General features: G+C 40.3%; 16 protein-coding genes and 1 pseudogene across 25 annotated transcripts in view; 9 read left to right on the top strand and 8 right to left on the bottom strand.

Annotated features, from left to right (window-relative positions):
• Positions 1-1,244, bottom strand: part of LOC134873286 (dematin-like) — a 41,349-nt gene extending 40,105 nt beyond the window's left edge. For both annotated transcript variants that reach the window (XR_010166945.1, XM_063896773.1), the window contains exon 1: positions 1,111-1,244. The gene's annotated coding sequence lies outside the window, so the exon portion shown is untranslated. The remainder of the gene's footprint in view (positions 1-1,110) is intronic.
• A 4,169-nt stretch (positions 1,245-5,413) lies between these two features.
• On the bottom strand, positions 5,414-21,304 carry LOC134874183 (spermine synthase-like). 3 transcript variants are annotated; one of them, XR_010167033.1, is made up of 12 exons: positions 21,205-21,304; positions 20,338-20,458; positions 11,510-11,597; positions 11,377-11,441; positions 10,954-11,129; positions 10,673-10,823; positions 9,345-9,432; positions 8,105-8,219; positions 7,923-8,002; positions 6,812-6,927; positions 6,128-6,247; positions 5,414-5,767 (listed from the first exon to the last, which is right to left on the bottom strand). XR_010167033.1 is itself a non-coding variant. In XM_063898219.1 (11 exons), exons 1-11 carry the CDS (start codon positions 21,248-21,250, stop codon positions 6,217-6,219), a joined length of 1,077 nt encoding a protein of 358 aa, XP_063754289.1. In that variant the 5' UTR covers positions 21,251-21,304; the 3' UTR covers positions 5,414-6,216. The 3 variants fall into 3 exon arrangements, 2 of the variants coding, with proteins under 2 accessions (XP_063754289.1, XP_063754288.1); XM_063898219.1 differs by having other exon boundaries at positions 5,414-6,247; XM_063898218.1 differs by lacking the exons at positions 5,414-5,767; positions 6,128-6,247; positions 6,812-6,927; ... (6 more) ...; positions 11,510-11,597; positions 21,205-21,304 and adding exons at positions 15,477-17,753; positions 17,873-18,341 and having other exon boundaries at positions 20,338-20,459.
• A 1,546-nt stretch (positions 21,305-22,850) lies between these two features.
• Positions 22,851-26,170, bottom strand: LOC134874019 (zinc finger MYM-type protein 1-like). Its single transcript, XM_063897987.1, has 4 exons — positions 26,125-26,170; positions 25,770-25,868; positions 25,489-25,569; positions 22,851-25,312 (listed from the first exon to the last, which is right to left on the bottom strand). Exon 4 carries the CDS (start codon positions 25,254-25,256, stop codon positions 22,980-22,982), a length of 2,277 nt encoding a protein of 758 aa, XP_063754057.1. The 5' UTR covers positions 25,257-25,312; positions 25,489-25,569; positions 25,770-25,868; positions 26,125-26,170; the 3' UTR covers positions 22,851-22,979.
• Positions 26,171-52,644: 26,474 nt separating this feature from the next.
• rsph14 (radial spoke head 14 homolog) lies at positions 52,645-63,334 on the bottom strand. The gene is made up of 6 exons (XM_063897846.1): positions 63,160-63,334; positions 61,997-62,099; positions 61,209-61,327; positions 58,477-58,705; positions 57,528-57,664; positions 52,645-53,126 (listed from the first exon to the last, which is right to left on the bottom strand). The coding sequence occupies exons 1-6, from the start codon at positions 63,332-63,334 to the stop codon at positions 52,801-52,803; spliced, it is 1,089 nt and encodes a 362-aa protein (XP_063753916.1). The 3' UTR covers positions 52,645-52,800.
• Positions 63,335-64,447: 1,113 nt separating this feature from the next.
• On the bottom strand, positions 64,448-68,758 carry srp19 (signal recognition particle 19). The gene is made up of 5 exons (XM_063898258.1): positions 68,549-68,758; positions 66,472-66,547; positions 65,936-66,007; positions 65,523-65,631; positions 64,448-65,002 (listed from the first exon to the last, which is right to left on the bottom strand). Exons 1-5 carry the CDS (start codon positions 68,584-68,586, stop codon positions 64,872-64,874), a joined length of 426 nt encoding a protein of 141 aa, XP_063754328.1. The 5' UTR covers positions 68,587-68,758; the 3' UTR covers positions 64,448-64,871.
• Positions 68,759-71,077: 2,319 nt separating this feature from the next.
• On the top strand, positions 71,078-82,963 carry LOC134872990 (serine/threonine-protein phosphatase 2A catalytic subunit beta isoform). The gene is made up of 8 exons (XM_063896370.1): positions 71,078-71,513; positions 72,988-73,026; positions 74,657-74,827; positions 76,448-76,621; positions 76,843-76,932; positions 78,771-78,932; positions 81,137-81,255; positions 82,211-82,963. The coding sequence occupies exons 1-8, from the start codon at positions 71,412-71,414 to the stop codon at positions 82,281-82,283; spliced, it is 930 nt and encodes a 309-aa protein (XP_063752440.1). The 5' UTR covers positions 71,078-71,411; the 3' UTR covers positions 82,284-82,963.
• A 1,211-nt stretch (positions 82,964-84,174) lies between these two features.
• zgc:101664 (uncharacterized protein LOC450064 homolog) lies at positions 84,175-89,178 on the top strand. Its single transcript, XM_063896371.1, has 3 exons — positions 84,175-84,306; positions 84,837-85,532; positions 87,559-89,178. The coding sequence occupies exons 2-3, from the start codon at positions 84,954-84,956 to the stop codon at positions 87,760-87,762; spliced, it is 783 nt and encodes a 260-aa protein (XP_063752441.1). The 5' UTR covers positions 84,175-84,306; positions 84,837-84,953; the 3' UTR covers positions 87,763-89,178.
• Positions 89,179-89,985: 807 nt separating this feature from the next.
• Positions 89,986-115,641, top strand: LOC134873278 (phosphatidylinositol 3-kinase regulatory subunit alpha-like). The gene is made up of 17 exons (XM_063896765.1): positions 89,986-90,199; positions 91,725-92,187; positions 93,292-93,421; positions 95,675-95,767; positions 96,736-96,807; positions 98,062-98,178; positions 98,269-98,467; positions 99,469-99,551; positions 107,550-107,655; positions 108,669-108,767; positions 109,435-109,615; positions 109,710-109,835; positions 110,573-110,715; positions 111,092-111,268; positions 111,358-111,432; positions 112,595-112,765; positions 113,230-115,641. Exons 2-17 carry the CDS (start codon positions 91,996-91,998, stop codon positions 113,417-113,419), a joined length of 2,154 nt encoding a protein of 717 aa, XP_063752835.1. The 5' UTR covers positions 89,986-90,199; positions 91,725-91,995; the 3' UTR covers positions 113,420-115,641.
• A 3-nt stretch (positions 115,642-115,644) lies between these two features.
• LOC134873277 (protein mono-ADP-ribosyltransferase PARP14-like) lies at positions 115,645-162,693 on the bottom strand. Of its 2 annotated transcripts, none has more exons than XM_063896764.1 (23): positions 162,446-162,693; positions 161,546-161,628; positions 156,333-156,360; positions 156,079-156,126; positions 155,319-155,519; positions 151,066-151,191; positions 150,877-150,978; positions 148,586-150,767; positions 147,951-148,196; positions 147,543-147,618; positions 145,167-145,403; positions 144,212-144,433; positions 143,689-143,842; positions 143,230-143,379; positions 141,862-141,924; positions 141,457-141,642; positions 124,120-124,323; positions 123,420-123,538; positions 123,030-123,265; positions 122,471-122,742; positions 120,622-120,764; positions 119,869-120,043; positions 115,645-116,851 (listed from the first exon to the last, which is right to left on the bottom strand). In XM_063896764.1, exons 1-23 carry the CDS (start codon positions 162,630-162,632, stop codon positions 116,571-116,573), a joined length of 5,721 nt encoding a protein of 1,906 aa, XP_063752834.1. In that variant the 5' UTR covers positions 162,633-162,693; the 3' UTR covers positions 115,645-116,570. The 2 variants fall into 2 exon arrangements, with proteins under 2 accessions (XP_063752834.1, XP_063752833.1); XM_063896763.1 differs by having other exon boundaries at positions 155,319-155,522.
• LOC134873280 (52 kDa repressor of the inhibitor of the protein kinase-like) lies at positions 138,311-140,204 on the top strand. 2 transcript variants are annotated; one of them, XM_063896767.1, is made up of 3 exons: positions 138,311-139,537; positions 139,888-139,999; positions 140,142-140,204. In XM_063896767.1, exon 1 carries the CDS (start codon positions 138,350-138,352, stop codon positions 139,502-139,504), a length of 1,155 nt encoding a protein of 384 aa, XP_063752837.1. In that variant the 5' UTR covers positions 138,311-138,349; the 3' UTR covers positions 139,505-139,537; positions 139,888-139,999; positions 140,142-140,204. The 2 variants fall into 2 exon arrangements, with proteins under 2 accessions (XP_063752837.1, XP_063752836.1); XM_063896766.1 differs by having other exon boundaries at positions 138,311-139,999.
• Positions 162,694-164,840: 2,147 nt separating the features above from the next.
• On the bottom strand, positions 164,841-178,167 carry LOC134872993 (L-rhamnose-binding lectin SML-like). Of its 3 annotated transcripts, none has more exons than XM_063896376.1 (7): positions 177,962-178,167; positions 169,028-169,092; positions 168,219-168,254; positions 167,929-167,979; positions 167,119-167,260; positions 165,687-165,841; positions 164,841-165,103 (listed from the first exon to the last, which is right to left on the bottom strand). In XM_063896376.1, exons 2-7 carry the CDS (start codon positions 169,056-169,058, stop codon positions 165,075-165,077), a joined length of 444 nt encoding a protein of 147 aa, XP_063752446.1. In that variant the 5' UTR covers positions 169,059-169,092; positions 177,962-178,167; the 3' UTR covers positions 164,841-165,074. The 3 variants fall into 3 exon arrangements, with proteins under 3 accessions (XP_063752446.1, XP_063752445.1, XP_063752444.1); XM_063896375.1 differs by having other exon boundaries at positions 169,028-169,242; XM_063896374.1 differs by having other exon boundaries at positions 169,028-169,242; positions 177,891-178,167.
• LOC134872992 (GTPase IMAP family member 8-like) lies at positions 173,479-194,037 on the top strand. Of its 2 annotated transcripts, XM_063896372.1 has the most exons (7): positions 173,479-173,563; positions 176,252-176,322; positions 179,381-179,440; positions 179,671-179,730; positions 180,285-180,332; positions 188,334-189,473; positions 189,565-194,037. In XM_063896372.1, the coding sequence occupies exons 2-7, from the start codon at positions 176,307-176,309 to the stop codon at positions 191,088-191,090; spliced, it is 2,850 nt and encodes a 949-aa protein (XP_063752442.1). In that variant the 5' UTR covers positions 173,479-173,563; positions 176,252-176,306; the 3' UTR covers positions 191,091-194,037. The 2 variants fall into 2 exon arrangements, with proteins under 2 accessions (XP_063752442.1, XP_063752443.1); XM_063896373.1 differs by lacking the exon at positions 180,285-180,332.
• A 7,347-nt stretch (positions 194,038-201,384) lies between these two features.
• Positions 201,385-210,694, top strand: LOC134873796 (GTPase IMAP family member 8-like). 2 transcript variants are annotated; one of them, XM_063897654.1, is made up of 6 exons: positions 201,385-201,412; positions 202,535-202,579; positions 203,520-203,573; positions 203,739-204,374; positions 204,467-204,532; positions 207,036-210,694. In XM_063897654.1, the coding sequence occupies exons 2-6, from the start codon at positions 202,561-202,563 to the stop codon at positions 209,639-209,641; spliced, it is 3,381 nt and encodes a 1,126-aa protein (XP_063753724.1). In that variant the 5' UTR covers positions 201,385-201,412; positions 202,535-202,560; the 3' UTR covers positions 209,642-210,694. The 2 variants fall into 2 exon arrangements, with proteins under 2 accessions (XP_063753724.1, XP_063753725.1); XM_063897655.1 differs by lacking the exon at positions 204,467-204,532.
• Positions 210,695-225,771: 15,077 nt separating this feature from the next.
• LOC134874204 (GTPase IMAP family member 8-like) lies at positions 225,772-235,616 on the top strand (annotated as a pseudogene).
• On the top strand, positions 235,402-237,855 carry LOC134874205 (golgin subfamily A member 6-like protein 22). The gene has a single exon (XM_063898247.1). It carries the CDS (start codon positions 235,627-235,629, stop codon positions 236,773-236,775), a length of 1,149 nt encoding a protein of 382 aa, XP_063754317.1. The 5' UTR covers positions 235,402-235,626; the 3' UTR covers positions 236,776-237,855.
• Positions 237,856-254,264: 16,409 nt separating this feature from the next.
• Positions 254,265-259,021, top strand: LOC134874134 (uncharacterized). Its single transcript, XM_063898150.1, has 9 exons — positions 254,265-254,360; positions 254,455-254,606; positions 254,729-254,865; positions 254,979-255,072; positions 255,161-255,272; positions 255,380-255,606; positions 255,706-255,877; positions 255,973-256,100; positions 256,238-259,021. Exons 3-9 carry the CDS (start codon positions 254,774-254,776, stop codon positions 256,553-256,555), a joined length of 1,143 nt encoding a protein of 380 aa, XP_063754220.1. The 5' UTR covers positions 254,265-254,360; positions 254,455-254,606; positions 254,729-254,773; the 3' UTR covers positions 256,556-259,021.
• A 19,027-nt stretch (positions 259,022-278,048) lies between these two features.
• LOC134873842 (actin, cytoplasmic-like) lies at positions 278,049-282,039 on the bottom strand. The gene is made up of 9 exons (XM_063897722.1): positions 281,938-282,039; positions 281,141-281,265; positions 280,911-281,039; positions 280,147-280,257; positions 279,940-280,024; positions 279,630-279,791; positions 279,299-279,490; positions 278,816-278,997; positions 278,049-278,587 (listed from the first exon to the last, which is right to left on the bottom strand). Exons 1-9 carry the CDS (start codon positions 282,035-282,037, stop codon positions 278,444-278,446), a joined length of 1,230 nt encoding a protein of 409 aa, XP_063753792.1. The 5' UTR covers positions 282,038-282,039; the 3' UTR covers positions 278,049-278,443.
• Positions 282,040-288,358: the final 6,319 nt, after the last annotated feature.

Consider the following 288,358-nt stretch of genomic DNA (forward strand, 5'->3'; position numbering starts at 1 on the left):
CCATGATGTGTCGTATTGTATCGTGACATGAGGTAAGGTAACAGTGTTGTATCGTGTCGTATAGTTTTGTTTCTTACAGTATATTTGTAACTGTAAATTGAATTAATACTTCTATTTTCAACCAGCATTAACAAAGTAAAGGTGTACCATTCTCAGGCAACCTATGATATATAAATAGACACATTTCTGTAACTAAACATAATAACACTGTAAAATTAGAGAATCAAGAAGCACCTGTACATTTAAAGTCCTTATTAGGTACCACAAGTTTATTAACCTCTATAGAACATTTAAATAATCATACCGACAGCCGTTACAGCATAATAGTAACAGATAAATGTGGTGCAGTTAGGAATTCCAATATTTCCATCTGAAATGTTGTGGAATTTAAAGCAGCATGAGAATAAAGTACCTCAAAATGGTACATTACACCATACAAATAGGCGGTAGTCATGTCTTAAAGGATACGACATAGCCTATTACAACTATTATCGTGAACATTTAAGATTTTATGGCACTGTAATGGGGCGGATTTTAAAGGGAGGCCGGCAGATGTTGTGATGCTGGATGAGGAGGGGGGGGGGGGTGTTACATAAAGCCATCCTCTCCTTCTTAATCCAGCCTCCAGCCTCCATCCTCTCCTCCGCGGTGTGCTCACATCCCAGTAGCCTCTTACATAACTTCAGACTATCATAGAGAACCATAACTGGGTATATATTTATATTTTGATTATTAATCAAACACTGTACGGTTTTTTAAGGCTACATAACGGTATAACGGCAATAAGAGCAAGGGGCGACGTCGGAGCTTTCCTGCCCCGCAGCGGCGCACCGCAGCCCCGCATGTCACTGCGCCGGCTCCCCGCACAAGGTCGACCAGAGCCGGGGAGAAGCCGGGCCGAAGACTCGCTTAAAACATACATTTCTATCGCTACAATATCTTCATAGTATGCCGATAATATTTCTATTACATTGCGTGTACACCAGACTGTATATTCTAATCCAAACTTCCCTATATCAATATTACACATACGGACCTCCGGTTGGGATTATTACAGGGGATGAATGTTAGATTTAAAGCCGCATAAGGACAGCAGTAGATGGGTCTTACCTGTCAGTTGCTCCCGGTGTTTCAGAAACATCCAGCAGCTCCGTCACCAACTGTTTCTCTCTGCGATCACTCCCAAATATAGTCTCATGCTCATGCATGTGTGTACGGCGTGCGTGCGTGTGTGTGTGTGTGTGTGTGTGTGTGTGTGTGTGTGTGTGTGTGTGTGTGTGTGTGTGTGTGTGTGTGTGTGTGATAGCAGCACTGTGCCTCTCTCTCTCTCTCTCTCTCTCTCTCTCTCTCTCTCTCTCTCACTCTCTTGCTCTATTCGCTCTGCTGCTACAGCCCGTTACCTGTGTATGTCTCTCTCTCAAATTCAAATTCAGCTTTATTGATCAAAACCATAGTACTTTTACAGTTCACTGTATAAGGTGGTATAAAAGCCATGTTAAGGATAGTATATAATTTGAAATCAAGGAAAAAAGCTGAACATAAGTGGATGTCATCAATAAAATAAAAATGATCTGCTAATACAATAATACAAATAATATCAATGTGATGAGACAGTATGTGTTCACTGCTTCCCAGTGTTGCAGCTAAACATATATAATGTTTTATCCTATGCAGCTCTCTATGTGCTCACCTAATTCGAATTGTGTTGATGTGTATTACATGGTCAAGGATATTTGCATTAAAGTAGCCCCATCAGGCTTTGTAGGGTTTTTCCGCATATATATGGGCTACAAATTCCAAAATCCCTGTGTTACCCCCAAAGGGAGTTTCTCTCCCATACACTGTTTTTGCTGATCATTTGAAGGATTATTGTAATAATTCTATATATATTATTATTGTTTCTTGTTCTGAGATCTCTTGAAAAAACACATCTCATTCTTCCTAATACATCATTTAAAAAAAAATAACATTCAGTGTAACATACAGCTGCTGTTATTCCAATAAGTTCATTGTTATATCAGTCATTTTTAATCTGCACAACCGTCAACTATAATTTGCTGGGGAATTTAATTATTATCCTGCCTAGATACACAATAAATGTTACATTTGAAACTGCTTTTTGTTATTCAAAAGCAATCAAATAACAAAATAACACCCAAAAAAACAAAACAACTAAGAGACAAGAAATGTGTGCAAAACAACTACAAGATGACTAAAAAGAAAATGCCATGCATAATCAGCAGTTACATTAGTTTCTGTTTTTTTTATATTTGGCATTAAATGTCAAATGTATGGTATTGTTGACTTATTCTCAAATGTATCTTGATTTAAATCTTGATTTAGTTCTCATTTGGCTTGTTGAGACAGCAATTTTGTTTTTCAATACGTACAAAATAGGTTATAAAAAATATGTGTGTTTTTCAAAAATGGGTGGAAGTGAAAACAAAAAAACAACCACAAATAGACAAAATAATAAATACAAATACAACAATCAAATTCAAAGATGCAAAATGAACAATGAGACTACGGGCATCCACATAGAGACTCTTAAGGACCACAAACTGACTCAAAGACATTACTAATGATGAAGAATAATGAAAATAGACCCAAAATAACTTTTTTAACTAAAGTTATATTAAAAAAATACCATTGGAGATGGTATTTCCATCCCCCCCTTCTGCTCATGACATCACGGAGCTTCAGGCAGAAATCAGAGCTCAGAGTGAGTTTCAGATAAAGAGCTCTGTTCTCTATTCACGTTTCTGATGATGGCCTTAATTTGACTGGAGAGGGGTTGCTTTCACCGCAGCAGGTCAGAGAGGAAAGTCCATTCAAACCAACACACTGCTGCTGGTGATGCCCCTCATGGGGATTGTGGGCTCCACAATGTCATATTTGCCGAAAATGTATTAACGCCTAAAAATAAAAATAAAATGTTGTATTGAGATAAAATAACATTGGATTAGAAAAGAGATTGACTTTATTGATGTCCAGTTTTTACAGCATCATGTAAACAAGGCATTGCACACATAAAAAATAAACATAAACATTAAATATATCCATACTATTTTAAAAGTGTCAATAACTTCTATACAGTATTGATATTTATTCTGTCTATAATGTCTGGCATATACTGTCTATGTTTATACCTGCTCTATAGTTTATTCAATATCTATACAACTGCTTTATGGTGTTAATACACATATAGACTCTTCATAGTGTAAATATGTTAGTTTGTTTATATTTACTTATGTTATACTATACATTATACTGTACTTCACAGCTCTTTTTTTTTTACTTCCCCTCAGATGCTAAATGATTTTCTTTGACTAACTTGTACTCTGTGAAATGACAACAAAGTAGAATTTAATCTATACGGTGGCTGACAGGCCCAAAACACTTCCATTGAGAAAAAAATGCAAACAAAAAAACTCAAATGTTCCAAAACAAATGTAAATGAAGAAACATCTTCATCAACTTGACAACAAATACGTAGCACTCAGAAAACATTCGCCAACTTGATGAAACATGCGCAGCGTTTACTAAAATATGTTTAAACATATGTTTCCAGTGACAGCCACAGTTGGCCCGAGAAGTACTCAGATCTTGTACTTGAGTAAAAGTAGAAGTACTCAGGTCTTGTACTTGAGTAAAAGTAGAAGTACTCAGGTCTTGTATTTGAGTAAAAGTAGAAGTACTCAGATCTTGTACTTGAGTAAAAGTAGAAGTACTCAGGTCTTGTACTTGGGTAAAAGTAGAAGCACTCAGATCTTGTATTTGAGTAAAAGTAGAGGTACTCAGATCTTGTACTTGAGTAAAAGTAGAAGTACTCAGGTCTTGTACTTGAGTAAAAGTAGAATTACTCTGATCTTGTACTTGAGTAAAAGTAGAAGTACTCTGATCTTGTACTTGAGTAAAAGTAGAAGTACTCAGGTCTTGTACTTGGGTAAAAGTAGAAGCACTCAGGTCTTGTACTTGAGTAAAAGTAGAAGTACTCAGGTCTTGTACTTGAGTAAAAGTAGAAGTACTCAGATCTTGTACTTGAGTAAAAGTAGAAGTACTCAGGTCTTGTACTTGAGTAAAAGTAGAAGTACTCAGGTCTTGTACTTGAGTAAAAGTAGAAGTACTCAGATCTTTTATTTGAGTAAAGTAGAAGTACTCAGGTATGTACTTGAGTAAAAGTAGAAGTACTCAGATCTTTTATTTGAGTAAAGTAGAAGTACTCAGGTCTTGTACTTGAGTAAAGTAGAAGTACTCAGATCTTGTACTTGAGTAAAGTAGAAGTACTCAGATCTTGTACTTGAGTAAAGTAGAAGTACCAGAGTGTAGGAATACTCTGTTACAGTAAAAGTCCTGCATTCTAAATGTTCCTCCAGTGAAAGTAGAAAGTACTCTCATCTAAATGTACTTAAAGTAGCGACAGTAAAAGTAGTCATTGTTTGATTGGTCCATTTCAGAATAATATCTCTGATATGTTTTATAATTATTGATCATTAAAGTGTTCTCAGAGCTGGTAAAGGTGCAGCTAGTTTGAATGGCTTTGTATACTGCAGGGTAGCTGCTGGATTTACTGCAGGTGAACTACAGTCTGATTTAAGGGCTGATTATATTTACCATCATTAATCCAGATCTGTAAAGGAACTAAAGGGATTAAGTGAATGTGATGGAATAAAAGTATAGTATTTATCTCTGAATTGGAGTTGGGTACAATTACAAAGTAGCAAAACATTGAAATACTCAAGTAGAGTAGCTACAAGCGCTCCGGTCCCAGCTGTGTGCATTACTTTTTAGTGTCCTCGTTTCTGTTGTGTTTTGAGCTGCTTAGCGTTTTGTATTTGGAGGGTTTTGGACTGTTGTAAAAGTTTGCCTCTGTAAGCCACCATAAATATACAGAATAAATTAGCATACACTATAAAACCCCAGCATACTAACAACAAGTAAACATGGGATTCTTTTTACAAAGTAGTTGCGGTGTTGAAATGTAATATAAATGCTGTGTGAAAACAAATTCTATAAATTACTGAATTTAGGTTAATGAAATGGATAAACAGTGAAGTCTGCTTAAAAATAAAACAGAAACTGAAGTTGTGAATTCTCTGTTACCCCGAGTGGGGGTGACGTAATGGGTTATTGCTTTTAATCAACCCATTCACTTAGATACATGGTTTAGCTCCACTTGGGCTCTACCTAGTGGCCACAGTGAGTATCTGCAAATGTGTATATGATCTGATGCTCTGCAATTTGACATAAAAGTAATAATAATAATAATAATAATAATAATAATAATAATAATAATAATAATAATAATAATAATAATAATAATAATAATAATAATAATAAGTTTTGGTGAAAAATGTTGAATCCAATATATTTAAAATTCTTACATCATTAAAACACAAAATGTAGAACACCGTTTGTTTTCAAAATATATATTTTCAATCATTATTCAGCTTTCAGGAAATCAGCACATGGGTGTTAAAAGCCTGTTGCTGTTTCTGGATGAAAACAATCAATGAGGACAAAAAATACTAATATTATAATAATAATATTAATAAGTACTTTCACCAAAAGAACGTGGCTCTAACTAATAGGATTTCTAAAGGCACATTCATGCATTACATCTGTTTTTGTACATGTGTCACCCAACAAAAACTGAATTGAGTTATTACAGTTCAGCTAATGCCAATAGATTGGTAGGCGGATTTCCTCTTCATCATCATCATCATCATCATCATCATCATCATCATCATCATCACATATTCATAGTCTAGATAAAAAAAGGGAAATATGAGATCACAATTTCAAATAAATGTTTGAAATACAGTTTACCAGTTCCTTTCAATATATTAAACACAAATAAATGCATATCATTTAGCTAAGGCAAAAGGTAAAACACAACTGAAATAGTTGAGGTTGATTGGTGCAGAACATAAGCATCAATTACACCAATTACACATTTTCAAAAGCATTTTCTTAAAAAACATAAATCAATGTAAATATTATAGACACCTGTAGGCTTTACTAGACAGTTCCAATTTTTAAAGCACGTACAAAATATTTGGCTTTGTATCGTTTCCCCACTTTCATCAGTTTAGCACCAACATTTCCACACGTGTGTCAAACTCACGTCCACTTCTTTTTGTTATATTTCTTCAGATGGTTTTTTTAGGCCACATCGCAGCTGTTGCTGATTTAAGCAGAGAAATCTGGAGGTCTTTACTTCTTCCATAAGCAGTACATCACCCATCTGACACAGTAGGATTAAGGATTTTACACAAAATGAAAGTATGAATGAACAATTTATCTCAAGGGGTTATTCCACTTTATCAAAACTTGGCTTTAATTCAGAGGTGAAAGAAGTACTCAGTAGCAACACTGCAAAAACTGAAATCTAAGTAAGAAGAAATATCTTAGATCAAGGGATATATGCTTATTTTTTGTCCGATAAGATAGTTCTTCTTAGTAAGCAGTTTTTATGTTAGAGTGTTTCACTGGTTTTAAGTGTTTCTGTCCTTAATTATCTAAATAACATATTACAGCTTGTAACTGAGATTTTATGACCTGTTTTGAGTAAGAACATGATTAAAGCTAGAATATCAACAGTTACAAAGCTGTGTCATCAACACTTACAAGTATAAAATTAATAATAATACTAATAATAATACTAAATTATTAAAATACTAGTATTGGCATCTAGATATACTTACAGTACCAAAAGTAAAAGATTCATCTGCAAAAATGTGATCCATGAGCGAGAAATATTGCAAAATAAAGATTAAAGGGTGTTTAGGGGGAACTGATAAAAGGATACTGTTCCATAAAGTAGGGCACCGTTGCCTCCTTTTTTGTAAAGGCCACAGGACACGAGAGCTTCCCCATTTCCTCCTCGTACAGACGGTGAGACTCTGTATGGTTCACGCAGTCAGCCTGTTCAATCAGCACAGAGAACATATTTCTCTAGTTACATTTAATCAAGGGCGTCACTTTGTGTTGTCAACCATATGCATCATTTAGAGAAAACTGAAAACCTGAGTTGTTAGAGCACATATTCCGCTCATTTTCAGGATCATACATTCATGTTATGCCTCTACTGGGACATGTCTCCATGCTTTAATGTTCAAAAGCTCTTTATGTTTCTCATACTGCCTGTGCTGCAGCACCTCTTTTCACCCTCTGTCTGAAACCAGAGCCCAGTCTGCTCTGATTGGTTAGCTGGCTGGCTCTGTTGTGATTGGTCAACCGCTTAGAGATGTCCTTCCCCTTAGCTTGTCATGTACAATTTGTTAGAGTGCTAACCAATAGAAATTAAGTTTTACATACTGATGTCATCATGTTCAGGAAGTCAACAAAGGAATAAAATGGAATCATTTCAGGCAGGCGGGGGAGTGTGTGGGAGAGAAATTCCCTCAGGGGGGTACTTTGGGATTGTAGCCTTTGGAGACCATTAACATGCACAAAAAACAATATAACACACTACAGGAAAGGGAAACCCCCAAAGCAAAAAAGGTCCTCTTTAAATTTATTGAACTTAACTTGTTTGGCTCGCTCTCTCGCTCTCTCTCGCTCTCTCTCGCGCTCTCGCTCTCTCTCTCGCGCTCTCGCTCTCTCGCGCTCGCTCTCTCGCGCTCTCGCTCTCTCTCACTCTCTCTCTCTCTCACTCATTAACACTAACCTTAAAAGTGCTGGGGTCATGTCCCCAGCATCCCCAGTGAAAATGTTCTTCAACTATAACTTGAGGGCTACAAGTAGAAATGATGCTTTACAATGCTTACTAATATAAAATGACTTATCCCTTATTAAAGGATTAACCATTCATTTCAATGTTTCTGTTGGACAACCTGGAAACAACTATTTTTTTTAACAAATTGTTATTACTAGTGTATTGACAGATTAGACTCACAGATTGTACCCAGAAGACTCACCGTTGTTAAATATTTCCCAGAGGGACGCAGGACTTTTATTGACATATCCAAGACGTTTCGCAGGAACTCCCATGCAGAGTCTACGACAGGACATTAGATACACAAGATTAATGAGATGAGTTGCATTCATGTACCACGACACATATTTGATTTGACAACAAAAACCACACAAACACACACACCTTCTTTTGGTTCAGTGGACATTGGGATGGCAGTCAGTTCGTTTAACACATAGTCAAACGTGTTTCCTTCCTCGATAAACTTCTTCAGAACAGGGACACAGTCGCTTACTATTATCTGTAATGAAGAAGATGAGGACGGTCAACACAACCTTCCTCTCTCTCATTTGGAAAATATGATTCATGCATCAACCCTGTTTAAAAAGTAGCAACATCTGAAATTGTTCACATCTTTTGAAAGTCCTGCATTCAAGTATAAGCATCCAAATATACTGAAATACCAAAACTTAAATATCTTGTTTTTCAGAGTGGGCATTTTCAGGTTAGCATATGTTATATCACTGAGTTATATCATCCTAATTTGTTAAATTCATTTATTTTTTGAATTAACAATATGAACCTGCAAAATAACTTTCAGCTAGCCTTGACAAATAAAGTTTGCTCTGATTGTTGTGATTGGTCAACTTCTTAGAAATGTCACGCCCCTTAGCAAATCACTTACAATCTTTTGGAACACTAACCAATTGTAATGCGGATGTTACAAAGTGACGTGGGAAGAAAACAAAGGATTCCAATCTAAACGTTTCAGGCAAGCTCCAAAGGAACAACGCTGGCCATTGAAGCACATTTTTGTTATGGCCAAACACGGGTACTACACTACGCGTTTTAGTATGTTACGTCATTTTGGCCAATTCTCCCATTGGTTTAGGTAAATAAACTGCTTTACATTTTAAAGCCCTTAATTAAATCATTTGTGTCTAAAAGTTGTAAAACGCACTAAAATGTAAAAATCCCAGTTACTTTCCCTTTTAAATTCATTTGACTGAGCCGGGGGCGGGTCCAGATACAGGTACTTTTTTAATCTACAGTCACTCAATTTGAGCAACTCTCATAGGAATGAATGGGGCCCTTCCTTCATCGCTGTAACCAGTCTTTATACATCCATGTTGCAGGGGGAGAAACTCCCTCTGGAGGGAACTTTGGGATTTTAGCCTTTGTAAACCATTTACATGCAAAAGCAAACCTATATAACACACTACAGAAAAGGGAAAATCCATAAAAGCATGTATCCTGTTATTCCTTTGAGCCAAGATGAAAAGCACCAGCAAATACAAAAAGAAACATACTGAGAGCTAGTAAACATGGTTGTGAACTATGCTGGCACAATCACTTCATGAGAAGAGGTAAACAATATTTGATTCCAGCTTTAAAGGCAACAGTATGTGAATTACTCAGCACTCACTTTGTAGCAGTCTCCTTCCATGTTGTCGAGGATATTGCCACAGGCTCTTCTCATGTACTTTTTGCTCATCTCTATCACCTGCTGGTCAATGTTTACACTTTGTAAAGGAATGATCAGTAAGGTAAAGGACTAGAAACACACACCAGCCCCAATGCCAAGTCTTCCCCATTAGTTACGCCAGTGGTTCTCAAACTTTTTCATTCAGGCCCCCCTTGGGAAATGGAAATATTTTCGAGCCTCCACGAACCCGGTTCCAACCTAGATTAGTAAGATTAATTGTATGTAGTTGTACAAACATTACATTTGCTCTGCTAATAACAACAACACACAAAGATCCAACTATAATTTGGTATGTTATTATGGATAGAACATAAACAACTGTGAAATTAATGGTATTTTTATTTGGTTTTTTTAAGGGAAAAACTAAACAAATTTGAAACAGAATTAAAATAGCTTTATTTAACATATATTGTGGATTCTCGGCTGCTAGCACACATATCATACCTGCAGTAAGTAACTAAGTACATTTACTAAAGTACTGTACTTAAGTAGCCTACAATTTAGAGATACTTGAGCTTACTACCCCACTACAATTCAGAGGTAAATGGTGTACTTTACTCCACTACATGTATTTAATACCTTTAGTTACTTTACAGATTTGATTTAATGATGTGAAATATAATGCATAGTGCATGGCCTTGGGATAAAAACAAAAGTAACACTATGGCAGGGTTGTACAAACTTTTTTCACCAAGGGCCACATACAGAATAACATGTGAAGGGCTGGGCCACTCACTAGAGGTGAGGTATATTGCCTCATAAATTAAGTTATAAGTTAGCAAAATCAATCAAATGTAGGTAAATTATGCTTGATACTTGAAAAGGCTTTAAGAAAGAAAAAAAAACGCCTATCACAGCTCTCCATAGGGTTTCATTTATTTAGCTGGCAGCTCATTCCTTAAAACAGAAGCCTCTGATTATAATAATAATAATAATAATAATAATAATAATAATATAATAATAATAATAATAATAATAATAATGCTTATAATAAGAGGAAATAGGAAGGGTATATTTCAAGCGTTTATCCAAATAAGTTATTGGGCTTTTTTCTTATCAGCTTCGATTTCTTAGAAAATGTTGTCATCTTTAATTGACTGAATTTATTTAAAAATTGGGCTTACTAACACATGAATACTACTGTATTATATCTGTTTACATATATATTTAAGAGGGTACAGTATAAGACAAGCACAAGTTTCATTTGTGGGCCTATATTTGCACTAAGTGAATAAAAAAGGGAGAGCAGAACAGAACGCGTAAAGGATATATCCACCAAGGTGATCATCTTTGGCTTTTGTTTGACCATCTCGGAAAGGATGCCTCCATCTGCTCCTCCTAATATCAGCACCTCTTTTCCAGCAAAATTCTCTCCATTCATAATGGCTTTGTTGTAGGCAACATCACTGTCCGCCAGGTCTGCAAAAATCATTTCCACACTGAAATAATTCATCAATTCTTACAAATAATACAAATCAACACAATAATCACCATGGAATTTAGTGATCTAAAGATGATTAGCATGCCATGTACTGTTGCACACACTTACTTATATCTCCTTTGAGTATTAGGATGTTTCCATACTGTTTGGAGTGCAATATCTTTATGTTTTGGTATGCAGAATCCTCGTCGCACACCAACCGGTCCATGTCATACTCAACCAACCTGCCGTCATTTGTAGGCCAGTACCTGTCCACCTCTGCTCCTCGAACAAGGGCTGGGAGCCTTGTTGTGAGAGATACAAAACTATATTCATATACAGAAAGAACTGAAAAGTTGACTTTATTTATATGTATTATGTCAACAGATTTCACATTACTGTATTAGCTTAGCTTAAAGCAATACTATTAAATTTAACCTAATATTATTTAGTTAAACTTAATATTATTGCTTTCAACTAACTTAATTCAGTTATGTGAAATCTGTTGACAAGCTGCGATATGAGAGTAAATATGAACCTCCAGATACTTACCTTTTAATTCTTGTGATTTTGCCATTTAAGATCCCCTTTAGCTTTGTTTCCAGTGCATCTAAAAGCTGAAGAGGAACAAACTTAGTATGAAACCATGAATAAAATAATGACTACTATTACTTTTTATACACACATTGTCTAGTTGTCCAATGTTATCCTCTTCATAACACTGCAGATCAATGGTGACCAACTCATGGGAGTGCACACGCAGAACAGCAAACCTGAGAAATGAGACGTTGAACAGATAAAGAGATGGACACAATGCAATAAAGTGAAAACATTTTGGGGTTTTCATTAGCTGTAAGCCGTAGTCATCAAGATTAAGACAAATAAAGGCTTGAAATATTTCCCTGTGTGTGTTATGAATCCATATGATATATGAATTTAAAAAATGTATTGACTTGGGCGGCTGACTGATGCGCCCCTACCCCGACATATTCCCCCTTGCTGCACCCCCCATTGTCCCCACTGCCTGGAAAGGGCCCTGTCCCCTCTCCACACCTCCACCCAGCCCCTGACCATCGACTCACCAACATTTTTCACACCAGCCCTATTCTTCTCCACCGCAACCCCCCCACCCGCTGACGGCACCTTGTCCCTCACAATCAACCCGGTGAGGAGGGAGCTGCAGAGGTGTAAGGCACGGAAGGCAGTGGGTCCAGATGGCATCAGCTCAAGGCTCCTGAAATCCTGCGCAGACCAGCTGTGTGGGATTGTGGAGTTTCTGTTCAACCTGAGCCTGAAGCAAGGGAGGGTACCACTACTGTGGAAGACGTCCTGTGTGGTACCCGTGCCAAAGACCCCACATCCCAAGGACTTCAACAGCTACCGGCCGGTGACGCTAACATCGCAGCTGATGAAGACCTTGGAGAGGCTGGTCCTTGGACACCTTCGGCACCTTGTGAGACCATCGATGGACCCGCTGCAGTTTGCCTACCAGCCTGACATCAGGGTGGATGAGCACTGTCATCTATCTGCTGCAGAGGTCCCTCTCCCACCTGGAGAAGGCTGGGGGCCCTGTGAGGATCATGTCCTTTGATTTCTCCAGTGCCTTCAACACCATCCAGCCCCTGCTCCTGGGAGACAAGCTGCAGCTCTCGGGGGTGGATCACCACCTCACCTCCTGGATCCTGGACTACCTCACCAACCGTCCACAATACGTGAGGACCAGTGTGATTTTGATTGAGTGTCAATCAAACACCATCATCTGCAGTACGGGGGCCCCCCAGGGGACGGTGCTGGCACCGCTTCTCTTCACCCTCTGCACTGCAGACTTCACCCACAACACGCTGACCTGTCACCTGCAGAAGCTCTCTGACGACTCCACCATCGTCGGCCTCATCTCCAACGAGGAGGACAGGGAGTACAGGGAGCTGACGCAGGAATTCATCCTCTGGTGCCACAGGAACCACCTCCAGCTCAATGCAGGGAAGACCAAGGAGCTGGTGGTGGATTTCAGACGGCGAACAACACTCCCCCCTCACACCAGTGAACATCCAGGGAGTGGACATAGAGATTGTGAAATCCTACAAATACATGGGTGTTTATCTGAACAACAAACTGGACTGGTCCGACAACTCTGCTGCTCTCTATAAGAAGGGAGAGAGCAGAGTCTTTCTGCTGAGGAGACTGAGGTCTTTTTGGGGTGCAGGGGGCACTCCTTCAAACCTTCTTTGACTCCGTGGTGGCATCAGCCATCCTTTATAGTGTGGTCTGCTGGGGCAGCAGCATCTTGGCTGCTGACAGGAAGAGACTGAACAGACTAATAAAGAAGGCCAGCTCTGTGCTGGTGAGTCCTCTGGACACGGTGGAGGTGGTGAGAGACAGGAGAATGGCAGCCAAGCTGTCCTCCCTGCTGGACAGTGTGTCCCACCCCTCCACGACACCCTGTCCGTTTTCTATCCTCCAAGTGCAAGTTAATATAGGTTAGGGCTACCTTCTTTGTGAGTGTTCTGAAATACTTTTGTTTTATTGTGGTTTTATTGATGTTTTGTTATAAATAAATACCTCAGAAAGTATCATTGATTGTGTAATGTTATTATCTGTGAATATCAGTCTATAAGGCTTTTGGTATAGTATCTTGAAACGCTGGCAAGTGGTTATTTAAACACAAAATTGCGTATGGGCTGTGGGCCTAAATTGTTGAAAAAGTCCAGGGCCTTTTTTTTAGCCCCAGTCCGTCCCTTATGAGCAGGGGATCAGCCATCTGCAAAATAGCCCAACAGTTCATGAAGGAAACGGGTTGGTTTCTAATTTGTTTTCAGTTGTTATGCAAGTGCTTTTTATTCCAGCCAATAACATGGCTATCTGTAATCAGCAGATGATTTGTTGGAGCTATGTCGGGTGTGTGGCGAACATGACACCCATGACCAATGGGTAAGACAAGTTTGGAGCACTTGAAGTTGATTATTGTATTGTTTTTATTATACAACTGTCCTAAAGCATATCTTCTTTTTTTTTTTTTTGCCCTTTTCTTCCAGACGGAGTGCACGCTTTGTAAAAGCTGGTATCAGAGCCTTTGTGTGGGGGAATCACCTGTGGACAAAGATTATTACTGTCCTGCATGTATTTGACGGCCAAAAAATAAAGTCCCTTGCCGAACCATGCCTCTATTCATCCAGTGATGAAGTTGTAGCCAATTATAACAGTTTTTCTCAATTGGGAACAGGTACAAGCAAATAGTCAATAATAAATATTCACCTGTTCTTTCAACGTCTGAACAGTTGCTCAGACCATTAGCGGTAAGGCAGTGGATTAATACCTTTTGAAAGCATGACTGGGTTCCTATCTCACAGCAGCTACTTTCATAGCGTTTGATATGTGCTTTGTAATGGTCACTATATGCATTTTTTTTAAAGCTAAAAAACAAAGCAATATCCTTTGAGGTGGCCATGCTTGTCTATTGTTCGTAACACATGGCTTTTGCATTCGTTTTTGAGGCCTGCGTTGGCAGCGTCTGCCTGTGTCATATTGTGACTATCACCAGTTAACATGGGTGGGGTTTATTTCATCCATGTTAAACGGTGATTTGTAAACAGCTGACAAGAGCTGACAAGATCTATATGGTTCAAGCACGGTGTTGTTTGAGCCGTTCTGTGGTGTAATGAGTAACGATCATGACTGAGACTTATATTTTCAGATTTACGGGTTGGAATCCCGTCGGTGGAGTTGGGATATTGTATATATATTTTCTATTTCTTGGTGTGGTGTATTAAATCTGGAGATATAGCAGGGCAGATACTCCCTGAGGCCAGAGGAAGGTTGGGTGGAAGAAGAGTGAAAAACAACATCTGGACTACGTCAGAAGATGAGCAAGACGAAGACCGTATATCCCACCTTAGACATGGTGTAGCTACGAACGTATAGCGCACCTTATGTGGGTACACATACTCATAGAACATCCAGTTTGACACACACACACACACACACACACACACACACACACACACACACACACACACACACACACACACACACACACACACACACACACACACACACACACACACACACACACACACACACACACACACACACACACACATTTCTCCTATAAAGTGTATGCACAAAGACTGTTCGGGGGTCTTCCACAATTGGCTTTGGGAACCCCGCATCGCCCGTGTTGGTGTCTGATACTATGCTGTTGTAATAAACCTTATTATATACAAGCTGGTGTCTCCGGAGACTTCTTCATCATCTTCACAAACATCGCTACAAGATATACTTCATTGGCCAGCATATTTTGTGTTGTTGTCTGTAGGTGATCTCAAGGGCGAAACCATGTAGGTGATATTGGGGGGGTCCAAATGAGCATTGCGAAAAGCCTTCCTGTGGGGGGTCTGGGGGTCCTCCCCCAGAAGATTTTTGATTTCTTAGATGCCATTTCCTGCATTATAGTGCATTTTAGGGTGACCTGTAAGACAAATCCTAACCCCATGAAATAGATATAGAACAGTAGATTTCAGCCCTTGGTCCAAATGTGAGCCCCTCCCAAAATATTTAAAGTGAATTTTGTACAATTTTCATATAGGTCTATTGATAAAGATGTGCTTGTATAGAACATAGTTTTAAGAAATGCAGTATAATGACCAATTAACAAGTTACAATTCAAAGCTTGTTTTTTATTGTAGGCTGTCAAGTAGCAAAACACAAATACAAAATGTGCAATTGTTAACTTATTGGCTTCTTAAACAAAGATAAGTGATATTCTGATAATTAGGTCAAAAAGAGCATAGAAATATATCTAAATAAGACTTAAATAAATGCCCCAAAAGTACGGAGGCGTTCCCCATTCATTTCCACAAATCTTTGACAGATCTGTCTCCTGTCCAATGCATCCAATTTGTCTTGATGGACATGGCAAACGGCAAGATTGTTTAGCCGGGTTTGCGTCATTGATGTTCTCAGCCATGTCTTCAGGCGTCTAAGGGCACTAAAACTTCGCTCAGCCTCTGCTGAGGCAGGAACAACCATGACAAGTCGCAAGAGGGCCTCCACTTCCCTAAAAAGATGTCGTACCTCTGGCGTCATACCCTTCAAAATCTCTGCTACCTCTGAGAGACTTGTACTGGGGTAGTTGGCCTTGAACATTTTCAACTGTATGTCCAAAGACATGGCATCCAACTCTGGGTATTCATTGATGAGTGTATCCATCTTCCCAGTGATGACAATGTTTTCTAACTTCTGTAGCCTCTGAAGCCCCTCTTGGCTAAAACGCTCTGAGCACTGTGTAACGACAGTGTCTAAAGTGCCAAAGTACTGCACTCTGTAGTAGTCTTGAGCCGTATGATGCTGATGCTGCATGGCTGGACCAGTGAAGCGTTTTGGGGGCATTCTCACGTGAGGCATTTTGATGGGCTGCAGGCTTACAGATGTTACAACCTGAGATGCTCTCATGTGCAGCTGGCCAAAATGCCCTTCTGATCTTTTCTCCTGGATCCCTCTCTTCACATGCTCCACGGCAGCCAGCATCCCTGATGTCGTCTGTCTTCTCTGCTGCAGAGAAATGTTCAGCTCCTCCAACATCGACATCACATCTTCTGCAAGAAGAAGGCCAAGAAGTGTATTGCCCCTCAAAAACTTCTCATGAAGGCCACTTGCTTTTGCAGCCACATCCATCATGGAAGACTGAGCCATTTCCTCTGTTGCAGCAAGCACGGAGTGGTACTGATTGAGAACAGAGCGAATGGCTGGCGTTCGCACCGTCCACCTGGTGGGGCAAAGAGGCTTCAGCGATGTGTAAGGAGCTGTATGATCCGACTTCGCTATAGTTGCAAAGATGGCCCTGAACTTCATAGACTGGTGGAACAACACGCCCAATTCATGCACCAAATGAATAGCATCTCTTATGATAGTGGAGGATGCACAGGCAGCTTGGGTAATAAGATTGATACAATGTGGCCCACAGTGAACATAAACAGCCAGAGGTTGCTCCTTCTTCAGATGTGCTTGCACACCCTGCATTCGTCCCGACATATTGGCCGCCCCATCGTATGCTTGACCTCGTAGCTGGGAAAGAGGTAGATTCAGGCGAAGCAGGACATCTTTGGCTGCACTTGCGATGTTCTCTCCAGTAGTGGATGTAACCTGGTAGAGACCGATAAATTCCTCTCTGGGTTGCAAGTTTTTGTCAATGAAGCGCAGACAGAACGACTCTTGCTCGACTCCAGCTGCATCCTGTGTCCCATCAATGATGAGAGAGTACTGGATTAGGGGCAATGACAGGATCTCCTTAACGATGTCATATACTATTTTGTTGCCGATTATTTTTATGATTTCATTTAGAATTTTTGGGCTGGTGAAGTTATTGCCTCTCTGGAGCCAGCTGTTGAATTCGGCGTCATCCTCTGCTTTATAAATCATCAGTTGGTGCAAGTTTCCCTCTTTGCTGTCATGCCCCCTGAAAGCATTGCCTTGCCTTGCCAGATACATAATCCCACCCACAATCTTCAAGAGGCTGTTCCTAGCCTCATGCTGCTGTTTCTGTAATTGCGTTGAGAGTTGTGTAGTGATTGGCTGTTTGCTGTGCAGATAAGTGGTCATCGCTGCTGCATGACAGTCGCTGTTTTCATGCTGATGGAACTTCTCAAGTGCTTTTTTCCAGTTACTGAAACCTGTTGTTATGAATGCCCCATCAGCCTTACTGGCTAAAGACGATTTCTGAATTGCAAAATATTTGGCACAATAAAAACACAACACCCCCTTCAATGCCTTGCTGTAATGAAGCCACGTGTGCTTCCTAAACCAGCTGTCCTGAAATTTTAGTGTCTTTTTGGTCAAGGACTGAGTTTGAATAAAACAAGAGTTTGGCTGATGTGGGCAGCTACCAAGCTCCTCTGCATGCTGATCACTTCTCTCCCTGCCTGGGTCTGTCTCTCCTGAAAAATATATAATATGAAATGTTGACTTATACTGCTAAACTAAGCTTATTGGGTGCTTACCCTTAGTATTTATTTATGTGTTCTACAAAATTGTTGTTCTTATTCCAATATCTTACGTGTATCTTCTGAGCAGGTGCCTGTCTGTCCTCTCCCTGCAGGTGCCTGTGAATTTCCAGCCTCTGTCTCTGCTTGTCTTCCTCCACCTCCTCCTCTATCTCCAACTGTGGGTTCTCCTCCACTACCACCTCCATCCTCTCCCTCAGCCTCTGCTCCTCTATCTCTTCCTGCCCCTTTTTCTCTACCTCCTCTGTCCTCGCCTCCATCTCCTCCAGCCTCTCTGCTGTCTGTCACCTTACAAAAATATGTTGATGCATGGCATACGAACAGATTAGGGATAGTATGACTGTAGAATTGCATGGTAAGTTAAGTTGTAGCAAAAAGGGCTTGCCAAAAAGGACAAAATTATTACATCGACATAATTTATTCAACACAAAAACATGGTTGCACAATATCACATGCTCTTCCAGGATCTGACGATACACCACACAATTCCCAATTTGTGTTTTAAGCAGTAGCCTACTGTCTCTTCCACAGAAATACATGTAAATAAGAAGAAAAAAAACTTGTTATTGTTGTTGTTATTTGTAGTAGTACTACTACTAGTAGTAGTAGTAGTAGTAGCAGTAGTAGTATTTTAATTCATTATCTGTTTTGTTTGGTCCTCAAAATTCACTGAATTTAAACTTATGAATAAAGAAATATACTTATTCTTAGTCTTCTTATTATTATTATTATTATTATTAGTAGTAGTAGTAGTAGTAGTAGTAATAGTAGTAGTAGTAGTAGTAGCAGCAGCAGTAGCAGTAGTATTTAATTAATATCCTAGTAGTTGTACGGGTAGTAGAAAGAGGTCTCTGTAAAACTCCATAAAAGTTTGAGGAGAGTATTTATTAAAGTGTGCAACACATTGCTATTGCGATATCTTAAGTATTGAGCATTATGGTACTGACTTATAAGTTAATGGTGCAGTACTTAGTTATGTTGTTTGTCCACTAGAGGGCGCTCTGAGACCTGCATAGTGGGCATGTCGAGGTTAAGCTACAATTGAGGTAGACCCAGCTAGGTAGCAGGAGATCGGGAACTGTTCCAGTCGGTGTTGTAATGTAAAGTGTGTGCTGATAATTCTGACAAGTAAATAAGTTATCAAACGGATACTTATGGAGTGAAGATGTTTTATTGGATGAAGATGCAACAGCTATATTTCTAATTTGCATTTAGTTTGGTGGTGTAGATGTATCAAATCAAATCAAATCAAATCAAATCAATCACTAACGTCCTGGGCTACTTGATGTTTTCGGGTTGCTATCGTGTTGTGGATTACTAGCTAGCTGTATTAATGTGAACCATGGCAAGATCCTGGAAGGTAGGCTAATCAACCAGTGTTTTCTTATAAGTTCTCTGCAACTGTGCAGTAGCCTAGCTCTAACGATGCGCCCTGCCACGTTGCTAAAACCTGTCTAGTGCCTAAAGAGCAGAATAAGCCTTAATGCTTTTATGAAGGGTTTCCATTCATTCATCCATTTTGCTTAGTTTTTAAAGAGGGACCCTGCACTTACATTCCTGACTGTAAAGAATGAACGAATGTCTCGTTTCTTGGGAGGGGGGCCGTCATCCATTATGTCACCGAAGTCTAGCTCTCCGAAGCTAAGAATCCGCGACCGCAACTTGACATTCTGGGCTAAGCCAAGTTCACAACAGGGGAAGGGGGTCGCAATGTTTTTTTTTTTCCTTGATTGTTTGGTTGATTCGTTCTCTTGTGTTTCCCACATTGAAAGTAAATCTGGAACAGCAAGGGACTGATCTAGGAAAAAAGGAGGACTTTTATGTCACATACTAGACAAAATATTGGAGGGGACAGATTGGTACTTTCCCAACATTGGGGGGGACGTGTCCCCCTCAATGTCTATGGTGGTTACGCCCCTGGGTGATCTCCACATGCACATTTACATGAAGTGATGCTTACGTTTTTTCGCCGAGGAAAATGACGAACCTGGCAGCCACATATGATTCGGCTCATACAGCATTATATGACTATCAAGGAGTGGAAAACGTAAACAAACGCCACCAGTTGAACCGGAATCCAGTTAAACTAGAACACGGGCGTGTATGTCTCTGGAGAAGAGACCCGAACAGCAACAACAATAGCATATGTGTAACAGGTTTTAATGAATCCAACGGCCTCTGAAAGAAGAACTTGCCTGTCTACCTTATTTGGACGAAGTGGGTTATTGAACCCGACGTCAAAAGATAAAATAAAAGATCCTGCATTTTGAATGTCTGACAGTCCACCATTAACACTTTAGTCCCATCTCGTCAACGAAAACTAAATATACGTTTCGTCATAGTTTTTATTATCAAAAATCTATTTTTAGCTCATCATCGTCTCGTCTTAGTCATGTAAAAAAGGTCGTTGACGAACATTTTTCGTCATAGTTTTCGTTGACAAAATTAACACTGCATTACAGATTTAAAAACCAACAACTATCAATTAGTGAAAACAAGTGAGAAAAATTGTTCTTACCGGCCATTTTGGCCTATGAAAGTACCAAGGTATCCCTGTCCGTTGGTTTCATGCACAGTCTCTGTCATTTCTTCCTCGTGAAAGATGGAAAGTAGGTATGGAACAGTTGAAGCAAAGTCAACTGGGAAAAGAGAGGATGGAACATTTCAAACTGATAATAACTTCCCATTTTCAAAAATTCTCTGCATCGGTGGTAAAGGAATAACAGAGCTCTTTTACTTATAGGCCTACTCATTTAAAGGTTTTATATTAGTGTTTTGTGCCACTATGGTGACACATTTCCATGCTCTAAATATTACCCATATATTTGTCGGTTACGTCTTAAAACAGCTTAAAAAATACATATCATTATAACAAAATAACACGAAAGATTTTAAAGAGAACGCGTTTATTTGAACTAGTTAATATTTATTATTATTATTATTATTATTATTATTATTATTATAATCGTGCCTTGCTCAGGGACACCTCGGTAGCACTTGAACTGGGGGCCCTCCAGTTCCAAACCCAAGTCCCCAAGTAGCACCGCCCAGAAATGTTACATTGTGAGCTTGGTTTTATTTTGACTTGTCATCCTGGTTAAGCCTCTTTAATGACTTGTAAAAGCACTTGATAAAAATACTTGATATCATTATTAAAATTTTGCATATCAATTAAAAATATAAACTATAATTGAAACACTTCTCTAAATACTCAGGACTCTACAAATCACAAAGCCTGACAGACTGCCAACATTAATTTTTGCATAATTGTCTGTGCTGCTGAACCATTTCTAAAACCTAATTTCCCCTTAACCCTTGGCATTACTCTAATCTTATTTGGTGTTTAAAATAAAAATGAATTAAAGAATAAATAATAACATATTACCTGCCACAGAGAGCTTGAAGTCAAGAGTATAATGTCGCAGAGCCATGTTTATGTACAGACAGGTAGAGTAGACAGGCTTGTTATTTTCTTGGCAGTTATTTAGAAACACACCCAAGCAGTGACGTGCGGTGAGGGAGGCAGGTGAGGCACGGCCTCACCTGCCTCCTGTCATCATGAAAAGTAAAATGAAGAAATAAATTTAATGATCATATTTATCCAGTTGTTTGTATTATAAAGTTATTTTCCTTTTAATTTCACCAGTTTTACATTATTTTGATCCAAAATCGCTGAATTTTCATATTCGTTCAAACACTGAGAACGGCTGCTCGGTGAGGCACCAACCTGCTGACATGCTATACAGGGAGACTGTAACTGCTGTCTGTCTGTATGTCGCTATTAAAATGTTCAAACACTCTGGCTATATTAACTAATTTCCATACTTGAGCTGGTGTATATAATATACAGTGTTTTTTGTCAACTGTATGTCTGTAACGTGTCTCTTGTGCTGAGCAAAACCGCTGCGAAGAGAGACTAGGTGAGGCACGCAGTTCTCCTGCCTCATGGCAGAGGGTGCTAGTGAGTCCAGTTCAAATCTGATTGTGATGACGTCAGTGCCTCACCAGCCATGAACTTCACCGCACGTCACTGCACCCAAGGCAAGCTAGATTAAGTACCCCTGACTGCAGGCCGCAGATCGGGGCGTTAACCAACCTGGGGTGGAGTCAAACGTTTGACTCCCCTAGTCTTTCTCAAAGAGTGGTCCGCGGACCACTGGTGGTCCGTGAGCGACCCCTAGTGGTCCGTGAGCGACCCCTAGTGGTCCGTGAGTATTTTGGTAAAATGTCACATTTGAAATTAAAATATTATAAGTTTAAAGTGTTTCTCAAACTATCTTAAAATGACTAGTATAGAGTGTAGCATAGATGTAGCGTAGCTACGTAGGTTTGTAGCTACGTAGCTACGTAGGTTACGATCTTACGTCATAAATGATTTGCCGGTCAATTTGAGCTGTCAACTGACAAGATGGATCGATGGCTAAAGACAGGGTCAGTTAAAAGAAAATTGTAAGAAATGTTCGTTTATTTGAAGCCCAGGAGTCGGTTTAAAAGAAAGAAAGCAAACCTCCCTTAAAAGTTATAAAAGGAGTGTTTAATAATGGATGCAGTAGTAGGTTTTACAAAAGTTTCACAGCTGTGGCTCAATAGCCCGGGACACGCATCCACAGGCCACTGACTGAGTGGAGCTCATCAGTAGTTACTGTCTGGCGGTCCGGAACAAAAGAGAGCCCGGTTCTACAATACAAACATGTTTTATAGAACCATCCCTTTCCGACCATACAATAAACAACTTCAAAATAAGACGCGCTCCGCTCTCGTGCTCTCATTGGTTGGTAGCAGGGGGGGCTGGATCCTGTTGGCCGCTTGTCACATGGGGATCTCCGGACTCTTCTATAGGCTGACATCGTCGGGAGCGGGTCCTATTATGACGTCACCGGCGCCATCTTGTTAGCGAAGTCCGGAACTCTCAACTACAATATTCTATTATGCAACCCTTCTGAGGTTTATCAGTTATTAAACAGGCAACTGTATCATTGCAGCATCAATGAGTGAGAGGTAGAGGCGGTGTGTTCAGGCCCGTTTCTAGGATTTTGGGGGCCCTAGGCAAAGAAGTTGTTGGGGGCCTTTAAAAAAAAAAATTCCGCAATTCTGTGCGTTTTAATCACAAAAGAGGTCAAACATACACTGAAAAGTAGCCTTTATTATTTTTTTTATTTCCTACTGAAACTGCTGCTTGCGGCCCTTGGCCTCAGCAAATGCAGACACAATCCCCTCCAAGTCCAAAGACCTGCGGACGTCACTCTCAATTGACATGAGTGCCAGTCCAGAGAGCCTCTCTTGGCTCATAGTTGACCTCATGTAATTCTTTATGCGCTTCAGAGATGAAAAGCTCCTCTCTCCGGAGGCAACCGAGACAGGAAGGGTCAGAAGTAGGCGCAGTGCAATGCTTAAATTGCTGTACAGGTCCAACAGCTTCTCACTGTATATGTAGTCCAGCATTTTAAATGGGCACCTGGATACTTCATCTGGAAAGGTGTGGACAGCAGAGTTGATCTCCAATGCCAAGTCGTCTGCATCAATATCATGGAGGGTTTGTTCCACTTTCCTGCATCTCTCATGCAATTTCCCAGTCTTGATTGTGGCCCTCATGATATCAATGCTGAACAGGAAGTCGTACAGGGCATACACCCCCTCCAGTCTGGAAAATCTGTCTTTTAGGCTGGTGATGGCAGTGTCAACCAAAGGCAGGAAGAAGTCCCTTCTGAAGGCCTCTTCTGGGGTCGATTGGGTTTCATCTGTACTCTCGTAAAGGAACTGCCTTTTCTTTTTACGTTGCCTTTTCTCAGGCAATTTCCTCTCAATTTCCAGATCTTCTGCAATCTCCATTGCATCCGTTTGGCTTGATGCGAGTCCATTTTCCCTGAAATCTTCTAGGTACTCTGTCACTCCCTCGGTTTCTTTTTTCAGTGTTTGCATTGAAACATCCGGGCTCTGGAGGAGCTTGCTCATATGGTTAACCTGATACAAAACGTTGTACCAGGTTATTGTGCACAGAAGAAAGGACCATGTTTTAAGCTCACCATGTAAGCTTTTTGCTGAGGACATGGTCTCTGAGTCCCCCTTCTCTGTAGCATATGTCTCCAGTGCTGACAGTCCGTCTAGTATTTCAGGTAGATGGTACCGCACTACCTTCACACTGTCAATTCGGGCCTCCCATCTCGTCCCTGAAAGTGGCTTAAGGGTGAGCTGCTTCACATGCTGCTTCAAAATTGCCCAGCGGTGCACAGAGGAACTGAAAAGGTTGTACAGTCGTTGCAGCATACCAAAAAAAGACATGGACAACACTGAAGACTTGGCAGCATCTGACACAACCAGATTTAGTGTGTGACTGCTGCATGGGATGCATAGCGCCTTGTTGTTCAGCTCTAAAATTCTTGCCTGCACACCCTGTTTGTGGCCCATCATATTGCTGCCATTGTCGTATGACTGCCCACGGCAATCTGAAATGCTGAGGTTGTGCTTCTCCAACTGGTCAAGCAGGATTTCACTGAGCCCTTTACCAGTTGTGTCTTCAACATGTACAAATCCCAAAAAATGCTCAGCAATAGAAACAGGTGTTTCACAGTTGACAATCCTGAGAACAACAGAAAGTTGTTCCTTGTGGCTGATGTCAGGAGTGCAATCCATGATCACGGAGAAGTATTTTGCTTTGTGCACTCTTCTTGCAATCTCCTGTAGGATTTTGTCTCCGACCAGCTGAATGATTTCGTTCTGAATGACTCCACTCAGGTAATGCACCTTTGTCTCTTTGCATTGTATTCGTCTGATGTGTTCATTCATTACCGGATCAAACTGTGCTAGGAGTTCCACTTGAGCCAGAAAATTCCCATTGTGGCGATCATACACGGTACTGGTAGTTCCTCTCAAAGCCTGGTTGCGTTCTGCCAGATGGGAAACTATGGCAATCACTCTCCGAATCACGCCTTTCCAGTGTTCAACTTCAAGTTGCATCAACTCCATCTGTCTTTGATCAATCAGTGTACTGGTTTGCAGTCTCCTCTGAAGGTCGTGCCACTTTTTCACATTGTCACAGTGCACCTTTGTGCACTCGTGTTTTTTTAGGCGATAGGAAAGGTTCTTCCATCCACCGTAGCCACAGGTCGTTAAGGCATTGTCACGCTCACGCTTCCCGAAAACAGTACAAGGGAAACAGAACACTCCATCTGTGTGGATGGAATACACCAGCCACGATCGATGTATATTCTCACCATTTTTCATGGTTCTTTTGTAACTGTCCTTGGTGAATCTTCGAGGAGGATTGTCTAAGTTTTGCGGGAATTCAATGTCCATGATTTGCACAGGTCCTTTTTTGACTATTTCACAGCGCATACTGCTTGTTAGGACACTGGGCCAACATCCTGGGTCATCACTTAATGTGGTGCTTGCAATACCTACAGGTACCCCAGTTCTGGATGGTGGGGTGGTCTCTGCCATGTCAATGTCATCTTCCTCTTTGTCCTCCTCATGAAGTGGAGATGGAGTTGATGGCACTGTTGAAAACATATAGTTGCAAATTAATTTATAGCACAATTGCCATGTGGTAAGTACAGCAACTAGGGAATGGTGATCTACTTGTATAATGCTTTAAAAAGAAAGGGTCATTTTAATACACTTTCATAGCACATGGGTGTTAGGTGATAAGTTGAAATTGTGCGGCTTAATGCACCTTCTGTTGAACCACTGCTGGGAAGTGGTGTGGATGCTTCCACTTGCTCCTCCTCAAGTCGTGATGGAGTTGATGGCACTGCTGAAAAATATGTAATTACAAATTAATTCATGGCACAGTTTCATGTGTGAAGTACGACAACTAAATGCTTAAGGTATGGTGATCTACTTGTGTAACGCTTTATAGCAAATGGTCATTTTAATACACTTTCACAGCACATGCTGCTATAACTTTGGGTCACTATGATAGGTGATAAGTTGAAATTGTGCGGCTTAATGCACCTTCTGTTGAACCACTGCTGGGAAGTGGTGTGGACGCCGCAATGTTGTCTTCCACTTGCTCCTCCTCATAAACATGTGACGAAGACGATGTTGATGGCCCTGGTGCAAAAATAAATAAATACATAAATAATATTCTTTTTATTTATATTGCACATTTTGCATGCATTGATCTCAACAACTCAGTTATTCATTAACATTAGTGAATGTCCCACATATTTGAAATGTCCAGAAGACTCTGTGGGCAAGTGGAATGAATACACACAACTATGACTTGAATTAGAAAAATGTAAAGTCATTTTGATAACATCAAGTGTGTTGATAGAAGGCACTAATAATAGGTAGAAAAGAACGTTACCTTCAGTAGCACCAGAGACAACACTTGGTAGAGCGGGATGAAGAAATTTCAGCAATGCCCCTTGGAGAAAGAATAAGTACTGTATGATTAGCTTGGTTATTTTTCAAATGCTTTTGAAATCCTATCATTTTACAGTCTGATAATTGTGGTGAAATAGATATTAAAAGCATTACACACAGTTCCTACTAGGCGGTTTAGTGGCGGTTTCTATACGACTACAGGTGAGGCACTGCTTCACCAAAAAAAAGTAAAAAAAATAATAATAATAAAATCTTACAATAATCCCGTTTTCACTGGTTTGAAAACAGAAATACAGTCACTAAGACGAGCTGTTTTCCTGAAATCAATTCTGTGAGTGGCAACAGCGCCATCCCCGCACCCGTGGTGTGTCTGTGTGTGTCTGTGTACTGTCTGTGTCCCATAGAAAAAGCTCAAAGCTATCGGTACAGTTTTTAACGGTGGTCCAGTGGTATTTACAGCTATCATGGAGACCAACAACAACAAACAGCAGAATAGGTTTAGAAAAGGATTAATTGACACTAAAGTGGCTGTTTTCTTCATGTGGCTGATCTGCGCCGGGATGTTAACCGTTAAAATGTAAATAAAGTAAGTAAATCAACCCAATGGTATTCTAGCAAAATTATTGTAAACTCCCATGTTAATCTCCTATTAAATAGCTAGCTACTACAGGAATAACTATTTCACTGGTTGTCTCAAGGCTCTAACGACTGAAAACATATGTGAAGTTTATTTAGGATATTAAGAGGAATTAATCGTTGATCAATTTGGCCAGCTGATAACGTTATGAACTTATAGTGAAGTCAAAGGTAGCAGTTTAAGTTTGGTTAGCATGCTAGCATGCCAAACCACTGGTTCCTAGCTAGTCGTCGTTACAACCTCGCTACTCTAGCAAAATATGGTATACCCTGCCTGGCACAATTTTCATGTTGATTGTGTATATTCTACTTACCGGTGTCTTGTTTTCTTTTCTGCTCCTCTTCCCTTTTCTTCTTCTTTTTTTGATTGCCGGAGAGATAATTTCGCTTCATTTTAATTTTTCACTTTTCACTTGCACTTGACGCTGTCGCGCTAATGCATGGGAAAGGGGGGCCCCCTCGAGCTGGGGTATTTCGACTACAATGTGTCGTTGCGCTTTTCGGACATCGCATGCTCTAGGGAGGCGCTGTTGCTGCCCTCGCAGTCGCAGCAGAGCCCTTCATATACAGATGACTGCTTATTATTATGAAGCTATTTAAAATCGTCATTGCTGTTGAATACATGACCTGTCTTATTGGTATGCATGTTGTTTGATTCATGTTGCATTTGTATCAGACTTTTCTTTGAATTTTGAAAAAAAAAAGAAAAAAAAAAAAAAGAAATCTTAACCTGTCGTCTTTGGGGGGCCTCCTCCTACTCGGGGGCCCTAGGCAATTGCCTACCATGCCTACCTGAACGCGACGGGCCTGGGTGTGTTTAGTATGTAACTCCACTGGTCCTTCTCCCTCTACTCATATATACAATACAATATTAGCTTTATGCTATCTGAGGCTAAAAACAACATCCGGTAATACTACCGGAAGTGGACAAATATGATCCGTCCAGAAACAGTGAATTATCTTTTAAAGTTCCGCTCCAATATATTGATTATTTCTAACAAAATTAAATGACAAATCTGAGTGACAGTCAAGGTGCATCGTCCTGATGCAGGAGATCCAGCAACTACAAGTGGTTCAGCCGCAGCGACAAGTGATTTTGTGTGCGTTACTGAGTCCCAGGAGAGCGGTTTGCCGTCTAACCACCACCCGCTGAAAGCTGTGAAACTCGGCTTGATCGCGGAAGGTCCAGCGCTAAAGTGAAGAGAAAATATCACAGCGACTACATAAAATTCGGATTTTTCTGGACTGGAGATGAAGAGGACCCCAATCCACACTGTCTTTTGTGCTACGAGTCGTTGGCTAACGAGGCTATGAAACCCGCCAAGCTCAAGCGTCATTTTGAGAGCAAACACAAGGATTACATCGGGAAACCTTTAGCATTGTTTGAGAGAAAACGTGATGAGGGAAAATGCGAAGGCTACAGAGGCACCATACAGGGTATCCCTTCTCATTGCAAAAACAGGGAAACCTCATTCGATAGGTGAGAATTTAGTCAAACCAGCTGCCAAGGTTATGGCTAATGTATTGTTTGGGGAGAAAGCAAGCGACGAAATTAACAGGGTCCCCCTCTCCAATGATACTGTCCAGCGGCGAATAACAGCCATGGCCGAAAATGTGAAAGATCAGCTGATCACATGTTTACGCCAAAGCCAGTTTTTCACACTGCAACTGGACGAGTCAACCGATATCGTGAATGAGGCAAATCTGCTGTGTTTTGTAAGGTAGGCCTACATTTATGATGGCGGTGTGCAGGATGAATTTCTGTTTTGTCGTTCCCTGCCGACCAACACCACAGGGGAAGCCATTTTTGACTCAGTCAACGATTTCATCCTGCAGAATAATATCGACTGGACACGATGTGTTGGTATTTGCACAGATGGTGCAACTGCAATGACTGGGAAACACAAGGGACTGGCAGCGCGCGTACGCGCAGTTGCACCTTGCGCCACAGCAACACACTGCTGCATTCACAGAGAAAAGCTGGCTGTGAAAAAAATGCCACCATGCCTCAAATCAGTACTGGACGAAAATTGTTAATACAATAAAAACCAAAGCACTGAACACACGTCTTTTTAAAGCTCTGTGTGATGAAATGGGAAGTGAACACACAAAACTGCTTTTCCATACTGAAGTTCGCTGGCTGTCGCGTGGGAAAGTTCTCACCCGTCTATTTGAACTGCGCGATGAGGTGATGTTATTCTTGCATCATAGGCTACTGATGAACTGTATGACAGACTGCATGATTTCCAGTGGCTCTCAAAATTGGCATCTTTAGCGCACTCAATGCTTTGAACTTAGCGCTGCAGGGAAAAGCCGTCACCGCCTTCAATGTGCAGGACAAAATTAAAGCCGCACGCCTCAAGATGGAATTGCGGTGTGTCCGTCTGGATCGCCAGGAGTTTGACTGTTTTCCGACGCTTGTGGATTTTCTCCTCGCTGCAGATGAAGAGCTGGACGGCGGCACAGTTGCAGCCTTCAAGGAACATCTGCAAGGCCTTCACTTTCAGCTGGGAAGATATTTCCCAGAACTAGATGCAGGCAATGAGTGGATCAGGAATCCATTTGGGGACAAAACGCACATCGAACCCGTCAGTTCCAAGCTCCCATCAAGACAGGTTGACAGCCTTGTGGACATCGCATCTGATGGGACACTGAGGACGACTTTCAGAGAGAAAAGCTTGACGGACTTTTGGGTCCACGTCCAGCCTGAGCACCCAGAGCTGGCTGACGCTGCTCTGAAACGGTTGATGCCGTTTCCAACCACCTACAACTGTGAAGTTGGTTTTTCTACACTTGTTGGTCTGAAAACCAAGCAGCGTAACAGGATCGATGTGGACTGTGATATGAGACTAAAACTCTCCAGTGTGGATCCAGACATTGTTTCACTGATGTCTCAGCACAAGCAGCACCATTCCTCCCATTAGGTAGCAACAGAGACACGCAGTGTATGAGTGAGTAAACAATGCTATTTGTGAATGTAACAGTGTAAATAATGACCTTGTGTTTATTGTTAAATTCTTGTTAAACTTGGGCCTGCAACCATAGTTTTACTGTATTTTATTTTTGAAAATACACAGCAGAAGTTTGTGTCGTACTAAATGCGGTGCATTTTGCGTATCTCTCTGTTCGCTCGGACATAAACTCAGTAATAAATGTAGTCTATGTTTCATATGATGTGTAAAATCTATCAGCATTTACCGTTTAAATCGCATGTGAACGAAATGCTTGTAGAATCCGTAGTTGTATTTGTATTGTTGATTTAATGTGTGAACGAGCGATATAGAGAAGGTCACAAAGCTGTTATTATTAGGCTGTAATTTGTAATATACTGTTGGAGTAGTAAGCAGGCCTATTGTATTTATTCTAGTTTATATTTAGTTATATTTGGTGTATATTTAGTTATATTTAGTGTAGTATATTTCTCCTTCCTTCTTTGTATTGAACTGTTGCACCTCAATTTCCCTCGGGACTAATAAAGCTTCTTGAATCTTGAATCTTGTTTTGGGATATTGGGGGAGCATTCACCTGCAGGCCTTGGTGGGGAAAGTCGTGACATTTTCTCAAGTTATGACTCTGGTGGTCAAACTGATCAACCCGATTAGAGCAAAAGCGCTTCAACACCGCTTATTCAAGGCGTTATTGGATGAGCTCGATGCCGCGTACGGAGACCTACTCCTCCACGCTGATGTCCGGTGGTTGAGTCGCGGCAAAGTGCTGCAGCGATTTGTTGATTTGCTGCCCGAGATAAAGACTTTTCTGGAGACAAGGAACGAGGAGCATGAGGAGCTGTCAGATGATCAGTGGCTGCTGGATCTGGGGTTTCTGACAGACCTGACGGCAAAACTGAACGCACTGAACAACGAGCTCCAGGGAAAAGACCGACACCTGCCCCACATGATAAGCGCAGTGAATGCGTTCAAGGCCAAGCTCGGTGTTTGGAACACACAGCTGAAAAACGGGAGGCTGACACACTTTCCCAACCTGGAGAAAATGTCACAGGCCATCGGTGACAAGGACGCTTTTCACCCTGAGCAGTACTGTGTTCACCTGGACAAAGTGGCAGCAGAGTTCAGTCGGCGTTTTAGTGAATTAGACGTCATGGAAGATGTTGCTGCATTTGTCTTAAACCCATTCCTGACCATTGATGTAGCAGCCAAATTTCAGCAGGTATTTGCTCTGCCTAGTGGGGTTGACATGGAGATGGTTGATTTGCAAAATGACATTGAGCTGAAAGTAAGATCACGGGACAGTACCTTTTGGGGAATTGTCAGCAGGGAGAAGTTTCCACTCATCACCTCATGTGCACTAAGAGTGAGTGCCCACTTTGGATCCACTTACCTCTGTGAAATGGCGTTTTCACAGATGAGAATAATTAAATCAAAGTACAGGAGCCGCCTCACTGACAAACACCTCACAGACTGTCTCAGACTAGCTGTCAGTAGCTATGAGCCAAACTACAAAGCACTCACAGACAGTATTCAGTCACAGCCATCTCACTAACCTGGGTGAGTAACATGCCAGTTTTGACATCTGATGGCAATGTGAAAAGTGATGATGCATAAGATGGTACATAACTGCACTGAGCTTATTTACACTGACTGAGAATGTTGTTAAAACACAATTACAGTTCTATTTTAATAATAATAATACATTTTATTGATATATATATTCTAAAATGCAGATGTTATGTAACTTGCATGAAGCTTGAGTGGATAAGCATAACACTGTGTGTGATCTGCTCACTGCTAGTGTGTTTTGTGTGTGTGTGCCTTCTATGAACAAAGTAATAACCTCATACAAAAGGAAATAGGCCACACCTTTATTTTTTGTGTTGGACAGGAAGCTGTACTTGGCCTAATTGCATTGAGAATTTTGTTAGCATTACAGTTCTATTTTCTAAAATGCTGATATTAATGTGACTTGAATGAAGCTTCAGTGGATAAGCGTAACACTTGATATGATCTGCTTGTCTACCATAAAAAAATACTGTCATATGTGGAAAATTCCACAAATTCCACATTCCTTTTCTTTTTGTGTTGAAATGAAATTGAATTATTTAGAATTGAAGTTGATGTGTTGGAATTGAAGTTGATGTGTAGCTATGGTCAGTTTGATAAGCTATTTACAGTGTTTTTGTTGCATAAATTTGAACGTTGGACCAAAGCATTTCACGTAATTCAAATACAGTTAGCCTGAATAAAAGGCGTCAAGTTGGAAGTACAATCTGGGCTGTCTTTTTCTTTCAACGCTTAAATAGGTAGATCTTGCCTCTCACCAAGGTGAAGGTCAGGGATCTTGGGCTTAAAAAGGTTGGAGACCACTGGTCTAGGCCATCTATCCGCAAGAGAAACACTCCCTCTGTTGATCCATTTGGGGCTCAAGGCACTGTCAGCAGGTACGTGAGGGACACGATGTGGGGAGGGTCCATTTATTTTGGGTGAGGGGTTAGTCACTTTGGGTGTTTAGTAATTCATGAGCCCTCTACTAAACAGGGCTTTCATGAGGCAGCGTGGCCTTAACGTCTCCCGCTGGTCATGTGAAAGCATCACGCACCCACTCCAGCAAGATGCAACAGCATGTGGCGTTATTGTGTGTAAAATAAGCAAATGTGCCTTTCATCTTCCATCAATTCAGATAAATGCGTCACTGGATCTGTTAAGCTTCCATGTATCCTCAACTTATTTCTTGTTAAAGTTGGCAGACATGATTTTAAAACAGAAACTGGTGGCTGGTCCCTTTATGAGCAGGGGATCAGCCATCTGCGAATGGACATAGCCCAACAGCTCATCACAGAAACGGGTTGATTTCTAATTTGTTTTCAGTTGTTATTGTCATGCAAGTGCTTTTTATTCCAGCCAATAACATGGCTATCTGTAATCGACAGATGATTTGTCTGAGCTATGTCGGTTGCGTGGCGAACATGACACCAATGACGAATGGATAAGGCAAGTTTGGAGCACTTGAAGTTGATTATTGTAATGTTTTTATTATACAACTGTCCTAAAGCATATCTTTTTTGCCTTTTTCTTCCAGACAGAGTGCACGCTTTGTATTTTGCTCATTACTGTCCTGCATGTAGCCTATTTGACGGCCAAAAAATAAAGTCCCTTGCCGAACCATGCCTCTATTTGAATGTATCCAGTGATGCATTTGTAGCCAATTATGACAGTTTTTCTCAATTGGGAACCGCTACAAGCAAATAGTCAATAATAAATATTCACCTGTTCTTTCAACGTCTGAACAGTTGCTCAGACCATTAGCGGTAAGGCAGTGGATTAATACCTTTTGAAAGCATGACTGGGTTCCTATCTCACAGCAGCTACTTTCATAGCGTTTGATATGTGCTTTGTAATGGTCACTATATGCATTTTTTTAAGGCTAAAAAACAAAGCAATATCCTTTGAGGTGGCCATGCTTGTCTATTGTTCGTAACACATGGCTTTTGCCTTTGAGGCCTGCGTTGGCAGCGTCTGCCTGTGTCATATTGTGACTATCACCAGTTAACATGGGTGGGGTTTATTTCATCCATGTTAAACGGTAATTTGTAAACAGCTGACAAGAGCTGACAAGATGTATATGGTTCAAGCACGGTGTTGTTTGAGCCGGTCGGTTTGTAATGAGTAACGATCATAGCTGAGACTTATATTTTCAGATTTATGGGTTCGAATCCCGTCGGTGGAGTTGGGATATTGTATATATATTTTCTATTTTTTGGCCAGCATATGTTGTGTCTGTAGGTGATCTCCACATGCACATTTACACAAAGTGATGCTTACGTTTTTTCGCCGAGGTTTTTTTTAATATTGTCTGGTCACACTTCAGACACACAAGTAGGCCTAAGGTGAAAATGACGAACCTGGCAACCACTTATGATTCGGCTCGTACAGCGTCATGTGACGCTCAAGGAGTGGCAAACGTAAACAAACGCCACCAATTGAACCGGGATCCAGTTAAACTGGAACACCCGCAGCACTTTATAGCGGCCACCTAAGCAACGCATGCCTGCCGCCTTAAGGTCTTCCAAAAATATACATATGAGCGATATTTGCTGTGTTACTCTGTCCTGTTTTCTCTCATTCCAAACTGTGACCAACGCCAGCCCCCCTTCTCTACAGAACGCATTAAAAAAAGTAATAATAAAAAAAAACGTGTCATGAATTCGAAAAACCAAAAATTGCGGGCTTCTGCATGACGAAGCAGGCCTACCTCACCCTGCGCGCCTTTTCTCTCTCTCCCGTCCGTCCCCCTTATCCAATTATGTTACCTTGATCTTGTTCAAGTAAAATATTTCATTTCCTTCTGAGATGAGTCATTAATAAAAGTAGTATGAGTAATAATACTATTTTAATTCATTATGTTCATGGACATTGCAGCAACCTCAGCCTCCATCTAGACATGTAGATGTTATGTCTGAAAGCTTCTTAAGACATGTGTCGTTTACATTCACTGTGCTTTTTTCTATGCAGGATGAACTTGATGAAGTGGTCAACACCTGGACATCCCACAAAATCAGACCAAGATCAACTGATGACACAGCATCTGGTCGGCCAGTGATTATGTACTCATTCCCAGAGTTGCACAGTGCTGAGGATAGACTCAAACCTATTGCCATGGAGGAGGCCAAGAGTGTACTCCCAAAGGCCAGTTTCCATGTGATGAAACTGTTTTTGAACTGTGTTGTCTACTCATGGCGGAGAACGGATGGGATGACCCAGCAGATCCATTTGCTGCAGCTGATCCATCCTGTTACGAGATGAAATACAACGACAACTATTTGATTAAGGGTACATGTAGCGTCTTCGGGGAACAAACTAAAAGTAGCTGAGGCTTGCATTGGGCATGGTTGAAAGGAGTGCAGAGAACCAAAAAATTAGATTGAAGGAATGATAAATTAACACAACACAAAAATATGATCCGAATTATTCATTTATTAAAAGGTTGCAATCTACAGAAAATTCAGGGACCCTCTCTTCCACTAACACCTTACACCAGTGGCGGCTGGTGGAGTTTTCTCCAGGGGGGGCTATAACTCCAAAATGTATAAAAAAAAAAAAAAAAACACGCATACATGTACTAAGGCAGGGGAGTCCAAACTACGGCCCGGGGGCCAAATGCGGCCCGCAGGCCATTTTGAATCGGCCCTCTGCAAATTCTAAAAGTATAATGCAATATGGCCCAAAAATTAAACATTTGCTTGTATATTGTACTTATATTGTATATTGTACTTCTCAAATATATATGTTCAAATATATTATATGAGCCCAATTTTCAAATAAATTTAGTCATTTAATATTTAAAACAGTTTCTAACAAATCAAAAAAAAAAAAAAAAACGTATTTCTATAACAAGCTTGAAATTGAACCTTCATATTTACTCTTATTATCAGCAATCTGAGGCTTCTGTTTTAAGGAATGAGCTGCCAACAAAATAAATGAAACCCTAAAGAGAGATGGGATGTAGGCTGTTTTTTTCGGAAAGCGTTTTCAAGTATCGCGCATTATTCACCTACATTTGATTTGTTTTGCTAACTTATAACTTAACTTTTGAGACAATATTCACCTCTATAAGTGGCCCATCTCTCTGTATATTTTTCTGTATGTGGCCCTCGGTGAAAAAAGTTTGGACACCCCTGTACTAAGGTATCAAACGAGTGTATTTACATAAATGAAAACAACAAAAACAACATTATAGATAGATAGATAGAAGTGCAAAGAGAAACAAGTGCGATATATAGAGTATGTACAGTATATGCAGTTAAGAGTGATTATGTAAAGATAAGGGCAGTATAAAGAGGTGGGAATAATTGGCATAGTATAAACAGATGTAGTATGAACAAATATACAGATGTGCTATATTACTATACAGATGGCCAATACATATATAATAAATATCTATCTATCTATCTCTCTATCTATCTCTAGATATATCTCAACGAAACAACTTTACTCATCATTAACTATGAAATATTTATCTTGCACATCTAAAAATATATATACATATATTTTCGAAATATTTTTATTTTATTGTTTCATTTTTATTTAATTTTTGTATGTCTTATTCAAGGAAATGTGGTGAGAGGTGAGTGGTGGGGCGGCGCCCTAGCGCCCTCTATTGGCCAGCCGCCACTGCCTTACACAGGTGATTAAACGGACTCCTATACTGTTTGACTAAAAACAATCACTTTACCCAAGTTACATAACTCAGTATTTTTCTTACATGATTCCTGCGGGGTCTTAAAAAGTGTTAAAAGCATTGAATTTATGAATTTGGAAATAATACCTTAAAAAGACTTGCAAAAGTCTTGAATTTTGATATCTGGGTCTTACAATTTGTGCAGTATGTAACTTCTCCGTATTGCATTCTCCACTATTATTTTTGATTAAATAACGTAGTCTAAATAAAGAGTGTCGGAACCAATAATTGAGAACGCAACGCTGCCCCGGGTCCAAACACGTCACTTTGCTACAGCGCCACAACACAGGCACAGACCACAAGCAACAAGCCAAGCAAAAGCGCGAAAAATCAAAGAAAATCTAAGCAGAACACAAGAAAGTTTGACTAACGCCGTTATGTTGTTTTTTAACGTTTGTTCACGTTACCTAGCTACCCATTTCATGCTGGGGTTATGGGGAAATAAGCGAAGCGTGGCAAGATAAACAAGCATTTTGTCACAACCGGTGGACAACGATGTATTCCAGGCTTTTTGCACAATATGCAAAAAAAATAAATGATTCAGCTTGGTACCATATGTGTGAAGGCTTTAGAGTCTCATGCCAAGTCTTCCAAGCACATCAATTCTATCAAAGGGAAGGCTCAAACTCCTTCCATCGCCGGAGTGTTTCAACCTGCTAACGTTAGCCAGCTAGCTGTTAATGTGCCTGAAGCAGAAGCAGATAACGTTAACCAGCCAACTGCTAGAGCTACAGCCCCTCCAGCTACGACCGCAACTAGAGTGGATCTGCGCACAGCTTTTGGGTCCACACCAACAATGAAAGCAGAGGTGTTGTGGACTCTTAACACCATCGCCAGTCCTACAATGGAAATTAGGGTATTTCAGAGCTTTTCAAGTGCATGTTCCCTGATTCCGACATCGCTACCACCTTTACTTGTGGTCCCGACAAAACGCCGTACATAGCCAAGTTTGGTTTAGCTGTTCATTTCAAAGAGGAACTGGTGTCCAAACTCAACAAATCGCCGTTCTTTCTGATGTTTGATGACAGCCTCAACGAGACTTTGAAATTCAGTCCAGATATCTGGGCTCCCAGTTTATGGGACATTCCACTACACAAGACCTGCTGTGAAATCTCAAAGTAAGCATAACCTTTTTTACTCTAAATGTTTCTCAATTTATATTGATATCATTTTTGGGCATACACCGTCCTGTAAAAGCAATGTCACATGACCAATTAGGTACTTCCTTTAACAATATGTGCTGCTCATCTAGTCCTGTTATCTTGAGTAATCAAATGCAGCCCTTTTTTCAGGAATGTATGGACAAACTGAACCTAGGGGAATTGCAGTCCATTTCAATGGATGGGCCCAGTGTGAATTGGAAACTCTTCGACCTTTTCCAGAAAGATCAAGCTGAGCAGTACGGAGGTGAGGAATTTATAATGTATTACTATGTGTGTGGGTGAGTGTGTATGTGATCCATTAGTAATTATAAAAATGCATTTTATTTGTAGTGCACTTTACATTGAATAAACCATTTCAAAGTGCTACAGAGAATTTGGTTTCTAATATCAAGTTTGCAATGAAACTTTCAAATGTTGAGCTTGTTTGTGTGGGGAGCTGTGGCCTACACATGCTACACAACGCATTCAAGTGTGGGTTCACTGCATGGCAGCTGGTGAAGTTGCTGAGAGCAATGCATACATTGTTTCACAATGTGCCTGCCAGGAGAGAGGATTACATCAACGTACCCAAGTCCAGTGTGTTCCCCCTGTCTTTCTGTGCCCATCGTTGGGTAGAAAACCGTCCGGTTGTGGAGAGAGCCCTGGCAGTCTGGCCATCACTTCTCCTGTACATGGAAGCTGTGAAAACAAAGAGACTCCCGAACCCTGGAACAGGTAGTTCCTTATAAAATGCTGTGAATAGGTCTGTGACTGTCCTAACCCTGGTGGTGGTGTGGCCTTGTCATAGTTTTTGTAATATATGGCTAAGTTGAAATGGTCTGTCTGTCTGTCTCTCTCTCTGTCTCTGTCTCTCTCTCTCTCTCTCTCTGAGTGGATCGTGAGTGGATCGGTGAGTATAGCGGAGAGTGGTGATTATCGGTTTCGTAAGTTTTCAAACCCTTTTAAACATTTGTTTCTTTCACTGGGTGATTGTGTATAACTTTGTGCATCATGTCACCGAATTTTGGTGGGTTTGTTTGGTGGCACTGGTGATTTGTTTGCCAGGCGGCGGCTCGGCATGGCGTCTCGTGGCAGCAGCTCCAGGTTGGAGAAGCTGACTCGCCAGCATGCCGTCAAGCTCTCTCCACCTGGCGGTGTTTCGGTAGAGGAGTGTAGTTTGGCTGTGGGTGCTGTGGTGGGATATGGCAGGGTGAAATCTGCCTCACGGATGAACAGTGTGGTTATTTTCTTAGACAGCACTGAGAAAGCTAATCAGCTGGTGGAGAGCGGGATAGTGGTTAAAGGGACGCTGCTACCCGTGCTACCCCTTGCCACTCCCGCGAAAAAAGTGGTAATATCGCATGTACCCCGTTTCTGCGGAACGAGTTGTTGGAGAGAGAGTTGGCTCGGCACGGGCAGCTTGTGTCTCCAATAAAAATGAAAAATCCCCCGCTGACAAAGAGGCTGGGGGATCTACAGTGGAGGACTCTGCACGGCGCGGTTGCTGTCAATGCCTTTGTTTCAGTGATCAACCCAGCTGTTTCTGACACCTGTCCGTTCTGTGACCAAAGGGAAACCATCTTCCACTGTTTCTCAGAATGTGATCGACTCCTTTGTCTCTTTCAGTTACTGACCCAGATGTTTGTTTTGTTTGGTGAGGTTTTTTCCCCCCAAGTGTTCATCCTTGGTTACAGGTACACCCAGAGACAAAAGGTGAAATGTCAGCTCCTGAATTTGTTGTTGGGCCAGGCCAAAATGGCCATCTTCCTCAGCAGGAGAAATAAAGTTGGGGACTCGATGGCCTGTGATGCTGTGCTGATTTTTAAATGCATGGTGAGAGCGAGGGTAAAAACTGCTTTCAATTATTTTCGTCTGACAGAAAATGTTGGGGAGTTTCAAAATATGTGGTGCTTTAAAAATGCTGTGGTTTCAGTGGAGAATGATGAGCTGGTTTTCAATCAATTCCTGAATTGAAGTTTTTTGAATTGTTTTTTGTTCTAATGTGGTGTGTTTAATTTATTTGTGAATAAAAGTGGTTTGAAAAATCAAATCTCTCGCTCTCGCGCTCTCGCTCTCTCGCTCTCCTCTCTCGCTCTCTCGCTCACTCACTCACTCACTCACTCACTCACTCACTCACTCGCTCACTCACTCACTCACTCACTCAAAAATATCACAGAGATGAGCCTGTGCTCCCATTCCTCCCCAAGGACCTGACTGACCACTGATTGGGCTCAATTGATGCATTTTGAGAATATGGGGTTTGTGGTTAGGATGTGTAAAAAATAGTGGATGCATTGTGCATCTTCATTAGACAACTTGATTTTGGTGATTAATGTGCCGCACCAGACATTTTGGTGTTTGTTTGTTTACAGAGTCTACTCAGACGCTTCATAAAGAGAGAAGTCCTCCACAATATCACTGCCCTGCAGCTGACCAAACTGGATGTCACAGACAAGACCACCAGCCAACAATTGGCTCTTGGAACCTCGTATGGCCCGTGTTGGTGTCTGATACTATGCTGTTTGTAATAAACCTTATTATAGACAAGCTGGTGTCTCCGGAGACTTCTTCATCATCTTCACAAACATCGCTACAAGATATGCCTCACTATCCAAAGTGAAATGTGGTACTGGTCAATATGCAAAACAAAAAATACTGTTCATAACAAAATTTGTGTGACCTTAAAAAATAAGTAATTATTTTGTCAAAAATGTATCAATAGAAATCATAGTGAATGGTATTTCATGTATTCCTTAAATGTTTCTCTGAGCAACACTGCTTTAATTTGTTTTTATCTTTACAGCTTTTCAACAGTTCTTTTATATGCTCCAAATCTTTGTTACGTTTTCCTACATTGTATACACAAATAATTTACTATGTGTTACACAATGGTAACAACTGATTGCTATGTATTGGTGAATACAGATATCACTTTAGAACGACTCAGCATCAGAGCAGGTGAGTTTTTACCGTATTCCAGGTAACACAAAGCTAATAATACAAATAATAATGTGAGGAGGGTACAAATGTAATAACACAGTATGTCCTTATTGCCACATATGCATACACACATGAACATGTTATTTTAAGCGCTAATTGGATGATTCATTCTATAGATACATTGTTCACAACTTTTTGCAAAACATGAATTAAATGGATCAGATTATCTTTAAAGACATTTAAAGTATTTATTGTAATTACTTTGAGTATTTCACATTGTGGTAACATGTATGTATTCTCAATGAAACTATGTAGCCGTCATAACCCGAGATGAACAGACTTTGCGAAGCTTGGTTGTGAGTTCATATAGGAGCTCATTTTATCCAATGCTGATACAATGAGTGCAGTATTCATCATATGTTCTCAATATTGATATACATCAGTCTTTTAAGTGTGTTCACCATAACATTGCAACCTACTTTTGGCAAAGAAAAACCCAATTAACTTTATTATGACAATAAAGGATATCATTTTTAGACAAATACATTTGAATATTTAAAAACGGCCTCAAGAATTCAAAGCCTACATAAAGAGAATTTTAAATGGTAGTGTTCTTAATTAGCAATTATTTTAGTTTTTTTTTTATGCCAAATGACTAATTCATTTTCTCACATTAGTGTCAAATATGAATGACTATAAGATATTTTAGAAAACTCTTGACCAACTCTTGTAAAGCTTATTTATCCAATCACTTTAAACCCATAAAAATAGGGACGCGAAGCCCTGAATTAAAATGTGTTGTAAGAAAATACATTTTATTCACATTGTAACTGTAACTTACATTTCAATGTTAAAAGTAACATTTAACAAAACATGAGAATTCAGCACACAGATAACGGGAAAATGACAGCCCTTTTGCATTGTTTGTTTTTTATTATTGGTTGATCCACACGATGTGAAATGTAGAAACTGATCAATTATCTGCCTGCATTGTGCCAGTGCAATAACAATTATTAAAGTATCCAAAAATAAAACATAGGTTTTGTTGCACACAACAATGCCTACAAAACAGATTTCGAGACTTAATATAATATACCTTCAGAATGTCTTTCAGTAACAAAGCAAACAATTGTAACCATAACTTCTCACAACTTAGAAGATAACTGGCAGAAGATTAATTCAGTCTGTTTATAACCACATCTGAGTATCTGAGAGAGTGTGTGTGTGTGTGTGTGTGTGTGTGTGTGTGTGTGTGTGTGTCTACTTGTTCAGAAAAAACAACCAGTGTAACTTGAAACTTTAACAATACATTTGGTATAAAGGCAATGTGACATCTGAGGAAACATTTTATCATAATTGTCAAGTGTTCCGTCTTTTTCGGCTGTGCTTAACCCCCACTTGATAGGGAGGCACCAATTCTGAATGTTTTAACTGGGTTTCACTCAATGACCAGGCTTCTTATATCTTTATCCGATTTATTTTTCTTCCTTTTGTAGCCCAGACAGTACAGGTGAAAAACCTTAAAAACCAGAGAACACCAACCATTTACAAATTTGCACATCTCTTATAAAAATAGGCACAGGAATCAACAATGATCAATTATCAAAATGTTTGACTTGACACACACATGTATAAATAACCACATATATATATAAATAAATAACCACATGTATATAAATAAACACATTTGTTAAGCTAATCATTTTAGCTTGAATCCATCACAGATATTAAATTAGCCTACATTTTCTAATACGAGAACCACAATGAGTGACTGATCAACCACATGGATCACTAAACAGTTAAATTGTTAGCAGCATGTTTAGCACACCATTGTTTCCCATATAAATATTTACAAATATTTACAATACATATTCACTCCCACCAAGTTACAATGTGCAATTTCAGCAATTCATTTTAGACAAACTTCATATGATCTAGGACTATGCACGTTTTAAACCATGGCTTTATGCCAATCCATCACAGCAGTATTCCATATCAAAGAGCTAAATCACTGAATTAAGCAAACTACAATAAAACTGACTAACCAACGTTTCCACAATACATTCTGCACTACCCGTGAATATTTACAACACAAAAGCAGATACTACCGTGCACAAACACAAATGACTTTCCCGCGGCAGCATTCAAATGCGTCGTCGTCGTCCATCAAACAATCAACAAGTGGCACTCGCAACAAAGTCTTAACGTAGCGATCTTACCGGCTGTCTGTTCAGTCTTTGAATAATTGGTACCAGATTCAGCACAACTTCGGAAGAGCTCGATGAGAATGCCGCCTCTTACTCTCCTCGTGCTTTACTGACGTTTGTCTTTTTAAACAGATATTAAGCTGGAACTGCGTGCGTCTTCTTTTCCTGCTCGAGTGTTCCCATGCGAGTGATAATTAGTTCCGCTTGACTGCCGACGACGAAAAAGGGGCGTTCACCGTGACACCTCCCACTCAACCTTTTTGTACTTGGACAGATAGGTTGCAAACTTTAAGGTGAACCTAAACAGTGAGGATTCTGCTCTTCTACAGGGAGAAGGACTACCAGCCGTCTGACATCTCTTCGCAATACCACCCCATTTGACTTCTCTGACCTCTCTGAGGACTTGGTCGCTGGCCTTTGATGCTGAACGGAGGCAAAGTTGCTTGGTGTGACAAGAATCTCAACATCTCTCACGATGTATGGTCCAAACAAGTCAACAGATATAAACTGGAATGGCGCAGCAGGTCTTGACCTTTCTACTGGCAGATCACCCATCACTTGTTGGCATACTTGAGCTCTTGCCTTCCTGCAGTGGATGCACTGGTTGACAACTTTCTGGGCCAGCCTTCTACCTTGGATGACCCAAGCCTTTTGCCGCATCCTTAACAGAGTCCCGGCAACCCCTTCATGACCTTCCTGATGACTTTGGCGTGCCAGTAGAGTTCCTAGCCAGGTGTCGAAAGGAACCAGTGGAACAGCCAAGCAGTCTTCTTTGAAATACTGTATTCGGCCTCCACACATTAACAGCCCACTAGCTCCATCCTTGTACACAACCAGCCGGTCTGTTGTGGTGCTGGGGAAGGTAACTCCTTCTTGTGCTGCTAAACACAGATCTCGGAATGAGTCCTCCCTCTCGGCCGCAGTGATGATGCCAACCAATGGGACTGCCTCCCACTTTGGTCTTCCCCTGGCTCTGCAATGAAGAAACTTCTTTGCCGCCCTCCAGACCAGCGCTAGTGACTTCATTAGTCGTGTTAGGCTACTGAACCGCTTGATATCCAACAGGCTTGAAGCTGCAACCTCGGCTGGTGGCCTATGCAGATCCGCGGAGGTCGAAGTTGGATCCTGCTTGGGCTCCTGCCTTGACTCCTGCTTGGGCTCCTGCTTTGCTCCAGCCCGGGTAAGGGCAGCAACAAAAGCCTTCTTTTGGATGCGTGTGAGGTTCTCTCTCGCTTCGGCAGCAACATCCTTGGCGGACTTCACTGGCCACTCACTCTCTGGGAGACTTAAGAACTTAGGACCCAGCTGCCACTCTGTGCCTTCATCCAACTCTCTGGGGCTTGCCCCTCTGGAAATAATATCCGCTATGTTGAGTGGGCCAGGAATCCACCACCAGTCTTGGACGTTCGTGCTGCCTTGAATTTCCCCAATTCTATTTGCGAAGAACGTCTGGTAGCCGTAGCTTTCGCGTTGGATAGCCCCCAGGACTGTCTGGCTATCAACCAGGTGGTACCACCTCTCCACACGAATTCTGCAGTGCTTCTGGAAATACTTCTTCAGACGGGCAGCGTAGACAGCTCCACAAACTTCAGCCTTGACAGCGTCCCCCTTATGGTCTAACGGCGTCAGCCTGGCTTTGGAATCAACTAGCCGTATGGTCACGTCTTGTGGCAATTTCCACCGCAGGTACAACACAGCGCCGTACGAGCGCTCACTACCATCGGAGAATGTGATACCGCAGGGCTCAGCGGATGGGTCAGGAGGTGTCAAGGCTCTGACGAAACTCACCCGACCGAGCTCAGCATAGTCCTCAAAGAGGCAGACGGCATCTTCCCGGAGGCCCTCAGACAAAGGTACGTCCCATGTATTTTCTGATGGACTATCTTTGCCCTTTGCTTCTTGGAAAGCTCTCCTCACCAAGATGGCTCCCTTCTGCTTGACAGGCGTCACAAGACCAAGGGGATCGTACAGTCCAGAGACTTGACTTAGGAGCTCTCTACGAGTGAGTGGATTTGGCACCCGTGCCCTTACTTCATCTTGCAACAGGTTCTCTCCCAATCTCATTTTCTTTTTCTTTTTAGAGAAGTTCACAGCCACCATCATGCGAAGTTTGTCACTCTCTGGGTCATACCCAAGACCCAGAGCTTTATTGTTCTCTTCGGAGAGTTGGTTTGGAAGGACCATCACTGAGGGTTCTTTCCTCTCCAGGTCTCTGTGTCCTGGCCTCCCACTTTGGCCAGAGTAGACCCACGGCTTCATGTAGAATCCGCCGGCTTCCAGGATCTTTTCGACATTAGCTGTTATTTGCTTGAGCTGACTCGGGTCGTTGTGCGAAGTCAGGACATCATCGACATAGGCGTCTTGTTCCAGCACACGGCGCTCTTCTGCAAGGTGGTTGAACATTGGCAGATTCGCCGTCTCACGCATGGCGACTTGTGCGATGCAGCCTGCCGGCTTATCTCCGATGTTGACCCTCGTAATCGCCTTTTCAGTCCTCATGAATGTTGCTTCGACAGCCCTCCTATTGTTGGGCAATGTTACTGGATCCTCTATCCAGGGATATTTCGCATGCCAATGTGGCTTCTCACTGTGACGATCTCCGGTTCCATACGTCAACCCACTCTTTATTTGCTCCAGCTCCCGCTCCTCAGAAATGGTCATCTCTTTCCCCCCAGGTTGACAATGTCCACATCTACAGCCGCCGCACCTGGGCTCACAGGCAGCCCCAATGCTGTCCCACCTCCACCAGTCCAGGAAGTCTTTGCTGGCCGCACACGTAGTGGCTTGGGTGAGTGGAGGCTGTTCAAGTGAGCCTTTACAGATGATTTCCTTATACTCTGCAGCTGCTGTCCGCATGGAGCGTGCAAAATGAGTTCTGGAGCCATGGGCCGTGATTGTAACATCTTCCAAAAGGTCTGGATGAGAACCACCCACTGTCGTCCCAAGGGGACCATCCCACAAGACAAGGTCACCAACGGAGCGCACCTTCTGAGGGACGAGCTGGCCTTCTTTATGGCTGATGAGGAGCTTGATTTTAGTGGGACGGACCAGTTTATGGAGGGGAACGTCAGGAAATATTCTTTGCAGTCTCTTGGGTGGCACGTGCCGATTTACTTCTGCGATGCTATTCAGCCCATAACACACAAGCTGGTGGGATCTCAAAGTTCCCTTTGAAGTTGTGACCCGGATTTTCAGTAGATACCGCTTGGTCTCAACTGTTACTTGCATCCCGCCAACTCCACGGACTATGAGCGTGACATCCTCACTCCGCAAGTTCAGCTCACCTGCAGCCTCGTGAGTGATGTAATTGGTGTCGGATGCCAAGTCTATCAGGGTCCCAAGCTTCAGCCCAGCATTTGCAGTGACTTCGAGGATCATCATTATGACTGGGAACTCATCAATACCATTCTCCGCCATGACTGAACTGAATGTTTTTGAGACAGAATTACAGAACACATTTCGACACCGCTGAGCCAAGTCGGGGGCCAGGCTTGTCAGGAACTCTTCCTGGGTCTCTGTGTACTTTTTCAATTCGCCTCTTGCAGGGCTCGGCCTCAACTTCCTCAGCCCATCTCTTTCTCTTCCAGCCTTGGAACAGAGGTAATAGTGATGACGTGGGCCTTGAGTGTCTTTACACCCCTCGCTTTTACACAAAAAGGTGGTCTTGCACTCTGCATCATTGCCGTGAACCTCGAGACACCTCCCACAAGCACCAAGTTCCTTAACTGCTTCTTTCTTTTCTGCCACTCTGAGCTCTTTGAACTTCTTGCAGTAATACAGCTTCCTCCCGTGGCCTCTATCTCCACAGACAACACAAGATGCTTGGGAGCTTGAGGAGTTGATGGACTTTGTTCGGGCGTGCTTTTGTGGGATTCTTGCCTCTCTCTTGCTGGGATCATCCCTTAATTGATCCAATTGCTCATAAATCTTCTCCTGACTTTTCAGAAAACCAAGGAGCATGTCGAACCTGTCTTCAGGTGATACGTCTTCCTTCCCTTTTGATACATAGACCAGCCACTCCTTCTTTAAGCTTTCAGGCAGCTTGCTCTCCAGGGACTTTGTGACGAGAGGATTTTTCAAGGCGCCCGTGTTTCCCAACGCGCTGAGGTCATACAAGGCTTTTCCAACAACCTGGATCAAGTCCACGATCTGCCTGGGTTGGTAGCTTTTCACCGGTGGCAGTGCCTGCAACTCTTCAACAATTTCCAGGGCAATTGCTGTTTTATTTCCAAACCGGTTTTCAAGGACGCGAAAGATTTCATCCGCCGTTCTATATGTTGACAGGCGAAGGTCCCTCGCTACCTTTTCCTCAAGGCTATCCAACAGCTGGAATTTCCTTACCTCCCGGGAGCCGGTAGGTTCCCCTTGCTTTTGGAGTGCCTCCCATTCCTTCTTCCAGAGGTAGAAGTTTCGCTTATTTCCATCAAACTGCGGGAGTACTGTTGGCTTCAATTTGATAGCAGGTGTCCGACGTGGCTCTTTTCCTGGGGACCCATCATTCTCCAGCTTCGCCTGTAATAGGGTGGCTTTCTCTGAAATCAAGTCAAGCAGCCAACCTTCCACACGCCTCATGCGCTGCTGGAAGTCAGGCCGCTCTTCATCTGGGACCCAGCGAGTCCATTTGCGGATGGCTTCTTTTCCTGCTCTCACCAGCCCCTCAAGGTTACTAAGCATCAATTCATATACCTCCAATTTCAGGCCAGATTCCTTTTTCTGCATCCGCTCACACTCCCTTTCAGCTGCCCCCAGTGCCAGGGACAGTTCAGGGTTGCCAAAACTTCCCCATAGAACCCTCTGGACAGCCTGCTCCACCTCCTCAAGTTTTTCTTCACATTCATCTGATGTCTTCTTAATGTCTGCACTTACGTCCTCTTTGGCCTGCGCTTCTTCCTCAGTCCAGGAAATTTCCACCTCCTCATTTGCCTCCATCACCCGGTCAGCCTCGAGTGCGACCTTGCTGAAGGCTTCCACCAGTTCTTCCGCCGACATTTTCTTGCAAGACTTCAGTAGTGAGTTTGCCAGTCGGGAAAACCGCTGTTTGGCAGTCGTTCTCTCCTTCTTTAACTGCTGCAGAGACTTTGACTCCATTTTGGGCTTTGGAAACGAACTTGGAAAGCTGTGGGCGTGGACTCAGTTGCAGGTGGGCGTGGACTCAGTTGCAGGTGGGCGTAGACTCCGCTGACTTAGTTGCAGGTGGGCGTAGACTCCGCTGACTTAGTTGCAGGTGGGCGTAGACTCCGCTGACTTAGTTGCAGGTGGGCGTAGACTCCGCTGACTTAGTTGCACGTGTGTGCCCAACTGCAGAAGCTGTAGCCTGGCTTGCTAGGAGCCTCTTCAACCAGCTCGAGGCGGTTTTTCACTGTCAAGTGTTCCGTCTTTTTCGGCTGTGCTTAACCCCCACTTGATAGGGAGGCACCAATTCTGAATGTTTTAACTGGGTTTCACTCAATGACCAGGCTTCTTATATCTTTATCCGATTTATTTTTCTTCCTTTTGTAGCCCAGACAGTACAGGTGAAAAACCTTAAAAACCAGAGAACACCAACCATTTACAAATTTGCACATCTCTTATAAAAATAGGCACAGGAATCAACAATGATCAATTATCAAAATGTTTGACTTGACACACACATGTATAAATAACCACATATATATATAAATAAATAACCACATGTATATAAATAAACACATTTGTTAAGCTAATCATTTTAGCTTGAATCCATCACAGATATTAAATTAGCCTACATTTTCTAATACGAGAACCACAATGAGTGACTGATCAACCACATGGATCACTAAACAGTTAAATTGTTAGCAGCATGTTTAGCACACCATTGTTTCCCATATAAATATTTACAAATATTTACAATACATATTCACTCCCACCAAGTTACAATGTGCAATTTCAGCAATTCATTTTAGACAAACTTCATATGATCTAGGACTATGCACGTTTTAAACCATGGCTTTATGCCAATCCATCACAGCAGTATTCCATATCAAAGAGCTAAATCACTGAATTAAGCAAACTACAATAAAACTGACTAACCAACGTTTCCACAATACATTCTGCACTACCCGTGAATATTTACAACACAAAAGCAGATACTACCGTGCACAAACACAAATGACTTTCCCGCGGCAGCATTCAAATGCGTCGTCGGCGTCCATCAAACAATCAACAAGTGGCACTCGCAACAAAGTCTTAACGTAGCGATCTTACCGGCTGTCTGTTCAGTCTTTGAATAATTGGTACCAGATTCAGCACAACTTCGGAAGAGCTCGATGAGAATGCCGCCTCTTACTCTCCTCGTGCTTTACTGACGTTTGTCTTTTTAAACAGATATTAAGCCGGAACTGCGTGCGTCTTCTTTTCCTGCTCGAGTGTTCCCATGCGAGTGATAATTAGTTCCGCTTGACTGCCGACGACGAAAAAGGGGCGTTCACCGTGACAATAATATATTTTAAGCCTTGTTTTAAGATTATGTCTTAATTACTTTTAAAATAGTACAAAATATGGTCTAAATACAGTATGAAGAAGGCACTTGCTTTCCAATTTTAAGTTCCACTCACTGGTCAGATAAGGGGTTAGCTACACATTCATGCTACTACATAAGTCATTCACCTGGGTAAGTGGTATAACATTTTCCAATTTAAACAAAAAGTAAGAGGGAGCAATCATTACTTTATATTACAACTGTTTCTATACAAGAACAATGAAGCATGCCACTGTTCTTGATTGAATCCTTAAACATCTTAGCAGCATTACAAGGTCTTGAATTACATGAACAAATAACATTTCTGTTCAGCCAGGTTTGTGTTGTGCAGCTGGAGAATAATAGTCAATATGGAAGTTTGTGAAGTCAAGCTGGGCTCCCTTCTGCACAGCTGGAATTCGGTGTAACTATTAAAGTGCTTCTTTCAGGTCTAAAATATACACTATCTATAGCACACCATTACTTGCAATTCGATGCAACTTCGAACATGAAAAGCTCTTAACAGTTTGGATTGGTTTAGTTATTGTTGTTGGAGTCTAAACAATGTCCATAACCCACAAATTGCTCTCAAGAACTGCATTGAATTCTGAACGGAAATCTGGGAAGTTCTTAGAGCTGTCAGCTACGTACAGAATATTCCCACGTGTGCGCAATCGGTCGTCAGTGTAGAGTTTCTTGGAGAAGACCTACATTCCAACAATCAAACTTGTTCAGACAATACAACTGCAGCAGTGTGAATCATAATGATCACGTTATCATTATGATTTATAATCATAATGATAACGTTATCATTATGATTTATAATCATTAGCATCTTTCAGTGTTATGGTATGACAAACCTGACAAATACCAAACAGGGAAAGCAACAAAAGGCATTACTTAAACGCAGTGGCGGACCGTCAGGGCCTGCTAAGCCTTCTCTGAAAGCTTAACAATTATCTCCAATTGTTCTACAAATCAAGATAACATTATGTTGACAGCTGAGTATGGTTATTTTTCCAACCCACTTTATAGTCATTTCTTTGGCGACTCTGATGAGGATGATAGTGGGGAGGAAAATCAGTTGAACAAGAGAGCCTGACGTCAAGCCAAACAGCCAGCTCCACAACCATCACCTCCTATGCCACCACCACCTTGCCGTGTGCAAGGTAGTGGCACAGTTGCCCCTCCTCCACATACTGATGAAGAGTACTGGCTGGGTAAAGAATCATCTCTATGTAATAATAATAATACATGGGAAGAACATGGATGAAATGTGCTAAATAGAGATAAAGCTAAATATATCATGAAAACGTGATTTTCCTCTCTGTCTCTCTCACTCACACATACACACAAACCACCACTTCCTATTATTCCACCACCACCTTGATGTGTGCCAGGTAGTGGTACAGTTGCCCCTTCTCCAGCCACTCCCCCACCTCACTGTGCACAGAAGAAACGTAGGAGAGCAGCAGAAGATAGACCCCCTTCGGCAAGCCAGCTCTACAGACCTACATGGCGAGGGGGAAGGCGTGGATCAAACACCATTGCCTGTTCTGGTGAGCAAACGACTATGAGACTCAAACTGAACCTTTAAAATCATTTCACTTTTTAAAAAGTAAAAAAAGGTTAGTTATGTAACCCATGCACAACATGCAACACACACACGCCCACATTGAATCCAAGTGAATATAAAAAGTAGGGTTGTGTATTATTGGAATTGTACTATTTTGAAGTCTCATCAATTTCTTCTTCCTACTCTTGGCATACAGTTGAGCTAAAACATAAGACATAAATGAAGAGATATTTTGTGATTCTTTCGCATTACCCTTAACATTTCTCAAGACCAAATATAATAAGTGCCAAATAATCTCTATTAACGATTAGAAAACATTACTGCAGGTGTGCCATGTTGCATTAATTAAGTGTGTTGTAGAATAGTAAATATGTAAACATGTAAGAACATTTTTTTATGTTTTTGACCAAATTAAGGCTTCTTTGTGGCCTACAGTTTACAAAATAAATACATTTGCTGTTCCTATTTGCTCAGTAAAATATGCCTTAATGAGTTGTCCAAAGTAGACTGTAATTGATTTATATATCCTCATGTTCTTTTTAACAGCTGCAGAAGTCCACATCATGAGCTTGCTGGAATATATGAAACACCAACAAGACCAGTTAATCGCAAAGGTTAACTATCTTACCAGCAAGCTCAACCCTACTGGCCAAGACCTCGACATTCCTGAGTGTGTGCAGTTTCCACTGGATACGATGAAGGAGGTGCAGGATTTGAAGACTGGCTCAAAGACCCTGCCAATTCTCAATCAAAGCAGGGGGTGGTGAGTTTTAGTTTTTTGTGTTCTTCCAGACAAAGTTCTGTTAAAATTCACACACACACATCCTGAGAGTGGAATAGGTGAAGAGGTTAGAGGTCTCGCTTGCGAAAGCATGAAAAAGGCTTTTTTTTAATGCTTTCGCAAGTGGGACCTCTAACCTCTTCACCTATGCACTACAATTACTTCTGTAAATTACAAGATGTTTTTTTTTCATTTTAGATTTCCTCGCTGGCAACCATCAGGGGCCATGACACTAAACGTGTAACCTGGAACATGCTCGCCCGGATCTTCAGTGATGCAGTTGGGCGGCAGATAAATTGGAAAGGGGTAAATGGAAAGAAACCATTCAGTCAGATGGCATCAAAATCATTACTCCTGCGTAAGTAATTTAAATCAACATTTAAAACAAGTCACACAGCAGTCTAAAGCCCTATTCAGAAGGGGTTAGTTTTACATGGGGAGGTGGGGTAATGCAAATTAAACTCTGAGTATTACTGTGAGTATTACCAGTTTCTCAGTGATTTGTCACACAATAAACATATTCTCCTCACCAGCTCACCTGCCGCCAGGCTCCTCGCCTGCTCACCTCCCACCAGGCTCCTCTCCTGCTCACCTGCCGCCAGGCTCCTCACCTGCTCACCTGCCGCCAGGCTCCTCACCTGCCACCAGGCTCCTCACCTGCCGCCAGGCTCCTCACCTGCTCACCTGCCGCCAGGCTCCTCACCTGCTCACCTGCTCACCTGCTCACCTGCTCACCTGCTCACCTGCTCACCTGCCGTGCGGCTCTGCTCCAGCTTACCTTCTGCCCGGCTCCTCACCTGCTCACTTTTCGTCTGGCTCTGCTCCTCCTCCAGAGATGCCAAGCACCTCTGAGTCAATGCCAGGTCAGTTCAGTCCATCAATCATTCGGTCATTTCCAAAAGCAGGCCCAAGAAAGGAAAATGGCAAGGGTAGGAGGAAGAGGCGCTCAGAAATCCTAACTGATACACCAGTTAAGCTGCGATTGGAAGAGGAGGACCGGCGAAAAGGGAAAAACATCAGAAAGAATATCTTGGGGGGTGCAAAAGGAAAGCAGAGGAAGGTTAAAAATAAGGCAATCAACTCTTTATCTGGATAAAAGACACCTTTCCTCAGTCAATAAATTGGATTACAACCTCTCTACCGAGGGCCAGACCAAAGACAGGTCTTGTGATCATGGAGGAACTAATGTCTAAGGACATCAGGGACCAGACTGTAGACCGGCACAAGGCTGGAATAGAAGACAAGACCACCAGCAAGCAGCTTCGTGAGAAAGAGACAACTGATTTGATTATTGGAAAATGGAAGAAGCACAAAATGACTCTCTTACACAGAGAACATGCACACAGAGAACACACACAAACATGGGATTACAGACATTTGCTAAGGTATTGTGTGAACTGTAATATTATGCATGGTGAATGAAAAAACAAAGCAAGTTAAATGGACACCAGTAAAAGGAAATAAAAGGACTGTATTTAACTAGAAACTTTGTATCGGACTTTATTCACCTGGAAAACTTTGTGAGCGTCAATTACGCCAAGATAGCGGATCCTCAGATGTTTAAAGCATTGGTTTAGCCTCTACAACTATTATAAAATATAGATTAGTCCTCAAATAAATCTGATTTGACCCAATTGAGCCAATTTCCACTATTGTGTTGCAATGAATCAAAAATATTCATAATTCAATTACACTATTTATTATCTGTTAAGCTGAGGTTGGCAAGCAGCTGTATGCAGGAGGTCGTAGGTCACCAGTGTTGCAGGGAGTCCAGGTGACGACCCTAACTGCGTTCTGAGCGTTGTTCCGGATGTCCTGGTCCTCCTCTGCAGCCTCGCTCCTCCTCACCAGCAGGGGGAGCTGCTCCAGCAGGAAGCAGCGGCCCTGTGGAGCTTCAGCCAGCGCGGTCAGGGCCCTCAGGGAGTACATGACGAGAGCCTTCTTCCTCTCCATATCCTTCTCTTCCTCATCATCCGGGGACACCAGACTGAGGAGGATGGGAATGACGTCAAGGTCCAGACACTGTTGCTTACCTAATCAGTGATGTAAAGTAAACAAGTACATTTAGTCTAGTATTGCACTTAAGTACTTCTTGGACATATCTGTGTTTATCTACATTTCAGATGCAACTATTGTACTTTGTATTCCACTACAATTATTTATATAATTTTTTTTAAATTTTAACTTAAGTTAAGGATCTCAGTCCTTATCCCAACAATACCTACAATCAAACTCTGTACCGGCACATACTGTATGTGTTACCTGATTGGTCATCAGGAGTCACATGGTGTGGGACATTTACATATGAATGGACATCCATTACAATGAACCTTTGCCACGAGGTCACACAATGCTATTTCAGTGTATTTAAAATTGAAATTGCGTGTGCTGAGCCTCAATTGTTGCTGACTTTTCACACGCAACTGATCAGATAACATCTGTATGAAGTGGAGCGAGCTAGCAAGGGAGGTTATCGTATAAATCAAACTTACTATTTGTTTTCACTGTAAGGACGCCCTACCTATGGTTATGATGGCGTTGTTTCACGCGTCTAAGAAAGGTTTATGGAGTTGATGATCAAGATAAAGAATGAGACAAAAATTCACCTGCCTGTACAGTTGTCATGAGGGAAGAGGAAGTAGGGAAATTACGGTGACCGACAGGTGCAAACACGCTCCAATGGCATAACATTCCTTTTAGGAGAAACGCTGCAGCTTCAGAAATTATGCAAATAAATAAAACACAAATGTGGCAAAACACATGCAAACAAAGAAACATCTTCACCAACTGGAAAACACATGTGACAACACTCACAATGAAACGCTGCAAATGAAAAAAAGCTGGAAGAAGGTCAGAACAGTAACCAGGGGACACTCCGGAACAAGACCACCAGACTCAGGGACAGTTTTATACCACAGGCAATAAGACTGCTGAACTCCTGAGCTCTACTCACATCTGTTTATAGTAACGACACACACATATACATATATATATATATATTATACACATCTGCCATACATATGTGTTCATAGTACACATACTGTATCTATATATTATACATATCATATACATCTGTTATACGTAATATATGCATCTGCCCATACCTCCTCATTCAACAGTGTAAAGTATTTAAATACTCTCAATGTATTCCACATATGTACATATTTCACATCCTCAAATCTTTATTGTTGTTATTGTAAATATTCTTCTCTCTTTTTGCACTATTTTATTATCTTATTTGCACCATGTATGTTGAGTTGTTGGAGGAGCATGGGATATAAGATTTTCATTGCCAACATATACGTTGTATATGCTGTGCATATGACCAATAAAACCTTGAAACTTGAAACCTTGAAACTCACTATGCCAACAGTGACAGTTGGCCAACTATGTTATCCCCGAGCGGTGCTCCGGTCCCGGCTGTGTGCATCAGTTTTCAGTGTTTTTTATTTACAGCATTTTGTGTTTGCAGCATAGCATTTATGCAGCGCTTTAAAGGTCCCCTATTATAAAAAATGCACTTTTTGCTGTCTTTTCTACATAAGTACGTGTCCCCGGTGTGTAAGGAGACTCACCAAGTGTCAGAAAATACAACCCTCTCTCTTTTCGTCCTTATCCACATCTCTAAAAACGAGGGTACAAACAAGCTGATCCAGATTTGCTTTGGTTATGACATCATATCTGAAATGTGGGCTGGCTTTACATTGAACTCCTGGCAACGTCCCGCCCATGTGACACGTCTCAACCTATCGTCCCCCATACAGTCGCAAGCTGAATCCCCTCCGCAGCTCATCTGTGTGTCTGTGTATTCAGCAGGATGTCTGCAGGAGGGACTTAGAGCTGTTTTACATATAATGTCTCTGTTCTAGTGGTAAACACTGAGATGAGTTTCAGAAATAATGCTGGATGTGGTTTGGAACATACAGTATCTCACAAAAGTGAGTACACCCCTCACATTTTTGTAAATATTTTTATTATATCTTTTTTGGGGGGCCTTGAGCAAGGCACCTAACCTCTATCTGCTCCCTTGGCGCCGGGTACCGGGCTGCCTCTCTGCTCTGCCACCTCTCCTCTGCATGTGGTTGTGTGTGCATGTATTTCCTCTGTGTTTGTGCATGTATATCCTCTGTGTGTTTAATGTGTGTCAACACATAGAGAAAGCAATTTCCCTGTAAGGGATTAATAAAAGTATGTCTTCTTCTTCTTCTTCTTCTTCTTCTTCTTCTTCTTCTTCTTCTTCTTCTTCTTCTTCATGGGACAACACTGAAGATATGTACATTTGAAAATGAGATATGAAATGTGAGATATGAAAATATACATTTTCACTAAGGGGTGTACTCACTTTTGTTGCCAGTGGTTTAGACATTAATGACTGTGCGTTGAGTTATTTTGAGGGCACAGCTAATTTACACTGTTATACAAGCTGTACACTGACTACTTTACATTGTATCAAAGTGTCATATCTTCAGTGTTGTCCCATGAAAACATATAATAACATATTTACAAAAATGTGAGGGGTGTACTCACTTTTATGAGATACTGTAATAGAGCTCCTGCGGTCACGTGACTTTTGGTTGGGAGCCACCATTTTGGCAGTCAACATGACCACCGGTGCCAGTGTTTTCTTACCGAGCGAGTATACTTCTCATTTTAATTCAAGTGAAATTCGGCTTTATAGTACAAAATTAGAGAGATTAAATATAAGCGACCCATATAATTCACCCGGTGTGCTTTTCAAGAGCATAACCTCCTGCTCTGAAGACGATGTACCCGACTTGCGCTACGCAGACATCCACAGCTATCTTGTAAGCTTTCCATCAGTGTACTCAGGAGACTCCCTCAGAGCGTACAAAAGCTTGGAGGCTTACAAATGGTGTCAGTCCGGCTTCGTAAACAACATTCAACTGTGGAGTCTTACATCCAAAAACTTCGGCATCATCACTGCAAGGGTAAGTATTAAATTATTCCAGTTTGATAGGCAGTGTCACGTTAGCATTGTTTGTTTATTAGCTTGGCTAGCTAAAATCCGGACTCAACGGATTATCACTCTTTCTCCCTACAAAATAAGAAGGAATATTTCAACACGGGTTTGTTTACCACTAGCTTGCTACAAGCTAACTTGCTAACTGGCTAGGCTGCGCCAGAGCCACACTTGTTGAGTTAAAAAGGGACATCACAGTGTCCGTTAGCTATAATAACTGGGTGCTACTTCTTAAATTAAACTAATTAAATTTAATTAAACTGACCAGAAACTTTTTGTAGCATTGTACTGTATTCCTTCACCCACCTGATATGAAGTGATCACTGCATAAGCGAAAGCCAACGGCCGGGGGGTCCCATCTTTCAGTCTTTTTCTGAAGGCTCCTGGCTCTTTTAATCGCTCCAATCCACTTCTCCCTCCTCTCCGCGTCTTTAGGAATGCGATAATACGATACACCTTTCTTTTTCCCACGCCTATTTGTGCAACCTGGTGCACAGCAGTTATCCACCATCCTTGACAGTCTGCCAGTGCCTGTCAATTTACTGCCGCGATGACTGCCAAAATGGCTGCCCCTGTCGTATCTCGTCACGTGACCAGCATATATGACATCATCTGCAGGAGCTCTATATGGCGTTTAATCACAGCAGCGTTTAGCTGAGCTTCTCCCTTAGAAACTTCTCTCTTCAGACAGAGAGATCATGACGCTCCAAAGGGGCGTGGCCAGCTTCAACTCAGCTCAAGTTTAAAGCGAAAGTCACAGAATCAGCACTTTCGAAAACGGGGCTGAAACAGAGGGGTAGCGGACATGCTAAAATCATTGATCTGTTTGGTATTTTGACCAAAACATGTCAGAGACATTTTTAAAAAATATATGTTTGAGACCTATAATATAGCATATGTCAGGATGTCAAGGAGCTTTGACAGTGTTTGTGTAATGACTCTCACTTTCAGAAGGGGGGACCAAAGTTCCTCACTCCAGCTTTTTGGTTCATACAAACTCGCCTGGTTAAATCGTCACAAAAAAAAAATCAACTAATGTGGGGGACAAGTGATAAGCCAATCAGTGTGGGACAAACGCAACTGTCAAGCTGTTGCAACATAGAATTTGTTCTTACTTCAGTTACTCCACTATTGGTCTGAAAGCACTGCTGTCCTACAGACAACAGCAACGTCAGTCGCAACCTACAGTCTATGGCTGCTAAATCTGTTCATTTAATAAACATTGTGCAGTTTTGACACCAAACCAAACCATGGAGATATATTTGTTCCTTGCCTTTTTGTCTATTGTGACATTAACTGAGTCTTTGTGGGTGTAGATGAATTTCTTAGACAGAATAGAACGTGATTCCCCAAAACAAAGTTGTTATAATTCAAACCTGAGGTCTGAACATGAATGCAACCATTGAATTAGGAATGTGCAGTGAGAAAAAAAGAACGAGGCGAGTGTTTGTACCTTCCTTGATGATAGCAGCGTACATGATGACTCCAGCAGCGTTGGCCTGAACCTCTACGTCATTGTCCCGCAGCAGGTTGACCAGGACAGGAAGCACCTCCTCCTCACACACCTGCCGCATACCGTCCTCACAAACACTGAAACCATGAGAGAACAGGTTGTTATTTTTTACCATTTTTTAAAATATTACTTTGCATGTCTTTGTTTACAATATGCTGAAAGGTTAGATTGAATTTTTTCAACCTATGATGGCAAGAAGAAACTGCAGGGTAAGTCGAAGTAAAAATGCTGGAAGGAACTTAAATGAGCTGAACTTCAGTTTAAAGGCAGAATTAACTTTTTTTCTTGCATGTGGCTATGTTGGCTGCCTCACATTTACACATTTGAAGCATAGCAAATGCACTTGTGAAAACAAGCAAAGTGAGCTTTTTTGGAAGTAGAAAGACTGAGAGGAGTTGTTGATATTTACTTCAGGTAAATGACAATTTAGACTTAAAGAGGCCCTATTATACTCATTTTCAGTTTCATATTTGTATTGACTGCCTCTACTGTGACATGTCTCCATGCTTTAATGTTCAAAAGGCTCTTTATTTTTCTCATACTGCCTGTGATGCAGCACCTCTTTTCACCCTCTGTCTGAAACCAGAGCCCAGTCTGCTCTGAACGGTTAGCGGGCTGACTCTGTTGTGATCATAGACCAAGTATATATAAAGTTTGTGATTGGTCAAATGCTTAGAGATTTCCCGCCTCTTAGCCTATCACGTAGAATGTGGTGGAGCGCTAGCCAAAAGAAGTGCAAATGTGCCATGAGTTCATGACATGAGAGCGTTAAGTTTACTTTAGGCACTGTATGGGAGGTGAAGTGTCACTTGAAGTTAAACATATAAAAATGCACTTCCTCCACAATGTAAACAATTAAATCAAAGAGGTTGAGAGTCTAGTGCTTAACCTGAGGGCCATCAAGGCGGCTGTCGCTTCTCTGCGGATGTCTGTGGAGCTGTTGGATAGTTTGTGGCGAAGGATCGACACGCCGTCAGACGCCAGAGCAGGCAGAGGGTCCTGACAGGAGCAGGAGCTGAGGGTGGAGAGGAGCAGCACCTGCACCTCCTCTTCCTCCTCTACCTCCTCTGTGAGCTTCAGCATTAGTTTAGGAACCAGAGTCAGAAGAGCTTCTGCACCTGCATGGACATAAGCTCAGGTCAGACACACTTGTTGGGAGAAAAGAGCAAAGATAAACAGATAAATGATCACCCAAAGTATTTGTCAAAACATACATAACTTTTAATAATATTTCATAACAATGTTTTTAATGCATCACTATGTCACTGCTGATTCCGTGTATTGACATGTTTGATGAAATATTGAATCAATTTGTCAGTGATTTTTTTTAATTCATTTTTTTAAATATAAAAAAGTATTGACCCCCAGAGAGGAATAATATGGTTACAGCAAGGAGAGAAATAAGATACCTAGGGAAATGAAATAATAATAATAATAACAAATAAAATATTATAATAATAATAACAAATAAAATATAATAATAATAACAAATAAAATATAATAATAATAACAAATAAAATATAATAATAATAATAATAACAACAAATAAAAATATAATAATAATAATAATAATAACAATAAAATATAATAATAATAATAACAATAACAACAAATAAAATATAATAATAATAATAATAATAACAATAACAACAAATAAAATATAATAATGACAAATAAAATATAATAATAATAATAACAAATCATAATAATAATAGCAAATAAAATATAATAATAATAGCAAATAAAATATAATAATAATAGCAGTAGTTTTACTGTCAAATTGACTGTTGCTGCTTTTGAGCATTGCTGCCAAAAGTAAAACTTTATTAAAAAGATTTGAATGTGTTTGTTTATTTTTCATTATATAATAGCAAAAATCCTAGATATAAAGTCTTCAGATATGTAGTGTTAAAACACATGGTAACAGTGATTGGTATAGCATACATACACTGCTTGGCCAAAAAAAAGGGCACACACTCTAATATTCGTTGGACCGCCTTTAGCTTTGATTACGGCACGCATTTACTGTGGCATCGATTCCACAAGCTTCTGCAATGTCACATTTATTTCTGTCTTGATTCATTTTTCGCCAAGATCTTGTATTGATGACGGGAGATTCGGACCACCACGCAAAGTCTTCTCCAGCACATCCCAAAGATTCTCAATCGGGTTCAGGTCTGGACTCTGTGGGGGCCAATCCATGTGTGAAAATGATGTCTCATGCTCCCTGAACCACTCTTTCACAATTTGAGTCCGATGGATCCTGGCATTGTCATCTTGGAACATGCCCGTGCCACCAGGGAAGAAAAAATCCATTGATGGAATAACCTGGTCCTTCAGTATATTCAGGTAGTCAGCTGACCTCATTCTTTGGGTACATAACGTTGCTGAACCTAGACCAGACCAACTGCAGCAACCCCAGATCATAACACTGCCCCCACAGGCTTGTACAGTAGGCACTAGGCATGATGGGTGCATCACTTCAGACACCTCTCTTCTTACCCTGATGCGCCCATCACTCTGGAACAGGGTAAATCTGGACTCATCAGACCACATGACCTTCTTCCATTGCTCCAGAGTCCAATATTTACGCTCCCTAACAAATTGAAGCCGTATTTCCGTTAAGTCTCACTGACAAGTGCTTTTCTTACGGCTACACAGCTGTTTAGTCCCAATCCCTTGAGTTCCCTTCGCATTGTGTGTGTGGAAATGTTCTTACTTTCACTATTAAACATAGCCGTGAGTTCTACTGTTGTTTTTTTACGAATTGATTTCACCAAACGTTTAAGTGATCGCCGATCACGATCATTCAAGAGGTTTTTCTGACCACATTCCTTCCTCGAGGATGACAGTGTGAAGATGTTTGCTGCTGGTAGATTGTTGATTACTTTAGTTTGGTGTTCTTATGTTACTGTAAAAGTGTGTTATGTAACTAGCAGTTGTAATGACAGGCCATCTATTTTTGAGTAAGGGCCAGGTATAAAAACGGGGTCTTCTCCCTACTCCGTTCAATCGTGGGCTGTTAGCCCTGCCGTTTTGATGTGCAACCAATCAAATAACAACCATATAGCAGAATGTTACTCAAGTAAAAGTACAAAAGTATTAGAAATCACTTAAAGTACCAAAATTAAAAGAAGTCATTGTTTGATTGGTCCATTTCAGAATAATATCTCTGATATGTTTTATAATTATTGATCATTAAAGTGTTCTCAGAGCTGGTAAAGGTGCAGCTAGTTTGAATGGCTTTGTATACTGCAGGGTAGCTGCTGAATTTACTCCAGGTGAACTAAAGTCTGATTTAAGGGTTGATCATATTTACCATCATTAATCCTAACCTGTAAAGTAACCAAAGGTATTACATAAATACAGTGAAGCAAAAGTAAGCCATTTACCTCTGAATTGGAGTAGGGTAGATGTACAAAGTAGCATTAAATGGAAATACTCAAGTAAAGAACCTCAACATTTTACTTGAGCAAATGTACTTAGTTGCTTTACACCACTGAGTAATGCATAATGTTTTTCAGAATGAACAGTTTGTGCCCGACACCTAAGTGAATTGTGGTTGCCAAACAAAAATAATTAAATCAAATCTGTAACTTGAATCACACGTGATCCGGTTACCTGCAGGCATCAGAGTAAGGCGGTTCAGCACTCGTTGGACGTTTCTCCTGCAGGATGATGAGGAGTCGTCCATCAGCTCTGAGAGGTGAGGGAGGAAGGAGGAGGAGAGCAGTGCCTGTCTGCAGGAGGACACAACAGAGACCGTCACTATATCAACAATTTATTTAAAACTGCCATCATCCATGTACTGTTTTTTTCTGTTAACTATTTTCTATTTGTGTTTATGGCAGCTTCGGACATTCACGCGTGGGGCATTTACTGACTTATTTCATGTCGTAGAAACTAAAACGTAAAAAATATCTTAAGCTTGTGTTAACCAGATCTTATTTCAGGCAGCTAATCAAAAACAAGCTAAAAAGACAGTTGACTTTGAGATGAGTGAACAGGGCATGGTAAAATGCTATCTCATTTCCAGGTTTTAGGACTCATTTACTGCACGACTATATTTCCAATTGGTAAAACTTCATTGTGTCAAAAAACATTTAAATATTGTGACTCTCAATTATTTGTGTTATACTGCCACCTCCTGGTACCATGCATGGTTGTGCTTGTGGTATTTTGCAGAACTAAGTCTTTATTTTTGCTTTCCAGCTCATTATTTTTTATTGATATACTGTATCTTCTTTCTCTATGCCACTAACTATTTAAACGTTTGTCTGTCTGTCTGTCTGTCTGTCTGTCTGTCTGTCTGTCTGTCTGTCTGTCTGTCTGTCTGTCTGTTCGTCTGTCTGTTCGTCTGTCTGTCTGTCCGTCTGTCTTTCTGTCTGTCCGTCTGTCCATCTGCCTACCTGCCAATTCTGTGGGCGGTCAGCAGGTGAAGCAGCTCACAGTTTTTTGCTCTCACTATTGAATCTTCATCCTTAAGCAAAATCTTTAACTGGTCCAGAAAACCTGCAGAATGGTTAAAGCAATGTGTTTATGAATACTGGGAAAATCAATTGTATATTTTCCATGAACAACATGCACATCCTAAGAAATGAAAAGAATGGAATAAAATACAAGGTTGATCAAAATATAATAGAATCAAAGCATTTAACTAAACATAATAATGTTAAGTAAGAATGTGCAATAAAATGAAAATAACAAAAAAAAAAGTTTTAATATCACTTAAATAGAATCAGATTAAGATTTTGAAATAAACAATAAAAGTTGAAGTAAAAGTAGAAAGTACTCTCATCTAAATGTACTTAAAGTAGCGACAGTAAAAGTAGTCATTGTCTGATTGGTCCATTTCAGAATAATATCTCTGATATGTTTTATAATTATTGATCATTAAAGTGTTCTCAGAGCTGGTAAAGGTGCAGCTAGTTTGAATGGCTTTGTATACTGCAGGGTAGCTGCTGGATTTACTCCAGGTGAACTAAAGTCTGGGTCTGATTTAAGGGCTGATTATATTTACCATCATTAATCCAAATCTGTAAAGTAATTTAAGGGATTAAATACATGTAGAGGAGTCGAAGTACACCATTTACCTCTGAACTGAAGTGGAGTAGAAGTATAAGTATAGCAGAAAATGGAAATACTCATGTAAAGTACAAGTACCATACAATTGTACTGAAGTAATTCCTTATCATGTTACATTTCTCAGTAGTATATAAAGTAATTCAAATAAACCCCTTCTTTACCAGGGGCAACATTGAAGTGATGAACGCATTAACGCATCAATTTTTGAATAAAATATTTAAAATGTATATGGTGCTTAAATGGGCCATTTTGCATAATGAGTCTTGTAACTTTTGGTAATTAAAGTAAATGTTGATGATAATATTTAGATTTTAAGTATTTTTACTTTTAAATAGGTACAATTTTGAATGCAGGACTTTTACTTGTAACCCAGTATTTTTACACTGTTTACATACTTTGACTTTACTGAATAGGCCTACTTTCAGTACTTCTTCTCCTCTGCTTGAGTAAAATACTTAATTACTTTCCACCACGGGCTGCTCGTTACCTCCGCTAACAGTGCAGTAGATCCGCTCCGGGTCCCGCAGCAGGTCGCACAGTGAAGCCAGAGCCCGCAGCCTCCGGGCCGCCTCCGGCTGCTGCAGCTCCTCGAAAAGCTGAGGCACGGCCCTCCGGCCGTAGGCCACCGGAGCCCGGCTCGGGTCATACAGAGAGCCGGCCATCCTGTGTCTATCCAGTAACTTCGCTTTAAAGGCGAGCCGGGCGCACTCGATGGCAAATTAGTCTAAATGCAAAAATACAACGTTGCCTGGTAACCTAGACAGCAGAGGACGTCACTTCCGTGGTAGCCTAAACTGACAAACCGAAAAAACCCATTTACCTAGTAAGTTTTGTATTCCTAAAAAAGGTCAAATTAATTTGAAATATTTCATAAAATAAACCTATTTTTGTTTATTGGATGTGTTTATTCTTATATTAACTTCTTATTTGTATACTAATACTTGTTGTATTTTCCTATTCTGAAATGGAGCAACTGTCTTAAAAGTATACTGACTGTAAAATAATAATTTTGGTCGGATTTAAATGATCATCTTTCCAATACCACAATTCTCTCTGTTTTATGCATAAAGAGTAACACATCTCTTAACTACGTTGTTTTCTCTGTTTTATTAAAAGGTAAAAACATCCATAAGCAATATTATTTAAATATTACAGGAACATAGTTGTTAAAAGATCCTTAAATCAATTGTATTGGTCAGTTTTAGTCGGTCCTAAAAATGTAATGATCCTTTAAATATTCCTCTAATTATTATTCATTATTTATATCAACCATTATTTTTTTTAATCTGCTCTGTTGTAATGTATTGTATGATCAGCTTGTTTTTTGCCTGACGTGACATTTTTTTTAATTGAATCTTTAGAATACATTTACTTTTTGGATGCTGTTACATATTTAGCTTTAGTCTAAGGTTTAGCTAACCAATAAGAGCAGAGAGGGCTCTGGATTCGGAAGGAAGGTGAAAAAATCTAGCATAATAGGGATCCTTTGAAAAATAAAAAGAAGAAACTGAGACAATGTTAAAGTAGAAGGTAACTTCATCAAACATAGATTTGGCTTAACATGAGCTGGTTTACGCAAAACAACCCCCCCTGAAAGCTTGGATTCAGTAATTTCACCCGTTCTCAACTGCAGCAAAGACATCCAGAGGCTAAGGTGACAGCGAAAAAGCCATGAGAAGTGTGAATGAGGACAAATGTTTAGCCTTAATTTATCCAAAAATGCTCTTAAAACTACTTTTCTTTGACAGGATATCTCATATTAAACCAACACAAAATGTGAGAAAATGAACTCTTTATTCATCTTGTCTTCAAACAGACACAATGTAGTTGAAAAAAAAGGGAGTAAAAAGGGACAAAGTGTTAAACTGAAACAAATGAAGCACTCCAGCCACTTTGAAACTTGAAATAACAGAAATAAGCTCTTTTATCTGCCTTTTTTTTTGGGAAACTTCATGATCAGCTGTGAGGAGGTGTTACAGATCACCCATCATAGAAATGTTCAGTAGGGTCCAAACATAAAGAATCGAAAAAGGGAAAACGGAAATATTTCCCTTTGGAAGCCTACAGCTCAACATCTTCATGTTAATAAAGTTCTTTTAAAAAAACAACTGGCTTCAGTGTAGTTTCAGAGTTTGATTTTGGCTGACTGAGCTCAAATTTAAAATTAATTTAAAAAGAAAAAATGCAATTTACACAAGTCTATTTCTTCTTTTTCTTGCTCTTCTTTCCTCCCTCTCCTTGCTGAGAGCTGGCGTCTCCTGATCCACTCTTCTGGGTCCGAGTCTTTAGTTTGGGGATCATCTCCGCTACGTAAAACATGACATCTTTACCTGAGGAAATAAAACCCTAAAATAAATATCATTGCAAACCTGAAGGAATAGAAACATCAAATAATATCACATTCAACATTGCATCTTTTCCTGAGGGAATACAAAAACAAACATCAAAATCAAGCATGCATTCACTTATAAATGAAGTCATTGTCCTGCTACCTTCAGTGCAGTGATACAGTTGGAAAGAAAATAGTTCTTTAGTAAAAGTGCTCACCTGCGTTTATGTCTGTTATATAACTTTCATATGACTTTCAAGAAAAAATCCAATAAAGTCCAAATGTAAAGTCATATGCAATTTATGGTGAACAATTATGTGCCAAATATTGGGGTCAGAAAAACTAGCCTTTCCACCATCTAAACCGAGAACAAACACTTGTGTTGTCCATTTAAAGGCTAACTTGTCTCGCCAACTTGAAGTGGAGCGTGACGTCTCCCATTTACACAAAAGTAGTACAAGGAACAACCCGGAATTTAATGTCAAAACATACATTCTAACATGAAGTGAATTCAGACTTACGGGAGGAGAACTTGTCCTGACAGAGGCTGCCGTCCTCCTGCTTCACTTGGACTCTGACCCGACCTCTGAACTGCACATCCCTGTTCCACTCCCTGGGATGCATTTTGTTCTGGACAACACACAGGGGTCACTTCGTTAGAAAAAGTGGTGGGGACACTTTTTTCAGATTAAAAAAATGACTACTGCTTTAATATATACATACTGTATGTTATACATTCATATGATAACAATACTTTTAACTATGCTTCATTGCTGCAAAGAAGGTGCAACAATTGCTTTACTATAGTCTATTCAATTATTACTAATACTAAACTTCTCGCAGGTCCGAACTGCACCACTTGGTTACCAGAAATAAACCAAGAAAGTGTGAAGATTACTTTTTATTAACTCATTTTAAATGTTATTTTTTTTACCTCCACATAGACGTTCATTCCGGCTGCTGTCAGCACGTCTCTGATCTCAGCGCAGGACGGGTTCTCCACCGCCTGCACACAAACACACAGTTTTAAAGAATTAAAAAGATGTTGAGAGAAGGAAATCTTCACCTTAAATACCCTTAGCCCGATCGCTCCGTACGCTGAACATTTGCACATTCCTCGGTTAAAATAAGGATACTTTTTCATTTTTTTTTTTAACTTTAAAACAATCATATTAATGGTTCTTGACTTTTTCCAATACTTACACTTCACGGCATGAGGACTGAAATACCAAGTTATATTACTATTATTATATTATTAAATTTAATTATTGGTTAACCTGAGAGGCTGATGACAGCATTTAATGCAATTTCCAATATGAAAAAGTACTTAAACCATCAGTGTCAATATACTTGGGAATCTTTTTGATTAATCACAAAGTGAACTAATCATTGCCACTCTATTCTGCACCAAAACATCAAGTTCCTTGCATGTTCTGGTGACAGATCCTCGAAACAATGAAGAGTAAGAACCTTCTCTGTGGGGATCCTCCGTCCTTCAGCCAGTGTCTTCTTACTGTTGACGTAGATGGGATAGATGCAGATGAACCTGGAACAGATCACAGAAAAACTAATGTTAGACTTCAGGACTATTAAATGAGACCTTTTCCATTGTTCATATGACATAACAATTTCATTTCATTTCATAGGGACGATGAAATTTAACATAGTTCAAATACAAAGCATGGAAACTGATGTGCTGCACAGAGAGTTTCTAGCTATTGCTAATTTTCAACTCTTGTCCCTAGTTCAATGAATATAACATGCACTGGGGCTGGGAAATATATCTTTATCGTGAGAATAGAGATCATCAAAAATGTTGGATATATGGCAGAACTGTTGTATTTTCATTGTTTAAATGGCTGCTATAGAGTAAGTTGATGTATTTTTCTAAATGTCCCAGGCTTTTCTAGCTGTTCTATTAATTGCCTTGACCCACCCAGCTATTATTCCCACAATACTCAGGGTCATTTAACAGATCTGATCCACATTCTCAAGCACAATTGAGATGATTTCTCAAAAGTATCTTGATACTAGATTTTCTCCATATCACCAAGCCCTACAGTACACAAACTGTGCAAACATTATTTAGTTTTATATTATTTTATCAGATGGGATAAGAACAATAGCTCTTATATTGAATTTAAAATATTTAGTCTTTATTATATATTTTTTTAACTAACATATATCCAGTTAACAATCACACAAATAATAGCAACACATTTTTTTGTTTGATAAAAAAATCTAAATATTTGGCAGTTATTTTACTCATAATAAAGTAATTGATTAACCAGCTGATGTTTCAGCTCTAATGTTACTAGAGCCGTTTCAGGTCTCTTGTCATCAGATCATGATTAAGTCATGTTATTATCACAACTTTATTCTCAATTTCAGGTAAAATTATATATTGTTTTTTTGTAAACCAGTTATCCTGATATAATGATGATATTAAACATAGCTCGGCTGTGACTTAAATGTGCTTTTGTCTCAGGATAAGGAGGAGTTGAATAAACTCATATGTCAGTTTATATATGTAAATATTATATTGTCTTTGTTTTATACCTTTGTAAATTGAATATGTTATGCTGTTATATGGAAAAAAATAAGCAACATACAAACTTTGAGTTGGGCTTTCGCAATTGTATCGGGTAATTGTAATTCTTAAAGAGTTTTAGTGACTTTTTTAAAAGACTAAACAAAAATCAATTTACTAGAAGCTATCTGAACATTTTCAAATTATTTTAATAATCTGAGGTTCTATTGCAGTTTTCTTTTAATGCCATCTGTTTAAAGTTGATTGGCTTTACCTTAGAACTCGTGGTGACTTTTAAGAACTTGTATTTTACATTCAGGCTGGTCTGAACTCTGAGAAGCTATTTGTAAATCCCTTGCTAAACCTTTGACTAAGAAGCTATAACAAGAAGAAGCTTATAAAAGACACAGCATTATAACATTTCTTCCATAGTCCTCAGTCTTAAAAAAAATAATGAAACCTCGGTGGGAACAGTTTTAGACAAGTGCAACTATTGAGGTTTAAGGACCTTTAATACACGTCATGCTAAAGGGCTACGGCGACGACTAGCCAAACTTCACGTAAATAACAGGCAACTTAAGACATTTGCCACGGTTTCTGCCGAATACTTTGTAGAATGGGACTGTAAATTCAACACAGAGATTGTAATTTAAAAAAGGTTTCATTGTAGAGGGTTCATTCAGCTAAAATGAAATTCGGTTTATATGACAATCCCCCGTTTTGCTATGTCGTGGAGTTGTAGTTGATGTAAACCCAAAGAAAATCATCTTTTTGTTTGCTGTATTTAAAGCTAAAATTCGGATTAAATGTAGGCCGAATTAAAGAGTGATCCTTAAAGAATTAAGACACAATACAGCAACAAGTATTAATGTAGTCATATTTAAGTATACAGCCGTTATTCTTAAATTCATAGGTATTTTACACGGGGGTTTTACTCTACGTGAGGGACAGGCTAAACACTGTTAGCTTTAGCTTAACGTTAGCTAGGCTAAAAAGCTAGCTTTTACAATAACTCACCTCTCTTTGTCAGCGGGGTTTTCAGTAAGATGAGCCATTTTTGTCTGTTTGGGTTATTTCCCTGACTGCAGACTGCAGATCTCGGTTCAATTCAGCGACCAAAGAACATGGATTTACACAGAGAACTGAAAGATACGGGTTGATTGCCGTAAAGCATGGAGCCATACGGCTGCTCCACATGCGCAATAACTGTTGACAACCGGTAGGTGCGCTTGATTTAATGGATTCACAACCATGTAGGAATCTGCTGTATTGAAGTTTTCCTTTTCCCCCACAATGGCCATTTAAACCGACATTAAAACAGTATAACTCATAGTTTATCAATCATACATTATACACACACAAAGCACTGACTTCAGGGATACATAGTACAGAGTAAAAAATATGGTTATAACAAAAGGTAACATTTGGTTTTGATTGCCTTCTTATTTTTAATAGTGTTGCCATATTGTTGTAATGTCTTACAGTTTCTTCCCCTCTGCTACCAGCCTAATTAACTAGGCCCGTGACCCCAATGACAATGATCCTTTATCCACCCCAGAAAAAACATAATGCATTACATTAATGTAGCCTATATCATGCAAATACTTTAAATATTGTATATAGTATTTGTCATATGTTATTATATTTGACTGTACCCAGTTTCTCACGTATTTATGTAAATACATATTGTTAATTTTGTTATAGTAGTCTTAAAACTGTTTTTTTAAATAGCTGTTCAACAGTTATAGTTTCATTTTTATTTCGTTTGGCTACGTATTCTTTCTGTGTCTTTGTATGCACTACATAATTAATCAAATATGTAAACTACTTGGTAAACTGATTCTGATTCTAACTAATCATTTGTAACATTTGATCTGATCAGTCCATTTCTTCTCGTGAATGAGACATTTTCCTAAAGATACATAATAAGTAAAGTGGTATGACTCAGACACCACATTAATTTAGTTCAGCTAACGTCGTAACATACTTAAAATACGATTACAAGACCAAATTAAGTTTTGTGAAAGTGTTAACCTTGACAAACAATCAGAATTTTCTCAAAGCTGATATTATAAAATATAATTTTACTAACACGTTGCTGTTTAAAAAGGTGCATGTTTTATACGCTTGTATGGACTTTTAAACTATTTCCAAGTTTTAACATTGCTCTACCTTGTCATATGGGGACAAACGATTACATGAAAGTTCGTAGTATTTCTTTTTTCTTCATTGATTAGTTTTTATGAAATGTAAACTGAGATGTGATGGTTCAAATTACAATCGGCTGATATTGTCTGATCCAACTCCAATTGTGCTAACACCAGGCACACCTTATATTTAAAGTGTGAAGTTTGAAGAATAGCTTGCAACACGCCTACTTATTAGGGTGGACATGTATGAAGACCCTTTTGAAACTGGAGGATCCTTTGTAGATAGGGACCAAGCAATAAACAAGTAAGAGAGCAGAGAGATGAGCCACTTTCTCTTCTCGTATACTCATAAGACAATTACTTTTAAATCAAATTATTATTTAATCTAGTCCGGTGTCCATTATCTCTCTTTCACTCCGTCTGATTTCCTTCTCTTTACAAGTGCAAAACCGTGTTTGCACTTGTCGTAGGCCTATCTGACGTGCTTCAAGGCAGACCCAGAACACACAAAGGCTTTTCCTAATTGGGCCCCAACTTGAAATCACCGAGTGGCAACCAGCCAGAAACTCGTTTTGCCAAATTACAAATCTAAGTAAGTTATAAAGTGTAATCATTTACAAGTATGTTCCTTTTCTCTATGAAAATAGTAAATATAGGGTGTTCAAAATGCAGTTTTCTTTAATTGTAATTGATATTTAATTTATTTTCAGCGTAGAACAAGGCATTCCATTGTAACAACTGTCACATTTGGGTTGAGCTCTAAAACAATTGTAGGCAGACACCTGTATCTGTTCAGAGTTAAAATAATATTGATTTCTGTTAAAGTAGTCTGTGACTGACGGAAGGTTATTTTGTGTCTATACAAAGTGTCCCAACTGACCGAGCTCTATGTTAGTTCATTGTGTTCACTGTCTGCCATGGATGAAAATGTGTGTTTGATATAATTCCAATAGTTCTGGCATAATGTGAGTGAAATGTATTTGTGTTTTGGTGTCTGATGGTGCTGACAAAAAAGAAGTAATGCCAAAGCATAACATGTTGATAGTAAAAAATAAAATGCAGAATTCAGAAATTATAAAATTGTATAAATCCGTAGCTCAGAAAGTGCATGTTAGAAAACTAAAATGTAATTTAATTTGTAGTTTATTTGTCTCAGCATAAGGATTTTGTTTCAATAGTGTGTGTGTGTGTGTGTGTGTGTGTGTGTGTGTGTGTGTGTGTGTGTGTGTGTGTGTGTGTGTGTGTGTGTGTGTGTGTGTGTGTGTGCGCGCGCGTGTGTCCGTTTTGTCCCATTTGTAGAGAATTGTAATGGTCTTGTAGTTTAATGTTTTTCCACGCAGTGTCGCTGGTGGGCTCATTCTGCGCGCTACTGAAATGCCCGGATGTTATTGTGGCTAGCTCTCTTAGCTATTCGGCTAGCCGCTTGCGACGCCGCTGCCTCTCGCCGCTACGGTCCGTCGCATCGGGGACATTCGACCCTTTTCACTCCCCCGGCAAAAATAACCTGTTTTTCAACGTTGGTAACTTGACGTCAGTAGTTTATCATGATAGAAGTTGAGTAAACGGCTCGTTAATTTGAGGTGTTATCGTTGAATTTCCGACCGATTTGGCGGGACTAGATCGGGTTAACAATACGAGGAGCTAAAGGCTAGAGAGCTGCTAGCGTTGAGACACAGGCCAGTTTGTTTCAGCTAACACAGCTAGCTCAGCGAGCTACCGCCGCGGCTGTCATGGAAGACAAATCTTTCACTAAAGAGTTAGACCAATGGATCGAACAGCTAAATGAGTGTAAGCAGCTATCGGAAAACCAGGTCCGGACACTCTGCGAGAAGGTAAGTTGGTTTACAACTATCCGGTTTTTATTTTTGACTCAGTCGGCCTCGCTTTCAGTGTGGCCTAAATTGTGAAAGCGGCTCCGACTAATTTCTGGGTGGCAAGGCGGCTATTTTTGCCCCGTTTTCACCAGTCATCCTGAGATTGTTAATGTTGTAGAGCACTTAGGCAGCGAAATGTTATTGTTCATATACAACTGTTGTTAAGTGCAATGTCAGACCCATTAAATCGATGTTAATTCCGACAATCATCCGATAACCGTCGTCTGATGTCAGGCAGGCCGAAAATTCGCATCTTTTACATCATACCAGCTAATAGACGGAGCCTATTTTAATTACCTGACTATTAACATGGCTGCATTTAGCGTTAATATCAGGACTCGTTTAATGTTACATTTTGGGTGTTGTATACTCTTAATCTGTATGAAAAATGATCGTGTGTTAATAATAATTAAGGTAATAATGTGCACCGCGCCCTGTCTTTATCGATCAACGTTTCATTGCTTAAACCTGACAAGCCTATTTCAGACGTCACTTTAGTGTTGCACCATAAAGATTACTCGTCGGGTAGGTTTTATGCATCATAGACCTTTCCACTTTTTCCCCCACAATATATTATATAGTTACAGGGTTAAAATGTATTACTGGAAGGTTACAGGTCATTTCCTGAATGTGGGGAATGAAAAATGGTGGGTCATTGTGAACTGATTGAATGAAAGATTTAAAAAAAGCCCTCAACCTTAGTTTGTTCAGTAGTTTAGATTAAATGCTTTTACACAATAATGAAGATTCCTACAATAAAATGCAACTGCATTATCAGTGCAGGAGATGGAGGACTGTTTTAAAAAAAAAAAAACATAAGAGAAGAATAAACAAACACGAAAGCTAACCTAGACTAACTAAAGATGTACACCTAACAGACCAATCAAGATTCTAGGTGAAAAAATGAATGTGGGGAGGAACACTAAATATGATAAATGATACAAAAATATCTGTGGAATGGTTGAGGTGGCTTATCACTCTGAAGACAAATACATCTAAAGCTGTTCAGTAACTCTTAATATGCTCAGTAAAAAAAATAGCCCAAATGTGAGGAATTTTGACGATTGATATAAAACTGATAAACTATTCCAAGTGTTGTGGAACCTAGTAGAAAGGAAGCAAACTTTCTAGCTTTCTGTGGACCAAAGTTCAGCTTTTTTTCCCTCATTTTCATCAGCAACCTTTTTAACCACGGCCAAGTAATTTAAATCGATGGTGTCCTTTGAGTTCACAAAGCCTTCAACGCCTCAAAATAACCTGTCAGCCTGTCATAGAGGCTAAACGTGGACAAGTGTGACATGATTTATTGTTTGTGTCCGGCTCGAGAGTTTTCTATAACATTCTGTCTGCCTGATCATCACATGTAAGTGAAAGGTCTTAGAAATGTCGCCAATTTTTAATAAATTATCTGTGTGTTTTTTTTCCTCTCCAGGCCAAGGAGATTCTGACCAAGGAGTCCAACGTTCAGGAGGTGAGATTTCCCGCAATTGAAGCAGTAAAACGTAACACTTATTGATTGGTGACCAAAACTTTTCTTAGTTATTTTACCAAAAATCCAAAGCCAAGGTGAGAGTTGTTCCTTTTTTGAAGGAAACACGGCATAGTTTATTAGTTAAAAAGTAATTCTGGTTTGACTCGTACAATTGATGGCTTTTATAAATATTTAAAAACACCACAAATGTTATCTAGATGCTGACTGTTGTTCCCTCTGGCGTGCGATTAGCAGAACAATATCATGCCTTGTTTTCACTGTAAACTCTGCTGAGCTGCAGGCTCTCAGTCCTTTCTTAGAATCGGCCAGCAAACATTTAAAAGCATTATATAATATATTCCTAAAATAAATAAAAAAAAGTTTTAAAGTCAATCAAAAGTGTGTCGTACTTTCCATAGTCTTTTAGTAGAGCCCCGTTCTAGGTGTTAGTTTTCCCATTTTTTTCTTTCCATCGTAGCATACAATATCCTCCTCTTGTTTACAACACATAAGAGTTGTCCTGGAATGTGGAAATAGAAGAATGAGGAAACTGCTTGTAGAGTCAGTGCTCTCAATAACGGCTATCTTCTGAGAACATAGTGTCTGTTGATCCAGCACATTAACCGTGTTGATTTACCGATGGCCCACAAGCTAGTGTACACTGTCAACAGGCTCCATTATTACACTGTTTCCAAACACAAAAAGGATTAGTTTTTGGTTTTGGGAAATCTCTTTAGACATATTTTTATTTTTATATATATATATTTTCTTTTGCCACTTTCACTTTTATTAGAGAGATAGGTTTGATAGGTGTAGATAGAGGGGGTGTAACACACAAAGGAGTTTCAAAACAAACCTTCGGCCAACCGGCACCAGAATTTGGTGTCGAAAGAGTTTCTATTTGTGGTTTTTATGTTACTGGCCCTTTTTTCACACGTTTGCCCAAATGCACTCTTGCAACCCATCAGCTATTGTCTAGCGATGATTTAGCTTCAAATGTGCCAAATTCGCTAACTGTGAAACAATCCCATTGTACAAGTTGTCTCTCAATTCCTTTCAGTTTCTAAATGTACTGTATAATTATTAACAGCAGAAGGAAAAGAAAGTATTAGCCTGGATATCAGCTAACTACATAGTCTTTTTTTTACAGTTAGATATCAAGCAAGTAAATATAATATTAAAGTAATCGTCATCCTGGAAATTGCTGTAGAAACCAAAATTAAACATCAACTTAATAGCTTTTTTCAGAACTTTTCATAATCAAGTGGACCTTGAAATAAGATGTAGCTTTTATCACATGCAAGAAAAAACAAGTATAATTTGAAGGAAAGTATAGCATTTCACAAACTTATCAAGAACCTTTTAATTTATTTTAATATACAGTATTGGAGTTGTTGTTGTTGTTGGCAGTGGATAAAGTTGATCTGCCATTGTTATTAGGGTTTACTAAGTAGATTGAAAAAGCTGCAGAAGAGATAGTTTAGTAAATAACTAAAAGGAAATTGAAGCTGTATTTGTAAAGGAAATTTGACATTTGAATGACTTGTTTGTTAATCTGCAGAAAAGATCTTGTTGTATTATTACTGTTGAACTGGCAGTTACCTTTTAACGTTGATCCTTGCTTCCTCAGGTGCGATGCCCTGTGACGGTGTGTGGTGATGTTCACGGTCAGTTCCACGACCTGATGGAGCTGTTTAAGATTGGAGGCAAGTCTCCCGACACCAACTACTTGTTCATGGGAGACTACGTTGACAGAGGCTACTACTCAGTGGAGACGGTCACCCTGCTCGTCACACTAAAGGTAAAACAGCAACGTACTCTTGAGTATATGTTCAAAATATAATTATAAAGTTTTCAGCTCAACTTTAGGAATTTCTTTGCTTGAATCGCTCCAGGAAACCTGGTCCTGGCTGCAAGTAATTTGACTTGAAATGTATCTTTTGTAATCAAAATGTTATGTATGTAAGGCGAAAACGCTGAACAACATTGTATATTACATACATACCACATGGAAGAACATGTAAACAGCTCCCCTGCAAAAAAAACACCCACCTTCCCTGGATCCCCGTGGCCTGGAGCTTGGCCAATAAGAAATTAGTAGCATAAAATCAAACATACACACGCAAGAAACGAGAAAAAGGAATCACAGCTGACTTTCAATGCCGCTGCAAGCCACACACTCACACTATCCTCTCTGGATACTGGCTGTTGACAGCTCCGTATGGACAACATCTAGGAAAGTTAAAACCCAATGGTTAATGGACACATCGTGTGGCGACTTCAGGCCAGCAAGAACTATACCATTTTGATGTGTAGGAATCAGAAAGGAAGAAATGTTGTTCAGTAGCAGAGTTGTTGTGGTCACAGGCACCCTCACCGACATTAACATTGTTTCGCCAGACACTTCCAGGGGGGGGGGGATTCCCATGTTGGATGTTGACAAAGTTCACTTCATTACCCTGCCTATTTGCCTATCACGAGTAAAAAGGATAATATTGAACATTTTTTAGAGGACACAGTTTGGAGTTTTTATCGTCGAGTTACTACAAACAAACAAGACTATTGTTATATTTATTTCAATATTGGAAAATAGATTTTGTATGTTTTTAAACGGTCCGTCTCACGCTGTTATTGAGGTCTGTTGGGTCTCATCAGCTGCTTTTAGACTTATGCCAGTTGTGATGGGCAACTCTTTCCTTTATTCGGACAGCAAACTTTCTTGAGTGATTGGCAGAACACATCACTTGCCTGAGCTGTTGTTGGTTTTTACTTGGAATTTTAGGTTTCGAGATGATGAGGTTGTGGTCAAATTGTCAGTTTAGCTTTGGAAAGTTCCTAACAGAGTGAAATGACCCGAAAGTACCTCAGTGTTCGCATACAACGTGCGCTGGCACATCATAAATGCGTGGGATAGTGTAAGTGCAGTCAGATTCTCAAAGCACCGCAGCCTCTTTTCCTAGGTCCTTTTGAATTCTCCTATCCACTATTCCTTAACCCCGTGATGTTTCACACAGAGGTCAAGAAATAGAGCATAGGACAAGGACAACAGATTATTTTTTGACATTTCTACCGCAACACACTGATCCTCTGGCTGTGTCCTGAGCTTAAGATTAATTGGAGCTCTATGTTTGAGGTTTGATAAGCAGGGACGAAATCTGTTGACGCGTCTTCCTCATTGCATCTAAAAAAAGGACCTCCAGTTGTGCTGAACTTGATTTTTTTTCAAACAAAAGTAAACAATTGCAGCAGGTCTAAACAAAATGTTGTTTTGATGGAAATATTGGAAGCTTCCTTTTTTGAGGTTTCCATATGATTCTTTGAATGACAAAACATGTACGTATCATAAATCAAATGAGGAAAACCTATTGCTTTTTGTGGACTCTATCATAACTGTAACTACATTTTTCTTTGTGTCCATCAGGTTCGTTTCCAGGAGCGAATCACCATCCTGCGAGGGAACCACGAGTCGCGGCAGATCACACAGGTCTACGGCTTCTACGACGAGTGTCTGAGGAAGTATGGCAATGCCAATGTCTGGAAGTACTTCACAGACCTGTTTGATTACCTGCCTCTCACCGCACTGGTGGACGGACAGGTAAGAAGCTTAGCCAGGAAATCCAAGTTCATCTGTCCCACAATCGCGTGTTTTTTTTAAGGCAGTAGCTGTCTTTGTGATGAAGACGATGCAATTTATGTTTTGTATCTTTGTTTTGGCTTTGTCAAAGTAAACCCTTTCAGATTGTGAAGCTTCAAACATCCTCTCGTGTTCAAAGTGCGGAGTAACTTCAGAGACCTCACTTTTTATGTATTTTTCAGATCTTCTGTCTCCACGGAGGTTTGTCTCCCTCCATAGACACTCTGGATCACATACGAGCTCTGGACCGCCTGCAAGAAGTCCCACATGAGGTACACACACACATCATTAGGCTGACTCACAGGATTGTCTGGAACTATTTTCAGTGGTGGATAAATCCACATTTAGGGCTGTCTTTAGTGCCTTTGGCAGCAGGAAAGTGTTTATGGGATCTAGTCAAAACAAAGCACAGTGTGTATTAGCGCTTTATCAACATTAAATCTAATTTGCAATGAGGACTAGTGCAATGTTCAAATCACAGGGAGTAAAATATTTGTCAAAGGATAAATGTGGTAAAATATTATTTTACATGAAGTATTGTGGAGCTGCAGAGATATCCCTCCTACAAATGTTATTCTACATAATTAACAAAACACATTATTTTTTCAACGATGAGGAGAATTATGTGTCAAAATATCCATCCTTCAAATGTTGTAAATCATTGCAATATTAGTAAAAACAATTGCAATGACTTACTTTTCCAAATCTTGTGTGTCCTTGTTAATAAAAAGAACCCAGTTCAACAGTGACAGAAATACAGCCCCATGGCATAAAGTATTACCGTAATTTCCGGACTATAAGCAGCTACTTTTTTCACACGCTTTGAACCCTGCGGCCTAAACAATGATGCGGCTAATCTATAGATTTTTAGGAGCTACCGGCCACCAGGGGGCGCTCTAGCAGGAAGCGCAAAAGCGAGACAGACAGGTGGAAGAGATAATACGCCGAGGAAGACGCTACCATTTGATTGTTTTGAACTGCCATGCATATGGCATATAACAGCATGGAGCAGTGTGAAAAAATCCACCATCACCAACGGGTTTGGAAAGACTGGACTGCTGCGTGATGAAGAGGACAGCACGAGTGCGCCTAGAGACGACAGTGACATTGAGAGCGGCAACGAAAGAGAGACTGAGAAAGTGTGATGAAGCCATTCTGAGGCTGTTCAATTCAGACACTGAAGAAGACGAGTAATGGTTTTAGTGCGCAAAGGGAAAATTAAGATAACGATGAATGGCTTTTTCTGGTAAGCTGTCTTGCTGCCGTGTTACAGGCACTGTGTGATGAAGCCATTCTGAGGCTGTTCAATTTAGACACTGTTTGGCAAAAAGTGGTAATTAAAACTATGAAAAATAAAAAAGTGTAAATATCTCATGGTACAACACTTGGACCCCTGCGGCTTATAGACATGCGGCATATTTATGTACAATGTTTTTTATTTATTTTTGATTTAGTCGGTGCTGCTTATATTCAGGTGCGCTCAATAGTCCGAAAATTACGGTAATCAATCGTTTTCTTTACATCGCCCCATAGTACACATTAAAATCTGTAAGCCATGCTAACCCCCTTAGTCCATAGTCACTTGCACAAGACCAGAACTACCTCCTTCAAAATCCTAAATCGAGTAACTGATTTTGGATTGATAGATGAAGAACAATACAACATATTTCGGAGTCACAGGTCCCTTTTCTCCTGTCTAGTCTAGAATTAACAGGGAGTGATACATTCAGAAAAAGTTCACTGACAGTTAAAAAAGCAATCACTTGTAAGTGGAAACAAGCCGATCCTCTTACAGGAATCGGATTGAAATCATTAAAGCTTCATGATGGAGAGACATTTTTTTTGAGACTAAGAAATGACTTGTATACTCAAAGGTGGTTCAAATATATCTCAATGTATGATTGTGAATATACCCTACAAAAACACTAAATCTATTAGCCATGATTATTTGTGAACGTGATACTCTTTGCATTTATTTGTATTGTGCCATGCTGCTGTTGCTTGTCTGTTGTGTTGTTGGCTGTTCAATATCTGGAAAGAAAGCTCAATAGAGTCTTAAGTGGGCAAAAAGATAAATAAAAACGAATTCATGAACCTCTCATATTCTCAGGGCCCCATGTGTGACCTGCTGTGGTCGGACCCCGATGATCGTGGTGGGTGGGGCATCTCTCCCCGAGGTGCCGGCTACACCTTTGGACAGGACATCTCTGAAACCTTCAACCATGCCAACGGCCTCACTCTGGTGTCCCGCGCCCATCAGCTGGTTATGGAGGTAACACACACACACACATCACACACACAACAGTTGAAACCATATGTCGTTACTCCACCTCTTTCCACACCAACTTTAAGATTTCTCTGTCTCTTCTTTTGAGTTTTAAAAATAAATATTATCAGTCCATTTTCCAGTCCACATCGGCATAAATTAAAATCGGCACAACACTTGAAAAAGGCAAAAGCATCACCTTTTATCACCGGTGTACCTATTACTCCCATTATTTCCCTCCTTCACAACATTGAGTAGTACTGGCAACAGGTCAGTTTTTATAACAACTATGGCTGCTTTGTTAACTGCATGCCAAAATAATGAGTGCACAATGCCAAATTTCCTTCAGAATTACCGCACAGCCCATTTCTGACAGGCAAAGTATTCTTCAATAGGTATTTGTTTAAGCTGAGCATTGTGTTCACTTGACATTCAAGACACCGGGACTACATCACAACATTTCTAGCAAACACGACGTGGCGGGGGGGCAAAACGCATTTGCCAATTTGTTTATACAAAATACTCTCCCGTCTAGCTCGGCTGCACACATTCATCCGAAAGAATGTTCGTATGACGTTGACTTCCAGGCCGATATGTTGGCCGCACTAACAGCGCCATCTTCAGCCGTAGGTCCTTATTTTGTTCCTTAAGGTGAGGAATCCGCTCGAGTGCTGTGCTCAGATAAGCTAGCAGTTTTTCCAGCAAAGCTTTTTCGCCTACCTTGCATTAATACTCCTCTGAAAAAGTAAAGAGCTCTACGGCCTTTGAATGTGGATGCTATAAATGAGGCGTTTAACTATTTGGTATAGCCTTAGTTGTTTTTGTACCTTTTAACAAAGATAGATAAAGACAGACTGCTGTTGACAAAGGAACCATAGAAAAATAACAATTTGTAAAATAGAAATGCACCTGAAGGTTATTTTGATTATTATGCAGCCGGTTTATAAAAAACATCAAGTTCAGGTTTTAAAGAAGCGTAACAACTGTTCAGTGTACTATCTTGTAGGATTAAACTAGCAGCACATCTCAAATGTATAAAGCAGATCTAGTTTAGTCATTTCTTAAAGTGTCATTGCATTTTCTTTTACTGAACTAGCCAATGACGTTTGGTGTTAGTTCCTGCTCTTTTATAGAACAACTCCGGTAGTTGAATCTCCTCTGAAAGATGTCAGGAGTCCTTTCATTTCCGACAAACTGACAAATGCTCAGTGGACTGGAGTGGACTGAAGAATCCGAAAGCCCTTGCGTCTCCATGGCAACCCAATGTAATGCAGTTGGAGCTGTGCAGTACTCCTTCAGTCGCGGTCTCTGTACCAACTTCATCCGACACAAGCTCTGTGTTCAAGTCCAAATCTTACTTGGCTGTTGGAAACTTAAAGAGAAAAATGATTGTATTGTTTAAAAAACCCGGCCTTAAATATCAGATAAGTTTCAGTAAGCGTTCAGCTCAACATTTCAAAATGAAGGCTTATTTTAACGATGCATGTAACTGTATTTTCACTTTTGTATGATGATGGATTGCGACCATTGTCTCAATATATTGATCAACTGTCTCACTATACATTTACTCCACTACATCTAAGGCTAAAATGTTTAGGTTTTTAATGCACAACTTGTATTCATGATCAATAAGAGAAACTACTTCTCTCTGGGTAAGCATTATCCAGAAATATTAGCTTTTGTTTTTATTGAGGTGATTTAATGAAAGCTAACGCCGCCTGTTTACTTTGGTTGATGCCAGCCTGAGTGCACTTTAACAATAAAAAAGAGTGAATTTGTTCTCCCATACTTTTCGGATTCAAACGCATACATCCAAATATAATCACAAACACATTGTGAGTTAATAGTAGGTTAAGACAAGAGATTTTTTATTGATCCTCAGTGGGCATCATATCCAGAAATGTAAACGTTAAAGTGCTCTACCAGCAGCAATAAGTGATGAGCACATCAACGCAGTGGTAATTAAAATGCTATGATGGTATTACTCTAAAATGACCCATTCAGCATATTGAGAACTTTATGTAACTGATGTGAATTTCTACGCTAAAATGTTTTGAGTTTTACTTTCAAAAGCAAGACTTTTAAATGGGAACTCTTTAGTACTACTTTACTGTTATTTATGCTACAGTGTTGTTGTCCCTTTACGGATGAATAGTCATGCAGTAGGATCATGAAAACATTTAACCATGAACATGCTTTTGCACTTTCAGGGCTACAACTGGGGTCATGATAAGAATGTGGTGACCATCTTTAGTGCTCCAAACTACTGCTACCGCTGCGGAAACCAGGCAGCCATCATGGAACTGGACGACACTCTGAAATACTCTTTGTAAGTATACACACTTATTTGGTTTCACTTTCACTTGAGGGCTGAGATACAGACTGAGTTAAAAAGTCTACGTTGTGATTCATAACGTGCACCAAAATGATATTTTCAGTCAGAATAACTGGGAGGTTATCTGGCTCCATTAGCTGCTACTCGTACAGACTGCCAGTGTGAGCGCTGTGAGATACCTGTATCTTCTGAGTTCTTATTTTATAATTAAGATGCATAAAAGTGAAAGCCATGGAAGTGGTGCAGTTACTTTCTTGTTAAGATTATCTGCATCAGACAAGGATTTGTTTATGTCCGGAGAATACTGTTTATAGGTTCAGACTTTCAAATTGCGCTTACTGCGATTTGGAAATTGCACACGTCCATATTTCAAATATTTATGCTCACCTTCTTTTTAATATATAAATCAGAACCAAGTTTATTGTCAAGAATTGACCGTGGTGTTATAAGTCACATTTTGAATATAAATAATAAAATAAAGTAATGCACATTTTAAGAACGTTAAATATAAAAGAGAAATGTACTAGAGGAGGTTTTACCAACTTTTGCAACTTAGTAAACAGAGTCTAAGTGCTCTTATCTGTTCACGGTAGTTTACACTTGCATTCAAATAATTGATGGCGTGTTACTGGATATTTGCAGTCTGGAATGTAAAGGATGTAAGAATATTCTAAATTATATTACATAGAAATCTCCACATTTTACTCTACAGCCATTCCAGTGTCTGTAGAATTTCAGTAGTCAGTAGTTTATAAAATACAATAATAAAAAAGTAAACATTTTGAACTCAAAAGACATGTCTATAAATAGTAAAACCAGAGAAACTGATAATGCTGTATATGTTGCATTAAAGTTGGCTCTCTACCGCTTACACCTTCTATCTCACTTTGAAAATATAGAAAAGGTTTTTTTAATCGTGTCTAATCACAAACCTTTTCTGCCTCCTCAGCCTTCAGTTTGACCCCGCCCCCCGTCGCGGCGAGCCCCATGTGACCAGACGCACTCCTGACTACTTCCTGTGAATGTCCAAAGCCATGCCTGTCAATCATCCACAAAGCTCCACCCCCTCTTACCCCAATCCCTTCACCCCCCTTCATTTTGGATGGAAAGAAGCTACTAATAATAATAATACTGTACCAGGGAGAATAGAAACAAACGATTGGCTGACGAACCAAGATTTTAACAAAAAGAGAGAAACCTAAAGATTAGTCTTGTTTTCAATATGCTGTCATTAATGCTGTGCTTGTCGGGGAAAAACAACACGTACAACTATGAGCTGTTTCCTTTTCCTTCTTTTTGTTTATTACATGTTTAAAAATGAGATAAAACTACCAACGTGGACCAAATGTGCCATATTGTGATCCTTTTACAACATGTACAACGCGCGCAACGTTTCTTTCTTTTGTTTTTCTGTTTTTCTTTGTTTTGTTTTTTTAGACCAGCACTATAACCCTACCTACCTGACGACGTCACCACCACACCACACTTCTTCATGGCATATGTGCTTTTTTCTGTTGCAAGGATAATTTTAAAAAAGGAGAAAAAAACTGAAAAAAGAAAAAAAAAAAGTTTGCTTCAAGTAGTACAGCTGTCAGTTTTAGCTGTCCAGGCTGCAGCCGGTGGTCATCTCAGCAAGTATATTACTGTAATTTGAATAAAGACAACAGACGTATTAAATTAAAGATGTCCTGTTGACAAACTACTGCTCTGCGTCAGTGTTGCTTCTTTCAATTTTTCAATGCAGTGCTGTGACTATTATTAGTATTTAAAAATAGTATAGTATTTAATATCACGTTTTTGTCGTTTCTTACACCTGCAGTGGCTAAGCTAATTAAATTATAAGATAAGATATACTTTATTGATCCAAAATTGTGATATTTTTTCATTACAGCAGTATAAAAAACAAGGCACAACATTAGAAATGAAGAGTAGAAAATAAACTTATGAAACATAAACATTTCAAAATAGAGATTAAACAGAACTAAAGAGTAGAAGTTGCCTGAAGATAAAAATCTGTAAACGGTGACAAATACAACTCTATTGAATGGCCTATTTACAGCTAACACAATATAAACGTTGGACATTATTTACATTCGGTGTGCAAGGAATGGCATGTTAAATTAGTACAATATGAAGTCGTGAAGTTATAAGAGGATTGGTTGTTTCTTTGTACTTTATACATTGGAGGCAGATTTAACACAAGGAGAAAGGAAAGATTTTAGCCGAGTCCCCATATCATCAGAAGCAGCTTACGTTATGAGATGTCATTTCTCTTTCTTTTGAGACCCAGTAGTTACACCATTGAAAAGTATTTGTATACCAATCTTTATCAATCACACTAAGTACTTAATTGGAGAAAAGTATGTCAATACAGGACTAAGCCAATATTACTATTTGCCTTACAGTTTTATTAACTTAAAAACGATTTTCACAAACGAATACAGTGCTATGAATGTTGAGTTTAACATTAAACTTATTACTTAAATGTTAAATATCTTGTCCATTACTCTGTTGAAATAAAATTCATTAAGATTAGGAATGTCAATGTGAAAACATGTAATGGTTTAGTCCACAAATATAAGAATGATTGCTTTTCCTTTTACTAATGTCAGTGATTGTGATGTTTAATTAAGACTCTATTGTAATAATGTTAAATTTGAAGTGTTGGTCGGACTTAACACATTGTGGAGGTTTCAGTTTGAGTTCTGGGTCACTATGTTTTATTTATTTTGCAAACCAAACAATGATTCAATCAATTGATAATTTCTATATTAATCCATAATGTAAATCATTAGTATTTAATTGTAATGATTCTAAAAAAAAAAATGGCTCCACTTCAAACAAATATAAATTGAAACGAAAGTAACAATACATTATTGACTGTAGTTTTAAGAGGCTCTGACTGCGTCTGCGCGTTACTTACTAATTATCGCGAGATTTCATCCTGGGAAGCGCGACAATAAACTCTCCATGTTAGCTTGTCAAGTTTAACTCCTTGTTGGCTGATTTGAATTTAAAAAAGGACATAATTCAGCTGATATTAAGGTAGGTATTTGGTGTTATTGGACTGTTCAGGGTAGTGTTAACCACGCACTGGACACCTGTATTGGTGACTTTGGTACTTCGATATATTTCGTCGACGTCGGTTAGCACATAAAGCTAAACACATAAGCTACCGGTGAGAGAGCTTTGGACTAGACACCACAGGAGTAGAACGACGCCGTTTGAGTTCTATTTAACTTTAACAGTCATAATAAAGGAAGAAAGCGTCAATTGAATGAGAATGTATCTTTGGTGGGATACGTTTCCATGCTTTTATGTTCTTTATTTTTCTCATACTGCCTGTGCTGCAGCACCTCTTTTCACCCAAGTAGTAGTTAGTGATGTCACTATGTTACAGAAGTGAACAAAGGAGTCCAATCAGAGTTTCAGGCAGGGGTCGAGACCATTAACCTGCGCCAAAACCTATAACCCACTACAGGAAAGGGAAAACCCCAAAAAGCACAATAGGGTACTCTCTACCAAATGCTCTGTGACTGTATTTAAGTAACCAGTGTCTCTTTGAATTTTCACAGACTTAACTTGGATTGCTGCTGCTATGTTCCCATCATCCCTTGCTTCTAACTGAAGCGACACATCACCATGAGGCGAAAGATGAAGAGGAAGTTGGTGCAGTCGGTCCTGTAATCTGTATGGAGGATGTGGTTCTGCACTATCAGCCTGGATCAGCTGCTGGGCTCAGCTCTCTGTTAGAGAGGACTGAGAAGCTTCTGGAGACTTTCCCCTGTCGGATTCCTCCAGTCTTCACCCCCTGGTACCCCACCTCCACAGACCACCACCTGCCCATCAGACCCGCCAAACCTGCTCCCGTCATCGCCTGCTCGGATGACTTCTTCTGCTCTGACAGCAGGACTCACACACCTCAAATCCAGCCAAAGAAATCTGAAGTTGATGCTGCACCTGCAGAGACTTCACCGGAAAAACCACAAGAACCCAAAGATGTTGCCTTTATCTCAGAAACAAATGACACGTTACCAGAGATAGAGGTCCCAAGACTTCACCTTGAAAAACACAAAGTTGTCTCTTCTCTCACAGAGTCGCTGGTCAAGCGGTCTTGGAGCGTGTTCACACAGAAAGGAGGTCTGCAGAGCTCCCAGTCTCTGTCCAAACTGTTCCGTCACATGGTGTCCCTCCACAGGCTCCACTTCCACCAGAGGGCCAAATGGGTGATCAGGCAGCACAACTGTGGGGCGACCAGGGACATCGAACAGGTCAGTAGATAATTAATGGATCCAGACTAAGAGAAAGAGTTTGTTTACCGTAGCAGCCCTGTGAGGCCAAAAAGTTTAGAAGCCAAGTGCCTTTTGCCTTTTTATTTTGCGTCTGGTTGAATAACTATGTGCCAACATGTTTCCTTTGTGCCAAAACCTCAGTGAGCCGAGCAATGGCAGAGCTGAAAAAGAAATTGAGACGGTGAGCTAAGTCATTTCATTGTGACAGAGGCTAACCCTACTTGTTTTTTTGATATCTCTGTCTGAAAGTACTGTATTTCACAAACAAAAAATAATTAATGTTATCACGATCAGTGGAAATTCTGAATGTGCCCATAAACTCTTTAAGGACCCTCACACACTGCACAAATAACTCACACTTGATCAAAATTGTACAATATTCAAGTTCACATAAACCACCATAAACTGTATGTTAAAGGCTAAATATGTCTTAAAATATTATTTTGAATTAATTTTATTTTGGAGCTGCAGAGATATCCCGAGATATAAACATTTATTTGGTACAAACTCTCTTAAAAATCATACCATAATAATTTATTTACATTTAATTCATCATGACAATTATGAAATACAATGATCAATATCTAAAATATTCTGAATCATGTAATAATTACATATCAGTTGAAGTAATTGCAGTTTTTTCAAGCTGCGGCTATTGGCGCTGATCTTTGTGAATTGGGGTGTTTTTGCAGAAGACTCATTTAAATGTATCCATATTACCTCATTATAATACTAGCTAATGTAATGAGGCAGGAGTACCGATACGCTTTTAACTTGACTTCTATGTCACCCTTTGCAGGTACTCTGAGATAAACCGGACAATCTTATTTCAGTCTGATTTTTGTATGTTTACGAGCAAAAAGCGCCATTGCATTCCTTTTGTGAATTTGCCCCTTGTTCGTTAGAGACTTGATCTTATAAATGGTCTGCGCCGTACGGTAAAGGCTGACATCACAGGTTGTGTTTATGTTTTCTGTTTGTTGTGACTGCCGATCTTTCACTGGACCTCTGTCATTCACTCTGTTTTTCCACTGCGCTCCTCACATCACAAGGTTTAAACAGAGCTCCGGCTGAAGATGCATTAAGTCACAAAATCTTTAACATGTGTTTCTAAAGCTCCACTGATAAGCCTAAAGACGGAAACAAGAATCTGCAAATATTTAAAATCAAACTACTTAAATAAAAGAAAGAAAAGAACCATGCCCAAAAATAACACGGTCCAAACTTTTTTTTAATCATTCCTAATATTGCTGAATATTTCTGGGTTTTTAATCTTTTGAATTTGAATACACACCCAAGCTGTGATCAAAAATGTCTGGCAGGTTTTTCTTTTATCTGGCATTTCTACAAAGTCTATTGTGTCTTATTAGGATCACCGTTAGCACCAAATGAGCTTTGGCTATTCTTTCTGGGATCCACAGACATCTAACCACATAAACACAACAAACACAACTGCTCTTCTCACGTTATTAACAATAAACAAAAGAAGTGAAACAGAGTGTCTTTTACAGCCAATCAGGAAATATCAATTAAACAATTCTTAAAGAATTAATAACTAATACGAGTACATAGTCATTTGTGGCAAACCTAAATCCCCGTCTGAAATCACCTCACATTGTATTTGAATGTTTTTATCCCCTTTTTTAGTTATATTAAAATTCAATAAAATAGGGTATCAAAAATGAAACAATATTAAATGAAAAAATAGTCTTAGCCAAGAGAGATTTCTACTTCACCCATAACTCATCGTTCATTGTACACACACACACACACACACACACACACACACACACACACACACACACACACACACACAGATGGATTAGTTTATTTAATCTGGTTACTTGGAAGAATCCTCATGAAATGCAACTGGAAGTGAACCAACCAGAGGAAAACATTCACAAAATCATTTTGATCTTGTGAATTTATTTCCTCTTTCCTCCAACTTTATTTTGTTTCATAGCCTTCCTCACCTCACTCCACCTGTCTGTTCTCGTCCCGGCAGGTGTGGCGATCTCTGTGCCGCTCCGTCCAGAGCTCCATGCTACCGACGTGTAACGCCAACATCCAGAGGGAGCGGGCGGAGATCTGGGTGTTCTGTGACGTTGTCTACTCCGAGCAGGTGGGGTGTCTCCTGAAGGCGGAGCTGCAGCTGACGGGGAGGATCCGTCTGTCGGTTCACAGACTGGAAAACATCTTCAGCATGTAGATGCGCATCAGGCTCCATGGGGGTTGTATTAGTACACACAGCGCTTTTTCTGAGAGCCAGTGTCATTTTTTAATGGTTTTTAATGTGTAGGGAACCGTTGCATGCTGCTGTCTAATGTAAAAAGATGGTTCATTTTCAGAAAAGCACTGGTCACGTCACTGTAGCAATTGTAGGATTATTTCATGAAATGCTGAGTGGAGGCACTGCCAAGCGCCCTGCCAGCGCCCTGCTGCCAGAGAATGACGCTCTGTTGACACATGGCCTTAGAATATCTAACTGCTTTACCTTTCCGTTACTGCCCCTTTTTGGCTGGAAACTGAGCTGTCACTCTGAACTGAACCTTTATAACACGAAAGTCACACAATAACACAAACAAACTATAAAAATCAGAGACTCCATTTTCTGTTAATGGAGTCTGGTGGCTTTCAACAGTATTGCTAGAAATAACGACCTCCATTAAAACCGATTAGATTGGCGGTATTTATCCTAGTTTGGGTAATGGATTTGTTACTACAGCATGTAAACAGGGCACCTATAGTTAAAATAATAAAACACAAACACAAAAAGTATTTATCAACAGTAAAAAAAAACAGATTTATCTTTGCAGTATTTCCATCGAATACACTATATACCTTTACAGAATCTGTTTTTAAACACTTAGATTAACTTAACTAAGTGGGATACTATTACCTAATACGAGTGTGCAAAGAAGTGGGCGTTTTAAAGGAAAATATAAATGGTACAGTGGGAAAGAGCTGTCTGACAGTAAGGCAAAGCAGTGAAGATATTCTAAAAATAGCATTCACTGGTATTGATATTATCTTTACTGATGTGGGTAAGAAATGGTTTCAAGGAGGCTAAAATAAGTTTTGCTGATGACCCGTCCATAGCAGTAAATTGCTTAGATTACTTGCTGCTTCTACAAACTGGGGCTTGCTAACCATTATCCATAGTCAATAATCTCTCAATGGACATGTACCTCACACAATGGATTAGGATGTTTACATGTGCAACACATCATAAATATTCCAAAAACATGATCATAACCAGGAAAGTGATCCACATGTAAACACAACTGTTTTTAATTCACCAGCCATTCAACATACATTCAGTATTTATTAACAATACAAGCTAGTAAATTCACCACATATGAAACGATTTTTTTTATTGCCTCTGTTTTTTAAATGTTACATTATTGGTCTCATGACAACATTGTATAAGTGTGTGATTTTATTAGTAATTCATGGAAATATGAGCTCATTAATGAGCTGAACTGAGGGGGGATTGAATCCTCAACCAAAATGGAGTTGTGCCAAATTCCAGCGTGTTTTTAAATGCGTATGAATTAATTAAGATTGTATTATTAAATAATTATTTTGTTGCGATGTAAATAAAGGTTTACTTTTTAAAAATGAATGTTTTGTAGTGATGTATGGATGAACAGCACTGCATGTGATGTGCAGTGTGTTCTGGAAAAGCCGTAGCAGAAGTCACATGATACGGGAGTCACCCCCCAGTGCTTTCCACTAACAGAACAACACACACATGAGACAGTGCTGCTTGTATAAGACCTGAATAAATGAGGACAGCATGAACACATTACACCCCCATCACCCACTCGCTCCTATGTTGCTATGGTTCCCCCTGTTTGACAGCACAGCACACTACAAATCTAGGTCACCGGATGTGACATCGGTGCCCTGCCTCCCAGCCCAGCTATAATCGATTGTAACCTGTTAAATCCATGTTTTTGGTATTTTAAAGTGATTTACTTGGAATGTGGCGGAAAAAATCCTATATAACGTTCATATTTATAAACAATATCCCATAAAATACATTTTTTTTGGTCGATGTTGCTGTTCTACTCATTAATTCTGCATCACATGTTCGCCAGTGGTATTTTATTTTGGAAGAAATCCGGAACTTGTCAATTCTGCACACATTTTATGGTCATGAGGAATTTTAGGAAGTAAAATGTGTCATTTGAATAAATATAAATAATAAATTTAAAGGAGTTGTATAATGTTATTTATTGATAAATAGATCAAATAATATAAACAAGACTACCAAATACATCCGCAGTTATCAACAACAAAAATAAAGAAACAATCGAATTAAAATTAAGAGTTCCATATTGTGGAGGTAATTGAAAAAACGCTTCCATTTTAACTGAATCTATATTAGAAGTTGTTGATATTTCATTTCCATAAAACGTGTTTTATTCTGACACTCTATACCGGAAGTGATTTTACTCTTGGCTAACGACGCTAAGGATTAATGCGAGACGGCCGAACCACGAGCGTCTTCTTATTGGAAATAATCAATAGATATATTGGAATATTTCGAGTTTCTATAACAAATGTACGTCGTTTTGTGCTCGATCCTCCGTTATGGTGACTGCTGCTCGCTCTTCTGGAGGTTTTAATTGGTGAAAAAGGTGAGACGTTTGAAGCCACTGAAACCGAAGCTAGCAGGCTAAGCTAACACTGGCATGCATTGTAATTTCCCGTTTCCGTTTCAGTTCAGTATATTTGATGCTTTTATGGCACTTTTTGGCAACAATTAGCACCGTATACCGACTGTTGGAGGATAGATAGATTTGAAATACTTAGTTTGACTTTGTTTATTGAACACCGCTATTCTGAAAGTACCTTAAATGTCCAGTCTGATCAGTTATTTGTACTCTACTGTTTACTTAACGAAAGCGCCTTTACAACTCAGCATGTTTTATGCGATTATTAACTTAAATTCATAAAATGTTTAATATTTCTAATATACAACTAGTGTTACATGTTTGACATTTTTTGTAATCTCTTGGGGAATAGTGATGTGTCTGAAATGAGTGTATAGCCTAGTTACGTTTTTATTACATTACATTAAGTCTGCTCTTCTCTGATAATCTGAAAGGAACTGATAGATGGACTGTTTACCTAACGCAGGCCCTTTAATACTCCGTTTGTTTTTGTTTGTTTTTTGAGTGAGCTCATATGTGGGTAAAATTATAATGTTCCATGTGAGACATTCAGTTTTTATCTTTTCGGATTCGTTACTGTTAAATACAAAGTTTAAATATCTAACCTGCTATACGATCAGACACATTATCATCAATCTTTCTGTTTTCCAAGCAAGTTCGTTTTTATTTTCAGCATTAGGCAGAAAGAAACCACCGATTTTATTACTTTACCACCAATTAGTATTTAATTGTCTTTATTTTTTATTTGTGTCCTGTTCATCAACTAAAATATTATAATCGAAAATCATTCAGCTCTAGTTTAATATTGTATATGAATGGTATTACTATTAAGTTTATAAATATGTTGTTGATTTTTAATATAGATTACAGTGCAATAACATTGCAATTTAAATTGCAATTTACAGGGAATGGAAATCTTGTTTCCAGGTTGTATCTCGAGAATGATTTCAAGAATAAACCGTAGCACACTCGGAATAAAACAAATAAGCGTAATATATTATTGTAATGATTGAATACATTTATAACAAGAAGCATCTTAAAATGTTGATTTCAAACTCTTGTTCATGGTTGCAAGAAATATCATTTGAGTATCGATATTACATTTACAGAGTGATGTGCAATGTTGGCAAGTTGACTGAAACACACTGACAGCATGCTAAAACCCTTTTCTTGCTGAAAACAATGAAAACTCGCCAACACGGCCACTCTGCGTGCGAGTGCATGTCTTCAGATATCTAGCATTGTCTGACCATCAGTCCAAAACCCAAAGGTTTTATCAATTTTCTTTGATAGAAAACAGCAAAAACTATTTATACCAGAGAGGATGGAGCCAGATGATATTTGGTCTTGTGCGCTATGAATGACCGACATGATGAATCTATCATAGAATAAGCCTTCTGTATTGATGTATTTGTTTTTGACCCGATGTGTCTCCTGTCTCCATCTGCTGTTGCTTCCTGTCAAACTTTCCCCTTCTCCCTTCTCACAGGTCGATTTGTCGCCTCCCCAGATGTGGCCGCCGCCTCTTCTGAGACTTCTGTTCATGAACGGCGAGGATGCTCTGATCAGGCGGCTGAGGCTCGGCCTGGAGGGATGACAGGACTTTAGCAGACATGGAGACAGGAGAGACACACAAACGGATGAAAACGCCATATTTACATTCTCATCATTAAATCCACTCAGGATAAATGCCTATTTTTATATATCTTGTTATTTAGAGCTCTTTTTGTTAGATATTGTAAAGCCATACAGCCGTCACAATGAGTTCCGAGGGCTTTCAGTACCAAGCGCTATACGACTACAAGAAGGAGAGGGAGGAGGACATCGACCTTCATGTTGGAGACATGCTGCTGGTCAGTAAAGGAGCGCTGCTGGCGCTAGGCTGCAGCAACGGAGCTGAAGAGCGACCTTCAGAGATCGGCTGGCTGCCAGGCTTCAACGAGACCACGCAGGTATGACCCCACACGGGCAGGTTGGGCACTGTTAGAACTGGATAAGCTATAGAGTGGTGCAGGAATAAGTCTTAAAACCCGGAAATTAGTTACCATTTCACCACTTCTTGTTCTCTCATCTTGGAGTCAATGTGTTTTTGAAAGGATTGGTGGGTAGATGCTGGAAGTAAGATCTGTGGTTAACACAAGCTTAAGAGACTTTCATGTTTTGTCCTACGACATCAAATGTGACAGTGAATGAATACCCCTCTGGTGAATGTCTGAAGCTTTTCCACATCTTAAAAACCGTAGTTGCTCACAAGTGACCAAATAAATGACTAAACGCCATCACGCTGAACATTAGCCTCCTTTAGCTTAGTGGTGGAGATGCACAGCAATTTTACCGTAGTGTAGTTTGTTTATAGCCTTACTATTTAATTCTGGTGATTTGCATTTACACTTCAAAAATCATAAAGTGGTGTTATTATGTGGAGATTATCCTGCTGAACAAAACTTGTAAGTATCATAAACATATATTTGCCACAGATTTTTATCTTCTGCAATATACCAAAATCCAAGGAAAAATAGAGATATGGCAACCCTGCACCACTCTATTCTGGCTCTGAAGTGGTAGAATGAGCTCCTTATTGATATAAGGACAGCAGAAGTTCTACACTGCTTCCTTTTCAAGACTGAAAACCCCCTGGTTTCCAGGTTTGGCTTACTGAAAGCCGATATCTCCGTAGGATTTTGGAAAATAGCTCCAAATAAGGTCTGTGGTTGACACACGTTTAAAAGACGGGTCATGTTTTGTTCTACGACATGAAATACATCAGCAGTGACCCCCCCCCCAATATTCCAAAACCCTATGGAGAAATCGCATTGCTTTTTTGTCGAGGGAACCCATGCGCAGCTTATTTCTGGGTCGGCCTACAAAAGTACGCCATCCCTGTGGCGCTCTATTACACTTATTGTAAGTCGCTTTGGTTAAAGCCTTTCGCATTCTGCACAACCTCAACTTTTGCTCTGTCATTGCATTGATTTCATGATAAAAGTTTCAGCACACAGTTTTTGTCAGATTGTGCCTTCTCTTCAGCTCTTAACGTTTTTCTCTCCGGCCCACAGGAGAAAGGCGACTTCCCTGGAACTTATGTGGAGTTTATTGGCAGAAAGAGGATGTCCCCGCCCACACCGAAGCCCCGCCCACCCAGGCCACCATCAGCAGCGTCTGTGAGGACTGACTCTGAGTCAGAGGGTGAGTACCGAAACCTCAAACATCCTTTCCGGCTGCAAAAAAATCCTCCATAAAATGCAGCTCGTGGTGTATGCTAAACTGGTCTTCGCCTCTGTGGGCCAAAAAAAAAAGGCCCTTAAAGATCTGCCCCAAAAACACAAGTTATGGTCGTTCACAGCAACATGCACACTAACCATTGCAACGTGCACTACTCCTGATATTATCTATACCTGCACACTGCTCTGTTTGCATGTGATTTCTTTACACTGTCCTGTGTTTAAATGGCTTAAAGTTCTAATATGGCAGATGTTATGGTCCTACGAATGTGAATACATATGGCGTCAGTAGAAGTGTTCATCATAAATAATGTTGATGTTCCAAGCTGAACTCTCTGAGCTCAGATTTCAACCGTATAATGAGCTGAGTGTGACCAACACACCTCAGTTTCCTTCAGCTGCTTCTGCTCTGCAGCAGCTGGATGCACAACGCACACGCACACGCACACACATGCACGCCTGTGGTTGCTGACAGAACAGATTTTAACTCGGCATCAGCCCTACCAGTGAGGAGGGGGGGGGGGTGATCTGATTGTCACTCTGCTTCCTGTTCCTTTGTACCTTTTCATGTTAATAGCACTTTAAGCAGTTAAGTGCTTCTTGTGTCAAGAGTTGTGATGTTTGTGGAGCTGTTGTTTACCAGGGGTGAATTTCCTTTGAATGTTTTCTTTTACCAGTCTATTTAGTGTTCATCATCATGATCTTCTTTCAGACCTGCACCTTAATGTCAATCTGATGGCAGCTCCACAACTCGGTCTTAGATCAGTCTGTCAACTTTTTTCCCCTTCAACCTGACATATGTGTTTTAACAGGCCCCTGCAGAGGATGTTAGAGGGGAAGGCATCAAAGGGCATGCTAGCGTTCTTTGTTACTAACTTAATCAAATGTTTTGCCTGGAATGATTAAGATTTGTATGTGTGATAAGTGTTACAAAATATTGAAATGTGTGTATTTTGAAACAAACCCAAGACTTAAGTTGGTTCAAACACTGCTTCATGACAAATATTTTAAAATAAATGCAAATAAATTAGGTGTATTCCAGTGAATTCTCCGTATATTATAGCCCAACTCTTACCTAGCCCTGTGACTGACAAAAGCTCAGAGCACTTTCTCTCTGGCCTCCATATTTATCTTACTACCCTCTCTATATAGGTACAAAAAAATGCAGATATTAGTTTTTATTTTTACATAAAAGGCAAGAAAGCACACTGTTATAGGATCAACTATTCACATGATATAAAATAACTAACAAAACTCAACTTATTTTGCTTCATATTAAAACGGTTCAGTAGCCTAATCAGTCAAATTGCACTGAGCGATTTAACCGTCTATACATAACATAGTAAAGTTCTCCAACAGTCAGCTAATGGCACTGTTCATCATATATTGCTTATGTATTTAACTCCAGGCTGATTCACTTTAGAAAGGTGTGTTCACCCAGCCTCGTTGCAGCATTTATTTAATTATTTCTTTACCATTTGAGGCGGTCTCCTGGGTCAGTCACCAGCGTTGCTAGCAGGGCTTCTCACACACACATCTACAAACTTACAACAAAGTGCAAACTGTTCCCGTTTTGATTTGACAAAACATTTTCGAGGTATTACTGTTTTAATCTGAGTTTCATTAAATAAAAACAGTCTCTGTACACCTAGTGTCTGCAGGTGTGTGCAGTGAAGCCCGCCTAAGGGATCTGCATTCTGGTTGGCTAAGGAACTTCTGTGTTGTTTAATCCTTTCTGAACCGGGTTACATGAGCGCAAAAAATACACTATAAAATACTTTTGAAAAAGGGCACTTCTTAAATAGGAGGGCAACAAGGCAGGTGCTCAAGCCCCCTTTAGGGTCTATCTGTACCTGCCTGCATTTTAATGTGACTGCAGAAAGTCACAAGTTTAGAAGGCCATATCATGCTCTTTGTGGCCTTCCTGTAGTGTTTTACATATGTTTCTGTTCTTGAAATTATCTACAAAGGTAAAATATATTAAAATTGTACATAATTTAATGTTAGAAGCCCAATTCAACGACCTCTCTTCAAAGCTTATACACTGTCTGATTTGAAAACAGGCAAGACAAGTATTCACCTTTTTATTGACTTAGATTCTCGTGCTGAACAGTATATCGTCTATGCAGGGTCAACTTGCACCAAAACCACACTGCAAATGTATTTTAATATCATGCAGCCTATTTGATGAGTTTATGTTTATTGTATTTGTTTTCAGGCTTTGTGTTGCCGGACCTCCCTGAGCAGTTCGGCCCCCCGGACACATCCCCCCCCCTCTTGAACAGACTGATGGAAGCCATAGAGACCAAAGGTACCAAACCAACATACAGATGTATATATATATATACTCAGAAAAATGTTAACACTGCCTAACACTGTGGTATTGAAAACATCTTGTTTGGGCTCAAAATTGTGGTATCTAATGATGAGTTACACTATCGGATTTAGCTGTAATTTATGATTAGATGAAGGGATTTGAACCTAAGCTATAGTTTTCTCTATGCTCTGTTCAGTCTGTGATCTTGGTGTCAAGCAGAAACATGTGTCATGAGTCAGAAGCAGTGCAGCATGTTTGACCGCATTTACAAAGTGGCTGCTAACGTTAGTGCTACACTTCCGTCCTCAGTGCAGCCCTCTCAAGACTCAAGAATGAGTCAGGAACACAGGAAGTGTCACAGCGCTGTCACCAAGCTTATTGTCCAAGACTTACAGAACTTCACTACCGTGGGGTCTAGTTTGTGTTTGTTTCTTCAGTAGTCCATAGCTAACACAAACAGCTAACTACTTGCTAGCTAGATTATTCCTACTTTGAACTTGCTTAATGTATACTTGTAACACTGTTTGCTTCTTGGAAACTCAATAACTGTCAGTAGTCCATAGCTAACACAAACAGCTAACTACTTGCTAGCTAGATTATTCCTACTTTGAACTTGCTTAATGTATACTTGTAACACTGTTTTTTGCTTCTTGGAAACTCTATAACTGTACTTGCACTTATTTCTGCAAGAAAAGTAACAATAAAATATCTTGTGTTGAATCTTTTCACACCTTTCCATGTCATGTCTTTAGCTTTCGAAACCAAATTATGGAGAGTAATATCTATTAGTGTAGCAAAACAGTAGATCAATAAGCAGTATCAGTATATGAAAAATCCTAGCAATACCCCTCACTATATACTATAACTGTTTATTTATTCCTCTCACTTCAAACATTTTCATATGACACTAGAGACGGGTTACTTTGTGTTGCGTTGTTGACATCTGTTGTCTGTTGCTGCAGGTGTGGACAGCCTCGGTGTGTATCGCAATCTGACTGGAGCGGGACCGGACACCCGGCAGCTGGCCGACACTGGTGAGGAGACTTCTTCTTCTACTGACATTTTTAAATTAAAAAATGTTTTATTTGAGTAAAAATGCAGACAGGAAATAGTGAACGACAACAAAGATCAAACATGGCGGAAGTTGTGATCATAATAAATGCTCCCTAACCACACCACAACACCTCAGTCAGGGTTTTCTTTATCCCTCTCTCTGAAGTGTTTTTAGTTTTTATCTATTTACAGCTCAGAAAAATTACGAGATCACTGCAAAATTATCATTGTATCTGGTTTAACTATTAAGGTTTAATTCCAAGTAAAAATAGTGTAATTTAGAGAATTCATTATCAGAAAATGGGGGGAAAATGCAGTGGATTCAGATCTGAAAGAATGCACAGAAAATAAATTAATGTTCCTTTTTTAATACAATTTTAACTTACGAGTTCACGCATCAATATTTGGAGGGAAAACCCTGATTGACAACCCCAGCTCTCATGCATGTTGGCGTCCTCTCCACCAGTCTGACACATTGTTCAGTGAGTTTTGCCTGTGATGTTTAAAAATGAATATAAACTTCATTTATGTTCACCAACCACAGAATGTTTTTTGTTATTTTGACCGGTGTAAGTTTCTCCAAGTAAAATCTCTAAATGGCGATATTTTTATTTGAAATTTGGTAGAAAATGTACAGACTAAAACCTCAGAAAAAGCAACCAAGGGATACAACATGACAGTATAGACAATCCAAATGACAAAATGTATACAGTAATAATAGTTATTATTGTGCTTTGATTTGTCTGGTTTTGAAATGTATGACTGTGAAAAACTGATCCTAGATCCCTGCAGATGTGGGAGGAGTACTCAGATGTTGTACTTGAGTAAAATTAGAAGTACTCAGATCTTGTCAATCTCTGATATGTTTCATAATTATTGATCATTAAAGTGTTCTCAGAGCTGGTAAAGGTGCAGCTAGTTTGAATGGCTTTGTATACTGCAGGGTAGCTGCTGAATTTACTCCAGGTGAACTAAAGTCTGATTTAAGGGCTGATCATATTTACCATCATTAATCCAGATCTGTAGAGTAACTAAATGGATTAAATACATGTAGTAGAGTAAAAGTACACCATTTACCTCTGAATTCTATTGAGGTAGAAGTACAAAGTAGCAAAACATTTTAATACTCGAGTAAAGTTCCTCAAATTCTACTTCTACTAGTACCGTACTTAAATGTAGTTACTTTACTCCACTGTATCCCTGGAGCTTTTAACACAAGGTGTGTTTGTTTTCAGACCTGGAGCAGCTGGAGGTGTCCTCCCTGTGTGACGGGGTGTTCCGGTTCCTTCAGGATCTGCCCGGGCCCGTCCTCCCCTCCTCGCTGCAGGCTGAAATGATTCAAGCAGTGCAAGGTGAGAGTAAAGCCCCCCCCCCCCCGTCCCGACTCACGGCAACAGTCCAGAAGTGTGTGTGTGTTAACAGATCAATGTGTTGGTATGCAGAGGTGCGGGACCTTGAGGAGTGCGCCCAGGTGCTGCGGGGGGTGTCCAGCTCGCCGACCTGCCCCGCCCAGTACGGCCTGACGCTGCTCAGTGTGGTCCGACACCTCGCCCGCCTCTGTCTGCACGGCTCCAGGAACCAGCTGAGCCCCCGGAGCCTAGCCGAGAGCTTCAGCCCCCCGCTGTTCAGACAGGCTGCAGGGTCAGTAACTAACACATTTAGTCTATACTTCTGAGGACCCTCATTCATAAGAACTGCTATAGAGTGGTGCAGGTATAAGTCCTGAGATGGAAAAGGTACCTGAAGATGCCTGAATGCCTCAAACTTTTTGTGTTTTTTTAATACAACGTAAAATGCGCCATGAAATATCTCACTCAAGAATGTCCAAAGCTTTCACAGCGGTTCCTAGCAAGGGAGTTAATGGGACTACTAAGCGTCATCATGCACAACACTAGCCGCCTTTAGCTAATTGGTGGTGCCTGACATTAGATTTTTACTTCTGGTGATTGCATTTATGCTTCAAATCTTATAAAAGTGGTGTTTATATGTGGAGATTATCCTACTGAACAAAATGTGTGAGTATCATAAGGGTTGGTTTGCCACAGATCTTAATTTTGGCAATATTGCGAGAATCCAGTTGTAAAATCCAATTTATTTGAATGCTTCTAGAAGGACTAGAGGTTCTGGACAGGCTTGGGCGAAAATATTGCAAAAGAGCAAAGCGGAAAATAGTCATATATTGCACCTTAAACAACAAATACATCCAGAGTTACGGTTTCTTTACTTCCTCTACAGAAAAAAGGAGAGTAAAAGAAACTAATTCAGAAATCACAGTTTCAGTGTGAGCCTGCTGCCTGCCACTTGTCCACAGGCAGACCCACCGGACATCCATCCCCTATTTATCCTCCGTAAAAACAAAGCTGTCACTGCCGTCTGACCAGGCATTTGACACCATCTTCATATTTCTGGAGGAATTATACCGGTTTTGATGAACAGAAATATTGTTTTCTGCATCGCTTACATTTCTACAGGGAAAATCTGCATTTTGCTTTGAGGGCACACGCCAAAAGTAAGAGGGCACAGCGCCCCTGTAAGCCAGTTTGGACAAAACCCTGCACATTGTTCCTTTTTTAAGACCATCAATCTAAATCCTTACGTCTGTGAGGATTGTTGTTTAATATGAATTCCCTGTTTCTGTTCAGGTCTGACTCCAGTTTGGATCCTCTGGTTCAGGTCCTGGAGGTTCTGATAACCAGCGAGCTCAACATGATCCAGGCTGCACCAGGTATTTGTCCTTAATAATATATAGTACCGACTTTATGTTGAAGAAATATGTATCTTAGCACATGGAAATAACAGCAGAGGCAAAATGAAGGAAGTTATGAAAAGATATTCATTGATCCAGCTTAAATTGATAATATGATTTTACCTGGAAGAAAGAGGAAGTCTCACTCTGTCAGGGTTGTTTGCATCCATGCACATTTAGCATTTTTGCATAAAAAGCTAGTGTGGAAAGGAAATGCCTGAAAATAAATACAGGTCTTACATTCTTGCAAAAAATATATTTTTTAAACCCTAGATGAGGTGAAAAGGTGAGGAAGAATGTGACCTTGTCCACTGAATATTATTCAGACCTTCACACAGATCTAATGTTACCTTCCTCACATTTAAACATGAAATATTTAGAAAAGACACTGTATGGAGCACAATATTTCTGTGCTGCATCTCCCAGCATCACATGACGTTGAGAAACCATTGAGATATTTTTTCGAAAGAAAAATCTTCCGTCTAAGTTTTTCGATTGACTTCTTTCACTTCCTCTCACCGCCGTGAAGCAGTGTCCCACTCGGGCTGTGTCACTGTCACAAGACACAGCTCTTGCTCAATCTGTTGGGTCAAATGTCAGATGTTGGTCTCATTTTCAATTCAGATGAGGTCACCAAGGGACAGAGAACCCTTTCAGAAAGTTATAAAATAATCCATTGGTTTGCTAACGGTGATTTCCCAACAGTATTTGTCGAAGCGGCATGATAAGAGTTCGAAATGAGTGTGTTTATTGCTCAGAGTTTCCAAAAACAGTCATGTGCTGAAAGCTTAATATCTCAGACGTATAATCGTCTTTGATTTATCCCAATTTTAGATTCAAGCTTTGCCTGTTATGTTGTGTGGCTAATCAGAATCGTTACACTTTAGTAATCCCGATGGAAATTACAGCTTTTGAAAGTTAATCTGTTTGGGAATGAAATAAATAAGACAATGAAAAAACAATACACATTTTCATATAAAGAAAATAAATTAAGAATGTGCAATATAAAGATAAAATGAAATACAAATATTTTGTAAACAGAAGAAGTTTAAGTAAAAGGTGTAAGAATGTGCAGTCAAAAGCAAATAAAGTGCATATTTTGAAAGTAAATAACATGTCCAATTTAATATAGACTGGAATAGAATACAAATATATATTTAAACAAACATAACAAGTTACAGTAAAAATGTTCGCATTCATTGTACTTCAATATATAACATGCTTATTTAAATATATTTAGTGGTGTTGTAGAATTTAAGTTAACGCTTAATTGAATACTTTGAAAAGGTGAATATTAATCTGCTATTCGTGTGGTAGTCGGGCTCCAGATGCTGATGTGAACAAAGCTTACAGGATGTCTGCTTGGTTTCTCTGATGTGACAATATGCTGTTTCGCCACGTCACAAAACTCCATCTTTTTTCCTTTGGCAGTCTGGAGAATGTAAAAGGAACTTTTTGTTGGTTATGTGTAACAATATAAGCCCTGAAAGTGTTGCTCTGTCTATCACTTTGATCACGGCAGGAATATGTCACAGCTCTTAAAATGTATCGGCACCAGATCTTGCTCAGTTCCTCAGCGTGACTCCCACTGACCTTGGTGATTCTCTGATTCTCTTTCTGGCACCACAGTGAGGTTTACAGTTGTGTGTTCCTAGCTGAAAGACTGTATCTCTCTCTACCGGATGGATTGTGATCTAATGTACTTTACACATCAGTGGGAGAAAAACTCTCTGGAAAAATATATTTTGCAATTCTCACAATGGGCCGTACACACAGGTTTCTCTGTGTGCTCAGGTCCACTGTTATGAATGTACATATACCGATCGTCAGAGAATCGGACTCTCCTTCATCAGAATTCAGAATATGAATTAATAACCAAGTGTTGTTTGTAGAGTTCGGAGTCGTTATCCTTTCGCAGCGGCTGTGGTTTAAGCCGATGTAATGAACAGTAGCCCCGGATCAGAGGCTGAGATGTTACCTCCCCAGGTTGCCACGTGTTCATCATGACTTGCGTAAAACCTGTTTATAAAACTTCATCTTTCTTGGAACAAACATACTTCCAAACATCAGACGTGCTGTCTTTTTTTACATAACAGTTTTTCTTCTGCATGTTCAACTCCGATATTTTCCTCACTCGTCTCTCTCCCTTCAGCCATCTTTATGTTCCGCTAACATGGGCTTTACCAGCTCGGCCAATAGCATGACTTCTGTATGGGGGGGGGGGACATCTAGGACAGTAAAGGCTTCATCTGATTGGTCAAATATATTAACATGCAGAGCGTGAGTGCGTGGCACATGAAATAGGCTATTGTTTTTCGCAGTTGGTGCAGTCTTTGTTGATAATACAATACATTAGCCCTAATTTATATGCACAAAAACCTTGATAACATATGGGGCTAAGAGGAGTTCTGTACATTATTATACGTTAAGTAAATCGTTTATTTGTCTTTTTCAAGGCGATGTTTCTCAAGCCTGGGGAAGATCTATTGCATCTTAAGTGACCAGTACTGCATTTGAATGTTTTTTCCTGAATGTGCGTACAAAGATAAGTGTCAATCAATCATTAATAATGGTCCTAGATTTGTTTCTATATTTAATACGGTCAGTCAATGATGATTTCCCATTCCGTTATCCATTAAATAATCTATTCACTTCGTCTCTGAGTCAGTCGGTCAGACAGAGCGGCAGCTGAGACGATGACATCATCCATCCACACAGTGAAAGATGCAGCAGAGGAGGGAGGGGAGGGGGGTGTTGCCTCAGTGATATCACTGCCATTGCAGGATTGGCTGGGGGCAAAAGTGATGTCACACATCTCCAAGCTGCTCTCCTGAGCTTTTGAACCGGGGCTCTGAGAGGGAGACGAAAAGACAGAGAGAAAGTTGCGTCGTTTTAAATCCGTAAACAACGAAGACCAGCGCATTTCAGAGCAATGCCAAACATAAATGTCAATGTGGAGGTGTCGGAAAATGTGATAGACCAGCGTGCAGGTGCAGTGACAGCGCAGTTGGAGAGGAAATCCCGCAGATTTGGGTTATCAGTGCAGTAAAGAAGTGTGTCTTTAAATCAGAGTCAACACACAGAAACATCGAGACAGAGAATCTATCCCGGAGCCGTTTCCTCTAAGATGACGTCAGTTTTTTGAGAGGCAGGATCAGCTGTGGTGAGGACAAGATGAGATCCAGGACGGAAGGATCGAGGTCTGCTTTTTCACCTCTGAAGTGTCGTGGAGGTGGCTGAAGGTTTAGAGGCAAACATGGAGCGAGAGGAGGGAGGCAGAGCCGAGGGCGAGCCTCTGAGGGGACGAGACAAGATCCTGTGCTACATTACCATGCAGAGTCCAGGTAGGAGCGCAGAGCCCAACCTGGAGCTGCGTAGAGGGTTCCAACACCTGCTGCAAGGCTGACTCACTACAGATAAAACGGCTGCCGTTGGTGTTCTACTCATGGTGCTGAGCCATTTGGTCAGATTTGGTCATGACTAATTATTTAAGGTCTGTGTTAAACACAAAAGCTTCTAGAAGGATGCTTCTCCATGTCTTTGCGAACCTGCGTAGAGCAAGGCAGGCTGGTGGAGTCAAGGAATACGACGATACACAAAAAGTTAACTGTATTTCGTTATCAGATTATTGACACTACGGTTGCAAGATTTGGAAAAAATAAATAATAGTGATTATTTTGACTGATATTGCAAGTGTGATAGCGACGGTTTTTAAACATTTTTTGGATCATGGTGTTTTATGTTTGCCCTCACTGCAATTTGGATATTGCATTAGTCCACACAGCAATCTGGTAAAATGTGAATTAATTGTGCAGCCTTAATTGACACATTTATTAAAAATACAGATGGATTGCAATTTGGAATAAGAGAAAGATGTACTCGATGGAAATGGTGCCATTTTTTGGTTTGTAAAAGCAGAAAGGGAAACAACGTCACATGAATTATTCACAATATTTTACATACTTTTACATTTTTAAATTTCTTTACTGCGAACAGGCATCACAACGTTAACAGATGGATGATGGGACATTTCTGGTGCTACAAACAGGACAAACCAGAAAAATGTCCAAGTTCATTAAATTGAATTTTTAATGCCACTACTACTGCTTAGAGTCATAATCCTGCAACTCTTATGTGCGAAATAATTTCAGTCCTTAAAGGCTGATAACAGCACTTTCACAGCTTGAAGGCGTTCCTGATTTCTTCTTTACATACAAAACAACATTCAAATGATATCGTTTTCTTCTACCATATTTCTTCTAACAGGTAATTGTATTTGTTTTCTTCTGGACCCAGATTAAGCTGTTGTTGGTTGCAGAGGAGCCAATGATTGCACCTCATAAATATGCGACAATCATTCACGTTTTATTTACATAGCCCAATATCACCAATTACTACTTAAGCTCTGGTGGGTTTGGCAATGTGTCCTGCACACAACGCTCTCTGTGCCCCTTACTGCAGACATGGAAAAACTCCAACTCAAAACGGTAACGGGCTGCATTCATCAAAACAAAAAAGACTGCAACCTGCAAGACCTCTGTGCCGAGCAGCCTGATTGGTTAATCATCACATTACATTTTTAGCAGAGCGCGTACATCGTTAATTGTCTTTACTTTATGTAGTTGATTGCGTTGTAAATGCCACATTTTTTCACTTGTGCACAATGTCGCTGGAGTGAAAGTGATTTTTGTTATTTTATACCACAATTTGTTAACGTCTGAGGTTTGATAAATTGGACGTACAATGTGCATGTGTCTGAATAATACCAGTGTTTGTTTAGTATGTTTCAGAAGTTCAACCCAGAGAATTTTGCACGATTCCAGCTGTTAGAAAGCCGTATACTTGCAGGATGTGAATTGTTGCCATAGGTTTTGAGGTGTGTATCACCTGAGCTAATATTAGCTAGGAGTTAGCATGAACAAATGTCAGGAGGCCATCTTCCTCGTCACATTTGGTTCTTGTTGTTTTTTTGCTGCTTTGTCCTGGAAACAAACCTTCCTGATTTCTACAAAGACGTAACCCTTCGCCACATATCAGCAAAGACACACAAAAAGGGACATCTGAAAAGACAGAACTTTGGATACCACTTTGATTTGTCCAACTCTATTTCTTATGCTTCTACCATTACAAAGATGTAATGACCCAGGCGCAATAATAATTCCCACTTGCTCATAAATTGGAGGCCAATTGTTCATTATAAGCATAGGTATACATAGGTGATTAGTATAGGGCTAGACAGGTGTAACCCCGCAAATAATATAACAGCAGTTGTCGGGCCGTGTGCAAATACTCTGGAAAATGCCAAAGATTTGGACTGATGCCACTAATTAAAGTCTGTCAGAAGAAGAGCTTCAGCAGTAGTTTAATTGAGGTTGTCTTTAATACATTTAAACAAAGTTTGTGTCGGTTGTTGTTGAAACATCAAAAAGCATTATATGGTCCTCTAAGTTTGTTATAGTCTTAATCAGGATGAATGGAACAATAGTTCTTCTTCAGAACACAATGTTAATAGTAGATTACTTATCTCCCTAAATCATAAATGAATAAGGTTATTTTTTATATATTCATGTATATTTTCCTGTTTCTCAAATTTAAAATGTGGGTTTTCTGTCTGTTGGACAATTTTTGGACTGTTTCTTTCTTGCTTTTGACCACAGGTGAAATCTTAACTTGTGAAAAGAACATTAATTAAATAAGAACAAAACATGGATATGATAAAAGATAGAGAAATGCGTTCCTATATTGCTTCCTACATGGGGCTCAACGGGTTGAGTGTCACTATCTCTGGTAGTAAAAGTTCAGCTTTTGTCTGCAGCTTCCCTCGGATCTACAGAGCTTTCTAATGAATTTCAGCTCATTGTTTTTCTGACCCGAGCCAACAACTTTTCTGTTCTGGTTCACTCTCACCGCTCTCATAGCGTGAGCATCATTAAACAACACAGACACATTTAGAGACTAGCTAGTGGAGATAGTGGAGCATTCCGCAGGGATAGATATCTTTCCCAGGAGTTGGTAGAGACCAAAAAACAGAGTTACAAGTCAAAGGCAATTGGACTTGCATTCATCAAGTGGAAACAAAGACAACGGTTCTTTGTGAACCCTGTGATGTGGAAATATGCAACTGATGAGTCAAATTCAAACTTTGTTCTCCTGCCTCCAAGTGGACAAAACATACAGTTTATTAATACATCAAGTCGGCTTTTCTTCCACTTAAACACATTAGTGTGGACCAATAAGCAGTTTTAGAACAATCCTGTACTTGTCCAGCAGCAGGAAAATGTGCATTATTGCAGCAAAGACGCCATGAAATGGCAAACTTTGAGTAAAGCGATATGAAAGACGAAAGAAAACAAAATATAATGAATAGACTGGAAAGTAAAATTTTAATTAATGCACATAATCTGGATTTTGCACAATATATTGAACATTTACCCAACATTGAGCAACAGAACATTTACATTCGCACTGGATATATCAGCGGTAAATGACAGCAAAAATACTTATTTTTATTTGGAAATGAGAATAAAAAGGGTCAAATGTATTAGTAAGCAGTGACTATATTTGAAGAGAAGAGGTTTAATGTGGCATTAAAAACTATACTGATCTTTAATTAACTAGAAACGGTGGTGTGGGTTCAAACTTGACCTACAAAATGGCCTACTTTAGCTCAAAGCAGGTAGCCATTTTCTTGTCGGCTAACGTGTAACAAGACAACAGAGTGCAGAACTGTAGGGCTGACATCGTTTAGAGACAGTCTCCCTTACATAGTTTGTCCACAAGAAAGCACTGACAAGTTTGTTGGTACACTGTAAAAAATGGATTTCTCAAACTTGAACACTTGGCACTCTTAGCTGTGAGAGCAGCTGAAGTCCCACCCTAGGCTGTGACCACATGTTTGTGTAGTTATGTTAGGGATAATGTGCAGCAAGGCGGTATTACACGGCCACATACTAAAGAAACCAACAACGCAATTCCCATTATTAATTGAAATAATTTTACCGACTTGAAAATGATCGCATTACTTCCGCTAACAAATAAAACTCTTCCACGCCGCTCCAATGGACGCAACTCCCACAACAACAACTTAATTTAAATTAAAGGCATCCCTTGTTGATGTTTTCTGTGACTGTCCAAGTCTATTCAGTTTCTGAGTCACTAACAAATCCTTAAACCCTGCAGAGCCAAGACCGTGTTCCTGTTGGTGTTCACTTCCTGTCTGTCTTCTTCTGGTGATTTATCTGACGTCCAGCGCTCCGTCTTTTAACCTCTTTTCCATCCTCTCTCTTGACCCTCCTTAACAACAGTCAATATAGTGCTTAACAGCGGTCTGTACTACTGTCATATTGACCTCTAAAATGTCCGAATTGACCAATCAGTATCGAGTATTCAACTAAGCCGTGTAATAAATACTTTTAATAAAATTTGCTTCAAATAACAACTTTTGACCTTTATATAGAAGCTGAAAGTATTACCTCGTGCTGAATAAATCATCTATTTTGTTTTACTTAATTATCAGACTAGCTTGATTATACTGATTGACACAACCTATATAACCCGTATGTATTGCTCCTTTACCCTCTACCTTTATTTCCTTTAATTCATAGCAATACTACAATAATGTTTTACATTTTCAAAAACTATTTCAGTACAACTCCAATGTAGGATTGTGTCAGGCATAGCATTTCCACTTAATGAAATGACACACGTTAGGAGGGCTTCATCTAATCAACAGAGACAGGTATTAGCCAATCACAGCACGCTAGGTCGGGACTATGTGGAATAGTATTGGTTCAAAATAATAATGCTTCTTTAACAGCAACCTGCATGGTGTATCGGTCGCTCCACTTGCTCTGCTTTTTAATCCTAAAAAGGCGTCCCCAGGAGGAATTGGATGAGAATTAAAAGCTCTGTTTGTGATCTTTCATTCACAGATGTTTATTTATGATATGATTATTGATTTCTCTGTCTCTGTTGCAGCGTTGCCTCCCAAACCGGTGAAGCCAGTGGCTCCAGCTGCTGCATGTAGTTTCAACAACAGCATCTCCCTGCAGGACGCAGAGTGGTACTGGGGAGACATCTCCAGGTAACACACACACACACACACATCGAGGCTACACAAAAAACAATTAAACTAAGACTGAAATAAAGTATATTTTATATATTTTTTAATATATATATAATTTCCTACCGTTTTTTTAAATCAATTTGAATTTTTTATGAAAATAATTATTAGTTAATAGTTCAAAATGAGCTTCACCCAAACCAACTACAGCAGTAATATCCTGCTTTCACATTAATGTATGACTAATAAGAAAATGTATTATAAATAGTATGTAAAAGTTTATCTGTCAAGGAGTACGGTGGCCGACAGGTGTAAATGGCCATAAACATAAGGAGAAACGCGCTGTAGTTTCAAAAAACGATGCACATTAAAAAAAAACACAAAAGTGCCAAAACGCATGAAAAGGAAGAAACATCTTCACCAACTTGACAACACATGCACAGCAGAGTCAGTCTGTCTCGTAATTGTCCGTTTTTTGTCAGTATTTTCAAAGTGACTATGTCAGTTACGTTAGCTAGCTAGCTTACAGCAGATCTGCAATAATATCAGAAGGAATCATGTGATCACATTCTTAAATAACCCAATAAAACGTACATTTTAGGTATGTTTGCAGTGGGCAACTTTATGATCCCCGAATGTCAACAAGCGCTCTGGTCCCAGCTGTGTGCGTCACCTATTATATCCCTGTTTCTGTTGTGTTTTGAGCTTCTTGCAGCAGTTTGGATTTGCAGCGTTTCGTTTATGCAGCACTTTTAGTAGACACTGCGCATGTTTGGTCAAAAATGTTGGTGGGGACGTTTTGAAACTGCAGTACGTTTGTCTGGAAATGTTTGGGCCATTGTCAAAGAGACCGTAACTTCATTGGACTGGTGATACCAACATACTTCACTGAAGTACCAATTTTAATACAAGGCCTTTTTTGAGTACTTTAACTGAAGTTAGGGATCTAAAAAAAGGTCTCGTCCTCTGCTGCACATTTAAATAATCAAATAAATACATCTCAATGTATCTGTGTTTCCTTTGTGTGTTTGTAGAGAGGAGGTGAATGAGAAGCTGAGAGACACCGCTGACGGAACTTTCCTGGTGCGAGACGCCTCCACTAAGATGCATGGAGATTACACTCTGACTCTGAGGTAACGTCGCCAAACCCAAGAACACAGTTGGGACTTTATTTACAAAACTATTTCTATCTAGTTCCAGCTGTCATTTTTATTAGCATTATATTTTACATAATGCACTCATATCTGCAGATCCTATAGGCATAAACAACGAGTCAGTTAAAAGTATTTCTGTCTTTTGTTCATCTCGTAATTTAAGAAAATACATTTCATAACTTGCAAGCGTTGTAGTCTGTTATAGTCGGAGAACATATTCAAGGGGGTTGTTTGCAATCACACAAGTGATGTTCAAATTTTTCACTCAGGAGTATCAAACAGGCCGTTTTTATTCCTTGTAAGATCGACTTTTATCTATTTTTGCATTAACTATTATTTTCTGGTTTATTATTGTATGATTTTTACACGTTTCTCTCCTTTCATCTCGCTGCTTTTCATTTTTCCTGTACATCTGCATGGGTTAAATTGCCTGTGATATTCTCCCGCATTCTCCCCCTGGGTTTTCTGCCTCTCCCTGCACTGTAGATCATTTACTATCTCTTATGTTGTGTATATTTTTATCAAGTGATCAGAGGCATAAATAATAACTGCGAATGAAAATGAAAAAAATACTTGTAGTACAACAGATACACGGTACATGTCTGTGTCGGCTGTAACAAACAAAATGTGCTCTGACCCCTTTCAGGAAAGGAGGCAACAACAAGCTGATAAAGATTTTCCACCGAGAGGGAAAGTACGGCTTCTCCGATCCTTTAACCTTCAGTTCCGTGGTGGAGCTCATCAACCATTACCGCCACGAATCCCTCGCGCAGTACAACCCTAAACTGGACGTCAAGCTGCTGTACCCGGTGTCCAAACACCAGCAGGTCTGTGCACTGCCACAACTCAGACGCTGAGATACTTCCTCAGGTATTGAGTCGTCTGATTGGAGGTTGTCTTGTTGTTGTTGTTGTTGTTCAGGACCAAGTGGTGAAGGAGGACAGTATTGAAGCTGTAGGGAAGAAGCTCCACGAATATCACCTGCAGTACCAGGAGAAGAACCGGGAGTACGACAGACTGTATGAGGAGTACACCAGAACCTCACAGGTACACAGGCACACTGCTAGACTGCCAAACATGTGTCAGGGATTAGGCCTTCGCTTACAGGCAGTGCAATACATGAGGCTGCTGTCCGCTCCTCCGCTTCTTCATTGCCATGCATTTCATGGTAAACATACGTACCGGTATCACAGCAGCAAATTTGGATCAAAGTATGTAACGTGCTTTAATATTTGCACATTTTTTAAAAGCGTTGAGGTGTCCGGACTATTCTCAAACGTGAGACAAATGAAAAACACACACACACACACACACACACACACACACACACACACACACACACACACACACACACACACACACACACACACACACACACACTTTTAACTACATTATAGAAAAACACATTTTAGAGAACACATCAGAACAGTACATCTTTTTTGTTTTATAGCTAAATATCCTCTATTATATTGTATAGAAGTCTTTAATGAGTGACATATAACATTACCTGGGGTTCTGCTGATTTCTAGGATGCGTAAAACTTCATTATACTGTACAAAATGATAATTTACAAGGCAAAAAAACAAAATATACAAAAATGGAAATGTCCTATTGTGGGTCTCAAAAAGTTACCTCAACATTTTACTTAAGTGTACTTGCCTTCCATTACTTTTAAATTAATGAAGTGAGGAAGCTATAATCGACATAGGCAGTAAAATATTCACACCCCTCTCTCTTTCTTTCCCCCCTTCCTCCTCCTCTCTTCCTCCTCTTCCTCCCCTCAGGAGATCCAGATGAAGAGGACGGCCATCGAGGCGTTTAACGAGACCATAAAGATCTTCGAGGAGCAGTGTCAGACTCAGGAGCGCTTCAGCAAAGAGTACATCGAGAAGTTTCGCCGAGAGGGCAACGACAAGGAGATCCAGAGGTAGGGCTGTTGCCACGGCAACTGTGGAAGAGACCACACACACACACACACACACACACACACACACGAATGAGCCCTAGTTGCCATGGCACCAGAGGCTGAAGGAAGAATCCACCTGCTGGTCAAATTAGTCTTAGTAAAAAAAGATCTCACATGCTAAGTTCCCTTTAAATTTGGGTGATTTAAAATATACAGAAACTACGTCTGGAGGGAATAAAGGGATTTTAACCTTTGCAGACCATTGACATGCAATAACTAAAGTCTTTATAACACAGTACAGGAAAGGGAAAAGCTTAATAGGGCCTCTTTACACTAATATGATTCTCAACTCTGTCTGTGGTGATAAACACTGAAGGATTTCAAAATGTTTTTACAGGATCATGGAGAACTACGATAAGCTGAAGTCTCGGATCAGTGAGATCGTGGACAGTAAGCGTCACCTGGAAGTGGACCTGAAGAAACAGGCTGCCGACTACAGAGAGATCGACAAGAAGATGAACAGCATCAAACCAGACCTGATCCAGCTCCGCAAGACCAGGGACCAGTACCTCATGTAAGTGACGCGCTCAGAAAGGCATGAATAGCTGTGTGTTACCCACAGTCATGATACTAACTGCTTTATTATTATGCTGTGTTTGTCAGGTGGTTGACCCAGAAGGGTGTTCGTCAGAGGAAACTCAACGAGTGGCTGGGCCTGAAGAACGAAACAACCGAGGAGTAAGTTTGATTAACTGAAGTCGTTTCATCCAAAACAACACACAGCTCTTCTTAAAGGTCTCCTATTATGCTCTTTTATGGCCTATGTTATAGGTATCAAATATATAAAAAAACATGTCTCTGAAGTGTGTGAAAACTCTATTTTGTATTGCATACAGTGACATTAAACGCTTTAACAAAGCATTTTAATATGAGTTACATCCTATTGTGGCTGATTAAATAAACAGTAACTCAACTCACCGATACTACAGCAAGTAGTTTGACTTGGCTCATTGTCAGATGGTAAACAGCTGTCCAGGCGCATTATATCCCCCGGAAAAGATGAACGGGGCGTTCAGATGCTGTTGGAAAACCTCTGTTTATTACTGCTCTTTACAGTAAATATTAGAACAGACACTGTTGTAAATAGAACTAACCTAGAAACTGTTATTTTGCTACTTCTTTTCTATCCTTTTTTCCCTCTTCTCATACACACTCGCTTCGCCTTGGCCATCACTTTTCATACACACCAACTCTCAATCCTACAACCCCTTGCGTCTGCTTTTCTTAAAGGAGCAGGCCAGGCCTGCAACAGCGCCAAGATCAGCATCCTCTCCCGTGGTTGCCTCCATTTAGTTGCCTCCGACTAGTTCACTAGTGCCTACAGCGCTGACTAGTGGTAAAGGTAGTCGACTAGCAGACTAGTCGATTAGTTGGTGAAACCCCTAATTCAGACACTGATTTGTAGTTAAAAGCTTGAAAAAAGACAGTTTGTGGATAGGTTTTGGAAGGCTGTAGTATTTGAAAAATCTTGTGTGGCCAATCTCTAGCACAATTCACTAACATGAATGTATTGCCATTGTAATAGCACATCGTTTTATTGTGTTAAGCCAACAGGGTGTGCTTTTAAACCGGTCAAGAATCATAGCAGGAACAGAGAGTCAGCATCCTTGGCTTTTGTCTGTATATTAACCAACAACAAGGCAGGGTGAGCAGATTCATGTGTGTAGATTTAAAAATATATATATATATATATATTAGTCTTTAAAAGGAAACCAAACGTAAAACTTCATATTGTGGAATCTGCACCCTGGCAGCCAGAGTAATCGCACTTGATAATGTGTTAGCATCACATCCATAGCCCGTCGGCATGCCCTGCTAACCTGTCCCCCTGCTTCTTCAGTGAGTACAGCATGGTGGAGGATGAGGAGGATCTTCCTCACCATGACGAACATCTATGGCGTCTCGGAAACATCAACCGCATCCAGGCCGAGTCTCTGCTGCGCGGGAAGAGAGACGGAACCTTCCTGGTCCGAGACAGCAGCAAGCCGGGCTGCTACGCTTGCTCTGTGGTGTAAGTCTACTTACCTCCTTATTTACCTGTCTAATCCCCAGTTTATTTACTTGTATTTACCTTTTCAATCTATCGATTAATCTGCGTATTTAACCTTTTTTCTATATTTACTTGCTAATTTGCCTTTATTTACCTTTCTACTTACTTGCTATTTAACTTTTTTTTACCTGTCTATTTTCCTATTTATTTTACTTTTATTTACAGGTCAATTTACTTTAATACCTGTCTATCTACTTGCATTTTTACCTCTATTATTTTTTGTTCATCAATCCAGTCACCGGTTTGTTAATGCACCTGTTAACACATACACCTGTTTGTTTATCTATCTGTTGTTGAGCATGGTCCTTTTGATGTGACTGTAACGCAAAACCAAACTTCAAGTCTGTTTCTATGTAATGAAGTGTTTGGAATTGGATTGAACACACACGCATATCTTCAACTCCCTTCATTTCTGTCTCCCTCAGGGTGGAGGGCGAGGTGAAGCACTGCGTCATCAACAAGACGAGCACCGGCTTTGGTTTCGCGGAGCCCTACAACCTGTACGGCTCTCTGAAGGAGCTGGTGCTGCACTACCAGCACACCTCGCTGGTCCAACACAACGACTCGCTCAACGTCACGCTGGCCTTCCCCGTCTACAGCCAGCAGAGACGGTGACCCATCTGCTTTACTCTTCATCCACACGTCATCATAGCTGCAAAACCAGAACCTGACCACATGACGCGTTTACCGCTTGGCACAACAGCGTCCTGGTGCTGCACATCTCAGTGGGCCAATGAATGTGTACAATCCAGTACACTTAGGATGAAGCTTTGTGTGAAGTGAAATGCTTTGTTACATCCTGTAGGAATGGATAACAATTTAAAAGTTATATTTTACTGTGAAAGTCATCAATTACAGCTTTATCTTCATGAGGAATAAGACTTCAGGACACCAGGTATCTCCCTTAAATTAACAAAAGCACTTTGATTACTTTAATGATTTGGTGCCGGAGATCAACATTAAATGCAATTTACTCATCAGAAATGACAGACTTGAGGTCGGGATCACGTGGGAAATCAGTTGAGGGGCGTTGGAGTAAAAGAAAGACGTTCATCAATGCTCTCTGTCATCCAAATCTAAGAAAACATAGTTTAATTAATGAAAATGATCAAATTTAATGAAGTTCTTCTTAGGTATCGCTTTAAAGTGGCTACAGACAACTTTTCTGCTCTTAGACTTTTAAGACCGTTTTGACCTAGGAGCGCAGACCTTGGTGCTATTATGATGGTGCTGAAAGAAAATGCCCTTAGTAATAATCAGAAGGCAGTTTTGCTTCACACTTATCTAGTAAAATGCAAATTTAAACATCTCGGGTGTTGGAGCTCTCTCCATCTACTTTAACTAAGTTTTTTATCCCTCTTCACCTCCTTCATCATTGAGACTTTATTTTATCCTAAAGTTTCTTCAGGTGTAACAACGTCCAGCACTTGTGCTACCTTGGGATCTTTACTTTTGAAACTTGGGAACGTCACAGGAGAAACAAAATTGGGATCTTCCTGTTCAGTTTCCCAGTGGCAGACAGTTACGAGGTGAAAGCGCGGCTGACATGGAAACAATCCAAACGCAGGTGGTTGTTATTCTATATTAAATATTTTGAGCAATCAACGTTTCCTCCATAATGATACCTTAACGTGGGAAAACAATTGTCTATTGCTACTTTAATGCAACCTAAGCCCAAGTACTTTCAGTTATTGAATGAAGCAAACACCTGAGAGGCGAGACGGAGGAAGGCCGTTCAGGTTAACCTACCTAAAGAACTTGAACGCTTCATCGGAAACACCCTGTGTGATCACGACCTCGATGTAAGTCGATTCGGCCAACGTGCCCCGTTTCCTGTCCGAGGAGAGAAGATAAACTGAAGAGCCAAAGGTGACCTTGTTTTGTTGGAGCTGAATCAGACTAAAGCTGAACTCCTCCTTTAATTGTTACAGTGGCCCTGCACGTTTCAACAGAACAGAACCAAATCTACGGACTGATGATGTCAAAGACAAAAATGGCAGACAATCGAGAGACGTTTCTTGCGTAAACACTGTGAGTGACTCTGGACAAGGTTAAACATGAGCAAATCAGAAGAAAATAAACAGGAAACCTGCATCATTCAAAGACTCAACCCTCCCCCCATAATCCCATCACTGTTTTTCAAGCTCTCGTTTCTTCAGGTGAGTTGGTTTGCCACCTAAGTAAGTGTTGTTTAAGTTTGCTGACCTGGACGGAGGATTCTTCAATTCTTTCATTTCAATAAACGTCCGTCAGCACAAAGATTTACTCGTGCTGGATAAAAACTGTGATTAAAAAAGTTCAGGAATGACGGAACTGGATCTCTGGATCTTCTCAAAGGAATTTCATCTTAAGTTTCAAGGACAGAAGCGCAGCCTGTAAACATCACTAACCGCGGATATCTGATTCCTGATGTTTTCTCTATGGATTTTATGTTTTCTTCTTTGTGCATTTGGACACATGGCTTTCTTAAAAACCAGGTACAGGAGATACAACTCTCCAAGGATTTTGAAGAAGCCCCAAGTATTACTTATTTTTTCCACAACTTGCATTTATTTTTGGAAATCAATACATGGTTTCACATTTGTTTGGAAATGTCCAGAACTTTTCAAGCTCTTATTTGACTTATTCCACAGAAGTCCTGTTTTTTCATTTTGACATTGAAACCAAACTAGTGAACGCAAACAAGAATCTGTAATATGAGACGATAAGAAGTCGTAAAAAGTTAATTAAGAATTGTGATGAATAAAATGATTGGTCTGAATGTTGAAGGCTATTGGAGAAACTTTTGTCTCTGCTTAGTTTGAAACAAAATCTGTAGATAAAAATAATATTCATCAGTGTGTGTTTGACATTTTTTATTTGGGATTTTTGTGCTCCAACAATCATGTCAAGATTTTGTCAGAATTAGATCATTTTAATGTCACGAGACTCCCAGCAGAGGACAGTATTACCCATAGCGTCCAGAATAGGACTTTATTAGATAGAACTCCATTAAATGCAAATTAAGTATTACACTGTTCTTTTAATTTGTATAGGTTTTAAAACAGAATTCGTAAGACACAGTGGTACTTTGAGCTAAATGCTAATATCAGTATGCTAAAATGTTTATTTTGGTCATTAAAATATGTATTTGACAAAATGATTGTTCTAAAATGTGGACCTCATGATCGCCAGATAACGAGTTATAGAACTAATTTAAATGTAAAACCTGAGAAATATGAATGTTTGTAGAAAACGTCATTACTATCCATCAAATAGTGTTTGACATGTTTGAGTCTTGACAATGTGGGACCAAAATATCTCTTCAAAGTAAAGCTGCATTCAAAGTTAACACGCTTGAATATATCCATTAAAATGTGAATTGACCAGCTACTAGCTAACTCGCGCAGAGTTAGGTGGTAGCTATCCATTTCACATTTCATCTCTTATAAAACCACATGTTATCTTTTGAAAACATTTCCAAAGAAAGCTCACCTGAAAACTTTCTCTAAATCTTTCTGTAAATTAGACAAGGATGACATTTGTAACCAATTAAAAACTACATTACAGAGCAACAAACCAAATGTGACAAATATTAAGGAAATTACAGTTTGAAAATATTGATAACTATCCTTTTATTTAAACTTTAATCTCAATAAAGCAAATGGCACCAAGCACTTCTAACATGCAATGTGTTATATAGGTATCAAATAGTTGTTGCAGCCAAGAAAACTAATATTAAAGCTATGCTAGAACAGCTGTGGCACAATGTGATCATGGCATCCAATCAGGTGAATGTGATCAGGTATTCTGGGTACGCCTGGCTGTCATTGAATACTACAAAGATGGTTGGATTGGAGTTTCTGTCTGTCACGCTGTCGAACAGGTCTGTAGCATTGCTGTAGCTCTTTGAGGGGGGCGTGATCATGCCGCCTTTTCCCGGGGTGAAGTCCCCCACCAGAACCCTGGCCAGGTACATGCGCCTTTGTTGCTTGGCGTCGGGTTGAGCGTAGCCCTGAGAGTATGTCGCGCTCACAGCAAAGTAGGAACCATTGCCGTACGCTGCGCCTACAGAACAAAACAGAAGACACTTGATTTGCACATAATAGTGTTGTAATAATTCAAAGACTTGTCAGTGGACTGTGCCGTGGTCAACGGTGTGCTAATGTCGGAAAAGCTCTATGTAAATGTCGTCCATCACGATAAAGTCCTTCACTTTCTGTGTACCGTGACACTTGAATGCACTGTGTAGTTGACTAAGAGAAGAATGTATTGACTTTTGGTTTAACTGTTACATTAACACAGTGGAATGGCTGTAGCTGAAAGTGACACTGAATACATTATGTAGGCAGGTTTTATAACGTTGTTTTGGGAATTGCTCCATTAAAAAAACAAGGTACTTTTAGCTACATTCACAACATCGGCGATTAGCTCTTGGCTCACAGCTAGCTTGCGTTGCGACAGCTGACAAGTACATGCGCATATTGTGTCAATGTAGCTTTAGCTAGCATGGATGCTCAGGAAGAATATCCTTAAATAAAACTATTAATGGTGCAACGTACTTCTAGTAGCACACTTACTAGAACTGCCTCCACATTAAAAGTAGCCCGTCAGGGATTTTAAGATATTGTTAAAGTAATAGCATGCTTTAATTTGTAGTTAGCATTTCACTGTTGAAGCTTAATGAGGTGTAGCAGTTTTACCTGCTCGGATTCAGTTAAGGACTTAAAGGACTTATGAAACGAATTTTAATTGTTGGAATTTCACAGTTTTGGGTGCTGATTCTAAAGGTTCTAAGCCTTGCGATTAAAATGAGATATTGTCTGGATAATAATTTATCCGGGAAGTCATGTTAAAACGGGCTCAAAAGGAGCCACATTTTGTCTTTTTGTGCGAATTCATTTTTTATGCGTGACGTCATAGGGTTGACACAGAAGTTCTAGTAGTCTAACTGTAATGGCGGCGTCTATGGCTAAGACATCAAAGCACGGTGGAAAATATTGTGTTGCTGGAGGGCCAAATGGTGTTAGTTGCAAAAATAGCAGCTTCACTGAAGGCATCTCTCTGCACATGTTTCCGAAACAAAAAAATACTGGAACTGAGGCTGACAAGGAGAAGGCAAAGACAAGAGCACGGTGGATACAGTTTGTACGGAGGCATCGTCGTGATTTTGAAGTGTCCTCAACATCTGTGTTGTGCTCCGTACATTTCCATCACAACGCTCCTTTCACTTATTTCGGAAATTTCCAGATCTGACATTACTGGACTTGTTTTTTTAATATACATATAATAGTGTTCGCTTACTGTTCGCTTCTGAGAAAATACTCTTGAGCCTGCGTCAAAGCAAAGCATCTTCCTTGTCAACCGTTGCCATAAACAAAATGAACTAAGGTAGATGTAGCTGGTTGATCGATACATTTCGGCATAATAATGGGGATAACGCCATTGTTTATTAAGCTTACATTAAAACCATGTTATTATCACACAAGTTTTTTTTAAGTGGCTGGATTTCAAAGTGCCACTTCGTTAGGTTTCGTTAGGTTACGTGTCAAAGACAGCGCAGCAGAATGCCATACCTGCGAAACCGGCATGTTCAAATCTTTTCCAGTTTACCACAGCAAACATACACTATTGTGTCATTTGATTGATAACATCTTAATAATAATAATAAGCGTGTAGTAGAAGCGATGGCTGTTTTGTGCCCGCCGATCCTGTGCCGAAAATGGTAACTTTCTTTCATTTCCATTAGCCTACCCATAGCCTACGGGAGGTGCAGAGAGCCTCTACAATATAGATATTAAATCGATTTGTGTGGCTTAAATTCAACGAAAGTTTTTCCACATAATGTTAGAGGTGTGTTCTTTCGACCTGCTGATGTTTGTATCAGAATTTTGGTTCCTTGATGAGATATAGGTCCATCAAATGTATGTTGTTTTCGCAGCCAGCCATACCAGCAAATAAGGGAGTCAACCCTATGACGTCACGGTCACATGGCCAATTTCACACCCAAGGCCACATAATTCACACTTTTAAATGGCCGTTTTAACAAGTTATGCCCGGAAAATTTAGTTCAAGTTGGATTGATGGTTTAAGAAAAAGTCAAAATTTCATTTGAATGATAGATGAAAATTCATTTCAGTTGCACTTTAAGTGGTGCTCTCACTCACCAGAGAAATGTAAGGGGAACCGAGAGGATTTTTCCAGACTTTTAATTAAGCACATTTTAATCCAATTCCATATGGTTTGGACATATTGGATATTTGAAACTCTTGGAGCTGAATAAGACTTTTAGGAAGGAGAAGTTTTGGAGTCCTCTTAACTCGATATTAACTTCAGATATATAGTAGTTACTTTACAAACGATTTTACAACTAAAACATATGATGACTCCTTAAATAAAACACATTATTATTATTATTATTATTATTATTATTATTATTATTATTAATAAGTTGTGACCTCTTACTAAAGTGTGTTGAGGGCACATTACAAGCTTTTAACAGTTCCACCAAAGTTAGATTTCTCATCAAATTGTCTCATTAAAATAACTTGAGGTTGAGGCCCAAAGAGCTACATTTATAAATATATGATTAGCACATGCACAAAATGTACTTTAATCTCACATTTTTATTGTATATTTTGCAATTGTGTGATTCTTATATATATATTTTTAGTATGGCTCTTAGTTTGTCTCTTTCTGCTGCAAATTTGCCCTCTATGGGACTATTAAAGGTATTTGTACTTTTACTCAATGAGCAATTTGGATACAACTTGTTTACTTGTAATGCTGCTGTTTTAGATTATAGTATGGGAACTTTTTAAATGGAGGATCTGAATACTTCTTCCATTGGGGCTAGCCAAGAAGTGGGGAACCAATGGTTTAATCTTTAACAATACACTGTAATTTGGAGCCGTAACACATTTTTTACATGAAATCTTACACTAACAGAACTTAACATACAGTATTTAAAGAATTGTTGTCTTTCAGCCAAAGGTTGAACTGAATATTTAGATCTTCCCTCCCCATGCAGTACTTTATTTGACCCTTGTGAATGTGCAGAAGGGTTTTAATGACGCTTTGGTTACCATGTGTTCCGGCATAGCTGCGGTTGAAGCCTTGTTTGTTGATGAGATCGACAGAGCTGGCTTTGGTGCCGTGGAAGAGCTTCCTCTCGTTGTTGTTGTGTTTGTTCTTCACCTCCAGCTGTTTCTTCAACAGCTGGTAGCTCTTCCACAGTGTCGGGTTCTGGACTCGTTCAATCTGACAAGCCAGTAAGAACACAACAAGTAAGAGACCGTGAGCACATACTTACAACTTTAACATATTAAAGAACATTTTGTATCCATACATTTAACAGGGATCTAGCATTCAAATATTTCTATTAAAAAATTTAAACAATTTTAGTGAATCAAAAGGTCATACTTCGATTTAGAGTAATTAAGAAAATATTGTGACATATTTAGAGAGGGCAATTATTATCACAGTGTAAGACTGTGATAATAATAGTTATTATTATTATTTATAATTATTACATTAAATTAAGAACTGGAAAATAAGAAATATATTGTAATTGTAATTATTATTATTATCATTAGTTTTATTATACGTTAAAATCAAAATGAATTTACTGCTCAGCTCTGGTCTTAATATTTAGCGTGTTATTGTCCAAATTCAAAGTTTATTCAAAGTAGCGATTGGACTGTTTGGCCAGACGTTATATATCAATTACATTCAGGGTTAACGGACTAATAAATCTGCAGTGATTGAAGACATCTAATGAAATTGACACAGTCTTAAGGTATCGCTATTTAGTTATGAACATCGGAGATTGAACATACGCTGATGTTGATGGGAGTGAGGCCGGTGTTTATTAACTCCGTCTCCACGTCAGTGTATTCCTGGGACCCCGCAGCGACAGGAAACATTTTGATGAGATCACCTTTCATGTCATCCCAATGGGAGGGGAGTGCGGCATCATCAGCTGAAAAAAAATACTGGGTCAATTTTTATAGAATGATACACTTAAACATTTTTATTCATATCACTGCGTAAAAGAGGGCTGTCACTTTGTATGGAGAATTCAAACCCTTATTCAAAATATAGAAATGCTAATGCGGCATTTCTGAGGTTTTCCTGCTTGAAAAGCTGCAAAGAAGGACCAACTGAACAGCTGACAGCTAATTTTTAGTCCTGGGCTAAGAGTTGATCCTAGGTCAACTTAGCCCCTTTTCACAGACATAGATGGTTAACCATTAAAATCATAAGGAATCTAAAGGAATATCATTTTTACTCACACAATCTGGATTTTTCTTCTGTGTGATGCATTGTGTTAGTCTTGAAAGAATAGTTGAACCCCAAAACCAAAGCTAGATATTCTTGCTCTTACTTTTAGGTGTGTTTTAAACCTGATTACTTTGGTGTGAGTTACAGAGCATTGGAGATATAAACCGTAGACATGTATGCCTTCTCTCAAAAAGGATGGAACTAGATGTCGCTTCGTTTGTAGTGTTCAAAGCGACAAATTAAATGGCTTTTCTAACAACTATGTAGCAACGTCGTTACCAGAAATCATGACACCGTCACTCAAAAATAACCAACACACCTTGTTGTTAGGAGGGGCCATCTTCTGCCAATTTTCAGCTTCATATTTGTATTTTGTGTCTCTATTGGGACATGTCTCCATGCTTTAATGTTCATAAAGCTCTTTATTTTTTTAATTTTTCTTTATTTTGCAGCACCTCTTTTCACCCTCTGTCTGAAACCAGAGCCCAGTCTGCTCTGATTGGTTAGCTGTCCGGCTCTGTTGTGATTTGTCAACTGCTTAGAAATGTCCCGCCCCTTAGCCTATCATGTACAATGTGTTGTAGCACTAGTCAATACAAGTGTGAGTGTTACATAGTGATGTCACTACGTTTTTAATGATTAAGTTATACAAGCCTATAAATAGAAAGAAAGCAAGACCACTTAAGTTATTTATTATTTTATTTGAGTTTTGCCTCTTTTGTTTGATTTGTAAAGGCCTGTTGTCTTTGTTCAATATGTAAAAAGTGTGTATTTTATTTTGGGCAAACGCATGTCACAATACCATAACACCATCAGAGGCCAAGCAACAATACATACATACATCAACAATGTAAAACAAATCTAAAGGAAGGAAAACGCGGTAGAATTGTCTGTTTAAGGCGTCTTTGAGCGACCATGCTGTTATAATAACGTCTTTTATCAGAATTTGAAACTGAAACAATTTTGGGAGAAAAAGATCATAATGACATCATAAACATGCGACAATTAGTCGGCTAATCGCCTGAATTGACGACTATTGGTCGACTACAAAAATCTTTAGTCGAGGGCAGCCCTAACAGCAACTCACACCAAAACAAGTGTGAGTGATGATAGCACTGCAGGAAAGAGGGAACATAAGTCGTTTTGATTTTCGGATTGAACTGGTTTTGAATCTGTGCGAACACGTGACCGCTCTCTAACAAACTGGCGCACTAAACATTTTTTATAACAGTCACCTATTCTGAGTTTAGAGTAGTGTGAAGAGCCAGCTGCTGTACTTTATAATAACTCATTACATATTAACACATTACAACACAGTGATCACGACCTTTGCAGCACGAAATTTGCTGACAATGTATCCGATGTGATGTGCAGCATAAATGAGCACTAAAACAGATCACTTACCTTTCAAATCTTTTCTCAGTATCTCTAGCTGTTTATGCCCTCTCTCTGACACTGCTTTTAGCATCATGAGATCAGCACGGTATTTCTCGTTGTTGATCTTGATCGTTACATACGGCTGCTTTTTCTCCAGAGCCTCCTCCAGGGCGAGGTTGGTGTCGATGTCGAAGGGCTTCATGTTCCCTCGACAGGTAAACTGCCACTCCACGTTTCCACTCATCATCAAGGCCTTGCTCTTCCTTATCTCCGACCTCTCAACCTTGCGGATGATGTCCCTAATGGTCAGAAAAAAACATTTAAAAAAAGTAGAACTGCCAAAATTTTCTTGGAGAGCATGAAACTTTGGATTCATGATGGTTAATCTGTCCCAGTGAGGAAAATAACAAAAATATTCGACTAAATAAACATATTTTGAGGAAAAGTCTATCCAAGTTGGATGTATTATTTGAAAATGCTAGGCAGTAAAGATGAACCCCGTGGAGGTGCAAGGTTTAAATCATTATGCTCTTATTTGAACTGGAGTTTTGATGTGTTTTTGTCCTCCATAAATGCATTTGCTGACCTGACGGCGGACTCTGCAGTATACACGTCCCTGGTCAGCCCCTCCAGGTGGATGTGGGGCTCCTGGTCCTCCTGCCCTCGTTCCAGGCGGATGCTAACGGTCAGTTTCCTCTGCAGGGCCTTCAGCTGGTCCATGTCGTACAGCGACAGCTGACTGATGTACTGGTCTGTGATGATGCTCTCAGCCTGCTCCGCCACAATCAGCTCCACAATTCTTTTCTTAGCCTGTCTCACATCCTGCCGTGGCGGTAACAGATGTGGAATTAAAAACAAGTATGGCTACATGCAAGAACAAGACCGTTTTCCTATCTGTCTCTTTTTCCTGCGAGGTTTGTTTGTATGAGAGCCTTTCAAAGCAAAGAGCTGAAAAAGAGAATCATTTTATGTTCACCGTGTCGTTGTCGGCACACAGCTGAAACACGGTCGGTTCAAACTCCTCACTCTCCAGAACCAGATGATCAGCGCTGGGTCGCTGCTCCACGAATCCCATAAAAAAAGAAGTCACGTTGTCTGAAAAACATCAAACTTGAATTACTACCTCTGCTTCATTTTCCACCAACCAATTAGATATTAGTTTGCATCCATGTAATTTCAAAGTGTAGTCAACTCATCATTTTATCCTATTAGACAGTTCTGTGAAATTGTCGTAATTAGCTTAGGAATTCTTAAGTTATAGCCAAAAATGTTTTTTGTTTCAGCAACCCTTATCTTAATCTTTCGTTCTGATTTCATCCTTGAGTCTAAGTGGTAAAAAAAAACGTGTTCCAGGCTTTCTGAGATCTCGCATTCACAAGAAAGTAAAGGATGTATATTTGACTCCTACAAATACTAACTAAAGGAACCAAAAATAGTCCCCATGATTTGCGCTTTAAATAACAGATGAACCAATGGGCTTGGAGCTGAGAGCCACAGACAGGAAGTCAGAAAGTATTAAAAGACAGACTTAGTCCAAACATGAGGTGGTTGACGATAAAAGAGAACAGAAAAAAGACTTAACACCAGAAAACCTCTAGGAGGGAAATCAGAGAACTGAACAATCTAGATCACAAAAAAGAAATTTCTCCTCTAGAGCAGGTGGAGATAGTGAATACCTTTGAGCTTAGTGAAGGTGCTCTTCTCCTTCACATCCTGCCCCTCTCTCTTCTTCATGCTCTTGTGAAACAGCGGCATCATGACCGTCTGAAAGATCAGGATCTTCACGCTGTGAACAAACCTCGTCTGCTTCTTCCTCACAAAGTCCACCACCGCGTCCACCATTGCATCGGCCACCTCCGACGGTCTGGCCCCTCCCTGACCTAATGGGCAGATGAGGTGATGGTGATGATAATGATGAGGATGATGATGAGTATGAGCAGTGGCGTAGCTGGGCTTCAGTTTTCAAAATGAAAATATTTCACTGAATGGTTATTTGTTATGTTTTTTTTTTTAATTCTTTGATTGATTGATACATGTGTCATATTAGTGTTGAGAGTTGTGCCCCCTCCCCTTACCAAGACCACAAAGTTCTATTAGATCAGGGGTGTCCAAACTACGGCCCGGGGGGCCAAATGCGGCCCGCAGGCTATTTTAAATTGGCCCTCAGCTAATTCAAAAGTATAATGTCATATGGCCCAAGAATGAAACTTGTGCTTGTCTTATATTGTACTTAAATATAAGTCAAGCACAAGGCGATATGTAAACATATATTACACTGTTTTCACGAGTTAAAGAGCACACTTTTCAAATAAATTCAGGCAATTAAAGTTGAAAACATTTTCTAACACTAAAATCTAAGTTGATAAAAAAAAAGCCTAACAACTGATTTACATAACAGGCTTTAAATATACCCTTCATTTCCCCTTATTATAAGCACTCTGAGAGCTGTGGTGTAGGCTGTTTTTTTCCTAAAGCATATTCAAGTATCAAGCTTAACTTACCTACATTTGGTTGATTTTGCTAACATAACCAAACTTAAGAGGCAATATACTTCAACTCTAGTAAGGGGCCCAGACCTTCATATATTTTTCTGTATTTGGCCCTCAGTGAAAAAAGTTTGGACACCCCTGTATTAGATCTAGCATCTTAATTTTGCTCTCAAAGTGCACCAGACGTGTGCAATTCACTTTAAAATGTTAAAACAATTCTGCCCAGGGGAGCATGCCCCCAGACCCCTCTAGATGACTCCTAAGACTTGTCAACATGACTAAGGCCAGGTAACATGGACCTGGTTCACATGACTAATATGCTCCTAACACTAGGATGGGTCAAATGCAGAGACCGCATTGTACTCTTGTACATCTTCAACGACCCAACCAGCACAAAACAATATGGGTTTGTAGTGGCTTTGCAAAACTACCAGACTTACTTATCCATCATCATGCCATCTGAGTTACTTTAATGGTTATTATACTACAATGCAGGTGCCCCCCCACCCCCCCACACATCTTAAAGAAAGAGGCCCCGAAAATGTTTCAGTGCTCGCATTAGCACGCACACAGCGCCAGGGGCGGCTCCAGAAAATTATTGTTGGGGGGGCAATGGGGGGGTCTGATTTTTTATAGGAGGTGCTAGTGAATTCTGACATAACGAACACCAAACACCACTGTTCCCGGGCTAATACACTACATTGAAATGCACGTTACTAAATGTTTATATACAACAAACACAAGCATATTTAATTACTTGTATTTAATGAATCAACAAACAAGCAAGCACAAGAATACAATTCAAATCACAGCCACCACAGAGAACATCTGTGGATTTACTAGTGGAACAGAATTGTAGCAGTGTGTAGTGCAACACAGTATACTCTTACCACTGTCTCACTGAATCTTTTGTCTCACCTCTGATCTCCTCTTTACTATCTCTTCACTCCTGTGTTCCTCTCTTTTCCTCTCTAAACTCATCTTCACTATCTCTCCTCCTCTGTTCTCCTCTCCTTCACTCTCAACTTCTGTCTTCATCTCTTCTTCTCTCAACTCCTCTGTTCTCCTCTCCTTCACTCTCCACTGCTGTCTTCCTCTCTTCTTCTCTCAACTCCTCTGTTCTCCTCTCCTTCACTCTCCACTGCTGTCTTCCTCTCTTCTTCTCTCAACTCCTCTGTTCTCCTCTCCTTCACTCTCCACTGCTGTCTTCCTCTCTTCTTCTCTCAACTCCTCTGTTCTCCTCTCCTTCACTCTCCACTGCTGTCTTCTTCGCTTCTTCTCTCAACTCCTCTGTTCTCCTCTCCTTCACTCTCCACTTCTGTCTTCCTCTCTTCTTCTCTCCTCCTCCTCTGTTCTCCTCTCCTTCACTCTCCACTTCTGTCTTCCTCTCATCTTCACTATCTCTCCTCCTCTGTTCTCCTCTCCTTCACTCTCCACTGCTGTCTTCCTCTCTTCTCTCCTCCTCCTCTGTTCTCCTCTCCTTCACTCTCCACTGCTGTCTTCCTCTCTTCTCTCCTCCTCCTCTGTTCTCCTCTCCTTCACTCTCCACTGCTGTCTTCCTCTCTTCTTCTCTCCTCCTCCTCTGTTCTCCTCTCCTTCACTCTCCATGCTGTCTTCCTCTCTTCTTCTCTCCTCCTCCTCTGTTCTCCTCTCCTTCACTCTCCACTGCTGTCTTCCTCTCTTCTTCTCTCAACTCCTCTGTTCTCCTCTCCTTCACTCTCCACTTCTGTCTTCTTCTCTCAACTCCTCTGTTCTCTTCTCCTTCACTCTCTACTGCTGTCTTCCTCTCTTCTTCTCTCCTCCTCCTCTGTTCTCCTCTCCTCCACTCTCCACTTCTGTCTTCCTCTCTTCTTTTCTCAACTCCTCTGTTCTCCTCTCCTCTCCTCTCCTCTCCTCTCCTCTCCTCTCCTCTCCTCTCCTTTCCTCTCCTCTCCTCTCCCATCCTCTCCTCTCCTCTCATCCTTTCCAGATTTATGACCCTCTTTAAGGTCTTGGCAGGTATTTGGATTTCCTCCTCGCTCTCAAACATGATTGTATAAAGTCTGTCTCCTTTTGTGTTACAGCTGTCTGACGTTGTGTGTAATATATTTATCAGTAAAGTCCGTCCGTCCTCTGTTCTCCTCTCCTTCACTCTCCACTTCTGTCTTCATCTCTTCTTCTCTCAACTCCTCTGATCTCCTCTTCTTCACTCTCCACTTCTGTCTTCCTCTCTTCTTCTCTCAACTCCTCTGTTCTCCTCTCCTTCACTCTCCACTGCTGTCTTCCTCTCTTCTTCTCTCCTCCTCCTCTGTTCTCCTCTCCTTCACTCTCCACTGCTGTCTTCCTCTCTTCTTCTCTCAACTCCTCTCTCCTCCTCCTCTGTTCTCCTCTCCTTCACTCTCCACTTCTGTCTTCTTCTCTCAACTCCTCTGTTCTCCTCTCCTTCACTCTCCACTTCTGTCTTCTTCTCTCAACTCCTCTGTTCTCCTCTCCTTCACTCTCCACTGCTGTCTTCCTCTCTTCTGCTCTCAACTCCTCTCTCCTCTGTTAACTTGTATTTTCCCTCTTTGTAACCTTTTGACCCTGGGAACGCTTGTGCGCATGCGTTGTATGTTGGAGTTACTGGAGTAGACCGGTTACAGTGGAAATGGTGGCCACTGAGTTGTCCTGTTCTGAACTGGAATAAAGTCACTAAAGTGATATAAACGTCGTGTTTATTGAGTCTAACATTGGTAGCAGAGGATGGCTGCTAGTTACAAAATTCCGCCGAAGTTTGACGAGACCAAGCCGTACGAGAGTTGGAAAAATGAAATTAACGTCTGGACGCGTGTTACAGAACTCGACAAAGAGAAACATGCACTTGCTGTCGCCTTGGGGCTTCAAGGAAGAGCCCGGGAAATCGCAATGGAAATACCTGCAGATGACTTGGACATTGATACCGGTATGGATACGTTGTTAGCTAAATTGGATAGTGTGTTTCTAAAGGAGGAAAAAGACCGTGCATATGAAGCGTATTCTCATTTTGATAGCATCACAAAAGAAAATTCTCTGTCCATATCGGACTACATAATTGACTTCGAGCAGAGATATAACCGGATGAAAAAGTACAATATGACGCTACCCGATGCTGTGTTAGCATTTAAGCTCTTGGACACGGCTTGTCTGGACGTGAAAAGCAGGCAACTTGCACTGACTGCGTGCACGGACTTGAAGTTCGTCGATATGAAATCGGCACTTAAGAGGATTTTCGGAGGAAAAGCGCCAGGCTCGTCAAGCGGAATACAAGTGAACCAGCAGGACGTGGCGTTCTTTACAGAGCAAAGACCGCAAGGACGAGGACAACGATACACGGTACAGACTGGACAACAGAGGCAGCCCTTACAAGGTACCAATCCACTGGATAAATTCGGTAGGAGATCAAGGTGTGCCATCTGTCAGAGCACGTTTCATTGGGCTAAAGATTGTCCTCATAAGAAGAGTGAACATGTCAAACTAACTGAAGAAGAAAATGTTGACGAATGTAACATCACACTGTTTACCAAAGCTTCAATGTCTGATTCAGAAATCTTCCTGGCTGAATCCCTGGGGTCAGCTATCATTGACACTGCTTGTACTCGTACTGTATGTGGGGAGAAATGGCTGGAAAGCTATGTGAAAGACCTCAGCCCAGACCAAGTGAACCAGGTGCTGCAAACAGAAATCCCCAGTAGCAGGCCATTTCGATTTGGAGATGGAAACTTAGTGTATTCCAGCAGAAAAGTAAAACTACCTGCTAAGATAGGACAGACAAAAATGTCATGTTGAAGCTGAAGTGGTCAAAGCTGACATCCCACTGCTGCTGAGCAAAACATCTTTGAAGAAAGCAGGAACCATTTTGGACATGGAAAACGACCGAGCTGTGATGTTCAGACAACCTGTGCCTCTTGAATTCACTAGCTCTGGCCACTACTGTGTAGACATCAGAGACAAAGATACGGAAAAGAGTGAGCCTGAGGATGAAGTCCTTACTGTGACAGAAAACATGTCCACCAATGAGAAACACAAAGTTCTTCTGAAGCTTCACAAACAGTTTGGCCATGCCTCAGCAGATCGTCTACAAAGGCTCATTCAAAGCGCAGGAAATAAGGACAAAGACTGTGTCACTATTTTGCAACAAATAGTACATGACTGTGACATATGCAAGAGGTACAGCAAGACCAAACCAAGGCCTGCTGCAGGTTTGCCCTTGGCCTCAGAGTACAATGAAACGGTAGCAGTGGACCTGCATGAGTTGGAACCAGGTGTATGGTATCTCCATATCATCGACCATTTTACACGTTTCAGTGCTGGAAACATTGTGAAAACAAAGAAATCCTGTGAAATCGTCAACTCCTTCATTCACACATGGATAAGCGTACATGGCCCCCCCCGGAGACTATACAGTGACAACGGTGGAGAATTCAATAATCAGGAAATCAGAGACATGGCAGAAAACTTCAACATTGAGACAAGAACAACAGCAGGATACAGTCCCTGGAGCAACGGCCTACTGGAAAGACACAATCAGACACTCACTGAAATCATCCAGAAAGTGAAACGGGAAAATGGATGTGACTGGCACACTGCTCTTGACTGGGCCCTCATGGCCAAGAACAGTATGCTCAGTGTTCATGGTTACAGCCCGCATCAATTAGTATTTGGACAGAATCCTAACCTCCCCTCTGTGTTAGTTGATAAGCTACCTGCCTTAGAGGGCACCACTGTAAGTGCTAGGGTAGGAGAACACATATCAGCTTTGCATGCTTCCAGGAAAGCATTCACTGAAGCCGAATGCTCAGAGAGAATTAGGAGGGCACTTCGCAAGCAGCTCAGACCTACAGATGACAAATATGTGACAGGAGACAGAGTATATTACAAACGAGCAGACTGCACTGAGTGGAAGGGACCAGGGGTGGTTATTGGTCAGGATGGGGCTGTTGTATTTGTAAGACATGGTGGGATTCTTGTTAGAGTGCATCATTCCAGGCTTTGTAAGGTGAACACAGAGGAACACGACAAGCAGATTGCTCAAGATGATGCTAACAGAAAAGCAGAAAGTGAGGTAGGCGTGTCAAACACTACAGAAGATAGCTCAGATAGTGACCATAATACTGACAATGAACAGGAGAACATCAGTGACATGGAGGTGAATACAGGAGAAGTGTTGCACCCACCCATCACACAACCTAATGTGACACAAACTGACACAGAGCACAGGGCCTGTGGTGACCCTGCCCCTTTTGCAGGTGTAAGGTTAAGAACAGGTCAGACTGTAACATTTGTGAGCAGAGATGATGGCATTCAACATACAGCCAGAGTTTTAGGCAGAGCAGGAAAAGCCACAGGACAGCATAAAAACTGGTTTAACTTACAACATCTTGAACCTGATGGCAGTGAGGGACAAAAGGAGTCAGTTGATATGTCATGTGTTGGTAGTCTTAACGTTGAGTCAGAAGACAGGGAGGCTGATGTACTCATAGCAAAAGACATTTCATTTGATGCAGCAAAACAAGAAGAGATACAAAATTGGCACAATAATCATGTGTTTGAGGAGGTTGATAATGCAGGCCAAAAATGTGTCTCCACTAGATGGGTCTGTAGTCTCAAAGACTCTCCCAAGGGTATTGTGCCTAAAGCACGACTCGTAGCCAGAGGGTTTGAAGAGCTTGATGTGCAAGAGTTACAGAAAGATTCTCCAACCTGTGCTTCAGAATCTCTTAGGCTGTTGTTATCAGTAATCTGTCAAAACCAGTGGCAAGTCCATTCTATGGACATCAAATCTGCATTCTTGCAGGGCATGGAGCTGTCTAGGGATATTTATATCCGGCCCCCTCCTGAGGCAGGCAGTGCAAATGTTATATGGAAACTGAAGAAATGTGTATATGGTCTTGCTGATGCATCTCTATATTGGTATAACAAAGTCAAAGAAACCATGCTGGGCACAGGTGGTCAAATGTCGCAGGTGGATCCAGCAGTCTTTTATTGGTTAGACGAGCAGTTTAAGGTTACTGGAGTACTTGCATGCCATGTAGATGATTTTCTTTGGGCAGGCTCGCAAGATTTTTCAACAGATGTGATTCCCCTACTGAAGTCTGCGTTCCATGTAGGGCGTGAGGAACATGAGCATTTCTCCTATGTAGGAATGGATTTTGCTACTGTTGATGGTGTAGTTCAGGTACATCAGCACAGTTACATTGAGAATTTACAACCTCTTCACATGCAACCAGCACGTGCTATACTTAGGGATGCGCCCCTTAATGACACTGAAAAAGAGCAGCTTAGGTCAAAAATAGGACAAGTCCTATGGGTTGCCAAGCAGACCAGACCAGATGTTATGTTTGACTCATGTAGTTTGGCATCTAATATCAAAAATGCTACGGTGCAGTCTATGCATGAGGTAAATAAACTTATCCGTAAGCTTAAGGCAGACAAGGTGACCCTCAAGTTCCAGCATTTAGGAAACGATGCTCTTCACTTGGTGGTTTTCAGTGATGCTTCTCTGGGTAATCTTCCTGATGGAGGTACACAGGGGGGGACATTGATTGTTCTTATGGGAGAAAGAGGAAAGTTTTCTCCTCTGTGTTGGCAGTCCAAAAGAATTCGACGTGTTGTACGAAGCACCCTTGCAGGAGAAACACTTGCTATGTCCGATGGTGTAGACAATGCTATTTTCCTTGCAACTCTTTTTTCTGAGCTCACCACTGGTAAGGCTGAACTGAATGCTCCTTCACTGGTCTGTGTAACCGACAATCGGTCCCTGTTCGATGCCCTCAAGTCAACTAAACAGGTCACAGAAAAGAGACTTAGGTTGGATATAAGTGGTATTAAGGAGCTTATACAAAGCAAGCAAATAAAAGAGATGCTCTGGTCAGACACAAAAGGCCAACTCGCTGACTGTCTCACCAAAAAGGGAGCTTCGGCTCTGGTGCTTTTGAAAGCTCTAAGTGAAGGACTGTGGAATCTGAGGTGAACACTTTATTGCACAGACAATTCAAAGCACTGAAAACTTCGTTTGCATTATTAATATGTTCATCTTTTGTCAAAATTCAATGTACCAGGATGTCACCGGGATGTCATTTTATTTTGTTTATGGTCATTGGATGACTTTGTATGTTTATTTGAAATCTTGTGACAAGTATTACTTGTACATTGTTTTATTATTATTTATTGTTTTTCATTTCACATAAAAAAAGATAGGGAGATTGTTAACTTGTATTTTCCCTCTTTGTAACCTTTTGACCCTGGGAACGCTTGTGCGCATGCGTTGTATGTTGGAGTTACTGGAGTAGACCGGTTACAGTGGAAATGGTGGCCACTGAGTTGTCCTGTTCTGAACTGGAATAAAGTCACTAAAGTGATATAAACGTCGTGTTTATTGAGTCTAACATCCTCCTCATCTGGACTCCACTGAAACTGCTGAAACAACCACACAGACAGACACACAGGCTAAATACTACACTTACAGTTGACATAATATGAGGCAAACAATAAGTACCGGTAACATTTTTAAAATCTGTCAAAAAAGAATTGTGTACTCACTGGTCACTCACAACAGAACGATCCGCCTGTTGTTGTGATTGGCTGCAAAGCGGTTAATCACTGCCTCGACATCAAGTGCTTTGGCCCTGCTTGAACTAATTGCCAGGACACCCAGATTGCTGGTACGAGCATCTCCGCTTTTGTTCCTCAGGTAGGTTTTCAAACGCCTTAAGCAGGAGAAGCTCCTCTCACATGAAGCTGATGTGACAGGCAGTGTCATAGAGATACAGACAAGCTTGAACAGGTCAACGAATGCATCCTTGTATGGCCTCAAAAGCACCAGCACATCATGGGTGGTGCTGACAACGTCCCCCCTTTGGTTTTTCCTCTCAATCAGTCTTTTTAACTGGTGAAGTTCTGCTGAGAGGTTTTCAATCAATACGCCATAATGTTCAGCCATGGGCAAAAGAGTATCTTTGTCCAAGAATGTCTCGTGTTTTGGGTTAAGAGCTGCTGCTCCTTTTAGAACGTGACAGCTGTCAGAGGAAAACCGCCTGTCCAATTCACTGATTAATCGATTGATTACAGGGAAATAGCAGTGGTTCTGATAGTCTTCTGAGGTTTCCAGCGGCTCTTTTGATCCTGTTTGGCTGTTCACCACAAAGTCCTGCAGGTGGTGGGGCTGTTTTTTTCTCCTTACCTGTGGGCGCTGCATGTCAATGCCAACTGTCTCACACATATCACTGGCACACTCCCAGATTTCAGTCCATGTTTCAGCATTGCGTTTGTCATTGAGGGTATCAACAACTGCAAAGACCAGATCAATGGCAGATGCCAGCTCCAAATCTGTGGCCTGTAGATGATCAGATAAGTTCTTTGTGAGCTTGAATATGCTCTCAAGCATACAGATGTGCACAACAAATTGTGCATCAATCAGTCCAATCAGTGATCTTGCTTCAGTAGCTCTATGAGCATTCGTCTGGTTGCTCACATCCACAAGAGTTGCTAAGAGAGCAGGGAGAGTTCTTTTTATTGCCCACAGTGTAGAATATTGGCAGGCCCACCTGGTATCTGATAGTCTTTTCAATTCCACTGTGCGTTTGGTGGGCTCAAGTTCTTGTTGCTTCTCCATGAACACCTTGTGAGTCACTGTCCCAGAAAAGAAGTTGTACAACATCTTGACCGTTGCAAAGCATTCTGCAACTGGTTTCACATTATGTACACAGTCAACTAAAACCAAGTTTAATCTGTGTGCATAGCAATGGATGTAAAGCGCATGTGGCACTTCTTGGCGAAACTTTTCCTGGACACCATTGTTGCACCCGGACATGACAGAGGCCCCATCATAGCACTGTGCAATGCATGCATGTTTGTCTATGCTACACTTAGCCAGTGTTTGTTTAACTGATTTGTGTAAAGACTCTGCATCCAGGCCCTCTGCAGAAATAAAGTCCAGAAACTCTTCATGAATCATATCATTGTTTAGATATCGCAGAACAACAGATAGCTGCTCTTTTTTGCTCACATCCTTTGTTTCATCCACCATTAAAGCAAAATGCTCTCCCAGCTTAACCTCGTTGCTCACTTGTTCCCTCACCATGCTGGCCATAACATCAATCAGCTCATCCTGGATATCATGATGCATATATTTGGCATTCCCAGGTCCACTGGACAATTTCTTTGAGACAATGGTGTCAAACTTTCCCAGCAGATTTAACAGTTCAATAAAATTACCTCTGTTTGTGGACTGCTGATCTTCCCTGTGCCCTCTCTGTGCAATTGTTTGACAAGCAGTAAACCGCAGTGATTCTATGACTGCTCTCATGTACTGCCTGTTTTCTTGTACTGTTTTCTCATGTCCAGCATCAAGTTTAGTCATAATCCTTGAACCACTTTTCATCCTTGCCTTAAACTCACACCAGCCTTCCATTGCTAGTTTATGAGAAACACTTGCATGGTGTTTTGTTAGTTTCTCACCTCCTTTCCTCCAGTTTCTGAAGCCAGCGTGGGTGAAGCTCTTTTCTGAGTGACCAGATGTCCGAGCATGGTGGGGAAAATGCCGACAGGCAAAACAGAAAGCAGCATCAACTGACACCGAGTATTCCAGCCACGCGTATTGTTTAAACCAAGACTGGCAAAAACTTCTTAAAGTTAGCTGGGAGCAAAATGCCCGACACGGGTAGGACTTCAGCTGAGGCTGCCTCGGTCCCTCTGCTGGGTCTTGGCTTAAATCCACAGGGCCAGGTTTCCCGCCACCCAAGATCGGAGCTACGGCTGTCGGTAAAGCTCTCCCTTCACTCCCCGAATCTTGCCCGACATTTTCAGGGATGTTATCGGCCTCCGAGTCTGATGCCGCCGCCTCCTGCGCCGCCTCCTCCGCCGCCGCCCTCGCCCCCGCCGACTCCATTACCGCCGCTTCTTCATCCGCCTCTTCATCCTCACTGTCCATGTCCACTCTGTCCTCCTCCATCGTACTGTGCATCCGCAAATCACCGCCGCCACCACCATCATCCACTCTCATCCGCTTTCTGGAAATTAACGTTACAAAACGGTCCATTTTGCTCTGTCACTCGCTAATCTGCTCTGTCGTTAACTAGCCGCTATGCGTCAACCGCCACCAACATGAACGTCAAACGCACGTCTGCGTGCAAACTGCCAATCAAATCGCACTACACATACTAAAAAGATACAGACGCTTCTGTAATACGGACCACTACAGCAATGTTATAAACAATTGTTGTCGGACGGTTACCTATGATTGTTATGTCTCGGTGGTGTCTTAATTTTTCCTTTATTTGGATTATAGTTTGTAATGCTTATATGTTTCGAGGGCAGGGGGGGCAAATGGGGGGGCAAAGCCTTTGACTGGAGGGTCTTAAGACCCTGCTTGCCCCCCCCCAGCGCCGCCATTGCACAGCGCCACCTCACCTCTGGGCTAAGACCACCCAAACTTGAAAACCTAGCTACGCCAGTGAGTATGAGCATGGTCGGAGAACCTTGATAGTGTACACTAAAGACTAAGCGCTGCCTTTACCGCCCGCTGCAGTGCTGCTCGTCCACCGACGTTTAGTCTGCCGTTAGCTCACGGCAGCAGCCGCTCGAAAGTATTCGCTGTCACACAAGCAGCTGATGCATACCCCCCGTCCCCATAAGCAGGCCCGTAGCCAGGGGGGATCGAAGGGTTCGTTCGATCCCCCTCCCGCACTCGACCCCCCACCCCCCCCCCCCCCCCTCCCCCCATACACAGACACGCCCCTCAAGATATGTGGGCTATTCAATGAATGAATTGTTCATCTCCGGTGAATATACATGATTCAAATCTAAATTTACAATATCAAAATCCAGACTAATAAAAAAGAAAAGTAGACTCAGAGAAGTGACGAGTAAGAAAAATGGTTAATATTTCTGTTTACACATTTTGTTCAGACTGTTTTACACCAATCCAGTCGGTGGCGGTAATGCCCCCATTTCTGTTGGTAGCTAGCCTAATCGCCTATTACATAGGAACAAAGAAGAATCAGAAGAATAGCGAAAATGGGTAAAAAAGAAGACAAGGAACGTAAACGAAAGAAGTCGGCGGCAACATTGTCCCAAAACATTGGTGACTTATTCCAGAAAAGGACCAAAATCGGTAAGCTGCTGAGTGCAGGGCTTCTATTTCTTTACTACTTAGCTGCTAGACCTAGCTGCATCTGAACACTCACTGACCTAGGCTACTTGTCAGTGGTTGCCTAGCTCCATTAGGCTATATGCTAGCCCCATCCCTCGCCGAACACAGAAAATACCACTGTCAATTTTGTAGGAAACATAGCGAACGTAACAGTAACTATTTTCGGGATTGTTAAAAGTGTATTGCTTGGCGTGTTAACGTGACTTCGGTGCTTCAATGTCTCCCCCCCTCCATCTCGTTATGCTTGTGCTCTGCAAGTGCCACATAGCTGACAGTTCCCCCCGTCTGTTTTAGACTAGTGTCTGTCTCCTGAGTCTACTGTCTTGACGCAGAGTGTTACCATTTTGTGCTCGCGGCTTCAGATGTCTATGACAGAACTTATTATGTGCAGTTTCGACCTCGGTCTCTATTGGTGCCTCTCCACCTTTTCCTGAAAGTGAAACGGATTTTATGAGGGGTTCCCCCCACACTAAAGCCAAATTATTTTATGCCCATTAGTTGATTTTTAAGAAATGTAAGTGACAATAACATTCAGTAACTCACTTTGCAATGCTGATGATCAAGCTAGGCTGTATTTTACTGTCACCATGCCTGTTGCTCCAGCTAGGCTGTATTTTACTGTCACCATGCCTGTTGCTCCTAAGGCCATAGTAAATAAAATACAGTATAGAGGTGTAAAAAAAAAAGGGGGTTAAACATGGATAGGGTGTATGTGAGTCAATCAGTGTAGTTTCCCTGCACCTGATGTTTGTGTTTCAGGTGCAGATGTTTGTTGTCAGACGTTTGTTGTGTGTGCTTTTTGTTAAAACCGTTTTATGACAAATGCAATATATCTGCTTGATGAAATTACCCAAACCCTCACAATTCTATGTGCACAATAGAAAATAAAATAATTCAGAGAATAAAATTATTATTATGTCTGGTTTGAAATACTCTAAAATTGAATTAAATGTCTTTCTTTTGCTGTATTTATTTAGTGAGTCAGCATGTGGAGGGTGAGCTACCAGCAGCTAGTAGTAGCAGCAATGAAACAGCCTTGCCAGGTAACAGTGCAGTGGAAGAGCAGAGAGATGCAGCAGCTCCTGAAGTGGCTGAGGATGTGAGAGTGAGACAGGCAGCAGAATGTGAGGTAGCCCAGCCGAGCTCTGTACTTGACAGTGACCTTGGCTTCTTCATAGATGCAACCAAATCTATTGAGGAAATAGCACAGGCTGTGTGTCAGATGTCTGATGGCCAAAAGTACAATTTGGTGAAAAACCACGTCAGACCTTCGAAACATTTCATTTTCCCAACTACATTTATTGGTGGGTGCAACAGGGCATTCAGGTATGATTGGTTTGAGGAGCATGGATGGTGGCTGGTTTACAGCATGAAACTCGATGGCGCTTTCTGCATATGCTGTTCTCTCTTTCTCAATGCCACAGAGAGGAAACAGTCAACTTCACTGATAAATGCGCCCTTCAGTAAATGGCATAAGAAAACGAAGATAATTGGAAGCCACCAATCGAAAGCAAACCATTTAGTGGCATTTGAAAGAGCAAAACTGTTTCGACAGTCACATGAAAACCCCAATACCCGGATATCAGTCCGTATGGACAGTGCAAAGGAGACCAACATCAAAGAGAACAGGCACATTCTCAAGTGCGTTGCAGAGGCTGTTCTCTACTGTGGCCGTCAATGCATTGCACTGAGAGGATCAGCTGAGCAGCAGCATTGTAGTGGCAATCCTGGGAATTTCTTGGCCCTATTGAAACTGCTTTCAAATCACGATGAAAAGCTGAAGCAGCATTTGGAGAAACCAAAGCTAAAAAATGCCACATATCTATCACCTCAAAGCCAAAATGAAATGATTGATGTAATAGGGAAGCACATGATTCAGGCCAAGATCGTGGAAGAGGTCAGGCATGCTCAGATGTACACAGTCCTAGCTGATGAGGTCACATCCCATAATGAAGAGCTGATGCCAATGTGTGTTCGCTTCGTGGACAAAGACTTAAATATCAGAGAGGAGTTGCTTGAGATTTGTACTTTGCCACGGATCACAGGTCGCCACATTGCAAGCGCGATCAAAGATGTGCTGAGTCATCTAAGCATAGAGATTGCTGACTGTCGAGGCCAGGGGTACGATGGCGCCAGCAATATGAGCAGCGAAAATGTTGGCGTTCAAGCTTTGATAAAAAAGGATGCGCCTAAGGCAGTTTATATGCACTGCAATGGGCATTGCTTAACCTTGTCATTGCACGCTCTTGTGCTCTTCCAGTTGTGCGCAACATGATTGATAAGATGAAGTACATCGTCATGTTCTTCACCTGCAGCCCGAAGAGGGAACACCTTCTCAAGGAGGTTGTAGATAAGGAGGCACATTCTACCGGAAAGCGGAAGCCCCTGATTGACCTCAGCCGCACAAGATGGGCAGCACGGCATGATGCCTACAGTCACTTCTACAGTGCCTTTGTCTTCATTATTAAGGCTCTGGAAGTCATGGCACAGGGTCTCCATACAGAGGAGTACAGTGAAGATGTCACCAGTGGATGGGAGGGCAAGTACAAAGCAGAGGCCTATGGTCTCTTGAGTGGGCTACAAAACTTTGGATTCATCCTCACATTCCTCACCGTATACCAAGTTTTATCCCACCTGGCGGGCATCACGGTGAAACTGCAAAGCACCTCACTCGACATCATCGAGGCATTTAGCATGGTTGATGAGGTGAAGTCTGTCTACAAGGAGCTCCGCGAGACCATCGACGACGACTTCAATCAAATCTACGAACAAGCAGTTAGGATGGCTGCTCAGGTCAACGTGGAACCAACCCAGCCGAGAGCAGCTGGAAGGCAGAAACACAGGGAAAATGTACCCGCTGAAGGAGTGAAGGAGTACTATCTCCGGAACATGACGATACCCTTCTTAGACCATGTCATTTCAGAGTTTGAGTCCAGATTTAGTCCCCTCTCTGTGACCGCATCAAGGCTCATGGGCCTAATTCCATCTGTCCAGTGCAACTCAGATGTAACGGTGGACATCTCTGAAGCAGTCGCTCTGTACCAAGATGACTTGCCATCACCAGAGGTCATTGACCAGGAGCTGAAACGGTGGAAGTTGAAGTGGCAGGTCAAAGCATTACACCAAAGACCAAGCTCATGTGCCTCAGCTATCAAAGAGTGTGATGAGATGATGTATCCGAACATCTTCAAACTCCTGAAAATTGCATGCACCTTGCCAGTGACCTCCTGCGAATGTGAGAGGTCTGCCAGTGTTCTCCGGAGACTCAACACATTCATGCGGAGCAGCATGGGAGAGGACCGCATGTCATCCTTGGCTCTCATCCATACCCACTACGACATGGCTCTGGATCTGGATGAAGCTGTCGATCTATACTCAAAAATGCACCCAAGACGATTGGAGCTGATGAGCGTTCTGATGCAATAGAAGCCATAGAAGAAGAAGAGGGAGACATGGGGGGTGGGTCATTTCACGTGAAATCAGACACTTTGGGGCCCAACCGACACAGATTTTAATCAAACTTTGTGTGCCTTCTTAGTGGTAAGGTAGAACCCCAGAACTGCATTTGCATGAATCTGGCACTAATATAAGGGAGAAATGGACTAAGAATGTTTTAAGTAAGAGGGTAGGGCACTACACATTCAACCTTGATTATGTCAATTTAAATTACAAAGAGATGGTTTTGATGCTGTTTGAAAGCTCTTTTCTGGAACACTTCAATTTATATCATTATTAATTCATGTTTAAGTTTTAATGACCATACCGATAGTGTACTTCATGAAGTAATTCTTATCTATTTATGTCAACAGTGGAGAGATAGACAATAAAGGACAGCAACAACAGACAGACAGAACAACAACAGAGACAGACAATGGAGGGCAGCAACAGACAGGCAATGGAAGAAAGCAACAGACAACTGAGGTGAGCAACAGAGACAGACAATCACAGATGTAGGAAGTTTGAGTAACACTTACATTTATATCAAATTTTTCATTCTTGTTAAAGTTTTAATGACTATAGAGATAGCTCAATTGAAGCAATTCATGTCCATTTATGTTAACAGTGGGGAGCAACAGACAAAAAATGAAGGACAGCAACAACAGACTCACAACAAACTTGACGATGAATAACATATGTCTAAATTAAAAGATTTGAAGTGTGCTGGTGTATTTAGGGGGCATTGGAGTAGGGAGCCAAATGAAGTCCACTTTCGGGGGGAAAAGATCCCCCCCCACCACAATGCTGGCTACGGGCCTGATAAGTGGATATGTTTCAGTCTGAACTGACGCTGTTTGGCATCACAACGCTGTTGTGAAAGTTTCTCTGGTATTAGATGGGTGATGTTCGCACAGCAACCGAAGCTACTCTCTCTGACTATCTTCACTACTCTGCTATCCTATTGTGGCATAAGCCGTATTCTACACGGATATTTTATCAGCTTATTTTTCATTATGATTTTAGTTGTTATAGTCAGACATGGCAACCTGTGTAGCCCATGTATTGATTCCATCGATAGCTGGTATAATAGGGAATGAACAGGAAATGCTCAATTTAAAAAAAGTTAAACCCTCTGGAATACGTAAATTATGCACAGTTTTCGACACTGGTTTTATTTGCGTGGCCCAGCAAGACTTTGTGTCTATCCGCATCTTGGCATTGACTTCATCTTCATGTGTGAAAAATGTGGTTGTGGCCAGTGAAAACGCTCCATTAGCCAGGCCCAGAGATTGGATGTGTCTGATTGCAAATTATAAGCCATGCGATAATTTTCTGCTCCATAATTTCTCTTTTATTAACTGGATTATAACTTTCACTGTATATTTTACATTTATATTTCATTTAATATGTCATTCTTGCACATTTAATGTAAATACTACCCCACTTCTATATTGTGTTAGCTGTAATTTAGCCTGTCAATAGTGTTTTACCTGTCTGATAGTTTACACATTTTTTTTATGGTCAACTTTTATATTTTCACTCTTTAAATTCAGTTTTATCTTCTATTTTGACATTTTATATTGTATAATTGATTATTTTCCACTTTTTTTAAATTTCTAATAATCTGCAAAACTTGTTTTACATGCTGCTTCAACAAAAACATTTCCCAATTTGGGATCAATCAAGTATATTTTATTTCCAAATGGCAAATGTATCACCTGCACAAGACATTTAAAGATGTCTGGACAGTGATCCAGTGAAATAATCAAAAGAACCAAAAACAAAATGAGCAGATGAAAAAGGAAATGTTTGAAATATACCAAACTTTGAGTGTTATATCAGCCACTTGAACAGAAAAGTTCTCTTGAAAACACAAAAGGTTCAACAAAGCTTTTCTGTGTCAGATTAAAATAATAGATGACGTTTTCCTTTGCACTAACCTGTTCCCAGGGCTGGAAAGGCAACAGAGTTGAACTTGTTATCCTCACAGTATTTCAGCACTGAGTAAACCACGTCTTTAATATTCCCAGGATCATTCTGTCCAATGATGTGGATGATGTTTTTGCTGGGCAGCAGGCCAGCCGATGTCAAGACGAACGTACCAGGCTGAAAACTCGGAGAATTCACTACAGAGAGGAACCAAACAACACTCAGTGTTTTCTGCAAGTGCCTAAAAACTAGTTTGCAAACTAGGAGGAGTCAAAGTAAATGGATTAACTGTACAAATAGTTAGCTTGTAAATAACAATAACTTAAAATAAAAGCCAAAATTAATGGATATATGGGTGAAATACTGTTACAGTATGGTGAGTAAGGATAAACAAAGGTTGAATTCCCTCTACATACCGATCTGTGAGCACTCCTGCTCAACTGTTAATCCAGCGCTGTCTAAGATCGCTTTGGAAACTCCTGCGAAATGATAAACAAAGAGATTCAACAATCAAACACAAATCAACCAATCAGTGTTTAGGTCAACATTCAGACAGACAATCTTTCTGACAGTTTTTTCATTTTTGGTAGATGTAATGAGATAGCTATAACAAAGTGAACGTTATGTACTTTACTTCTGCTTAGAATGGAATTTTTCAGCAAATGAACATTATGTTCAGATCAGATACATGATAAAATGGAGAATAACTGGAAGAGAGAAAGTTCAGCTAACAAATGAATGCTAACTACACAATACCTATGCTTATATTAGCCAAAATAAGCTACTTGTCATACCGGTTTCCATCTGTAAAATCACAGTGTCAAATACAGAAAAAGGTTAATCTAATCCCTGTACCATTCACTTTTAATTAATTACAATAACATTGAATTTCTTTTATTTTCATCTTCAATTTCACTTTTAGAAAGGTTAATGTACGGAAGCCGACAGGTGCAAACACGTTACAACCACCCAAAATATTTCCATTAGGAGAAAATTATTCCATTATTCCAATTATTCCATAGTTTCAAAAAATCTTTACGAATTAACAACACAAATGTGTCTGCCACCGTATAATTTGTATGAAATTAGAGTACATTTTTCATCTAAAAAGCTAACCATTGATAAATGTCAAGATAAATATGCTTTTTTGATGAACGATTTACACCGTTACATAAAAACTGATTTTTCAAGTCCCTGGACAACGTGAGCCTGCATCGCTCCAATCTCCATTCAGAAAACAACACATTTCAAAAGTGGTTTCGTCTTCTGTCTTGTCAGTTTGGCATCATTTTTGAAACATGTATTACAATTAAATCACGGTAAAATATGTTCATTTTGTTGTAGATTGTATCTGCCAAAGTATCTACATGGGGATAAGTCCCGCCCACTCGCCAGCGCGTGTTGTTTGAATGACGTAAGTAAACACAACTGAGCCGCGGTGAAACTCGAGCGATTAGAGCGATGTGAATATTTGCTGTGAACGCACCATTAGTCTTATAAAACAGGAGTTATCTGTGATATATTGTGCAATCTTTTCAAAATTAGGATGGTCCTTTGAGTTTAAAGATGTACATGGATTTTTCAGTAAAGAGGAAGATGATGGCTGAAGACAAAAAATGATTTGCTGTACTATCATATTTGTGACTGTTTTTTTTAACAACTCTGTTTCTACTTTGTAAATACATATTGTTCTGTTGTTGATCGCACTGGAACAAATTCTAAAACACTGCTGTTAATATGGCAATAGCTTATGAATTGTAAAACTTTAGAAAAAAAAGAGTCACCTGATTTAAGGGAAAAGCTCTTATTGGAGGAGTTGATGATCACATCACAGGCCTCCTTGGTAATGTCTCCAGATGACACCTCCAGGGTGAGCTGACCCATCTGCATCTGATACACACCGAGGGAGGGGGAGGACACCTGACCGAAGGAGGCTGACACACAAACATCCCATCTTAGCTTTTTTGTATTATAATATCTTCATTCCTATCAACTTATATACTGTATGATCCGAACTAGAGTTCAACACTAGCCCAGTGAACTGGAGTCTGAAAACATCTGTTAAAGTCACCATTCTGTCTCTCAAATCTAAAATTAAAGTATCTGTGAATTTATCAATGGTTACAGACTAACACAATCAGTCCATTTCACCTTTACATTCTCAACTTTGTATTTACAGATAACTACCGTTTGATTTTTGTTGCTATGAAATTACACATACAGTGTTGTTGGCGGCTTCTTACCTGAGGACTGCTGTGATTGGCTGATTGGAGGATGACTGACTGGCCTAACGGGTGACTTGGTCGGTTCTTGAGCTTCATATTGGATGTTTCTCTGACCACTCTGACCGCTCTGACCGCTCTGACCACTCTGGCCACTGAACTCCCTGGTGAAACACTGACAAACAGGATGAGGGCAAATCATGTTAATACTGCTTTATACGTGTCTCTTTGGGTATGACATTTGAGTTTAAAGCCGCAAATTGATTGACACAAAAAAAAAAAGAAAACAAATCAAAATCGATGCAGCAGAACTAAATGTGTCATCTTTTACATACTGTACTTGTATTGCACACATCATGGTGCAACCTGACCGCCAGCATTTGTATGTGATATTGTGGTAAATAGCTACAAGTGGATCCAAGACCAGAGATCTGGTAAGTGCAGGAATTTGTAATCTTCAAACTCTGCGTTTAAACTCATTGGGCATTTTCTACAGTTTTATCGGCATATTTAAGAAGGAAATATCACGATGAAATGAACTCACATCCGTAGTTTGCTTGTCACTCGGGTGAACGACGATGGCCACCTTTTTCAGATAGCGTGGGGATTGTCTGCGGCTGAACGAGTGGATCTCCTGCAATAGGACTCTGGACACAAGGTCTCTGGGGAAGTTCAGGTTTCCCGTGCCGATGGCAGGGAAGGACAGCGACGTCATCTGATTCTTCTCAGCCTCCTCCAGACAATATCTGATGATGGATATCAACTCCTGACACAGAAAGACAACACACATAACAAATCAGACCAGACCACAAAACATTGTGAGGTGTATACATGTACACAGTGTCAAATACAGTCAGAGGTATGTGCGAATGAATGTTGGTCTGATTCCTTCCGTTTTACCAGCAACTGGAGCACATTGGTAGTTGGCAAACTGTCTTTTTAAGTGAACATTGTTGCGGCTTTTTGTTTTATGTTACTCTGATGTCACTTCATTGGGAAGAATGTTTCTTTTTACTTCGCCACGTTTATTTGACTACAGTAGAAAACCTCACAAAAATGAGTTCAAACTACCTCCAATTCAACCAAATAACATTGTCAAATTGTTCATGATCATGCTTTTTTCACAAACGGTGATGTTTACGATGTGAAAGTCAGTGGGTTTATGGGCATTGGTGTACATTAGAGGCCTGAATATTGAATAAACATCATATTAGATTATTCTTTTTTTTTAAATGACTTTCCTATCAAAACACATTGAGTGGAACAAGTGTAGTACATGTGTCTTTAGTTTTTAAGGTTTTACCAATGAATATGGGACTTTTAAATGATGTCTAAAACAGAACTCTCTTAATTCTGTCTCTTAAATTGACTACAGCTGCAGTTCTCTGTAGTAGGTACTGTATATGATGCTCAAAACACAATGTTACCATTCCATGTTCATTTAGCTTTATTCATTTAAATATGATTCTCTGGACCTCCTTTTGTAAATAATCGCTTGCCTGCATGGCATGGCCCGCTCTGTTGTCCCAAAAAGGGCAAACGGTGTGAAAGACTCTCCGACAGTTGAGGTTGAAGCCATCAGTGATGAAGACATGGACGTCTGGCAGCGCAGTTGCCCCGCTTTCAGTCCGAACAGCTGCCTGCAGGCCTGGTCCGGCCGCCTGCAGGATGGCTTTGGACACAGCTCCCTGGTTCAGGTTCATGTCCTCTGAGATGGTGTTGACGATGACGTCCGTCTGTGGACCAAAACCACAGCATCTTCACTAGCTTAGGACTAAAAGTTGATTACTATGATCCTTATTAGTTTTTTCAAGTAAAAATACAATCAAATATTTACTGATTTTAGCTCAATTTTGGAACAGGTATGTGCAGGATGACCAAATGAAGTTAATTAGTTAACTTGGGATCCCCTCTAAAGACTACTTATACACAGTCAACACATCCAGCCATCGTTTGTCTCTGTTCTCTCCCCCCATCCTTTCTCCTTCATCCCAACCGACATCCCTTCGAACCTCCCACACTGATCCCTTCGTTCCTTACTTTCCTCATCCCTTTATTCTCACCAACATCCCTTCACCCCTCCATCCATTGATTCCTCATCCCTCCCTCCCCTCATCCCTTCATCCTCACCCACATCCTCTAGCCCCTCCACCGATCCATCACTTCATCCCTCACCCCCTTCATCCCAACCCACATCCATTCACCCCTCCATTCATTGATTCATCCTCCCTCCCTTCCCTCTTCCCTTCATCCTCACCCACATCCCTTCACCCCACCATCCATTGATTCCATCATCCCTCCCTCCCCTCATCCCTTCATTCTTACCCAGATCCTCTCAAACCTCCACCCATCAATCCCTCCATTCCCCACTTTCCTCATCCCTTTATCCCCACCCACATCCCTTCGACCCTCCCACATCAATCCCTTCTTTCCTCACCATTTCATCCTCACAAACATCCTTTCACCCCTCCATCCATTGATTCCTTCATCCCTCACTCCCCTCATCCCTTCATCCTTACCCACATCCCTTCACCCCTCCATCCATTGATTCCTTAATCCCTCAATCCCCTCATCCCTTCACCCCAACATACATGCCTTCGACCCTTCCACATCGATCCCTTCATTCCTCACTTTCCTCATCCCTTTATCCTCACCAACATCCCTTCACCCTTCCATCCATTGATCCCTTCATCCCTACATTGCAGCATCCCTTCCTGTCCCTTTCCCTGCATCCTCTCTGTCTGTCTCCTCTTATCACTTCCTATTCAACTAGTGCATGCTTTTCTAGATATCTAATTCTACCCACAGTCTGAGGTGCCTGTTATCAGCTCAAGCAGAAATGAGCCTGAGAGGAAAGCCCCACCCTGAGTCTTCCTCTGCCCAGTCTTCAGTAGGTCCACCTGGACCAGCCCTAGAGATGGCATTCTATACCACTCCTTCCACATTCTTTTTTTTTTTACTTCTCTCATTAATTCTTTGGATTGACATATTGTTGTGGTGTGGTCCCTGCTAGAAAATGTTATGCTATTCACTGACTGTGTCTACTAAGGCACTCACACTGTATGTCAATAACATCAGTATCTCTATTCTGACTTTCTCTTATATAAAATCTGCTATCCATATCGAAAACCATGCAAGTTCAGTCTGAAAATGTCCCTTGATGACAGTTAAACATTCAAAAATCTAGCCATGTTTGTCTAGATTTTTTTTTCTTTGGTAATGTTTCACTTCTTTCTAGTTTTCAGTTATTATTTCTTATATATTATATTATTTTGGTGTACTTACCTGTGTCTCTTCTTTAAGTGTCTGGTTGTGTAGTTTCCTTGTTTTTTTCCCTTGTACCTAATGTTTAATCTAGTGTTTTAGTTTTTTCTGACCGTTACTGGCTTGTTGTGTACTCTCTGCTGTAACATTTTCATTTTTAAACCATTCAACCCCTGCATGCTGCCCCCTCATCACTTTTTGTGCACCGGGTACAGCTGCATTCATGAGATTATAAAATGTTTTTTAGAAAATATTGAGAAATGTTGGTTTGTATCCAGTCTGTCTGATCGTCTGACTGCCTTTGTCTTTTGCCCTGTCCGACTTCTTTTCAGTCATGTCTCTATGTTCACAGATCTCAGATACTTGAGCAGTTGACTTGATATTATATCATAACCAATAAGAGAAATGGGATCCAAGTTTAGGAATGGGAATTATTCTTACAAGTTAGTGGCATTCAACAGAATTTGTCATATTATAAATTTGACTACCTAGTAGATATAACCTACCTAATCCACAACACCTACATTCAGAATAAGGCATCAACAAAAACCTGCATCAGTAATATACTACAGTTTATCATCAACAGTCTTTCAAATGGGAATAATACTCACAGCCTGGTCCTCGATGTTTCCCTTCTGCAGAACAATCCTAAGACCCTCAGATGTGGTCTGCTCCATCCTCCCTGACCTACAGCCAATCAAAGCACAGTGGCATTGTCAACATGGGAATATGGTCACCATAACTGTGTTTGTTTTTGTTGCCCAAAAATAACAAAATATGTAAAAAATGGAAACACTCTCTAGACTACAAATTTGTATGCCTCATGTTTACAGTTTGGTGCTTTCTTTTGTAAGATGAGCATTGGCGTTGATTTGTTCCAGACTCTATAAAAAACCTGCAATTAAATGTTCTCGGAATCCAATACTGTGGTCTATAAAACCTCACTTAAAAGAGCAAAAGCAAAATTGAAGGAGAAGAAGCCACCAACAGAAAAGAAAGATAAAAAAGAAGATCCTTACCCTCCATGCCCTTCAGACCTGGCATGTCCCCTGGGGCTCTGACCTCCTCTGTTACTTAGCAAACCTCCCTCAAATCCAGCTGCTGTCCCCCAAGGTGCTCCTCCACTTCCTCCTCTGTGTTCTGTTCTGTGTCCTCCTCTTTGTCTTCCTTGGTGTTCTCTTCCGGGTTCACCTCCGCGTTTTCCTCCTCTTTCAGCAACTTGATGGCCCCTGAAAGACTGGCTCTGACCTCCACCCCACTGATGCCTATCGGGAGGTAAGCAATAGACGTCAAACACACAAAAATCTAACTTCCAACAAGCATGTCTAACCTACGTGTTAATTGAACTGGTATAAAAATAGACCTGTAGCAACATATAGCCTTAGAATTGCTGAACACAAAAATAAATTCCAATTTATCCAAAAACAATTCAAATCATCCAATTGATGTTTTCTGGAGTTATTACTTTGGACAAAGCTAGCCAAGCTGTCCCGTTTTCAAGGCTATAATAAGCTAAGGTAACCTGATTGTGGCTGTAGCTTGATTTTAACTATACAGATGACAAAATATTCCTTTACGTATTTTCTCATTCCTGTAGTATGTTGTAATAAACTGAAAAAGGTAACTATAATCAAAAAACATTTCCTTAATTTACCCTGAAGCCCCAATGCCTCTTCCTCCTGCCAGCTTCGGTAGAGTCAAAATGGGTCCGAGGTCCTTGAACTCTCTGTTGACAGCGTTGGCCAAGACCTTAACAGTTTTATCATTGTTGTCCACCAGATGAATCTCCATCAGTGATCCTGGAGCTCCTGGACGGTCACAGTACTCCCGCACTGCCTGTGCTATGGTGTCAGCAGAGAGGTCAACAGGAAACCCGAACATTCCTGAGCTGATCGCTGGCAGTGCAATGCTGTAGCAGTTAACTTGCTCTGCTTGTTTCAGACTGTTTTGAACAGCGAGCTTCAGACGACACACTGCTGTCATCCTATCTGAGTCATGGAACCGAGGACCGACGGCATGTATGACATACTTGCAAGGCAGGTTGCACGCACCTGTTACGATGGCCTCACCTGGGCGAAGTTTTCCATTTGCCTGAACATGGTCATTGCTGATTTTCTGCAGTTCTGGTCCTGCAGCCTTGAGAAGTGCAATAGCCACGCCACCAATGTGCTGTAAATCCTCATTAGCCGCATTGACCACCGCGTCCATGTTCAGGCTACAGATGTCTGCTTTGCTGACGGAAACTAGAACCCCATTGGCAGTCTTCACTTTACAAAAACAAAGGTCTTTTTCTTTCCCATAGTTCTCTTCTTCCTCTTCTTCTTGATTCTCTGGACAGAGCACCACCACACAGCTGTATTCCTTCATTATTGTAGAAAGGAACAGGCTTCCTTGAGTCTGGAAGTACTTCTTGGCTCCAGGCTTATCCACAACAAAGTTGTCAGTGGAGAGAGCAGTAGTCAGTTCGTGAAAGCAGGATTTGGCTTTCTGTACATGAAGACGAGCCCCTGCAAAAGTAATTTTTGGTCTCTCGGAATCAAATTTGACTTTAACAGTATTATCTGTGGCAATACTGCGCCACTCTTGTTTTTTTTTATTCTCAATGAACTGAACAACAGCAAAGGACCCGACTCGAATGGTTTCTTGAACTTGTGAGTAGTTAACAATGAACTCCCTCAGAGTGTTGCTAACCTCTTTCACTGGATTCTGGAAGCCGGTCACTGTTATTTTGTTTCTTATGTCTGGTTGGATCTGAATGGCCACTGTTTTCTTCTTTAAGGAGTTGTAGGTGTCCAACAGCTGTTGCTTTAGATCAAGCCACTTACGAAGTTTAAGAACTTCTTGATCTTCCACATCCAGAGTCTGCACACTAAAAGACGTCTTCATTTTACTCTCTGCAGCAGCAAGGACACTCTCAGAAGTCCCCAACAGTAAAACCCCTTTGCTATCAACACTGTAGAAGGCACCGATGCCTTGGGATGTGAACAGGTCCTGTGACATGTCCATGGCATCCACTGTATTAAGAAAGTCTAAAAGACTTGGATGGATACTCATCTGCTTTTTACTCATACCAACTGTACGCTCCAAGATCCATGACTTAGTCTTGTAAACTTCTGCAGGTAGTCCTGTAATGGTTAACTTCTGGGTGCCTTGATCCAATGAGATTTTCATGTCAGGGGAAATGTCCAGGGCAGCTTTGTGGAAACCCTCCTGATTCAGGATGTAGAACATCGCAGGGGACATATCCATAAACTCAGATACACTTTCAGTCTTCCGTTTAATCTGGCTGACGGCTTTAAGAACCACGTTCTCCACAGGACCTTTGACTTGCCTTATATCGTCAGCTCGGCCAGCCACAGTCAAAATCCCCCGGGATGCATCCAGAACTAGGAATACATCTTCCTTGACAATTAAACGGACTTCTTTTTCTGCAGCTTTCCATGCACTGGCATTCACTTGACATTCGAAGGCAGAGTACTGAGACATTTGCTGACGGAAGGCCTGTTGTGCTGTACTCATCCAGGTATCTACATGTTTGGCAGTTAGACCTTTCTGCCTTAAAAGGCTGGGGAGAGGGCTGAGTATTACATCAGGGTTTTCCAAATTCACGCTACAAAAGTATGAAGACATCTGATCGTTGATACTTTTAAACAGTTTCTTCTCACGGAGGAATCTCCAGACCACATTATGAACACTCTCTCTGAATGGATTGGGCATCTTCCATGTCGGTCGTTCTTTGCCGTACAAGGCGGAGCCCAGGGACTCATAGTACGGATACACCTTGAAAGTTATGGACCGCATCGCATAGTCTTGTTTATGGCAAATGCTTTCCACAACTGCAACAAAACAGGCAACAAAAAAGAAAGCTCAGGTAACTAATTAGAATACATTTTCACTTTAAATTATAATGAGCAATGCATAAGTAGTAAAGCTAAATAAACAAACCTTTGGCGTTATTGAAAGTTGCAATGGCAGCCTGTTCAACTGGGATCATGACGACATTATCAGGCAGTGTCCAGTCCTTCTCAAAAAACAGCTCCAACATGTCTGGAAAGGAATCATAAATAAATAATGAGTACCAATAATAGTGGAAAACCCTGCAGCTGGGAAACCGTGATAAAATATTGTGTGTACCTTTAACCGCAGTCGGAGGAAGATTCTCCACACGGACGCTCTCTGCTGCCTCCAGTGGTCGAGCAGTCAGTCTGTGTTTTTGCAGCTTCTCTCTGCACTGACTGCCAGTGAGAAACTTCTCCACATCTGCAAAACACTCCTGATTAGTCCTTAAACACTGAAACGTTGTGTCAGGTGACAATTACACGTTAGGAATTAATTACCAGAAACCTACAACAAGGCCTGGTTAATTGTCTGTTATCCCAGATATTTCCTTGCTTATTTGTGGATTCATGTTCTTATCATTTTGTTTTCTTTTTCTGAATAAAGACGTCTTTTCTACTAATTTAAAGGATGATTTATCCTCTGCTCATTTCATTTGATCTCCAGAAAAGCTACTAAATGGATTTTGTGTATTGTCATCTGCTTCTTCAGAGATCAGATTATCAAAAATTCCCTCATACATAGAAAATGCTAAAATACCTCAATATGATAACATGGGCTATATATTGTAATATAAAATATGTTTAGTCAGAATTGTCAGTAACACTATAAAATAAAATATGATTAAAGTATTGTCATCCTAGTGTTATAATTCTGTTGATTTCATCTCTCTATACTCATTGTGATGGAAACTTCTCAAGCATGGAGAGGAAACTCAGAGAGACACGGGGAGAGCTGGAACTTTGATGGCAAAACACTGAAGGTTTATTCTGAAGTTAACGGCCAGAGAACTGACAAGACATCTGCTGCAGCCACAAGTTGACAGAGTGGTTGCCAGACCAATTTTGAAGATCTCTACTGCAATACGAGGTTTTCACCAGTTCAGAGTGTATAATCAACATTCCTCATCAGCGAGACTAAACAAATATGGATCCTAAATAAAACTAGAGCTGTCGTCCATGGCTAAAGAATGTATGCCAGGGAACCTACGTTCCAGATAAAAGGGGCTTCTAGACGATCCTGAACAATAACTATCTCATGGCAGCTAGTGCTCGGTCATAGACTGGCATCAACAATACGCCCAAGCTGCCCCTCCTTAAGGGAGATAACAGCACCCCAAGGCTGAAGAACTCTGCCATGTAGTAAGGAGAAAATGATGAAGTGTGTCAAAGGTTAACTACCTAAGCAATATATTCCCTAACACTCATGTTGCCTTTATTTAACAACAAGAGCACATGGATGTAAACTCAATCTGTATTTAACAGTACAAACATCTGTCTGTGTTGACTGACAGATTATTTTAGATGTCTAACTTAATATAGCTTGGTTTTGTTTAAAAATAGCAACAATAGGAGCTTTTATTGTATAAACGGGTAGAAATGAATAGAAAGTGATTCACAAAGGCAAGAGCTGTACAAATAATCCAGCTTTTCACAACATTTAAAACACAATCACATTTATTATTTCATTTCATTTGAACAGTTGAATGGATGTTTATTTTTCTTTCTTTGTGCATAATTATCTAGTCATTTTCCATGCATGTTCATCGTGTACGTCTTACTAAATTCTCCCCATTACATATCGATTTATACAATATTAATGTATTTTCTGATATAATGTATTTTCCACCAGCAGCAGAAATTCTATTCTATTTGATTTTCCTTTTTGTTTTCATTTTACAAAAGCTGAGTCTAAATATGTATTTATACAGCAAGGTAACGCGTTAACGCCTTCATTAATTAACGCGACAATTAGTTTATCGTGCATTAACGTATTTGTCTTTTTTTTATTATTAAACCATGGGTCACAGGAGAGGTGGGATGTTGATCAGTATTGGCTTAGGATGAGCGTCATCACGCGTCTCAAACAATGACATCGTTTGGAGCAGGCTTAAGAATACTCAGCGCTCACATGAACCGAAATAGAAAAGAACTGCCGTGGACAGAAGAGAAAGGTGCCAAACTCTTACTCTTATCACTGGTCTCCGAGGGTTACTTTTTTTATCTATAACAAACTAGATAAAACATTAAAGCCCTGGCAGAGAATAGCAAACAGCTTTGGTTTTATATTTGATTTGATTATGAAGTAATAAGTTGAGATTCACAAGGAATATTTTAACTGCTACTGTGTAAAGGGAATACTGCCGGTAAAAAGCACCTTATTTGTTTAAAGCAGGGTGTCCAAACTTTTTTCACTGAGGGCCACACAAAGATAATCATATGAAGGGTTAAGCCAATCACTAGAGGTGAGGTATATTGCCTCATAAATTAAGTTATAAGTTAGCTAAATCAATCAAATGTAGGTATATGATTCTTGATACTTCAATATGCTTTATGGAAAAAAACAGCCTACATCCCAGCTCTCCGTAGGGTTTCATTTATTGTGTTTGAAGCTCATTCCTTAAAACTGCCTCAGAGCTTATAATAGGGGGAAATATGAAGGGTCTATTGCAAGCTTTTTCTGTAAATAAGTTATACAGATTTTTCTTATCAAGATTTAGATTTGTAGAAAAAAGTGTTCAACTTTAATTGACTGAATTTATTTGAAAGTTGGGATTTTTAACACATGAATACTGTGTAATATATTTTTACATACAGTGGGGCAAAAAAGTATTTAGTCAGCCACCAATTGTGCAAGTTCTCCCATTTAAAAAGATGAGAGAGGCCTGTAATTTTCATCATAGGTACACTTCAACTATGAGAGACAGAATGAGAAAACAAAATCCAGGAAATCACATTGTAGGATTTTTAATGAATTAATTGGTAAATTCCTCGGTAAAATAAGTATTTGGTCACCTACAAACAAGCAAGATTTCTGGCTCTCACAGACCTGTAACTTCTTCTTTAAGAGGCTCCTCTGTCCTCCACTCGTTACCTGTATTAATGACACCTTTTTGAACTCGTTATCAGTATAAAAGACACCTGTCCACAACCTCAAACAGTCATACTCCAAACTCCACTATGGCCAAGACCAAAGAGCTGTCAAAGGAGACCAGAGACAAAATTGTAGACCTGCACCAGGCTGGGAAAACTGAATCTGCAATAGGTAAGCAGCTTGGTGTGAAGAAATCAACTGTGGGAGCAATTATTAGAAAATGGAAGACATACAAGACCACTGCTAATCTCCCTCGATCTGGGGATCCACGCAAGATCTCACCCCGTGGGGTCAAAATGATCACAAGAACGGTGAGCAAAAATCCCAGAACCACACGGGGGGACCTAGTGAATGACCTGCAGAGAGCTGGGACCAAAGTAACAGAGGCTACCATCAGTAACACACTACGCCGCCAGGGACTTAAATCCTGCAGTTCCAGACGTGTCCCCCTGCTTAAGCCAGTACATGTCCAGGCCCGTCTGAAGTTTGCTAGAGGGCATTTGGATGATCCAGAAGAGGATTGGGAGAATGTCATGTGGTCAGATGAAACCAAAATAGAAGTTTTTGGTAAAAACTCAACTGGTCGTGTTTGGAGGAGAAAGAATGCAGAGTTGCATCCAAAGAACACCATACCTACTGTGAAGCATGGGGGTGGAAACATCATGCTTTGGGGCTGTTTTTCTGCAAAGGGACCAGGACGACTGATCCGTGTAAAGGAAAGAATGAATGGGGCCATGTATCGTGAGATTTTGAGTGAAAACCTCCTTCCATCAGCAAGGGCACTGAAGATGAAGCGTGGCTGGGTCTTTCAGCATGACAATGATCCCAAACACACCGCCAGGGCAACGAAGGAGTGGCTTCGTAAGAAGCATTTCAAGGTCCTGGAGTGGCCTAGCCAGTCTCCAGATCTCAACCCCATAGAAAATCTTTGGAGGGAGTTGAAAGTCCGTGTTGCCCAGCGACAGCCCCAAAACATCACTGCTTTAGAGGAGATCTGCATGGAGGAATGGGCCAAAATACCAGCAACAGTGTGTGAAAACCTTGTGAAGACTTACAGAAAACGTTTGACCTCTGTCATTGCCAACAAAGGGTATATCACAAAGTATTGAGATGAACTTTTGTTATTGACCAAATACTTATTTTCCACAATCATCTGAAAATAAATTCTTTAAAAATCCTACAATGTGATTTTCTGGATTTTTTTTTTCCCATTTTGTCTCTCATAGTTGAGGTATACCTATGATAAAAATTACAGGCCTCTCTCATCTTTTTAAATGGGAGAACTTGCACAATTGGTGGCTGACTAAATACTTTTTTGCCCCACTGTATATATTTGAGAAGTACAATATAAGATAAGCACAATATCAGTTATGGGCAATATTTCAATTTACCTTTATTAATTTGCTGAGGGCCGATTCAAAATGTACAAGATGGATCAGATTTGTCTGATTTCCTACCTGCAGGTTTGTTAAAGCTGATCACGGCTCTGCTGCTCTCCCAGATGATCTCCAGACTGTAGCAGCTCTCGTCCAATCCAGAGATGTTCTCCACCAACATGAACAGATGATCTCTGGACATGTTGTCCGACACGTTGTCCAACACCACAGCGCTGCACTGAACGGACTTCTCCTTCAACTTCTCTGTATCCGTTTTTTCATCTGCTTCAAAGAAGTCAAATGCAAAAATCTTTGAAAAAGCAATTGGGTAAGATTTTGTATTTCCCATTATTTTAATGACAGGTTCCTGGGAATAACTGTAATTAGTAAGAGTTAATTTATTTGTAGCTGACCTGTGGTATTTATTATGACAACAAGACCCTCTAGGGTAATGCTTGTTGATAGATACATTAAAATGATGCATTGGTAGTGTGCCAAATTAATAGTAAAATAAATGTATTTGAACATTTAAGATAATGTATAATGTATAGGAACATTTCAAGCAAAGATGCTGCCCACATTTCTTAAGAAAAGAAATACAAGTCATATTTTTGATAACTATATGAAAAAATGTTTAATGAAATTACACATTTTGAGATTTTTTAAGGGAAAATTAGCTCGAAGGTTAATTGAGTCACTTGATGCCAAATAGACTCTCCATGACAAACAAGCTAACTGATAAAAGCCATTACTGAAAGCTAAGTGCAACTTTAATTTAGTCAAGCACATAAGAACAAAAGTAACACTTGCAACACTTTTTATTCAATTCAGTGTTTTTTACCTTCTTTTTTGTCTGCAGTAGCTCCAGTCTTTGAATCTGGGGATAAAGCTGAGAATCCAGACATTTAGGTTGGGAGGATGTATTTTCACAACTGAACTCAATGAAACTCAGCAAATGAAGTTAAAAGAGTTTAATTAACAATAATAATGCAATTTCAAATAAAAAAGGGCAAAAAACGACATTCAATTGTTTCAGATTATAACACTGTGGTCATTAAACCAGAGAAGAAGAAGAGAGTTAGGAAGTAGTTTTACCTGAGGCGTCATCACTGTTCTCTGGGCTCTGAGAAAACAAAATCATAGCTTTAGTCACACACAATGAAGCAATGTCTAAACTTAAGATCTGGGAATCCCACAACACATCAAAAATATTTTTGTAACAGGTTTTTAAAAGTAAACATCAAACAATTTAAATATACCATCACATATTTATAATAAATACATCTAAGATCTTTTTTTAATGTTATTTTCTTTCAAACTCATTGATTATCGATCCTATTGACTGTTTAATATTATTTGTAATTTGTTGTATAAGGACTCAGAAACCGTTAACTGTTGCTCTTTAATGACCCTTTGACCCTCAGGGGTCAGTTTTGGGGCCACTACTCTTCATCATTTACCTCCTTCGCCGGTAATATCCTCCGACACCATGATGTCAAATTTCACTGCTATGCTGATGACACCCAGGTCTATATCTCCCCCAAACCCAACACTGCCCTGCCCCCCACCTCTCTCACCACCTGCCTCAATGACCTTAGGAGCTGGATGAGACATAACTTTCTCAAGCTCAATGGGAGCAAAACGGAGGCCAAGCTCATTGGCTCCAGATCCATCTTCTACTACCCCAGACCTAACCAAAGATGGATCTCCCTGTTCCCTATTCCACCTAATTTTTGTAACAATATTTTCTGAATTGTAAGATGTCCTTGGGTGCTTTGAAAGGCACCTCTAAATAAAATGTATTATTATTATTATTATTAAGGCTGTCAAAATTAACGTGTTAACGCAAGGTGATTAATTTCTGGAATTAACGGCGATCATTTTTTTTAACGCATTCCCGCATTCCCGCCCTGATTTACCCACAATTCAACGCCAATCATTCATTTGTTGGAGATTCAACTTCAGGTGTTACGCCTGGCATGCGTCAGACCACCCTCACTGAACGCAGGGCATTAAGTAAGTTTACGCCTGAGAAGCTGAGAGACACAATCGCCAGACATCACTAAAACCTGGGAACTGAAGTCGTTTGCTTTAACCGTAATGAAAGCAGAAGAGTGTCATTTTGCAGAGGTATGTGCTCAACAGTTTCAAACCGTGGCACACAAGTGGAAAATTGAAGGAAAAATCACAACTATAGTGATGGACAGTGTACGCAATATGACAGCTGCAGCTAAACTGCTGCCATATGAGCACATGCCCTGCATCGCTCACATGCTACAGAGAAGCATCAGCGTGAGCCTCTCCGATAGTGGATTTGCCAATGCCAAGTGTCGCAAAATTGTCGGTCACTTCAGACACAGCGCAGCAAACACCATGGAGCTTCAAGCACAGCAAGCGGCCCTGGGACAGTGGCAGGAGCCACTGATCCAAGACGTGCCAACGCGGTCGAATTCTACGCTGGAAATGATCAAGCGCCTGAACCGCAATCAAGCAGCAATAAAAGCAACCCTGGACCAACAACACCACAAACTGGTTATGCTGACCCCACCAGAATGTGACAAACTGCCGAGACTAAGCACTCTTCTAGAGCCCTGCAGGCAAGGGATGCACATAATGTGAAAAATGAAAAATGAAATTGAACTGATCAAGCTCAAATTAAATGTTTAACTGATTTACCAGCATACCAACTGGTGTTCAAATAACTTATGTGTGTGTTTGTGTGTGTGTGTGTGTGTGTGTGTGTGTGTGTGTGTGTGTGTGTGTGTGTGTGTGTGTGTGTGTGTGTGTGTGTGTGTGTGTGTGTGTGTGTGTGTGTTATTCTACTGCAGGTATGTAACTGAGATTCTGGGTGGAGAGGCCTATATCTCCTGCCCAGTAGTACTGCCTGCCGTCTGCCACCTCCGTCAAGTGATGAAGGTCTCTGAAGAAGACCCTGCATATGTGGTGAGATTTAAGACAATCTCCATGGAAAACCTAGCCTCCCGCCAAGAAAATACTAACAATGCATGGCTCAAGCTTGCAATGGCGCTGGATCCATGTTTCAAAGACTTGAAGAGTCTGCCCAAGAGTGAAAGGGAAGAGGTGTGGCCCTCACTTGGAGGCATGCTTTATGAACAATCAACCAGAAGGTCTCTGCTGACTTCTCAAGATGGACCACACAGGAAGAAAATTCACCTACTACAGATGGGCTCAGATTCAGAGTCAGATGAAGAGGTGCAACCTGACAGAGACATACAAAGGTACCGAGCAGAGCAAAGCATAAGTATGGAGGACTGCCCCATGCAGTGGTGGGATGCTCATTCAGGAGCACATGACAAGCTGACCCTGTTTGCCCGCAAATATCTAATGACTCCTGCATCCACGGTTCTGTGCGAACGAATCTTCTCAGTCACAAGCCATATTGTTCAGAAGAAACGGTCTGCTTTAGATTCAGAAAATGTTAACCAGTTAGTTTGCTTAGCAAGTGGCTAAAAGATGAATAAATAAAAGGAAAAAGGGCCTCATGTAATTGTGTGAAAGCAGTGGCGTAACTATCGGTAAGCAGGTACTCCATTTGCTTACGGGCCCGGCCAATTAGGGGCCCGGGCCCGTCGCTCCATTGCAGGCTCCACCCACAAAAAAAATCATTTTCCCTGTCCGGCCCGCTCATACGAATGTTGAGCCGAGATGCTTTTCGATGACTTCCTATAAAACCGTCATGCCATACTGTTGCCATTCGGGTTTTATGAACTGACTTTCCATGAGTATCCGACTGACATGGGACATTTTCCTGAGAGTCTAGACTCAAACGTCAAACGTTATATAGTGTCCATGGGGTCGTACAAACCTACGGGCCCCTTCCCACGGGATCCCGAACAGGATAACCACTGCTTTACAACGGCATATTACGTTTGCAAAACCAAGTCTGGCTTGGAGTTACCACAGACATGGCTATGATGTAAGTCAGCAACTTTTTATGTATTTAAATGATTGGGTTTTTCTAGGGGTTTTATTATTGTGGAGTTTGTTCCTTTTGGTGCGACGTCACCAGTGTTTTTTTATTTATGGTGCGCTGTAACCAGTTTTATTATTTGTTTTGGTGTGGTTACTTTTGCAAGTCCTCTCATTTCTACTATGCTGTATGCCAAATGACCTAATGGCCTATGGTAGGCCATTGGTGGACATTGAGCCATTACGCGTTGTAGCCTATAGTGGGCCCGCCTTGATCATCCTGCTTACCGGCCGTCGTTGGCTTGTTACTCCACTGTGTGAAAGTGTTGTTTGTTCAAAAGGAAAAACGTTCCATTCACCTATCCTGTATTTGCTAAAGAAAAAAGAGCAATGGCTCAGTTGACAAAATTGTTTAGAATTAAACTTTTTTTTTTGATTTGTCATTAATAAAGAACAAATGTAATATAATAATAATAATAATAATAATAATAATAATAATAATAATAATAATAATTATTATTATTATTAATGGACTGAAACAGTGAAAATTACTAGAATGAACATTTCAATTTGACCATTTTCAAACTGTACACTTTAATGCAAAAAGGGGGGAAAAGTGTTTCTGTTGGTAAAAACATTATACTACATCACTGTGAATTAAACAGATAAATGAACTGCATAAAATATGCAAAGAGACGGAACTGAAATCAGGTTTTCAAGGATATTTATCAGTCACTTTTGAAAGGTGGTATTATTCTAAAGGTGATATTAAGCTCATTTTTGGGTTACACTTGTATTTTAGGGTTGTAAACATTTACATGCTTTGATGTTCAAAACTCATTTTTCAAATACTGTCATTCTTTAATATCTGTATCCATCCTCAGTCTGAAATGCTCTGTTTCTGCGCCTGTCTCTTTAAGAAGCAGGAAATGTTTGTACACAGCATGTATCCTGACCGACACGCAGCGGTGAGTCTGATCAGGTAGTGCAGCAGGTGAAGTCAGGTGCGATGCAGACTTGCTGTTGGAGGGCTTGATAACCCTCTCCCCCTCCACACTCATTGGTATGGAACGGCACTTAATGTGGCGGACCGCGGGAACGCGCAAACGGATGGGAGTGTGTAGGGGTAGGGTGCGGTTTAGAATTGAGCCTAAAATGGGGTCATGCTCTACCCCTGCACGTGACATAGGAAGGGGATCCAAATCTAAAGGGCCTGTTTAATCGTGTGCTCTTTGACTTCCAAAACACACTGCATGGGTTGTTTGTACCCAAATGAACTCTGTGCACAAGCAATAAAAGTGAGTTAATCATTATATGTCCTCTTTAAGATGCCAAAGTCTTCAAAATAGCCCCACCCGACACAGGACAGTTTACCAGCTGTTCAGATAGAATCGGAGGATGAAAGATAGAATAGATAGAATCGGAGGATGAAACCCTCTTTATTAGTCACATACATGCACACAGCAGAGCACACACAGTGAAATTAGTCCTCTGCATTTAACCCATCCTAGTACTAGGAGCAGTGGGCAGCTATCGTGCAGCGCCCGGGGAGCAATGGGGAGGGGGGATTGGAGGTGTCCGGTGCCTTGCTCAAGGACACCACAGCAGGGCCTAGGAGGTGAACTGGGACCTCTCCAAGTAGCAGTCCACTTTCCATATTTCATGTCTGTTAGGAGACTTGAACCGGCGACCCTACGATTCTCAGTCCAAGCCCCTACTGACTGAGCCACTGCTGGACAGTGTGCAAATGTGTAACTTTACTCAAGAACACAAAGTTGAAGTGGTAAATATCTATTCTGAAGGCAACCTTCAGAAATGTAGTTGATGTTCAAAGGTATTCAGATTCATTTATATAGCAGCAAACAACAACATTTGCTATGTTGAGACTTATTGTTAAGGTGTCCAAAGCATGTGAGACGAGGTTTGGAGAGATAAAAGTTAAGAGCTGTATTACACTGCAAATGCTGTGGAACTTTAAATATTAATTTAATGAAACAAAAATGAAATTTAAGTGAAAGAAATCAGAGTTTTTTAAAGTTTACATGGAGGAAAACTAGTCCTCGAGGCTGCCTATGGAACATGGGGTCTCTTGGATGTTTTTCTTAACTCTTGAATCACCGACTTATTATGATCAGTAATCCGTCTGCAGCTGCTGTGCCCTTTATTATGAACACACCCTGTCAGGTTGCAGAGTGCACATCAGCAAGTAGTCCAACTTCCTGCTGCACATTCAGGAATGTATTTACATGTAGATCACGGACGAAGAAACCAATAATGTTATAAAAGCAGCAGGTGACTGAATGTAAACCAGTTAAACAGACACAATAATGTTTTTGTATTTAGGGACTGTAGGAAACCTAGACACTTTCTCTACTCACCGGTGCAAAAATCAGACGTAACTTGATAGTTTGATTCCCCACGATGATTTCATGGTTCTTTCTGCCGATGACACGGTCTCTTACTGAAATCACATCAAACACTTTATTAATGTCCCAGCAGTAAATGTTAAGTCACAAATACAGAATTGGAAGCAATGGTTTGACATGGATTGTTGATTAAATATTGGACACTTTGATTAGCTCTGTTTGAGTTTGTAAGTAGAGAAGATGCAGGATAATTTCAAGCAGAGCGAAACGTTTTTTAATTATTCTCTACGATTAATGTTGTACTTTTTCCGATGCATCATAATATCAACTTCAATTCTGTAGTAAAGGTTGTACATTGTACAGTATAGGGTGAAAACTCCACTAATTGTGTTATAAATGAATCAAACAGCTTTTCTCATTGATATTATATTTGATAAAATGTAAAAAAAAAATTGATTGACAATTGTCCATCTCAATATATCAGTACAATGACAATTAGTCTCTGATCCACATCAGAATTCCTCGTCTGTGACTAATCCCCAAACAGCAAGGGGAGTGGTTAGGTGAAGTGCATGCTGGGAAGGCGTATGACAATCTGTTTGTGTCTCTAACAGCCAATCTGAGCTGAGATCAGAGTTACAATATCACCAGAGAGATTAAAAGTACAACATAAAACGGTTTGTAGAGAATATACATTAAATATTGAGTTTGTAAACCATACTGAACTGCACTGCAGAGTACAACATTGGACACAACCTCGTGTGTGTCGCAGTAAAACTCCCAGCCCTGTTGTTTTTTATGACCATTTTTTGAAGAAAAGTTATCAAACATTATTTCTTCGAAACTTCAAACCTTTAACATGTGATGCCCAACTGAAACATTGTTTCTAGTTGAATTTGAGCAGAAACTCACCCTCCTTTGATCGGAAGTACACGGCCGCTCTCGGAGCTCCGTCCTCGGGCTCCACTTGGCAGTCCCCCCCGCTCGACTTCTTCTTGCTCCCGAAATAAAGCTCTAGTTTGTTCTTCACGGTCTTGGTCTGGGCCGGACCCCAGTCGCCCTCCACGGTCACTGGTGGCGGACTCTCGGTCTGATCCATCCTGTTCTCTGGTACACTCACCGACACACTGACAACAACCAGCGGATCGCCCTCATACCGCAGGTGCTTTCACTTTCGTTTCTTCTCTCAGGGAAACTTAAAACAGCCTGCCCCCCCCAGCAGTGGTGTAAAGTTACTAAGTAGATGCACTCAAGTAGTGTAGGCCTACTTCAGTACAATTTGGGTACTTGAACTTTACTTACTAGTTACTAGTATTTCAATTGTTTACTACTTTGTAGGCTACTTGCTACTACACTACAATTCAGAGGTAAATTGTGTACTTCTTCACTAAATTTATTTAATTTCTCTAGTTACTTTACTGATTTGGATTAATAATGTGAAATATAATCAACACAATAGTTAAACTTGGATCAAAATTCATAACCGAGGTGAAGTTAATCTGAGGTTGGATATTCGACAGACATTAGCTCCACATCCAGCGACATCGTGCAGTTTCCACCGGAGTTGGCAGCAGGAGGTCAGTTCAACCTCGCAGCCCTTAAGAAATATGGACTCATTTAGGGATCAACAAATTGCTGTTATTGTTGTCAGGATGATTCATTCAATAGCTTCAAAGTTCATGTGACCTAAATTCAAATCTGTTTCAGAATGAAATGCTAGTCTGTACACCAGGGGTGTCCAAACTATGACCCGAGGGCCAAATGCGACCCGTGGTCCATTCTGAATCGGCCCTTAGCAGATTGTAAAAGTATAATGAAATATGGACCACACTTGAAACTTGTGTTTGTCTTATATTGTACTTCTTAAATGTATATGTAAACAGATCTTACACAGTATTAATCATGGGTTAGTAAGCCCAATGTCAAATGAATTCAGTCAATTCAAGTTGAAAACCTTTTCTAAGAAACCTAAGTTGAGGAGAAAAAGCACAATAACTCATTTCCATAACAAGCTTGAAATATACCCTTCATATTTCCCCTTATTATAATTCATCTGAGGCTCCTGTTTTAAGGAATGAGCTGCTAACTAAATAAATGAAAACCTATGGAGAGCTGTGATGTGGGCTGTAAATCACATTCAAGTACCAAGAATAATTGACCTACATTTGATTGATTTTGATAAATTAGAACTTAAGTAGTGAGGGGCCCAGACCTTTGTAGGGTTTTCTGTATGTGGCCCTCAGTGAAAGAAGTTGGGACACCCTGCTGTACATAGAAGGCACACCTGTTTAGATCTGGGAACTGTCTTTATTATTTATTTACGTTGTTATTGAAATTCAGGGTTTGTTTTCAATAGCTTCTATGTCATGTGACCTGATATCTTCAAATCATATCTTGAATGAATACTAGTCTGTACACTGCAGACACACGTCTTTGTATTCATTGAATATTCATATTTGTATTGAAAATTCAGTGTTTTTTCTCTATAGCTTCTCTGCCTTATATCTTTAAATAACACTCAGAACATAATAAGTGGCTCTGCGGTAGTGTGTTAATCTTTCAGATAGAAGTTTGCAGATTTGATTCCAGCTCTTGAAGAAAACATGTGTACATATTTTTATCTTGCTTAATACTTGCTAATACTTTTTTTTGCCACACCACCACTTTACCAGGTGAAACAGTGGCTCTGCGATAGTGTGTCAGTTTTTCAAATAAAAGGTTTCGGGTTTGTTGCAGTCAACATGTCAATGTAGTTATTGTTAGTTATTGCAGCATAACACATACTTATTGCAGCGTGACAAATGCTGAATATTGCAGCGTGACAATACTTTCAAAATGAAAATGTAAGTCCCACATCTTTATACCCAATGTGTATTGTAAACTGTTTTTCAACTTGTTCATATTATGTTGACATTTCAAAATGATCCAAATCTGTATTCACTGATGTATTGAAAATGTAATTATTTTAAATGTTTCATACATTGGGAGTTTCATGAAGCTTCTTTACATAATGTGTATTACATTTTCTATGGCGTTCATTCATATGGAACCCATTCCCTGTTATCCACATATTCCTGCTCCTTCACCTTCTCCTTATACATTAAAGCCAGAATTGCAGTTCAGCGTACAGCATTCACACCATCATTTTCTTCAGGAATTGCATTCTCCTTAGTTTTCTAATCGTTTTCGACTGCTTTATATTAAGGTGATGTTTGGCCAACTGAAGATGCAGTGTTATAGACAGAAGAAAACAATTAATTTTATCACATGAGGAAAACATTGATTTTATTCAATTAAAATCCTTGAGTAAATACGCTCATACAGTATGTATGTAAGCATTTAGATACATGACCTCAAACACGTGGGCTTGCTTTCAGAAACTGAAGGAAAATTGGATGTTGAGATCTAAATATCAGATTGTTTGCATGAAAGAACAAACAGATGTAACATGACAACTTTTTTTTTCTGTGTCCACTTATTATTCTGATGTTAGAAATGTTAGAAATCATCATAATGTTCTGTTCACGGCATCTGGCAAGCATCAGGCTTCATCCGTAGATTTTTCTTCACCTACAGAGAAAACAGGACCAGTGATAAGTGTAAGAAGACTTTATATTCAAGGGAAATAAACACTGTGGTGCTGAGTCTACAGAGATTTCTGTGTGAAGATGTGGATTAAGTCTCTCCAAGATTAGTTAGTTGTTAGATTTTGAACCTTAAAACCAGAATTCAAAGTCAATAACACAGGAAGATTTGTTTTATAAATAGCAATATCATCAACATAAATAGAAAGTTGATATTCAACACCTCTGTTTGTGGGTTCGAATGCCAGAACAAATAGTAATGGAGATAGAGAGCACATGGTAGTGCAAATGGTTTAAATTCTATATTAAATATGATCATCATTAAAGATTAAACTGCCGGATAGCATATTAAGTAATGAGAGTGAGCTTCATCTCTACCAACACATTTCACATAACTGTATTAGGTTAGTTGAGAGCAATAATATTAACACACTTTTTCAATTGACTTGAATAGTGTGTGTGTGTGTGTGTGTGTGTGTGTGTGTGTGTGTGTGTGTGTGTGTGTGTGTGTGTGTGTGTGTGTGTGTGTGTGTGTGTGTGTGTGTGTGTGTGTGTGTGTGTGTACATACAGTCAGCTTTGGTTGGAGGTGGTGGTGGAGGTGGAGGAGGTGGTGGTGTGGCGCAGGTGTAGGACACCTCCAGGTACCTGGTATCCTCCACACATTCATATTTACTAAACACCAGCTCAGTGACGGGGACCTTACAGGACCTCTTGTTAGCACAGCTGGAGACAGAGAAGCACACACACACACACACACACACACACACACACACACACACACACACACACACACACACACACACACACACAATGTCAATTACATTTTCTGCGGCCTGTGGGGCCATCATTTTTTCACCTATTAATGTCTTAAACTTTACTCTAATTTCCTGCTGTTATTAGTGAACCCATCAACTTGGACTCACCAGTGGTGGAAGAAGTACTCAGATGTATTTATTACAAAAGCAAAATGATACTTAAAGCACCAGAAGTAAAAGTTCTCGTTATGATTAAGGCCCATTTCAGAATAATATATATTAAACTACTGGATTATCGTCAGTGGTGGAAGAAATATTCAGATCCTTTACTTAAGTAAAAGTAGAAATACATTAATGTCAAAGTATTCTTAAGTGAAAGTGCAAAAGTATTATCAAGAGAACATCTACTCAAGGGAGTAGAAATATGGCCTCCATATGTGATATATTATTTAACATATGACAGTATCTCATTATTAATATTGTTGCATCAAGCAGCATTTTAATATTAAAGAATTATTGATGTTAAAAAGTGTTTGTAATATAATTGTACTTTTTTGTACCTTAAACATTTATTCCACTTTAATTTAACCATTTTTAGAGATGCATTACGTTAAATGTTTAACACATGTTTTACACTGAAAAAACTGAAACGCTGACTTTAAATGTATATTATCAACAGATTCCACTTAACTGTATGAGGTCAGTTGAAAGCAAGTTCAAATAAAAAATATGAATCTCTTAATATTTCAACCAACAGAATGTGAAATTTGTTGAAATAATACCTTTAATTAATGTATTAGTGTATAATGCAACATCTTAATCCGAAAGTCATTTAAGCTTAATAAATACTACATTAATGAATAAGCACTGGAGTAAAAGTAGAAAGTAGCATTAAAAAGGAAATACTTAAGTCAAGTACAAGTACTTAAAAATGTTGCTTGAGTTCAGTACTTGATTAAAGGTACTTAGTTACTTTCCACAATTGGGACTCAGCAGGAATACTGTATAACTAGGGCTTATGGCAAATTGCTTTTAATTATAGCTGCTAAAAAAATGATATTGTAAATAAAAAACAAAATCATTTTGATACAAAAAACTGACAGAGGACATATGGAATGAATAGACAAATAGAGTGTCTGTAAGTTCTGGTTTGTCCTGTAATAACCAACAGTGACTCCTCCTGTGGGGCTCTTCTGACCTCAAGTGGACAAATGAATATGTGAATACATGTAGAAAGAGTCTTACAGATCCTCCACCACCATCTCCGACCAGGGGAAGGAGCAGTAGGTGTCCGGGCCGTCGTCTGGTTGGGCTTTTCCCTCCCCGCACCTGGTCCCTACCCCGACCTTATACAGGATGTGATCCAGCTTTATCTTAGCGCCAACATCTGCAGCAGGAGGACAAAGACAATCAAGTGTCACAAAATGATCACCAGGTTCTCCTTTTCCCTTCTACACACACACACTTACTTTGAAGACAGTTATTTTGGTCCCACACTTTTGTCTGGACATAAACATACCAAAAACTATTTGATGGATTGTAATGACATTTTCATATTTCTCAAAGTATGCATTTAGATTAGTTTTATGACTCGTTATCTGGCGACCAGGAGGTCCACATTTTAGAAGGATCATTTTACCGAATACATATTTTAATGACCAAAATAAACAATGGAGCATACTGATATTAGCTTTTAGCTCAAAGTACCACTGTGTTTTAAGAAGTGGAATCCTGAATGTATATTTAATGGATTTCTATCAACAAAGTTGCTGTTCTGGACTCTATGGGTAATACTGTCCTCTGCTGGGAGTCTCATGACATGACATTATTTTATTTTGACTAAATCTGAGGCTTGTTTCTAGGACTTGAACATGATTGCAAGTCATAATATTTCAAAAGTTGTAGTTGTGTAAATGAGGTTTCTTAATCACAAAACAAAAGATTAGTAAAACTTTTGGGAATGAGTTGAATGAGTATCAATAAAGTGTTACATGACTAATTAACTCTTCCCATCAGCTTGGAGTGTGTTGAAGGTGTGTTCCTGTGTTTTCTTACCACATGAGATCTCTGCGGTTTCATTGAGACAGGCGTAGATGACTTCTCCGTCTGTCAAAACACACACAGGTCACAAATCATCATCATCATGATTTCTTGACTATATTCTGCACTTTTTTGGGGTCGGGTTTTGTATCTACGATCAAATATCTCCAGTAAAATGATCAGAGATGTTTAGTTTTTTAGATTTTAAATATCTGTATCTATTCATCTGTTATGAAACTGTAAAAAAAGATAGGACTATAAACTCTTATTTTGAATTCAGTTTGATGTTTCATTGAAAGACTTACCAGCAGCACGAGTGAAATACCAAGCGGCAGCTAGCACTGAAAACACAACACAAGTTTATTTAAGTACAACGCGCCTCTTTTTCAAAACTGTAATTCAGATTATGCATTTAAATAAGCATCATAAAACAGTTTGAAATATAAAACTTTTTTGCACTTGTGACCTTTTGATGTGAAAAAGAAATCTGACAAATGACAGCAGTCTTGAAATATGATGGATAATCTATTAAGGTCTTGAGTGAATTAAAAACATTTCAACATCCATGTAGAGAAAGACAATTGTAAATCAAATTTCATGCAAAAAAACAAAAGTCTTCTCATATACTCTTAGTGTGTATGTATGTATTTTATTTGAATTTGTAAAGTTTAAAAATAAAAGTGAAGCATTCGCCATAAAGTTTAGCCAAAAAAGAAAAAGTAAAGTCATTTTTCAATCAGTCAATTCCTGTTAATGCATCACGCTGTGGGACAACATTATTCAGTAAAATCTATATTTATTTTAAATTTATAATTAACTAACTATGTTTTCCGAGCTTGAAAATCCAAATGATTCCAAATACAGCTCCGGAAAAAGTTAACAGACCACTCCAAATTGTTCTTAAATCTTTATCTCTAGATGTATGGCAGCCATTCCAGTGTCTGTTGAATTACAAAACGGAGACAAATTCTCAGTAGTTTATAGAATACAATAATAAAACAAAGAAAATCATTTAACTCAAATACATACCTATAGGAGGAACATAACTTAGTGAGAATAAATGCAATAAAGAAAGAGACGCTGCATGTTTGAATAAAGCAGAGCGGGTACTCACAGCCGAAGGCGACCAGCCTCAGTGGGACCATGTTTGCGTCTATCAGCTCCTCTCCTGTCTTCCACCTGCAGATAGTCTGAAAGTGAGAGCAGGATCTGGACATCCAGATATTTATGCGTCCGTCCTGACAGCAGACATGCAGACGCCTGTCCCGCCGCTGCAGGCATACAGGGCCTCCTGACCCAGATGCGATGCGCATGTAAAACCCTGCGGAGCTGCAGGAGAGACATCTATAAATCCACAGGCTTCAGGACCTTTAACACTTTAAATCCCAGCTGCACCTCATTCTCCTGCATGGTCCTCATTAGGAAGCTCAAAGCTTAAAAGAAAAACATCTGGATCTGTTATCCGGGGGTGGAAACTGTGCAAGCTAACAGGCACAAATTTACAAAGTGTGCATGTTCTGAGCCCCCTATAGCTCCTTTTATACTAGAACATATACAAGGTGTACATAGGGTGCTTAATCTTTTCTAAAAAACAGACTACAGTGCACAAACACTGACTCCTTTCACCCAAAAACAACTGAGCGTTATTGAGCTAAATCTCACAGAAGCCCAAATGATGAAGGTGGGGAACATGCCAGCCAATCAGAGCTTTGTAGGCAGGATATAAAATGAAGACAGCATCAGCTTTTAGTCGAAAAATAAGGACATAATGTGTGGATGAGTGTGGACATGGTGTTTGCAGCTGTACAGGATGTTGTCAGGCAAGTCAGAGAAATAACAACTCTTGAATCAACAAGCACACTTGGATTACATTTAACAGGATTATGTAGACAGGAGAACAAACACATTTAAACACATTTGTTGGGTTTTTAATTCAGCAGGTGAACCTGTATGTTCATTAAATAGTGTGTGTGAGATTAACTGTGTGTGTTAAACTAAAACGGAGCCTTTTCTGTCAGCTCAGATTGTATTCCTGCTTTTTTAAACTAGTATGTGCTCATGTGTGTCAGTGTTGCTGTATAGGCTACTGCCTGAATATGCTTCATGAAAGAGAGCTTTTCAATCTTTTCTGATCCTAAATATCTTAGTTTCTTCTTTTCTAAGGTCACAGTGTTCTGTTGTCTTACATAATACACTTGAATATTAATATTTCTTCTGTCTTGTATGTATTTGCATTGCATTTCATTGACGCTAACTGACATTTATATTTGCATTTGTTGATTAATCTGCTGATTATATTTCTGGTCTGTGATTAATGTCATCCAATTAATGCCAATGCATTTTTTTGATGGCTACCTGGTTCGGAAAGGGATAATTACGGTGCCCGAGAGGAGCCAACGCGCAACAACGACCTGAAACACTGATTATGCATTAGAAGAAACACACTGCACTTTCAAAAACGATGTAAATATAAAACACAAATGTGCTGAAACACACACCGACACACCAAGTAATGTTTATGAAATGATTCTTCCTCTGCATGTGTTTGGCACAGTTGTGTTTTTATATTTGCAGTGTTTTCGAAGCTGCAGCACCTTTCTACTAATGGAAGTGTTTTGGTCCCATTTGCCACAAAAAATGACTTTAGATGGAGGAATTATTTCAAATGAAATGATTATCTAATTCTTATTATGCTACTCCAAGGGTGGCCTGTATATTATGTATGACGGTAGTAGAGCTTGTATTTAAAACACCGTAAAGAACTGTTTCCTTTATTTATTAGCAGGAAAATTATGACTGTGTGTATGATTTGCCTATTTTAAATTGAAGATAGTTATGATTTTAATATGAACACCTAATGTACATATATGGGGATTATTGTAGAGTGTTATTCTCCAATTTAAGCATGAAAAGTCATATAAAATACTGACGTGTCACAACTGTTTTATCAATTACAGGACATTTGCACGGCTTTTCTACTTTAAATTCGGAATACGCAGGGGATTTTAACGAACAGTAAAAAATAGATATATTTTGGGGGAAAAACTCCAAATGCTCACAGATAATTGCTGCTCAGGCCCACCAAGACACCAACCACTCTGAAGATGTCCCTACAGGCATCAGCAGCTTCCTGAAAGAGTCCAGGTGGCGGCCTCAGGCTCAGAAATACCAGAATCCTCAGCAGCTCGGGATCAGGGGGCCAAAGTCACTATCTATCATAACTGACACCAGCTCTCTAACTGACACGCACGTCTCAGGCTTTAATGATCCATGTGGAGGTATGACATTTAAGTTATTGTTTTTACTTATTCCTCTACATTTCTTATTCTGGTATAATATTTGTATTTTCTTTTATTTGTACTGTCTGCACATTTTTACTTATTTAGTTTATCTAAATATTTGTATTACATGTTATTTTATCTTCTATTGCACGTTTTTACTTTAACTTCTTATGTTTATCTTATGTGCAATTTAATATCCCCCTTTAGGTGGATAAAGTTTCCTGAATGTGTTAATGGTTTTGCCCACTTTGGTATCTGCTCAGTTTTTGGTGATCTTGTATATTTTTTATTCTATTTAGTCATGTTTGTTGATATTCAGTTGCAGTTAGAGCTTTAAATATATACAGCTCTGGAAAAAATGAAGAGACCACTTCAGCATTATCATTTTCTCTTGTTTCATTTTTATAGGTATGACTTTGAGCTAAATTATTATTATTGTTTTATTGTATTCTATAAACTACTTTCTCTGTGTAGGAATTCAACAGACACTGGAATGGATGCCATACATGTAGAGATAACGATTTAAGAAACATGTGGAGTGGCATCTTAATTTTTTGGATAAAGATCTGCTCCTGTTCCAGCACCATATAATAAATCTGACCTCTGACTGCAGTCTGAGTCTGTTCAGGATCTCTCTGACATGTTGGTCCTCTGTCACATAAGTGGTTAATGGCCTGCTTGACCTTCAGGTACATTTATACCGACCAGATCAGTATTTACCTTTAAAAGGTGATGGGTTTTATGTACTGTATGTATGAACACCTTAATGAGGTCTTAATATCTCTGGTAAGTGTTCTCTTCAAAGAGGCCCTATTCTGCTCATTTTCATATTAGTATTTAGTGTCTCTCCTGGGACATGTCTCCATGCTTTAATGATCAAAAAGCTCTTTATGTTTCTCATACTGCCTGTGCTGCAGCACCTCTGTTCACCCTCTGTCTGAAACCAGAGCCCAGTCTGCTCTGATTGGTTAGATGGCCAGTTTTGTTGTGATTGGTCAACCCCTTTGAGATGTTCCAGCCCTTAGCCTATCATGTACAATGTGTTAGAGCACTAGCCAATAGAGCGTGTGTGTCACATTGTGATGTCACTATGTTCCAGAACTAAACAAAGGAATCCAGTGGAGGCGTTTCAGGAAGGGGGGGGAGGGGGAACAACAAATATAATAAGGCCTCTTTAATCGTTTGGTGTGAGTTTCTTGCATAATATAAAGTTTCCTAACAGAGGTGTCTCTAAGAGTCTAGCTGCAGGTCAAAGGTCAGATTTATTGCCTTGGATGAATCATATCCATAAAGCAGCATGAGCAGAGTCTAAATCAAGATTTCATTAAATCATTGGATGATTATTTTATTTTTAACCATTTTCCAAACCATGTGGTTCCTGTTTGTAAATGTTTTCCTTTCCCTCCAACTTTCATTCTTTTGTGAATGCAGTTCACATCTGAATTGATGAAACTTGGTGCAGGTGATCCATAAATTACAGTCAATAATTAACATTCCTTCAGTTTAGAACTATTATTGTTATGGTTATAACCTTGTGTTTCAATCACAGGTGCTCTTTCTATATCGGTGCATAAAGAAAGAAATGAAATCACTTTGATAAAAATAAAAGCAAACATATTTAGCATATTGACTTAATAAAATGAGATTCATACATAACATTTGCCAACAAATATTTCCTTACTACCATATCACTGCAACCAAGTGTGCATCTACTTATGGATGTCAGCTCAACTGAGCTAGCTAACATTACAGCTCAAAAGGACGCCATTATTGTTTAACTGTCACGCTGTAACTAAAATGAGCCTTTCGGCCACGAGAAGGAGATGAGGTACAAAGAAATCCCAAAATGTAGTTTTAGTTTTTGGTTGAACTGTCCCTTTAACCACTCAGACCCAGAAACACTGTTTGATTTATGTTAAGATCTGTATTCGTTTTTGACTAAAACAACAAATGTTTCTCATGTAATAAATGTAGGGAAGTCATTTGTATAAAATAAGAGCATGAATCATACAGACAATACTTTTCAGAAGTTGGACTATGATTGCTTTCCTTTTCATGGATCACTAAACGTACTTGTCATAAATTGACATTACTGTAATAGAACTCTCCTGATAATGACGGCACTAAACGTAATATTGTTTAACTTTGTCCTTTTTGATTTCTCGTAGTACAGGTCGTCTCAGGTGAGGTCAGCTCCCTGCAGGTCTACAGTATTGGAAGAAGAGTCTGTTTCTTATCTACTATAATAAAGTGAGGCTCAAAGTCTTCTCTGTTCACGTTATGCCTCCTCTTTGCACGCAGCTATCTGTTATACTCTGAAGTTTGTACATTTCTTTATTGGAGGGTAAATGACACAGCAACTATTTCTGGTGAGTAGAAACAAGATAACCTTCATACATATCATTTGATTTTGACTTAAAGGTAGCAAAAGACGATCAAATTCAATGTCATCTCAAAAACCGACCACTATGGATATCGTTTTTTGTCTTATCTGGATGATTACAGGTTGAACGTAAAGGAGTATTACGGTATAGAATGTTTAGGAACAGAGAGTACCCTATATTGACGATGCTTTTGAACATGCCAAAATAAATAAAACTGAATATATAGCTCCATGAAAATACAAAGAAACCTTGATTCAAGAACACAACACAACAAAACATACAACTCTGCAGGACACATAATGTATGTTTTGCTTTTATATAATTAGTGTAGTGTTTAGATTTTGAGTTTTATTCTTTGTATACCTTTGTCTCAGTTCACTACACCGCCTCTTGGGTTAACTATGCTGTATGCCTGTAACCAATTAGATCTTTGCTTCGTATTGTTAAAAACAAGTTAATTGCGGATAACTCTACGCCATAAGGAAACACGTCGGCAATGATATTTAATCAAATATAAAGCTCTACAGTCATTGTTGGCTTTATTGGTTTGCCACCATTTCTCTACTTTTGCTTGTTGTTGTTACATTGAGTTATCTACCTGCACGTTGTGGTGATGTGTCTTGAAATTACAGTGCCTTCCAGTTCAACTACAAACCACAGAATACAAAAATAATCTCAGGGGTAATTCATCACATTAGTCTCTGAACTGGAGTTATTGGACCAATTCATTTAACAGATAAGAAAATCAGTGATAAGGACATTACATAACTGTAACTGATGATGACTATAACGACTTAATCATGATGCGTTTTAAAGAAAGCATTTAAAAACATTCTGTCAGTTTATCTGTTTCCTGATTTATTTTGAAAAGTCCCCCTTGCTGTTTTTCTGTCCTGCAACCACCTGTCCTTTGTCCCCTGGTTAGTTCAGTCTGTCTGTTGTTTCCTGGCCTTGCCAACAAATAAAGGTAACTTTCTGATGTGCGTTCCTGTCTCCTACATGAGACATCCCAGAGTGATTTTGTGCAGCTGTTTGTGAATATAAAGCAGGCCAGAAATGCCTTGTCTAATATGGCTAATTATCTCTAAAGTAAAAGTAAATAAAGCAAAAGTTGTTCTAGTGAAAATCTTGCATTGACTCGAAATCGTATTTGCCTAAGGAAGTTATATAATTTTCTAACGTTGTTAAATGTATAGAGGCTCATTATTTGCATCCGTTATCTGAACTGTGTTATTTATAACCACAATGAGTCACTGCTCTTACCTTGACCAAGGAAGATATTTCACATGTATTACCGTTTCTTCAATTGATAACATGTTTGGGGAGAACATTGTTCATTTTCTCAAAACACAAATCACAAAACCACACACCCAAAGTGCAAAACACCTCATATATCCTGCAGAGTTAGACTCCATAAACACTTACCAAAACAAACTTTTGCACCAAATGGCACACACTTGATTTATAGTACAACACACTTTGTCCAACCAGCTTCACACCATTGTACTCAATCAAAAGCACACTCACCTTTCATGGCGTTCTGTATCTATAGAATTCTGCAGATATAGATTGTTACAAATATACTGTTGTTATACTTTTACTTTGATCCAAAACAGATTGGTGCAACATTCATGCACATCATACACTTACAGCTGTGAGAAATGAAGCCTCCGTCAAATACAATAAATGGCAAGGAAAACTTTGAGGAAAAAGAAATGCAAAAACAGAGGAAAGAAAAGTGCTCAGGCTGCATTTTACCACCTGGGTCTGACCACAGCTCCTCATCCACATGCAGAAGCAGCATGCACCTATAGGCCTGACCGTCATACTGCTTCAACCATTATGCTGCAAATAACTCTTCAACTGACTTCAGTTCATCCTCCCCCCTTTCTTCTTGCTGCTATCCATATATCCATGTTGTTGTAAACAGTGTATTCAGTTGAAGACTTATTTGCTGCACAACGGTTGAAACGTTATGACCGTCAGGCCTCTAGCTGCATGCCTCTTCTGCAGGCAGGGAAGAGGAGGATTGTGATGATACTGAAGTGGTGCTGTCCAGGGCTGGAAGCAACACTCAGGCACTTCTTCTCTCAATGTCTAGCCAGGGAAGCTGTTGCCTGTGATGTTGTTGAGGTGCTGTGCGACCCTGCTTGGTTTTTTGGGGGATTTAAAATATAAATATTTTTCCTCAAAGTTTTCTTTCCCGTTAACTGTATCAGATAGTGAGCACATGATTTGTTCACACAACTGTAACTGTATGTGCTGTGCATTAGTTGGGTAGAAAATCACAATGTTCTGTTTCAACAGAATATTTGTGTTCCTGCACATATTTCTGTAGTGCAGAATTCGCTTGATACAGAACAAAGCCCAAGAAGGTGAGTGTGTTTTTGATTGATCACGACAGTGTGTAGTTGGTTGGACTAAAGCTGATAGTATGGATAAACTGTGTGCCATTTGCTGCAAAAGTTTGGTTTTGTTAAGTGGTTGTGTAATTTTAATTCTGCAGGATATATGAGATCTTTTGCACATTGGGTGTGTGGTTTTGTGTTTGGGAAAAGGAGCCCTGTTTTCAAAAACTTGTGTAAGCACTTGTAAAAAACTGTAATAATTCATTTTTGAAATATTATATTGGATAGTTGTCATTGGTGACTTTTATTGTTTTCCTCATAACAGTCGGCAGCTCCTCTGATGGATCGTTCCTCTTGAGGGTTTCCAGCCGACGGACAGTATGGCTGAACAATCCGGTGGGTCAAGTCAAGCTTTGTATCATTATATGTACACACTGAATGCTACACTCAGGGGGCTTGCTTTCATGCATATAGTTTGAAAAGATAACATAGAAATGAACAGTTTATTATGCAGAGAATTCAAATCTTTAAGTTATTTTTTATAAAATATAGTAAGGATCCTTGGAAAGAAAACACTGTGCCTTGTGTGCTGCCAGGGGGCTTTGTAGGGAATGGTGCCGTGCACAGGGACACCTCGGTAGTACTTGGTCGTTCTGGGATTTGAACCAGTCAGTGACGGGCCATGAATGGCTCTGTATACAATGTTAGCCTAGTTCCCTTAGCATTCGCCTATACTGCCTATGCCCAGGGCCGGCCCTGTGCACAGGTAAGGGCTAATGTTGCCCGGGCAATGGCCCGTCTGCCTTTTATGGCAGACCTGCCCCTCTGGAGAGAGCAAGAGTTTTTTAGTTTTTTCTGTCGAATCAACATGATAAGCCCACAATCAGTATTGTATCGTCTCGCTGCGGGAAACACACCTTGTCGGCGCTGTCATCTGCCCCCAGTCACGTGACTTCGTTTACAATCTAGCCCAGGGGTCACCAACATGGTGCCCGCGGGCACCAGGTCGCCCCCAAGGACCACATGAGTCGCCATGCTCCTACTGATAATTGTCAAATGGCTGTGGAAAATACTGGAATTTTCACTTAGACTATGTCCCTGTCTGGGGTTTGGGGGACATAAACAGTAGCCTATTACGTTCTCCTGCCTCAGCAGTACCCAAAAAAACTAATGATTTAATACAATTAATTAAATGCATTGCCAACTGGGGTTATTCAATAAAAAAACTAAAGGACTGGGAGAGGCCAAAGTAACAATAAGTAACAACAGGAGAATACCTATTCTGAGTGGAATGAACTTGACCTACCACAAAGCAAAAGTCAAACACCAGAAATAAATCTCATACTACAAAACGTAGAAGAAATGTCCCCCTCAATTCTGATATTTACAAACTATTTACAATTAAACAAGTAATATTTGGGTATATTATTGCTGTAAGGTGAAACATCCTAACACTTTTAGCTGCAAACACCCAACCGTTTCAAAGTGCAGAAACACTTAGATACTGCCTGCATGACTTTTCTTTCCTTAGCAACCGTTGCCACTAGTAAACAAAACCCAAATTAGCAAATCACGTTTGAAAAGAAATCTGTTGATTGGAACATTATCATATAATTTAGCCTACTTTATGGTAGTTTAAAGAGCTGCTCCAGCCCAAAAACACGATTTGGCTCTCATTTGCCGTAGTTTTAAGTTAATAACCTCAGCTGCACGTTTTCTATCAACACGTTTTCTTTCAACACGTTTTCTTTCTGTCTTAGATTAGTCAGACGCCAGCTAGCTACCTAGCTAGCTTGCTACTGAACCCAATGACGGATGTGTAGCATCCATGGATTTTAAAGCATTTTGAAAGAAATAATAAACGTTGGTCAGATCTATAACATTACAGAAGCAAGTGTGTATCTTGTTTCTAACAGTAACGTTACCCTTACAAGCTCTCGTTAAAAGAATGGAACTTAGCCTACCTTACAATGAAACTCTCCCTGTTTTGTCTGTCAACTCCCTCCAACTTTCTCCGTATTAATTTCAGTCTTACTCATTAGAGCCAATCCTGTTAATCCTGTCGACCACGTCGTTGAAGTTTGCTGAAAGCAAGGCCTTTTCCGAAATCTGACGTTTATGCTGTAATCTCTTTAAACGTTAGCACAGTAAAGCACTAACACGGACACACAGAATACTGTGCAGAGAGTTGGTGGTGATGAACATTGTTATTTGTCAGACCTACTGTCAATCATCTTTACATGAACGCGCAAGGACGCGCACAATTGATTCAAAGCGGTGAAGCGGCGCTTAACGACAACGACTAAAAAGATGAATTGACCAATAAAGAAATTAGATATCGTCCCATTGACCGCCAGCCAAACGCTTAACATCTTGAAGCGGCGCTTAATTGTGTAATGCCACATTTGACCTGTGAGAGCCACTGTTTTACAGCTTACTTTGTCAGTTTGTCTATGCAATACACAGCAGCACAAGCTGATGAATCGTTAAATATAACAGAAACACGTCCACGTGACGTTTTTCGCATTTGTGATTTTTTTTTTATTAAGCATCGCTTCATTTGCTTAAATGGACGGGCCGCCACTGGTTAGAAGCCCTATTTAATCAGTATGTTACAATGGTCAAACTACATCAAAACAGAATTGTTCCCATTTTTCCTTTAATAGTTGCTAACATTAGATGTTTTAATGAGATATGGACTGCAAAACTAAAAATGTCGCTGGTTTTCATTCTAAAAATCAGTTCTGAACTGAACACAGACTGAATAGCACATTAAGCAGTTGGACATAAGAGTCATCTGACTGGCTCCGGCCGTGGCGCAACTGGCTGGGGCACCTGCACTGTACGCCGGCGACCCAGGTTCGATCCCTGACCCGTGGTCCTTTCCGGATCCCACCCTGACTCTCCCTGTCACTCTCCACTGTCCTATCCGATTAAAGGAAAAAAGCCCCCAAAAAATATCTTTAAAAAGGAAGAAAGAAAGAAAGAAAGTCAACTGAGTGTCACTTTCAATGAAAGTGTTGTGTTTCTATTTGAACCGTAAACATTGAAAACAAGTTAGAATTTTGAAAATGTCTTGTGTTTTTCTTCAGGGGGCTTTCCAGTTTAGAGCAATAGCCCCTCGAAATGTCTGTGCACGTCCCTGCTTGCGATGTTTGTGAATTCTTAAAAACAAAACACCACATCATTTGGGGTTAAAATGTGTTGTAACTGCATTACTGAGAATTGTAACGGGTATTATATTGCCCAATTTTCAGAAGTAATGCGTTATATTACTGCGTTATAGCAATATAATATAACGGATATATGAGGTGTTTTGCACCCTGGGTGTGTGTTTTGTGAATTTTGTGTGATTTGAGAAAAAGAGCAATTGAAAAAAAACTGTATTACTGAAATCAACAAGCCTATTTTAAAACATGTGTGAAAGAATGAATACACTTCTGTTTCCTTACAGTGCCAGATAATGAGCAGCCTTTAATGCGACAAGGCAGCAATGACTCCCTGCAACCTCTCAGTAAGTCAAAATGGTTGACTGCCGTTCCCTGTCTCCTACTGCCAATTTCGTTTAACCTCTTTCGTCTCTTGCACTGTTTTCCTGTTTCTTGTTATTCTTGTTTTTCTTTTCTTTCCTGCCAGTTGAGCGAACATGAATAACACGTTTTGTATTCTCCTCAAATATAAAAATGACATTTTGTGTTTGAGGACTGTGAATAAATTAAGGAGTACTTTTCTGTGTCCTAACAGTGTCATATGATGTAGAGCCTTTGAAGCGGCAAGGCAGCAATGCCATGGGACGACCTTTAAGTAAGTTACACTAGATCAGAGTTATTCTTTATGAGATCTAAATCTCCAGATATTGTGTGTATCACCGACAAGCTTTGCAAGATGTAATTGTGCCCCCTTCTAAATAATAAAAAAGCCTCTCTGCTTATTACATGGCTACTTACTTCATCAATCAATCATATGACACAACACATTGATTTGAACATGATATTCTGAATTTCAAAATGATTGTATCGCTTCCGCTGAGAAAAGTAGTCTGTTCCTGTACCGATGGTTCAAACTGCAGCGATATCAACGATTTAAATGACGGCAGCACTGATCCATTCATTATCTGTCAAGTAAAAGTACAGACTGTGCACATTTTCTTCACCAGTCTTTAAACAGTGCCAGTGTACCCATTAGTGACTACTTGCTGCCTGTCTTCTCCTGCTGTTGACTTTTGTGTTGGTTTCAGTCTTTAAACACTGCCATAGTCAATAGGGTCTATTTTCTTACACCTGTCAATATGTTTCTTTATCTTCTTTTCTAAAAACACTTTTAAATAGATGAATGAATAAATGTCTGTGTTGTGACAGTGTCCGGTGATGAGCAGCTTCTGAAGAAACAAGGCGGCAATGACTCCAGTAAGTCAAAATGGATTGAGTCCTAATTATTGTTTTTTCATGAGATCTGAAACAGCAGTAACACATATTTTATGTTGTAGGGGCCACCTGTTAGCTTTGCAGAATGTGACTATACGCCCTACTAAACAATTCCAGTGCTTATTCACTTATAGCTACTTACAAAATAAATTAATTACATGACACAACATATTGATTTAAAAATGGTGGAATTGCCTAAAAGTTGTAAAATCTCAAATCAAAGCATTATTTTCTGCCTCCATTCATTTGACTAAGCCAAAACTGAGTGTGAGTAGGTGGATGGGAGTGGGACTCAAGCGAAACACAAATGCGCATACTTCGATCCCCTGGAAGATCGGGGTATTTTCGTACTTGAGTCAGGCCATTTTGGCTTCATGAGCAACTTTTTTTTCAAAATGTGTTTATTGAAGTTTTTCTCAAGACAAAAAAACAACCCACAATAAAAAACACAACCACTGACTGCAAAATAAAGGAAAGGGAGAAGAGAAAAAAACAAAAACAAAATGATGGAACACACATTGGTACAGAGGATAAAGGGTGATATTATGCCCTCTGGCTTTATGGAGGGGTAGTATCACTTTAGGGCATTGAGAAATTCTGGGCCCTTAACAAAGTCCAAAAAGGAAGTCCACATTTTTTCAAACAGCGTGTATTTTCCTTTCATTGAATATGTTATTGTTTCCATTGCTATAACTTGAACAATGTCCTCTAGCCAGCATTTTGTAGTTGGTCTTTGTGTAGATTTCCAACATTTTGCAATTGTCTGTCTGGCTTGAAGTAGACTGAGGGTAACCATCTTCATGTTGGCTTTGCTGAGGATAATTTCCTGGGGTATAAGTCCCAAAACACACATTTTGGGGCACATGGGAAGATTCACCTCAGAAGAAGTGGAAAGAATATTAATAACTTCTCTCCAAAATTCTTGTAATTTTGTACAGGACCATACACAATGGAAAAGAGTCCCTGTATGTGCATCACATTTAAAACATACATCAGGAATATTACCAAGGAAATGATTCAGGACTACATGAGTGATATATAGCCTCATAACCCACTTATATTGTAAGAGTCTGAGACCTGAATTGTATGTTTGTGCCTGAGAAATGTTACAAAAGGTTAGCCATTCAGGCTCAGTTAATTCTTCCTCTAGGTCAGCACACCAGGCAAGTCTCATGTCATCAGATGACTCCTGTGACCCTGACATTAGAGTCCTATAGAGAATAGAGATAAGTCTTCTCTGGGGCAGGCAAGCTGCCACCTTTTCTATTGCTGACAGATCAGGCAAGGTGAGTTTTTTTTTTGTCTTATAAAGGAAGTTTCTAATTTGAAGGTACATGAAAAAATGTTTAACTGGCAGATCAAAGTTCTGTCTGATATCTTCAAAAGACATAAGAACACCTTCATGAAAAATATCTGATATTTTCCAAATACCTTTGTCTGCCCAAAGTTTGAATCCTCGGTCTTTTTCCCCTGGAGGGAAATAGTTGTTTCTCCAAATGGGTGTGAATTGGGACATTTTAAGGGAAACATTTAGGTATTTATGAACTTCATGCCATACACGGATAGTATTTGAAAGAAATGGATTGCCCGTGGCTTTCCGTAGTTTTGCCAGATCACCAGAGTAAAGATACAAATGTAGAGGTAGGGGAGAAGTTTGCTCTTGCAAAAAGGGCTAATTCCACACGCATGGCAAAAACACGATTCAGCACCTGTCCCCGGGATAACCACCGAACGTTAGAATGGTACAGAAGTACCTCGAATTCAGAGCCCATTTCTTTACACAGCTCACTGAAGATAACGGTGCCTCAGAGCACTATTTCGCACATAGTTCACGCATTCCACTACAATTTTTAATACTTCTGCCAGTTTTGGAGGAAAGGTTTTTGTTGCCAACGCATGCCTGTGCAGAATGCAATGCGTAACAATGATGTGTGGTGCATCGGCTTTCACTAGCGCACCAAAACCAGACTTTCTTCCCAGCATTACTGGAGCTCCGTCCGAACAAACTGCAGAAACCATATCCCACGAAAGATTGTTGTCTCTTAAGAAGTCATCCACAAGTTTCTTCACATCGGTTGCCTTAGTTGTTGTTGTTGTTGTTGTAAGAGGCTTACAAAATAAAAAATCTTCCTTTATCATGTCGTCTTTCACATAGTGCACGAATACAGCAAGCTGGCTTAGATTGGAAACGTCTGTGGTCTCGTCGAGTTGGAGGCTGAATTTTGCCGGGCTTGAAATCAGATCTGCAACTACTTGAGCCAAGATGTCTTTGCTCATGTCCTCTATTCTGTCGCTGATGGTGTCATTTGAAAGAGGATTTTGGGATAACTTAACTTCAGCCGCTTTTCCCAGCATGATATTCGCCATCTTCAACACAGCTGGTTTTATGAGTGTTTCACCAATGGTGTGTGGTTTGCCCTGCTTTGCGATCAGGTAAGCAACTTCGTACGATGCTGTGAGGATCGGTTTGTTGATGGGTACAAAGCCGAGAACAGGCAGAGTAGCCTTTTCATCGAATCTGGCTCTCTTCACCTTGAATTCAGCAAGCGTTGTGTTCTTGTATTCCCCATCTCCATGCTGCTTAAGGAAGTGTTCCCTTAGTTTTGCCGGTGCTAGACTAGAATTGCTCAACTTGGCATGGCAAATCATGCAGTTAGGACGCCGACTCCCATCACGTTCCGTTATACATGTGAATCCATATTGTACTTATTCGTCCGACCACTTTCTTTTTTTGCTCGACATAGTTAGTATGAAGGGATTAAAATATCAAGAAAGAAATCACACGACGTACCATCACGACAGTCACTCGGCTACTGAGTCAAGTCGACTACTGAGCGCATCAAATTCCCTGCAGCACAGATAGGCCAAGAGATGTAGCGTGATCACCTGCAGCCAGTGATGGCCAAGCGGGGCGTGTCATCACGAATCATATGAGTCGGGTGTGTGTCTTGACCTCCGCCGAACCCCTGAGACTGTCTCACCAAACCCCTGGGGTTTGATCGAACCCAGGTTAAGAACCACTGGTCTAAGGAGATTATAGCATGAATAATATTTACTACTCTGTGAATGTTATGGAAAGCTTGGCGGCCCTTTATGAACCCGTTTTGGTCTGGAAGTATCAGAATAGGGAGATGGTTTTCAAGACGTTTTGCTAGCACTTTTGGAATGATCTTAGCATCGGAGTTTATTAATGAAATTGGATGATAAGATCCACAATTTGAGTGGGGTTTATCAGGTTTTAAAATTAAAAAAGAGTCTCTGATGTATAAAGGTTCATATAATCATTTTGAAAAGCTTCATTAATTTTGATTGGGTCAGTTTCAATCTCTGTAATAGCCCTTTCATTCTGTAGGGTTTTAATGCGCCATGCTAATAATTTTCCAGCAGTAAGATCTTTACATTTAGCCCTTATTTCGGAGAGCCTCTGTATATTCTCTGGTAAATTATTCACGGAGATCTCCCTTTCCATATCTTCAATATCTCGCTCAAGTTCAGTAAAGAGTAAATGCATCTGATTGGCCTTGCTACTTGTATATGAAATCATTTGACCTCTAATATAAGCTCTAAAGGCTTCCCATTTAGTAGAGGTAGATGTTTCATTCTTATTAGAAGCAAAGAAGACATTTTGGGCTAAGTCTCCACACAGTCTGCCCCCGCGTATAGGATCTTAAACAATAGTGCAAAAATAATAGGGCATGATTTGAGATAACAATGCCTCTATAACCACAACCCAATATATTAGCTGTGAGGGACTTAGAAATCAAGAATAATCTATGTGGGACTGTGTTTGGTGTGTGTTGGAGTGGCAAGATTATTCTTGAGTAGTGGGATTTTTGATTCTCCAGATATCACATAGGTGCAGTTCTGACACAAAGTGATTTATCGCCCTGCGGGAATTAGAATGGGAGGTGTCCTTTCTGGTAGACCGGTCTAAGTAGATTAGGGGCACAATTAAAATCTCCCCCCATTATTATTTCACCTCTGAAGGAGGAAACCACCAGAAAGAGATTATTAAAGAATGTAGCATCATCAGTATTGGGCCCATAAACGTTTGCAAAAGTAATTTCTTGGTTCAGTAATGTGCCATTGACCACCACATATCTACCTGAAGGGTCTTGAATATATTTGTGAATCCTAAAAGGGACTGATTTATGGATAAGGGTTATTACTCCTCTAGCCTGTGAAGAGTAACCTGAGGCAAGAACTTGCCCTGGCCATCTCTTCCTTACGCGTATAATCTCATCTAACTGTAAATGAGGTTGTTGTAGAAAAATAACTTTAGCTTGAAGGTGTTTAAGTCTGGTAAGCATTTGCTTAATTTAAACTAATTTTCTTATACCCCTAATATTCCATGAAGTAATAATGAGAAAAGGAGCATTGCTCATAACATAGCCTTAGCGATATTACATAAAGTTATTATATCAGCATCCCTCTGACCAAAGTAAAACAGTGCACCATCAAAACACAGAAGATAATAAAGAGAAAAGAAAACAAGAAACTCTCGAGAACAGCGAGAGAGCTCTCCTAAAACCCCGTGCCCCCTAATTGCACAGACCCCTTTCACCCTTATGCACATAATTGAAGGACTGGAACACCTACGCCGTTTCTCAATGACGGAGCAGATACAAAACATTGATCAATAAAAAAATAAACCCATGCCTGGCAGAATTAAATATGTGAAAAAACCCTATAGTCTACTGGCCCATTGCGTCATAACCAAACTAAATGACCGCATTATAGGATGAAACAGCAATGTTTACCAATCTAAGACATGACCGAAATTATTCATTAAAATAGTTGGAATCATTTTTTGGAATGGATGCTAAGATAGCAAGACTCACTCTTCTGCTTCAATCTTTTGGATGAATGCCTCTGCATCGGCTGGGTTGAAAAAATTGAGCGTTTTACCATTATGGAAGATTCTCATTTTAGCTGGGAATTGTAAACCAAACTCAATCTGATGGCTGTGTAATCGGGATTTCACTCCATCGAACAATCTCTTCCGTTGCTGGATCTCTGCTGAAAGGTCGGAGAAAAACATCAGTCGGGTCCCTTCGAATTCCACAGCTTTCTTCTTGCGAGCTGCCTTCATCACCCGGTCTCTGTCCTTCAACCAGCAGAACTTCATGATGATAGCCAGAGGAGTGTTTCGGAGAAGGAGTCAATGGCTTCTTTAATGCCATGGTTTGACGATATAACTTCTTGGAGTTGGGCAGAAAAGTCTTGCCTAAGAGCCTGAAAAGCTGCTAATATCCTTTCTGTAGCATCAGAAGTTTCCGTTTCTCCTTGTGACTCAGACTCAGCCTCTACCTTCTTTTCTTTAACTTTACCGGATTTACTCGATGGCCTTCTCAGTATTTGTTACTATAGAGTATGTCATATACTTTGGACAATTGGCTTAAACTGTTTTCACTTTCAAACGAGTGGGTTTACTTTTACTACTCTTTTATCCAAATATTTTACCGGAGCACATGGGTACTGCGACTTCTCACGTTCACGTCAAAACTGGAACCCCCTTCATGAGCAACAAACAAAAAGAACAAACAGGGCTCTGCCTCCAATTCTTTTTCGGTTAATATTTTGGCTTCCATCGGTCTTCTTCTACCTTCAATAACTCTGTTGTCTAGCTCTTGTTTCTATTGAAAAACTCCCATAGATAAAGGAAATAATGAATAGATCTACATTTGATGCTAAGTAAACTGGATTGAGTCAGAGTTATTTTGGTTTCTCATGAGTTCTTAATCTCCAGTGAAATCATATGTTCTAATCTTTCCAGGATGTGATTATGCCCCCTCTAACCAAATAAAAATCTTAAAATTAAAGCTGCGAGCAGCGATGAGTGGGTCTTCGACGCTCCGCGCAGGTCTGCTGTTGTTTGCACATCACCGCGTCGCAAAGGTGTCTCGAGGACTCGGCCGTTAGCAAACGTGGAAAGTTTCAGGCCGATCTGAGAATGTACATGGGAGTTACAGGTGTAACATAAAAAACACGAGCAATCTGTCGCCATGGTAACCGCTTATGATAACACCCCATAATAGGCCTAGGTGTCTTGAGGACAGCATCGTTATCAAACACATTAAGTTTTGGGCCGTTTGGAGAATGTTCGCTGGAGTTATGAGGAAACCGTGTTTCATGGCGAGCATTGTGTTGCCATGGCAATGGCATACAATGACACCCCATAATAGACCTAGGTGTCATGGTGTCAGGGTCTGCGTCGTTATCAAACATATGACGTCTGGGGCCGTTTGGAGAATATTCACTTGAGTTTTGAGAAAACCGTGTTTCATGGCGAGCATTGTGTTGCTATGGCAACGGCATACGACGCCAGGTGTCTTGAGGCTTGCATCTTTATGAAACATATTAAGTTTGGTGGCGATCGGACCATGTATATTGGAGTTACGGCGACATCGTGTTTTATGGCGAGGGATGCGTTGCCATGAAAACGCCACATTTTGAAACCTCAGATTTGACGTAAAGCTGTTGAGGGCAGCAGTTTTAACTGCCATCTAAAATCTTGGGTCGTTCTGAGCATGTCATTGGCGTTATGACATAATCTTGTTCCGTGGCGAGGGATCACCTAGCATCGCGCGAGCGCCAACTGTCATGATTTTGGCCCCTTTTTTTGTTTTTTTGCCCGTCGTTTTCCCTGTTTTCTGTGCGTTTTGCAGGGTTGTCGCTCGCTTCGCTTGCAATTACAATAGGATCTTCGCCGACCTCTGGTCTCAGACCCTAATCAAGCTAATCTAATGGTGCGTTCACACCAGTCGGGATCGATTTTTGGGCACATTGTGATTACATGTAAAGTCAATGTAAAAACGCGGATAAACGCTAATTCGCTCCAGCGACGTGAATGACGCAATTGAATGGGGCCGTCAATCGAAAGAGTTCCATTTTTTCAACTAGGGCGTCCAACCTGCGTGACGTGTTCTCATGAAAGCCAATCAGCGTTTGGATTCTCTCTGTCGTCACTAACGTCCGGCCTTTGTTCAGTTGTGAAGATATCTATTGGTTCCTGGTGATATAAGACACTATGTCCATCCGAGAAGTCCTGAAGCCAACCGCGCTAACAGATCATGAAACTGGACACTGGTCATCAAATACTGTTGTAAACCGCAGTCATCTAGGCGCAGATCCTGGATAAGACGATGAAATTCACCAAACAGTGTGCGACGCTGGATGATATTGAGATGACAGCGTTTGAGATTGACAAGAGGAACACGGTTCTTAAAATCTTCCTTGAGATTTTTGTCCAATTTGAGCTTCTCCTAATGCCTACCTTCCAACCGAGGGTTATTTCCTCTCATTTTGGGATATAACATACTGTACTAGTTGGCTCAGTAGATTCGATGGGACACAACACTCAGTCTCCGTCGCCGCTCCTTTAATGTTTGTTGGCATCTGCATATTACAGCAAAGAAACACAACATTTTCATCAGGCATTTTCTTTTGTTATGATGTGATAAGCTAATGTTCTTCCCACTGCTATTCCACCTTTACACAAATTGCTCCTCACGAGAACTGCCTGTTAAAATCTTTAAGATGTTTTTTGAGGAATTTTAATTGAATTTCATTACCGTAGAGAGACTGCATACAGGTAATCATATGGCAATTTGAACCTGCTGATGAATACTAAAACATGTGGAGATGATAGTGGACTTTGGTAGGCTCCATGATGAACAGCACTTTGTTTGCTGTGAAAACAATCAGGTTAAGGGCATCCACACTTTAAGCGTCCAACATTGACGCATTTGTCGATAAGGCCTTGCAGAGTATGTAGATAAAGATGACAGTTGTTTTATGAAAGCTATCAGCTAACAGCTATTTATGCCCTACTCACTACAGTGATTACTTACCACCATTTCTGTCTGTCTGTCTGTCTGTCTGTCTGTCTGTCTGTCTGTCTGTCTGTCTGTCTGTCTGTCTGTCTGTCTGTCTGTCTGTCTGTCTGTCTGTCTGTCTGTCTTTCTCTCTGCTGTTTTACAGAATATGGTGTAAGGATTGTGCTTTTGGGAAAAAGTGAAAAAGAAAAGAGAAGACTTTCAAACTTCATCATTGGTGAAAAGGCTAATCCCCCCCCAAAATCTCATACCAAGCAATGTGTGGTTACTCATGGTGAGTGGGAAGGAAATTCTGTGTCAGTAGCTTCAACCCCAAACATATTCAGTCTCTCTTTGGGAACAGTGAAAGAACATTTAAAGGAATATATGACTCGTTGTCCACCAGGACCGAATGTTTTTCTGCTGTTGGTGAAACCATCTACATTCACAGAGAGGAAGACACAAATATTGAAGTCCATTCTGAGTTTGTTTGGATGCAATGCCTTTAAACACTCATTGGTCATCATGACACATCATGTGGTTCAAAGTCCCTGGGTAAATCAGTTACTTGTGGAATGTGAACAAAGACAGTACAGCATGGTTGAAAATAACCATGGATTGTTAATGGAAAAGGTTTGGAACATTGTGGGTCATTGTAAAGTACTGTTCCTCACCTTCACTGAAGACAAACCAGCTTTAAACCTGGTTCTGTGTGGGAGGAGAGGAGCAGGGAAGACATCAGCAGCCAAGGCCATTTTAGGTCAGACAGAGTTTCCTTCAGTCTCCATCTCATCAGAGTGTGTTAAACATCAGGGAGAGGTGTGTGGACGCCGGGTTTCCCTGGTGGAGCTTCCTGCTTTGTCTCGAAAACCTCACGAGGAAGTGATGGAGGAATCATTCAGGTGTATCTCCCTCTATGATCCTGAGGGCATCCATGCCTTCATCCTGGTTCTACCTGTGGATCCCCTCACCGATGAAGACAAGGGAGAGTTAGAGACCATCCAGAACACATTCAGCTCTCGAGTCAACGACTTCACCTTGATTCTGTTCACTGTGGAGACAGATCCTACAGCTCCAGCTGTTGTTAACTTTCTAAAGGAGAACAAGGACATCCAGGAGCTCTGTCAGAGTTTTGGAGGAAGATACTTTGTTCTGAACATCAAAGACCAGCAGCAGATCCCAGAGCTGTTGGATACTGTGGAAAGTATGAAGAGATGGGGTCTTTCAACAGAAACATTTGCACATGCTGAAAGAGAGAAAAACACACTACGGGCTGAACTTGACAACCAGAAACCAGATAACAGCTGTAAGTACAGCTTATCAATTGTCATAAACCGTTTCCATACAAGGCTCTTGACGCTATACTGTAGTAACTCCTGTTCCTCTTTTTTTCTCAGGCGATGATGAGACGCAGAGCCCAGAGTGTCTCCGGATTGTCCTGATGGGGAAGACTGGCTGTGGAAAAAGCTCTTCAGGAAACACTATTCTAGGAAGAAAGGAGTTCAGAGCGGAATCAAACCAAACATCAGTCACCAAACGTTGTCAGAAAGCAGAAAGCGTAGTGAACGGTCGTCCTGTTGTTGTGGTCGACACTCCCGGTCTGTTTGACACGACTATGTCCCATGAAGAGGTGAATGAGGAGATGGTGAAATGCATCAATCTTCTGGCTCCAGGACCACATGTCTTCCTGTTGGTCTTAGAAATTGGCAGACTTACAGAAGAAGAGAAGGAGACATTAAAACTTGTCAAGAGAGTCTTTGGGAGAAATTCTGAAAAGTTTACCATCATTCTTTTCACCAGAGGAGATTCACTGGAACACGAGGAGCAATCCATTGATGAGTACATCGAAGAGAAATGTGACAATTCCTTTAAGAAACTGATTTCTGACTGTGGAGGAAGATACCATGTGCTTAATAACTACGATAAACAAAACCATACGCAAGTCACTGAGCTGATTTACAAGGTTGAGTACATGGTGGAGAAAAATGGAGGTGGATGCTACACCAATGACATGCTAAAGGAGGCCGAAGCGGCAATACAAAAGGCATTAGCAAAGATCCTGAAAAAGATGGAGGAAACGATGCAGAGAGAGCGAGAGGAACTGGATTGGCAACACGCAGAAGAACTGAAAGAGATGGAAAACAGAATGGAAGAACAGAAAGAAAAAACTGAACAGGAGAGAGAAAAAAGGCTTGTACACCTCGAAGAAATCATTAAGAAGGAGCGTGAGAAGAGAAGGACACGGAGAGAATTGTGGAAAGAAGAAGATAGAAAAAAGTTATTACAGGAACAAAAAGTACAAGAGGACTGGGAAGAAAGGCTTAAAGATTTGCAGGAACAAATTCAAACATATTCTGCATCAGATGAAGAAAAGACAACTGAGCTACAACAGAGCAGAGAAGAGATGAGAGAGAAACAAAATGCCTGTGAGTTGGAACGACAAGAATATTGGGAAAGACGCAACCAAGAAAAGGAGCAAAGACGAAAGCAGGAAAAAACAAGACTCAGTGAGCTCCATACGGAATATGAGCAGGAAATAGAAGAATTTGAAAATGGAATGAATGAGCTGGATCAAGACTGGAGAGAACAGGAGGAAAGGGAAAGAAATAATTTAGAAGAAAGATATAAGAAAAAAAGGGACGATATAGAGAAGAAATATGGAGAAGAGGCCAGAAAGCAAGCAGAAGAACACAATGAATTTAGGGAAAAATACACCAAAAACTTTGCTGGTCTGCTGGAGGAGCACACAGAAGAGATGGAGGTGCTGAAGCAAGAGCACAGCAGCGAGTTTCAACGGTTTCACTATCTCTCAAAACACAAAGTAACAAAGCTCAAAGAAGAACTCAAAGAAATGGAGTCAGCACATGAGCAAGAAATACAGGACTTGAAAGAGAAATACAAGAACAAATGCATCATCGTATAAAAATCAGAGTTATAAGTATGCCTTTACACTTGCTGTTGTAAGGAGTGTAAATAGATGCAATGGCCTCTTTTTATACCGTGATTTGGGATGTTATCGAAAGTTATACATTCAGAAATATTGAATCCTAATGCAGAATCCTAATCATCATCGGACCAACATCCTGTACCGACACCACCAAGAACTCCCATCACATCCGCAACCTTGGAGTCACTTTTAAAAAGCCAGCTCAAACTCCATCAACACAAAAACCACATCACCAGGACAGCTGTCTTCCATCCAACATTAACCATCACTGAAAAAACCCTCGTCCACATCCACGCATTCATCACTCTGAAAAACCTGAAACGTTGACTTTAATTAATTGTATTATGTTAAAAAATGTCACATAACTGTAAACGTTACTTTGAAAGCAATAATATTAAGTTGAAATTTATATTTAATTTAAACTTAATGTTATTGCTTTCAGCTAACCTAATACAGTTATGTGAAATCTGTTGACCTAACACATTTTATTAAAGTCAACCTGTCAGGTTTTTCAGTTCACTTCAAGACTGGACTATTGTAACAGCATCCTGTATCGCTCACCATCCAACATCCTCAATAAACTTCAATACATCCAGAACTCAGCACCCGCCTCCTTCTCCACACCCACAACCCCTTGCTAAATACATTATGTCAACAGATTTCACATAACTGTATTTGGTTGGTTGAAAGCAATAATATTAAGTTCAAAATGATATATTTTATTGGAACTTATTATTGTTGTTTACAACCAACCTTATCCAGTTATGTGAAATCAAATACATTTAATTAAAGCCAATGATGCTCCACCTTCACACCCCTTCCCGCTGTCTTTGTTTATCGGGAGCAAATCTGCCCCCTCCCTTTTGAAGTTACTCCCACAACTCATCAGAAACTGTTCCGACCTCCCCACCTTCAAAACACTGACCAAAACAGACATTTTTTATCTGGCTTTAAATGGGTGATTAATGTTGTGTTCAATGTTGTTTTATAAGCACGGTTTTAATTAGACTTTTATTGTATTTATTTTACCTGTAAAAGCGCTTGATAAAATAAATGTATTATTGTTTTTATTGTTAACTTTGAAATACTAGGAGTTTGTACCTTCCACTCAAGTCATTTATGTCTGTGTTTGACTTTAATGTATGTTGTCACTTCAGTAGCTGTTATTTGATAATAACCACTATGTGAACTGAGCAAACCCCAGCTGATGATGAGGGCGATGAGATGTGGCTGAAAAGAGAATCTGCAAGCGGACCTTCAGTTGTATATTATTATTTTTGTATGTATATTTCTTTCAAATGCTTTCAGATATTGATTGTAAATCATTTTAATTGCTGTAAAATATACAAGTTTGTATAAGGTTTAAAGGTGCAGAGAGTAAACCTGTGAGCCTATAATGTTTTTCCTGCTGGCGTGAAGAGTGAACGTTGGGAATAATGTAACCTGCTTGATATGAAATCTATTTTTAAGAAATGTTTGTATTGCAGGTAAGAGGCTGTCAGTATTTCATGCATAGAGAAAAAGGCCAATGACCCGCCCTTTGTCCTTCAAACTGTTCACAGGTAATGTTTCAGTACTATTTGTCAGTTGTCTGTCTGTCAGCAGACATAACACTTAGTGGCAGGGTGAAGCATGGGCCAATCAGGAATTATAACACATGGAGCAGATCTGAACTATGGGACGGATAGACACATTTATTTTGTTAACATTGCAAGAGAGGACATGAAGCAGTGGAAGCAGTGGTGGGAACTAAGTACTTTTACTCAATTACTGTACTCAAGTACAATTTTGAGATGAACCTTAGAGTATTTCAAGTTTTTGCTACTCTGTACTTCTACTACACTACAATTCAGAGGTAAATGGTGTACTTTTACTCCACTACATTTATTTAGTAGCTTTACAGATCTGGATTAATGATGGTAAATATGATCAGCCCTTAAATCAGACTGTAGTTCACCTGCAGTAAATTCAGCAGCTACCCTGCAGTATACAAAGCCATTCAAACTAGCTGCACCTTTACCAGCTCTGAGAACACTTTAATGATCAATAATTATAAAACATATCAGAGATATTATTCTGAAATGGACCAATCAAACAATGACTACTTTTACTGTCGCTACTTTAAGTACATTTAGAGGAGAATACGTGTGGTGGAAACTTCTGATTCAATGGAGGTGAAACTCAGAGAGACACGGAAGAGCAGGAACTTGATGGCAAAACAGTAATGGATTTATTCAGAGTTACGGCCGGCGAATTGACAAGACATTTACTGTAGACACGAGTTGCCACAGCGGTTGCCAAACCAATTATGAAGATCTCGAAAACAGGAAGAGGTTTTAACTAATTCCAAATGGGTAATCAACATATGCCAAGCAGCAGACTAAACAAGCTCGGACAATAAGTTTAACTTAAACTGTCATCTATGTCACAGATAAGGTGTTTACCGGAGCATAGTGGGCCAGATAAACTGACGCTAGCTGTCCCTAAACAATAAAGCCAATCTTAGGTCAGCTTGAGCTTGTACCGCCTGTGGGAACAACAAGGCTTCGGAAGCCCAGGCTGCCCCTCCTTAAAGAAGATAACAGCACCTGCAAGGCAGAAAAACTATGCCATGGCAATAAAGACAGAGGAAGGAGAAAATTATGAACGAGGTCAAAGGTTAAACACCCAAGCAAAAATATTCCCTAACAATACGTTTCTACTTTTACTTGAGGAACATCTGAATGCAGGACTTTTACTGTACCAGAGTATTCCTACACTCTGGTACTTCTACTTTTACTCAAGCACCAGATCTGAGTACTTCTCCCACCTCTGGGTGGAACTCTGTGCTCTCTGAGTGCACTGCTAGCTTTGATGTGTTTAGCTGTCATGGGTAAAGCTGGGGGAAATATTGCAGTAGGCATTATTGTTGATAAATGTTCATTGCTCAACATCAAATAAACGGTTATTTATTTGCACAAAATGATATAACTTCCATTTCTTAAAGCATCCTTGATAAAATAGACCAACCCGAAAAGACGCCTTAAGACAGCTTCGTTGGCCTGGAAGTCCTGGAAAACTGAAATTCAGAAAGGACTCACAATTCAGAAAGAGACATATTTTTTTAAAACACAATTCAAGGTTTCAAGGTTTCAAGGTTTTATTGGTCATATGCACAGCATATACAACGTATATGTTGGCAATGAAAATCTTGGAGGGCACAATGGTGTTGAATGCTGAACTGTAGTCAATGAACAGCATTCTCACATAAGTGTTCCTCTGGTCCAGGTGGGAGAGGGCAGTGTGGAGGGTGAGGGAGATGGCATCATCCGTGGACCTGTTTGCTCTGTAGGCAAACTGCAGGGGGTCCAGTGAGTCAGGGAGGGAGGAGGTGATAAAAGTTTTGACTAACCGCTCAAAGCACTTCATGATGATGGAGGTGAGTGCAACTGGGCGGTAGTCATTGAGGCAGATGGGTTTTGTCTTTTTGGGGACAGGGACAATGATGGACTCTTTAAAACATGTGGGGACTACAGACTGGAGCAGTGACCTATTGAAAATGTCTGTGAACACATCTGCCAGCTGAACTGCACACACCTTGAGAGCACGGCCAGGGATGCCATCAGATCCAGGAGCCCTGTGTGCGTTGATCCTTTTCAGAGATCTACACACATCTGCACTGGTTAAAACCAGTGAGCAGGGATCCTGGGCCTTCTGTCCCTCCACAGCCGGGGGCTTCTCAAAGCGTGCATAAAATGTGTTCAGTTCATCTGGGAGAGATGCAGACACTTCCTCAGCACCACTCGTTGTCCTTTTGTAGTGTGTTATTGATTTTAGTCCAGACCACATATTTCTGGCGTTGGAGCCCTTGTAGTTCGACTCCACCTTGTCCACTGCTAATAGCTCTCCGGAGTGCATGGAATTCCTGTACTCATCCAAATCACCGCCGCTGTGCGCGATGGCCCGTGCTTTAAGTTTAGCTCGGACCTCGCCGTTTATCCAGGGCTTCTCATTTGGGAATGTCCGTACAGTAATCCGCGGCACGACGTCATCGATGCATTTGCCGATGTAGCAAATGACCGCGTCAGTGTGTGTGTTTATATCGTCCTCCTCAAACACACACCACTCCGTGATGCCAAAGCAGTGGCGGAGAGCAGAGTCAGACTGCTCGGACCAACGCTGCACTGTCCTTGTCACAGGTCGGTCCCTCTTCAGTCTCTGCCGGTAAACGGGGAGCAGAAGAAGAGATATGTGGTCTGACTTGCCGAAGGGGGGGCGGGGGAGGGCTTTATATCCATGCCGGAAAGGAGTGTAAACATGGTCCAGTGTATTTCCACCGCGCGTGGGGCAGCTGACGTGCTGATAGTATTTCGGCAGGACTTTCTTCATGTTGGCTCTGTTAAAATCCCCGGCCACAATAAATGCGGCCTCTGGCCGAGAAGTCTCTGTCCTGTCGATAATCCCATACAGCTCCTCCAGCGCTGTGTTGTTGTCAGCGTGCTGCGGAACATACACTGCTGTTAGAAAAACCGATGTGAACTCCCTCTGCAGATAAAAAGGCCGGCATCCGATCATGGTGTGCTCTTGGCTGGGAGAACAGTCCGAAGAAATGATCTCCACATCTGAGCACCACTTGTTGTTAATCATGAAGCACATACCTCCTCCCTTGCTCTTCCCTGAGTTTATTGTCCGGTCCTGGCGATGAATGGAGAATCCGTGTGGAGCAATGGCGGCGTCCGGTATCGTGGGGTCGAGCCAAGTCTCCGTGAAAACCAAAACATTACAGGTCTTAATGTCCCGTTGAAATGCCACCCTGCTACGGAGTTCGTCCAGCTTATTATCCAGGGATTGGACATTTGCCAGAAGTAAACTCGGTAGAGGAGGCCTGTTTTCACGTTTCCTCAGCCTGACCAGGACCCCGGCCCGGGAACCTCGTGGTCTCTTCCTCCTGCGCTCCACAGGTAGAGCTCCAGCAGGTAAACACGGAGACTCTCCATTGTTTGCAGGTCGTCGTGGATTATTGCTGTCCACCAGCGACCTGATGTGTAAAAGTTGTTCTCTATCATATTGGATGATAGGGCTCGCTTGGGCGGTTTGCATGTTGCAAAAAAAGTTAAAAACAACCAACAAAGTAAAACAATAAAAACACTAAGATGTGGAGTTGTTGAGGAGCTCGAGACACGGCAGCCATCCTCGGCGCCATCTTGCTTCTCACAAAACAACTGACACAAGATGCAGAACACCTCAAATATCCTGCAAAATGAATCACTGCACTCAATACTACATAAACACACCTAACTTTTGCACCCGATTGCACACACTTCTTCATATTATCAGACTTTTTGTCCAACAAGCACTGTTGTGCTCAGTCTAAAGCACACTAACCTTCATGGACTTTGTTATGCATGTAGTGAATTCTCCGCTACAGAAATATGTGCAGAAACACAAATATACTGTTGAAAAAATGTTTTTGTATTCCTCTCCACAACGAATCAGCGCAACATGCATGCACAGCACATACGAAAAACACACACAACAAAGTTTCATTTTAAACACAGGAAAGAAGAACTACTAAACTCAAGTTATTTCATGTTGTCTTTTTCTAGTGCTGACATCCTGATTGATGAGTCAACAATGAAGCAGTTTGGTGTTTATGGTCATTTGGCATGTGTATTTGTTAATTGGTTCATGAGTTTAGCTTTTTTAATGGCAGTGTTTTAAAAATTGGCTAACAAGTGGCTTTGTGTCAGATTTCTGTCTCTTCTTTAGAGAATAGTGTGCAGTGTTCTGCTAAAGCAAATTGAATTGGGTGCAGAGCTGGAAAAGTGTTTACAGTTTTGGAAATTTGAGCTGAGGTTTTGCTCTCTGGGTGTGAGTTTAAATAACTGTAGGCCTACTTTATGTGTAATTTGACTGTGTTAGCAACTGAAAAAACGGAAAGTCAACACACAGCCCTTTTGACCACCCTGTGTGTTCATTGTGATGTCCAGCAGGTAGAGCTCCAACATAATAAAATTAAGCTGCTTCTCAGATGTTCTCTTCATCTTTGCTCTTGATGAAATGGAATGCATTTGAAATATAGACAAATTAATTCTTGTAGCAGGTTTAAATGTATGCATAATGATTTCTAAATTACCAGCTACACGGTACATCCCACTACAGTAGGTTTTAAGCATAGCATTAGTATTTCAGGGATTCTTGAGACAAGGGACAAAATGGGTTTTTAATTTCTAAAAATAAAATGTTGATTTTTCCAAAATATATCTATATATTATATTTGTCCCAGGTGCTGGCCTTTTGATGCTGTTGAAATACAATCTCCCAGGTTTAACATTTTAAACATTTTTTTCATGTTTGCTGGACAAGCCTGGGATTTTGTCAACACCGTAAGACACAAAGAAACATAGAAATATGTATTTTGAATAAACTTATTGCAGTTATTTTGACTACTGGAGGTTATTTTAATCTGTGTTATTCAATCCATGTTTTTAAACTAATACTATTACTTTAAAATATATATATTATCAAGCTGCCAATTATTATAACTGGGGAAATATACATGTTCACATTTATTTTTTAATCTCAAAAACAAACAATGTTAGTCAGCAATACAGAAATTACACATTTATTTAGGAAATGCAGTGCTTTTGTTGAGATAATGTGAGAAAATGTAATAAAATATCTTTTTAAAAACAAAAATGAACAGAAAACTCATCTTATGGAGTTGACCAGCTGTTTACGGTGTTGACGAATTAGAAGAGAACTGGAGATAACTTCATTTAACATGGCCATTGAACTTCAAAAACTCAACTTTTCAACTGTAACATTTCAGGATAAAAGGCCATTTAATATCAATCGTTATTTTTGCACTCACACCCACTTTAAAAACAGGAACTTGGCAGTAGGCATATCGGATCTCTTGAAAAGTCCATAAACTCATATCTGATCTATTGAACAGTCCATAAACTCATATTGGATCTTTTGAACAGTCCATAAACTCATATCAGATCTCTTGAACAGTCCATAAACTCATCAAATTTACAGATCATGGAGAAAAACACTAAGAATATTCATTAATTCAGCCTTTGGAAATGGAAAATTCTCTGTAAATCTTGAACTCATCTTATATCATGGCATGAATTTAAACACCTGGCAACAACCGATTGAAAAGGTCCTCATCTAGGAAGTCCATGACCTCTGAGGAGAGCTGGTAGATATCCCTTGTGCGGCTTGTGCGGACTGGTAATGATGGGTGAATTTTGACTATGATGTCAGTAGATGGAACATAGCAGACATCCTGGCACCCTTGTTTCCTTTGGAAACGACTACATGGCCCATGAGGGTGGAAAAAATCCACTTGAACATCCCCTTGTTCTTGATCTGTTTTAAGCACTTTAGCCAGCCACCAATTGTAGTCATAAACCACAGCAAGCCAATCCTCTGTGTTGATGTCACTCGGCCCCACTGCTGACATTAAGCCCTCAGGTGCTCTGGTCGGCTCCTCCTCCATTGCCTCCACTAACATGGCAAGAGGACTCTGAACAGCCCGATGCTCATCTGCATGCTGTGGTGTGTGTGGTGTGGTGTGGTGTGCAACTGGATTGTGGTGGTGTGCAACTGGATTAAAACAGCGGCAGATTTGTGGCTCATTACAAAAGCATGAACTATGCCTACAGTAGATGGTATTGCCCCGAGCCACCACTTGATGAACCTTTCTTGTTCCTGAGATGGGTCGTAGGGACTTGGGGAGGACAGCATCATAAGCCAGGAAATCATCAGTGCTGACATAGTGTAGGTGGACTCCACTTAGCCTGCTGGACACAAGCTGATGAAAAGTCATGCCATTGACGATGTCCACTCCTCCAAGAACCATTCTGTCAGCACACCGCTTAACTGTTGCCCCAATACCATCCGGGGCGCCCTTTCCGTGGGATGTAGGGAAGAAGTTCCATGTTACATTGTTGAACCCCAGTCGAGGAGGGATGGTGGAGAGGAGGAGAAAGTTCTTTTTATTTTTGTATTGTTTACTTGGACCATCAGACCAAAAGTGAATTGTGTCAATGTGGGGGAATCTGGTATGAATGTCCTTCAGAACTTCATCCATGTAGGTCCATATTGCTGCTGCGTCTTGGCGCTTGGACTCGGAAATTGTGCAAAAAGCTTGTTTTTCTTGCTTGGTGTAAAACATGCCTGTATGGAGCGTTATCAGTGGGAGATTTTGGCCATAGTGGCAGGATTGTACTTCGGAGCTGTATTTGCATTTCCATGCTTCAGAGAAATCGATATGCACAATCACTGTTCTTTCATTGCAATTTTCAATCATGTTTCGGTACTCTTTGGATTGATTTTGAACAAGATGGACATGGGTGGTTGTTTCGTTTCTTAATTTGTCTTGGTAGAGATCCATCAGCTCCGACAGAGTACCCGTACGTTTCTGTAGTCTGGTATGAAAGTGAACTCCATCCTCTGTTTTCTCTTCGACCCGTTCCCACTGCTTCCAGTCCACTTTTGTTTTCCCTTGCTCTAAAGGCAGACTTGATGATTTGTGAAGGCATCTTGCACAGGTGCGCAATAGACACGATTCACTTGGTGGAGAACAACAGACAAGCTGAAAACTCTCTTTAAGCTTGCTGGTTGACACAGCCTGGAAAGATTTCAAAACATCAAGCATGAGCGTGGCGTTTTCATGGATCTGGCACTGACAAGTGTTTCGATCTGAGGTTTTGGGTGGTGTTATGTAGAAGGGACGTAGTGCACAGAAAGAGGAATAACTCAGGCGAATGCTGGGGTTTTGCTCAGTATATGACTGGTGGAGATTCTGCATTGTGTCTGTCATTACCATCCTTTGACGTTTCACTTTTTTTCTTGTGATGGTGTCTTGCTTGTCTGTCGTGATTCTTGAATTGTTTTCAAAAAATGTGTGAACCACTGAGGAGATTGTCTGGAGGTAACTGGGCTTTCTTTGGATTGGTGTGTTTTCTCTGAGTGTTTTGTAGCTAAGGCCAAATTCACGAACCTGATGCATCAGGCGATACTTTTTGAGGATTTTGCCAGACAATGTGGTGTGTGGATGCCGTGGTGTTGAATTAAATGGGCAAATGATACATTTAAATCCCATTTGTCAACACCATAAGGTAAGTGGTCAACTCCATAAGACAACATTTCTTACGGAGTTGACGTCTGATGGAGTCTTACGGAGTTGACGATATCTTCAATTTTTCATCATAACATGTGATTTCTTTGCAGAAGCCATCTTGTTTATCACTAGCTGCTAGTGGCCTCAACAATAACGTTAGATTAAACTTTTATTTCTTGATAAAATCACATAAACCTTGAATTTTATCGACCATGGTGTTGACACTCTATGGTTGTGACATAGCTGGTTTTGTAAAAGAAGATAATTAAGGAAAAATATGAGAAATATTTACTTACCAGAGCAGTGGCCTCATGGCATGTCCACCAAACAGCAAGTGGAAAAGGGGCCCTTAGAGTATGAGTTGGCAAATATAATGCCTGTTTTTTTGCATTTTTAGAAAAATCTTATGGTGTTGACAGAAACTCCGGACGCGATTTCAATCACGTAAAAAGTACATAAATATATATTTTTAATTGTAAATTTCTATATAGTTTGAATAATTACTTAAAATACATGATCACAGTAGCTATTGTGTTTGTTTTATTTTAATTTTAACAATTATTTAAGTATTGTAAAGTCATGGAACTTGCTTTCGGACAAGGGTATTTTGGGGTTCAGGCAGCACACTAGGTGATGTAAAATAAAATATATGTGTAAAAAAGCATTAATTCACATTTTGTGGTATAAATAAGTTCTTGTTTTATTGTTTAATCAAATTATTGGACATTTTTTAAACACATTTTAAGAATTACAATGAGTTTTATCTCTCGGACATGTTTTGTCCCTCATCTCAAGAATCCCTGATTTTATATATAATTATTATTAATATGACTTAAATCAGAGAATGTGTAAATACATTTTAAATGTTTACACTTCTTTGCTTATAAAAAATAATCTTTGTAATTAAGATAAGGAAAAAGTTAGATTCAATATTTTACTGCTGCGGAACATTTGATTATAAAATACATCATTTTGATCTGATATTTTAAATATTCAACATAAAGCCCAATAAACACAGGCACATCAACATGTGTTAAACGGCTTTAAGTTTTAGGGATTTTGTCCAAAAACTATACTGGCAAAGAAGACACTAAATCAAACTACTACTTACACAATCTGTGGTCGAGCAGACCATTTTCTTTACTTTCACTTTCCAGCAGTGACGAAGCAAGACTTCATGCAGGTCAGTCACCGTAAACAACACTAAATTAAGAAGTACTATTTAGATAAGTCAAATGATTACATCGGGGTTGTTAATGTAGTCAATAGAACAATATAATGTGAATAATAATGCAGTTTTACTGTATGAAATATGTGTCGGAACAGCGTGGTAAATGTGTGCAACTGAAGTTTTGACTAGTCCTCTTTACGGGCTTTCTGAAGCAGGAACAGCCGACACCCATCAGAAAACATGTTCTGTGTTTCAGTCTGAACCAAGAGGTGCTCATGTTTTCACAAAACTCTCTGAAATAAAGAGATATACTGACACGACTTTTAAAATGTTTGTATCGTGATTCCTAAGTCCAAGTGAAGTTTCGAAGCACCATTTTAAATATCAAGAAAGGAGGAAGAGGACATGTTTTTTTTACAGAGTATAGCAGTAGTACTTTGAGCGAGGAAAATACATGTTTTATCTGTATCAAGACCTTTAGCTTATAAAACACACTCGCACAGACGCCATACACTTTAAATGTTGTATGTGTATTTTATTTCTAAAGATTCAGAGGCTTTACTGTCATATGCACAATAGCTACAGCGTGGTTTAAATGTCCCAGACCCTCCAACAGTGTAACATACAAGATATTTGAAAAATAAATAATAAATATATTGTAAATAATAAGGAAGTGTAGTGGTGCAGTAAAGTTCTGGAATAATTAAACTATCTACTGTACATTTGAAATAGAATAAACATTGTTACAACTATTAAAACAAATACTGTACAGTGTAATAAAACATATAATAATAATAGTAATAATAATAATAATAATAATAATAATAATAATAATAATAATAATAATAATAATAATAATAATAATAATAAAGGATATGTAACAGCTTTGGAGATGTTTTTTTTTGTTAAAGTCTGGATGTCAGGTGACCATTTCCTTTATTTAGGGGCCACATCTAGACTATGGATCTTTCAAATGTAGGAGTAACATTGGGACTGCAGTATTTAGTATCAGGCCATAGTGCAGCTCTACAGTCAGTTCTGAAATGAACAGATTTTCCTCTGGTATTACATTTTGGAGTGAATAAGTCAGATTATTTAAAATGTAATTCTTCTTCCTTTGGCATCTTGTCTCAGGAAAGCTGTTTCCAGAAGAGCGCAGTATGGCGACTCCAGGATCAGGTGAGTCCGGTTAGATATGTCTGCTCTGGATAAAAGTTTTTCCAATTGTCATGGCCTGGCTCTTGGCCATAACAAAAGGCTGTGAGAAAGACACAAGATAAAGAAAGATATTTATGTATTTATAATAAGCTAACAACAAAACAGGCTACCAAAATGATGTGTGTTAGTCAGTGTTATCAGTAGTGTAGATGTGGGTGTGTGAGTGTGGGGTAGTGCAAAGTGTTGTATGGCGAACCAAAATAAAGAACCAACGAAAACATACATGGTAGCTGCTCTCCCAAAAGACGTCAACCAGGCAGAGAGGCCAGGCGACACACTGGCTCTGGCCTTTCATTCTTCAGGTTTGCGGCAACAGGTGCCCTCAATCAGCGCCGCCAAACCAAAAGAGGATCATTAAAGGGACATACACTACAGGGAAGAGCAACGCAGGGGTCCTCACAAATAACAGATAAACCAAATCCCAAATCCTCTGAAGCTCTGTCACAGTCATGAGTGGCCTCCACTTTATAGTGTGTGAAACTGTGAACTGTGTTACTCTGCTTTAAGAACATCTGAGTGTTCAGTGTTTTGAAGGTTAAATCTGCTCTAATAACTAAACCCCTCAGCAGATTCAGAGAGAGGTGGAAAACAGATATTCTATGAAGGCAGTATGAGAAGAATAAAGGATTTTATGAACATTACAGCATGTTAAAATATTCTTGAAGTCTCCGAAAACATTTAAATAAACCTAAAAAGGTGTAAAATATGTGACCGACATGCATCTCAGCTGCTTGGCGGTCCTAGGGTCACTTTCCAGAATTCGTCTCTTTTTTGTTGATGTTGGGTTCTGGTAGGTTTTGCATGTGTCTGTTTCCTATCTTGTTCAGGTCTGTGAACCACTATAGTGTGTGTTTTCAATTACATGTATTAATAATGAAATTATGTCTCTTTCCAATAACAGACAATCCAAATCCTCTAAAGCGCAGTAGGAGCTATGAGTTGCTGCCACCTAACAGTGAGTCAAACTGAACTGTGTTGCTTTAAGAACACCTGAGTGTTCAGTATTTTGTAAAGTCTGCTGTTAGTAACTCAACCCTTTAGGTTAAACATCAATGAAACTAGAAATGAATACATGGAAGTCTGCATGTACTTGCCTTTTCTAACGCTTTGTGTTTCACAGTGTCAGAGCTGAGGGTTGTTCTGCTGGGGAACAGCTGGTGTGAGAGGAGTTCAGTGGGGAAATTCATACTGGGAGGGATTGACTTTAACACTGATGAAGAACCAGACTGCTGTCTGAGAGTCAGTGGAGTGCTGGAGGGGAAAAGACTAGTTGTGATCAACACCCCAGATCTGCTGCACACCAACATCTCTGAACACAAACTGACAGAACATGTGAACGGCTGTGTGAGTCTCTCTGATCCTGGACCTCATGTGTTCCTGCTGGTTCTACAGCCTGAAGACTTCACTGAGGAACACAAACTGAGACTCTGCAGAGTCCTGGGACGCTTCAGTGATCAGTCATTTGATCATTCACTGGTTCTGATATCACCGGCCAGAGAGGAGAGTTCAGGTTTAATGGAACGATACATGGAAACACCCCCGTTACAAGACATGATCAGAAAATGTAGATACAGATACCTGAAGCAGAAGAACCTTCAACATCCAGAGCTGTTAACACGTTTGGGTCAAACTGCAAAGGAGAACAACGGAGAGCCTGTGAGCTGTGATGTGTTCGTGGACACCTCATCTTCGTCACCAGGTGAAGATCAAAGTCAAAAACCAAAGGAAACACTCACAGAAGCTGTTCAAGCTGCTGGTAGGTGAAACACAATGAAATGTTATTCATTCAAATCATACGTGGTTAAACAAAAACATTGAGCAGAAAATGAATGATGTTCCCTTTTACAGGGCTGTTTGCTGTTAACACAAACACTGCACACTTCTCACTCCAACAGTTATTCCCTGAGACTGACAGTAAGTAAATTCATTGTCAAATAAATATGGTAACACTTTATGTTAAGGTACACAAATTAACCATCAACTAGTTGTTAATTAAGATGCATATTAGCAGTATATTGGCTCTGTATTAGTCATTATAAAATATGTATTAATGCCTTACTCTACATGACAATATTCTACAAGTAATAGGCCATCAGTTAAGAGTTTTTCCTCAATAACCTTCTAATTAGTGCTTATTTATTGCAAGTAACTAAGTTGTTGTACATGAGTTTTGGTCTTATTATGCTCTGCTCAATATGGGCCTAATAAGGCAGTAGTACCACAAGAATAGTCATTCTCCCATAATAACACCAAACAAACATGGTCTATTCTATGTAACAATCCATACAACTACACATGTTGATTGTGTCAAAATAACTCATAATTCGGTTTTGCTAACTTAGTATATTCTCCCTCTTTTTGCATGACCTTAGGAACAAATATAAAGTCTGAATCCTCTGAAAGGTAATTGCAGATGTTGCAGATAGCAAGTTGATTACACTCTCAGTCAAAGCTTTGACACTTTTATTTATCTAGACAGCTCTGTCTGCTAGAAACACTGATAGAGAACGATTAAGCGGTGAAAAGTAGGTATTGGTACATGTAACCCACAAGAAGAGGGTTATAATAGATATTAATATAGATTAATAATGATTTTGCCTCATTTAAAACAAGCAGAGAGGGATCAGCCACTCAGAAAAGGTGGTTTGGTTATGTCCCGCCTCTAGCTGCGATTGAATGACAGGTCATGATGCTCTTGCGTCAGTGTGTGACAGACGGAGAGGAGACTTGCGTCACCTGTGATGAGGGTCGGGGCAGAAAGATTGGATGAGCAATAAAAGTTAACAAAGTTAGCTAAAACTAATGTATCTACAATCTACTAACACATTGAAGGAGACCAAACCAAAAGAAGGAACCGGGAGCTTTGAAAGTCCCTCTTTTCTTCTCATCTATCTCTGTAAGCTGGCAGAGTGGTGCTAATGTTGCTAACGCTAGCCTGAGTCTCGCGGCATACTGCGAACTTTGTTGTCTGTACTTTCATTCATTTGTGGTTATCACAGTCTATTTTCCATAGCTCCTTACGAATCTGTGGTCGATGTAAATTCCTAAGAAGTGTGTTAAATACAGTTTTATGCTAATTGGTATATTTATTTTGAGTCTTGACAGTTGAGCTACCAAGAGCAAGGTGATATTGATATGTTTGTTTCATATTTACACATTTATATTTTTGTAAAATTTGTATTGAACATTTTATTCACCCTTTTCAAATGTATGGCGTGGTTATACCATGTGAATCTTGTCAAACACACAATAATCACCTTTCTCCTATTGATTAAGTTCATACAAGCAGGTCACACAGAATGATCACAAACACATAAACATTGTGGGAAATCTGTATTTTATTAAAAAGTACAGGCTGCACATGTGCTGAGTCTGCCTTGGAAAACTTGACAAGTTATGGGATGTGTTTGACGTCTCTTTAGTGGTTCATAAGTAAAACAGATATTTCAATGTGTGCCTACTTTGTTCATGTACTGTTGAGTAGCTGTGTGCTATAATGTACAAAGTGTGAAGAGGAGGCAGCTTTAGAATAGGGAACCAGTGCAGGTCAATCAGAGTCAAAATACTAGCTTATTGGTATTGGTATTCTAAGGTAGAAATACCTAATTATGAGTTATTTTGACACAATCAACACGTGTAGTTGTATGGATTGTTACATAGAATAGACCATGTTTGTTTGGTGTTATTATGGGAGAATGACTATTCTTGTGGTACTACTGCCTTATTAGGCCCATATTGAGCAGAGCATAATAAGAGCAAAACTCACGTACAACAACTTCCTTACTTGCAATAAATAAGCACTAATTAGAAGGTTATTGAGGAACAGCTCTTAACTAATGGCCTATTAATATTGTCATGTAGAGTAAGGCATTAATACGTATTTTATACAGAGCCAATATACTGCTAATATGCATCTTAATGAACAACTAGTTGATGGTTAATTTGTGAACCTTAACATAAAGTGTTACCATATATATCAAATATAAATTCAGTGCTGATCATGTAATCATAGCATCTTTGTCCAGTGTTAACCTAAAGGATTTCAGAGAAAAATACACGAACAATTTTCAATGATTTTGTCAACCCAACCGCTTTTAAATCAAATGTTTTGTCACTAATTTGATATCATCTATAGATAGTTACAGTGACATGATACAAATAAAAATAAACCACCATGCTATTGCTGAGGAAATAAATAATTCAGCAATGAGAAAAACCTGTTTAGAGAAGAAGACACACTATGAGTAAACCGCTGTTTCCTAACTTGTTATACTCATGATTTCCAAAGCACATTGTTATAAATTGGCTGTGGTAGTTAATCCACAAAGTAACTGGATTTTTCTTCATGTAACCGGAGTGTAGTGGTTTCATTCTGATATTAGTTCATGTTAACTATATTCTTCTCTCTGTATTACAGAATCTTCATTCAGGATTGTGCTGTTGGGAAAAAGTGTGGACAAAAAGCAAACACTTGGTAACTTCATCAGAGAGGGCAAAGGTGGTCCTTCCTATAAGTTTTTGTCAAACACACACTGGGTAAAAACCCATGGAGAATGGAGAGGAAAACAATTAACAGTAGTGAAAACTGCAAACATGTTCAGTCTTTGTGAAGAGAGCATGAGAAGAGAGGTGAAGACCTGTGTGAGTCTTTGTCCTCCTGGACCCCATGTCCTGCTGCTGTTAGTGAAGCCTTCTGATTTCCCTGAAGAGAACAGACAAACTCTGAAGTTCATCCTGAGTCTGTTTGGTCCAGAAGCTCTCAAACACTCAATGGTCATCATGACACACAAAGAGAAAAAGACTCACGTTGTGGATCAGCTGCTTGAAGACTGTGGAGGAAGACTCTACAACATGTCTGACAGCAACCGTGACTCATTAATGGAGAAGATTGAGAAAATAGTTCATGGAAACAAAGAAACGTTCCTCACCTTCACTGAAGACAAACCAGCTTTAAACCTGGTTCTGTGTGGGAGGAGAGGAGCAGGGAAGACTTCAGCAGCCAAGGCCATTTTAGGTCAGACAGAGTTTGCTTCAGTCTCCAACTCATCAGAGTGTGTTAAACATCAGGGAGAGGTGTGTGGACGCCGGGTTTCCCTGGTGGAGCTTCCTGCTTTGTGTGGAGAGACTCAGGAGGAAGTGATGGAGGAATCATTCAGGTGTATCTCCCTCTGTGATCCTGAGGGGGTTCATGCCTTCATCCTGGTCCTCCCTGTGGGTCCCCTCACTGATGAAGACAAGGGAGAGTTAGAGACCATCCAGAACACATTCTGCTCTCGAGTCAACGACTTCATCTTGATTCTGTTCACTGTGGAGTCAGATCCTACAGCTCCAGCTGTTGTTAACTTTCTAAAGGAGAACAAGGACATCCAGGAGCTCTGTCAGAGCTGTGGAGGAAGATACTTTGTTCTCAACATCAAGGACCAGCAGCAGATCTCAGAGCTGTTGGATACTGTGGGAGAGACCAGAGTGGAAGGATCCAGGTGCTTCACAATGAAGATGTTCACCAAGGCTCAGATGGAGAAGATTGTAGAACTTAAAGCTGAACTGCAGGAAGTTAAAACGAAAAGTAAGATGGGAGATGTTGATGAAAGTCAGAGCAGAGAGTGTCTCAGGATGGTTCTGATTGGGAAAACTGGCAGTGGGAAGAGTGCAACTGGAAACACCATTTTGGAGCAAAATAATTTTAAATCCATTGCCAGCACAGAGTCAGTGACCAAGTGTTGCGTAAAAGCAACAGGAGAGATTGATGGACGACCTGTCGCTGTGATAGACACCCCTGGTTTGTTTGACACGACACTGTCCAATGATGATGTTCAAGAGGAGCTTGTTAAATGTATTAGCATGTTGTCTCCTGGACCTCATGTGTTCTTACTGGTGCTGCCGATCGGCCGATTGACAAAAGAGGACAAAGACTCAGTGGAACTGATCAAGAAATGTTTTGGAAAGAAATCTGGAGATTTCATCATCATTATATTCACCAGAGGAGATGATCTGAATGATGAAACAATAGAGAGTTATATAGAACGGTCTGGTGACTTTCTGAAAAAACTGATAAATGACTGTGGAGGGAGATACCAGGTCTTCAATAACAAAGATCAGACAAACCGCATGCAAGTCAGAGAGCTGATGAAGAAGTCCAACAAAATGCTGAAGGGAAATGGCGGCAGCTGCTACACCTCAGAGATGTTCCAAGAGGCCGAGGCTGCCATACAGAAGGAGGTGGAGAAGATCCTGAAGGAGAAGGAAGAGGAAATGCAGAGACAGAGGGAAGAGCTGCAAAGAAAACACGAGGAGGAAATGGAAGAAATAAAGAGAAGAATGGAACAGGAGACAGCAGAAACTGAGCAGAAGAGAGCCAAACAGCTTCAGGAGATGGAGGAAAAAATCAAGAAGGAACAAGAGGAGAGAAGGAGGGAGGAGGAACTGAGAAAAAAAGAGGACATGGAGAATAAAAGGCATGAGGAAATTAAAAGAAAGGAATGGGAGGCAAAACTTGAAGGAGAGTTGGAGCAGAGTAAAGAAAAGATGAGAAAGCAAAAAGAAGACTGGGAGAAGGAGAGAGAAGAATCATGGGAAAAACAACGTCAAGAAAATGAAAAGAGACGACGAGAGGAGCAAACAAAACTTCAGAAGTTGCAAGAAGAATACGATCAGGAAAAAGAAAAACAGGAACAGAAAAGAAAAGAAGAAGATCAAAAGAGAAGAGAACAGCAGGAGGAGGAGAGAAAAGACTTAGAGGAGAAATATAAGAAAGAACTGGAGGAAATGAAGAAGAATTATGAAGAGGAGGCCAGAAAACAAGCTGAAGAATTCAACGAGTTCAGACAGAAATACTCCAAGGACTTTACAGCCTTGGTGGAGAAGCACATGGAGGAAATAGAGGACCTGAAGAAAAAGCAGAAAAGACAAATGCAAGAGACAGAAGAGAGCCATGGCAAAGATTACAATCTGTTACAAGATCTATCAAAACACAAAGAGAACAGACCTAAAAGAACAAATAGGAGAGATGGAGAAAAAGCATGAAGAAGAAATAAAGGAACTAAAACAAAAATACAAAGACAAGTGTATCATCCTCTGACCTTCCCACTGAGTCAGGATCATCATGGTGTTAGCGGATGGAACATCACGTCAACTTCCTTTAACAGCAGGTTTCTGGATGATAACAGGGTCCAATCAGGACAGTAAGAAATACAACTGTTGTTTTTTTCACTTTGTAAATATTCTAAATAACGATTACATGGTTTTCTGAAACCCCTAATTATTTTTAATGACTGCAAATGTTAACTAGCTTTACAAAATAACTTTTTGTTTTCTAATTATCAAGAGATCTACTGACCCTCATGGTGAAGATAACTTTTCCATTTTATGGACGTAATGTTTGAGTAAAATAAAATCAGTAATTTACAGATCAGTTGGTGTCGGTGCACCTTTTCAACAAGCACATTTATTTTGTAAATATTTGCATTGAGTCAATCCTACTAGTGTTAGTGCTGCAGTCATCATATCTGTATGAGTTCTTTGTTTATCGGTTGTCATATTCTTCTGGACACTGGGGGGTGAAGGTGAGCAGGGATATAGAGGAGCTCAGGATCGGTGCAGGTGATGTGAACCTGGGATGAGCTCACACAGTGGCCATGCACGCAATAAAGTTTATTATTTTGCATGATTAAAATAAACAGTTTTGGAAGTTAGAGAAGTCATTTATATATATCATTTGTGTTTATTAATTGATTTCTTAGTATAACTGTCAGGCTGATAACCCACGTATTCTTGAATATGAGTTGCTGGCCAGTCACTGCGACAACTTAACAGCACGTGAACTGTTTGTGTCATATTTAGATTTCTTTAGAAATATATCTTACATATTCAGAGCATGTTCTGCCTCTAGAGGACGCCCTGTCTGTGAGCAGCTTGTTCTTAAAGTGTTGGGATTCCTGTTCAATGATCTGCAGCCTGACTGCTGTTTGTCCCTGCAGAGAGAATGTGCATTAAATATGATTCCTGTTCCTGTCATTATCATTCATTTACAATGTGTTTTGCCTCATTGTTGCTTTAATAAATATATAATTCTCATTCCATGGTCTACATATTACTTCCTTGTGTATATATATTTCATTTATATTGGAGGATGATGTAAAGTGTAATGTGAAGCTTTGGATCAAAGCACATACTCTTCCTCAGCTGATGGAGTTTTCCTAATAATATTTACATTTTTCAATGAAAGTGCTATCATGCGTTTTGCCTGCAGCAGACATACGTTTAAAAAGATTTGTTCTTCCTTATGTTATGTTTTTTGGGGTAACTTCCTAACAAAAAAAAAACTTGGGCTCCATGCTTAAACGAAATGATAAAATTTCTTCTATCATACGTTTTACCTCTTCCCAAAACGTTTTTATCTTGGTACACTCCCAAACACAATGAAAGAATGTTCCCTTGGATTGTCCACACTTAAAGCATAAGTCTGGGATATTACCATTAAATCTGTTCAGCTTTTCTGGAGTAATATATGTACGCATCAGCCAATTATATTGTAAGAGCTTAAGACCGGTATTCGCTGTTTGTGATTGAGCCTTTTCACAAGCACCTTCCCGTTCATCAATTATTGAAATGTCTTCCTGCAGATCCTCCCTCCACTTTCGCAGTTTAGCTTCGGAGGACTCAGGGGACCCAGATATAAGCAAGTTATAAAGTGCAGAAATGAAGTTGATCCTCCTACAATCCTTTAACGGTATTTTCTGTAATGGTGAGGATGGCGGAATAGTTAATTGTTTTTGGTTTGCTCCAATAAAGCTTCTAACTTGTAAAAATTTGAAAAAATGTTTCTGTGGAATGTTGTGTTTGATTGCAAGCTCCTCAAACGACATCAGTTTATCATCAACGAGCCTATAAAGATCCTGAATTTTCCGTGCCCCCTTATCTGACCAAATTTTAAACCCACTACCGACTCTGCCTGGAAGGAAGTCATCATTTCCCCAAATTAGACTGAAACGTGAGAGAGACAGGCTCACCCAAGTACTTCTTCACTTCATGCCAGACTCTAAACATGTTCTTAGTAATAGGGTTAGTGTTTTTTTTAAGTCTCTTAAGACTATTTCAGTACAAGTACATGGGAAGAGGTATCTCTATAGCTTGGGACTCCATCTCTCTCCAGGCAGGGGGGTTGTCGTTTGTTAAGTAAAACATAATCGTCCTTAACTGAGTTGCCCAGTAGTACCAGAGAGGATTAGGACACGCAAGGCCCCCTCTATCATACGGCATATAGAGGAGGGCTAAGCGCAAGCGGGTTCGTTTGTTGTTCCACAGAACATTTCAAAATAATTTCTTAACCTTGACAATAAGTTTGGAGGAGGAGGCAGGGGGATGTTTTGGAATAGATACAGCAACTTGGGGAGTATGTCCATTTTTAATATATTAATTCTCCCAATCAAAGAAATCGGCATAGGCTTCCATCTATCAATTGTGCAGGTAATTGATTCCATAATACACAGCAAAAACTGGAGTGTTGAATCAACTCCCACACAGAGTCAATTTTAACACTTTTTCAGGGTTTATATAGCTCCACACTCTACAGAGTTAAATTAACATTTTCAAAAAAGTTAATTATTTAACACTTGTGTCAGAGTTACTTTTTTAACTCACTAAACTGGGTTAAATTAACACTGAGCGATTTACATTAACACTATATCAAAGTTGATTTTTAACTCACTAAACTGGGTTAAATTAACACAACATAGTGTGAATAATAATAACTTAATCAAACAATTAAAATGACAAAATAATTAATTCCAAGAAACAATACATTTTCAAAAATGCCATTTATTTTAAGGTCTTTTTTTCTCCCCATGCAGTCAATTAAAACATAATAAATGAAGGTACAATGTACAAACTTTCATCTGCAGCACCATATGAGCTTTGAATATCAAACGGTTTGTGACATTTTAGTTCAGTTATTTTTAAGACACACCTTTCTTCAGTTGGTAATACTTTGAAGCAGTGGCGGTGCGTCAATAGTGGGCGCTTGGGCGCCGCCCACCCTGACTTTTTGAGTTAAAAAACGTTATATATACAACATGATTGAAATAAGAAATGTACCGTGTTTATGGGTTAAATGTGTATGGGAGACCACTGTCAAGAACCGCTAAAATGTGTCCGGACATAATATATTGCCATTCGCCTTTTCTGAGAATAGGCAGGTCGGCTACCGTCCGTGGGCGCCGATAACATGGGAGTCTATAGGAGAGCTTATACTTTTCTCAGTCATTTTAGCAAGGATAGCTTTTCATTGGGGGATGAAACTTAGATCTGTGGGTGCAAATCTTTGCGCCCACAGCCAATGGCATTGTTTCTTAGTTCAATGTGACATTCTTAGATACCCGATTGGACTATTTCGGCGAATCAGCATCGTTATCATTCCCTAACCACAAGCGTAAAGAGCAGCACCGTAGCTAGCTGAAACTTAGATTGAGTGAATATGGCGACATCGATGGCTGAGAACTCCGTGCAAGCTCTACTTCAAACACCGTTTCATCAACTATCAGATGTCGAAAAGAAGAAATTGAAAGACTTGGGACCCGAGCGTCCGGATTTAAACATTCAACAGACGACCACTGATCGCGGGAGAACCTACACTCGGACTTTCTCCTCAAACTTGTATGCTAAGCGGAATTGGTTAGCTGGTTGTACAGTGAGCAATGCCTTTTTTTGTTTCCCTTGTCTGTTATTTCAAAGTCCTGGGACTGAAACACTTTGGACTACAACCGGGATGAAGGATCTAAAGCACTTCACACAAAAATGTAAGAAGCACGAATGTGGCCGCAGCCACCTAACCAACTGTCTTAAGCTAAACCTCTAAAAAAGTGCTATTTAAACCGTGCCGCCCAACTGCGCCCCCCCCAAAAAAATGTTCACCAGCCGCCACTGCTTTGAAGGCATGGTGATGTTGATCAAACTTCTCTGTAAATAGCTTCTGTGTCAATAAGAAAATGTCATCTTCATCCAGAAGTACATCAACTATTTGAGAAAAGACTGGCATTTCTTCCTCCACTGAACTGCAAATAACAAGTCCACCTTTGTACTCTACACCATCAACTTTAACCCAACTTGTCGAGAAAACATCTTTTGACACCATCATTTCAAGCATTTCACTCTTGACCACATCTCCAACAGAAAATGATCTAATTGGCCCATATTCCTTCTGTTTTAGAGTGACGGTTTCCCAGTGATAAGCAATGGACATTTGATGCCTTTTAGCTAGTGATTTGGTTATGTTTTTGAAATTTTTGAAATAATCTTTAAACAACTTATGCTTAGCCTCGAACCTCATACACCAGACATATAACAAAGGACCAATTTTCCTAATTGAGGAGGGATAATGCATCATAAAATGATGCTTGGGTATGAGGTTTCTGTGTGGATACAAGCACTTAAATAGTTTGTGGTGGTCAACAATCAAATTCTTTAAATATACAATCATACCCAGAGTGAGAGAAGGTGACAAAACTATGTTCATTATTTGAAGGAACAAAAGTAACAAAGTCCAGTGTCTGTTTTCTGCAGGAATGATGTCACCAAACAAAAGTGGGATGTTTTTCACGAGACAGAATGTCTGGATAGAGTTCAAGCCAATACCATTGCCAGCACTATCCAGTATGATTTTCGTGGGGCGGTTCTTTCTTTCTAAAAATCCATAATCAAAACCATAAATCCTAGAAAGCAAGTTCTGTTCTGATATGAAGTGGCGTGTGAGATATTCAAAAAGCAATTTGATCTCATACTGAGACACACCTTCAACAAGGTTGTGCATTATATCAAATGAGTAGTTATTGTAAACATGGAAATACTGCAATGAATTAAGTGTAGAATTTCTTTTCAAACCATACAGTGACTTCAACTGAATATTTTCCTGAAGAGACTGGCAATGCATATCAGACATTTCTTTCCCACGAAGAATAACTTTAGGATCATCCTCACTGTACATTGTTTGACAATCATTTTTCTCAATCAAACAAAGGCGACAGAAATGACGGCCACTGAAAGACTCGTTAAAACCAAGAATTGAGTGCATCCCTAGATTGTCTCCAGTGATCTGTGGGATTGTACCATACACCTGCTCTTCAGAAAATGGAAGACTTAGCCCTTGGCTTTCCAGTTGTTTCACATCATTTATCAGCGGTTCCAGTATAACATCAAAACCATATTTTTGCAGATCTGGTGTGTGAAAAAGTGATACTAAATGGATGTTCATCAAAATCGAATTACATTTTGGAGGCAGGTTTCTTATCATGAAATAAATGCAACCAATTTTGTGAATTCCGCGTTTTGAGCCAAGAGGATTGGCTGTTTCAAAATCATCATAGTATAGCTGAATTTGTAATGCAAGTCTTTTGGCTGAAAACAAGGGATGAGTTTTAAAGTAACTTCCATCACAAAAATCATCATAAATGTCAGGCTCTGGATTTCTACACATGAACTTCAAGGATTCTAAAATAGGTACATAGATAAAAGTATCCTTCACAGGTACTTGATCATAAGTACCGGATTTCTGATTGCGCCTGGTGTCATATCTCAATCCAAGTGTTATTTCTCTAGGCTCTACAACTCCCCATTTTAGGTTGAAGTATTTATTTCGTTTCCATTCTGTATTCAGATGAGTGAAAGGGTTTTCACATTTTTCAAAACATTCATTTACCGTAATTTCCGGACTTTGCGGCTTTTCTATGGATTTTTCATGATTTTTGTGATATCGTAAGAGGTTTTGTTTTGGTTTGTTCCCATGTTGTACGGCACTACTTTGTCTGGCGGAAGGGCATGTGATCAGACACACAGTCACGGGGGAAAAGAGTGGTATGTTGGTAATTAAACATTAAAACACCTGCGGCTTTTAGTCCGGTGTGTCTAATGTATGAACAAAACAGGATTTCCCCCTAATTTTAGCTTGTGCGGCTAATATTCAGGTGCGCCTTGTAGTCCAGAAAATACGGTACAACAGATATGTTGGGGTCAGTTGTGGGTAAGGCAGAAATAATGGCCTGCTTCGCTTCTGAGCGAAACTGACTTGTTAATTCCTCCAAATCTCCTACAAGTGAGGACACCAAACTGTTTAAAATGCCACTACCCTGCAGTTTGGCCACAATGGATGCGCACATTTCTTTTGATAAGTCCCTGGTAAGTCCTGAATCACTGCTCTCTGGAACATTGGAAGAACTAGACATCGGAAGAACACTGGAGGAACACTGAGGAAAATTTGAGGAGTTAAATTGGTCCTCCAAAGCATGTGAAACTGGATCACTAGAGCAAGAAGCAACAGCTGACGTTTCAGCAATTAGCTCAACATTGCTGTGGACAGTGTTGAGGTGCTTCCTAAAGCCTGCATAAGTTTTGAACTGAAGCCTGCAGCTTGGCTGACAACAAAACAGCTTAAACTTAGGTCCAGGATAGTAACTGTGTTCACCTCTTAAATGTGAAATCAACTCCTGACTGCTGGGGAAAAAATTCTTACACATAAAACATGTAAGCATTTTGCTCACCAAGGCCTCTTAGAGATCTCTCAGGTTGTGAGAGGTACCTCCTGGTTGAGGAGTTTGGCTCTCATGTCTCGAACTCTTGGTGACTCCTTCATTTTTCCCATATCAATGTTATAGACTGTTGTCTGCAGAAATGTGTAAAAATTAACAAGTGCACCATCGTACCATACATTGATAACAAAATGAGCTTTAAAAACCTCATCAAATGCCTCAAGGAAGCGATTTGCCTGACAGGGGAGGAGACGCTTGTCCATGGAGACATAAAAGCTGTCAATCTTCCTCTTCTGGCGCCCAACAGCCAGGAGGTATGGCTGCTGGCTCTGCTGATTCCTGAGATGCTCATCCAAACTGCAGCAATACTGGGGTTGACACAAGGACATGGACATTAGACACAGTAGTAAGTCAGAAAATAGCATTACATCCTATATAAACTCGACTGAAATTTGTTTCATCCACCTCTTTTACACATGAGACTAAGACGATGACAAGACAAATTATCATACCTATAAATTAACTATAATTACCTTATGAAAGACCACAAGTCTTTCGACTGCATCAGAGGTGCTGATTTTTGGACTTTTAGGTCCTCCTGGTGGCGGCGGAAGTAGATATAACAGCAACAACAGGGAGGCCATCTCAGGGTCATAGGCTATGGACAAAGTCAGGAGAATGAATTAACTGCAAACACTTCAAAAGTTCTTCGAGTTTGAAAGAGAACTAGAAAGAGCATTTCCTGTAGAAAATGTGTGTGAATGCTCAAGGCTGAACGCCACTGCTGCAGCAATGCTGAAAAGTATAAGTTGTTCACCTATTTTTCCTTCATGTTTAATTAAAAAAACAAAACAAGTCCAGTCAAGTATTTTTAAATCAATTGCCCTTTATTTATAGAGTCACAAGACTATTTAACTGTAAATGCTTATAGCAAATTCTATAGAACAAAACTCACTTGTTGCCTCATCCAGATCAACCCCTGGTGGACTCTCTGCTGACTGCACCATTTGACGCAGCACTGGTGTTGAGGTGAGCTTCTTTGATGACATTATACCTGAAGATCGGATCCCATCTCTGAAGCAATCTGTTTGATACCTCATCATCAAACAGCAGAGTGAAGTCTTGATTTACCTATAGGAAAGAAAATATACTACTACCACATTCAGCACAAAAGAAGAAAAGCAAACAACACACACTTTCAAAAAGAGCCTAGCAGATAGGTAAATGGAAACAGAACAGTATTATCTAGTTTGTTACTTTCTTACCTCCTCCTGGGGAAAAGGCAGTGAGGCTATTTGGAGGTGCAGATCCTCTTCAAATCTTTCTCTGGATCGTCTTCAGACGCCAAGAAATGTATCCGGTGCTGCTTGCAGCATCATAGAAGTGTTCCTAAAGTGGAAATACATTCAAAATTAGTCTGTTGTCAAACTTATTCTCAAACTCATAATTTCCTAAGAAATCTCAGAATTTAAATCTTACTGTAATGCACACAGAACCCAACTCAAAACATGAAAATGATGTAAACAAAGAGTACAATAATAATGACTATACATAGCCTTTCTTGGAGTATGGGTCTTTGAGGGACGGGAACATTGTCACTATCCCAAGAGCGTACTCTTCTCTAACAGCTTTGGTGGGGAGTTGCCTGAGAAGAGAGATTAAATTAGCATTCAAGGACCAAGCAAAAAAAAAGAAAAGAAGTATATACACAAAGAACACACATACCCGTGTTTATCAATCATGTGTGCCACTATTATATTGACAATTTTTCTTCTGGTAGCATCTGTTAGAGTTTGTGTTGTGTGATATTCTTGGAGGACTACATCACCCCCTGAACTGGTTCCAAGTACAACTTCAATCAACTTACAAAGATAGAAAAGAAGAAAAAGTTGTGATGAACAGCTTTTCTAAAGATGACAAATGTTTATGTTTTAAGAAACCTGAGAACTGAGCTTTGTCACAACCTTTTTAACAGATGCAGCATCAATTGTACCCTCAACTCTTGGTTTCTTCCTAGGGACCTCATCTAGGAGTATAGTTGATGTACTTGCACATGAACTGAAGCTCGAGTCAGACCACTCAGATGGAGAGGACAAGGAGCAACCAGAAAATTCTAAAAAGAAAAAAAAAGTCATGGCAACAACAGCACACCAGACTTAACTCATTTAGATAGATAGATAGAATCGGAGGATGAAACCCTCTTTATTAGTCACATACATGCACACAGCAGAGCACACACAGTGAAATTGGTCCTCTGCATTTAACCCATCCTAGTACAAGGAGCAGTGGGCAGCTATTGTGCAGCGCCCGGGGAGCAATGGGGAGGGGGGATTGGAGGTGTCCGGTGCCTTGCTCAAGGGCACCACAGCAGGGCCTAGGAGGTGAACTGGGACCTCTCCAAGTAGCAGTCCACCTTCCATATTTCAAGTCTGTTCGGGGACTTGAACCGGCGATTCCCTACGATTCCCAGTCCAAGCCCCTACTTACTGAGCCACTGCTGGACACTGCTGATTTAATCAACTGATATCAGTCTTGAGAGTTGATTGGTCAAACTTTGTGTTTTGATTGGAACAAAAACCTCCAGCCACATTTGAACAACAGTCAGACTAAATGTCCCTGAAAATATCAAGGAGTGTACCCACAAATAATGATAAATGTTGAATATTTGATCCACTTAAAGTGAATTTCAGTGTACCAAAAGTAGTTAAAAATCATTGTTGCATTGCAAGAGTAAATTACATTTATTTCACATTAGACTGCATTTTTATTATTATGTCAGTTGTAGGCCTATGTCAGTGTCTGTGAAAAAAATACAGGTTACACCATTTGACATTGGGTTGCATCATGTCATTGATCCCTTTAAATTTCTCACCGTCATTTGAGAAAACAGTTAGAACTACATTGCCTTGGCTGACAAGGTCACTGAAAATGTCTTCGTCAGCTTCTGTCCCTGTCGCATCTTTGTACACTACTTTTGCATCAGGTGGCAGGCAAAATCTCTCGATGACTGAAAAAGATGAGATACATCTGATACAGAGTACACATTTTAAGCGAGCACTGTTCTTGCAAAGGATTTCACATTCAATAAATGAATCCAGCACAGTATGATTAAACAGACTTGGAGAGAATCCCCTACACAGAATTCATTCCCTTTTCAGTCCAAAATTTTAAAAAGTGGATGGTTCTTCACCCCTTTCATTAAACCAAGCACAAATAAGATAAAAACAAACCTTTTTCATGGAACCGCACAAAATCAAACTGTCCATCAACCTCATCCAACTTCACATACTTCTGCTGTTGACAGTACCGAACCTGGAACAGCATTTTGCTGAGACATGCAAAAAACAAAATAAAACAAAAAAACACATCAGTAATAAGCACTTAAAGCCCACGGTGCAGGTTAAACACCACTGTCGATTAATGGGTACATAAAGCGCTCAAAATATGTTTATCATTCTTCAAATATAAATGTCATGTCTCAAAATGGTGTTAAAATGTCGTTTTTTGGTATAAGCAGGTTTTTTTAATGCAATTCTGTTATGACGTCACATGAGGGAGTCGTGGTTGAATGTTAGTCTCAGCCTAGTGCTAGAACTATGGCAACTGACTGGGATGAGGAAGAGGTGGCAAGAACCAACAACATTTATGATGGCCCACAGCCGTATAGTTTCGACCCTGTCAGGCGTGAGAGGGCGAATAAGGAATTGCCGTGAACTAATGGCCGTCAAAGCCCATTAAATGCATGGTCTGAGTAGAATGAGTGGAGAGTTGGTGAAGTCTTTGTGCTTTTGCTATCATTTAGCAATGCAGCAATGAGCACTGGAGCTATTCTACGAACAGCAGTGCATACAATAATGACACATATGTTTTATTGTCAGTGAATAGCACCGAGTGAAAGTCGACGTTTTCTTAAAGCGATGGTTCGGCGTAAAATTGACCAAGGTTCATTTCCACCATGACATCCAGCCAAATACCCCCTCGGAAGCATTTTTAGCGATGGTCAACACTGGTCAAGATAGGGCTATCAGCCGAATGGCTTAGTACTGGCGCGAATGGGACGTCTCGTAAATTACCCCACTAATAATGCCTAGAATGTTACCAAACTTCTGCAGTAGAACACATGGGTTCTTAACTCACAAAACAAGGCATTGGAAAGTTTGTAAGTACACCAGGAGTTTATTTAATAGAACACTTGCCTGATAGCTTCTAGAAGCTAACGCTAACAACAAGCTCTCTGGATTATAACTATAGCTTTTAGACCGCAACCTGGAAATATACAAATGGGTGGCATTTTGTATTATATATATGTATGTATGTATGTAGGTATGCATGTATGTACTGTATGTATGTATGTATGTATGTATGTATGTATGTAGGTAGGTAGATATATAAATAGATCTATATCTATATATAGATATAGATCTATATCTATGTATTTATCACTATTCTGCTTTTTACTGCTGAAGACTCTCTTATTATTACTCGTCTCTCGTCACTCAAGGGTCTCAAAGCCGGCTTTCGCCTGTCGTCTCCCTTACGTGACGTAATGCAATGCATTGTGGGGGAAAAGAGAATCATTGCAAACCGCTGTACAGTCTATGGCAGGGGTGCCCAACCTTTTTTGAACCAAGATCTACTTTTAAAGTTGATAGTGTGTCGAGATCTACCAAGCCATATCGAAAGCCATAGCGTAGCCACAATTAATTGTGCAGCTATATAATAACACAATGTTCTGACACAAAGATCAAGTTTTAACAATAATAATACATTTATTGAAGTAAATGTATGTCTGCAAAGAATAAGCACAAGAAGGCCTAGGACTGGCCCATAACAACACAACAACATACAACCCAATTAATACAATGCCTAATTTAAGTTGGAAAAGTGGTTCTCTACCTTAGGGGGACTTCTGGCACTGAGAGGAGGAAGCTAGTCTCTCATAGTCCGGACAGTAGGAGCTCAGTGCCAGCCGTAAGCAGGCCGCAAGGTGGTCATCAGTCATGGTGGATCTGTATTTTGACTTAATGATTTTCATATGTGAAAAGGCAGACTCACACAAATATGTTGATCCAAAAAGTGCAGTCAAATTCTTTGCAGTTTGTCTGAGGTTGGGGTACTTCTCTTTCTGCATTAGATTCCAGAATTGGACATTTGTGTCAGGTGTAGCTCTTGATTTGAGCTCAATGTCATTATTTAGTGTGAGGATCTCATTCTCAATAGCACCACTATCAAGGTTGAAGAGTGATGCCACTTTGGACGTTATACAATCCACATCTATATTCTCCCCAAATGGAAAACTGAGAAAACTGACAACAGGCTCAATGGATGCAAAGTCAGTAAAGCGCCTGTCAAATTCTGACAAGATGCTTTGCACTTGATCATCATAACGTGCACTCTCAAGCTCCACACAGTCTTTGCCCTGACGCTTAAGTTCTGTGTCCATGTGTGGAAAGTTCCGCAGATCACACTGTTGCAACCTGCTTGATAGCAGCTGTAACTTGCTTTTAAAGGTGTTCACGGAGCTGATCATGTGCATGATGTGTTTGTTCTTACCCTGCAGCTCTAGATTCAAGTTATTGAGCTTGTCAGTCAAATCAGTAAGAAAGGCTAAATCCAAGAGCCACTGACTGTCTTCTAGCTGTGCATATTCAGCATGTTTTGAACGTTTCAGAAAGTCTTTCATTTTGGGCAACAATTCAGAAAACCGTTCCAGAAATGTACCTCTGCTGAGCCACCTTACGTCTGTGTGCAGCAGCAGATCTGTGTGTTCTGCACTGGTGTCCTCCAGTTGCGCACGGAATAATCGCCTCTGCTGACTCCTGGCCCGAACAGAACAGGCAATCTTGTTAGCCACATCCATCACGTCTTTCATATTTAAAATCATCCCGCACAACCCTTGCTGGTGAATTATACAATGGTAATTCAGGAAATCTGGGAAAGAGTCAGACATTGTGCACAATCCAATGAACCCAGCAGTATGTCCAATCATTGCTGGAGCCCCATCGGTTGTAATGGAGATGACTTTGAAGAGGGGCAACTTGCTCTTACTAAAAAATTCCATAAAAACCTGAAAAATATCTGTGCCTCTTGTGTGCCCTTTCAGAGGCAAAATGGTCAGCAGCTCTTCTTTTACACTCATAGTGTCGAAAACCATTCTAATGAACACACATAGCTGAGCCACATCCACAGCATCAGTGGATTCACCGACTTGCAGAGAAAAACACTCACATGTGTCAATATCATTCCTCAATTGCTGTTCAACATCCTCCGCTATTCCCTCGCATCGCCGTGTAACAGAATTTTGATAGCTGCACATCCTGAATAGCAGACACCATCTCCTTTCAATTTTTAAAATCGGCAAAAAGCGCATCTGCGGCTTCCATGAACGCTTCTTTCACAATCTCACCATCCTTGAAAGATTTCTTTACTTTTGCAAGAACACGACAGACACGATAAGAAGCTATGGTTGCAGCCTTACTCGTGGTATTGTGCCTGGTAAAAATGGACTGTTGTGCTGCTAGCTGACTTTTCAAGTCCTTGACTTTTCGGGCGGCAGTGGTGATTTAGCTGGGAAGTTTGTATCGTAGCTCTTGTGGACCGTCTTGAAATGCCGCTCCAAATTCCCTTTCTTTGGTAAAGCCACATTTGCATTGCAGATAAGACAGATGGACTTGGCATTCAAATACACAAAAAAATAATCCTCCTCCCACTCTGAATGAAAATGATAAGTTTTAGATTGTTTAGCTTCTGCCGCCATGGTAGTATCCACTCGCTCTAGTCAAGCTTCTCGCGCCCTTCCAAGTCCTTAGTTAGAACCTAGCAACCATACCATGCGCGAGCAGATAGAAAGAAGCACGTCTTTGATTATGCCTGATCTACCTTACTACAGCTGTACAAATCTACACATCACATCACCAGGACGGAGTTGCCATCCATGGAGGACCTCTACACCCAGCGGTGTAGGAAGAAGGCCGGTAGGATATTAAAGGACCCCCATCACCCCAGCAACAATCTGTTCTGTCTGCTGCCGTCTGGCAGACGGTACCGCAGCATCCGGACCAAGACCACCAGACTCAGAGACAGTTTTATACCACAGGCTATAAGACTACTGAACTCCTGAGCTCTGTGAATGTCTACTCACATCTGTTTATAGTACACACATACATATACATATATATTATACACATCTGCCATACATATCTGTTTATAGTACACATATCTATATATTATACATATCTGCCATATACATCTGTTATACATAATATATGCATCTGTCCATACCTCCTCATTCAACAGTGTAAAGTATTTAAATACTCTCAATGTATTCCACATATGTATATATTTCACATCCTCAAATCTTTATTGTTGTTACTGTAAATATTCTTCTCTCTTTTTGCACTATTTTATTTATCTTATTTGCACCATGTATGTTGAGTTGTTGGAGGAGCACGCGACATAAGATTTTCATTGGCAACATATACGCTGTATCTGCTGTGCATATGACAAATAAAACCTTGAAACCTTGAAACACTGCTTCACGCGATCAGCAGTTCATTGTGCCTATTTAAGATGTTTTAAGTTGGAAGTTTTAATGTAGGCCTATTTTACACAACAGTAGGAGGATAGCCGACACACAACATTTTCTTGCGAACGACTGGAACTCAGCCCGCGATCGACTGGTAGACCGTGATCGACTGGTTGGGCACCCCTGGTCTATGGTAAAATAGCAATTCATTTTCGTATTTTATTCTATTTGCGATACCCAACAACATTAAATACAATGGATAACAGTTTAAATGTTTATTGCCAACAAGCAAATTGCGCAAATTCGTTGGAAAATTAACCTGCACCATGGGCTTTAATAGGCTACTAAACGGAAACTGAAGCAATTCAAGCAAAAATAATTAACGTTAAAAATCTCACATAAACATGGTATGCCAGTATCGTACCACATCATACAGTGGTGTAGTGAGAATCAGTAAAGCTTTAAACTTAACAGTAATGTTAAGTTAACCAAACAAACCTGTAGCCGGCATGCTCCCAACTCCAAAAAACACACAACTATTGCCATGCGAAAGTTAAAGTCATTGTGCTCCATTTCGCTAAATTAACCTTCAGTATCAAACAAAATTTGCACATCCAAAAAGCACAGAATCAAAGCAATGAGAAGCCGTCTGATTCGGCTTTCCCCCCGCTTCACCCTTTGTAGTTTGGGAACCTGCACAATATTATTCCAGAACAATCCAAACATTTCACATTTTCTCACACTGTCTCTGACACCTGCACATCAAGGGGGGTTTAGGCAGCAACAATGTGCTGGCTGTCAGCATTGTTAGCATTGTGAAGCATTGCTTCATTATTAACAGAGAGGGGAGAGTGGGGTAAAATGAGCCAGTGGGTATCCCACCCCCTTTATCTGAACCAATCAGCAAAAACATGTGCAATCGGTCCAAACACCTGATTCCTTATTTCTTGACTCATCAATCAGAATGTAAGTGCTATATAAAGACTCAGGTGAGTACTTTCTTATAACATAGATTGAAGCAAAAACAGTAACGCGAGGAAGAGGTAGAGCTGTAAAGAAGGATGAGCGAGATGAGAGGGAGGAGAGGGAGGACGAAGCAAAGTCAATTGAAGAGTTCTCTTTGGCATGGGGGTGGAAGCTGTGTGACTGCCCTATAGGCGCATGCCTCTTCTGCAGGGGAAGTGGAATGTGAAGATTCTGATGTGGTGCTGTCAGGGCTGGGTGCATCACTCAAGGTGTTTCTTCCCTCAGTGTTAGCCAGTACAGATATTTCCTCATCAGGTTGATGAGGTGCTGTGTGACCCAGCTAGGTTAAGTATTTTTCTATCCATTCTTTTTGGGAGAAAAGTACTGCAGTCAAATCTCCATAAACACTTACCAAAACCACACTTTTGCACTAAATGGCACACACTTCATTTATAGTACAACACACTTTGTCCAACCAAATACACACCACTGTGCTCAATCAAAAGCATACTCCTCTTTTATGGGCTTTGTTCTGTATCTAGAGAATTCTGCACTATAGAAATGTGTCCAGGAACACCAATATACTGTTAGATATTGGAGTTGTGTGAACAGAAAATATGCTTTCTTTCAAATATATTAAATTGAAATGTAACTTTGAGGGAAATTCAAATAGTAATTTAGATTGGCTGCCTAGCTGGGTGTGGGCTCAGCCCCTCATCAACATCACACATAATATCTTCCGGGGCTCTCTCCCACTGCCTGTAGAAGAGGCATGCACCACAGGGCAGATGGTTATACACCTTCCATCTCCATGCTGAAAATAACTCACTCATTCCCCCAAGTTGAAAAAGTGCCAAGTTGAATTGCTAATTGTGTGCAGAGCTGAAACTGTGTTTCAAGCGGAGGTTTTGCTCTTTGAGTGTCAGTTTAAATAATTATGCTTTAGGTGTTAATTGTTAGCAACTGAAAAAACTGTAACTGTAGGGAAGCCAGTTTAAAAAAAGAAAACATGAATCATACAGACTCTACTTTTCAAAAGTTGGACTATGACTGTTTCTGCACTCTCCTTTTTATGGCTCACTAAACATACTTGTCATAAATGTTAGATATGAACTTTGTCCTTTTTGATTTCTCGTAGTACAGGTCGTCTCAGGTGAGGTCAGGTACCTGCAGGTCTACAGTATTGGAAGAAGAGTCTGTTTCTTATCTACTATGAATAAAGTGAGGCTCAAAGTCTTCTCTGTTCACGTTATGCCTCCTCTTTGCAAGCAGCTATCTGTTATACTCTGAAGTTTGTACATTTCTTTATTGGAGGGTAAATGACACAGCAACTATTTCTGGTGAGTAGAAACAAGATAACCTTCATACATATCATTTGATTTTGACATAAAGGTAGCAAAAGACGATCAAATTCAATGTCATCTCAAAAACCAACCACTATGGATATCGTTTTTTGTCTTATCTGGATGATTACAGGTTGAATGTAAAGGAGTTTAAGGTTTAACAGTTCGGAAACAGAGACTCACTTAAAATATGTTGACGGTACCTTTTAAATGCTGAAATACCTGAAAGAGAATATTTGCTTCACGAACAGAAACTTTACTTAAAGAGCACAACAAACATAAAATGGAATGGACAAATTGAATAAAAAGCTCTACAGCTGTTGTTCACTTTAATGGCGTGCCACCATTTTTCTCATTTTGAGCCCTAGTTGTTACATTCACTACATTTCATACCGTACCTTTGCGGTGCTGGTATGAAACAACTGACATTACGTTGCGCTTGAGTTCAACACCACTACAAACTACAGAATAAAAAAACCTCAGTTAAACGTCCACATTAGTACTTTAACTGGAATTGTTTCAGTTTGCAGATCAGAAAATCACTGATTAGAACACTTGTATAATTGATTATGACCATTATGACCCAATGACATTACATCATAAAGTATAATAATTAACTTCATGTCGTGTTTTAAAGAATTCATATTTTTGAATGTAAAGAATTAGGTCAGCGCTTCACATTGTATAAGTGATTCCCTGAGGAAACGTGTGCAATGAAATTTACAGATTTTTTAAGTTGCTAACAAACTAAAATGAACCATAACAGCTTTATTTAAACTGACACTTAAAGAGCAAAACCTGCACATTTTGAGCTCTGTGCCCATTGTGCAATTCAACGTAGCATTTTTTCCAAAACATTGCACACTCTCTCAGTGAGACTCAGAATTCTGTCATAGTCACTTGTTTTCCATTTTTTAAATACTGCCATTAAAGATGTTACACACACGAACCAGTTAACAAACACCCATGCCAACTGACCATAAACACCAAACTGCTTCATTGTTTGCTCATCAATCAGGATGTAAGCACTAGAAAAAGGGCTACTCGTACAAACTTTTTACAACAAAAATGAATATATGGACATAGCAGGAAGAGGAAGGGGGAGAGGGGGATAAGAGTGAGAGGGAGGATACGAGGGAGAGGGAGGATAAGAGTGAGAGGGAGGATAAGAGGGAGAGGGAGGATAAGAGTGAGAGGGAGGATAAGAGGGAGAGGGAGGATAAGAGAGAGAAGGAGGATATGAGAGAGGGAGGATAAGAGTGAGAGGGAGGATGAACTGAAGTCAGTTGAAGAGTTATTTGCAGCATAATGGTTGAAGCAGTATGACGGTCAGGCCTACAGTATACAGTAGGTGCATGCTGCTTCTGCATGTGGATGAGGAGCTGTGGTCAGACCCAGCTAGGTGGTAAAATGCAGCCTGAGCACTTTTCTTTCCTCTGTTTTTGTCAAAAGATTTTTGGCTTTTATTTTTCCTTTCAAGTTTTCCTTCTATTTACTGTATTTGACTGAGGCATCATTGTGCTTGATGTTGCACCAAATTGGAGAAAAGTAAAAGTATAACAGTATATTTGTGTTTCTGCACATACCTCTGTAGACTTGAATGATCTTTATATGCAGAATGCTATAGATACAGAAAGCCATGAAAGATGAGTGCCTTTGATTGAGTACAATGGTGTGTAGCTGGTTGGACAAAGAGAATATTTGCTTCTCTAACAGAAACTTTACTTTAAGAACACAATGCTTGGTGTAATTCATGGATTTTGATGCATTATACGGCAGTTGTAATATTGTATTTATTTTTCTGTAGTAGATTGTATTTTGCTAGAGCTGCTGAGCCTGTGTCTCTGTTCACTTGCCCCCTATTGTCTCCATGATTTTGGGGTTTTATCTGCTGTAAGCCGGGAATGAATTAGGTCTTTGCATTGTATAAGTGATTTGCTGTTAACACTATTCTCTGAGGAAACACGTCGGCAATGATATTTAATGGAATACAAATCTCTACAGGTGTTGTTCACTTTCATGACGTGCCACCATTTTTCTAATTTTGAGATGTAGTTCTTAAATTCATACATTTTATACCGCAACATTGCGGTGCTGGTATGAAACAACTGACGTTGCGCTTGAATAAATAACTTCTTAGTCATGTCATATTTTAAAGAATTCATATTTAAATATAAAATGTGGGTAAGAAGCTGAATGACCCTTATTTTCTTTCATGATCCTAGTTTTTGTTTATATTTACCTGCTTTATTTTGAAAAACTTTCCCCCCCTTTGTCATGTCTTTGTTTAATATGTGTCTTTGTGTCTTTGCACCGGTTTTGATTATAAGTCCTGACCTAACGCTTACCTTAACCTTGGTTTCACCTGTTCCTCTTTAGCCCTGCAACCACCTGCGCACCTGCCCCTCATTCGCTCAGTCTGTATTTAAGTCTTGCTTTTTGTTCAGCTTTGGTGCGCTCGCTGAATGTCCTCTCTTTGTGAAATGAAGAAAGAAATGGAAAAGTTTATGAATAGCCTAATATGACTAGACTTTAAGGCTTTAAGTATATTTAAGAGTAAAAGTAAATAAAGCAAATGTGTTTCTAGTTCAAACTTTCCCTTGGTAATGCTATGCAGCACATTCGGATTTGTCTGAAGCAGCTAATAATAAGTGGAATTTATTAATGTATGATAAACCCGTCAAGGGGGTCCTAACATATGGTATAAACAGCAAGACAGTAAAAAGAAACAATAACAAACAAAAACAAAATCACGTCACAATACAGCCACAGACAAGACTACTACAATCCCGACACAAACACTAAGACAGAAATTTGCCCACTGTATGTCCACAGGGAGGCCCTGAACCATTATATTTTCCTGGCAATACACAAATAAATAAATAGAAACTTAGTTTTTTTACTTGTGAATTCATCAATAGCATTACAGTTAACAGCATTTTTAAACATTTGAAAATAAGGTTAACCGGTTTTATGATTTTCTGATGTAAAGTGTATTGAGTCACATGATTTAGTAACTTCAATCCACCGTCTCGTTATCTGAACTGTGTTATCTATACAACCACAATTTGTCAGGGTCATTACCTGCATTAAGGAATATATTTCATATGTACTAAAGTTCCTGGCCTTTTTACTAATTGTTTTTTGAAATATTATATTGGATAGTTGTCATTGGTATCTTTTATTGTTCTCCTCATAACAGCTGGCCGCTCCTCTGATGGATCGTTCCTCTTGAGGCTTTCCAGCCGACGGACAGTATGGCTGAACAATCCGGTGGGTCAAGTCAAGCTTTGTATCATTAGTATGTACAGACTGAATGCTACTCTCAGTGGGCTTGCTTTCATCCATACAGTTGAAAAGATCACATTGAAATGGACAGTTAAGTTTATATGATACAGGGCATTTCTATTTTAAAGAATATTGCAAAGTCTTTTTAGACAAAATTATGAATCCTCTAAATGAAAAACACTCTGCCCTTTATTGCTTTGGTTCTGCCCAGGTGCCTTGGAGCAAGGCAATGAAAAGTTAAATCTTGCACAGGGACCAGTTTAAGAATACATTTCCACTGTGGAATTTTCTTGACATACACAAACAGCGTTGCACATGGTCAGGTAGGGCAGGTGGTTGGGTCAGGACCAATGCAGACTTCCTGTTGAAGGGTTTGAAAACCCACTCTCACTTGTTGGTTTAGAACGGCACATAATTATGTGGTGGACCCTCCACGCTAGAAAGCACGGGGGTAGGGGGTGTAGGAATTGGGCCTTGGGATGCAGCTTATGCAATGTGCCTTCATTCTGATTCTGATTCTTTAGTTCCTAAACATGACTACCTGTTGCCAATTGTTTGTATTTCTTAGAGGGATCACTACCCTCTAGTGGCGGTTGAATGATTTACCTAGAATATATTAAAAACTCTACAACATTAACAAAACAGACAATCTTCATTATCTCTTTATGTCTTATTTATTTGTCCTTGAATATAAATATAATGGAAACACCGTCCTCAGACCTTAAACGAGATAAACCCACACAATAGTCACTATCACAGATCCACCTAACATTAGTTTTCCCTTCTACCTCCCGTTCCTCCAAATCCAGGGTCCAAGTCAAGCTTCAATCATTCCTTTTCAGTTCTGACCATGCGGTGCGTCGTCATCACCATGGGACAAAGATGTGATGTTTGAGAAAGACAAAGAGAGTGAGCCCTCATGGCTGCTTGTTGATTGATGTTTTCTCTTTTCTCCTTGACATTTTGGACTGGGTATAATTATTCTTTGGTCCATCAGAACCAGGTCTGACTGTCCTAGGGTCACTTTCAGGATTTGGTCTCTTTTATTTTGATGTTCAGCTCTGGTGGTTTTCCATATGGCTTTATAATATCCGGTTCAAAGTTTTAGACATTTGAATGATGAAAGAGGACAGGACTATCAGAGGAACGTTTACGTATCATTACATTCTTTTAAGTAAAACAATTCTGTGTCCTTCCAGTCACAGGTGATCTGCATCCTCTGAAGCGCAGAAGAAGCAATGAGTTTCTGCCACCTTACAGTGAGTCTATCAGAACTGTATTTTTTTGCTTTGAGAAAATCTGAGTGTTCAGTATTTTGTAGGTATGAGTAACTAAATCCCTTAAGTGAAACAGCAATGAAACTATAAATGAATACTTGGAAGTCTGCATGTACTTGCCTTTTCTAACGCTTTGTGTTTCACAGTGTCTGAGCTGAGGGTTGTTATGCTGGGGAACAGCTGGTTTGAGAGGAGTTCAGTGGGGAACTTCATACTGGGAGGGACTGTGTTCAACACTGAGGAAGAACCAGACTGCTGTCTGAGAGTCCGTGGAGAGCTGAAAGGAAAAAGACTAGGTGTGATCAACACCCCAGATCTGCTGCACACCAACATCTCTGAACACAAACTGACAGAACATGTGAACGTCTGTGTGAGGCTCTCTGATCCTGGACCTCATGTGTTCCTGCTGGTTCTACAGCCTGAAGACTTCACTGAGGAACACAAACTGAGACTCTGCAGAGTCCTGGAACTCTTCAGTGATCAGTCATTTGATCATTCACTGATTCTGATATCACCACCCAGAGAGGAGAGTTCAGGTTTAATGGAACAATACATGGAACAACCCCCGTTACAAGACATGATCAGTAAATGTAGAGACAGATACGTGAAGCAGAAGAACCTTCAACAGCCAGAGCTGTTAACACGTTTGGGTCAAACTGCAAAGGAGAACAATGGAGAGCCTGTGAGCTGTGATGTTTTCGAGGACACCTCATCTTCTTTACCTGGTGATCCTCAAAGTGAAAAGGAAAAAGAAACATGGATTCCAAAATCTGTTAAAGCTGCTGGTAGGTGAAGGACAATCAAAAGGTTGTTGATTGAAGTCCTTGATTAAATTAGAACATTAAACTGCAAATTAATGATGTTCCTTTTCACAGGGCAGCCTGCGGTTAACACAATCACTGCACCACTCCAACGGTCAAACCCTGTGACTGACAGTAAGTCAATTCATTAAGGTACTTATCATATATTTGTAGCAGCTTTTCTCCAGTATGATTAAATCCCTCAACAAGAAAGATGCACTAAAGAAAAACAACAACATTCAAACCAATCAAATTGTGTGTGTTGTGTCGCTACTTTGACATCATCTATAGTTAATACTTATAGTGATATAATCAAATCTACACATTTTGCAGAGGAAATTAATAAGTACAGTGGGGCAAAAAAGTATTTAGTCAGCCACCAATTGTGCAAGTTCTCCCATTTAAAAAGATGAGAGAGGCCTGTAATTTTTATCATAGGTAAACCTCAACTATGAGCGACAGAATGAGAAAAAGAAATCCAGGAAATCACATTGTAGGATTTTTAAAGAATTTATTTTCAGATGATTGTGGAAAATAAGTATTTGGTCAATAACAAAAGTTCATCTCAATACTTTGTTATATACCCTTTGTTGGCAATGACAGAGGTCAAACGTTTTCTGTAAGTCTTCACAAGGTTTCCACACACTGTTGCTGGTATTTTGGCCCATTGCTCCATGCAGATCTCCTCTAAAGCAGTGATGTTTTGGGGCTGTCGCTGGGCAACACGGACTTTCAACTCCCTCCAAAGATTTTCTATGGGGTTGAGATCTGGAGACTGGCTAGGCCACTCCAGGACCTTGAAATGCTTCTTACGAAGCCACTCCTTCGTTGCCCTGGCGATGTGTTTGGGATCATTGTCGTGCTGAAAGACCCAGCCACGCTTCATCTTTAGTGCCCTTGCTGATGGAAGGAGGTTTTCACTCAAAATCTCACGATACATGGCCCCATTCATTCTTTCCTTTACACGGATCAGTTGTCCTGGTCCCTTTGCAGAAAAACAGCCCCAAAGCATGATGCTTCCACCCCCATGCTTCACAGTAGGTATGGTGTTCTTTGGATGCAACTCTGCATTCTTTCTCCTCCAAACACGACGAGTTGAGTTTTTACCAAAAAGTCCTATTTTGGTTTCATCTGACCATATGACATTCTCCCAATCCTCTTCTGGATCATCCAAATGCCCTCTAACAAACTTCAGACGGGCCTGGACATGTACTGGCTTAAGCAGGGGGACACGTCTGGAACTGCAGGATTTAAGTCCCTGGCGGCGTAGTGTGTTACTGATGGAAGCCTCTGTTACTTTGGTCCCAGCTCTCTGCAGGTCATTCACTAGGTCCCCCCGTGTGGTTCTGGGATTTTTGCTCACCGTTGTGATCATTTTGACCCCATGGGGTGAGATCTTACGTGGAGCCCCAGATTGAGGGAGATTAGCGGTGGTCTTGTATGTCTTCCATTTTCTAATAATTGCTCCCACAGTTGATTTCTTCACACCAAGCTGCTTACCTATTGCAGATTCAGTTTTCCCAGCCTGGTGCAGGTCTACAATGTTGTCTCTGGTCTCCTTTGACAGCTCTTTGGTCTTGGCCATAGTGGAGTTTGGAGTATGACTGTTTGAGGTTGTGGACAGGTGTCTTTTATACTGATAACGAGTTCAAAAAGGTGCCATTAATACAGGTAACGAGTGGAGGACAGAGGAGCCTCTTAAAGAAGAAGTTACAGGTCTGTGAGAGCCAGAAATCTTGCTTGTTTGTAGGTGACCAAATACTTATTTTACCGAGGAATTTACCAATAAATTCATTAAAAATCCTACAATGTGATTTCCTGGATTGTTTCCCCCATTCTGTCTCTCATAGTTGAGGTATACCTATGATAAAAATTACAGGCATCTCTCATCTTTTTAAATGGGAGAACGTGCACAATTGGTGGCTGACTAAATACTTTTTTGCCCCACTGTATATCGATTCAGGGAAAAGTACCACTGGGATTCATTTTAATAATCCACAAAAAATCTGAGGTAATTGCTGTTTCCTGCCGTGGGTAAACTGAGTTTTGTTAAAACCTGTAACCTGTTGTCATAAATGGGCTGCAGCGGCTAAACCAGAACACTGACTAATCCAGGAAATGACTGGAGATATCTTCATGTAGGTTAATAAATAAAATTATCTAAATTAGTCTCTAAATTCTAAAATAATCTTCTCTCATTATTGCAGAATCTTCATTCAGGATTGTGCTGTTGGGAAAAAGTGAGGACAAAAAGCAAGAACTTGGTGACTTCATTACCGAGGGCAAAGGTGGTCATTCCCATAAAATGTTCTCAAACACACACGAAAAGAAAGGAAAACAATTAACAGTAGTGAAAACTGCAGACATGTTCAGTCTTTGTGAAGAGAGCATGAGAAGAGAGGTGAAGAGCTGTGTGAGTCTTTGTCCTCCTGGACCCCATGTCCTGCTGCTGTTAGTGAAGCCTTCTGATTTCACTGAAGAGAACAGACAAACTCTGAAGTTCATCCTGAGTCTGTTTGGTCCAGAAGCTCTCAAACACTCAATGGTCATCATGACACACAAAGAGAAAAAGACTCACGTTGTGGATCAGCTGCTTGAAGACTGTGGAGGAGACTCTACAACATGTCTGACAGCAACCGTGACTCATTAATGGAGAAGATTGAGAAGATAGTTCATGGAAACAAAGAAACGTTCCTCACCTTCACTGAAGACAAACCAGCTTTAAACCTGGTTCTGTGTGGGAGGAGAGGAGCAGGGAAGACTTCAGCAGCAAAGGCCATTTTAGGTCAGACAGAGTTTCCTTCAGTCTCCAACTCATCAGAGTGTGTTAAACATCAGGGAGAGGTGTGTGGACGCCGGGTTTCCCTGGTGGAGCTTCCTGCTTTGTCTGGAGAACTTCAGGAGGAAGTGATGGAGGAATCATTCAGGTGTATCTCCCTCTGTGATCCTGAGGGGGTCATGCCTTCATCCTGGTCCTACCTGTGGGTCACCTCACTGATGAAGACAAGGGAGAGTTAGAGACCATCCAGAACACATTCAGCTCTCGAGTCAACGACTTCATCTTGATTCTGTTCACTGTGGAGTCAGATCCTACAGCTCCAGCTGTTGATAACTTTCTAAAGGAGAACAAGGACATCCAGGAGCTCTGTCAGAGCTGTGGAGGAAGATACTTTGTTCTGAACATCAAAGACCACCAGCAGATCCCACAGCTGTTGAATACTGTGGGAGAGACCAGAGTGGAAGATCCAGGTGCTTCACAATGACATGTTCACCAAGGCTCAGATGGAGAAGGTTTTAGAACTTGAAGCTGAACTGCAGGATTTTAAAAAAAAAAGTGAGAAGGAAAATGTTGATGAAAGTCAGAGCAGAGAGTGTCTCAGGATGGTTCTGATTGGGAAAACTGGCAGTGGGAAGAGAGCAACTGGAAACACCATTTTGGGCAAAGAACATTTTACATCTGCTCCAAGCACAGAGTCAGTGACCAAGTTTTGTGAAAAAGAGATAGGAGAGGTTGATGGACGACCTGTCGCTGTGTTGGACACCCCTGGTTTGTTTTACACGACACTGTCCGATCATGATGTTCAAGAGGAGCTTGTTAAATGTATCAGCATGTTGTCTCCTGGACCTCATGTGTTTTTACTGGTGCTGCCGATTGGCCGCATTACACAAGAGGACAAAGACTCAGTGGAACTGATCAAGAAATGTTTTGGAAAGAAATCCGGAGATTTCATCATCATTATTTTCACCAGAGGAGATGATCTGAATGATGAAACAATAGAGAGTTATATAGAACGGTCTGGTGACTTCCTGAAAAAAATGATAAATGACTGTGGAGGGAGATACCAGGTCTTCAATAACAAAGATCAGACAAACCGCATGCAAGTCAGAGAGCTGATGAAGAAGTCTAACAAAATGCTGAAGGGAAATGGTGACAGCTGCTACACCTCCGAGATGTTCCAAGAGGCCGAGGCTGCCATACAGAAGGAGGTGGAGAAGATCCTGGAGGAAAAGGAAGAAGAAATGCAGAGACAGAGGGAAGAGCTGCAAAGAAAACACAGAGGAGGAAATGGAAGAGGTGAAGAGAAGAATGGAACAGGAGAGAGCAGAAACTGAGCAGAAGAGAGCCAAACAGCTTCAGGAGATGGAGGAAAAAATCAAGAAGGAACGAGAGGAGAGAAGGAGGGAGGAGGAACTGAGAAAAAAAGAGGACATGGAGAAGAAAAGGCAGGAAGAAATTAAACAAAAGGAATGGGAGCAAAAACTTGAAGGAGAGTTGAAGGACTAAAAAGGAAGAGATGAGAAAGCAAAAAGAAGACTGGGAGAAGGAGAGAGAAGAATGGTGGGAAAAACAACGTCAAGAAAATGAGAAGAGACGACAAGAGGAGCAAATTAGAATTAAAACGTTGCAAGAAGAATACGAGCAGGAAAGCAAAAAACATGAACAGAAAATAAAAGAAATTAAAAAGGAAAAAGATCAACAACTAAAAGAGATGGAGGAAAAAATAAACAAGGAACGAGAGGAGAGAAGAAGAGAAGAGGAACTGAGAAAAAAAGAGGACATGGAGAATAAAAGGCAGGAGGAAATTAAAAGAAAGGAATGGGAGGAAAAACTTGAAGGAGAGTTGGGTGACAAAAAAGAAGAGATGAGAAAGCAAAAAGAAGACTGGGAGAAGGAGAGAGAGAAATGGTGGGAAAAACAACGCCAAGAAAATGAGAAGAGACGACAAGAGGAGCAAATGAGAATTAAAACGTTGCAAGAAGAATACGAGCAGGAAAGCAAAAAACATGAAAAGAAAATAAAAGAAATTAAAAAGGAAAAAGATCAACAACTAAAAGAGATGGAGGAAAAAATAAACAAGGAACGAGAGGAGAGAAGAAGAGAAGAGGAACTGAGAAAGAAAGAGGACATGGAGAAGAAAAGCCAGGAGGAAATTAAAAGAAAGGAATTGGAGGAAAAACTTAATGGAGAGTTGGAGCAGAGTAAAGAAAAGATGAGAAAGCAAAAAGAAGACTGGGAGAAGGAGAGAGAAGAATGGTGGGAAAAACAACATCAAGAAAATGAGAAGAGACGACGAGAGGAGCAAACAAGACTTCAGAAGTTGCAAGAAGAATACAAGAAGGAAAAAGAGAAACATGAACAGAAAAGAAAAGAAGAAGATCAAAAGAGAAGAGAACAGGAAGGGGAAGAGGGAAAATATTTAGAGAATAAATATAAGAAAGAACAGGAGGAAATGAACAAGAAGTACAATCTGTTACAAGATCTCTCAAAAGACAAAGAAAACGATCTTAAAGAAAAAATTGAAGACATGGAGAAACAACATGTAACACAAATGCAAGAGACAAAAGAGAGACATGACAAATATATAAAAGAGAAAATGGAGGAAATGAAGAGACAACATGAACAAGAAGTACTAGAACAACAGTGCAGGTGTATCATCCTCTGATCTTCCCACTGACTCAGGATCATCTTGGTGTTAGCAGATGGAACATCACTTCCTTTAACAGCAGGTTTCTAGATGACAATTCCCAACAGGAACCAATCCGGACCATAAGAAATACAACTTTTGTGACATTTTCACTTTGTAAATATTTTAAATAACGATTGCATGTTTTTTTGAAACCCACTAATTATTTTTACTGACTGCAAATGTTAACTAGATAAAAAATGTAATTGTTACTTTCTAATCATTAAGAGTTCCACCAACCTTCCTGGTGAAGATAAGCTTTTTCTATTTTATTGACATTATGTGTCGGTGCACCTTTTCAACAAGGTCCATGTATTTTGTAAATATATATATTGAGTGAATCCTGCGAGTGTTAATGCTGCAGTCATATCTGTATCATTTGTTTATCGGTTGTCATATTCTTCTGGACACTGGGGGGTGAAGGTGAGCAAGGACGCATATAGAGGAGCTCCTCAGGACAGGTGCAGTGATGTGAACCTGGGATGAGCTCACAGTGTCCATGCACACAATAAAGTTTATTGTATTTTGCATGATTAAAAAAAACAGTTTTGTAAATTAAAGAAGTCATTTATATTGAGTTTACATGTCCAAACTAGTTTTAACCCTTTGTAAAAATATCAGGTTTGTAGTTGCAATAGTCATCACAGTAAGTGTGTTCATGTTTCTGAAGTTCATTGACTTCTATTAATTAAATGAATCTCTTATTAGAAACTGTCAGTCTTAACAACCCACATATTCTCAAAATATCATCTTTAAGGTTTCACTGCCTCTACTTTACCACACCTAAATTGTATATGTCATCTTTGATTTCTTTAGAAATATATCATATTCAGAGCATGTGCTGCCTCTAGAGGACGCCCTGTCTGTGAGCAGCTTGTTCTTAAAGTGTTGGGATTCCTGTTCAATGATCTGCAGCCTGACTGCTGTTTGTCCCTGCAGAGAGAATGTGCATTAAATATGATTCCTGCTCCTGTCATTATCATTCATATCATTCATTTACAATGTGTTTTTCTATTACAATGTGTTTGCCTTGTTGTTATAAATATACAATTCTCATTCCATGGTCTACATGTTTCTTCCTTGCATATATATACATTTTTTATTCATTTGTAATGGAGGATAGTGTTATGTAAAGCTTTGGATCAAAGCCCATACTCTTTCTCAGCAGATGTAGTTTTCTCATTAATACATTAATAATTAAAATCCTATCATATATATGTTGTTCTGTAATGGGTCGTTCTGAATTCTGACTTTTGGTACTTAAACTGTATAATAACGCTATACCTTTGTTCTTAAGTAGGGTTTTATTTATTATTACGTAAAATGTAGTACTTATTCCCTAAATATAGCGGTGACTCTCAAAACATTGGTGATGATTAGTAGAATATTTGATATATGCTATATAATATAATTGACGCGTAAAGCTGTTCTATTCTGACAATGATTAGGAAACGTATCAGAATCAAAGTCTGGTTTATTCCGAATTCAACATTTTACGAGGGAGTAAAATATATGCAAAGTACTACACATAGATACAAAGATAGATATAGATATTAAAAGGATATAAGACAAACATTTTAAACATAGAAATAGAAAATTGACTGCTAAAATATAAAGACCTGAACAGTTTCACAGGTTAAAGTTTGGAGCAAAATATTATCAATGGAAGGGGATGTGTAACAGTTCACAGAATATAAAGTTCAGAGATAAAGTCCAAAAGCTGTTAATGTTTTGCGTACAAATATCATATTACATGGATTAAATGATAGTCTGACGGCTAAAGCTCTTAAGCCCTCTTTTTCTTTCTGCTTTTAACTTTCTATCGTCTTGGAAAATAAAAAGAAAGGTAAGTCAGACATCAGACGAGCTTCTACTCAACTTTAGCTCTGCACCAAAGGCAAGATATTCACCTTCTCAGGTCTTCATTTAAAGAAATGATTCAAGATGGTGAATTCAACCAATTATTTTATTAAGGGGTGTTCTAAGTATTCCACTCAAATATTTCATCCCCCTCTCTTTATAGATTTAAAGTTATTTTTTTATTGCCAAACTGTTTTACATTTTCACAGAAAAATAAAAGGTTAATAGGTTTAGTTTAGTACAGTTGATACAAGATCTTATCATCGTCTGTCCGCATTGCTGGCATACTGCTTCTGTTTTACAGTGTTATACAAACTAAGAAACAGTTGGGTATTTATTTTACTGTGGAGATGTTAGTTAGAGAGTTCCATTCTATTGTTCAGTCAACCAGAAAGTGAATCAGTATTCCTTTATTGGTCCCGCCCTGGGGAAATGTACCTTATCACAACAGCAAAAGTTTATTGCAGATGAAGTAAAAAGAGTAGACTTACAAATTATAATTAAAAGTATGCACACGCCATTATTAATAAAAAACACAATACAACCAAATAACACACAAGTACACCATGGTAAAATTAAACTAGGTAGCAGTATATTTAAACAAATACAACTGACCATATGGAAATATAGAAGTAGCTGGTAGTGTTAACACATTGAAAAAAAGAGGAGATGCACACAAGTGTGGATTTCACTAAGTTTCATATTTACAGTGTTCAGCACTGCAGAGATTGTGGGATATTTTTTTTACGGCTATGGGACTGTGGCAGTGGGATGTGGTTAGGGCGCTGGCTGCTGGAGTGGTAGGAGTGGCTCAGCCGGAGGCCAGACAGCTGATCGGGATCAGGTAATCAGGCACTGATTAAAGTCATGGTCGTAACCTGATTCTGTTCTGTTGCAGTAGACGGGGGCCTGAGTGAGGACTGTTTTCCCCTCACTCGCAGGACGAGAGTCACTAACCGCCAGTACCATTGCAAAAGTACTGTTTTGTAATAAAGATTACATTGTGTTTCAACGTACCGAGTGGTCCTTCCACCATTGGGAACGTAGGTGTGAGCCCGAACGCTCACAGGGACATATTATATAATAACATTAATCAAGACAATGAGAAATAATGGTTAAAACTAAGGAACAGGGATTATGAGAAATGGAGACAGTAAAAAAGCATAGCATGGTCGAGACATTATTAAAATGGACCTAGATCAAAATGTCATTATAACTTTTTACGTATTGGAGAAAGTTAAGATAAAAAATGAGTGTCCTGGTGCTTGGTACCTGACATCATATGATACTCCACTAATTGGTTTGTTACTGGGTTGTAAGAAAGGTGGGCTCCACACACATATTCAGACAGACATACATGAAAGCAAGACATCTGATAAGAAATGTCTATAAATATGAGCTTGAACATTGTGAAAACAGTTGACTCCATGGACCTGACTCGTGTTTGCTGTATTTTGTTTAATCTTCAGTAAACTTTATTTTATTGGAACTCTCTTGACTTTGTGGATTATTTTTTGATAGTTAAATGAGTGTTAACATAGTGTTGTGAGGATCTTGAAGATACCCGGCCCAACTTCAGAGGATTCTCCTCCACATGATATTACAGTCTTTGTGCATGGGGGGATCTACCAGGGACCATGGTGATTATACAGTCTCACCGCCGCAGGAAGGAAGGACCTGCGGGTATGTCTGAGACAGCAGCCTGGAGGGCGTGGGACAGTGGGAGAGAGGGGTGATATCCTCTGTGATGGTGGTGAGGTGCTGGGGTCACACACAGCTAGGCCACAAATCAAAATAATGTTTTTTTGTATAAATAAACCTTTATATTATTAGCTCAAAGTTAAAAAAGTTTTCTTTGCAGACTCACAACCATCCCATGTGGCTTGGATGGTTTCTCTTGTGAGTTCCTCAGTACACTCTCTGAGGTGTCAATGTCAAGCGGGAGACGAGAGAGCGTGTCTGCATCTATGTTCACTCTTCCTGGCCTGTATTTGACATCAAACCTAAAGTCTGCTAGCTCACTAACCCATCGGTGGCCGACGGCATTCAGCTTGGCAGTACTCATCATGTATGCGAGTGGATTATTGACTGTGTATACCAGTGTTGTAGTCAAGTCACTATGCCTCGAGTCCAAGTCCAGGTTCAAGTCTCCAGTGTTCAAATCCGACTCAAGTCCAAGTCATTAAAAAAATGGGGGGGGGCGAATCATTGTCCACTAGTTGATCGATCGCGGATGGCGTCGTGCTTGTGGACGGATAAAAAAATAAAAAAATAAATGGGTCGCAAAATACACTAGGGCGGCCGTTAATATACCTGGGCGGCCCGCCCAAGTAGAGTATGTGTGGGAAACTCTGTGTTGTTAAACTTCAAAAAAACATAACTGTGGTCCCGCAGCTCATAGGCGTGTCCTAATGGCGGGCGCTGTGAACTTTCATGTGCATTGAAAGGGCGAATAAGAGAGCTTGACACACACATCATTCACAAAGATGTATGCGTCAAGCTCTATTATTGGCCCCCTAGCTCCGGCAATGAATCACTTAGGATCTCGCGGGAGAATGCATCGGAAAGAACAGAGTCTACCGATTCCGGCAACATTTCTACGCTGTATTATGGCATACATATTAATAGAAACATTGCGAAAACGCGCCGGCGCGTTTGTCGACCTCAGGGTTTTAATGACAAAGTCGAGTCCTTTCGAGTCATCACGAGTCCGAATGCACGAGTCCAAGTCCGAGTTCAAGTCATTAGTGCTCAAGTCCAAGTCAAGTCACGAGTCTCTAAATTTAGCTCACGAGTCGACTCGAGTCGGCAACACACTGGTGTATACTGTGAAATGGGGTGCATGATCCCTACATTTCTCCCATATCGCCCACTTAAGAGCAAGAAACTGAAGTTTCCCTCAGTGCATATTTTAAGTCTTCTCAGCGGGAGACAGAGTTCTTGAACCATAAGCGATGACTCTCAATTTTCAATCCTGTTGACACAACACAGCACCGAGTCTCTGCTCAGAGGCGTCAGTGTGAAGCACAAATGGAAGTTCGAAATCTGGATAGGCCAACACAGGTGGGTGTGAAAGTGTGTCAATCAGCTGTTCAGGGATCCTTTGGTGATTATCAGTCCACAGGACAGGTGTCCTTGAGTGCAGTCCTTCTCCTCCCTTGTGTTTTCACTGTGTGACAGTAGAGCTTCCTTTCATTTTCAACAGATCATAGACTAGTTTTGCAGTGCTTGAGAAGTTTTGAATGTAGGCTCTGTAGTTGCTTAAGAAATCCAGTGACTTCCGCACTTCTCTGTGCTTGGCCTCTTTGCTTTCAGTGACATGATGGCATCAATGTCTTTTGTCAATCCTTTAGTCAATTGGGTCAATCCTGACACTGTCTGCCGAGACCAGCCTCCCCACATACCTGACCTCTTTCTGGAACAATTCAGACTTTGTTGGTCGAAGCTTGACACCATGGGACTTGCAAGGCTCTCAGGACTCGATGTACTCCCTCAACATGGCTAGCGAAGGAGTCGGAGTAGCAGAGGATGTCATTGAGATAAGGGATACAGCAGTTGTCACGCAGAGAGTCCAACATTTCTTCCATGCTGCGCTGAAAAGCAGCAGGGGTGTTGGAGAGTCCTAAAGGTATCCTCACCCACTCATACAGCCCCCAAGGGGTGATTAACGCCGTCATGTGTCTGGATCCTTCAGCAATGTAGCCCTGGTGGTAGGCCTTGCCTTGGTCTAAAATGCTGAACCAGCTGGGGCCTTTCAGGGTGGCTTTTTTTTCCCTGGATACGAGGCAGTGGATGATGGTCTGGCACTGTTTTCTGGTTTAACATTCTATAATCGATGCATAACCTTAGGGACCCATCCTTTTTCCTGACGCACACTACTGAAGCTGAGTACGAGATTTTTACTTAACTACCCACCCTTTTACAAGCAGGTCTTGGATGTACTCTTTAACCTCTTTATAGGGGCTTGGGCACCGCAGTGTATGTGCGCTGAACTGGGATGTTGTCCTTTAAGTTGATGGACATTTGCAGGTTGGGAATGCAACCTATTTCCCCATCATCTTTAGCAAAGGCTGCAGATTCCTCGTGTAACATCTGTCTCACCTCCATCTGTTGCTCATCACTCAGGTGGCTGACATCCACCGGTGGGTGCCACAGTGTAGAAGTGGATTGGCCGCTGTTAGAGTTGGGTGAAGTGGAAGAACTGGAAATATTTGCCTTTGCTTTATTGTCTTTGCTGCTTGGGATGTCTGTCTTTATTACTTTATCAATGGTTTCGATGGTGCCTAAAACAGTGCAGCTGGGGAGAGTCACAGCACTATTGGAATGGTTTGACACAGGCACCTTTACGAAAGGTCTCTCTGTCTGTTGGATGGCCATCAGTCCTTCTCCAACACTCAGCTGTGCCAGTGGTGTAGTTTCTAGATTGGGTTAGAAAAGTACAACTGAGTCAGATTCACAAATATCTATGGATACCCTGCAATAAATATAAGCTACCTGACCAGGATAAATAGTGACTTATTTCCTGCCACATTCTGTTGTTTCTGTTTCTGCTCAGTCTTTATGAGACTCACCATAGCTTCTGCCATAGCACTGTCAATCTCCAAAGCACCAGTAAGTAAGCTGACAAGGACAGATATCACTTTAGGTCTACTTTCATGAATCCTAAAGAGTTCCTGGATGACATTAAAACCAACTAATGGTCTGTCTATTTTTACTCGACTCACTAGGAAAGGCACTTGAATAGATGAGTCGGGATCATAATTTCCCTGTAGGTTTACTACAACTTCAATCCATCCTTCATACGGTACTTCATCTCTTGTGACAGCCGTCACGGAGTGATCCTCTTCCATGAGTTCACTGAGGGGGCGAATATCTTGTCCAGGTAAGTATTTGTCCTTCCAAACACTGTCAATAATGCCAACGTTGGCTCAGAATCTAGAAAGAGCGGTTACGTAACCGTTGATGCTACATTTCAATAGAGACTTTCTGCCAATTAGCGGAGCTATGTTCTTGATTGGGCGTTGTTCGTTATTTTTCTGTGTGTTGATAGGCATATCAACAGTGCGTTGTCTTGCTGCTGCAACCTCCTGGGGGTGGGACTTGTCTTTTGGGTCGGTCAGTGAACGTCCCGTTGCCCTGACCGGCGCCCGTTTCCTGCCTGCTTCTTTTTTTTCAAGCAGCCTATAGCACGATGACCCTCTTTCCCACAGAAAAAGAGTGGCTACAGTTTGGTTGAGCCTGAGCTATGCATTGTGGGCAGCCATACGGTCTCTTGGTCTTCTTCTCTGGTCTGGTTTTATCAGAGCAACACTGGTGGGTGGTTTGATGAAGCCCCTCAGGCACCTGGGTCGTTGTGTATAGGCTTTTCAGTGTCTCCATTGCCTGTGTTAAAGCCTCACCCTGGGCACTTAGTCTCTTGATGACATTATCCTTACTTTTCATTTCAGTCTTTTCAACACTGTTGAGTGTCCCTTCAGGTTCAGCGAGCATGCCGTGCACTTTGGTTACCTTGCGGTTTGAAGTGCGTCCCAGTCTGCGCTTCCTCTCACTTTCTTTCATTGTAGTCTTGATAACTTGTCTCAACAGAGCTTCATCAGACACAGTGGGGTCAGCAAACAACGGTTTCAGCTCCCGTCTGACATCCTCATGTCTCTCTAAGCCTTGATAGACTGCATTTAGAAACACACCCTGCAGTGTAGGAGCATCACATTTTATAAGTGTATTTGCCTGCCTGGAGGTGAACATTATTTTTGGTTTCAGTCCTATCATGCGGTACAGGAATTGCTGTGGAGCTTCATTGTCATGCTGTCTGGCACACAAGAGATCTGTGCTGCTCTTCTCGCCAAGGTGGAACTGTAGAAAACTCCTCAGCTCGGTGACGGTAAGATCCTCCTTGTTTGTCAGCATATCTTTAAAGTTTCCACCCTTTATTATGCGTAACACCCATCTAATGATCTCGTCGTCAGAGTGTTGCTCTCTGCAGCCTTCCTCAACCTGTTTACATAAGCTGTTAAAGCTAATGTCTGATGTAGTGTCTGTGATCTGCCCTCCATGTATCTTAAATTCCCTTCTATGCAATAGTGGGAGATCTTTAAGGGAGATCATGCTTTAACGAGTGGGAAAAGACAGTCGTTCAGCAGATGTATGGGGTGAGTTATGTGTGTGCTGCTTACTGGGTTGGCTATAATGAGGTTGTGGTGTATCTAACCTAGGTGTGATGACACCATGTTGAAGTTTGTTCTGCACATCTTCTAAACCCCTTAGCAGTTTCTGTATGACAGTGTCATGAATACCAATCTTGGTTGTGTTGTCTAATGCAGGGGTCTTCAACGTTTTTCAGGCCAGGGACCCCCAAACTGATGGAGAGTTGGAGCAGGGACCCCCTACTATTAATATGGCATACAATTGTGTTTTATATTAAACGGGGCCTAGTGCAGTGTGTAAACATAGATACTGTTATTGTACATTCAATACTAAGCTATTCAAATAATACACAGGTTAATATATTCATGTTTTTATTTTAAACAAGTGCAAGGTACAGTGTGGCCGTACCACTGCCATTTATGAACATATATCTTGCACACAACACAGGGCTATTAAAATAAATCACAAAAAAAGTTTGAACTTTAAACAAGTGCAAGGTGCAGAGTGGCTGTGCCACTGTCATTTATAAACAAACACTGAGCTATGAGATTTTAACACTAAACATGCATGTAGATGGGACAATGAATCCTCAAACCATCTGTGGATGGCACACGTACTCTCACATCAGTGAGATGTCTGACCCTGATGAGCAGCACACAGCTGATCCAGCCTTGGACGGATGGAGGTTGTCAGGCAGAGGGTCATATCAGCCTCAGGCTGCAGCCTTGACCTGTATTTGTTTTTCAAGTAAGTCAGTGAGGAAAATCCACTTTCACAAAGATAGGTTGTGGCAAAGGGCAAAAGGCTCATCATGGCTTTTCCTGCCAATTGCGGAAAGTCTTTCTGGCAAGAGATCCAGAACTGGGTGAGTGGTTTTGTGTCATATATGTGTCTGAACGTACTGTCAGTGGATAGTTCGATTAGCTGATCCTCCTCCGTCACTGTCAGGTGTGTGCCGTCTGCTGCGTTGTCTGTGAATGGAAACAGTATCCATGTCTTGTCCCTGCGCCAGGAGTCAGCCTCAGAAAAGTAGTGCCCAAATTGTCCCTCGAGCGCCTCCAAATGCGCAAGAATTGCGCGTGTAATGGGGGGCGAGAGCACAGCAGAATCTCCCAGCTCATCCACTGATGGAAACATGGAAAATATTTCCTCCCCGATGCGCTCCCTCCACCTTTTGATTTTTTTTAGAAAGCCTTCCATTTTGTCATACAGTTGAATGGCATGGGTATTGCGGCCTTGCATTGAACTGTTCAGTTTGTTCAGCTCAGCGAAAACATCAGCAAGATAGGCAAGTTTGGTGACCCAAACATTGTCACTGAAAAGTGCAGCCAGCTCTGTGCGCTTTTGGAGAAGTAAAAACTCCCGAATAGACTTGCGCAATTCCAGCACACGTGACAACACTGTTCCACGTGAAAGCCACCGAACCTCGGAATGGTAGAGTAGCGCAGTGTGTTCTTCTCCCTCAGCAGCACAGAGATTCGAGAAGAGACGTGTTTGCAATGCGCTCTTCTTGACTAGGTTGACTACTTTCACTACCGAGTCCATGACATCTGCCAATTCAGCGCTCATATCTTTGGCAACAAGTGACTCCCTGTGTAGCATGCAGTGCGTCCAAATCACTTGCGGAGACACATCCCTTACAAGCGCGATTAGTCCACTTTTTAAACCAGCCATGGCTCTTGCACCGTCAGTGCACAGCGCAATACATTTTGTCCACGGAATGTCATTCTCTCTGAAAAAAACATCGATCACTTTGAAGATTTCAGAACTAGTTGTGCGTTGAGGGAGGCACTTACAAAACAAAAATTCCTCCTGCATTTCCTTATCATCGACAAAGCGCACAAACGCCAGAAGCTGGGCGTCCTTCGACACATCTGTTGACTCGTCTAATTGTAACGCAAATGCATCTGCCAACCTCAGCTTCTCTATCAGTTGCATCCTCACATCAGATGCCATCTCGTCTATACGGCGAGCTATGGTTGTGTCCGACACTGGAATGGTTTTCAGTTTATTAATGTCAATATCATTTCCATACATGGTTTTACACATATCGGTTGCTGAAGGCAATATTAAATCCTCTGCAAGTGTGTATGGCTGTTTCTTCTGGGCAATCCGAAGAGCAATTTGATAAGAGCATTTCAAAGCTAGCTCCCCAACTTTGGCTGATTTTCTGATCAATGTCTGTTGACCTTGGAGGGATTTGAGGCTAGCTTGGAAGTATTCAACAGGTTTGTCTTTTAAGTGGCTGTGTGTTGTCTCCAAGTGACGCTGCAGCTTTGATGGCTTCATAGATTCATTTGAAAGAACAGTAGAGCAAATGACACACATTAGAAACTCAATGCCATCTGTCTCCTTAAAGGTAAACCCGAACTTCAGATAATGATCTGAATATTTTCGTGTCTTCTCCCTTTTGCGCTTACCCTTATTAGCTGCAACATCTGCAGGCGCAGCAGGTTCTGCCTCTTCACTTGCATGTTCACTGGTGGATGGTATCTCGCTTGTGCTTGTTGATTTTTTCGCTCGAGTTACAAAACGATCCATTTTATATGTATGGTCTTCTCAATAATGTCGCTGCGTGCATCCCTGTGTCTGGGTCTTCAGTAAACTGGGGCCTGAATAGGCTCTCGTCCAATCACGGGGAACCTGACAGAGCCAGCGCATAGACATAATATTATGTCTATGAGCCAGCGTGTGTCACACGGCCTCGTGATTGGCACATCTGCCTCCATTTTTCCGTTCGCTATAATATTTTGGATTTGTGTTGTGCATTTAAAGACATTGCAATTTGTGGGAAAAAACGGTTTGTAAAAAAAATATATATATATAAAAAATTGTCTAATCAACCAAAGATTTCGCGACCCCCCTGCAGTACCTCCGCGGACCCCCTGGGGGTCGCGACCCCCCTGTTGAAGACCTCTGGTCTAATGGCTCATGTGACTGGTTAGCATTAACAGTAGCAGATAATATAAGAGGTGACTTAACAGAAGCATCAATTTCACCCTGTTTGGAACACACTGTGCCCCTGCTACGGTTTGCAATAGTCAAATCAACAGCATTTTGTAGAAACAACAACATTAACATTTCCTCATCCTCTAGGTCTAGTAGAGTCATAAGGTTCGTATAAGCAGCAATATACTCAACACAGCCCTCCTCGTCGTCCCTGTTTAGTTCTGATGAGTCAAGTCCTTCCACTGGATCGAGGTGGGTGGCAACTTCATACGCTTCATTTGTTGTTAGCTGATGAAGTATTTTCTTGATGGACCAGCTTAGTCTCTTCCTCTCGTTGCCAGACATCCTGTGTGTTGTGGGCAACTGTGGCAAACAGTTCTGCACTCCTAGGAGGTAGATCCCCTTCAAAGTGGCCTCTCTACCTCTTGAGTCGCTAACTGGAAGCACCTTCACTCCGGCAACACGTCGTCAGTCCGGTCCTTTGCGTCCACTATCACTGGATTAGCATATGGTCGTCTCAAACGATGCTAATCCCGGACGAGCCCGCAAGAATCTGTAACAGGACCCACTATGCAGGGCGCGTAGACAGATACTATGCCTGTAAAACAGGAGAAATGATGAGCAGGGGAAACCTTCTTCTCACCTCAGAGATGTTTCAAGATGCAGAGGCTGCCATACAGAAGGAATTTGAGAAGATCCTAAAGGAGAAGGAAGAAGAAATGCAGAGACAGAGGGAGAAGCTGCAAAGAAAACACAAGGAGGAAATGGAAGAAGTGAAGAAAAGAATAGAACAAGAGAGAGTAGAAATTGAGCAGAAGAGAGCCAAACAGCTCCAAGAGATGGAGGAAGAAATCCAGAAGGAACAAGAGGAGAAAAGGAGGAAAGAGGAGCTGAGAAAAAAAGAGGATATGGAGAAGAAAAGGCAGGAGGAAACCAAAAGAAAGATGGGAGGCAAAACTTGAAGGAGCATTGGAGCAGAGTAAAGAAAAGATGAAAAAGCAAAAGGAAGACTGGGAGAAGGAAAGAGAAGAATGGTCGGAAAAACAACGTCAAGAACATGAGAGGAAACGATGTGAGGACCAAACAAGACTTCAGAGTTGTAGGAAGAATACGAGCAAGAAAAAGAGAAACATGAACATAAAATAAAAGACGGAAGATTGAAAGAAAATACAAAAGAGAAGAGAACAGCAGGAGGAGGAGAGAAAAGACTTAGAGAAGAAATATAAGAAAGAACTGGAGGAAATGAAGAAGAATTATGAAGAGGAGGCCAGAAAACAAGCTGAAGAATTCAACGAGTTCACACAGAAATACTCCAAGGACTTTACAGCCTTGGTGGAGAAGCACATGGAGGAAATAGAGGACCTGAAGAAAAAGCAGAAAAGACAAATGCAAGAGACAGAAGAGAGCCGGGGCAAAGATTACAATCTGTTACAAGATCTATCAAAACACAAAGAAACAGACCTAAAAGAACAAATAGGAGAGATGGAGAAAAAACATGAACAATAATTAAAGGAACTAAAACAAAAATACAAAGACAAGTGTATCATCCTCTGACTTTCCCACTGACTCAGGATCATCTTGATGTTAGCAGATCGAACATCACGTCAACTTCATTTAACAGCAGGTTTCTGGATGATAACAGGGTCCAATCCGTACAATAAGAAATACAACACTTATAGTGACATTTTCACTTTGTAAATATAATAAATAAGGATAACATGGTTTCCAAACAGTTTGTGCATTTTCAAAACCCACAAATATGTTTTATTAATTTCAAATGTTAACTAGCTTTAAAAAATAAATTATTACATACTAATTGTCTAGAGTTCTACCAACCCTCATGGTGAAGATACGCCTTTTCTATCTTATGGACTTAATGTTTGAGTCAAATAAAATCAGTAATGTGCTGATCAGTTGGTGTCGGTGCACCTTTTCAACAAGGTCCATGTATTTTATAAAGATTTGCATTGGGTCAGTCCTGCGAGTGTTAGTGCTGCAGTCATGATATCTGTGTGTGTTATTTGTTTATCTGTTGTCCTATTCTTCTGGACCCTAGGGGTGAAGGTGAGCAGGGAAGCATATAGAGGAGCTCCTCAGGATAGGTGCGGTGATGTGAACCTGGGATGAGCTCACATTTTTTAAACTGTCCATGAAAACAATAAAGTTTGTTGTATTTTGCATGATTAAATTGAACTGTTTTGCAAGTTAGAGAAGTCATATATATGTATATATGTATATACAGTGGGGAAAAAAAGTATTTAGTCAGCCACCAATTGTGCAAGTTCTCCCATTTAAAAAGATGAGAGATGCCTGTAATTTTTATCATAGGTATACCTCAACTATGAGAGACAGAATGAGAAAACAAAATCCAGGAAATCACATTGTAGGATTTTTAAAGAATTTATTTTCAAATGATTGTGGAAAATAAGTATTTGGTCAATAACAAAAGTTCATCTCAATACTTTGTTATATACCCTTTGTTGGCAATGACAGAGGTCAAACGTTTTCTGTAAGTCTTCACAAGGTCCATGGCCCATTCCTCCATGCAGATCTCCTCTAAAGCAGTGATGTTTTGGGGCTGTCGCTGGGCAACACGGACTTTCAACTCCCTCCAAAGATTTTCTATGGGGTTGAGATCTGGAGACTGGCTAGGCCACTCCAGGACCTTGAAATGCTTCTTACGAAGCCACTCCTTCGTTGCCCTGGCGGTGTGTTTGGGATCATTGTCATGCTGAAAGACCCAGCCATGCTTCATCTTCAGTGCCCTTGCTGATGGAAGGAGGTTTTCACTCAAAATCTCACGATACATGGCCCCATTCATTCTTTCCTTTACACGGATCAGTCGTCCTGGTCCCTTTGCAGAAAAACAGCCCCAAAGCATGATGTTTCCACCCCCATGCTTCACAGTAGGTATGGTGTTCTTTGGATGCAACTCTGCATTCTTTCTCCTCCAAACACGACGAGTTGAGTTTTTACCAAAAAGTTCTATTTTGGTTTCATCTGACCATATGACATTCTCCCAATCCTCTTCTGGATCATCCAAATGCCCTCTAGCAAACTTCAGACGGGCCTGGACATGTACTGGCTTAAGCAGGGGGACACGTCTTGAACTGCAGGATTTAAGTCCCTGGCGGCGTAGTGTGTTACTGATGGTAGCCTCTGTTACTTTGGTCCCGGCTCTCTGCAGGTCATTCACTAGGTCCCCCCGTGTGGTTCTGGGATTTTTGCTCACCGTTCTTGTGATCATTTTGACCCCACGGGGTGAGATCCTGCGTGGAGCCCCAGATCGAGGGAGATTAGCAGTGGTCTTGTATGTCTTCCATTTTCTAATAATTGCTCCCACAGTTGGTTTCTTCACACCAAGCTGCTTACCTATTGCAGATTCAGTTTTCCCAGCCTGGTGCAGGTCTACAATTTTGTCTCTGGTCTCCTTTGACAGCTCTTTGGTCTTGGCCATAGTGGAGTTTGGAGTATGACTGTTTGAGATTGTGGACAGGTGTCTTTTATACTGATAACGAGTTCAAAAAGGTGCCATTAATACAGGTAACGAGTGGAGGACAGAGGAGCCTCTTAAAGAAGAAGTTACAGGTCTGTGAGAGCCAGAAATCTTGCTTGTTTGTAGGTGACCAAATACTTATTTTACAGAGGAATTTACCAATTAATTCATTAAAAATCAGACAATGTGATTTCCTGGATTGTTTCCCCCATTCTGTCTCTTATAGTTGAAGTGTACCTATGATAAAAATTACAGGCCTCTCTCATCTTTTTAAATGGGAGAACTTGCACAATTGGTGGCTGACTAAATACTTTTTTGCCATGAAGTTGTGTTTATTAATTGATTTCTTAGTAGAAACTGTCAGGTTGATAAACCACATATTCCTGAATATTAGTTTGTGACTGACTGCTGTTTGTCCCTGCAGAGAGAATGTGCATTAAATATGATTCCTGTTCCTGTCATTATCATTCATTTACAATGTGTTTTGCCTCATTGTTGCTTTAATACATATATAATTCTCATTCCATGGTCTACATGTTACTTCCTTGCTTATATATATTTGATTTATATTGGAGGATGATGAAGTTGTAATGTAAAGCTTTTGATCAAAGTACATACTCTTCCTCAGCTGATGGAGTTTTCCTAATAATATATCAATAACTAAAATCCTATCATATATACTGTATATTATTCTGAAATGGGTCATTCTGAATTCTGACTTTTAGGAGTTAAACTGTATAAGTAGTAGTAAGTAATACTATGACATGTTCATAGAGAACGTATCAGAATAAATCTCTGGTTTACTGCAAAGTTCTTCACATAGAGGAACTGACTGGTGCATTTGTGCAGAACAATGATACAGATATTATATTTCATGGATTAAATAACAGTCTGACGGCTAAAGCTCTGAATGTCTCTTCAGTAAAAAAATGTCTCCGAACCTTCTTTCATCTTGGACAATAGAAAGAACGCGAGTCACAGAACATCAGACGATTTCTACTCAACAGCAGGACAGACCATCTTCTGAAAACTTCATTTAAAGAAATGATTCAAGATTGTGAATTCAAATCAATTAATTTACTAATGTGTGTTCTAATCCTTCCACTGAAATATTTCATCCCCTCTCTTTTCCAGGTTAAAGGAGCTGGTCAAAGGTGAGCAATGTCTGTAGAGTGATTTAAAGGTATAACTTCACTTTTGGTCCAGTTAATTTTTTACTGCCAAAGGCTGTCAGGGCTGGGTGCATCACTCAAGGTTTTTGTTCCCTAAAAGTTAGCTACACAGTAAAAAATGGGTTGTTAATTTTTCAGAGTTAAGTTATTTAAAACTAGATAGTGTATTTCCATTACTGTGAAGAGTAAACTTGACCAAACAGTAGAGTTAAAGATGAGAGTCAAATTCTGTGTACATGCAGTGAAAACATTTACTCTACAGCGTGATGAATTCCCTCAACGATTCCCTTCCAATATTCCCGCCACTGTTTCTGAAGTTTTGTAACCTGCACCACGTCAGAAACTGCTCAGACTGGAGAAAGACGCCGTTTGGTAAGTAGCAGTCCTGTGTTTTCAACATCAAACATATGTATTTAATGTAGCATAGCCTTGTTGCGTAGATGTTGATTGGGGTTAGTTAGGCTACTTTTACCCTCTCTACATTGTATTGTAAACTCCGTCGGTAACGTTCGAGTGAGCCGGTTGACTAGGTTAAACGTGGGGTGAGCTTACCATCAGCTGCAACACTATGGCATATTCATTTTAGACAAACGTTTTTTCTCTCAGTTAAATTGACCTGCACATAGAATTTGTAATCTACTTCTGTAAATGCCATTTTGTACATGTAATAGGTTATGTTAACCACAGTATAACAATCAATTTTGGATGAGGGCAAATTGTGTTAGCCTTGACGCTAACTACTACACAATGAGCTTGAGCTGGCACGCTGGAAATCATCTCTCCCTGTAGACCTATCGTGGTAATTCTATTTGAGCATTTGTAGGTTTTCACCATCTAGCTAGATATTTTTCCACTAACGACCAACTTTTTGCAATATATTGACGACGATGGACGATTGTAGGCTTTTAAAATTTTATGTTAGACGTGCATAGATAGATGTAGTTAGCTAATCAGTATCACTGACTTCAAGTTCAGATGCATTTGACTGCAATACCACGTTAAGAACTTGGAAGTAATATAGTTGATAACGAAATTGAAATGACACATTTCAGACTGTAATTGCTTGTTAACACTTTGCGATGTATAGGGTAGTGATGATTTAAGTTGTTCTGCCGGGTTGGTGACGTTAGGTTAATGTACCAAAATGTTAGCAAGTTAGCTTGACAACGTGGTTTCTGCCCAATGTGACTTTAACGTAGCATTACCAAAATGTTAGCAAGTTAGCTTGACAACGTGGTTTCTGCCCAATGTGACTTTAACGTAGCATTACCAAAATGTTAGCAAGTTAGCTTGACAACCTGGTTTCTGCCCAAGGTGCCATCATTTGCAAGATGTTATGTTCTCGTGCTTAATTTGTGCCTGTCTGAAACCAGAAATAGTCTTGAGTTATTTCAACAATTGCTGAATTGCAAAGAAAGTCATTAGGAAGACTGAAGGTCAGCTAACAAGTTTATTTGCACCCCCTAAATTAGCCTATTGGTACCATAACTCCGTGAGTGTTTATTAGACAATTACGTTTTCTAATAACTTTGCTCTGATTCTTCAGAGAATATTTTGATGGATATTAACAGTTATTCAACCTTCCTTAAATTTTACAGAAAATGCTGCTGCGTGTTTCGTTTGGTGGAGAGCAGAAGTACATAAAGCTGCCTGAAGTAACATTTGGTGATTTCTTGAGAGAAGGTAGGCACTTAATTTGGATTGAAAGTAGCCTAATTTGTTCAAGTTGCAATTGCATATTGCAATTATTTCTCATCAGAAATGTTTGTGCACTATTTATTTATTTTACTTAGTGAGTATTAAATTTAACATCGATGAAGATAGACGGTTGGACATCAAGGTCCATGACCAGTCCAACACAGAGGTCGACGCTGAGGTTTTTGAGGAGGTCGTTAAAGAGTCTCAAGGACCTTTCCTTGTTTCATTGGCCAATGAAGCACCTGGTAATTGCTGACTACTTGCATATGACTGTACACACACATGGTTGAAGTGGATGTATTGAACTATGAAATTGCATTTATATTTCTCAATGCTCAGGTAACCCTCAGTCCACGTCATCTCCACGCTCTACTGCATCTGAAGACACAGTGATCCTCAACTTCTCTTTGTGTGACCCAGCTGAGGAACCAGTTGCAGCCGGAGGAAGTCAACCTAAAAGGCCTTGCCGCATCAACTATGAAGCAAAAGCTGTGAGTAGTCAGTGTGTGCGTGTGTGGAGTTTGAGTCACATGTTTAATTTGAGGTGCATCGTATTTGTATCGTAATTTCCAAGACATTTTAAAAATACAATACTGCACATTTGATCCCTTAGCTAATTGAAAAAATCTTGACGACAAAGCCTGGAGGTGACCGTATCATGGAGGAGTATGCAAAAACAAAATCCATTACAGATTCAACCAGAAGACAGCTAATCAACATACTTACCGCAGAGATGACAGAAAAACATGGGTAAAATAGATTCAAATACGTTATCATGAGACATTGTTTAAACATTATTGCAATTGTTGTTTAGGTTATGTTGTTCAATGCTATCTATGAATGTTGATTGTTGAATACACCAGGACATCTCCGCCCCGGAGTGTGAGAGTGATGTATGCACAGGGGATTGTCGCTCTGTTTCCATATCTTGAAGACCCATCTTCACAGAATGGCTATGTAAGTAAAGGTTTTGAAATATATTTGCCCTTCGAACTGCTGATATCATATGAATGTATATATCACACTGTGCATACATTATACATAGGATCATTACTACGATCCTGAAAGGGGTTCAGGATACCTTGCATGGCGGTTGAAGACTATTCAAAGAAAAGCTGCAGAGGAAAGAGGTCCAGCAGTTAGTAGATCTCCTAAAGGTAATATTTATCATGAGGTGAAATTATCAACCTGTGAAATGTGTTGACAGGAGGATATAAAACTGTGTAGTTATAAAGAGTAACAACAAAATTGTCTTTTTCTAAAGTTGGTGGTCCAGGCCATGGGCGTACTAGACCCTTTACTGCCGACCAAGTCCTGACTGACGAGGAAGTGGAATCCGCTATCGCTGTGTTGAGACACACTGCTGATGAGTACACCATCCGTGAGAAGATGAAAGTCACTTTCAGTTATCGCCATGCCATGGTCAATGATAATGACAAATCAGCAGAGGTCTTCTCAGTATTTCCACGGTTCCTGGACACACCAGGACTGGTATGGCATCTACATTCATTGAATACTGAGACATATTGTAAAATGTAGCACAAGGTACCAATTCCTCCTTTTCTTCTTTTTTTCATTTTCAAACTACAGATAGAACAGGATTTCAGACTTATGTTTGGTGAGCAGACTGCCAACAATTTCCTGGAGAGGTGGCCTACCACTTTCAAAGCAAAAGTAATTAAGGAAAGCCATGGACTGGTCCCCTCCACAGACCTTCTTGATTTGATGCGCAACGCTGAGACATCTACTGAAGTCGAAAATGGTATGTCTTTGAATGTTAAGAAGCATGTTGCTAAATATATTGAGGATGGTGGGAAATTATGGCATAATGTTAACCTGCTACTTGTTGGCCTCTAGGCTGGGACAGTGACATGTCAACCATCATACTGCTGCTACATCTGCTACCGCCATCCGCACAGGGACGAAAGAGGCCAGGGAAGATCTCAGCATCTCATGCAGTAGATCACCTCATCAAATTCCAAAAGGTACACTACACTAATATTTAATAATTAATCAAACATCAATTTCTTCTCAAATTCTTGAATCCTTTAATTGTTTGGAGTGATCTCATGTTATTGTTTAATTTCTAATAAATAGTGTTGTTGAATGTGTTTTGTTACAGACGGGAACAAGCGTGCAGCAGCATCTTGACACCATAAGTCAAAGCAGTCAGCCCTACCTCCTTGCTCAGGGACCCACAAAAAGCAGCATTACCTCCTTCTTCATTGCTATCGACAAGCATGCACTTCCATGCAAAGCAACCAGCGCAGTCGGAGCCCTGGATGAACTCTTTAAGGCCCACTACGTCTTTTGTACATCTTACAGTCCTGTGTTGAATAATTTCTTCACTTTTTTGCAAACCACCATTTACAGCATTGATGTGGGGGAAACGAAGGAAACGCCAAGAATCGCAGAGTTGCGAGTGCGAATGGTGCGTTAAACAATGAGGTGCTTTCTTTGCAGCAAAGAACTTGGTGAGGCAAAAAATCTTATAAAGCACCTCAAAGTTATACATGGACTCTGTACAGGAAAGACTCTTCATCTTAAATGTGGCGAAGTGGGATGCTCACGTTTTTTTAATAGTTTTTCGGGTTTTAGGAAGCATCTTAACAAGTCCCATGTGAATAGTGGTTTTAATGTTGTTGTTGAAACTGAACCACCACGTTGTCAAAGTGTTCTAAATAGTGATGAAAGTCCTGCAGAAGAGCCATATGAGGCTGAGGTTGAGTCAGAGCAAGCGTTATCCTCAGAACATCTTGTAAATAGTTGTGCCTCTGTCATTTCAGATCTTAAGGCAGCAGGTGTAGCCCAGTCTGTTATTAATTCAGTTGTGACCTCTATGGAGGATATTGTGCAGGATATACATGAGCATGCTAGAGAGTCAGTCATCCAGGGTGTTTTTCATGATCAAAGAGGAACTGAATCATGCAAGAAAGTTGAGGGATGTTTTGACCAATTAGAGAATCCATTCACAGCTCTAAATTCAGAATACAAACAATCAAAATTTATGACCAGCAAATGGGAAACTGTGGAGCCAGTGGAGCTTGTAATTGGCTCAAGATTTGACTTGAGGCTCAACAAAAAGACAGGAACATATGACCAAGTAGTAGTTAAAGACAAATTTATGTATGTTCCAATTTTATCGACATTAAACTCAATATTTAAAAGTGAACATGCCAGAGAAATGCTCAAAAGCCCAAATATAAGTGATTCAAAACTCAAAGATATTTGTGATGGCTCTTTCTTCAACACTCATCCTCTATTTTCAACAGAGAGACACACTGTACAGATTCAAATGTTTTATGACGATTTCGAGATTGCCAACCCCTTGGGGTCCAAGAAGGGAGTTCATAAAATGGGTGGTATTTATTTTACTTTAAGGAATTTCTCACCGAAGTGGAATTCTATTTTGGCCAATATACATCTTTGTGCCTTGTTTCATGCTCAGGATATAAAGCGTTACGGTTTTAGTGCTATTTTAGATCCTATTGTTTGTGATCTCAAACAGTTAGAGAGTAATGGCATTGATATTCCATTGTATGGTGGTTGTGTTCGTGGCAGTGTTATACAGGTGACTGGAGATAATTTAGGCCTACATAGTTTGTTTGGTCTGGTTGAGAGTTTCAGTGCAAGGTATTGCTGTAGGTTTTGTTTAGCCGAAAAAGAGGACTTCCAAACTGAATTCTCCGAAGAGTCTCCCAAAATAGTGTTGCGTACCAAAGAGGCCCACAGTGCTCACTGCCAAGAAATGGCACATAGGCCTTCTCTTCCTTATGTATTTGGCGTGAAGAGATCATGCTTACTAAATTCACTTACATATTTTCACACAACCGAGAACTACTCAGTTGATGTGATGCATGATCTTTTAGAAGGTGTGGCCCAATTTGAATTAAAGCAGCTGTTTTTTTATTTGAAAGAAAAAATTACACTGGCAGAACTGAATTCAAGAATACTATGTTTTGATTATGGATTTACAGAGAGATGTAATAGGCCAGTGGCTGTGAATTTAAGTGCAGAGTCTAATGATTTGGGACTAAACGCAATTCAGTCATGGTGCTTGCTGAGGAATGTTCCCCTTATATTTGGAGATTTGGTAGCCTCTACAGACCAACACTGGACCCTGCTTTTATTGTTGTTACAGATCGTCAACATTGTTTTCTCGCCCATTTTATCTCAAGGCTTATGCGTGTATTTGAAACATTTGATTGTTGAGCATCACACACTGTTCAAGGAGGTATATCCTCATAAAAGACTGTTACTAAAACATCATTTCCTGATTCATTACCCTAGATGCATTCAGAAAATAGGACCTGTACTCCATAGCTGGTGCATGCGATATGAAGGTAAACACAATTTTTTCAAGACACAGCTTAAGTCCTTTAAAAATGTCACCAAAACATTGGCCAAAAAGCACCAGAATCATATGGCACACAAGTGGCGATCCTCAACAACCTTCCTTCGCTTGGACATTGGTCCAGGAAAATGTGTCTCTTTAAATATGATTAAAGGTGGTTCAGTGATTGCTATGCAAATGAAAATGTCCAATTGTGATAAGGTTATTAAAGTGACGTGGGCTAAGCACAATGGATATGTATACCGCCCACACCTGGTCGTTTGTGGTGAAGTTGAATTTGAAATGCCACTGTTTTACCAGGTCGAATCGGTTGTGATTATACATGAGAAACCGGTGCTGCTCACCATTCCTTTATTTACTGTAGCTTTTAATGAACATTATTTTGCTTATGAAGTGACTAAGACAAAAAAAGAATGTGTTGCCTTTAATGTTGATGATCTGCCTTATCAAAGGCCTTTTGACCTAAAAATGTCATGTGGGGAAAATGACACAGCAATGTACATTGTCCCATACTGTTATCTCTAATCAGGCAATAAAAGGTGTGATACAGTACCCGATTGTGTGTATTGCCTTATATATTACAGCAGTTAAGAATTATTACTATTTCATTCATATAAAATAAAAAAATATATACACTTAATACGCACGTAATTTAACCATATTTAGAGTAGAAAACTACTCTATGTAGTGAAAATTTACTCTGACAGTGTAAACAGATCACAGTGTAAAATGTTTTTACACATTTCATTGTTAATTTTGACACAAAATGGAGTAAAATTAACTCTGGAAATCTTACACTGGCTATAGAGTAAAATTTACACTAATTTCGAGTGGGACCAAATGTTATCTGACAGAGAGTTAAATTCAACTCTTAAGGAGTAAAATTAACACTAGGTTTTTTACTGTGTAGTTCAGATATTGCCTTTCATGTTGATGAGGTGCTATGTGATCCAGTTAGGCTCAGTCATTTTTCTTTACCATTACTGTATTTGATAGAGATCATAATTTGTGATCACACAACTGTAACTGTAAGTGCTTTGCATGCATGTTGCACTTCGAAGTTCTGTGAAAAAAATAATAAAGTTATACCGTTTTTGTTTTTACAATTGCTTCAACACGTTTTTTGAAACCCAAATCACAAAACCATACACCCAAAGTGCATAACACCTCATATATCCTGCAGAATTAAAACTACCAGCTACACACCATACTGCTCAATCTAATAGTCTAGCAGCAAGTCCTCAAAAAAGGCTTTAGTTTTCGAGATACCCCTACCCGAGGGGGAACCAAACACAACAATGATTTTTCTTATCCTTAGGGTCTCCCATTAATGAATTGATTGTTGTCAATTTGTATTTTGTTGGAGAAAATGTTTTTTAGGTTGTTCTTTAGAACTAAACTCAGGGAAGAGCAAGGGAGGAGGTGTCTGCTTCATGATTAACAACAACTGGTGCTCAGATGTGGAGATCATTTCTTCGGACTGTTCTCCCAGCCTAGAGCACATCATGATCGGATGCCGGCCTTTTTATCTGCCGAGGGAGTTCACATCTGTTGTTCTAACAGCAGTGTATGTTCCGCCGCACGCTGACAACAACACAGCGCTGGAGGAGCTGTATGGGATTATCGACAGGACAGAGACTTCTCGGCCAGAGGCCGCATTTATTGTGGCCGGGGATTTTAACAGAGCCAACATGAAGAAAGTCCTGCCGAAATACTATCAGCACGTCAGCTGCCCCACGCGCGGTGGAAATACACTGGACCATGTTTACACTCCTTTCCGGCATGGATATAAAGCCCTCCCCCGCCCCCCCTTCGGCAAGTCAGACCACATAGCTCTTCTTCTGCTCCCCGTTTACCGGCAGAGACTGAAGAGGGACCGACCTGTGACAAGGACAGTGCAGCGTTGGTCCGAGCAGTCTGACTCTGCTCTCCGCCACTGCTTTGGCATCACGGAGTGGTGTGAGTTTGAGGAGGACGATATAAACACACACACTGACGCGGTCATTTGCTACATCGGCTAAACTTAAAGCACGGGCCATCGCGCACAGCGGCGGTGATTTGGATGAGTACAGGAATTCCAGGTATGCACTCCGGAGAGCTATTAGCAGGGCGAAAAGACAATACAGGGACAAGGTGGAGTCGAACTACAAGGGCTCCAACGCCAGAAATATGTGGTCTGGACTAAAAACAATAACAGACTACAAAAGGACAACGAGTGGTGCTGAGGAAGTGTCTGCATCTCTCCCAGATGAACTGAACACATTTTATGCACGCTTTGAGAAGCCCCCGGCTGTGGAGGCACAAAAGGCCCAGGATCCCTGCTCACTGGTTTTAACCAGTGCAGATGTGTGTAGATCTCTGAAAAGGATCAACGCACACAGGGCTCCAGGACCTGATGGCATCCCTGGCCGTGCTCTCAAGGTGTGTGCAGTTCAGCTGGCAGATGTGTTCACAGACATTTTCAATAGGTCACTGCTCCAGTCTGTAGTCCCCACATGCTTTAAAGAGTCCATCATTGTCCCTGTCCCCAAAAAGACAAAACCCATCTGCCTCAATGACTACCGCCCAGTTGCACTCACCTCCATCATCATGAAGTGCTTTGAGCGGTTAGTCAAAACTTTTATCACCTCCTCCCTCCCTGACTCACTGGACCCCCTGCAGTTTGCCTACAGAGCAAACAGGTCCACGGATGATGCCATCTCCCTCACCCTCCACACTGCCCTCTCCCACCTGGACCAGAGGAACACTTATGTGAGAATGCTGTTCATTGACTACAGTTCAGCATTCAACACCATTGTGCCCTCCAAGCTCATCATTAAGCTCAGGGACCTTGGGCTCAACAGCGCCCTCTGTGACTGGATCATGAGCTTCCTGACGGGCAGATCCCAGGCAGTGCGGATGGGGAACATCACATCCTCCACCTTGACCCTCAACACCGGAGCCCCTCAGGGTTGTGTGCTCAGCCCTCTCCTCTACTCCCTGTTCACGCACGACTGCGTGGCCACACACAGCTCCAACACCATCATCAAGTTTGCTGACGACACGACCGTCATCGGCCTGATCACAGACGGCGACGAGACGGCGTACAGAGAGGAGGTCAGAGCCCTGACATCTTGGTGCCAGGACAACAACCTCCATCTCAACGTCAGCAAAACAAAGGAGCTGATTGTGGACTACAGGAAGAGGCAGAGAGAGGCACACACACCCATCACCATCGACGGGACTCCTGTGGAGAGAGTCAGCAGCTTCAGGTTCCTCGGGGTAAACATCAGTGAGGACCTGACATGGACACATCACACCAGGGTCATATCCAAGACGGCTCGACAGCGGCTCTTCTTCCTCCGCAGGCTGCGGAAGTTCAACATGGACTCCAGGATACTCTGCAACTTCTACAGGTGCACCATCGAGAGTATCCTGACTGGCTGCATCACCGCCTGGTATGGCAGTTGCACCGCCCTCAACCGTAAAACTCTACAGAGGGTGGTGAAAACTGCTCAGCACATCACCAGGACGGAGCTGCCATCCATGGAGGACCTCTACACCCAGCGGTGTAGGAAGAAGGCCGGTAGGATATTAAAGGACCCCCATCACCCCAGCAACAATCTGTTCTGTCTGCTGCCGTCTGGCAGACGGTACCGCAGCATCCGGACCAAGACCACCAGACTCAGAGACAGTTTTATACCACAGGCTATAAGACTGCTGAACTCCTGAGCTGTGTGAATGTCTACTCACATCTTTTTATAGTACACACACATACATATATATATTATATATTATACACATCTGCCATACACATCTGTTTATAGTACACATATCTATATATTGTACATATCTGCCATATACATCTGCTATACATAATATATGCATCTGTCCATACCTCCTCATTCAACAGTGTAAAGTGTTTAAATACTCTCAATGTATTCCACATATGTATATATTTCACATCCTCAAATCTGTATTGTTGTTATTGTAAATATTCTTCTCTCTTTTGCACTATTTTATTTATGTTATTTGCACCATGTATGTGGAGTTGTTGGAGGAGCACGCGACATAAGATTTTCATTGCCAACATATACGCTGTATCTGCTGTGCATATGACAAATAAAACCTTGAAACCTTGAAACCCCAATCCCTGAAAAAGAGCCAAATCAGACCAGGCCGAATTTGGGAAAGGTGACAAAAAAGCCCTTTACTTGAGAATGATCACCTTTTCCTCTTCAGATTTGCTGAGGTATGAACCAGGTGGCTCTCTTACATCACCAAATGTTCAAACAATAATTTACAGTAAAAAAAATACTGAATTCTAGTCCTGTAAACTTAGCTTTAGTTTAGACGGAAATTGTACTTTTTGGTGATAGGAGCATAGGACTCATTTATCAGAAAAACTGAAATCCTTAAAAAATACACCATTACTGAATTGTCTAGGGTGCTATTGAACACTAACCAGTAGTTGTATGGAAATATCTGGTACAGTTCTATTGCAAATCCGATTTCTTTAGACATAGGCATACCTCTTCTCTGATACGGTCAAATTCTGAAAGGGGGATAAGTGGCATAATAGCCTATAAGTTAAGAATGCTAACTCTGATGGTCATCATATTTTGAGAGGGAAATACCAGGTGGACAGCACCAAATAGACAGGAAAAGAGTAACCCAATAAAATAAGGTTTACTAGTTCTAAATTGCAAGCCTCTTAAACATATTGTAGGTGTAAATAGTACATGTTTTATTGAAACTGGAACCTTAATTCAAAATACATTATACTAATCATTAAGACCGACAACTCGTAAATACAGAGTAGCGTGTCAGTGGAACACTCTCTGCTACTCTGGTTTGAGCGAAAGCTGCATGTTTCCAAACATTGTAGCCATATAAAGCACACTCGTCTTTCATGGCGTTCTGTATCTATAGAATTCTGGATATAAAGATGGTTCAGGTCTACAGAAATATGTGCAGAAACAAAAATATACTCTTGTTATACTTTTACTTTGATCCAAAATGGATTGGTGCAACATTCATGCACATGATAGAGTTACAAAAATGATGCCTACAGTAAATGGAAAGGAACACTTTGAGGAAAAAGAAAATATTTTAAAAAACAGAGGAAAGAAAAGTGCTCAGGCTGCATTTTACCACCTGGGTCTGACCACAGCTCCTCATGCACATGCAGAAGAAGCCTGCACCTGTAGGCCTGACTGTCATACTGCTTCAACCATTATGCTGCAAATAACTCTTCAACTGATTTCAGTTCATCCTCCCTCTCCCTCTTATCCTCCCTCTCACTCTTATCCTCCCTCTTCCTCTTCCTGCTATGTCCATATATCCATTGTTGTTGTAAACAGTTCTTACGTGGAGCATTTTTCTAGTGCTTACATCCTGGTTGATGAGTCAGTAATAAAGCAGTTTGATGTCTATGGTCAGTTGGCATGTGTATTTCTTGACTGGTTCATGTGTGTACCATTTTTTTAATGGCAGTATTTTGGAAATGGCAAACAAGTGACTATGACAGATTTCTAAGTCTTACTTGTAGAACCGTGTGCAGTGTCTTTCAAAAAGTGCCAAGTTGAATTACAAATTGTGTGCAGAGCTGAAAATGTGTTTCGGGTTTTGGAGATGTGAGCTGAGGTTTTGCTCTTTGAAGGAAAACCTCAAAGAGCTTTTTGCTTCTTTGCTCTTTACATAATTGTGTTTTTTATGTGTAATTTTAGTGTTAGCAACTGAAAAAAATATGAAGGTATGTCTATGAAGGTGAGTGTGTTTTAGATTGAGCACAACAGTGTGTAGTTGGTTGGACAAAAGCTCTGATAATATGAAAAAAGTTTGTGCCATTTAGTGCAACAGTTTGGTTTTGGTAGGTGTTTCTGTAGTGTTGAGTGCATTGCTTCGTTTTGCAAGATGTATGAGATGTTTTGCTCCTTGGTTGTGTGGTTTTATGAATTGTGTTTGAAAAGTGTCTTGAGAAAAGGAGCCAAGTTTTCAAAAATGTGTCAAAATGGAATGAAACTGAAACGTTGACCCCCATCTTTTTGACCACCCTGTGTGTTCATTGTGATGTCCAGCAGGTAGAGCTCCAACATAATAAGTGAAGCTGCTTCTCAGATGTTCTCTTCATCTTTGCTCTTGATGAAATGGAATGCATTTGAAATATAGACAAATTAATTCTTGTAGCAGGTTTAAATGTATGCATAATGATCTCTAAATTACCAGCTATACAGTACATCCCATTACAGTAGGTTTTAAGCATAGCCTTAGTATTTTATATATAATTATTATTAATGTGACTTATATAAAATGTTCTTTGTTAATAAGAAGATGAGAAAGTTAGATTGAATATTCTACTGCTGCAGAACATTTGATTATATGCATTTCATAATTTTGAGTTTATATTTAAGATGTTCAACATAGAGCCCAATATAATATAGGCCTACATATCAACATGTGCTAAACAACTTGTGCAACAATTATTAGCAAGGAAGACACTAAATCCAACTACTACTTGCTTTACACTGCTGCAATCTATAGCTGTCGTCGAGCAGACCCGTTTCTTTACTTCCAGCAGTGCTGAAGCAAGACTTCATGCAGGTCAGTCACTTTAAACAACACGTGCTAATGACTACAGATGAATAGATTTACAGTGGGATAAAATTCTGCAGCAGTATGTCCTCAGTGTGTTGTGAATGTTATGACCAGTCCTCTTTACGGGCTCTATGAAGCAGGAACACCCATCAGAAAACATGTTCTGTGTTTCAGTCTGAACCGAGAGGTGCTCATGTTTTCACTCGTTGTTTAATCTCTTAAACTCTCTGAAATGAAGAGATATACTGACTCGACTTTTAAAATGTTTATATCATGATTCCTAAATCCAAGTGAAGTGTGGAAGCACCATTTCAGATACAGTATCAAGAAAGGAGCAAGTGGGCATGTGTTTTCATAGTACTTCGAACGAGGAAAATGTATGTTTTATCTGTATCAAGACCTTTAGCCTATAAGACACACTCGCGCAGACGCCATACAATTTACGTTATATAGGCTGTATATTTTTGACCATATTTGTGACCATTTCCTTTTAAAATGTTGTTTTGGTGATTACATTTTTCAAATATCTGTTATTGCAGTTCATATACGCCTGTTTAGAGCTGTCGTTGCTGCTATGGCAACACTACGGCGTTGTATGACTGTGTTTTAGAATTTTTGTAGTTTTGAATTTATTTAGATGTTTTGTTAACAAGCGGTGCCCACCTGAGGGAGGAGAACTCACATTAATCCCAAATTAAAATACCAGTAGTTACTTGTATTTTGGGAGAAGATTAAACAAAAACGTGTGTGGTGTTTTAATAAAGAAATGCATTGCAGCTGCTTGGCGGTCCTAGGGTCACTGCCCGGATTTCGTCTCTTTTTTGTTGATGTTGGGTTCTGGTAGGTTTTCCATGTGTCGGTTTCCTATCTGGTTCAATGTTGTAGACCACTGTATTGTCTATTTTAAATAACATGTAATTAATAATCAAATGTTGTCTCTTTCCAATGACAGAAAAACCGAATCCTCCAAAGTGCTGGAGCAGCTATGAGTTGCAGCCACCTAACAGTGAGTCAAACTGAACTGTGTTAGTCTGCTTTAAGAACACCTGAGTGTTCAGTATTTTGTAGGTAAAATCTACTGTAATCACAAAACCCTTTAGGTTAAACAGCAATGAAACTAGAAATGAATACATGGAAGTCTGCATGTACTTGCCTTTTCTAACTCTTTGTGTTTCACAGTGTCTGAGCTGAGGGTTGCTCTGCTTGGGAACAGCTGATGTGAGAGGAGTTCTGTGGGGAACTTCCAACTGGGAGGGACTGTGTTCAACACTGAGCAAGATCCAGACTGCTGTCTGAGAGAAAGTGGAGAGCTGGAGGGGAAAAGACCAGTTGTGATCAACACCCCAGATCTGCTGCACACCAACATCTCTGAACACAAACTGACAGAACATGTGAACGGCTGTGTGAGTCTCTCTGATCCTGGACCTCATGTGTTCCTGCTGGTTCTACAGCCTGAAGACTTCACTGAGGAACACAAACTGAGACTCTGCTGAGTCCTGGGACGCTTCAGTGATCAGTCATTTGATCATTCACTGGTTCTGATATCAACACTCTTAAAGAAGAGTCCAGGTTTAATGAGACAATACATGGAAACATCCTGATAACAAGACATGATCAGAAAATGTAGAGACAGATACTTGAAGGAGAAGAACCTTCAACATCCAGAGCTGTTAACACGTTTGGGTCAAGCTGCAAACTTATGTATTGGTAGCATCTTTTTGTCCAGTATTAACCCAAATACATCCCAAATGATAGTTATTTTTACAAAAATGTTTGTTAACTGCTGTTTCTTTGTTATATATATTTATTTATTGCGAAAACACATTGTCATAAATGTGCTTCGGTGGAGATGCCGGAGTTGACAGAATATCCCTCGTGTAAGCTAAGTGTAGTCGTTTCAGCCAAATATTGAATTAATGTTATTTTTTTTTTCTTTCTGTGGTATCATAGCCTCTGCAATCAGGATTGTGCTGTTAGGAAAAAGTGAGAAAAAAAGCAAATACTTGGTAACTTCATCAGAGAGGGCAAAGGTGGTCCTTCCCATAAAATGTTCTCAAAAACACACTGGGTAAAAACCCATGGAGAATGGAGAGGAAAACAATTAACAGTAGTGAAAACTGCAGACATGTTCAGTCTTTGTGAAGAGCGCATGAGAAGAGAGGTGAAGACTCGCTGAGTCTTTGTCCTCCTGGACCCCATGTCCTGCTGCTGTTAGTGAAGCCTTCTGATTTCCCTGAAGAGAACAGACAAACTCTGAAGTTCATCCTGAGTCTGTTTGGTCCAGAAGCTCTCAAACACTCAATGGTCATCATGACACACAAAGAGAAAAAGACTCACGTTGTGGATCAGCTGCTTGAAGACTGTGGAGGAAGACTCTACAACATGGTTGACAACAACCGTGACTCATTAATGGAGAAGATTGAGAAGATAGTTCATGGAAACAAAGAAACGTTCCTGATGTGGTGTATTAAATCTGGCCATAGCATGGGAAGAGAAATTTTGGGTGGTAGGAGAGTGAAAAACAACATCTGGAATATGTAAGGGGGCCCCTATGAACTGACCTAGGTAGGGGGGGGGGAGGGGGGGTTAAATGGCCTAAAAATAAAAAAATTGGAAAATGATTACGCCCACTTCAGTGATGGTGCATTGGGTCATTTGGGAGATATTTTGTATTGGAAGTTGGTACCTATCATGAAATAAACCCCCCACCCCACCCAAAAAACTAAATCGGACATGTTTTTTGCCCCCTTTCCCCCCTTTTATCATTAAAAATGAAATAAAATCTTAAGAGAACACTTTGGTTCACCTGTCAGATGTTGCAATGTTCTAATGTGATAAAGTACATTTACATAATACATTGTGGCTGCTGGTTGACTGCAAGCAAACCGTTGAAATCCCCAAGCAGACAGTCATATTCAACACACCATCAGACAAGCAGTTAAACAAAGTTATCCCAGGTATGTTTTTTCCTTTTAAACAAAAGTATTATATTCTAATTGTATTATTATATGATTTATTGTACTATAATTTAGCTTGGTTTGTGTCAGGTTCCAATATTAGTCATACTTTTAGCTTTCTATCTGTTAAGAACATAGCTCAAACTAGCTAGCTAGCTAGCTTAGTGCAACAGTTGATTTGACATGTTTTTGCTCAAATTAGCCAGCTAACATTATTATACAGTAATCACTTAGTTAACTGTTACATTAAGCTAAATTAGTAGGCAGCACCGAAGTTAATTAACACTCTCCTAGACCTAGTGCTTGTAACTTAATCTAAATCTAATTTAGAATATTTATCTATTTCAGAGAAGTCATATCAGTCTGATGACATACATCATCAAGCATGGCAGAGCCCAAATGCATGTCCAAAACTAGATCTACTGGAAACATTTATAATGCAGATACTGACTTTCCTCCCTCCAAGAACTTCCAACCACCCACAAAACTCCCCACATTGCAGAGTGTCATAAGCATGATACCACCTGGAGATGGGCAATTGGAAAGTGACTGCAAACATGGCAGCACGGGAGGTGGCAAAACAGGTCTACGCCAAGTACTACCACGACACTGTGTTTTGTGTTTCCTTGAGCACCATCCAGAGGAAGGTAGAAAGGATCTGGAAACAGTTCAGTGAGGGCAGAAAGAGGTATGGACAGACAGGGAAAGAAGACTCACTGGCTGTCAAACAATAAAAAGAGTTATTTCATACAAAGTCTGAGCTCTTTGATGTATTTGCCCATGACCCTTTACGGCGGCAATCACTGGAGAAAGAGTGGTGTGTAAGCATGAGTGAGATGGAGCACAAATACTATGAAGATCAGAAGACAGAGCGAAGGATGTTCTGTTCCAAAGGTGTGGACCCTGTCTGGTACCATAGCATGATGCGAACCAAAAGGTTGAGGGAGAGGAGCGAAGAGTACCAGAGGAAGAGAGACCAGCAGTTCTCATATCAAACTCTGGACCATATCACAGATATCTTGATTGAAACTGGTGAGATATCCAGCTGCAGCAGCGATGAAGAGAAAGAGGGCACACCCCCAAATCAACTGAGACAGAGTCTGAGACTGACACACAGCTTCAAAAGGAGGGTAAAGAGAGTGAGGTGCGAGCAGAACCCAAAGGAAGGAAAAAACTCTTCACAGATGTTGCTGAACTAGACATGGATGAAGATGTACTACCACAACAGTTTCAACACATACGATTGTCCGAGAGAAAAGTCCGGGATGACTTCTATACAACTATAGCCAATCTCTCAGGAAAGGGACTTTCTATCAGTGAGGCGAGCTCAGCTGTGATTGAAGTAGGCAACACTATGTTTGGACGAAGTTGGAAAAGTGCTGGGGAATCTGATGAGGTCTTTGACAAGGATACAGTGCCAAGTACTAGAAGCATAAGGACAGCTCTACAGCAAATTGAGGCCCAAAGTCTGTGTCTAGTTGTGGAAAAGCTTGAGGAGGAGAAGGAGAAAGGTAAAATGATCACACATGCATCGGACAGCACCACAAAGAAAGGTGTAGGCCAGTTCATGGTACAAGGGCTGCATGTGGGTCAAGATAGCCCATTTCCTCTGCCTATCTTACCAATTCATCGAGAGACCACTGAGGACATAGCAATGCAAGTGGATATGGGGTTCGGAATACTGGCGTCGGTCAGAGGAGTCAGTGTGGAGGATGTTTATAAACTTGTAGATGCACATATGACTGACAGCACAGAGCACAACCAAGGGTTTTCAAAGCTGTTGGCAGAGATGTACAACTTGGAAACACCAGCAGGTCAGATCTTTTGTGGCACTCACACTACACTGGGCTTCAGCAGTGCCATGAATAAAGTGATGCGGTTGGTGGAGGCCGATATGAAGATGGAGCAAGTGCTACAGAGTTTCTTGGTGGATCTGGATGTAGACAGCAAGAATGCCAGTGTGGCTGGACAGGCACTGGACATGTGCCTCAAGTTGGTGGCTCCTGAGTATTCCCACAAACCCTGGAACCGCTACAGGGAATTCCTCCTCTTCCTTGAGCAAAGGCAGGTATCCAGTGTGCTGTTTTCCTACAAAGACAGCAGGTTTGGATGTCTCTCCAGGGCAGCAGCAGTCCTAATATACCACTTTGGCCATCTGACAGAGTTCCTGAGCCAGAACCCTCACATAAACAACCGCCTGGCCTGCCTCGTCAGAGAAGTGATCGAGCTTCCCTACCTCACAGTGGCCCTTTTGGTGTTTGCCTGCCTGGGTGTGCACTTGGTGGAGCCCTTCTATGCCAGAACCATAGAGAAAGATGCTACCCATACTCAGCTCAGGGAGTTCTACAAGGGACTGCATACAGGCTTGGGCCAGCCAATCAGCGACAACTACACTACGTTCACAACACCTGAGTATCCTGTAGTGTCTGACAAGCTTTTCAGTAGCGTAAAGAAGACCTACACGGAAGAGGTCCTGAACTCAGTGTCAGACGTGGCTGCCGAACACTTGGATGAAGTGAAGAAGCTGACAGATCTCATGCAGCCCCATCTGAAGACTGTCCTGGCCAGGCAGAGGAGGGACTGTGGGATTGACGAGGAGACCTTCCCAATGGACTACCCTGTCAGTGAACAGGCTAGTAACATTGATGGCACCCCTGTGCACAACATTGGGATGGAGAGACAATGTGGCAAGGTGGACTACAGACTGAAGAAGCTAGGCACACTGAACGCAGTCAGTAGGTCAATAATTTTACAGAAGAGCCAGGAGCTTAGGATGGACAGATTCCGTCCTTCAGAGGTTTCAAGGCAGCAGCCCAAGCAAAAAGAGAGGTTGAACTCAACTGGAGTAAACTCATGAAGGCGAAATTCGGGAGTGGGGCAGACGAGAAACAGGAGATGGCTCAAAGAAAGGAGAGGAAGAGACTAGACATGCTGGACACACTGAAATCTAGAGGTGGCCCCTTCACTGACAGTGGGGAAGTTGAAAAGTTCCTTGTGGATGAAAGTCTGAACAACAACGCAAAGCTGCAGAGGATGAAGCTTGAGGTTCAGTTTGCCAGAGAAAGCACCACGCTTCTGGCTTAAGTCGATCCTATCTTCAGAATCCAGGTGACACTGCCCAGTTACTTTTGGTGTCAAAGTTCTTGTATTGATAGTGTTAATCAAGTCCCAAATGGGTGTGTTGAAATTTTGAACTTGATGATTATCCCCCCCCCCTACCTAGGTCACCTTAGTGGGGCACACATTGTTATTGACCACCTCATGTGATCACACACACTTTGGATGCACACACACATTTTTCCTATAAATGGCATGCACAAAGACTGTTCAGGAGACTTCCACAATTGGCTCTGGGAACCTCGTATTGCCCGTGTTGGTGTATGATACTATGCTGTTGTAATAAACCTTATTATATACAAGCTGGTGTCTCCTGAGACTTCTTCATCATCTTCACAAACATCGCTACAAGATATACCTCACTGACCTTCACTGAAGACAAACCAGCTTTAAACCTGGTTCTGTGTGGGAGGAGAGGAGCAGGGAAGACTTCAGCAGCCAAGGCCATTTTAGGTCTGACAGAGTTTCCTTCAGTCTCCAACTCATCAGAGTGTGTTAAACATCAGGGAGAGCTGTGTGGACGCCGGGTTTCCCTGGTGGAGCTTCCTGCTTTGTGTGGAGAACCTCAGTGGAAGTGATCAAGAAATGTTTTGGAAAGAAATCCGGAGATTTCATCATCATTATATTTACCAGAGGAGATGATCTGAATGATGAAACAATAGAGAGTTATATAGAACGGTCTGGTGACTTTCTGAAAAAACTGATAAATGACTGTGGAGGGAGATACCAGGTCTTCAATAACAAAGATCAGACAAACCACATGCAAGTCACAGAGCTGATGAAGAAGTCCAACAAAATGCTGAAGGAAAATGGCGGCAGCTGCTACACCTCCGAGATGTTCCAAGAGGCAGAGGCTGCCATACAGAAGGAGGTGGAGAAGATCCTGAAGGAGAAGGAAGAAGAAATTGAGAGACAGAGGGAGGAGCTGCAAAGTAAACACGAGGAGGAAATGGAAAAAGTGAAGAGAAGAATGGAACAGGAGAGAGCAGAAACTGAGCAGAAGAGAGCTAAACAGCTTCAGGAGATGGAGGAAAAAATCAAGAAGGAACGAGAGGAGAGAAAGAGGTAGGAGGAACTGAGAAAAAAAGAGGACATGGAGAAGAAAAGGCAGGAAGAAATTACAAAGAAAGAAATTGGAGGAAAAACTTAAAGGAGAGTTGGAGCAGAGTAAAGAAAAGATGAAAAAGAAAAAAGAAGACTGGGAGAAGGAGAGAGAAGAATGGTGGGAAAAACAACATCAAGCAAATGAAAAGAGACGACGAGGGGAGCAAACAAAACTTCAGAAGTTGCAAGACGAATACGATCAGGAAAAAGAAAAACAGGAACAGAAAATAGAAAAAGAACATCAAAAGAGAAGAGAACAGGAGGAGGAGGAACAAGAAATATAAAAAAGAACTGGAGGAAATGAAGAACAAATATGAAGAGGAGGCCAGAAAACAAGCTGAAGAATTCAACGAGTTCAGACAGAACTACTCCAAAGACTTTACAGCGTTGGTGGAGAAGCACATGGAGGAAATGGAAAGGAAAGAACCCGAAGAAAAAGCAGAAAAGACAAATGCAAGAGACAGAAGAGAGCCATGGCAAAGAGTACAATCTGTTGCAAGATCTATCAAGACACAAAGAGAAAGACTTATGGAAAAATTAGAGATCATGGAGAAAAACATGAACAAGAAATAAAGGAACTAGGAGAGACATACAAGGATAAGTGTATCGTTATCTCAGATCCCCACTGAGTCATAATCACAAATAATAATAATAATAATAATAATAATAATAATAATGTAACATTTTCACCTGGTAAATATCTTAAATAACGATTGCATGGTTTCCGACAGAGTTCTGTTCTTCTTAACCCTCAATAAATGTTTACTGACAGCAAATGCTAACTAGCTTTAAAAATAAATGTTTACTTTCTAATTGTTAAGATTTCCACCCTTAGGCAGTAGCGAGCTGTGCATTTCATCCCTTGGGCCATCATTAGTGTCCTACCTGAATAAATCCACCTCTTAATACCATTATTATGACGTCATCAGCCCTGACCATTCTTCTGCCCTAGGCATGATTTTAGCTTGTGCCCCCTCCCCCCAAATCATGCGCTGCCATCCCCACCCTTGGGGGCATTGTTTCAAACATCGTTAATAGTTTAAAAACAATTTTCTTTTTGTTTTTCTTCTCCGCAATCTACGGCACCCCGGATGGGTGGATGCGCTCTCAGCATTCGCCTATTCGCCTTATTCACCTGGCGGCCATTTTGAAACTCGAACGAGGCTGAGGGGTACACAAACCCGGAAGTTTGACTCCGACGCATACGATCTATGGAAGATTCAGCAGCACCAGCAATGGAAACTCCAGTGTGGACCACCAACCTTTCTTGTTTGCCAGAATTAACAATTCAAAATGTGGAGCAGTGGGCCAGTACCGACTGCAACATCCACCGGGCGGTGTTAATTAAAGGATACAGTAACTGGATCGAAGGTTTTATCCACGACATTGAAGGTAAGAATGGACGCTAATTTACCTCAGTTTCTGCTAGCGTGTAGCAGCTAGGGGTAGTAAGCTTAGCTGTGATATGGAGTTGTTGACTGTACTATGTTTGATTTTATTTAAAACTTAACATGTATTTAATCGACAGTTAATAGGAGCCCAACACACATATTTGTGAGGGCTAGGTCTTTTCCCTCGGTGCGGAAAAATGAGTCACCGTACAACATACAGGTATCATAGTGCTAAGTGGGCAAACTGCTCAGTTCGCAGAGCAGTGCCACAGTTTAAACCAGCTTGCTAAATGTTCATTATGAGTTTTATCAACGATGTACCTTTCCCTGTCTGACTGAAAATAACATGTTGATTTTATCTCATTAACATGTTATCTCTAGTTGATGTAATATCACATAAGCCTCATTGATATCTACTCAAATACAGTATTATCTTGTTTCAAATTAGCAAAGCCAGACAGCGCTAGGTGCATGTTGCTATTGCTTGTTGACAATGATAGTATAATGACAGTATAACTATCAGGTAAGTGATAAGGTAAGCTAAGTATTAACATTCATAAGATAAGAGTTGCTCAGTTCTTGGAGCAGTGTATCCAGGGTTGAGGAAGGTTCACTGCACACTCAGTGTATGTGTTTATCTGCATCAGTTAATAAAATGTAATCATACAAACATTTTAACATGTATAATTTCATTGATCAGACTCAATGTGACTCCTACATCCTCATCCTAGCTAGGAAAACTGATGTGATGTGTTTCCTAGGTTAGCTTGTGACTAGAAGCTAATATAAACAATACACTCAGAATATGCTTATACTAGTGAATTTGTGGTGGTAGATTTTAATAACATACTACTAATGGACTAGACTGTATATTTCAACAACCTGGCTCTCCGCCTTAATCTATCTACTAAAACTTGCGAGTTCAAGCTAGCAGTAGCCTGGCTAGCTGCTAGCGATACAAGCTAGTTATGGAGACGGCTCAGCCTCACAGCAGCAGACATATAAAACTCAATAAAACTTACCTTAAAATTACGACCAGGATCCCTTCTGATTTTTACTATCCATTGCCGACGTAGTCCATGATCGATGGGGAAACGGTGAAAAGTTTGTCCTCGGTTAGATTTTTTCCTTTTTGATGATGTGCATTGGGGAACACAGCAGTGAGGCGCCATCGCGTTGTGAGAACTCCCGGAAGTGGTAAGTGTACCCCTCAGGCTCGGTGGAACGTTCGAGGTGAATAAGACGAATACTGCCTATGCCCAGGGCCAGCCCTGGACGCCATGGCTATTCACCCTATTCTCCATGGTTACAAGGGCGGAGCCATCTTGTTTATTTTGTGCTAGTACTTCCGGTGGAACAGCTGAGGCGTTCGCTAACATTAAAAGCAAGGGCAAAAAGAAGTCAGGTAAAATGACGAGTATAATTTGTGCAGTCCGTGGTTGCCATAACAATTGGAGAAAAAGAAGATTGTCTCTTCAGCAAGAGTGTTTTACTCACGGGAAGAAGCGAATTGAATGCTGTGGGCCATCGTTTCATCTATATCCGCCTCCTAGCGTTGAGGAAGACCGGCGTCTTTGGCTGAGGGCACTTCACTTAAAAAAAACTCCAAAAAGACCCTGTTGTCTGTTCGTTTCATTTTGTGGATGGTAGACCTACTACCCAACACCCGTATCCCGAGAAATGGCTTGGGTATGAAGCTCCGGTGCGACGTCCGCGACGACAGCTTGTTAGGCAATCAGGTAAGTTCTCAGAACATACTTTGCCATAACGCGAGTTAGTAGCTGTGGTAACATTCTGTTATCGACTGCTTGTCAACACAGTTTTAAACGATTGTAGTTTAGGAGTAAATGTTTTCAAAATAGTGTTAACCTTAGTTAAGCCATGACAACACGGATACATCTTAGTTTTAACTGAGTCATTATTTTCATAGAGGCATCAACCAGCAATGCTGCTGAGCCTGAGCCTGAGCTCGAGCCGGAGGGTGATGGACATCGCGACATCGGAACGCAGTGGGAGGATCAATGCATGACCGATCACAACTATGCTGCAAGACCTTTACTTCACCAACCTCTGCTGTGTGACCAGGCAACCCAGTGCTCAGCGAGCACTGCAAAATATCAAGAGCTTGTGCGAAATGACAACCTGAGCCTACTTTACACTGGGTTGCATCTGGATGCTTTCACCTCTTTGGCTGATGACCTAACCCGTGATTTCTCTAACAGCTCTCATATTCATCCGTGGGATCAGGTCTTAATGACTCTCATGAAGCTTCGTCTGAACCTACTTCAACAAGACATCGCAGAGAGGTTTCAGGTGTCACAGCCCTTTGTCAGCAAGGTAATTTTTTTCTGGTTAGAGGTCATGGAGGAGAGGATGCGGCTTTACATCCCTTGGCTACCCAGGGAGACTATTAGGGCAACAATGCCACAGTGTTTCAAAGAGCATTATTCATTAACCACCTGTGTCATCGACTGCAAAGGTTAGGTTACACTAGCTAACCGGAACTAGCTGACCGGAAGATCATACACAAAGCGGAAGAAAAAAGCTGTTAAAAATGGGCGGGGCGTAATAGGGTGAATAGAAACCGTTAATATTATATAGAAACGCAGTATAACAAGGCGTTGCATCACAGACAGGTACCTTATGTAGCGAGAATGCATGCGGTTAAAGCAGGAAACCCAAATAAAACCATTCAGCAAGTCTCTACTCACTACTTACTCACCAATACGTTTCATTATGTCAAATGCGCGCCATAGTTTGTGGGTGCTGTATGCAATGTGAGCGTAGTTTCAGACATCGTTAATAACTAAAAATAAATAAAAACACTACTTTTTTCCCTCCTATTTACGGCGCCCCCCATGGATAGATGGGCCCTTAGTATTCCCCTATACTGCCTATGCCCAGGTCTGGCCCTGAACTGAGATCTTGCACTAATGCCGCTTAGTCTTCCTTTCCTGCGCAATAACCCATAAATGTGCAACATATATAATTTATTATACACACATACATATTTACTTTAGTAATTAACTAATTCCCGCACTTTGTTTCATTATTTGTATGAATGCTGCATGTCTTTGTTGTGTGTTGTCTATTCTGAATGTTTTGATGGCACATTTTAATTGTAAATGTATAATGACAATAAATGCTTCTAATCTGAAGTTTGTTCTACCTTGCATTATCAAAATAAACAGTTTTGCAAGTTACGGTATTCTTTATTCAGTTTACATGTCTAAACTAATTTTCACCCTCAAAAATTGACTGGCTTTGAGTTGCAATAGTTTGCTCATGTTTCTCAAGTTCATTGACAATGGAACATTGAAGAAACTGCCAGTCCTAGTAAACCACATACATCTTTTTTAAGCTCGTCACTACTCCTACACCCCTGAAGCATATATGTCATCCTTTGTTTTATCAAGAAATATATCTTACATATTCAGAGCATGTTCTGCCACTAGAGGACGCCCTGTCTGAGCACCTTGTTCTAAAGTGTTGTGATTCCTGTTCTATGATCTGCAGCCTGACTGCTGTTTGTCCCTGCAGAGAGAATGTGCATCCAATATGATGCCATTCTTGTTGTAATCATTTATTTTTGTTTTTGTATACATTTTGTTTAATACAACCAATCTCACAGTACCTCTACATCATTTTAATATCCTGTGTGAACCACACGGTCCTGTTTTTCATTCTTATTCTGTTGCTGCTTTAACTACTGAATTTACCCACAGGGATAAATAAAGGTAGCTCTAATTTCATACATAAGTATTTTTTTCGAAGCATATTGTTTAGTTGCAATGTAAAGAGTTGGAATCAAAGCACAATTTTTGCTTGCAGTTTTCCCAGGGTGGTGTATTAAATCTGTTCAGTTAGTTACTCTATGAGGTCAGAGAGTGCAGGGAAGATGTCGTTCAGGGGCCATATGGTGGGCAATCGGAGGTTGTATAAAAACCTCCGAAATACATTAGGGGGCCCCTATGACCGGACACATGTCACTTAGTGAGGCATACATTGTCATTGATTACCTCCTGTGAGCACACACACACACTTTCTTCTATAAATTGCATGCACAAAGACTGTTCAGGGGACTTCCACAATTGGCTCTGAACCTCGTATGGCCCGTGTTGGTGTCTGATACTATGCTGTTTGTAATAAACCTTATTATAGACAAGCTGGTGTCTCCGGAGACTTCTTCATCATCATCTTCACAAACATAGCTACAAGATATGCCTCACCAGTTATGGAGTTTAGCATGTATAGAACTGCAATGATAGAGTCCTATAATATATACATATATAATATTCCAAAATGGTCCTTTCTGCAAACTGAGCATTATTAGTACTTTTAATTAACAAGGGTTTTGATTGTTGGACTTTTACCTGTGACTGGACTCTTTTTACATGTGAAATTCAACAGCAAATAATGACATTAGAAAAGCTGTAAACATCAAATGTTGGCATTTATTAGGAAGACACTCCTTTGGAATACTGATACAATAGCCAGATATTGATTTGCAATTTTGTGCACTGGATTTATAAAAGAGGTAGAAAGACCAATAGAAAAAGACAGTGCACCCGTTGACCGTCATTAGTTGATCATGAGAGGGCGTGAAAGTCATAAGCAGAGTTAGCGGAACATGATCAGAAATGGTGTTTGCAGGAAGTTTTGGCAAGGAGCTAGGAAATTAAAATGTAAACAGTATCTCCATTCATCTTGTTTTGGCATTTCCGATCTTTGAGTCTGTTCATACAAGATGAACGAGATATGGTTGTAGTTGTATGGAACAGCTGAAAAGCATTGCTACTTCCCCGCTGGGAAGGAGGATGTGGAGCTTTCTAGAAGCACTTGCGGTGGACAATGGCGGGGCCGGACTCGTCATACTCCTGCTTGCTGATCCACATCTGCTGGAAGGTGGAGAGGGACGCCAGGATGGAGCCGCCGATCCAGACAGAGTACTTCCTCTCTGGGGGAGCGATGATCTGGAGGGGAGGAGAAAACAGGTATGTTGTAAATAAAACAGACAGGATGGATTATTTAAGTTAAAGATTAATGAAACGTTTATATATATATATATATATATATATATATATATATATATATATATATATATATATATATATATATATATATATATATATATATATATATATATATATATATATATATATATATATATAATAGTGAATCGATTCATTCAAAATGTTTACCTTGATTTTCATGGTGGCTGGGGCCAGGGCGGAGATCTCTTTCTGCATGCGGTCAGCGATGCCGGGGTACATGGTGGTGCCACCGGACAGCACGGTGTTGGCGTACAGGTCCTTACGGATGTCCACGTCGCACTTCATGATGCTGTTGTAGGTTGTCTCATGGATTCCAGTAGATTCCATTCCTTAACACACACACACAGACCACTTTGTGTTAGTACACTTGAAAACAACAAACAATATTTGATGGCACCCAAATTATTCACTTACTGAAAACAGAAACTGTATAAGATCTTTAAAAAATTTTTTAAAAACTACCAGAACTAAAGCAAGATCTGGATTTACACTAAAACCAAGCCATAGAGGAGGAAAGCTCAGACTCTAATGTAATGCAGTTTTTTTAAATCATAAAATGTTTAGTTCTCGCAGCACTGTTTTTTAAATCCTTTTCTCTCGTGAAACAGTCTGTTAATGATTGTAACCCACCAAGGAAAGAAGGCTGGAAGAGTGCCTCGGGGCATCGGAACCTTTCATTGCCGATAGTTATGACCTGTCCGTCAGGGAGTTCGTAGCTCTTCTCCAGGGAGGAAGAGCAAGCTGCTGTCTGCATCTCCTGATCAAAGTCCAGAGCCACGTAGCACAGCTTCTCCTTAATGTCACGCACAATTTCACGCTCAGCTGGAGTTCAAGGGAGAAGGAATGCGTTACAAAACTGACAAACAATTAACAAATATTCAGGAACTTTTTGAGGTTGTACTTGTTCAATTAGACGCGCCAGATTACAATTGGGCCTGGTTTTAGGAAGTCAAATTTGTACCGGTGGTGGTGAAGCTGTAGCCTCTCTCAGTGAGGATCTTCATCAGATAGTCAGTCAGATCTCTACCAGCCAGATCCAGACGGATGATGGCGTGAGGCAGAGCGTAACCCTCGTAGATGGGCACAGTGTGGCTGACACCGTCACCAGAGTCCATCACAATACCTGCAAGACAAGAAGCACCAGATTTAAATGCATGTTATGGAAAAACCAAAATACTGAGGTCCATTTGGTGAGCAACACTGAAATTGGTTTGGCCTCAATCCTTTTAAACGGCAGATAGATGTTGCAGTCATATGTTTTAATTTCTCACCTGTGGTACGACCAGAGGCGTACAGAGACAGGACGGCCTGGATGGCCACATACATGGCAGGGCAGTTGAACGTCTCGAACATGATCTGTACCAAAGAGAACAGGTATCAGAGTTGAGGCCTTTAAACAGTTTTCCTAGAAAAGGGCAGTACAACTAAAAAAAAAAAAAAAACCTCAGACTCAGATTGTGAACAAAGCGTGCACACACCTGTGTCATCTTCTCCCTGTTGGCCTTGGGGTTGAGTGGCGCCTCGGTCAGCAGAACTGGGTGCTCCTCAGGTGCAACACGGAGTTCATTGTAGAAGGTGTGATGCCAGATCTGAAAGACAGGAGAGCAGATTAGTTTATGACACAAATTCCATTTAACTATTACAATATCCTTCTATCGTCACCAACAGGGACCCAAACCATTAGCAATATGAACACGTTTGGTACTACATAATACTTTTGAAAGGATTTTCTGGTAAAGGCCACCGGACACGCGTCTGGTAGGCCTTTTCAGAGATCATCCATGACTAAATGTACACAAAGTGATGTCTACACTTATTTGGACAGGAACCACTTATTCATCAAATGGATGAGAGAGGTCTCAGTAAAGGTCTGACTAGATGTCATGTTCTGATGTGGCTAAACATTCAGAAAAATACATAACTTTCTGCATGATGTTCACCAGATTGAGACCTTCATGCTGGTCAATTAAACCAATTTGACATTTAAATCTGTTAATGAATGAAAATGTCAAACTTGCCAGGAAAAGTTTGATTATCTGAAGCTTAAAGTTCAGATTTCTTTCAAACTAATTTTACCTGTAGTTCAGTATTTCTAGTTGACAGTGCAGGAGATTTCCACACTACAGTAATACAACTCTCTGAACCTCCCATCACTCGACTGCAGGCGAGCATAAACAGCCTTTGATCTTGATCTGAGGTCCATTTGAGTGAACTCAGTTAAACATGATGGAAATGTCTTCACCTTCTCCATGTCATCCCAGTTGGTGACGATGCCGTGCTCGATGGGGTACTTCAGGGTTAGGATACCCCTCTTGCTCTGGGCCTCGTCTCCCACATAGCTGTCCTTCTGTCCCATTCCTACCATCACACCCTGCACACACAAACATTTACAGTCAGATGCTACACTGCATTTAACTGCTGGTGGGATTTTAAGTCATAAGAAGCAGGTCACAGTCATTCTGATGTTGGTACCTGATGTCTGGGGCGACCGACAATGGAGGGGAACACAGCGCGGGGGGCATCGTCTCCGGCGAAACCAGCCTTGCACATACCAGAGCCATTATCAACAACGAGGGCTGCAATGTCGTCTTCCATTTCTGAAAGAAAACCAACAAGATGAGGACTTGTTTTACCCCCATAACATACATTTTTATTTTGGTGTTCTTAGTAAATAGTCTATGGTCCAAAACCACCTTAAATCTTGAAAAAATGATAACCAGTTATTAATGCCAATATGAAGCACAAGTTTTAATACAGATGCTAAGCTCTGCTTTTGTTGACAACGTTGTTTTTAAAAAAAATATAAGACTAAGGGATTTTAACAAACGAAATAAGTGCCCCTCTAGTGATGCAACACCTATCATGATCAATGTGGAATTTGCACAAACTCTTAAGCACTTATTTTAATTACTCTAGCGACTTCACAAGAAAATATCCTTCAGTTACACTTCAATGAAAATGTTTTATTTTACTCTTAAGGAACTGAGCCCGTTTGTGTGCCATATTAGAGACAGACTTAAATAATATTGAACTGGAAGTAGTTCAATATTTGGTAAAAGAAAAACAGAAAACGACTTTTCTGTTAAAATGTGCTGTTTAAGGTGTCGCAGAATGATTCAAATTGAAATTCAAAACGCATTTGAATGCCGTCATCACCTGCCTGCTACACACCTGAAGTGAGTCAGTGTTAATGAGCCTGATCAATAAATCTGTTTAGTTTTGAGACAATTCTCTTTAAACTTGTCAGAAACCGGAGCGCTGGTTCTTACCTGTGCAGGTGTGTCTCGGGTGTGTCTGTCGGAGAAGTAGGCAGAGTTGTTCTTTGCCCAGCTGAGCTCGGTGAATGCAGCATCTAGAGCCAAACTGCATAGGTTTTATTCACGCACAGGGGATTGGCTGCGTTGTCCATAAAAGGAAAGTTTCTCCCAGCTGGCGTTCTCATTGGTCCAGGTGAGCACGACGCCTCAGTTTCTCTCAGCGTCTTGATTGGCTACAGCAGGCATCTGTCAGGTGGTGGAGGCACACTGGGTACAAACCAGTTTCCCCCGAAAACCGGAAGAGTGAGTAAAGATTTCTAAAAGCGACCTCTCAAAAACAAATAAAACCTCTTATGAATATTAGTTCTGCTGTTGGAGGAGACAACTTGCAAAAGTGGTTTAAGTAAAATCTAAGACATTTAAAGAGGGCTCTTTCTTTATGTTTGTTTCTTTTGGCAGAATTATCCACAAAATAAGCTTCAAACTCGAGCTACAGTGGGAGTGTTATATTTATTGAAATATTCATTTCAGCAACGTTATTTCCAATCAGATGCTCTTTCAAAAAATAAAGATAAATCTGCTATCCGTCCGTCCAATTATTTCAGTTTAACTTGTATATCTGTGCCCATTCTGCTCGTGCACTAGCTGGGACTTCCATAAGATGCAAAACAATACCCATATTAGTGATTTATGTTCATAATGCATCCATGTTCATCATTACACCCATAATGCAAAATTGGGGCACGTAGATTTAAAGACCTTTAAAGCTATTGCCTCTAGGTATTTTTATTTGAAAGTGTAAAAGTGCAAAATGAAGCTTACTTGAACTGGCTTTGTGCAATTTTTAAATCACATTGAAATATACAACCACATCATAAAAACAACAATCATAAATAATGTCCCTTGCATAAATAAAGGGTAAATACAGTCAAAATAAATTGATAACAATGAATGATTCTGTTTTCTTGCATCAAACTCTTTTATTTTAAAATCCTAACTTTTTCCTCTGGGCTACGACAGCAAGCTAGTCCCTTTTTGTAATTCAAGCTAGTTCATTATTAGGGAAGTTAATCTTGATCAACTTATTGTGAGGGTTCTTTATCCCCACACACGGTAAAATGTTAGATCTACCTATCCCTTTTACAGTGGCACTTTTACAAAGTTTTGTAATTTAGCTTCAATCAAGAATAAAGATAAACCCTGCACGCCTCCAGGACCCTGAGGCGGGCAGGGCTGATTGTGGCGTCACCCCTTCCACCCTGGACACAAACTTTTTACCCCGCTCCCCTCTGGCAGGAGACTGCGCTCCATCAGGACTAAAACCTCTCGCCACCTGAACAGTTTTTTCCCATCTGCTACCAGCCTCATCAAAAAGGAATCTCTTGTTCATTTCAAAACTGTCAGTCCTGCACAACCCTCCGAAACTCTTATATCTGCACAGCTTTCCCCTTGTCATACCATTACTGCACATAATTTATTATATTTTATTTTTACACGTATATCTACAGTATATTCCATCTTCATTCCATGTCAATATAATAGATTTAATTTGTTATCATTGTTTTATTTTATGATTTTATTTATCTTCTGTTAATGTGTTAATCTATGCACACAATACGCCAAGGTAAATTCATCCTAACCTACTTGGCAATAAACCTTTTTCTGATTCTGAAATGAGCAACAAAGCTCCTGATGCAGCCAGACACAAACCAGGATTATTATAAGGACCTAGTTAGCGTGGTAAACAACAGCCCGACAAGCCCTTTATTTAGCCTCTGCACTGGGTTTCAAAACAAAGAAAACCAAAAGCTGGAAAGGTGTGAGAGTTGCAAAAACTAAATGATTTTCTCTGTTGAATAATTTTTTGCAATATTCGTTGAAACTATATTAACTGTCAATGTAAAGTCTATGCTTTAAATGGAGCAGTGAACATTTCCACAATGCAACAAAATAAGTACATTTTTAAAAACACCCTAAAAGTTCCACATTGCAATGCTTTAGCGTTGATACATGTGTGGATTATAGTCATGTACTGTATATGTGTGAGGACTTAGTGTTCAGTCATGTAAATCAGGGTTTTGTTTGTCAGGTTCTTCTTTCTGCTACTGACCTTATCTGATGTTAAAACAAAAGCTTGAGAGCCGGAACTCGGTTGGTTTAGTTTTAGTTACAAGCTGCAAGTAAATCCTGCAAATCAGGACCAACGATTCAACCCATTACAATATGTATCCTCTTCTGCTCTCTAATCCTGCTGCTTGGTGCATCATTTCCCTAAATGATAGCTGGTTGGAGATCTTTAGTATCTTGCAGGAATTTAAGAAATAAAGTTGTGTGAGGATTATGGACCCACACTGGACTGCAGAAAAATAAAAAATGAATCACATGAGAGGTATATTTGAATTTGTTGTGTGTAGCTTTGGATGATGATCTTACTTTTAAGCCTTCTTGATTTTATTTAATAAGTCCAGCTTGAGATCTTTACTGCGGCCCATTTTATCCGTTTTATAACATCAGTCATGTCAAAAAAGCTATTTAAAAAATCATCATTTACATGTAAGCCTGTCTTCATTCAAGTGTTAACTTTGGCTTCTTTCACTTGAATGAAGCTGTTGTGTTCAATTCTTTCAGCATTAAAACAGCAGTTGTTTTTAGCAGAAAGAGGACTGTTGTGTGTCACAGTGCAACAGCAGCTATGTAATTCTTGACATTTTCTGCAAGCCTGAATGTATCATTGAAAATGATTCTGTAAAAATTGAAAAATGTATTAAGATAAGAAACCAATGTTTCTAAGAGTTTTGTTTTTTTCAAAATCTGCTCTGGAATTTAATATATATATATATATATAAATATATATATTTTATAATCTTTTTAAAGAAATATAAAGGCACATATCAATCTGACAGATTCTCATTTTTTATACATGTTTTCATTTTTGAAACAACGAAAATGACAGTCATCAGCAATCTGAAATATACATTTAAATAACTGATTTCAAGGTACTTATTCATCATACACCATACATCATATAGATACATATCCTTTTGTTAATACTTCTCTGCATAATTACCCTTGAACATACTGATCTATACCATCCACATGTGGAGTCTCCAAATGCCTAAACATATGTCTTTATGCACATTCACCCCTCCTTAGTCATCTTATGTTGACTGTCTTCCATTTTCAATCTGTCCTATAAATAAAATCGATAACAATAATAGCTCTGGACCTTTTTTAATGATGATCCCCATTTTTAGGGGGGCACTGGTCTTATTACCTCACTGTTGCCGTGGAGTTTATTTCTGTTTGTTACCTTTTCTCATTTTGTTTAAGGTCTTCTCCTTTCTCTCTTATTATATACTGCTATTTATTTTTGAACCCTTCCTCTTTTTTTTGGTCAAGCAAATACCCCAACTATAACATTATGAAATGTCTGTTGTTTAGTTAAAGGATATGTTTTCACTATCTACATATGATGTAACAGCTGACTGCAGTGACCTGAAACTAATGAACACTACAATAGTAGATCACGGTTTTAATGTAAAGTATTTCATTTAACATTCAATTCTTCTGTTTACATATAGACTCCTGCATTAACTTGGTCACTTACAAGATTATCTGCAACATTACCTTACGGTATATATCTTCATCTGCATTACTTGCACATTGGTTTTGAAAGATAGTCTAGCACTGTTTTTATTCTACGCCGTTTCTTCTTGCAGTAATTTATGTCTAAGGGTCTTATATATTCAAGGTTTCAAGGTTTTATTATTATTATTATTATTATTATTATTTATTTATATGAATATAGTATGTTGCATTGTTGGAGGAGTCTTAAGATTTTCATTGCCATATCCACACTGTAGCTGCTGTGCATATGACAGTAAAGCATTTGAGTCTTGTAAGTGATGTTCGAGTTATTGTGTCTACACCCTGAACCTGCACAGACACGTCGGTACATTACTGCCACTTCTCTTTCACTCGTTCTTGAACTGCAATATAAAGTCATGTTTTTGATCCTCAGAGTATTTTCCTCTTTTGAACGTCTACCTTGACCAAACATAGTTAGGATTTCAGGGAGTCTGCTTTTAGGATATGGTGCGGGGGAGGGGGCGGGGGGGGGGGGGGGTTGTCCCTGCATTGGTTGTTCTTACCAGGTGTAACCACACACCCTTTGTTTTAAACTGAAGCTTCTACTTATGTTGTCCTTGTAAGGTCTTAACTTCAGCTGGAAATCTACCAAAAGACACTCCTGCTGCTGCAGAAAGGGGCGGGGGTGTTTTGCGATTCTAGATACCTTTGCAGATGTGCAGTGTCTGTTTGCAGTTCTATGATAAAAAAAAGTTTATTGTGAAAAAGTGCACAATATCTTTAAACTCCATTAAAGTATATAAGATTACAAAACTGCACATAAGTGATCCAAACTCAAGAGGAGAGAGAGTCCTGGCAATACATATTTCCACTTTGCGGTTCTGCTCTGACATAAAATAGGTGTTTCTGACACTGGTTTCCTTATATGGACTGAAGTGGAGCTGGAAATCCAGCTAGTGACACACCTGCAGAGGGTCCTGCTGTACTGCAGGTTTGCAGACAAGTTGTACTTTTAGTTCCAACAATAAAAAGATACTTTGCAGGTTGTACTTTTCCCAGACATGTATTGAAATATTACTTTCTACTTATCCTTCACTAAATGCTTTGTATGCCACCACATTTATCTGTCAGCTGTAGTTACTTTGCACCTCCAAGTAACACAATTATATTGAAATAACTATATATAATTCATTCTTATAAAGAACTTCATGTTGAGCTTCTGCAAAATTCAAAGTGTCTTTTTTTTTTAGACTTCTTACATCCAAAACCTGAGATTTGGATGTCGGGAGGCAAAAGGGAGTGAACAGCATTCAAAATAGCTATAAGTAAATTCAAATGAGAATAGTGCTCAACACTTTCAAGGAACCTCTCAAATGTTACAGAATGTTTCAGCCAGTTCCTTTTTATCAAGCTACAGGAAAATCTGAATGTAGCAGATTTGCTATTTTTAACATTGACGTCATGCTGCAGAATTCTGAAGAGCAGCACCGGTTTGCCTCGCCATGCTGTGTTCAGAGCCCTGACCTGTGTTCATCACTCTGGAGGCAAACAATAATATACAAATATATAAAATAGAGTACAAAAAAAGACATAAATACACAAGTAGCTATTTGGATTATGATGATGTAGAAACCTTTCGTCTTAGTGATGGACCAGAGCCCACATGCTTTGCAGAAATGTCTATGTGGTAGATTCTGAGTATTGGGAGATGGATCAGCTCATTTATTTATTTTTACAAAGGGGTCTAAACCTCTCCAATCAGAGGCAGAGTATGACGGTCATGCCTTCTCCATCCTCGGATCATAAACATGGCGCCCTGGAGTCATGCAGAGGTTTGTCCACATTTTCCGGCTGGTTCAGGCCTGTTTGAGGAGCCGGGGGAATGTGAGTCTGCAAAACCAAACACACTGTCTGTGAAACTGATTAACATGCAACAACACAACAAAGACCAAAGAAGGTGTGAACAAAGGAGAAACTTCCTGCCTTCATGGGAATCCTCTGGTAGTGGAAAAAAGCTTTTTATAAATAAATCAACGTGCAGGGGCCTGAAACCTGCAGTAGAGATAATCCACCACAGGCAGTGGAACAGTTCTGTTGGACTTGTCTTGACTGACAGAGATTATATGCAGGTTTCAAGTCTCTACAGGCTGATTTACATGGCAATTGGCTGAAACTAGACTGCACAAAAGAAAGGTCAACTCATTCAGATATTTAAAATGTGACTTTATAAAATGGTTGGCCTAAGAGCAAAAGAGAGCAACATTTTCTGTGTGAACGACCTAAGATACAAAAATATATACAAAAACACAATTTTACAAAATGCTCAAAATACATTTCTGTAGTATAGCAGTCAGGTCCACAGCTCCGGAAAAAATTAAGAGAAGAGGCCACTCCAAATGTTTCTTAAATCTTTACCTCTACATGTATGGATGCCATTCCAGTGTCTGTTGAATTCCAACACTGAGAAAAAGTACAATAAAAAAATGTATTTAACTCAAAGACACACCTATAAATAATACAACAAGAGAAAAGGATAATGCTGGATTGGTCTCTACATTTTTTATGGGGCTGTATGTTGCACAGTTATTAACACAACAACGGGATGTTATAGTCAGTGTTGTTATATGTGTGGGGGTCTACCGGGGGCCATGATGGTTATACAGTCTGACCGCTGCAGGAAGGAAGGTTCTGCGGTATCTCTCCGTGAGACACCGCGTAGATCTCGCCTTTCACCAAAGCCGAGGTTGGGGGTCTTGGGCTTAAAAAGGTTGGTGACCACTGATTTACATGCCCAAAAACCTATATAAATAAAGGAAACCCCAAAGAGGTTAAAGTATCCCACTGA

This window comes from Eleginops maclovinus, chromosome 12, assembly GCF_036324505.1.
Source record: "Eleginops maclovinus isolate JMC-PN-2008 ecotype Puerto Natales chromosome 12, JC_Emac_rtc_rv5, whole genome shotgun sequence".
In the NCBI taxonomy this organism is placed as follows: domain Eukaryota; kingdom Metazoa; phylum Chordata; class Actinopteri; order Perciformes; family Eleginopidae; genus Eleginops; species Eleginops maclovinus.

What these genes read in the sequence shown, in the direction of transcription:
- LOC134874183 (XM_063898218.1), bottom strand. Translation starts at nt 18,173, where the DNA reads ATGCAATTCTACAGTCATACTATCCCTAATCTGTTCGTATGCCATGCA. An exon ending in CACCTGCTCAGAAGATACAC is followed by an intron (nt 17,754 to 17,872) that starts GTAAGATATTGG and finishes TATATTTTTCAG; the next exon opens with GAGAGACAGACCCAGGCAGG.
- LOC134874019 (XM_063897987.1), bottom strand. Translation starts at nt 25,256, where the DNA reads ATGGCAGAGACCACCCCACCATCCAGAACTGGGGTACCTGTAGGTATT.
- rsph14 (XM_063897846.1), bottom strand. Translation starts at nt 63,334, where the DNA reads ATGGCCGGCTCTCTGTATGACCCGAGCCGGGCTCCGGTGGCCTACGGC. An exon ending in CCTTACTCTGATGCCTGCAG is followed by an intron (nt 58,706 to 61,208) that starts GTAACCGGATCA and finishes ATGTCCATGCAG; the next exon opens with GTGCAGAAGCTCTTCTGACT. An exon ending in GCCGCCTTGATGGCCCTCAG is followed by an intron (nt 57,665 to 58,476) that starts GTTAAGCACTAG and finishes TCATGGTTTCAG; the next exon opens with TGTTTGTGAGGACGGTATGC.
- srp19 (XM_063898258.1), bottom strand. Translation starts at nt 68,586, where the DNA reads ATGGCTCATCTTACTGAAAACCCCGCTGACAAAGAGAG. An exon ending in AACCCCGCTGACAAAGAGAG is followed by an intron (nt 66,548 to 68,548) that starts GTGAGTTATTGT and finishes GATCTGTTCCAG; the next exon opens with GTTCATCTGCATCTATCCCA. An exon ending in GGAGGATCCCCACAGAGAAG is followed by an intron (nt 66,008 to 66,471) that starts GTTCTTACTCTT and finishes GTTTGTGTGCAG; the next exon opens with GCGGTGGAGAACCCGTCCTG.
- LOC134872990 (XM_063896370.1), top strand. Translation starts at nt 71,412, where the DNA reads ATGGAAGACAAATCTTTCACTAAAGAGTTAGACCAATGGATCGAACAG. An exon ending in TCCGGACACTCTGCGAGAAG is followed by an intron (nt 71,514 to 72,987) that starts GTAAGTTGGTTT and finishes TTTCCTCTCCAG; the next exon opens with GCCAAGGAGATTCTGACCAA. An exon ending in CCGCACTGGTGGACGGACAG is followed by an intron (nt 76,622 to 76,842) that starts GTAAGAAGCTTA and finishes TGTATTTTTCAG; the next exon opens with ATCTTCTGTCTCCACGGAGG.
- zgc:101664 (XM_063896371.1), top strand. Translation starts at nt 84,954, where the DNA reads ATGGAGGATGTGGTTCTGCACTATCAGCCTGGATCAGCTGCTGGGCTC. An exon ending in CGACCAGGGACATCGAACAG is followed by an intron (nt 85,533 to 87,558) that starts GTCAGTAGATAA and finishes TCGTCCCGGCAG; the next exon opens with GTGTGGCGATCTCTGTGCCG.
- LOC134873278 (XM_063896765.1), top strand. Translation starts at nt 91,996, where the DNA reads ATGAGTTCCGAGGGCTTTCAGTACCAAGCGCTATACGACTACAAGAAG. An exon ending in CCGGCAGCTGGCCGACACTG is followed by an intron (nt 96,808 to 98,061) that starts GTGAGGAGACTT and finishes GTTTGTTTTCAG; the next exon opens with ACCTGGAGCAGCTGGAGGTG. An exon ending in CTGTTCAGACAGGCTGCAGG is followed by an intron (nt 98,468 to 99,468) that starts GTCAGTAACTAA and finishes GTTTCTGTTCAG; the next exon opens with GTCTGACTCCAGTTTGGATC.
- LOC134873280 (XM_063896766.1), top strand. Translation starts at nt 138,350, where the DNA reads ATGATTGATAAGATGAAGTACATCGTCATGTTCTTCACCTGCAGCCCG.
- LOC134873277 (XM_063896763.1), bottom strand. Translation starts at nt 162,632, where the DNA reads ATGGATCAGACCGAGAGTCCGCCACCAGTGACCGTGGAGGGCGACTGG. An exon ending in GAGCGGGCCATGCCATGCAG is followed by an intron (nt 144,434 to 145,166) that starts GCAAGCGATTAT and finishes TTTCTGTGTCAG; the next exon opens with GAGTTGATATCCATCATCAG. An exon ending in CCAATCACAGCAGTCCTCAG is followed by an intron (nt 143,380 to 143,688) that starts GTAAGAAGCCGC and finishes TTTGTGTGTCAG; the next exon opens with CCTCCTTCGGTCAGGTGTCC.
- LOC134872993 (XM_063896375.1), bottom strand. Translation starts at nt 169,226, where the DNA reads ATGCGCATCGCATCTGGGTCAGGAGGCCCTGTATGCCTGCAGCGGCGG. An exon ending in GAGGCTGGTCGCCTTCGGCT is followed by an intron (nt 168,255 to 169,027) that starts GTGAGTACCCGC and finishes TTGTGTTTTCAG; the next exon opens with TGCTAGCTGCCGCTTGGTAT. An exon ending in GTATTTCACTCGTGCTGCTG is followed by an intron (nt 167,980 to 168,218) that starts GTAAGTCTTTCA and finishes GTGTTTTGACAG; the next exon opens with ACGGAGAAGTCATCTACGCC.
- LOC134872992 (XM_063896372.1), top strand. An exon ending in TGCCATGGGACGACCTTTAA is followed by an intron (nt 179,731 to 180,284) that starts GTAAGTTACACT and finishes GTGTTGTGACAG; the next exon opens with TGTCCGGTGATGAGCAGCTT. An exon ending in CCAGAAACCAGATAACAGCT is followed by an intron (nt 189,474 to 189,564) that starts GTAAGTACAGCT and finishes TTTTTTTCTCAG; the next exon opens with GCGATGATGAGACGCAGAGC.
- LOC134873796 (XM_063897654.1), top strand. An exon ending in TGAGTTGCTGCCACCTAACA is followed by an intron (nt 203,574 to 203,738) that starts GTGAGTCAAACT and finishes TGTGTTTCACAG; the next exon opens with TGTCAGAGCTGAGGGTTGTT. An exon ending in GTTATTCCCTGAGACTGACA is followed by an intron (nt 204,533 to 207,035) that starts GTAAGTAAATTC and finishes TCTGTATTACAG; the next exon opens with AATCTTCATTCAGGATTGTG.
- LOC134874205 (XM_063898247.1), top strand. Translation starts at nt 235,627, where the DNA reads ATGAGAAAGCAAAAAGAAGACTGGGAGAAGGAGAGAGAAGAATGGTGG.
- LOC134874134 (XM_063898150.1), top strand. Translation starts at nt 254,774, where the DNA reads ATGGAGGAGTATGCAAAAACAAAATCCATTACAGATTCAACCAGAAGA. An exon ending in TCCTGGACACACCAGGACTG is followed by an intron (nt 255,607 to 255,705) that starts GTATGGCATCTA and finishes TTCAAACTACAG; the next exon opens with ATAGAACAGGATTTCAGACT. An exon ending in ACCTCATCAAATTCCAAAAG is followed by an intron (nt 256,101 to 256,237) that starts GTACACTACACT and finishes GTTTTGTTACAG; the next exon opens with ACGGGAACAAGCGTGCAGCA.
- LOC134873842 (XM_063897722.1), bottom strand. Translation starts at nt 282,037, where the DNA reads ATGCAGTTTGGCTCTAGATGCTGCATTCACCGAGCTCAGCTGGGCAAA. An exon ending in ACAGGGAGAAGATGACACAG is followed by an intron (nt 280,025 to 280,146) that starts GTGTGTGCACGC and finishes TCTTTGGTACAG; the next exon opens with ATCATGTTCGAGACGTTCAA. An exon ending in CTTCCAGCCTTCTTTCCTTG is followed by an intron (nt 278,998 to 279,298) that starts GTGGGTTACAAT and finishes GTGTGTGTTAAG; the next exon opens with GAATGGAATCTACTGGAATC.